The sequence below is a fragment of the Myodes glareolus genome, chromosome 1 (genome assembly GCF_982192425.1).
Source record: "Myodes glareolus chromosome 1, mMyoGla1.1, whole genome shotgun sequence".
Taxonomy (NCBI): domain Eukaryota; kingdom Metazoa; phylum Chordata; class Mammalia; order Rodentia; family Cricetidae; genus Myodes; species Myodes glareolus.
Window position 1 is genome coordinate 14,060,975 of NC_142026.1, and position 288,358 is coordinate 14,349,332.

The 288,358-nt window shown below is 42.5% G+C and overlaps 2 protein-coding genes and 2 long non-coding RNA genes across 16 annotated transcripts; 3 read left to right on the forward strand and 1 right to left on the reverse strand.

Annotated features, from left to right (window-relative positions):
• Positions 1 to 33,175: 33,175 nt before the first annotated feature.
• Positions 33,176 to 54,700, forward strand: Atic (5-aminoimidazole-4-carboxamide ribonucleotide formyltransferase/IMP cyclohydrolase). The gene is made up of 16 exons (XM_048459105.3): positions 33,176 to 33,327; positions 33,541 to 33,667; positions 35,404 to 35,480; positions 36,951 to 37,017; positions 40,283 to 40,371; positions 40,738 to 40,889; positions 41,177 to 41,333; positions 42,727 to 42,852; positions 43,859 to 43,966; positions 44,715 to 44,800; positions 45,892 to 45,981; positions 47,550 to 47,678; positions 49,744 to 49,836; positions 51,910 to 52,092; positions 53,193 to 53,348; positions 53,907 to 54,700. The coding sequence occupies exons 1-16, from the start codon at positions 33,309 to 33,311 to the stop codon at positions 54,024 to 54,026; spliced, it is 1,779 nt and encodes a 592-aa protein (XP_048315062.3). The 5' UTR covers positions 33,176 to 33,308; the 3' UTR covers positions 54,027 to 54,700.
• Positions 54,701 to 63,271: 8,571 nt separating this feature from the next.
• Positions 63,272 to 128,660, reverse strand: Fn1 (fibronectin 1). 12 transcript variants are annotated; one of them, XM_085698630.2, is made up of 46 exons: positions 128,286 to 128,660; positions 126,978 to 127,106; positions 125,984 to 126,121; positions 124,606 to 124,737; positions 123,428 to 123,565; positions 121,003 to 121,158; positions 118,666 to 118,857; positions 117,797 to 117,976; positions 117,023 to 117,199; positions 115,899 to 116,051; positions 114,765 to 114,893; positions 113,553 to 113,696; positions 109,047 to 109,168; positions 106,459 to 106,636; positions 106,082 to 106,258; positions 105,171 to 105,299; positions 104,873 to 104,962; positions 104,025 to 104,219; positions 102,957 to 103,229; positions 101,624 to 101,890; positions 96,705 to 96,799; positions 95,353 to 95,521; positions 94,524 to 94,610; positions 90,782 to 90,973; positions 89,230 to 89,502; positions 87,879 to 88,061; positions 86,102 to 86,191; positions 84,048 to 84,317; positions 82,892 to 83,008; positions 82,521 to 82,685; positions 81,460 to 81,615; positions 80,530 to 80,643; positions 79,426 to 79,695; positions 78,070 to 78,257; positions 76,756 to 76,843; positions 75,887 to 76,063; positions 75,008 to 75,097; positions 74,666 to 74,845; positions 73,757 to 73,846; positions 72,709 to 72,815; positions 71,686 to 71,824; positions 68,668 to 68,832; positions 66,616 to 66,741; positions 66,090 to 66,196; positions 64,817 to 64,927; positions 63,272 to 64,038 (listed from the first exon to the last, which is right to left on the reverse strand). In XM_085698630.2, the coding sequence occupies exons 1-46, from the start codon at positions 128,434 to 128,436 to the stop codon at positions 63,967 to 63,969; spliced, it is 7,071 nt and encodes a 2,356-aa protein (XP_085554756.2). In that variant the 5' UTR covers positions 128,437 to 128,660; the 3' UTR covers positions 63,272 to 63,966. The 12 variants fall into 12 exon arrangements, with proteins under 12 accessions (XP_085554756.2, XP_085554734.2, XP_048315390.3 ...); XM_085698608.2 differs by having other exon boundaries at positions 72,709 to 73,100; XM_048459433.3 differs by having other exon boundaries at positions 72,709 to 73,175.
• A 2,371-nt stretch (positions 128,661 to 131,031) lies between these two features.
• LOC125416484 (uncharacterized) lies at positions 131,032 to 133,617 on the forward strand. 2 transcript variants are annotated; one of them, XR_015004844.2, is made up of 3 exons: positions 131,032 to 131,611; positions 131,820 to 131,916; positions 133,130 to 133,617. It is a non-coding gene; the product is annotated as an uncharacterized LOC125416484 (long non-coding RNA). The 2 variants fall into 2 exon arrangements; XR_015004843.2 differs by lacking the exon at positions 131,032 to 131,611 and having other exon boundaries at positions 131,620 to 131,916.
• A 21,148-nt stretch (positions 133,618 to 154,765) lies between these two features.
• On the forward strand, positions 154,766 to 159,021 carry LOC125416485 (uncharacterized). Its single transcript, XR_007236901.3, has 2 exons — positions 154,766 to 154,850; positions 158,784 to 159,021. It is a non-coding gene; the product is annotated as an uncharacterized LOC125416485 (long non-coding RNA).
• The last annotated feature ends 129,337 nt before the right edge of the window (positions 159,022 to 288,358 follow it).

Genomic DNA, 288,358 nt, shown 5'->3' on the forward strand with positions numbered 1-288,358 from the left:
AGTGTTGTAACCATATATCACCAACTGGGTGGCTTGAAACAACAGACTTTTATTTCTTCACAGTGCTGGAGGCTGGGAGCCTAAAATCTAGGTGGTGGCAGAGGTGTGCTTCCTCCTAGGGATCTGAGGGAGGATCAATCCTTCCTTGTCTCTCCTACACTTATAGTCTCAGATAGTCCTCCATTCTCTGCCTCCATGTTCGCACGGCCACCTGTGTGTTACACACACACCTTGCAATTGTGAGTGTGCTTGTGTTTCTTCCCCCTTCCCATATAAAAACATCACTCATGTTGAAATAGGGCCTTCCCTACTTCAACATCACTTTGCCAAAAATTAATTACATTTACTCTGTATGTCCTTATAAAGTCATATCCATAATACTGGGAATTAAAATGCCAATATATCTTTGTGGTGTCCACAATTCACCTCATAGTTCTCTACCATTGTCTTGCCAAACCCTCACCAAACATAATATGTTTAACTAGAAGAACTCCCTCCGTGATTTCTGGGAGAAAAGGAGTTGACACTTGAGAATAAAGAAAGCAAATCCTTCCTACGAGTTTTCCTTCTGCATAAAGCACATGAAATAGGATCCTCCCCATTTGATCTCAGAAGTGTGATCATTTCAAAGTTTACTCACTTCCTTCAACATCGCAGGGATTTGGAAAGGGGCAGATAACTCAAGAGTATTTGAGAGAGGCAGAAATTAGAAGGATAAAAGAAGGGAAACAATTACAGGCCAGGTAATAAATATGTTACATACACAAGAGCAGAAACCCAGAAAATATTTTATATTTAGGTAAAGTTTATCTTCCTCCACCCCTTGGAAAATATATTGCCTTTGACTGCTGGAGATTTATTGTTTTGGGGGGTTGCTTTATTAATGGATTAAGGGTGAGAAATAGAATTGTGAAGAAGTTTGTTTTATGAGTTCAGTGTTTAAAACGTGGTGTCAGGTTGATGCACCCCAGAATGAACAAACAAGCATGCATAACTCAGAGTTTCAGAAATGTCATGGTAGGGATTATTGGGCCTAGAGAGAACAATAGAAAATGATCTTGTATCCCCTACGAAGAGGAAAGTAGTTTCCACAGAAGTCAGCTACCAGTTCATCCAGGGTGGGTGTGGCTGGGAGCAATGCTGAGAGGTGTGGGAGGGAAGGAGATCAGAGAGGAAGCTGAGCTATGTCTACAAGGGAACTCTCACAAGGGGACTTCTTTGGGGCCTTTTCTTAGGGGTTGTGGAAATGATGTTACAGGCAACACATTTGTCAGCATTTTTCTTTACATAGTAATTCTATTCACTTCCAAAATTATAGGTGAATCAAATACATTTACATGGAGAGCATGGCTAAAGGATAGAATTAAACAGTGGAATAGCAAAGAGAAACATGATCAGAACCCAATCGTAAGTGGTGCATTCAAGTACACATACATATGCAAGGATACACACATTCACACACACGACACAGACACACACACATCATACACACACGAAAAAACTGTGATGGCACATGCACATTTATAAAAACTTGTCAAAACAAACCTTACTTCCTATTTTATATTACTAAATGCTCAAATTGTATAACCCTCATAAAGAAAATTGAGGAAATGGAGAAGACGCACAAATATGATTGTGTGTGTGTGTCTGTGTGTGTCTGTGTGTGTCTGTGTGTCTGTGTGTGTGTGTCTATGTATAGATCAGGATATCTTGCTCAATCACTCTTCTCCTTAAATTTTGAGGCCAGGTATCTCATTGAATCTGGAGCTCACAGTTCCATCTAGACTGGGCTATCCAACCTGCGTCATCCCCACCAGAGCTAGGACACAGGTCCACACCAGCACACCCACCTTTCACGGAAGTGGGATCCAGATATTCATAGCACCTGGCTGAGGAAGCCGTCTCCTTGGCTCCAATCCTGTTATTTTTTAATATCATGTAAACAAGTTTACTTCATGCACCTCTGTGGTAGAACATATGTATTGGTGACTGTCACTTAGGGCCTGTAAAGTTAGCTATTTGAATTGTAAAGACTAGAAACTACAAACCATCTCTGACAGGAAGAGGAGCTAGCTCTGCAAGTCCAGGTCTATTGCCAAGTAGAGGCACTGGCCAGATTTGCATATGATTTAGCAATCTAATTTCAGGTTTTATTTATTGTTTTACTTACCATATATGTCAGTCTGATATTCTCATTTACATTGGCTCTGCTAACCTTCTGATTAAATAAAAATTTGATTCATGTTATCAACTTGTATGCTATATATATAGATAGATAGAGAGAGAGATACATAAATATATATCTTGAAATAATGCACTTGTATCTGCTGCAATAACTTGTAGACAAGCATATCAAAAGACATAACGCTTGCAAGTTTGTGTCTGACTAAAATATAAAAGAACAAAAGAAAGGGAGAAAAATACATCTCAGGTATTGTATTTAAAGTTTGGAGGGAAAGAAAAATGAACATCATAGTTTAAAATGAGACTACAGCAAGTAAACTTCACAAATTTACCTCAGCATGTCCAAATATGCAGACGATAGCAATAATTTTCAGTAAGAACATGTACTGGCCAGTTTTATGTCAACTTGGCACAAGCTAGAATCATCTGAGAAGAGGGAGCCTCAGTTGAGAAAAGGCCTCCATAAGACTGGGCTGTAAGGCATTTTTTAAATAGTGATCAGTGGAGGAGGGCCCAGCCCAACTGTGGGTGGTGCCATCCCTGGGCTGCTGGTCCTGGATTCCATAAGAAAGCAGGCTGAGCAGGCCATGTGAAGCAAGCCAGTAAGCAGCATCCTCCATGGCCTCTGCAGCAGTTCCTGCCTTCACATTCCTGCCCTGGTTGAGTTCCTGTCCTGACTTCCTTTGGTGATGAACAGCAATGTGGAAGTATAAGTCAAAAAAAAAAAAACCTTTCCTCCCCAACTTGCTCTTGTTCATGGTGTTTCATCACAGCACCAGAAACCCTAACTAAGATGGTACATGAGAACTGTGTGTTTATTTTAAAAGGTGTGGTGGTTCTGAACCTTTCCTTTCAGAAACTGTGTAGGATGTAAATCTCACTCCCGAAAGTATGACACGCCCTTTTGTTTTTCTTGTTTGCTTGTTTTTAATTTCAGATAAACCAAAATTAATATTTGCCAGAAATATACTGTAATGTTTTTTCTTTGAGTATGTCACAAATGATAGCTATATAAATCATTGTGATAATCAATTAATTCAGTCTGAGAGCTTCTCTGCGACGCCAAGGCCTTGCCTCTGACTCCCAACAGATAGGTCTAGGCTTGCAGATTCATGCTGTGTCATCAGTTACAAGAAGCTAATGTGAATCTAGACACAACAACACAAACCCGTCAGCTCCATGATCTCGAATGACCCTGAATGACCTCCATTGCACACCCCAAAGTCCATGGGGTTGTTAGCTTCCATATAAGACAAGGCCTAGGGGCTGGAGAGATGGCTCAGTGGTTAAGAGCACTGACTGCTCTTTCAGAGGACCTGGGTTCAATTCCCAGCACCCACATGGCAGATTACAACTGTCTGAAGATCCAGTTGCAGGGGATCTGACACCTTCACACCAATGCACATAAAATAAAGTTAAATAAACCATTAAAAATATTTTTTTAAAAAAGACAAAGCCTACAGGAACATGTCAAACCTAACACTAACTATTGACAATGAATACTCTTTTGCATTTTTTAAACTAATGAAAGATTTAAAATGATCATCATGACACGTCATTGAAAGCTTTAGTTTTAATAGCCCATCCACCAAACTATTAGGAGATAGCTTCTCCTGTACAAAAGCAAAATGCTTTTCTCTATCCATCAGTTATTATGAATTGGAGCCTCATGTGAACCTGACACATCCTCGGGACAATACTTATTCAGTATTACAGGGACCCCACCATCAAAACAGTTCTGAAGGATGCTAAAACCAATAAAGGAAGTCCTCATTCCTTTTCTGTAGATTTTAGGGCCCTTTCCTCCCCTCCTCTCCCTAAAGATCAAATCTTAACCTTCCTTGGTATTTTTATGACAGAGAAATGAGAGCCAAATCCTTTCTTGAACGCACATTTTCCCTCTATCAACCACATTCATTTCTTAATTTCCAAAACTACATCCAACAGAGCTCCTTTCATAAAGCAGGAGGGTTTCTAACATTTCCTTGGCTTTTTGTAGCGGTACTTGTAGCATCACTCTCTCTGTTCTCAGTGCAGAGTGGGAGTTTTGTTGTGTTGGTGGAGCTGGTGCTTCTGTGTTGGTTTGATTGGAGTTGGTTTGGGCAGCACTAGGGATTGAACCCGGAGCCTCATACCTGCCAGGAAAGCGCTGTCGCTGAGCCACAGACCCATCTGGAGATAGTAGTTTAGACAACCTCTTACACATTCATGTAACATGAGGGCTGGCTTGTTGGGGTTTCTGTCCCTCCCAGTACCCCACAGCCAGCAAGCCCCAAAGAAAATCACACACAAGACTTCATACGATTATAAACTGACTGGCCCATTAGTTCAGGATTCTTGTTAACTCTTATAGTTTATATTAGCCCATTATTCTGACCTATGTTGGCCATATGGCTTGGTACATTTTTCAGCTGTCAGCTCACATGTTGCTTCTTCGGTGATCTGGACAGGAATGGAGGAATGGGCTTCCTCCTTCCTAGCCTTCTCCTATTCTCATCGCCCCACCTCTACTTCCTGTCTGGTTGACCCGCTTACACTTCCTGCCTGATCAATCAGTGTTTTATTAAAATACATGATTGACAGAATTCAGACAATTCTCCTACACCACATTCAGACAAAAAAAGACTGCCTATATTTCAGGCAGCTTTTTCAATCACTTCTGTGTACCAATCAGTTCTGTCTGGTACACAACCCAAATGCTGGTATTCCTTTGTTTATTTCTTCCTTTGGTATTACTCCAGCAATTTTACTTCTGAGATCATACTTGTTACATATTTTCAGTTTATTACCCTCAGAAAATTCTTTCTGGGGTCTAAGTTCAGTAATTTTCTGTAGAAAAACAATAGGAATACTGAACTTTCCAAATAATTTGTTAAATTTTCCACTTCCCACTCTCACAGTGGTTACAGGTCAACAACTCCCTGGCAGAGCTGAGCTTGCTTTTTGGAAGTTCAGTGAGGCTATGATGCAGTGGCGTCTCCCCGGGTGCGGGTTTTCCTGGCTTCCACAGAATGGGGCCCCTGTCCTGACACTCTCTCCAGAAGGCTAAGCAATGCTCCGGCAGACCCGCACAGCACACTGCCCATGTAACCATTTCAAATACATACTTTCTAATCCCTTGTGTTCAGTCAGATCCAGGAAGCCCAAGCCCTGACAGGAAAGACAAAGGCAGGGCCACTCAGCAGGAATAGCTTTGGTCGGTGTTGCCTGTTGGCACCGGGGAACCACACATTGACTGACCCAGGGTTGGAAAGCAAGAGCTTCCACAGGAATGGTGGCATGTAGAGGCGGGCTATCTTGGGTCTCACCAGCATGGTTTTCCCATTTAAGTTAGTGTCTGAGCTTGATTCCAATCTTTTGACTTCTTAAAAATCTACCATGATGGTACGAGCTACAGTTGAGCCCACAGATCCAAGGCCATTGCCAGGTTGCTCGCTGATAATCTCAAGCTGAAAGAGTGAAAGATGACCTGAAGATAGTTTGTGTATGAAAGAACGTCATCTGAGAGCTTGTCCGTCTCCCCACCCCCACCGCCAGAGCTCAGCAGCCCAGCTGTGCGTGTCGAATATCACTCTTTATTTAGATGACTGGATTCTGAGCCGGAGAAGAAACTCTCGTCCAGCAGGGGTGTAGCTGAGGAAGAGCAAAAGCGCTCAGAGTTCTAGTACAGCAGAATAACTGTGGTTGGCCTTAAGCTGAGTAGTTCAAGATGGCTCTTTGAAAGGACAGTGAATTTTTCCCATGCTAAGAAATAATCGGTGTCCGCAGTGATAGATGTGTTCATTGCCCTGACCTTGTCATCGTACACTGTACACTCCACCCCACAGTGTGCTTAAGTGTCCATTAGAGAGAGGAACACCGGGGCTGGAGAGACCGCCCCGTTGTTAAAAGCAATGGCTACCCTTTAGTTCCTGTTGGAAGTCAGAGTAGAGGTGTGTTCTGAGCAGATCCACTTTTAAAGGTTCACTTCTTGGCTCCTCTGTAGACTTCAGGATGCAAGAATAGACATAGAGTCCATTGGACTAGGAATAAACATAGAGTCCAGTGGACTAGGAATAAACATAGAGTCCAGTGGATTAGGAATAAACAATCCAAGAGAGGGAACAAGGACTCGGGCATGGCTGGTGGTAACACAAAGAAATTGGATTCTGTGCAAATTTAAATTTTTATTTTTATTATTACTTTTTATTTATTATTTTTATTGGCAAGATTTGTTGACATATTAAGCATGAAATATTAAATTTGAGAGGAAGAAGATAAGGAAGAAAATAAGCATGTGCCCTGAGAGTGTAGGTGAACATAGGGAAACATTTTTGAGGGTCTATAGCTGTCTGCCAAATTCATGCTCTCTCTCTCTCTCTCTCTCTCTCTCTCTCTCTCTCTCTCACACACACACACACACACACACACACTGTGAGCACTCTGCAAAGCTCAGTATTAAGTTTTAGACCCCATGTTCAGCCATCTTCTTGACTTTGTAACAGCTGTCTCTGCAGGTTTCTATACCTTTCTTTGTTTCCCAAGACTGGCACCATTAAATAGTCTATCCATAGGCCATGCTGAGGGCCCAAATGACTCCTTGCAAATCCTTCTAGAAAGATACCACACAAAGATAAACTTCTATATCCAATCATAAATAACACTTAGCTGGGCATGGAGGCATTCCAGCACTGAGAGAACAGGACAGAAGGATGGTGGCCCGGGCTACATAGAGAGGTCCTGTTTAATTTAGAAAAAAAAAAAAGTCATTGGATGTAATGTGTACCATTGTTTTTAATCAGTATTGAAAAGAAGACATAGTCATTTGACGTATGAATAATGCTTCTTATGCTTATCCATGAATTACTCAGACAAAATTACACACACATAAAAGGGGTAAGATAAATAAATAGTGAGGTATTTTTAAAATGTTATTCTTTTACTAGGTTATTCATTGCCATAAAGCCCTCACTTATGCAATTAAGTAAAGTTAAAACATTATGCTCCTAGTTAGGATTAAGTTCATCAATATTATTTAAGTAATAGGAAAATTTTTAGGATTAGAGAAAGTGGAAAACAGGCCAGCAGTTAAAAATACAAAATAAGGGGCAGCTTCTCCTGCCCCACTACCAAGTTAGATTTATGCGCAGCATCCCTTGTGAATTAAACAAAACTGGTTAGACAAGACCCAGCACACGTTTGTAAATAAACCATGCATGATTGCAAGAATGCCTGCGGACCTTGCAGCTTCTATGTTCCAGTCTGACATCATTGCAAACCTGTACTAGCTGTGTGACAAGGAACTTCCGAATTTAGAAGCTGAAACCAGCAAATGTTTATTGCCTCCGTTTTTAGGAGTCCCAATTCCATGAGAAGCTTAACTATGAACCTGGTTCAAGGCATCTCCTGAGGTTGTAGTGAGAACTGTCCCCAGAGGCTGTGGTCACCTAAAAGACAGCATATTAGACTGTGGCTCCCGTCCCAGGATGGGTTGCATCACCTACTGTGGAGGGACATGAAAACTTTGGCAATAGTCAAAGTTTTCTGGGCATGCAACATCAAAAACCAGTTCACGACCCAGTGTGTAATGAATGTGAGGTGTTTCTGTCGTTGCTCTCCTGGGTCACATTACACAACTTGACTCCAGCCTCAGTTCTGAATAGACAGCATACGCACCTTGTCCTGTGTATGCTGTCACACCGCGCAACGCTAACGGACGCTACCTGGGCACATGGGCTCAGAGTCAAGACTATTGGGTATGAGTTACAGCCCTCTTACTGCACACATACAGCTCGCTCCCATTGTAGAAACACAGCGGTTTAATCATAGGAAACAAAGACTTAAAATAGTTTCCTACTATCGTTCCTTACCATGTGAGAATCAAATTAGTCTGTCTTTGGGTTGGGTTGCCTTAGAATGCTATTTGAGTCACGGACTTGAATTTTGCTTAAAATTTTGTTAAATGAATTTTAACTGGGGATTAGAGCCAAACTTCCTGATGATTTCTCAAATATCCTAAAATTTACTTTTGATATTTTGTGCTAGGTTCTTATCCGAAATGAAATCCTCAGCAATGGCAACTATAAAATCTCACTATTGACCAACTCTGAAAAACATTGAAGATGTTTTGTATACTGTTGGACTGTCTTTATTTTATAAATATCTTTGGAAAGGATTTTCTTATTTTGCCTTATTCTTTGCACATCCTGCAGAATCATATATTCAGTCTAGGTTTAAATTTTTTATTCAAAACCAAACAGGTGCATTCTTCTAACTGGTAAATATTCTTGTACCTTTAACAAATTATTCATATATCAAAGAATTGTTTAGTTGATTATTGGTAAATAATTTGCTATGTTCACCTATTTTCTATGCCTATATACCCAAGGTTACATAAGAATTTTTTAGGCAATAAGAGATCACAAATGGAAAAAGTCTATGATGCCTTCATCAAAAGACGGATGAGAATGAACCTATTGAACTGGAGAGATGACTCAGAGGTTGAGAACGCTGGTTGCTCTTCCAGAATCCTAAATTCAATTCCAAGCAATCACATGGTGGCCCACAACCATCTATAATGAGATCTGATGCCCTCTTCTGGCGTGCAGGAAGAATATTGCATACGTAATTTAAAAAAAAATGTTTGAAAAATAAGAATGAGCTTGCTTTCATGGCTACTGGCTGAAAGCCAGTTCTTTGTCACTTGGACTTCCCTGAAGGTCTGTTCACACAGTAGTACGTGGCATTTCCTAAGGGAAAGTAAGCGAGAGCCCAAGATGGAAGCCACCTCATCGTGTCTGCAGTACATTACTGGTTCCATTGACCAGCTTGGCTACAACATGAAATGAAACCACACAAAGCTAGGTACACAGTGACAACCACTTGGGACTATTTGGGGTTTCTGACCTCCCACACATCCAGTTTTACTGATTTCCGTGACTTTCTGAACAATAGTCTCATACACATCAAGTGAATCAGCACGGGAGTGTTTGTTAGAAAGACTGTCTCACCAGGTATTTTTACATAAGGAAGCCAGAAGACAAAGCTTTTGGACACGCAACTGACATCCATTTTTACAATGTTGACTACGTCTTAGCAGATATCTTTGGGAAGGGTTTTCTTATTTTGCTTTGCTTGGTTTTTGCCTGAGCTCTATCCTCTTTTCTTAATATTTTCAGAAGCAGTTTAATGTAAGATACTTAATAGAGGTCCTAAAAATGTTTGTTGAATGAATAAACCTTTTAGATCTAATCCAGTTCCTTCATGTTCATATTAGCCCATCACTTCTCAGTTCTTCAGAAACGCTGGTCACAGCCGTCACACTCCTCCTTGCTGAGAGCTATCTGGTCATCACTGGCAGCTGGAAACAGCCACAAAACAAGAGAGGGCTGGTTGTTGTGAAAGCGGAGCATGCACCCACCCACAGTGTGACTGAGAGAAGATGCAAAGGCACCTCTTACCAATTACCACTGTTATTTGGTCTGAAATGAAACTTGGCCCTCCTTTTAGAAGAAAAGAATGCTCTAACTCTTTTAAAATAGAGAAGAAACTCATGGGTGCTCCTCTAGCTTTGCTGATTTATTGGAACTATACGGTAGACTTTACTCTGAAATTTCAGCTGAGTATTGACTGGCCTTAAGGAAATGCTCCATGAGTATGTACATTTTTAGTTAGTTAGTTAGTTAGCTAGTTAGCTAGCTAGCTAGCTAGTTAGTTAGTTAGTTAGTTAGTTAGTTAGTTTTTGAGACAGGGTTTCTCTGTAGCTTTGGAGCCTGTCCTGGAACTAGCTCTTGTAGACCGGACTGGCTTCGAACTCACAGAGATCCTCCTGCCTCTGTCTCCCGAGTGCTGGGTTAAAGTTGTGGGCCACCACCACTCAGCCGAGTACATTTCAATATGGGCAAAGAAGAGGAATAGTTGGGACGTCACAAGGTCAAAGGCAAATCATGTAGACTCCCTGTCTACTGTACTATCTTCTCTATAAGATTGTTCATGTCTGAGCATGTATACACACATACACACACACACACACACACACACACCATGGCTATTTGAATTATAATATACATTATCTTACTAAATCTTCAAAACACATTTTTGCATTTTAATTTCCTAAACTTAGATGCAACTTAAAATTTGTGTGTTTTATTATTTCTCAAAAATACAAAAAAAAAATTAACAACAAAACAAAACATTTTGTTGATGGTGGTGCACACCTTTAATCCCAGTTCTCGGGAGGCAGAGGCAGGTGGATCTCTGTGAGTTCAAGACCAGAGTGGTGTACAGGGCGAGTCCTAAGACAGGCTCCAAAACCACACACAAAAAAAACCTGTCTCAAAAAACCAAACAAACAAACACCATTTATTTAAAAAAAATCAATGTTGTATACTAAAATTTAAGGTGTCAGTGGTATTTCTTCATAGCTGAAAGCTCCGAGCTGTGTCTCATCACCATTAGCTCTTTGTTCCTAATTATCTAAGCATAAACGTTAGCACCAGGAAGGTCTGTGTCAGCCCGACCCGGCAGTGTTGTTACCTGGAGCTTCTCCAGAGCTCTATTTCTGCATCTGAGCAGCAGGCTAGGAGAAGAGTGCCCCTCCTGGGGAGGTGATGAGAGAGAGAGAGAGAGAGAGAGAGAGAGAGAGAGAGAACACTTCATAAAATGAAGTTGGCTCAACTTGAACTGTGAAATCCCATCTGGCCGATGCCCCAAGAAACAACCTTTGCTGCACCCTAGTGGCAGAGCCTTCTGAGATCACACCTCTTACAACTGAGTCTTTTTCTAGCCTTTGAGAAGATGCTTAAGGTTTTTCGTAGAACAACTTCATGAGCTCATTTCATAAAGAATGCACAGAGACTAATCTGTGTGTGACTGGACCTTTTTAAACTTCATCTCTGTACCCTAGAGAAAGGCCCTAATGGCCTCTGTCTCCATTGTCTTCCCTTTCATAACTTTAAAAGCATGAAATTTGGTGAGGCAGAACCAGCCCCAAAATGAATCTATCATAGGCATTTGCCAACTGGTACCTACCTTCTGTCGACTGTAGGTCCTCTGTCCCTTTCCTGACTTGAACAGTTCTTTTAAAAAGCAAGAATAAGCTGGGTGGTGGTGGCATGTGCCTTTAATCCCAGCACCCTCAGAGACAGGTTGATCTCTGTGAGTTCGAGGCCAGCCTAGTCTACAGAGTGAGTTCCAGGACAGACTCCAAAGCTACAGAAAAACCCTGTTTCAAAAAACCAAAAAAAGAGACAATAATAAAAATATTATTTAAATAATTTAAACATAACTCTTTCTGGGTTTTTATAGAAGTTTTTTTTTTCCTAAGCAGGGAAACATGCTAATTGCTAGTTGCTTGTTACTTTAGGGCCCTAGTCCTTGCCCCTAGTAACATACTATTTATATCTGTGCTAAACAAATACAAAGAACAAATAAAGGAAATTATTTTAATTTAAAGACTCTCACTGCGTAGTTGAGGCCAGCCTTGAACTCACGATCTTCCTTTCTCAGTCTACTGAATTCTGGTATTGCACACCATGACACCAATCTTCTGAATTCTGGTATTGTACACCATGACACCAATCTTCTGAATTCTGGTATTGCACACCATGACACCAAAATGCATTCTTACACGCTGGTTGAAAATTTAGCATTCCAGATGTATGTGGTAGCTCATGCCAGCTATTTCAGTACTTGGGAGGTAGAGGCTTTTTTTTTTGGCATCCAGGTTCAATGATGTGAGATGCTCCTCTGTATGCTGTGAATATGTTTTATTACCATTGGTTAGTAAAGAAGCCTTTTTGACCTATGGCAGGACAAAACATAGCTAGGCAGGAAAGCCAAACAGAACACAGGGAAAAAGAAGGCAGAGTCAGGCAGACACCATACAGGGCCAACAGGTAAAACTGCAGCTTTAGTTCTAGGCATGCCCACTCAGAATTTAAAGAAGGAAAAAATGTTCCTGGTCAGAAAAAGATTACAGATAAATAATAAAGACATATTCCGACCAAAAAGAAACTTCTAAATGGGTCTCAGGATGTTTTTAAAAATATATGTAGGCTTAAGAGAAAGAGAAGAAAGAGTACAGACAGTCATAGATTAAAGAAGTAAAGATAATAAAAGAAATACTAAAAAGTAATAGAGTAAAAGAAAAAGAAAAAAGCCACGTAATGATGGAAAATACATGAAAAATCTGGATATTATATGTTATTGTGTTTTCTTTGAATTTTTTTGACTACAGAGAGACATTTGACTGTAAAAACTGCTATGCTAAACCAAAATATATTTTAAACGTTCCTTGACTTCAAAATTTGAGTCTAAGGACAAGTAACTTTGGAAAACAGATTCTGCTTTTGTTTCCAAAGAGGATGGAAACCTGTGGATTCCTTCAGGCTAATGTTGTTTGATGAGACAAGACCTCCTAAAAGGTCTCCATGAACCCTAAAAATACTTCACCTAACAAAGAGCAAAAGCAGTTTGGAGAAAACAACACACAAATTCCAAAAATGATTGTTTATAGATGTTTATCTTCATTTTTAAAAAGTTGGCTATAAATGATTAATGGTCATTAATTACTAAAAGAAAAATAAGAGGGATATGAAATAGAAATGAATACTTTATATTGGTATGGATTTTTGTCTTATGGATACAAATTTAAAGTCAATGTAGGCAGAGTCATTTCCCAACTGCTCAGACCCAAATATTCCTACAGAAACTGTATTAATTACAACACTGTTTGGCCAATGACTCGGGCATATTTTTAGCTAGCTCTTCTATCTTTAATTAACCCATTTCTATTAATGTATGTATTGCCACAACTTCGTGATAATAATAGAAATAGGTTAATAGAAATAGAAATAGGTTAACTTCGTGGCAATACATAGATTAATAGAAATGGGTTAATTAAAGATGTAAGAGCTAGCTAGGAATATGCCTGAGTCACTGGCCAAACAGTGTTGTAATTAATACAGTTCCTGTGTGATTATTCGGGTCTGAGTAGCTGGGAAAATGAAAGCACAGTCTCCACTTACAGTTCAATAATAACTATATGCAGTGTATGATCTCTTGGGTCTCATTACATTTTAAACTTGAAGTGTCCTCCTCCTCCAAAGAGTTCCCATGTTGAAGGTGTTATCTCCAGCTGGTGTGAATATTGAGAGGTAACTGAATCTCGAAGGCACTAACTTCATCACTGGATCAATCCCTTGGCCAGTTCATAGGTAAATTGATTAACTAGTAGTAGGTCAGGCCTAGTTGACCCTCTCTCCCTTCCCTTCCTTTTTTCTCCACTATTCCTCCCCCTTTTCACCTCCCTCTCCTCTCTTTCCTGACTACCATGAGGTGATCATCTCTGTTCAGCCCATCCTCCGCCATGATGCTCTATTTCACCACATGCCCAGACACAGTGGGGCTAGATGACTGTGAACTAAAACCCTGAAAATGTGAGCCAAAATAGACTTTCTCTTGTGTAAGTTACTTTAGGTGTTCAGGGGGTGAGAAATTGCCTAGCCTGGGTCTGATATTTAATCTTAATTCTGAAGTGGACTCTGTAGGGAGAAAGGAGGCATGAGAAATGACAATTGAGGCTTCTTTTTAAATTGAACATATGAACATCTTTTTAATTGAATCTTCTTTCTCTGTTTCTGAAGGTTGATATGGTTTCTGATCCAAGAAAAAAAATCCAAGTATTTTATTACACTAATATTGTTTCAAATGATCTGGAATATTATTTTTTGCTACTGATTTTCTTTTCTTTTTTTTCTTTTTTTTTTGGTTTTTCAAGACAGGGTTTCTCTGTAGGTTTAGAGCCTGTCACCCTGGTACTTGCTCCGTAAATCAGGCTGACCTTAAACTCACAGAGATCTGCCTGCCTCTGCCGCCTAAGTGCTGGGATTAAAGGCATGCGCCACCAATGCCCAGTTTGCTACTGATTTTCATGTGCAATGTTCCAAGATATTAAATTGAAGATTTCAGTTTAACCTCACAAACCAAACTTTCCTCTCCAAATACTTAAAAGTTTGGTTTCAAGTTTTTGAAACTGTGTTGTATATTGAATATCTGACTTTTATGAATTCTAAGAAAATCTGTCAATTAAACGAGTAAAGTGTAAAAAGGCATTGTGTGATGGATGATAAGCGCTACATTATTGTCAGTCTTGTATCTGTAATTATGCATGAACATTGCTGTAACTACACATTTGTGGCAAGCATATCTACATTGCTCAATAGCAGCACATCATTTTCTTGAATAAAGTTGTATGAAATAAATTAAGTCTTCCTCACTTTGAATTAGCTCAACCCTATATATATGTATAGCCAATGTAAGGTCAATGTAAACATGTTGTGCTGTCCTTCCCCAAAAGAAGAAGTATAGTAATGTCCTTGGCATTCTGATCTGGCTGTCCTATTTCACTCTAATGCAACCTTGCCACTTGTAGCTGCAGAACATCCCAAAACTCCATCCTTGTCTTGTTAGTATTATAAAGGCTCAGTAATGGTTGTTTGATTGGTTGGTTGGTTGGTATGTTGGTTGATTGGTTGGTTGGTTGGTTGGTTGGTTGGTAGGTAGGTTAGTTGTTTGGTTGGATGGTTGGTTAGTTGGTTGGTTGGTTGGTTGGTTGGTTGGTTGATTGGTAGGTAGGTTAGTTGTTTGGTTGGATGGTTGGTTGGTTGATTGGTTGGTTGGTTGGTTGGGCTTGGATTGGTTGGTTGGTTGGTTGGTTGGTTGGTTGGGCTTGGTTTGTTTCAGAGAGACTCCCTTCATCTCAAGAGTTACAGTTAACAGCCTCTACATTGAAAAATAACATGAACTACATGCCCTATCTTGGGACTGATTCATTATGGTATCTTGGTGGAAGTATAGGAAGCAAGAGTCTGAGTTCTGAACAAGGAATCCCAGCTATCAATGGTGATGGTGCTGCTCAGACCAGTGTGGGCTATGACAGACGCTGGAGCTGAGCAGTGGTCTCTAACTCCATCAGGACAGATGGCTGACACGCTGGATAAGCTAAGCTGCAACAGTTGTCTGTGACTGGCCGGGAGAAGGGAGCAGTAGAAAATACTGGACACCCAGGCAGTATATGACTGAGACCAGTAGGGTAGAGAGGATGGCAAAGAAAATGCTGAATTCCAATCCCAGCTGACAACTTTTGTGATAAATGATGGATGGTTGAAGAAGTACAGATTAGAAACACAGCCGAAAGACATCAAAACAATCTTTCCCAGTAATGCCCATTCTCCAAAAGAGCAGGGCTCAATACCTGACACCTCAGATACAAGAAGCAGGTAAATATGGTGAACTGGAGCTAATTTGGTTTTTTTTTGAAACTCTTTAAATACCTAAAGGAACCAAAGTGACAACCAAAATGAAAGGGATACTCCAAAATCTTAAACATAATACCAGCATCCAGACATAAACCATGGCAGCTACCTTTGAGAAACTCGTTTACATGTTACTAGAATTGACACTTCATGCTGTGTTGTATTGTTCATGAAATTATCACCAACAGAAGTTCCATTTGAACTATATAATTGTCGTTCAGTATGGACTTTTGGGAAGTAGAAATCCATCCTAATAGCAAAGCTCAAGAAGCAAGCGCGAACAGAGTCCTGGGCACACGAAGAGCCTCTGCTCCCTTTCCTTGGCTTCCTAAGGCGGTACTCCCAATATCAACTCCCAAAATCAATGCCAAATTGTTCTACCCTGCCCTAAAAACCTACTCTGTGCAACCATGCTCCTGCAGCTCACAACTGTCCTCGTCCTCCCAGTTGATTGACATCCTCCCTCTTGCCTTCGCTTTTTCCTTATTCTGCTTAGCTTCCATGGCCCATCAAGTCCATTACGCTTGCCAAAATCCCTTGACTCTTTTTCGTTCCCCACAGCCTCCTGGCAGAATCCCAGTCCCAGATGAATGGAGCCATCTGCCTGTTTTGTGTGTGCCTGTGCAAGGATTGTTGAGCGACCAGAGTTAAATTACACATCTCCATGGTCTACAAATTCCCGATCATCAACTTCAAGTGGACCTGAAGACTGTCTGGCACCCTTCCTCTACTGCTGCCACCGCTCTACAAAAACGTCTTAGCCAGTGTCACCGGTGATTCTGATGACACTGCTCATTCCAAGTCACTCTTAGGTTTTCAAATGACCTTCTCAAAATGTTAAAAATGGTTGATTGTATTTTTCAATGCCCTGTCATTGACTTTCACAATATCCAGCTACTTTCTCCTGGAACTTTGTCTTAAAGCTTCCTCTCACCCTGCAGCTCCTCTTGCCTGATTGTTGTAACCTGGGAGACTCCATTGCCACTGATGTGTGGAGGGGCCAAATTTACAACTCCAATAAGATTTATTGACTCTTTTTGAAACTGAGAATTATTCTGTAGCCTATTTAGGTTGGCTTAGGTATTCCAAGTACTAGGGTTGTAGGTGTGAGTCCCCAAGCCCAGATCTAGGACAGCTTTTCTGAGTATGTCCACTAACAAGTTTCACAGAGACCTCTGATACAATGAGTCCCAAAGAGAAGTCTTCATCTCCCTCCGTCATCTGTCCCTCCATGGGGTTTCCCAGTCAGGAGAGAGGAATCTCCTTGAAGGAGAGAATTGGGGCTCTCAAGCTTTGTCCATGGCCCTGCGCTCACCACACCTGTCACTCACTGATGGTGTCAGATCTACCTTTTCAATATTTACCTGACCCCTCACACTGTTTCTCACCCTCATATGGATCTCTATTAGCATCCGTTTCCCTCACAATCATCTTCTAGATTCCTCTCTGCTGCCTTCCAAAGACAGAAGGTTTGACGGTTGTTTGCTGTGGTTATTTATTTGTTTTTCTTTTTCTTCTCTAGAAAAAATCCGGTGAGTCAATCCCTAAACTAAAATTTCAGTTGTTTATCATGTTCTTAGTATTGTGACTAAAACCTACAGTGGCCTTTCTGAATAGAATCATTTCAATATGCTAGCTGAGTGGCTTCTCTCACTCTTTAAAGACATACAAGATTTCTTCTATAGATCTTAGTTCTAGTCTTTTGGGCCCTGACACACATTGACTTCTCTTCTTCAATTACTTTTTCCCACTTCTTGTTCTAACAGTTTTCTTTTATTCTGAGGTGTTGTGGTGTTGGAGATTAAACATAGGCTCTCAGATTTGCCAGGCAGGTGCACTACCCCTAAACTATTACCTCAGTCTCTATTTATTTGTTTGTTTTTAAATTTGTGTCTCATAGTTTTGAAAGATATTGCTTCAAAAATGTGTTCCCATCATGAAGGTTCCCTACTCTGGCCACACTATTGAGGAAGAGCCTTAGCCTGTGAATGCCTCAGCAATTACCCAGAATCAAGTCAGATGTCACAGGATCTGTCAGAGCAGTGTAATGATTTCAGCAGCCATGGGACGTAGGCCAGAGTCACAGCTGTAGGTGTCACCTGTGGTAGCCTTACAACTTCTTTCCAGGGACTTCTTGTAACATGAGGGGGCCTGTTTGTTATTTGGGTTTTCTGTTCCGCCCCGTCCCCCAGCTATTTAGTCCCAGAGAAAAATCACACAAAGAAATCTCTATAAGTTATAATGCTGATTGACCCATTAGGTCAGGCTTCTTACTGGCTAACTCTCTCATCTTGATTAACCCATTTTTCTGATCTATTTTAGCCATGTGGCTCAGTACCTTTTTCAGTGGGGCAGCTCACATCCTGCTGCTTCAGTGCTCTGGGTAGGAGTGGGAGGAATCAACTTCCTCCTCCCCAGAATTCTCCTGCTCCCCTTGCATCATTTCCACTTCCTGTCTGGTTTTCCCGCCTACACCTCCTGCCTGGCCAATCAGCGTTTATTTAAAACATGACTGACAGAATACAGACAATTCTCCCGCACCTCTTCCCCCTCTTTTTTAAAAAACAAAGGAAAATATCCATAGTCCATTTTTTGGGAATGTGGGCGTAGTATTCCAGGCTACTTCCTGCTGGTTGGGGGCACTGATAATCTTATGGGGAAAATTTATAGTTACGATCAAGTCCTGACTGAAGTATCCTGTGAGTCTTGATCATCTCAGGCAGCAGTCTTGAACCTGTTCTGGATGAAGAACTCAGACATCTGGGCCATTTGTTCCTACTGGAGATTGCTCAGGTGGTCTCCCTTGGTCAAAGATGATTTTGCTTAACTCTGAATAAATCCAGAGCCTCTCATTTTCTATGGTAACAAAAGCAAAATCTCTTCTCCAAAGTAACATACATTTGACTTCGATTTTGAAGCCAAGGTATTTTCAAAATACCTATCTTGTATTAATTCTGCAGCATTTATAAGCAAATATCTCTTAGCAGCTGTTGCTCCTTCCTCAGTATTCAAACAATTTAGAGAGAGCATAATAGCAAACAGTATCAAGATTCTCCGTGTATTTTCCATCTTTATGTGGCTTTATTTTAACCTCTATTTCTTTTATTTTTACTTTTAACTTTTGGCTTTTTGACACAGGTTCTCTGCATATCTTTGTCCTGGAATAACTCTGTAGACCAGGCTATCTTTGAACTCCCAGAGATCCGTCTGTCTCTGCCTCCCAGGCTACTCTTTCTTTCTTTCTTTCTTTCTTTCTTTCTTTCTTTCTTTCTTTCTTTCTTGTCTGAGAACTTTAAACTTTGGCCTGCATATATTTTTAACACAATGTAAACCATTTAGAGGTTTTCTTATTCTTTGAGTCTCTCTTTACTGTACATCTCTCTTTTTCTGACCACATGGGTCTTTAATTTGCTAAGGAATATGGAGAAGACAACAGTCAAAAGCTCCTATGGCATTTCAAGGTCCTTGCCAGGAAGCAAGCTGCAACAATGTTTCCATAGTCAGGACCACCTGCTTGAAAGAATAAGAGTTTTCCCTGGTCTGATGGCCCAGAAAGCTGGCATTTTAAAACAGTACAGCTTTTTTCCTGCTATAGCTGAAAACTAAAATGCTTTTCTCTCGTCTTTCCCAAGCTTTCTCAGGCTTTTTGCGGATGCAGTTATCCACGTGGGTGCCATTCTGTAACATGAAGGGGGCCTGCTCGTTGGGGCAGAAAAGGAACTGATCATGGTTGAGAAAAAAATTACAGGAGGCACATGTAGATAGGGTGGATCCAAATCTTAGTTGCATTCTAGTCATATTGCCTTCCAGAATTTCTCCTACGGGAATTTTAATGCAAAGGGAAGATACTATTTTAGAATGGATCTTTTTACCACACAAACCAAGTAAAAAATTAGAAACTTATGTAGAAACGGTCTCTGAATTAATTATAAAAGGTAAACTGAGACTTCGTCAACTAGCAGGTATAGACCCAGCAGAAATTATAGTGCCTTTCACTACTGATGAAATAAAAAAGTTATGGGAAGACAATGAACCATGGCAAAGGGCTTGTGCTAATTTTTTCGGGAGAAATTAATAGCAACTATCCAAAAAGCGGTAGACTTAACCTTATAAAGAGAACTTCTTGGATTCTTCCTCAAATTGTACATGATGCTCCAATAACTGGAGCCCGTACATTTTATACTGATGCTAATAAATCAGGGAAAGCTGGTTACAAATCAGATGAATTGAGTAAGGTGGAACAAAGCCCTTATACTTCTGTCCAGAAGGCAGAATTATATGCCATTCTTATGGTGCTAAGGGATTTTAAAGAACCTCTTAATATTGTTACAGATTCACAATATGCAGAAAGAGTTATCTTGCATATTGAAACCTCTGAATTTATAACAGATGATACAGAGTTGACTTCATTGTTTATCCAGGTTCAAGACTGCTGCCTAAGATGATCAAGACTCACAGGATACTTCAGTCAGAACTTGATCATAACTCTGAATTTTTTTTAGGTCCCCATAAGATTATCAGCGCCCCCAACCAGCAGGAAGTAGCCTGGAATACTACGCCCACATTCCCAAAAAATGAACTATGGATATTTTTCTTTGTTTTTTTTAAAAAAGAGGGGAAAGTGGTGCGGGAGAATTGTCTGTATTCTGTCAGTCATGATTTAAATAAACGCTGATTGGCCAGGCAGGAGGTGTAGGCGGGAAAACCAGACAGGAAGTGGAAATGATGCAAGGGGAGCAGGAGAATTCTGGGGAGGAGGAAGTTGATTCCTCCCACTCCTGCCCAGAGCACTGAAGCAGCAGGATGTGAGTTGCCCCACTGAAAAAGGTACTGAGCCACATGGCTAAAATAGATCAGAAAAATGGGTTAATCAAGATGAGAGAGTTAGCCAGTAAGAAGCCTGACCTAATGGGCCAATCAGCATTATAACTTATAGAGATTTCTTTGTGTGATTTTTCTCTGGGACTAAACAGCTGGGGGGCCGGGCAGGACAGAAATCCTAACAAGCCAGCCCCCATCATGTTACAACTTCTGTTCAGAGGAAAACACGATTCTGGATGTCACTAGAGGAAAGAATTTCAGGGTGAGTTGCTATGCAGTAGAATGGGCATTTTTTTTAATTTTCAGAGATTTTGTTTGTTTGGTTTTGGTTTTTGGTTTTTAGAGACAGGGTTTTTTGGTATAACAGCTCTGACTGTCCTAGAGCTCACTTTTTATACCATGCTGGCCTCGAACTCACAAAGATCCACCTGCCTCTTCCTCCCAAGTGCTGGAATTAAAGGCGGTGCCACCAGTAAAATTTATTATTAATTGTGTTATGGTACATATAGACCATTGGTATTGAACAATCTATTATGGTGTTTTCAGGCATGAAACCAATAAGAAGCCTACGATAGCCAGGTGGTGGTGGCACATGACTTTCATCCTAGCACTCAGGAGGCAGAGGCAGAGGCAGAAGGCTCTCTGTGAGTTCGAGGCCAGAGCAAGTTCCAGAACAGGCTCCAAAGCTACAGAGAAACCCTGTCTCGAAAAACAAACAAACAAAGAACAATAAAAAAGAAGTCTACTATATTTTTGTTTGATATGTATAAGCAGAAAAATCCTCAAGCAAGTGAAAGAAGGGCTTCATTGAATAGATCAAAGCAAAGGTGATTCTCTGCCCATGAACCAGTTTCCAGACTTGAGCTACTTTGCAGACCCAGAACCCCTTGAATGAAGGGACAACCAAGTTCTCCTGAGCAATGACCTTGACAAATTACCCAAGAGTTTTACTGTTAGCCTTTCTGCAGTCCTTCCCCAGACAGACCTATGACCTTTTACAGGCATAACTACACATTGGGGGAAAGAAAATAAATGGACTTTCTGGGGTCTATTGGAGCCTTTTTCTGAGTTGACACTGATTTGGGTAGAACCCAAGGAACAGTGTGGCCCTCCAGTTAAAGTGGTGGCTTATGGAGGTCAGGGGCCAAATGGAATTTTATCAGGAGTTCAACTTATAGTAGATCCAGGGGGTCTCCAAACTCATCCCGTGGTTAGTTCCTCAGTCCTAGAATGCATAATTGGGATAGGTATACTTAGAAGTTGACAGAATTCTCACATTGGCTCCATGATCTATAGATTAAGGACTATTATGGTTAGGAAGGCCAAAGAGAAGCCTTCAGAGTCATCTCTACCAGGGAAAACGGTGACTCAAAAACAGTATGGCATCCCCAGAGGAACTGCAGAGATTAGCGCCGCCATCAAGGACTTGAAAGATGCAAGGGTGTTACTTCCCACCACATCTCTCTCTAACTCTCCATTCTGGCCAGTCCAGAAGACAGGCAGATCATGGAGGATGACAGTTAGCTAACTACAACTCAATCAGATAGTAACTCCAATTGCAGCTGCTGTAACAGATGTGGTGTTCTTACTTAAGCCAAATAACACATCTCCCGGTATACAGTATGCAGTTATTGATCTAGCAAGTGCCCCTTTTCTAAGTACCTGCCCATAAGGACCACCAGAAGCAATTTGCTTTCAGTAGGCAAGTCCAGCACTATACCTTTACTGTCTACCTCAAGGATATATGAACTCTCCTGCCCAGTGTCTTAACCTAGTTATAAGGATCTTGATCATATGTCCCTTCCACAAATATCACTATATTTATGACATTATGCTGATGGGATCAAGTAAGCAGGACGTAGCAACCTTTTGGACTTGTTGGTAACACAACAATAATCAGAGGAATCAGGTAATCAGAGGATAGGAAATAAATCCATCCACAAGGCTTTCTACCTCAGTGAAATTTTTAGGGAGTCCAGTGGTGTGGAACATGCATAAATATTCCTTCTAAGGTAAAAGGTAAGTTATTGCACCTGGTCCCTCCCACCACCAAGTAAGAAGCACGAAGCTTTGTTGGTCTATTTGGATCTGGAGACAGCACATTCCTCACTTAGGTGTGTTATTCCAGCACACGTGCCAACTGACTAGGAAAGCTGTTTGCTTTGAGTGGAGCCTGGAAAAGGAGAAGGCTTTTAAGAGGTCCAGGCTGCTCTGCCACTTGGACCATATTATGGAGGCCCAAAGAGGCCAAAGGTCAGAGAGTTTGGGGACTTGTTTTTAGTTGGAGATTATTGTGCTTCTAACTCAAACAAAGGTCCCACCTAGTTGTGAACCAGAGTTCTGCTCTCTCAAGGCCACTGTCAACAGGTGTGGCTAGCTGCCAGACCGTGTGTTCCTGAAATAGGGAAGTAGTTGGTTCCTACCTCAAACAAAAGTCTAGGGAATCAAGTTCCAGTTCCCTTTATGGAAATAACTTAGGATTCCACTGAGGGAGTGGTTTGCCTACAGAGTGTTTGGTCTAGGGCAAGAGTCAAGGGCATGAGCAATGAAGGTACCCCACGACTTTCAATTTACAAGTTAATGCAGTCTTTTCATTCTACACCTACCTTTTGAAATCAGGGGTATATTAAGCTGTTAGAAATTAAACACGGATGAATTTTCAGTACTCACTGAAATTCCCTCCCGATACTATCCTATGTGTTTCTATGTTTTATTATTTTTGTTCACGTCTTGGTATTCCTTACTGTAATTCTAGATTCCCATGCCTCCACTCCGGAAGAAAAGTAATCTTGTCTGGGCTGACCCCCAAAACCATATGATCCAGCAGACCTAATAATACTTGAAATATATGGTGTTATAAGTAAGAACAGCCCCCATAGACTCATATATTTGAATGCCTAGTCACCAGGGAATGGAACTTTAGAAAGGATTAGGAGGTGTGGCTTGTTAGAGTAGGTGTGGCTTGTTGGAGGAAGTGTTTCATTGGGGGTGGGCTCTGAGGTTTCAAAAGCCTGTGTTAGACCCAGTCGTCCCCTCATCTCTCTCTGCCTGAAGATCAGGAAGTGCCTCTTAACTTCATGTCCAGCATCATGCCTGCCATGCCCTCCAAGCCTGCTGCCACACTTCCTTCCATGATGATAATGGACTAAACTTCTGTAACTATAAGAAAGCCCCCAGTTAAATGCTTTCTTATGTAAGAGTTGCCTTGGTCACGGTCTCTCTTCACAGGGATAGAACAGTGACTACAATAAGGTCTCAGCGACAGGGATGCTACTTGGAGCCTTTGGCAGGTGACTATAGGTGAATCACAGAATGGGCCTTTGGGATTTCAGAGCAAGGCTCTACCATCATCTGCAGACAACTCTTGTCCCTTTGTGATGTGGGATTCCTCTCTGTATGCTGTAAATATGCTTTATTATCATTGGTTATTAAAGAAGCTGTTTCAACCAATGGCTTAGCAGAGCCAAGACAGAAATCTGAACAGAGATATAGAGAGAAAGTAGGCAGAGTCAAAGAGACACTCTGTAGCTGCCAAAAGAGTAACATGCCAGCACTGGTAAACCACAGCCTAGTGGCAGTACACAGATTAATAGAAATGGGTTAATTTAAGATGTAAGAGTTAGCTAGAAATATGCTTAAGCTATTGGCCAAACAGTGTTGTAATTGATATAATTTCTGTATTATTATTTGGGTCTTGGCAGCTGGGAAATGAACGTGCAGTCTCTTCCTACAAAATGGTGTGCCAACTCCATCCACATAAAACCTGAGAGAACTTGAGAAGGAATGCTAGACACAAAAGAACAGAGTTTAGCATAGCTTCTTGGTAGCTGCGGTTTGTTTTGTTTTGTTTTGAAAGCAGTGCTCATCAAAATGTGACTTCAGCTAAGGAAGCATTCAGTAATCAAGTATATAGGATGACCAGATCTGTGGACAGTCAACCTCTTTTCCCTTCCTGTCATTGCCCCAGGAACACAGTGGCCATGGTGGCAAAGAGGGGGAAAAGAAGCAAGACATGGTGAGGTGCTTGCTGAAGGTGGAGGAAATACAGAACGGGTGGTAGAGCAAGGTGTTTATAAACACCAGCAAAGGCCATGTGACCAGTTGCAGAAATGAAGATTTTACTGGACATTAGTGTTTCCATTATATTTTGTTAGGATTATGTTTGAACAGATATTTGAATTTTTCCTCAATGTGTTTATTATATAATATAATATCAATTAAGAGAATATCAGTGGTTGTCATATTTGTTTTGAAATACCAAAAGAATGCCCTTCAAGGGACATTGCCACCTATTCTAAATATATAATATGTTTGCAAATATCCATGGGATAGTTATATCATGTTAGGCATAACTTTGACCTGGTTATTGATTTTGTTTGCTTGTTAGTCTTTGAGACGTAGCTTCTCTGTGTGACATCTATGGCTGTCCTGGCACTCTCTTAGTAGACCAGAACTCACAGAGATCCACCTGCCTCTGCCTCTGGAGTGCTGGGATTAAAGGTAAACGGCACCATGCCTGGCTTTGGTAATTGTTTCCATTTGGAAATTAGGTGTGGTAATCATTGATTGTGTGTTAAGCTGACAATGTATGAACTTGCAGTGGCTATTCTTGATTGTCAAACTGACTGCATCTGGGATTATCTAAAACCCAAGCTGCTGGGCACACCTGTGAGGGATTTTTCTCTAAATGAAAATGAAAGATCCCCAGTGTGGGGAGACTCTCACTCAAGTCTCGGGATAACACGCCCCCCCCCCAGTAACTCATGAGAGCTCGTCCTTGCTGCAATCATATGAGGTTTAATCGACAGGAAGACGGGAACCAGTGCACTGGGGCCGAGACTAATAACCCACGCAGGGGAAGAGTTTTTAAGGGAAGAAACCACAGCCCAGTAATCCGAAAGGGGTAGGGAGGTCCAGTGACGATCACAAGGGGGCAACTCCCTGTTCCTCAAGGTTATTCAAGATTATAATCAGCTAGTTCCTGAAACACAGTATCCCCAAAATACCAATGATAATCACAAGGGGGGGAAACTCCCTGTTTCTTAAGATTATTCAAGATTACAATCTAACTTTATCTTCAGCTAGTTCCTGAAACACTGAATCGGCTAATCCTAGATTTCTAATTCTTCCTTCCCTGCTTAGATTTTGGCTCTATTTTTTCCTCCTAGGGGGATCTGGATTTATCCAGGTCTTTCAAAATCATTTCACCTGAGGAGATCCACTTTTAATCTGGAGTTTTGAGATGGAAAGAGTCACCGTTAATGCGGGCCCCACCGTCTTCTGGCAGCCTACATGAAGAACATGGGAGAAGAAAGCTGTTGTTCTGTGTCTGCTTGTTCTCACTATTGCAGGTAAGACCATTCTTCACTGGCATTAGATCATACTTCTTCAAGATTCTGGCATATACTGAAGACCAGTTAATACATACAGCCTTGTGGATCGATCAGCTATTGATGCTTGGCCCTTCCATTGGTAGACAACCATTGTTGTACTATCTGGACCACAGCCTCTAAGCCACTCCAGTAAACTTCAGGAAATTAAGCATGATATAAGGACATATACATTTATAATGTGTATATATTATACATAATATATATACATATACATATATATATATATATAATTCTATCAGTTCTATCTCTCTAGTTCTGACCAACACATGTATATATGTATGTATGTGTACACAGGGCATTGGATCCCCTGGGACATGGAGCTAGAGTTGTAAACCACCCAATGTAATTACTGGGAAACTCAGGCCTTCTAGAAGAGCAGCAAGTGCTCTTAATCTCCGAGCCATCCAGCCCGGAACTGGAGTTATTCTGTGGACGTCATGAAGAAAATTCAAGCCTGGGGTTAATAGAAACAGAAGTGGCTAAGGAAGGATAGTACATAACCAAGCGCTAGTGTAAGCTTCCCAAGAGACTAGCTGTTGAGTATCTCTCCAATAACTATAGGCATCATTGTGGTGACTTTTGCAGTTTCATCTCAAATGTGGAACTTAAATGTGGTTCCTCGGGTGCATTGGACAGAATTACAGCTGATCGGATAAAATCCCAGGTCACAAATGTTGCACAAGACAATTAAAATATGTTTTTATTATAAATGAAGTTCATAGTTTTGTTTGTGAGAGTCCCAGAAGACATTTGGGAAAGAAGGAAGATATTTGAACATCAGTCATGTCTGACTATGTATGCCTTGAGCATGGCGCGTTGCTATTTTAACGTTCTTGTTTAAATATCTCTACATAAAAGGACCATTATCTATCTATACCAAACGCTTTTAACTCTTCAGGAATTTTTGACTCTCAGCTGAAGATATGTGTAGACCAGGGGGAGGGACGTGTTTCCCTTTCTCTATCCCCACCATTTTCCTCATGTTTTTCACACGTGTTGCTAATCACTTTATAATACATCTCTCTCCCTGCATGTTACTGAGGGTAAAAAAAAAAAAAGTCTAAACATAGCAGCTAACTTCACTAGCTTTCAAGTGACTTACAATGCCTAAATATGAAAGTTTCACAGCTGGGATGATACAGTATTAGTTTCCCACTGGCTTTGCCATAGATATCACCTCTGTCATGTAGGTTTTGGCAACAGCTGTCCAGTTACTTTTTAGGGGCATAAAGGCCACTTTTGACGGAAACACTGACTCTTCAGCTGGGCTTGCAGATGCCCAGTGGGTGACTGGATCAAGCTGAGAAGGTTTGGCATCTCTTTGCTCACAGGTCTTCTAGCCCCTTTGTTACCTTGACCTAGGGGGCAGATCCTTCTACAGGCTCCGCATGTAGACATGTTGACTATTTGAAAAACATTTTGCCCAGAACTATGCTGTGGAGTTAACTGGACCCAGATTTGCCTTGTTTCTCTTTTCTCACCGGCTGTCATGACCAGAAGCACCAGAATGTGAAGAGGGGAAACGGGGAGGAGGGAGTACACGTGAGTTGTGAAGGATCCCTGCCTGTGCCCAAAGCACGCACGCGTAGCCTCCTCTGTAGTCCATATACTGCTGAAGCTCTGAGTCACGCCTGGCACACGCTGCAAGTCTCCTCTGGGATCCACCTACTTCTTTCATCGTCGCTCTCCACAACTAGAATAATCCAGAACAGATTAAATGCCACTTCTGCCCAAAGTTTCCTTCTCATGTAGAATAAAAGCCCAATTTTTTATAAGAGTCCAGATGGTGCCTTCTTCTTCCACTTGCCCCTCTGCTTCCTCCTTTTGTTCTCTGTGTCGCAACTATTCCGTCCTTCCTGTTGTTCCCAAATACCACCAGCGAACTCCCTAGCAAGGTCTTTGCTTTCGCTGTTTCCCCTCAGCCTGGAACATTCTCCCTCAAGTTTCCTGTAGCCTGCTATCCCTCATTCAGTATTCAGCTCTTTACTCAACCGATCAGTGAAATCTTTTCTCTGACAAACCTGCTTAACATTGCAGGTCCTGCCTGCCCTTTTCTGAAGGTGGAGTAGACCTGGGGGTGGGGGCAGACTGAGAGGAGAGGAGGGAGGGGAAACTGCAGAGCGGATATAATACATCAGAGAATTAAAAAGAAAAAATTGCAGCTCCCTGGCCTGAGTATGGTGAAATAGGCCTGTAATCTGCGGCAGCTCTCTTCTGTCTTCAATACTGGTGATGGATCTTCATCTAACACCTTGTAACTTTTATTAATTTCTTTTGTTTATTAACTTTTTCTTCTCTGAGGCTGCCAGTATTTTTAAAATTCAAAATTCCTTTCATACAATATATTCCAATTACAGTTTTCCCTCCCCCAATTCCTCCAGACTTACCCACCCACCCAAATCCAAACCTTTCTCTCTCTCTTTAGAAAACAAACAGGCAAGGAGACACACACTCAGAAAACCCATAAAAACAAAATCAGAAACCATAATGTATAAGCAAAAGATCTGCAAGGTAAAAAACAAAACAAGAAAAACAGGCAAAGCACTTTGACACCAAAAATAACTCCAAAAATATCATTGGATTCATTTTGTATTGGCCATCTACTACTAGACACAGGGCCTCCCTTAAGTGTGGTTTGTATGCCTAGTAAGACTCCATCGGAGGACACTAACTTTTCCTTTGTGAGCAGTTATCAACTGGATATGGATTCTGGGTTAAGGATGGGAGCTAGTGTCTATTTATCCTCTTGGTGCTGGACGCCTCTAGTGTAAACCTGTGACAGGCCCTGTGCGTGCTGCCATCTGTGAGTTCATTCCGTACTTTAGTCCTGTTATGTCTAGAAGGTCTCGTTTCTTTGGTGTCTTCCAATCCTACTGGCTCTTACACTCTTTCTCCCCTCTCTTCTTCCTGAGTTCCCTGAACCCTGAGGGCAAGATCTGATGGAGATATCTCACCTAGAACTGAATGTTCCAAGGTCTCTTGCTCTCTACAGTTGTCCAGTTGTGGTCTCTGTATCTGCTCCCATCTACTGCAGGAGCAAGCTTCTCTGATGATGACTGAGCAAGATATGTGTCATTGGCACATTGGCAGAATGTTGATAGGAGACATTTTATTGCTACATTCATTTAGCAGAACAGCATTTGATTTTCTTCTAGATCTACGTCCTGTCTAACCTCATGTTTGTGGCCACCCAGGAATTTTCAGGCATGCGTTGCATAGAGCAGTCCTTAATTCCAATCAAATAGTGGTTGGCTGCTCCCACAACTTCTGTGCCACTATTGCACCAGAATATTTTGCAGGTAGGTCATTATTGTAGAGTACAACTAACAACTCTTTTGAGAGCAGGAATTCCCCCCTTAACCATTGCCTTTCGCCACTGGCACAGAGTAGATTATGGTATTAGTTAGCTTTCTGCTGCTGTGATAGAACAACAACCAAGGCAACTTAGAAAGGAAAGAGTTTATTTGGGGTCACTGTTCCAGAGGGATAAGTGCCCATGATCACAGGAACAGGAAGCTAAGAGCTCACATCTTGAACTGTAACAACAAAATAGAGAAAGTAAAGTCAAAATGGTGCTGGTCCTTTACTCTCAAAGCCTGTCCCCAATGACTTACTTACTCCAACAAGGCCACACCTCCCAAGCCTCCCCAAAAAGTGCCACCAACTGGAGACCAAGCATCCCAAATACCACAGACTATGGGTGGCATTTCTCATACAAATCATAAACAACTCTCAAAAGAGATTATTTTTGTGTGTTTGGTGCTTGTTTCTGCTATTTATTTATTTATTTTAGAGGTCTCACTAACTATGTTGCTCAGGCTGGCCTCAGACTTCACAATCTTGCCCCTTCTCTCTTTCCAAGTGCTGGGGTTACAATTAAGCCTAACACTTTGTATAAATGCAGATATACACCCACGGATAAATGTACAACATCCTCAATAAACATTTATAAGAGAAGTACTTGTTTTAATATCAACAAGTAACTATGGTGAACTCTATGGTTTGAATTCTACTGGTTACATCCACATGTACTCCCAGAACATTAAACACTTGTTTGAACCCCTTTTCCACTTTTGGACTGTCCTCTTGCTCAGTCTATTTGCTCAACCTAACAGAGCATTCTTATCTTCTTCTAGGCTTATTAACTTCTAGGCCTTCAATGTCATTAACCTTCCAAATTCGTTTACCTTTAGCCTCTCTCTTCCAGTGCTAATCTGTATTCATAATTTCAACACCCTTTGTGCTGTCTAGATTTATGTCAACTTGATAGAAAGTGTAGTCATCTGAGAGGAGGGGCCCTTAACTGAGAAAATGCCTCCATAACATTGGGCTACGGGCAGCCTGTAGAGCGTTTTTCTAAATTAGTAGTTGAAAGGGGAGGGCCCAAGCGATTGTGGATGGGGCCACCCCTGGGCTGGTGGTCCTGAGTTCTATAAGAAAGCAGGCTGAGCCAGACAGAAAGCAGAGCCTGTCTATAGCTACAGGTCTAGTAAAGTGATGTTCCAAGACAAGAGGTTACAAGAAAGTTAGGTCAGATGCAAAGTTTCAAAGAAATGCACCCCCTTCTTATAAAAAAACGATAACTCTAGAAATGTAACATTTTGTCTCTCCATAATTGTGATGCTTGCAGGATCTTTAATGAGGATGCAGTTTCTTCTAGTTTACAGTGGGCTAGTTCTAGAACCTTCCAAACAGCTTTCTTGGTCTAACTCCATTTCACATTATTGTCAACTTTCGGTTTCCAAACAGTTTCCATACCGCAAGGAAAATGTTTACATGTTTATATGTATTAGTAGATTAGACTTCTCAACTAACTTTCTCTACCAAAAATGATTTTCGTGGAAAAATACTTAGTATATTAATCCAATAATTTAACCTCCAGGTGATGTGTTTATCTAATTATTCTTTAGCAATAAAAACCCAGGAGTCAGATATCAGGGTAAGAACCTGAATTATCAGAAAAGTGGTGGAGAGGCGACCAGTGACCTCCTCTCTCTGTCATTCCTCCATCCCAAAACAACTGAGATCCTCTTTAAGCCCCACCAAAACCTCTATGATCAATTTTAGTCAGGTAGTAGCTAACTCTGCCCACTGTTTCAAAGCAAACTTTATTGTCAGAATGCAATCAAAATGTCACACAACATCCAGGGAACTGTTTTTTTATGACAGCTGTTCCCACTGGAGTGCACAAACCCTTAGCTGGAGTGAGCCCAACATGAATCAACTTCATTAGTCCTTAGTGCCATCAGAGAAGCCTAGATTTGGGGATGGGACAGACTTATTTGAAGTAGTAAATTGCTACAAGGAACAAACAACATAAAGCAAAACAAAATTGTAGTATATTCAAGACTGGAAAAACACATATAGGAGACTTTTCAGATGTGTTAATGTAACTTTGGGGTCCTCAAGCTTCCCTTGGGTGGGGTATGAGATAAAAAGATATGAAAATGTGATCATTATAGAATTTACCTATTTTTGTTGTCAGTCAGTCTGCAATAGCGGCAATAGTGATTGGTTAGCTCCTGGTGGATGACGGATCTCTCACTTCTGAGATTCTGGCTTGCTTTCGGGTGACAGCATCTAAGAACATAACCAGAGCTCAGAAACACATCCAAGTGGTCAACTACGTCACGAGGATGAATGGAGGCGTGTACTTGTATGCTAATATATCTGCCAGTCACTTCACAATTTGTTCACTCAGTATTACAGAGCAGGCAAGGAAGACCCCTGAAGGAACTTCGTGCAAGGTGATGAAATAAGTAAACCAAAACTCACTTTTTCCTTACCGCTACTAACATAGGAAATAACCATCAAGTCTGTAAACGACAAGAGAACGGATAATCATAATTAATCATCGCAAGTGGCTTTAAATTAAAGGAATGTGTCTTACTCTGTTGCCAGGGGCCTGAGGCAATTCAATTTAATTCCTTCTTTTCTTCTTTTCACTGCTCCAAGGTGTGTGATTTCTTCCCATTTTGAGTTCCTAGGCAGGTGATCAGGTCTTAGTTTTCTGTCTTTATGACAGGCAGAAAGGGCTCAATAAATATTTACCAAATTAAATATATATACACATATCATTATCTCTCTCTATATATGTATGTGTACATATAATACAATTATTTTAATATTCTTTAATACAATTCAACAAAAGAACCTATAACTCTATAAGAACCCAAAATGCTACAATTCTACTAAAAGTCTAGCTTTTTATTTTCAGTCTAGGCTCCCTATCTGTGCAAAGTCCATTTTCCTATTACCGGGATACTATTTATTTCTGCTTCTCATATTTCCCTCTCTAATAGTCTGATCTCTTTTGACTCCCTCAAATACCTATTGATTTACAGTGAGAAATTAGAATGTAATTTCTAAACATTGTTATCTCCTTTTATTGTTTACTGCTGTCTTTGATTTCTAGTTCCTATAGAAATCTAATGTGATTGGCCAGGGTGGTTTCCTGCACCACTGACCATGAACCTCATCTCTGTACATTTAACATTGTAAACACATTCTGAAGACACTATGGTGATCCTAATGTATCTTCCTTAGAAATGTGAGAGGTGTTCAGAGGTCAGGAAAATGAAACACTTGATTCTGCTCAACAGATATTTCAGGGAATCAAAAGGGATCGGACTATTAGAGAGGGAAAGACAAGAAGCAGAAATAAACAGTATCCAGGTAGTAGGAAAATGGACTTTGCACAGATGGGGAGCCTAGATCAGAAATAAAAAGCTAGACTTTTAATAGAATTGTAGCATTTGGGGTTCTTTTATAGAATTGTAGGTTCTTTTGTTGAATTGTATTAAAGAAGATTAAAAATAAAAACATAATTAAAATATTAAAACACTAACGTTAAAATAGGGCTGTGTACACAGAAGATGTGTTTATTTTGTGTCAAAGGTGTCACTTCTATTCAAAAGAGTTTATGTGTTCAACTTTGCTGTTCCTGGTTTTAATAAATGAAGTCTTGTTGCAACCTTTAATTATTATCACTCTTCTCACCTGGGCTTGAAGGAAGACCATTTTACAGATTTACAAGATGGCGATCTTGGTATAAATTCCAGGTCGTTTTATAATATGGTATGAAACCTCAAGTGATGGTCAATTTCACTTCTTTTGGGCTCTCAGCTGGCCTGTGGAGTCAGTAACCTCACCTGTAGGTCTCAGGCTTGTTTCCCAAACCTACTAAAAAAAAAAAAAAAACGGGTCGGGGAGAGCATGGTAGAGCATTGCACAAATTCTTTCTGATTTCGCCCCCGACCGAGGACTGCTTATTTCTCTGGCTAGTTCCCCTAATCGGTGCTCAGGCCTCGGCAGCCCCGCCTCCCTGGATGCTGGCTGTACCCAGAAAACCCGCGAACGGCGGGAGTCCACGCCCAGATCTGGGTGCTGAGCCCGGAAGCCCGGGGCGGCAAATTCCCGGCTCCGAATCAGCTGCAGCCCCGCCCAGCTGCACCTCCCGCCCTGGGCTGCAGCTTCGCTGGGGAGAGGGCGGGGCCTCGGGTCACGTGGGGGTCATCCCGCCCCGCCCACCGCTTCCCGAACCCGCGGGGTCCGGCCTGCTTGAGTCCGCACGTGGTCTTTCCGTCTTCTTATTCCGCGACCCAGCGCAGCAGCCATGGCTCCAGGCCAGCTCGGTGAGGCCCTCGCGGAGCATGGCCGGGTCCCGCCTGCCCCAAGCCCGGTCACCCGCCCGAGCAGCACGCCGCTGGCCGAGCTGGGAAAGCCCCGGGGCCGGGCCTGCCTACTGTGTGTCCCGGTGCTGGGCCTGGGCCTGCAATCACAGGTCCCCTCCCCAGACCCGGGAGAACGCCGTGCCCGCAAATAATGAGAAATGCCTTCTGTTTCAGCTCTGTTCAGTGTGTCTGACAAAACTGGCCTAGTGGAATTTGCCAGAAACCTCGCATCTCTTGGCTTGAGTCTAGTCGCTTCCGGAGGCACGGCAAAAGCGCTCAGGGATGCTGGCCTGGCAGTCAGGTAAGGCAGTACGTAGTTTTAAAGGTAAGTCCAGGGAGAAAAACGTGACTATGTTAACTCGGAAGAGATGCAATCAGACACTGAGAAAAATAACCTTTTATTCCCAATAACGTTGTGAGGCCGGCCCAACCTTCCTTCCTCTGTGGAAGAGGAACCTCCAGGTAACAACCTAACAAACAGTAAGGGGTAGAAGTTGGGTTAGGACTAGAGAGATTTGATTTTTTTTAGAACCCTAACACCCAGCCACTGTTGGCAAGCAAATTAAGTTAGGTGGACCATTTGTTATGCAGAACAAACACAAATTCTCAGTTTCCAAGGCCTGGGTTTAACTTCCTTCCAAGTAGGTACAGTTGCCTCTTCCATTAGCATCTTCAAAGTACAAGTCATTGGCTCCACTCACAAGCTCTTCATCACCTGACTACGCAGTGAGGAGGGATTGATTGACAAGAGGCGTCAGGAGATGTTCCTGAAAGGCTGGAAGATAGAAAAGGAAGGAAAAAAAAAATCTCAGGATAGGAAGTTCAGAGGAAGGACACACCACTGGGATAAATTTCAGATAGAAAATAAAAGATCTCTCTGTCTTTGTTGCCATAACAATTCTCGGCCTATGGATAATTCTGTAGGGATCTATTATCCATTCTCTGTGAGCAATGCATAACCCCTGTAGATCTGACTGCTTCAGACTGCACGAATGCCTTTGCTTATTAAATACATGTCTTCCTCAGAATCTTTTGGCGTCTTGTCTCTTGAGATTCTCATGAGAGGCAAGAGTGTCAGGGACAGCAGACAATAAGGTTCTTGCAAGGTACAGCTGAGTCCTTTGGGCCAAGTTGATATTTCATTTAAGGTGAATCAGAATTTTGAAGTGTAAGGAGTTCTTAGGTCATGTGTCACCTAGTTTAGTTAAGGTTTGTCAGATGGTCACTCCCGTTCCATGCCACTGCCCATTCCCTACCTGTGCCAGTAGCTTTATGATTCTTATTCTTTCAGATTTATTTATTTATTTACTTATTTATTATGTATGCAGTGTTCTGTCTGCATGAATACCTGCAGGGCAGAAGAGGGCTCCAGATCTCATTATGGATGGTTATGAGCTACCATGTGGGTACTGGGAATTGAACTCAGGACCTCTGGAAGAACAGCCAGTGCTCTTAACCACTGAACCATCTCTCCGGCCCCTTGATTCTTACTATTTTGGTGGTATTGAGGATTGACCTTAGTGTCTTGCCCTGTCAGCTACTGAGCCATATCCCTAACTCACTTATTGTTTGTGTATTGGGGGGAGGGGGGCAGGCTGTCTTCGAACTTGTTCTGCAGGCCAGCCTGGCCTCGAACTCACAGATAGCCACCTGTCTCTGCCTCCAGTGTGCTGGAATTAACGTCATGCGCCACCACGTCCCAGCTTACTTTAGAAACTTTAAATTTACGATCAGGGCTTGTTGTTAAATTCTCTATAAATGATTCTCAGTTGAATTTATTTCTTGATTAAAGATACTGACATCTCTGGAAATTGTGAAGCCAGTGCTTTAATACCCAATTGATTAAAAACATATAGAAAACAAAACATTTTTTGTAAAATAAATTAGATTTTTGAAATCTAGCTTAGTGAAACAATTTAAAGGTTTGATACATTGTTTAAGTTGGATTGGGGGGAGAATCCATTGGCCTGAGTCTAGTAGACTTGGGGGGAGTAGTGGAAATGATGGTTTAGTAACTTTTTGTTACTCTCTTTGCAGAGATGTGTCTGAGCTAACGGGTTTTCCTGAAATGTTAGGAGGGCGTGTGAAAACCTTGCATCCTGCTGTCCATGCTGGTAAGGGATTGACACCTTCACTTTATAACAGAGCTATTGTAGTTAGTAGTTTCAAGAGTGTAAGCAGTAAGTCATCAGTGTACTTCTCTTGCTGGGTCATTCTGTCACCTTTTGTCTTATTTCCTATCTCAAGAATCCCTTATGAGTATAACTGGCCTCCCTCCAGGACGAGTTCATACTGTTTTCCTCTCTTTTGATCTTGACCTAATAATAGTTTAGCTGATCTGGACTGCAGTGTTTCTGTGTTACGGCCTGACTGTACACCTCTGCAGTAGTTCAGACTTAGAATATACTGATATACTGTAACTGGCTCTCAAAAGAGTGTGACCTTTGTTCATTTGTCTGGCACACACAGAAAACCCTCTAGACAGTAATAGCAGCAAGAAGTATATTTCTGCCTTGTAAGCCGTGGTAAAACTTGTGAAGGATGATCAGAGCTAGTGCTGGAGGGTGGTTCAGCCTTTGCAGTTGAGCACCGACTGCTCTTGCAGAGGACCCAGGTTCAGTTCCCGGCACCTACATGACGGCTCAAAACCCCAATGTAACTCCAGTTTCAGAGAATCCAGTCCTTTCTTTTGACCTCCTTAAGTACCAGGCATGGTTGGCGTGCGTACATATAATACAGGCCAAGTAATCATGCATATAAATAAATCTGAGGGAAATAGGAAAATAAAGGAAAAAGACTGAAAAGCCAAGGATTACCAGTCAAGTCATGAGCTATTACTTATGAAATGTAGATTTGAAAGACTGGCAGAGGTTATGTAAAAATTCCTTTTACAGTTTCGTGAGGTTTTGAATTGTGTTTGTTTTGTGTAAGAAAAGGCATTAGATCTGTTTTGTTTTTTGAGACAGTCATTGTGGGGCAATCACTGTGAGGCAAGTCTAATCTAGACTCCACTCTGTCCCTGCTAGTCTGGGGCTCACAGGTGTGGGCCGCTAGACCAGGTGAGATTTAAGTGTTGAGGAAAAAGGTGTTCTGTTGTTGTTTGCTTTGGTCTTGGCTGTGTAGCCCAGGCTTGCTATCAAACCTGCTATCCTCCTGCCTTGACCTGGTTGCTTAGAAGTACAGACCTGGACCACTGGTGTCTATTGTTAACTATCTTAATATTTTCTTTCAAAACGCTTCAACTGTATGTGATGTTCTTTTAGAATATTAAGTGCTTGGTACACTTGCACAGGCCTGTAATAAGTAGAAGACTGATGGGCGGGTCATTTGATCCCAGGAGTATAAGGGCAGTCTGGGCAATAAAGTGAGGCCCTGTCTTTGGTGTAGGGTGCACACCTTTCATCCTACCATTTTGGAGGCAGAGGCAGGTAGGTCTCTATGAGTTGGAGGTCAGCCTGGTCGACTGAGTGAGACCCCATCTCAGAAAAAATAAGAATACTAGAGGGTTTACCTTGTGGCTGGTGGGACTACACAGTGTACCTGAGTTTCTGACCTTACTGTGTGCTTCTACTTTATTACATCAGGGATCTTGGCACGAAATATTCCAGAAGATACTGCTGACATGGCCAGACTTGATTTCAACCTTATAAGGTAAAAAGTTTGAAGCTGAGTTTTGAATGAGCTAAAGAACTCAGATAAGCAGTGCTAAACCTGATGTCTCCTGTGCTCACTGTGTGAGGGAGTGGTCCTCTCCTGTGCTCACTGTGTGGGTGAGTGGTCTTCTGTGCTCACTGTGTGAGGGAGTGGTCTTCTCCTGTGCTCACTGTGGGTGAGTGGTCTTCTCCTGTGCTCACTGTGTGGGTGAGTGGTCTTCTCCTGTGATCACTGTGGGGGAGTGGTCTTCTCCTGTGCTCACTGTGTGGGTGAGTGGTCTTCTCCTGTGATCACTGTGGGGGAGTGGTCTTCTCCTGTGCTCACGATGTAAACACTGTGTGCATTGTCTGCATATGTATGGGCATTTTAATTTTACCAAATTCATGTTTCCAAACTATGTAATTTTAAGTTGAAACAACCTATACTTAGTTGTTGTTATCATGCATTTGGAGCAAACATCCCACAATCTTTGCTTTTCAAAAGTTAAGGTTTAAACGTCACTGCATAAAAACAAAGATACTGTTTTCTTTAAGCATCCACGGTTGCTTTATTGAGGTTTGGATTGTGTGTTGTACAGTTCGGCCTATTGAAAGGGTGCAGTCCGATGGTCTTAAGTATATTCAAAAGAAGTTGTGAAACCGTCACCATATTCGTTGTTAGAACACTCTCGTCTCCCGCCTACGTCTGTACCTCCCCCCAACACTCCTGCACTAAGTGGTGTGCGGTCTCACTTGGTTGCTGATTTCTCACGATTCTCTCGTTCTGTGGGTTGTTTCTTGCTCAGTGGTGTCTGTCATTCAACCATCACGGTTTTGATTACTTTGATGATGTCCAGTTTCTTTCTTTTAGACCTCGTGCCTTTGCTGTCATACCTAAGACACCTCATTGTGGTGATGAAGGGTTTTGGTTTGTTTTTTTTTTTCTTCTGATTTTGCGGTTGAGTTTGTGATTCTAGGGTTTTGCTTGTTTGTATTTAGACAGAATCTCAACTGCGTGGTTGAGACTAGCCTCTCCTGATTTAATCTACCAAATGCTGGGATCGCAGGGGTGTGCCATTTTACACCCAGCCCTGCTGATTGAGTTAATTTTTATATACGGAGAGGTGTGAGCAGAGATCTAATTTGATGCATTTGGGACCGTCCATTGTCCCAGCATTATCTGTTGAAGGCTGTTCTTTCCTCCATGTGGCTCAGGCATCCCTGGTCTCTGTGGTTATGCCAGTGTACACTCCTATGGTAGATCTGCAGTAAAATCTGAAGTAGAGAGCTGTGGGTCCTCCTGCTCTGTTGGAGCCATTCAGGGACCCTTGCATTCTCCCTTGAGTGTAGGGTTGCTGTGCAACACTTGTAGGAAAGGCAGTGGGACGTCTGTAGGTTGTGTAGATGAATGCGGGGCCTCATTGTCATCTCAACAGCAAATTGCTCTTTTATGAGTTAGTCTAGATGAATATGAGGGATTTCTTCCCTCTAGTTTTTTCAACATTGTTTTGTGTTTACAGTATGTCAGTCTGACACTTCTGTAATTTTATTCTTCAGTCTTTGATTTTCTTTAGTGCTGTCTTTACTGCATTGTTTTCTTAATTTCCTGTCCTGATTGTTGTTTACTAATGTGTATTATTACAGTTGATTTTTGTATATTGATCATAAGACCTGCGGCCTTCCTGGACTCATTTATTAAGGCTGATAGATTTTCTTCTTAACAGCTGAGGATTTTCTCTGTGTATAAGCATCATCCCACATGGTGTCAACCCTGATGCCTTTCCTTTAATTTTCTTTATACATTTCTGTGGCTAAAATGTGACAGAATATTGAATAGAAATGGTTAAGAGTGAATATTCTTATTTCTGAATCTTAGGAGGAAAATATTGGTTCTAAGATATCAATAAGTATAATATTAGATTTTTATTACATTTTATCATGTTGAGTTGTTTCTACAATGCTGAATTTATTGATGTCTTTTTCTAAAAAAAAAATTTGGGTAGATGCTGAATTGTTTAAACATTGTATGCCCTGATGTAATCTTGTGGCTTTTGTTTTCTGTTAACCTTACATTAATTTATTTTCTAAAGATCTTATTTATTTATGAGGCACACATGCTGTAGTGGCTTGTCGTAGTCTGAGGACCGCCCACAGGAGTTGGTTCTCTCCTACCATGTGGGCTCTAGGTATCAAACTCAGGTCATCAGTCTTGGCAGCAAATACCCTATTTTATTGAGCCATCTTCCCAGCCCCTAATTAATTTTTAGGTGCTAAGGTAACTCTGCCTTGATCCCTAAAGGTAGAAGTAAGATTAAAAAAAAACAACTGCATTCACATGATGCAAGGAATGAACAGACCAGTTGAAGGATTATGAGTTACATACTTAGTTAAGCAAGACAAGTACTGCTCACATTACCAAACTATTCTATAGGCTCCACTCCCTGGGTGGAATCCATTGTTATCTCCCTACTAAAGTAGGAACCTAGTTGTATCATTAGACTTTTGTTTGAGATAGAAAGAGATCTACTTCTTAATACCTAAAAATACCAGGTCTGGATATTAGTCACACCTGTTGACAATAACCTTGAGAGAACAGAACTCTCTGATCTGTTATTTGAACTACTGACAGTCACCTTGAAGGAACAGAAGTAAGTTCCAAATGGATCCATACCTATGGGCCCTGCCAACAGTCCTGATCAGTGAACTGGGAAGTTCTCCTTCCATTGGACTGGTCTCCACCAGCTGGGACTTTCATGTTAAACCGTACAGGTTTAACAGTTAGCTAAGGCCAGACAGGCCTCAAGCTCGCAGGCTGGTGTGGTGAGGACGACATTAACCCTGTCCAGAGCATGTGCTGATTCTGTGTTCTACGAGTGTAGAGCCTCCAGACCTCTTTTCTATGTAACTTCTAAGGAGATGTTGGGGCTGGGCAGGTGGCTCAGTGGTTAAGAGCATTTGCTGTTCTTGTAGAGGACCCAAGCTTGGGTTCCAGCACCCACGTGGTCCCTCACAACAGTTTGACTAGGTCGTAGGGGTCTGATGTCCAGTGACCTCCACGGACACTGCATGTATGATGAGTACATAAACACATAAACACATGCAGACAAATCCTCACAAACATAAAGTCAATCTTTAAGAAGGAATCTGAAAATGTCAGGCTAGCGGTTTATATTTTAGATCCTCGTGGGTTTGGTCACATCTTCAGTAACTTGCTTTGTTCCTGACAAGCTGTAAGTGACGAAGCTTGAGCTGTCCAGTGACAGCTAGCTCTCCTTGCTTGTCAGGGTCGTTGCTTGTAACCTGTACCCCTTCGTGAAGACGGTGGCTGCTCCGGATGTAACTGTCGAGGCAGCTGTTGAGCAGATTGACATTGGTAAGTCGGGATAAACCTTTCAGAATTGACAAGGGTGGAGGTTAAATTCTCTTTGAGATTTTGTTTTTCTTTTCATTATTGAGTATTCGTGGTTTTGTTTCATGTTGAGACAGGGCTTTGCTGTGTTGCCCAGGCTGGCCTCTAACTTGTGGTCCTCCTGCCTCAGTCTCCAAAGTGCACAGATTCTCATGGTGTATCACCCCATCTGGCTTAGAAAATATTAAACTTAAACTAATTATTTTGTGTATTCATATGGGCTAATTTTCCCCTATTAAGTCAGAAATTAAGGTCTTGTGCACAGTGACGGGAGAGCTCATGAACTGAAAGCAAAATGCTGAAGAAAAATAATGTATTTGTTCTTCAAAGGCGGAGTGACCCTCCTGAGAGCCGCAGCCAAAAACCATGCTCGAGTGACAGTCGTGTGTGAACCAGAGGACTATGTGGCAGTGGCTGCAGAGATGCAGGGCTCTGATAGTAAGGACACCTCCCTGGAGACCAGGCGCCACTTGGCCTTGAAGGTGGGGTGTATTCTGTAATCCTGTCAAGCAATGGCTGTCTTATCCGAGTGCCAGTTCAAGCAGTATGCAGGTCTCCTAAATACAGCTTTCTGCACTCTGCCTGTGACTTCGGTCCTTTTGTTAAACACGGAGAGGTCAAAAATTAGGAGTATTCTGTCAGATTCAAAGGCAGAAAGGTTAGCTGTACTATTTAGGTTTATTTGGGGTGGGTTGTGGGTATAAGGCTATGTACCTTAAAGCATCCTTGGAAGTGTTCCTAATATCTCACGAAATGCGGCTTTTTATAGGCATTTACTCATACTGCACAATATGATGAAGCAATTTCAGATTACTTCAGAAAGCAATACAGTAAAGGAATTTCCCAGATGCCCTTGCGGTATGGAATGAACCCCCATCAGACTCCTGCCCAGCTGTATACACTGAAACCCAAGCTTCCCATCACAGGTAAAGTGTAGGGAGTGTGTGCTGCGTCTAGACACCTGGTTTTCTCTGTGTTGTGTCTGAAGTTACTCCCATCAGAATATAAACTAAATTACTTAATACCTCATTTTTAATCATCCAAAATCGAGGCTCCCGTTGGACCGTGCACACGAGGTGTCAGAGTGGTGCATCTTGCACTGCCTGACAAACCACAGGTCCTGGCTGATACACAAAGCTGGAGTTGGAGATACAGTTTGGGGGACATTGATGTTTTGGAAGACTTGAGATCAGGTGGGACTCCTGAGATTTCCCAAAAGAGGGCCCATCAGACCAGTCCTGTGGCACCGCTGTAATTGGTCGCTCAAGCAGTGGAGAAAGCAGCAGGGAAAAACCTGTGTATTACAGTGGGTCAGGAGCCACTGTCTGTTTGCCAAATGTTACAGCTGTAGTGGGCCAGAATAGAAGTGTGACCTTAAATTAAATAGCATTGAGGGCCCAGTGTGCTCATTCAGGGGCAAAGGTATTGTTACAGTAGCCTGGTGACTGCAGTTAGTCCCGGGTCAGAATTGTCCTCTAGCAGCACACTTGCTTCTGCATCCCCACACACATGCACACAAAATATAATAAGTAATTTTAATTCAAAAGGAAGAAATGACAGTGAAGAATAATTCTTTGAACTGAGAATCAGAACTGTGGGTTTCTGCTGTGTGACACTGTTCCTCGGGAAATGTCAGCATGTGTACTCACTCCAGATAGGCAGCCAGTAACAGACCAACACACAGAACACAGGTACCACCAAAGCCCAGCTTGGTCAGCTACTGATTTTTGTTGTTTTTGCTTGCAAGAATATTGGTGAGAGGCTATTTATAGCCGCAGAAATGGCGGTGACAGCCCCATTACCAAAGCCCATTGAAAAGGTTTCTGACGTGTGATATATACTGTCACTGTAGTTTCCATAGATATTTAATCTTAGTCACATGAATTTAGTAAATGTTTGGTTTTGTCATTGTTGCCAAGTCTCTTACTATTTACTTCTAGTCTGCAGTTGCAGGTGGGGTCAGGGTTGGGGTGCAAGTCTTTGAAGGTGACGTAAGAGTGTAGTTACGCTCCTTTTGAAACCAAGTTACTGCTATGTTTATAGATATCTTTTTGCCTCTTGTTTACTTTTTTTTTTTTTTTTTGAGGTATGGGGATGGTTCTTGAGACAGGGTCCTCACTATGTAGACCAGGCTGACCTCATACTCAGAGAGATCCACCTTCTGTCTCTACCTGGGCCTTGTAGACTCTTGGTTCTCCTCCTTTTGACTAAAATCACATGCAAGTTGTATAGCCTAGATATGCTATTTGTTTTTAAGGAATGTACATAATATGACCTTATCGAACCTGCTTGTTAATGTGTGTGTGTTTCTATGTGTAGTCCTCAACGGAGCCCCTGGATTCATAAACTTGTGTGATGCTTTGAATGCCTGGCAGCTGGTGAAGGAACTCAGGGAAGCAGTGGGCATCCCGGCTGCAGCTTCCTTCAAGCATGTCAGCCCAGCAGGTGAGGGCCCTGCCCCAGCACGCTCTAGAGTGCTTGGGCATTTTTGTTGTTTCTTTCCAGTTTTTCTGACTATGGTAAGTTCTGATGCCAGTTATATAATCTGGGACGTCTGTTGATAATAGTGTCAATATAGCTATATACAACTTGGTAACATAGTACGCACACCTTGTTAGGAGACAGAGACACTGCACTGTTGGCTCTTGCAGTGTTGTTCTGAAAGTTTAGAAATGAAAATGAAGTGACTCAATGTGATAGAACCAGCTAACTGCCTCTCTGTGCTGGAAGTGTACCTTAGCAAGCAAAGAGACTGTTCCTGTTTTTATTGAATGAGATATTCCTTTGTTTCTATACTCAAGTCCTTAATTCCACGGTTTGGTTGTCCATACTGTGGGTTCTGTTTGCAGTCCAGCACATAATTGTTCCTGATATTTACTGGGTGCTAAAGTGAGGTGAGCGAGGAAGAAGAAAATGATAGTGACACAAGCAGAGCAGAATCAGGAATGCAGTGGTCCAGCTCCCCACCCATGCCAGTGTGGTCAGCTTCAGCTCTGCTTTCAGAGGCCAGAGAGAAAGTCCCCTGCCCCTGCCCGGTGTGCTTGGTGTTTAGTTACCTCGCTGAGTCGTTTTTACTTTGACACAAGTACTAGAAAATATACTCCATAGGTGTTTGAAAAATACTGGCTAGGTCTTTGAAAAATACCAGTTTTTAAAATTTGTTTTGTTTCCTTTTTTTTATTTTGTGGCACTGGGCATTGAAACCCTGGTCTTGGATACACCTCCAACCCTTGAAAAAAATATTTTGGTGTCAGTTTTGAAAAGTAGCAATTCAAAGTTTTAGATTATTATTTTATGGCTTTTTAAGAAATTGTGTGTGTACATGGTGGGATAGGGGTGCTCGGTCATTGTTTCTCCTTGTTGGGGTGGGGGTGCTCGACCATTGCTTCTTGGTGGGCTGGTACCTTCCCTACCCGCTGCTGTCGCTGACTCTACCTTCTTTCTTTGCCAGGTGCTGCTGTTGGGACTCCACTCAGTGAGGATGAAGCCAGAGTCTGCATGGTCCATGACCTCTATCCAGCTCTCACACCTGTGGCCACTGCATACGCACGAGCAAGAGGTCAGAGGAGAGATTTTGTCAGTTAGAGGAGAGAGCACTGCTTTATCCTTAATAGAATAAGATAATGTTGCTTAAACTTGCATTATAAGATTTAGATTTGTCTTTCTTTGTTTTTAATAATACTTAAGCTGAGTATATTTTAAAAAGTACATGTTAGTATCTTAATGTAATAAATGGAAACAAAGAGATTGGTACATTTTATTTTAGATTAGGTCTTTGAATACATTTTTATTATAAAAAACTGTGTGTTTATTCTAACTGCTAAGTTTTAGTTTGGCTTGCATTTTTACATACCCAGAAATTCCAGATTCCTGGGTGCAGTGATGAGCAGGTACGAGTTCCTGAGGGATTTTAAGACCCTTGCAGCAGTTTATCAGTTACAGCCAAAGGCAGCAGCTGTGCTTGTGCTACGGCCTCCAGCCTCCTGCTTCTGTAGACACGCTCTGTGTGGGTGGAGGCCCTGTCCTCCTTCACTAGTTAATGCTGACCTGCAGCCAAGTGCTAATTCGAAAGGTAAAATTAATGAATCCCTTCTCACTCGTTATTTGACTGATAGATTAACTCTGGGTAATGAGGTAAGCTTTTGTTTCTACGTCATATAGTATGCCCACATCCAAGTAGCAGAGTTGGGCAGGCACATGACATACCCCAACATGTTTATGAACCTGGAAGGGATCAGAGAGGAAATAATGGATTTGATCACATGGATTTTTTTTTATGCAATAAATCCCTTGACTTTCACTTACAGGAGCTGATAGAATGTCTTCATTTGGTGATTTTATTGCATTGTCTGATGTGTGTGATGTCCCTACTGCAAAAATTATCTCCAGAGAAGTGAGTAGAGGTTCAGGTATTTTGATCCATATGTAACTGAATAACTTGTTCCTAGACTTCACAGAAACTGTAGCCTACAGTGATTGTGCCAGCCCTTTAGCATGTAGGATACTGAATTTATACGGGGACCACAAATCCTTGACGTTTTGTTGTTAATTTTGAGATTTAAGGTTCCAGGTGGATGTTTATCTCGGTGGGGTTTTCATTATATGTTTAGTTCTTTTAAATCTCTGCTGGATGTGTATTCCCCTCCCCGCTGGGATCGAAACAGGATTTCTCTGTGTGACAATTTTGCCATCTGTAGACCAGGCTGGCTTTGAACTCAGAGAGATACATCTACCTCTGCCTCTCGAGGGCTGGGATTAAAAGTGTACGCCACTACCACTTGCCTGCTGGGTACATCTTAGCGCCAAAGTTAATGTTCTGAAGGCAGGCAGAGCCATCTTGCACAATGAAGAAATAATGGCCCTTGCTACAGACCCTTCGAGATCTGAACGACTAGGGCAGAGCATTTTGAACTGACCCTTATCGTTTAGTACCAGGTTCGCGTCCCACCATTGCTGCTGGGAGACACAACCAGAGAGGTAGCTTAGAGCGGAATCAAAGACAGTGATCAGGAGGGTAGGGGGACTGTGGCATGGCGGTGCTTAGCTACTTTAGGGATTCTTTCTGACCTTAAACCTTCCCAGCCATGCTGGCCTGGCTTGTTCTTGCAGTTCATGGAGACACTGAGACCCCTGTGTCTCTAGCTGCAAGATTACAGACCTGGGATCTCACCCCCTTGTTTTGTGCTTTCTTGAGCCAGACTGGAGCATGATCCCTCTGGTGTGGACTTCAAGCCCCCTTCATGAAGAGACTAGCATAAGAATGGGATTTTCTTCCCCAAGGCTCGTGCGTTAACGTGAATCATCCATTCGTTCTTAGTTAAAACTAAGATTAACCACAGAAAATAGGAGAACTTGTAAAACAGTCAGCCCTAAAGAATAATCTCCTCATAGTTCTGGTGCATTATGTAGGACAGCTCAGTGTTGCTTTATTTTACAGAGTTCTCTGATTCCTAAAAATAAAAATTGCATTTAATGTATTTACAGGTGTCAGATGGTATTGTTGCCCCGGGATATGAAGAAGAAGCCTTGAAAATACTTTCTAAAAAGAAAAATGGGAACTACTGTGTTCTTCAGGTCAGGGCAGTTCCTACATTAGGTGGCGATTTAGTCTGCAGTTTCACTTTGTGCCCTTTTCCCTGTGTATCTCTTTCTTACAGAGACAGCTTTCCAATGTATCCCTCTTTGGTATTTTTGTCTCTATCCCTTTTCCCCTTGTCTTTTTTCCGCCTGAGTTTGGGTTGTGCTGTGTACCTCAAGATGGCCTTGAACTCACAGCTTTCTGAGTGCTGGGACTAGACACTCAGAGCAGCACATCAGACTTCTCTATTTTTACTGTTTCTGAAACAGGGTTCACTGTGTGCCCTTCAGCTGGCTGAGAACTCAGAGATACACCCGCCTCTGCCTCCCACTCATACGACTAAAGGTGTGCCACCACTCCCTACCAGACACGTTTATTGTTAATCTTAGTAATTTTTTATACAGGTGGTTTGCTGGGTCTAAGATTCTTTGCCTTGGTGTGTGGGCGGGAAGGGGGGTGTTCTCTGTGTAGCCCTGACTGTCCTGGAACTCACTCTGTAGACCAGGCTGGCCTCCAATTTAAGGAGATCAGCCTGCCTCTGCCTCTCAAGTGCTGGGATTAAAGGACGTGTGCCACCATGCCTGGCTTCTTTTTGCTTTTTATTTGTGTACCCTGCTTCACACCCTTGCAGGTTGTCTAATATCTGTATATAATTTACCTAAGTCCCAAGAGAAATAGAGCTGGGACACAGACTGTGTGTACTGTCCCTGTAGAAAGTGGACAGCATCCTAAATGTCCTCGTGGGCGTGGTGTTTTTAAATTTCCCATCTGCACGGTTAGATGAAAGTAGCGTCTCACATTCACAGAGTGATCCTCTTCATGGGGGAGTATTTTTCAGATGCAAGCTAGAATTCTTGTTTTTTCCCACTTTGTGTTATTTTTTAATATTTATTATGTATACAGCATTTCTTCCATGTATGCCTGCAGGCCAGAAGAGGGCACCAGACCTCATTACAGATGGTTGTGAGCCACCATGTGGTTGCTGGGAATTGAACTCAGGACCTTTGGAAGAGTAGACAATGTTCTTACCCTCTGAGCCATCTCTCCAGCCCTGTTTTAACTTGTAATTCAAAGATTAGCTAAATTTCTGTAAGAACTCTCTAGAAAGAAAAGAGAAATAGGATGTACATTTTGTGCCTCAGCGTGTTCTGGAGATTCTGGTCTGTGTGCTTATCCAAGAAAGGAATTGAAGGCCTGGTAACTTGTGATGATCATAACTGTTCCCATGGTGATTGGTGGCTTTGGTGCCTGGCCATTGTATTATGATCATTGTATTATGTACCATGCTAAATGATGTCATCACACATGTTTGTGTTAAGAAAATGGGTGTAACTTAAGAATGAGATCTTGTTAGTGTTTGGTCATGTTTTCTGAGACGTGGTTTGGCTCTAGCTCAGGCTGTCCTGGAACGTCCTGTGACCCAGGCTGGTCTCTAATCTGAAGTCCTCCTGTCTCATTCTTCCAGTTACAGGCATACACCACCATGCTCAGCAAGAATGAAAATTTTTGTGTGAAAAATTTGAGGCTATGGATGTACTTGTAACTTTTATAATTTGTGCCCTAGATGGACCAGTCCTACAAACCGGATGAAAATGAAGTTCGAACACTCTTTGGTCTTCGTTTAAGCCAGAAGAGAAATAATGGTGTCATTGACAAGTCATTATTTAGCAATATTGTCACCAAGAATAAAGATGTAAGTTTTAAAATATCTAAACTAATGTTAATAGCATGTCTATCTTTGGTATATATAAGCTTATCATTTATTAGGTCCATATTTGTCATTGGTAGATATGCACGCAGCTAGCTCATCTTTGAGTTGTCAGGAAAGCCTGACACATTAGAAGCTTATCTTTGTATGTACATACATAGAAATAAGAGTCTTCAGTCATACCTAAGTGGGATTGTGTCGTCCCTCGCTGCATCCATTAGGTTGCAGATGCTTTTCTGTACTGATGAATGTTGCTTCACATCAGGAAAAGCCACATGACTGCCCAAGTAGATCTGCGCCACCGTAGTATTTAGGCCGTTTCCTTTTTCACTGCTTGATAATTGTTTTTAATGTGAAGAATGTTTTATGTTTTTTGTCACCCTGTAGAAGAGGTCTAATTTTGGGATAATGGTGACCTCGGGAGAGTTGCTTTCATGCAGTATTTTATTCAGTCCCAGTGTTATAGGAGAGGCCTGTGCTCTGCATTGTAAAAGTACAGAATTGGGCCAGAGAATAGTTAATCTGACTGAAGTTACAAACTAGGGAAATGGATGAGAACTGCGTGTGTGTGTGTGGTTTTCCTGTGCTCTGTGGCCATCCACGTTTGCTGTGGCCTGCTTCTCTGTGCCTCTACAGAGGCGCTGGTCTTGTCACGAGCAGGTCATTGTAGCAGGAGTGGAAAGTAGAGGTCTAGCACTGATCTGGCCTTGACTGCTGGGCAGGGGAAGCTGCACACACTGAAAGCCTTATCTTTTTTCAGAAAAATGGTGCTTTAGCTGGCTGAGGTTCCTCACATCCCCGCACAGGCATTTCTCGTATCCTTTGATCTGAGTCAGAATGCCAGGGAGTGCCAGGGCTGTATTGAAGGTGACTTCTAAGAGGCTAGCTTTTTATGGACCCAGATTGTACTTGTTGGCTCAAACAAAAGATGAAGGATAGATTAATGTCCTGGAATAGTAAATTCTTTTAAAAATCTTCTAAAACTTCGAATTTTGGGATTTAAAAAGTGTAGGTTCACATGCAGCCGGGGAGTTCTCGTGTACTCTCCATTCTGTTCCTCTTTTAAAGAAGCTAATTGGGATGAAGCCAGGCTTACCTTTTTGGTTATTTTTAAGTTTTAATTGCATATAGCCCTCTGTAGCATAAGGACATGTTACACGGTCTGTTGTGTGTGGACCGTATCCCTGCCCCCACCCTCCACCCCCACACCTTTTAGTCCTCCCGCTCTGTTTGGTCCTCTTTGTTCCTCTACACAGTTTTCTTTATATTACACACACTGTGCATGGCACCACAAACAGAATATTTGTATTTCTGGGAGTGGCTTATTATTACTTAATATGATTATCCTCACTTATGTTCATTTTTTTATATAAACAGTATAACTTCATCCTTTTTTCTCTAACTCTGTAGTCTAGCATGGACTGGGAGCCCAGATGCTCCTGCATCAGCCTCTGGGTGCCGTTTCCTGGGATGGCAGGCATCATGTTTTCTCTTTGGGTAGTCAGTACCCTTTATCTACTTAGCATACACACGTGGATCATCGTCCTCCTTTCTGATCTGTATCAGAGGAAGTGACATTTGGGGCTATTACAGACTTACTGCTGAATGTTGGCTTAGAGTTTGCAGAATATTTTTAAATAGCTTTTTAAAATGTTCTCAGCAAAGCAAAAAGATGGTATAATTTGACTTTTCCAGAATACATTGGCTGTGTGGGAATCACAGTACATAACAGATGAAATGTAATCTAAGTCTTTTATCTTAAGTTATTATTAATTATTCTGGTTAAAAAATGTCTTATTAAAATAAATGGCATATTTCACAGCTTGTTGCTGAACAGTCGCCATTAGCTTGAGGGTGACACATGGGTACTGCACTGTGTTAGTCACAGATACGCTAGCGTATTTCAGTCTTTAGTAAAGCATGACTCGTTCATCTGGCTGTCACTCGGGGACCAGACTGCGTTACAGGTCTGTTACACTGGTGTATCCGTAGCTTAAAGTTAATGAGGTTTCAAAAGCCTGGTGAGACTTAAGCATCCCGTTTGTTTCAGCTGCCGGAGTCTGCCCTCAGAGACCTCATTGTGGCCACTGTCGCTGTCAAGTACACTCAGTCCAACTCCGTGTGCTATGCCAAGGACGGACAGGTAACCACGCCATCAGCCCCCCACGGGCACCGTTGTTGCACAGTGTCCCAAAGCCCATCCGCCTCGGGTACTCGGTGCTTGAAAGAAAAGTTTTGCCAGATCCTCTCCTGGTTTGTCAGTGCTTACTCGGCACTGTGGTAGACAGCAGGCCGGAGCCAAGTACTAGAGATGGTTACACTGACTTTTGCTTAGAATGAGCTGGCTCATTTTGGATTTGTGGAACTTGTTTCTACACACACACACCCATCCCCGCTGCCCGTCACTGGTAGTATTTCCATTGACAAGGAACAGGAAAGGAAAGAATTGTGCTGCCAGTCATCGGGCTGTGTGTGCAGCCTGCAGGGTTTCTGACATGTTTCTTACCCTACCTTTTATTTATTTAGTCTTCTGTAGCCTTGTGAGTCAAACCCCATTCACAGTTGCTCTGCCACACACTGCCCCTGCCTCCTGGGTTCTGTTTGAGAATTTGTTGAAAGGGCAGCCTGCACGTGTTGAGACAGGAACTTGAACTTCAGGGTCCCCTCTGCCTCTGCCGCCTTCATGCTTGGTTTCTTAAAAAATAATTTGCACACAGTGAAATTTATCAGTTTTAAATGTACTTTTTTTTAATTCTGTGGTTATGTGGCCACTGCTACAGACAAGATAGATCATCCCCAACTCTTTTTAAATTAATTACTTTTATTTTATGTGCATTGGTGTTTTGCATGCCTATATGTCTGTGTGGGGGTGTTGGGTCCCCTGGAACTGGAGTTACAGACAGGTGTGAACTGCCATGTGGGTGCTGGAAATTGAATCCAGGTCCTCTGAAAAAGCAGTGTTCTTGACCGCTGAGTCATCTCTCCACTCCCAGATCACTCCCAAATTAAAGTAACAGAAAGTGGGGCGTTTTAGCTTTAGATTTGTTCTGCTATCAGTACAGTGTGGATCTGCAAGAGGCTATTTGCCATTTGGTTATTTTGTTTGATTTTGGTTTTGCTTTTTGCTTTTTGAGACAGAGTGTATATGTTCCACATCTTCTTTAACCATTCTTCTATTGAGGGGCACCTAGGCTGTTTCCAGGTTCTGGCTATTACAAATAGTGCAGCTATGAACATAGTTGAACAAATACTTTTGTGGTATGATAGGGCATCTCTTGGGAATATACCAAGAGTGGAATTGCTGGGTCCTGAGGGAGGTTGACTCCCAGTTTCCTGAGAAACCGCCACACTGATTTCCACAGTGGCTGCACAAGTTTGCATTCCCACCTACAATGGATGAGTGTTCCCCTCACTCCACATCCTCTCCAGCATAGGCTATCATTGGTGTTTTTGATTTTAGCCATTCTGTCAGGTGTAAGATGGTATCTCAGAGTTGTTTTGATTTGCATTTCCCTGATTGCTAAAGAGGTTGAGCATGACCTTAAGTGCCTTTTGGACATTCGAACTTCTGTTCAGCTTGCTGTGGGTGTAATTGGGGCATAAAACTCCATTGTTAAGGTTAAATTGTGTCAGTATTGAGCATTTATTTTTAATAAATTTTTAAATTTTTGTTGGGGAGAGGGAGGATATGGGGGATAGAATATAAGGTTGTAAACATACCCTGACACATGTTAGATCTCAGGACAGCGTGAGGAGTTCTGTACTTCCGTGACAGGGCTCACACTGGGGTTGCCAAGCTTGCAGGGCAGGTGCTTTTGCCTGCTGAGCCATTTAGCTAGCTCTGGTAGTGAACACCTCTTAACCATGTATCCCAGCCGTGGGATGCAGCATTGGCCCAGTGCATCCCTAGGGTCTTTCCTAACTTGAGTGAGCCTGATTTTAATACAACTTCAGCGGCATGCTCCAATGTGTCTTCTGGTGATTCATGTTTAACCTACAGGTTACAGTTGTGGTGGCTGTTAAGGCCAAAGAGATACTAGCATATGATTCAGAAGGGCCTTTCAGGACTTTTGTAGAAGGCAACTATTAAAATAGTTGATTTTCATCACTAAGTCTTGATCGGCTGTGTACACTGGTCCTTGGGTCTTGGAGCCAGCAGAGCCGTTCAGAGTGTGCGTCTCACTACCAGCATCCTAAAGGAAGTGTCTGTTCTTAGGTTATCGGCATCGGAGCAGGACAGCAGTCTCGGATACACTGCACACGCCTTGCAGGTGATAAGGCAAACTCATGGTGGCTCCGACACCATCCACGAGTGCTTTCCATGAAGTTTAAAACCGGGGTGAAGAGAGCAGAAATCTCTAATGCCATTGATCAGTATGTGACGGGAACCATTGGTGAGGTACGGGCTGATTGAGTTCCTGGTGGGCTGTGTGAATTCGTTCACTGTTTGGGACAAACTTTCACGGTGTTACTACAGAAAGACTTTCTAGAAATTCTGGATTGTCTGAAACCATTAAAATTAAAATACCTTCTGAACCCTGTCACTTGTACTGCTGTGCCCTTCTGAAACCACAAGCCTCTGCTTCTTGGGTTATGAATATTAGATTAGTTCTGTACGCCCGTGCTTCCCCTGCAGGTTATACTATTGCCATTGCGAGGACTGTTCTCCACCCATCTCCTGGTATCAACAGAGGCTGTGTTGTGTATTAAACTTGAACTGTTATTGTCCTGATAGCTGATCGCCAGGGGCTCTCTTCTACTGTACTTACATAGGCCAGTAGCAACTTAGTGTGGCTTGGTGCCTTTTCTGTTTTCAACAAGAATGTTCTCAAGGCACAGTCTGCTTTTTTTTTTTTTTAAGTTTTGTTAGTTTGAGATAAGGTCACAGTCTGCTTTTTTTTTTTTTTTTAAGTTTTGTTAGTTTGAGATAAGGTCGTCTCTGTAATGCAGACTGACCTGGAACTCAGATCCTAGTGCCAGGATTACAGACGTGTTCCGCCTCGGCCTGATGAAGGCCTTGCTTCTTAATCCCTTTGCACTGAGGGTTACATTGCAGTAAACTTCAGAGTAAAGTAACACAAACATCCAGGCAGTAGTGAATACCATGAATTGTGTTTTGATTTGCCTATGCTGACTTTATACTCAAGACAGCTGTATATGTGTAGTTTAACTGCACAGACATCAGTTACCATCTGCTCCTAGATTGGAGATGAAGGGTCATTTTAAACGTATAAACTTACAGGTTTAACTTAGAGATTTGGGAACATGGTGGGTTTGGGATAAACTGAGTTACAAGGTATAATCTCTTTTTAATCTAAGACTTATCTTTCCTTTATGAATATGTTTTTAAACATCAAAGAGCTTCTGGAAATGGGAACTTGAGTTAGTCGTTGTTTAGTGAGCAGTCACAGGAAAACGCCCAGTTGGATTCTGTCCTTATGCTTCCCACTGGATACAGCTGACGGTGATGCTGAGCTCACCTTGCCCCTGGCTCCCTAGGGAGAAGACCTGGTGAAGTGGAAGGCACTGTTTGAGGAAGTCCCCGAGTTACTCACTGAGGCAGAGAAAAAGGAATGGGTCGACAAACTGAGAGACGTTTCTGTCAGCTCCGATGCCTTCTTTCCTTTCAGGGATAACGTAGACCGAGCTAAAAGGGTAAGTGAGAATCTGTGTGTGTTGGGGACACAGAATTTTAGAAGCCATTTCAGGCATCTGCCTTTGAGGCTGGGGGTGTGGCATAGAGCACCTGGTCTCGGGGTCAGTCCCAGCACCACAAAAAAAGTTGTGCTTCTGATGTTTTAAGTTACTTAGAGCTGCATATTAAAGCTCTTGATTTGATACAAATGGAGAATTATTTCACTTTTCTGTGTGATATAGGCATAACCCAAATTCTGTTGCTTTGTATGAATATGTCATTGTTAGTTATGCTTTTTTAAAGGATATATTTATTTTTATTTATAATCAAATTTTATCATATATAATTGTGATTGTTTGGACTGCCTTTATATATATATATGTGTGTGTGTGCCTGCTTGAAGAAGCCGTGGAACTGTAGTTACAGATGATTGTTTTTTTGAAGAGTAGCTAGTACTCTGCTGAACCATCTCTTCTACCCCTGGCTTCTGCTTTTTAGAGAGGAATTTTGTTTTTTGCTAGGTATACATGGCATTGTGTTTTGAAAGTCAACATTGGTTTTGGGGTTTTCCTCTGCAGAGTGGTGTGGCCTACATTGTTGCGCCATCTGGATCTGCTGCAGACAAGGTTGTGATCGAGGCATGCGATGAACTGGGGATCGTCTTGGCTCACACGGATCTCCGGCTCTTCCACCACTGATCTTAGTTTCCTTCATTTCCTAGTTTGCTTATGTGCAGTAAATAGCGTGTGGGATTTTAAAAGTACCTCTTGTAAAAAATGAGTCGTTTGCATCTTAATAATTGGATCTATGGTTTTAGGTTCGTTGGGTCTTATCTTATCTGAAAGGTATAGACTTCTAGCCCAAGTCACCACATACAGAGATTTGTGTGTACCGAACCTAAAAGCAACCCTCCTTGGAGCTCAGCTTTTGATATGGTGTTTTATAAGCTGTAGAAGCCAAGCTGCCTTATGATGACACATCCCCGTTGGGGATTGCTCTCCGCAGGGTTCTTCATGCCCCTGAGAAACTCAACTGTTTGCCACCTTGACAGCCAGTTGTCCCCTGGGAACTGATCCTTAGCAGGATCTAGATAATGCTGATACTGCTTAGGTGAAGTGTTGCCCTTATTTCAGCACCTGTGATCTTCTCTCCGGTCTGTTTAAAACCTGTATTAGCGATTTAGTAACAGTGTTACCTACAGATGGACCCAGAGTTCTTAGAGTTTTTACTCACAGTGAGCATGTTTGGGGTGGGGATCTGTGGTCTTGACCGTTCACCTGGAAGATGCCTATGGTCAGCTATAACCTTCCGTCAGGTAGCCTCATTTCTGCCTTCTTTCCACTCCTTTCCTAAATAAAAAATGCAGAAGCTATTTTGGTGGTTGTTATTTTGTTTTTGTTTTTTGTTTCCTGTTGTTCTAGCTGTCCTGGAACTTGTCCTCTAGTTAGAGAACCGCCTGCCTCTGTCTCCCAGCACTGGGATTAAAGCGTGTGCCACTGTTTCCGTCTCAGACATGTTTAGAAGTAGTCATCTTTGTAAGTCGGTTGTAGGCTGGCTGACCTTCCAGCTCTTGGAGCAGCCCACTGAAACAAAGCGGACGTAAGTAATCATTACAATGCTGTGGCTCCTGTGCTCAGTCACAGGGCAGGGATCCCTGAGGATCTTGTTTGTGCTTACTGCCAGCCTTTCAAATGAGATTCCCTAGAGATGGATCTTTCTGCTCTGGTCTCTGCCAACCTTTGCCTGTCACCTCTCGGAGGCCTCTGAGTCGTATCTATCCAAAGAGCTTTGTTGATCTGTTGCTGTACCTGGGATCAGAACCAGGGCCTTCATGCTAAGCAAGCGTTCTACCACTAAACTGTAGTCTCAGTCTCAGAGGAGCTCCGTAATTCCTAGCTCACAGACACATACTGTTGGCCACAGCATTTTTTAAATTCATCTTTTGTAGCAATAAATAGCGAGTACAGATTTATGCTCATAAATTATTGAATGTGTTGTCTCCCTTGAGTTATTTAGCTTGACTGAAAGTGAACACTAAAGTATAATTGGAACCATTTGTCTGCTTAACCCTATAGTGCCTCATTAAGCTTACACATGTAATGCTAACCACTACCCTTGTGAGTATTTAGACTATTGTGCCCACACACCTGGGAGGGGACGATGGGATTCCCACTTTCGCATAATCTGGATTGCAAATAAATATAGTGTTAGGAGAATGGGTTAGTTTAGTGTTTTTAATAACGATATTTTGTAGAACCGTTTTTTAACAGTATATAAGCATGATTGGCCAATAGAAAACCTGCCTGCCATGATGTCATAGGCCACAAATTCCAGCCCTTGATTGATGCCCATCTGGACCTTGTCACACTGTTCAAAGATTAAAAAGAGAATCCCCAACTTCACAGTTGATTCCACAGAGTCCTTTGACTTTAAAGTATTGTGTTCAATTTTAAATTATGATTTTTTTTTCTTACAATGGGATTATGGGAGCTCAGCTCTGTCAGGACTTGAAGAGCGTGTGCATTCTGACAGGTGGTCTTCCTCCGTCCCATCCGTTATACCTCTGGCCTATCTCTGGATACCTTTGCATGTTGGAGTCTAGAGTGCACATTTTCAAATTCTGTTTGAAAATGTGTTGGTGTGTTGTTCCTGCATGCCCTTGACTACAACCAGTCAGAGCTTGAGGCAGGATAATTGGTGTGTCCTCCCTGCAGAAACAAAGAGTTTGGAGTAAACCCATGGAAATTGCCATACAACATCTGTTTATCAGTTTTTCACGAAATACCTTAAGTTTAGGGCTTGTCAGCAAGTTCCTTTTCTGCTTATCTTCCCACCACCCTGCCAAGCAAGCCAAAGCATCAACTCCTCTCGAGCCCATGTCCCTGATGCCTCCTTTATTCTGTGACTTAGTTTCCCATTTTGTACTTGGGGTAACTTTGTGGAGGTAGCCAGGTCAAAAAGCTCACTGCTCTGGGAAAGTCTTGACAGTGAACCAACTGTGTCTTTGCTAAAGCAAGTAGAGAATTCACGTGTCATGAGACTGCCTGAAATAGATTGAAACTAAAACTTTTGAAATGAAAAGCATAGTCGTAAATCCTGCTCTGAAGACCTATAGCATAAAATACCGGGATGATTAATGAGTGTACTCAAGTTGGGGAGCTGCTGAGCACTGGGCGAAACCCACTTCTGACTGGTTAGAGGTGCCCAGGGAGCCGCTGAGCCCTGGATGAAGTCCACCTCTGACTCTTGTAGAGGTGCCCTGGGAGCAGCTGAGCACTGGAAGAATTCCACCCTTGACCCGTTGGTGCTTGGGGAGCTGAGCACTGGAAGAATTCTACCTGTAGGAGACTGCTCTTTCATTTCCCGGCCACCCAGACCCGAATAATCACAGAAACTATATTAATTACAACACTGTTTGGCCTATTATCTCAGGCTTCTTAACTCTTACCATCTTAAACTAACCCATTTCTATTAATCTGTGTATTGCCATGGGGCTGTAGCTTACCAGGTAAGGTTCTATTCTGGTGTCTTTCTCCTTTGGCAGCTACATGGTGTCTCTTTGACCCCACCCACTCTCTCTCTATATCTCTTCCTAGTGTGGGAAGTCCTGTATATGTGTTTCTTTTATTGGTTAATGAATAAAGAAGATGTTTGGCCTGTGATAGGGCAGAATAGAGCTAGGCAGGGAAACTAAACTGAATTCTGGGAGTAAGAAGGCAGAGTCAAGGAAAAGCTATTAGCCCCACCGGAGACAGATGTCAGGAACAGAACTTTACCCAGGGAGCCACAGCCATGTGGCAATATACAGATTAATGGAGATGGGTTAGTTTAGGATACAAGGGCCAAATACGCTTAAGCTATTGGCCAAGCAGTATTGCAAATAATATAGTTTCTGAGTGATTATTTCAGGTCCGAAATGCCGGGAACAAAGGGAAGACCTATACCCAACATCCTCCAGCCTAGCTTTACTCTGCTAAGTCATCGGCCAAAGCAACTTTATTTGTCAACCAGTAAAAGCAGCACATATACAGAAGGACATCTCACATCACCACCCTGACCTGTTAGAGTTGCCCCGATTCACTCACTCACTGGTGCCTGGCTCCCTGACACATGCTTCCTTCTGGAGTAATCTTTCTCAAGCTATCAGCATTGTTTAAATCCTGAAGGGCTTTCGACATCCAGATTCTTCCATTCCTGGATACTCTTAACCCTTATTTGCGCTAAAAATACTAGCAAAAATACACTAGGCAGCAATTTATCTTAACTTGTAAGACGGCATCCATCTGGGAATGTGGGAAACACTTCTATTGACATCGGCAGTGGGGCCCAGAGGTAGAACCTTTCCAGCACCCCCCCCACACACACATACACACACACATTTCTGTTCTTGACCATGGCCCCTTCTTTTTCACCAGGAGATTAAATACCTGCCTTTTAGGATAACCACCTTGCTTGCCACTCAGTAGCTGAGTAATCTTACTGTGCTTCTTAACCTGTGCTTTGCAGACTGGAATGGGGACGCACCCCTTAAAGAGTCCAATAGCCTCTGGCTCAAGTCTCGCCTGTGGTGCTCACAAGCCCTGTGATGTCGCTGATTCCTGGGGCCTCGTACTCACCTGTATGCTGTAGCGGTGATGGCAGTTTGTTTTTCTGAGGACTCAGATAAAATACTGAAGGGCACGGGAGGACTCCCCATCACATGTTCAGCACTGTTGAGTTAACTGCTTATTCCACATTGGTTTTGTGCCTGTGGAAGTGTGGGAACCGGCGAGAGAAAGCGGTGGATGGAAACGACCGTGAAGGGCATGGTAAGGACTGCAGTTTTTCTTTATTAAGATGAAAATTCACTATTTTGCACGTGACGAGATGGCTCCATGGGTAAGAGCACACTTGCTGTGTAAGCACGAGGACCCCTAAAAAGAAGAGTGTGTTCACAGGTACCGTGACTTCATCACCAGGGGTAGAGGGGTGGGCTTTCAAGCCACTAGCCTAGCCAGGAAATGGCAGGTTCAGTGAGGTACCCCTGTTAGTGGAATAAGGTCAAGAATGATAGAGGACAGAAAACCTCTGGTTTCATATGTGTATCACATAGGCGCATGCACCCCCAACACAGATGCAATCATATGTAAGCCATGTACCAGACACAGACTTCATCAAAGCACTGATGCGAAGTGCTCAACGGGAGAACCCTTGGCCTCCTGTGCACTTGACCTGGTGGAGCTTGCATGGTGTGCAGCCTGCAGGACCAGTGACACAGACCCAGACCCGCCCAAGCCAGCACAGCGTGCTGACAGTGACCCTAGACTGCCTGCCTGTGCAACCGCCCAGCAAGGGGCTCACAAGAGCTGGTTTAGAGGTCGCTTTGGCCCCTAGGTTTAAAACCTCTGTCTCTGGAGAGTAAGAGGTGAGAGATTTAAGGAAATGTAAAACATGCCTTCATGTCTCATACCTGACCCTACTGAGGGATGTTAGGAGGAATTTTCCCCTTTGGAAATTTTAGCTGGAGAACAGTTGCTGTTCATTTGTAAGTTATGAAGGTTTTTTTTTTTTTTAAAAAAAAAATTCAAATAGAATCTTTTAATAAAATAGAATAGGATGGTGCTGGTAATAAAAATAATCTTTTTTTAAAGATTTATGTACTTTTATGTTCATTGGTGTTTTGCCTGTGTGTGTGTGTCTGTGTGAGGGTGTTAGGTCCCCTGGAACTGGAGTAACAGTTTTGAACTGCCATGTGGGTGCTGGGAATTGAACACGGGTCCTCTGGAAGAACAGCCAGTGCTCTCAACCCCTGGACTATCTCTCCAGCCCCCCAAAAATAACACTTCAAATGAGAGTGTCAAAGAATCTTTAAAGTGTGTGTGTGTGTGTGTGTGTGTGTGTGTGTGTGTGTGCGTGTGCGTGCGTGTGCACTACATACTTGCATGTGGAGGCCAGAGGACATCTGCAGGAGACATTGCTCTCCTCCACTATGTGGGCTCCGAAGATTGAACTCAAGTCGTTAGACTTGGTAGCCAGCACCTTTTCCCACTGAATGCTCCTGGGGCTCCATTCTAGATTCTTCCCCATCCTGGAGTCTGTGCAAGGTTGCCTTCCTGCAGCTTCTGCTGCCAGCCTCTGATAATCTTAGGATCTCCCTTCCCAAGCATGAGTGTTCCAACAATGCTTTTATGTTTTAACATCCTGCATCCCTGAGAGTGAGACTTCAAAACATTGTAGCCTTCCACTTTCCCTACTGCAGTGATGGGAACTTCCTGAATAGGAGGAATCGCAGCACTTAAACATGCTGATGTGATGTTTCTTAATCACCTTAGTGAGTTTCATACGAACGGAAATGCAATAGAGTTTTCCATGGAAATATAATTAAATAGGAAAAGCCATTTTCTATACTTGTGATTTCTACCTCATTTTTTCATTCACCTGCCTTACAGGCTTATAGCAACATTATTATAGGCTAATTTGCATAATTCATTCAGGTCATTAGAGCTGAAAACTATATAAATACAGAACAACATATTTCATTACAAATCAACTTTGGCCAGGCAGAGTGAAATTTCAAAACTGTTACTTTCTTTCAAAAGTCTAATGTTTACTAGTTTTAACAGAATTGTCTTGGATTGTCTATCTCTAAGCCTAAATCCAACCAAGTCCTTTAATTAGTCAATCTGGCTTGCTCAAGGCAGTTACCGGGACTCAGCGAGGTGAGTCAGTGAACACTGTAAGGTCTTCGGATAAACTAAGTGACTTTCCTGCCAAATGTGCTTACTGAGAAAGGGCCACTCTTGCATTATATGCCCAAGCAAAAAAGGCCCTTTACATTTGCTTCATGTATTCCAAATTGAGCTCTAAATTCAAGGTGCTGCTTTGACTGTCCAGCAGACCGCGAGGCGTGATGGCCCGTGCCGCTCACCCTAGCGCCTGGGAAGCTGAAAGAGGATCACAGGAAGTTTGAGGCCAGGCTGGGCCACACGGTGAGATTCCTTTTAAAAGTTAGAAAAAGAAAAGTCCATAGGAATACCATAAGAAAGCAGCTGCTGAGCTTTTTTTTTTTCTGTTATTGTTTGTTTGTTTGTTTGTTTTGCTTTGTTTTGTTTTAGATTTATTTTTTGGGTCTGAAGAAATGGGTCAGTGGTTAAGAGCCCTGGTGATCTTGCAGAGGACCGGGGTTCAGTTCCCAGCACCCACGTGTGTGTCTGCATGAGTCTCTGCATGCAGAGACCTTTGGAGACCAGAGGCTTTGGATCCTCTGGAGCTGGAGTTAAAAGAGCTGTAAGCCACTGAGTATGGGTGCTAGACCAGGACTCGGGTCCTCAGCAGGAGCAGTGATGGGCCCTTAGCAGTTGAGCCATCTCTCCAACCCCTTGTTGATATTTTTTAATCTTAGCCATGAAGCGTGTGGATTTTTATGTTTCCACACAAACGTAGTCAAAGGGGTTGGCTAGTCACTTAAATCAGTCCGACTGACCAGACTGATGTTTCAGAGTCTGTCTGCCTTGGCTTGTGGTTTGGCAGGCTGTCTGGAGCGCAGCATCAACCAGAACGTACTCTCTGAATTCGATTGCTTTGTAGCCTTTTATGCCATAGTCTCGCTGTGTAGATCAGGCTGGCCTTGCCCCTGTGGGAAGCTTCCTGCTTCTCCCTCCTCATTGCTGGGATTACAGGTTGAGCTTCCACACCCTACTGATATTTAGTGTTTTTAACTCTAAAGACCTTTGAGGAAAATCTAGCTGAAGTGCTTTCTTGACCACTTTGCTTATGAATGTGCTGACTCCCTCCCTCCTGTCTTCAGGGAACTTCAGATGAAGACTGGTTCTCTTTTCAATGAAGTTATAACCCACCCACGTCAGACAGCCATTTAAAAGCACCTGCTCTGTATTTTCTATGACTTTTGAGGGATAGTGGAGGAAAACAGGGTCTCTTCTAACCAGAGTGGATTCCAACTCCCCGAATAATTCATGAGAACCTTGAACATCTGACCCTTCTACCTCACCTCTGTAGTGCAGGGATGGCAAACATGGACCACCACACCGTTCTATGCAGTGATGGCTGAGCATGGGGCTTCACACATCTAGACAAGCGCTCACCCCAGGCTTGTTGTTTTTAAGACAGTCTTCCTTATAGCCTAGTTTGGCCATGTAGTCCAAGTCCAGGCTGGGCCCAAACTCAAAATTCTCCTGTCCCCGCTTCCTAAGTGCTGAGATGACAAATGTATGTCATCACACTTAGCATCCTGTGATCTCTCTCTCTCCCTCTCTCTCTCAGGAGGATCTCCCTTGCCAAAGCCCAGGCTTAGCCTAGAATTTCCATATAACCCAAATTCATGACAATATTCCTGCTTCAGCTTCCTAAGCAATGATGGAGTGTAAGTGATGGAGGTGTAAGCCAACAGCCCCAACTCTCTATTTTTGACAGATACACTGCAGCTGGCTTGCTAACTATTGGATTGGAAAAACTGAATTAGTAATCTTAAGAAAAAGCTCAGGGGCTAGGCCTTTAGTTTGTAAGGAAAGCTCCTCTGAGCTGGGTTCTCTGAAAAAGCTCCCTCAAATGAGAACTAAATGCCAAGGCATTTTGCAAACTACGTATCGGTTCACAAGTGACCCTCGTATGTTCTTCTAGCAAATGAAGAAGACGTCTTTACAAACTGCTTCTTTGCCAGGTAACTCTTTTTACTGACTAATGATGTATTTTAAAAGCATTTTCTGAACCTTTTGCTAATTACTAATTTCTGCGGTTTGCATGAGAATGCCGCTCATAGACTCATATATTTGCAGACCTAGTCCCCAGTTGGTGAACTGTTTGGGAAGCAGTAAGTCTGCATTGGAGGGGGTGTGCCCCTGGGGGTGGGCTTCGAGGTTTCAAAAGCCTACAACAGGCCCAGTGTCTCTCTGCCTGCAGGTCAGGATGTAGCTACTTCTCCAGCACCACGCCTGCCTGTTTGCCTGCTACCACATGGCCCGCTAAGATCAGGGAGGGATACGCTGGCCATGGTGTCTCTTCACAGCATCGGAACACTGACTAAGCAATAGTGATCTTTTACTGTTTTTTTTCTGTGCTATTTCCTATTCCAAACGTCAGCTTTTGGAGACGGGGAGGATGTAAGGTGTTAGGCAGCGAACCTAAGGCCTCCCCTCCCACATCCTAGGTAAGTGCCGTGAGCCACATGTCCCACATACCCCATTCCCAATATACAAATTCAAAAACCCCTAAATCTTGCTTTTCCAAGTTGAAATTGAAATGGAAATGACTTTTGCAGACCAAGTCTAGGCAAACTGAGCTGGGAGTTCATCAACTCACACTCAAAGTGGCAAGTGACCTGAATCAAGACAAGCTAGGTTGAGATCATAGCGTAGGGTTTCCTCAGGAGAAAATCTCCATACTGTGCCATTCAAGTAATTGTAACAGCTCGGCCATCCTGCTTTCCTTGCAAGTGATCTACTTGAACAACTGTCTATTTAACAAAGAAGCAAAGGTCTATGGTGGTTAAAGAACTACGTGGAGAGATCAGAGCGTGAGTAGTTCTGTCATGAGTTCAAATCCCAGTGTCTCCCACACACCCTTCAGGCCTGCTGATCTCCATGGGCACCTGTGTATACATGTACACACACACACACACACACACACACACACACACTGTTATTCTTTTAAAAAGAATAACAGGTTACTTCAGTTATACTTCTAAAGTGTTAGCTAGCAAGGCTAACAAATATTTGAATCCACCTAAATCTGTTAAGGCAGAACCGCAGCCAAGGACACAGATGACAGAAATTAAATCTGTGCTTCTGTAGGGCCAGCAGAGGTTCATGTACAGAAGTTGTCCCAGTCCAGCATGCGGTGGCTTTTCAAATGTTTGCTGAACTGAAAAGAAAAGGACACTCACGAAGATTACGGTTTTTCTCCCCAAACACCTCTGTGTTTGTTAACAAAGAAAGTGACCTTCACAGCGTGGAATGTAAATCTTTTTATTAAAACACTTGTCTTTCCACAGTAGTAAGGCGTTGGCATGTACAGTATAAAAATAATCACCAACCAGAATTATACTGAATTCCTCTCATCAACTGTAATACTAAGTGTCTTCAATACAATTTTTTCCGTATAAAAATACTGGGAAAAATTGATAAATAACAGGTAAGAGAAGGATATTTCTAGGCAATCAGAGTTGTTGGGATGGAACGAGTACTGTGACGTGTTTGCGCACGCAGTCACAGGACATCTCCTGACAGTGCTGCAGGCCACGCGGTTATAGAAAGGAAGCGAAGGATCTGGGGAACTTCCCTACTCCACAGTTTGGGTACTGTCATTCCAGACATTTTTTCATCTTGGTTGGCTACCTGTATCTCCCTATGGATCCCAGACAAAATCACAAGGCTCTCTGATTCTCTTAAACAATACTGGGTGGTACCAACTACTCGGAAGCAGAACAAGGTAACCAACCGCCGCCAGGTGTGAGAGAAGTCTCAGAACATCCCCCAGGGTGATGATGCTTGGAGAAGCTGTGAGTTGAGCTGAAGCTGAGAACTTTGACTCCAGAGCAAAAGGCTTAAGGGAGAAACGAACACTCAAAGATGGAGGGTCTGCGAACGTCACTCGGGTGTGGATTGACCTTGGCAGAGAGATACCCGTTCTTCTGGGTTGAAGGTGTTACTCTCTGGAGTCGTCCCTGTCAGCTTGCACATCTAACGGCATGAAGCACTCAATCGGGCAATTCACATTCTGTCAAAATAGAAGGAAAGGCACCTGTAGCAAATACTCTGAGAAACCAAAGTGTGGAGGGGAGATTGGTTTCAAAAGACTAACAATGTACTGAGCAATAGGTACCAGGGATTTAATAACATAACAAGGCATAGCTCTGTTATAGGGTACAGAATTCTATGTTAGTCCTTCATAAGACTGTGTATGTGTTGTGTGTCCATGTGGGTGTATGTAAGGGGCCAGAAGGTTTTTGTTGTTGTTGTTTTGGTTTTAAATAATTAATCTTACATGCATTGGTGTCAGGGTGTCAGATCCCCTGGAACTGGAGTTACAGACAGTTGTGAGCTGCCATGTGGGTGGTGGGAATTGAACCTGGATCCTCTAAAAGAACAGTCAGTGCTCTTAACCACTGAGGCATCTCTCCAGCCCCACGGGGCCAGAAGTTAATCTTTGGGTGACATGTAGATGCTGCCTCCCTTTGATTTTTGAGACAGGATTTCATAAACCAGAAGCCCAATAATTAGCTAGGCTGGGTGACCCCAGGGGCCCCCTCATTTCTGCCTCTTCAATGAAGAGATTACAAGAGATTGCAGGCATTTGGTACAGCCCAGCCAGGCTTTCTTACATGAGTCCTGGGGATTGAACTTGGGTCTTCAGCACTGAGCTATCTCCCCAGCCACAAAAGACTTCTTTCCAAATAAAAATCATTTGGTTCACTCAAAAGAAAAGCATCCATACACAGACTCCCTACCGTGCACTAACTGCACTTAGGGGAGGCACGGGGTGTGTGTGCACTTACAGTGTTCGTTCTTTGATGGTATCTCTGAGTATACTGGTTGTAGGTGTGCCCGGTGGTGCCGTCGGGACCAGGCTCAGCCCCGGGTCTGCGGCAGTTGTCACAGCGCCAGCCCTGAGAAGAGAGACATGAAGTTAAATGGGGTTTGTGATAACCTGAGGGCATCGTAATTTAGTGCTTGAGTTAAAGAATTCCAGCTCTTATGCGCTGGGAACATAAGCAGTTAATCAAACAGGAAGCGCCAATGCTGCCTGCCTTCATTTATAACCCTGTAATATATATCTTGGCTTATTCCCATATCTTACACTTACGTATCTGTCTACATATGTTTTTCTCTCTTCTGAAATATCCGATTCTTTTCCTGTATAAGCTCTACTCATCTCCCTCCCACGGTCCCCCCCAGTCGGCTTTCTGCTCTAGGTGAAGGATCTCCTAGCCCTCTATGGCCCCTGTGATTTGAGAGCATATGGACAAACTCCATCGCTTTCCAGCAAAGGAAACAGACCCAGAGGAGAGGAACGACTTGGAAGGAGCCAGAAAGGTCACGGTGGGCCTCAGGAAGAATTGGATAACTGGCCACTTTCTCTTCCTCCTTAAATCTAATTTCTTAGCAAAAAATACCAGGGGGAGGGAGGGACACGGACACGACACTGCCTCCCTGGAACCCACCAGGACCAGACCGTCCTAGGCCAGGGGTATGCTCGCTCACGTCTCTTGCTTTCCTCTCTCCCTACTTAACATTAGCATCCTTCACCCCAGGCGGCTTATGTTTCTCTCTTCTATGAAGCCTTCTTGCTGACTCCAGCCCACCTAGAGCTGCATTAGTCAGGATTAGTGATTAGGCTGGCTTGGCAGCTATGCTACTTTATGTCTCCAAGCACATCCTTAAGAGCCAGGGCCACTTCTTGCTCCATGTTTGTTCATTACTACCCAGTTCACCATTAATATGATAAGGGATCTATTTTTAGATTGAGCAAGGGCACACACAAAAAAGTGGCATTTTTTTAGATCAAGGTATTAAAAACGAACAATACTGCCACAGAGATGCCAGTCCATCAGCACAGAGCTGGGGGCTTAGTGCAACCACTGAGGTGAGGACAAACAGGACTGTGTGAGGCGTGACAAATTTAGTCATGGGTGGGGGCGCTGACACTACTCAGAGGAGAGGGATCTACCCATCTTCGGGATTCTTCCTAAGAAGCCAGGCACGCCTGTGCACAGGACATCCCTGTGGGAGCTTCCTCTGAGCTTTATCTAATCACCACCAGTCTCTTACCCGCTGGCCCCCAAAACACGTGCAGGAGCAGATAGCTCCGAGATACTCTTTCTGCCACTGTTCTCCGACATGGTAGGTCTTCCCGTCGTCGTAACACGTGGCTTCATCTGCACACGGGCACAAGTCAGAAACAGTTGTAAGACCAAGAACAAGCATGCAGGTTCAAGCTGATGCACCTGCCACAGACTTGCACGAGCACAGGCCAAATCTCATCAACTTAGGGGGGTCATAAAGAGATGTTTGAAAGCCTCAGCATAGTAGGCCCATGGAAAGATGGAAGTCGTAGTTTAAAAGCTGAGTCTTCTTAAAACACTTCACTACAGGTGGTCAGAGTGCTCAGGTCAGGAAGGCACTCGGGTTCTTGGACATAGAATGCAACCACGACTCACTTTTAGTGCATGCTGCTGATTTCCCAAACACAAGGTGGACAAACCCAGCGTCTCCAGCCCACCCTGGCCACGAGTCTCCTGGCTCAGTTAGGAAAGAGAGAGGACTCAAGGGTTAGGAAACCCTAAGGATGACGTACGGGGGTCACACTTGAATTCTCCCTTTCCGTTCCCAAGACAGGTGCAGCTCATCCTCTGGCCGTTCTCGCCCTGGCGATCCCACTTCTCTCCAATCTTGTAGTTCACGCCATTGTCATGGCACCATTCTGTGAGGCAGGGACATCACAGGCAAACGGTTACGTGTGTTCTGACTCACGTGACAGGCAGAACACCGGGACATGGCATGAATCCGAAGAGCACAAAGTCGAAGATCACATTCCCCATGATGAACCTTTCATCATAACACTTAATATTTACTATTTCCCAAGCCAGTGTTAAGACAACACTATTATTTCAACAAAATCATTTCATAGGACTAATCAGTGATTCATTTGACTCTTTATAAACCTTACAATTATGGAAAACTAAACTGGGATTGGGGACTAAAAAAAAATTGCCTTTCACAGAGATCGTAGATACAAAATAGTTTAATTAAACATTAGAGAGAAATCAGCTAGTATCTACCTGCTATGGCCACCTCCTGACTTTCATAAATGAAGACAATAAACGTAACAACAAACAAAATGGCATATTTTTTTTGTTATTTCAATGAATAAGGCTTGTACGAATAGATGAGGTCTAAGACATATCCCGGCCCCACACGCTGTGTTTCATGTCATATAAAACACTTAATCTCTAAGATTTACACTAAACGGGACACGCTTAAGACACTCACAAAATACAGCGTTTCTCCCACCTTATCCATAAATTGGCTTTCCTTAATTTAAGCAAAAGTATAACAACATTTCAGCAAAGAATGCTGAACCCAAGGCTCACAGATAAAATTACTGTATGCCTTTGAATTTGCACCCAGGTACTGGCTCATTGAAAGTATGCAAACTTCAATACAGTTCCATCTCAGAATTGCAAAACCACCTAGTCAATGTCAAGTGTGGTCCCTCCCAGTTCCAGAATGGGTGTACAGCCCACTGTGCTCCATCCAGGTACAAAAGTCTACATACACTGAAACCGCTTCTTGGCTTTACATTTTCAGTCTGGATTTAGCTAGTTCATGAAAAGTGAAGGAAAATTGTTTCACAGAAAAATTTAGAGATCTGTTAAATGTCATTCCATGGAATATGGTTTTTATAATTATCCAAGTACTGATTACCACATTAAAAAAAAACCCACAAACTGCCAATAATAATTATACCTCCAAAAACAAAAAATAAATGAGTGATTATACACTCCGATACTAAATTTCTAGACACAGTAGGTAATTCTTAGGATCATTTCCACCAATAATTTGAAATAACTATGAACCTCTTTAAAAAGTCAAATATTTTCCAGCCAAAATTGACTTTGAAAGTTTTATTACATTTATTTTCATGTGTACATACGTGTATATGTGTATGTATGGAAACACATGTCCTATAGTTCATATATAGAGGTCAGAAGACAGCTGTGGAAGCTGGCTCCATGTGGGCTCCAGAGATGGAACTTGGTCATCAGGCTTGTCTTTGCCTAGCTCACCAGTCCTGGGCTTGACCCTTAAATGTTAAATATATTACCTGGATATTTTCCCTTCTATTATTAGTAATGTTTGGGATATCCGGGCTGTGGAATGTATGTGTCTGTGTGTCTCTGTGTGTGTGTGTGTGAGTTAGTGAAAGAGAGAGAAATGTGTGCATGCATTACAAGACATATATGTCTGGGTTATGTTGAGAAAGAGTGTTTGTGAGTGTGTTCTCCTCTGTCCTTAACACTAAAGACTGAAAGAAACTGGGTGGGTTTTTAACTTCATCAAGTTAGACATAACTGAACATTTCAAAAAGCGTATCACTACTACAAACCCATTTTAATGAAGTTGGATTACCCTACAACTCTTGAAATGCAGTAATATTCAGCAAGTAAAATTTCCCATCATTCTTCAATGATGCAAAATGTTACTTTGACTCAAACAGTCTACTTTTGTTTGCAACATGTTTGGAAGAGCCTGCCTCTGCCAAACATGCATCCGTGGCCAACTAGTGCAAATGCATGCGACTGGGAGAGGTGGAGGAATAAGTCGGCGGACAAAGCAAGCTACTCACTAGATGAATCGCATTTGAAATGACCACTGCCAAAGCCCAAGCACTGGCAGGTGAGCTTAAAGCCAGATTCAGACAACCGCTCCCATTCCTCTCCAACGGCATAATGGGAAACTGTGTAAGGGTCAAAGCATGAGTCATCCGTAGGTTGGTTCAGGCCTTCATTGACTAAAGAAAAGGAGGAAAGAGGGAGGAGAAAAGGGAAAAGACATCTTATTGATGGTTTTAGACCGTACATAGAAATAGTTGGACTGTGCATCATGACCTAACTAACAATAACAGATATTCTTTCTCATCAGCAATGCCAATGTAGCCAGTGGGCACTTACTACAGCAGGGAAAAAGAAACCCATCTTCCTTCACTTCCCAGATCTTTTCTGGGAAATCTACTTCACATAGTGTGAAACAGATCTTCAGACAATTTAAACTCATTATGAATGTGGGCAGTGATGCTTCTCCAGGGTACTGAATTTCTTTGAGCTAATTAACATTTTTCTGACTCTTTTTTCCCCTGTCCATAACATAAGGATAGTAATATGAATACTTCCACCTCTTTAGGATCTTGTAGAAGCTACATGGAACTAAGAAATCCCTTCATCAATATACGGACAGTACTAACAATTAATGTTAAAGAGTGGTGCACAGTTATTGCTGGACACCATTCTTTGCTTATACTCAACAAGTCTTGATATTTTTATGTAAGATTAGAATATAATCTTCACTTACATTATAGCATTTTTTTTCAAAATAGTTTTGAAAACCTAGATTTTCATGGTTACTGTAAAATTAGATTTTCCAAATAAGAGAAACCATCATGATGCAGATAAATTAGGAGTATGTAAAAATCTCAGTGGTCTCCCAAGAGCTTTCCTGTCTTAGAATCTTTTATTTTAAAAACTAAAAATTATTTTTAAAAAACAATAAAAATAATCTGTGTAGGGGGCTGGAGAGGTGGCTTGGGGGTTAAGGGCACTGTCTGTTCTTCCAGAGGACCTGGCTTAGGTTCCCACATGGTGACTCAAATCTGTCTAACTCCAGTCTCAGGGGACTTGATGTTCTTCTGTGTTCCTGGCCACCAAACATGCATACTGTGCACAGACATATATACAGTTACAACATCAAAACCTGTTTCTAATGAATAAATAAGTAACAAGTATAATATGTATAAATACGGCACACCTCATGATATTTGTTTTAAGTGTTAAATAAACTAACTTACTATGACTTTGGATACTCATGTGGATACTTTAATTGTGTTAAAATCAAAAGAATAAATGCAGTTGACATTTGAAATGACTAATATTTCAAAAGCCATCACCTTGGAAGAACTAAAAAATAGAAAATGTTTTAGAACCAAGAGAACCTGGAGGTGAGAACACTGATGGAATAAGGAGGTGAGAAGAAAACGAAGGGGCTGAAACCCTTAAATGGGGATTCACAATTTTAAAATATCCAGGAGATAAAACCCTGCTCTAGCATTATGGAGCCTGAGCAGGCTTTGGGCCAGCACAGATATATTGTAAGATTCTGTCTGAAACACACCCCACCTTCAAGAAAACAATGTGGGAGACCATGAGAACCCCCACGCTCTTGAAAACGCCTTTCTCGTGGCATTTTACCAGGGAAACCACAGAAGACAGATGCTGATCACTGTGTATGCCCTGCAAACGAACTTCTGCACTGCCAGACAGGCAGCTGCTTCAGTTACGAGTGAAGCAGCCTTCTCTCCGAGGAAGGGGACCGAAACACAGCACCTGATCCTACATAGTCCTGTAAGTTCCTAACGGTGTAAGAAGACTTGGGATTCACCATTTCCCTTTTCCCCATCTCCTGTTCCTTGGCCAGTCTTCAGCTACTGAGACTTAGACAACCTAATGGCACACCTTCCGAAGACTTTTCAGGGGGCACACGGGAAACTCAAGGGTCATTCGATCTTTATTAAGATTTTTCATGATTAAGGTCATTTAACCTTTGTTAAGGTGTTGCATGGGAGTCATTTAACTCTTATTAAGACATTGCAAGGGGGTCATTTAACCTTTATTAAGACATTGCAAGGGGGCGTCATTTAACCTTTATTAAGACATTGCAAGGGGAGTCATTTAACCTTTATTAAGACATTGCATGGGGTCATTTAACCTTTATTAAGATGTCTCATGGTGATCATTTAACCTTTATTAAGATGTTGCATGGTGATCATTTAACCTTTATTAAGTTTGTATGATGGCCATTTAACCTTTATTAAGACCTTGCATGTATGTAACATGAAATTTATATATGTATTAAAGGGCATTAAAACATATATAAAGGGACTGGAGAAATGAATCAGGAGTTAAGAGCACTGGCTGCTTTTCTAGAGAACCGGGCTTAGGTTCCAGCACCCACACAGTGACTAACAACCGGCTGTGACTCCAGTTCCAGAGGATCCGGCGCCCTCTTCTGGCCTCCGTGGGTGCTGAATGCATGTTGCGCACAGACACACATGCAGGCAGAACACCCATACACATAAAATTAAAATAAGTACGTCTAAAAGGAAGAAAACAAAGAAGTGCATAAAATTGAAATTTGGAATAGGGAGCTCTTTGGAAAGAAAAGAGCGATGTTGATTTGGTAACATTTTACATTAGAAACAAAATATAAGCCATCACTTAATGTTGCCAAGGAAGACTATTTATAGGCATTCTGTTTAGGTTGAAAAATCCAATAGAACCACAGTAAGGGATAAGAGAATAGTAAAAGGTACCCAGAAACCAGTGCCTCCATCAACTAGATACTCAAAAGGAAGGACAAAAAATATTGGCCTGAATGATATTAACATCCTCCCAGGCCTGTCATTCAGACACTGACAGCCTGTCAATCACACATATGTGTTAGTGAACACCCTAGGATTGCACGAGGGGAAATTTCCTCCCACCCTGCAGCCTTCAGTCTCCTAAGTTCAAAGGTAAGAAGGAAAAACAGACAAAGCCTTCTCTGGGGGATCCAGCAGCAAGCATTTGCCTGACCAGGACAGCAGTGCACTTACCAGCGTTGCCCACGGTAACAACCTCTTCCCGAACCTTGTGCCTCCTCTGGTTTTGCAGTGCCTCAACTATGATGTTGTAGGTGACCCCCCTGGTAAGGCCGGTCAGAGTTGCACTTGTAGAAGTTCCAGGAACCTGGAACTGTACATGCAAAGTGGGGAGAGAGCATTACAATGGCAAACAGGCATGAGCTCCCCTGTTCCCTCCCCGCTTCAAAAAGAACAAGGGGGGGGGCGTAATCCAGGATTCCCATCCAGTCAAGATGAGGAATCAAATGAGTGCAAAGAGCCACCGTTTCTGCTAGATTTTCTACCTAGGTGGTTCTCAATTACCAGCAACCCTCAGCTTTACCAGTCTCCCGTGGCTCCCTAGAACGCCTGGCAAAGTCCCTTCATAAGCATGGACACCAGAGGGGATGAGGGCATGCCATGTAAGGGACAGTCACACTAGAACTTGGGTTTTCCTAAAACACTGGCACATCCCCCAGCTGAAGTTTCTAAGCGAATAAATGCCTTCCAGTACAGTCAGTTCTTACGTTTCTGCCACTTTCTAAAAATAATACAATATAAAATGATTCTAGCACCTATGGGACAAATTAAAGAAGAGAGTTTTGGAGACTCTGTCTCTCATAACAGCTGGTACCCAAAGGTTCACCTCATCTTCCTAAACACATCATGGATGATGTGTCTCTTTAAGGATGAGGGCAGCATTTCAAATTTCATATGAAAGTAGAATAGTTTTCCTTTTTTCTTTCTTTTCTACAATCATCTTTTTATCCATCTCACTAAGTGGCCTCCACTGTATGAGAATAATAAAAAATAATTTCATTCTCTCTACTGAGTCAAACTCAATGACACCCTCTGACTTATCCTCCAGAGCCGCAATGAGGAAAGAAAACACCTCCCAGAGTTGTAACGTCTTCCTAAGAGTCCTGGGAGAGTGGATATTTGACATGAGAGCTTTGGTTGCTTCTGGTTGACTCTTTTCTGGGTGACAAAGTTGCAAAGAGAGACAAAATTAGGTACCTGTAAGGGCTCCTCATCGGTGCCAACAGGATGGCATGAAATGATGTACTCAGAACTCTCCTGGAATGGCGTCCAAGAGATAGTTGTTTGAGAGAGAGCTTCTTGTCCTGTAGAGGCATTTGGATTGAGCCCCGGAACGTGAGGGTAGAGGTGGTAGTCTACGTCTCCCCTGGGAACATGACCGATCTGAACCTCCTCATCTACATTCGGCAGGTATGGTCTTGGCCTATGCCTGACAGGGGTGGCGGCGGTAGGTGGTGCAGTCCGCCTAAAGCCATGTTCCTCAAAGATCATTTGTTGGCCAACACTGGGTTGTTGGTGGGTTGTGCCAGGAAGCTGAATACCATTTTCGGTGTCATACCCAGGGTTGGTGATGAGGGGGGTCTTTTGAACTGTGGAGGGAACATCCAAGATCTCTGGTCCATGAAGATTGGGGTGTGGAAGGGTAACCAGCTGGGGAAGGTCATCTAGCCAAGAGAGGTTAGAGCCAAAAAAGCAAAGCGCGTTAAGCTCAAGGAAGAAGCAACGATCACCATCAACCCAGGCAACAACTGTTTGTCAACCCGATCAAGGCTCGTGGCCAGTCAGCAGTTCTCAGATCACAAAACACTTTCTAGAAAGAAATCTGGATTTTCCTCACAGATTTCTTTATAGTTCAGACAGGAGAAAAAAAATGTTAGCATGAACTTCTCATACAGACAAAGCTTTGAGCCGCTGAGCCCCACGGAAAGCCACCTCTGCTCCAATTAAGCCTTTGCAACTGAAATAGTTGATTGGAAATTCCGGAAACCAAGTAATCAATCAAGACAAATAGGAAAGGTTTTGCTCCCACCACTGAAAGATTTCCCCGCCCCAATTCAGACTATCTTGTTGGAAATCTCTGAAAGGTGAGTAAATCTTTAGGTTGTTGAGAAACAAATAAATCCAGTATCTTTAGAGCATGCTAGGCAACTCCTGTCAAAAAGGACGATATAAAAGTCATACTGCTGGAGAAAATCATCCATGAGAAACATGTCAAAATGTAGAGAGCTTCACTCTGTAAACCGACCTGTCTTCTTCCTCCCAATCAGAGCCTCGCTCTTCTGGTTGTTCTTCAGGGCAATGACGTAGATGGTGTACTCGGTTCCTGGCTCCAGACCTGGTGGGGAACACAGCCATCTCATGATGTTGGCAGACGTCCCCGGCAGAGGCTAGTGGGGATCGAGGAGGCTGCCCAGCCGTCTCTGAAGTCATCGGCTGGGGCTAATGGGGAGTAAGCAGGCCTCCCTGCTGTCTCTGGAGCTGTCAAAGGTAAAACCAGCTTCCCTTCTCTCTGGACTCAGAGACTCTGCACACAAAGGCCGCCAGCCAGCTAACCCATCTTCCAATCACAGCTGACACTTGAAAAGGCAGTTTCATGGTAACCTTCCTAGAGTATTCTTTCAGTGTGGATAGTATTGAGAGCAGATAGCCCACCAACACTGTATGCCACCAGTGGACTAGACATTTGGGAGAGAGAGCATCACAGACTTCAGACTTCTATTTAGGCCCAATCACTGGTAGCCTTCAATGACAGTGCAAAAATCCAGGTCGTCTTCCCATACCAGATTCGATTTTCTTGTTCCACAAATGCAACAAAGAAGCTTTGGTTCCTGATATCTGTGTGTTCTATAGGGACTTCAACACCCAGGTGATACTGGGTACGATTTATCTTATTTGGGGGGCAAAAAATAATGAAGAAATAGGGGAATTTACATCAGAGAGCAATACATCTAGCTATATCGTATAATGGCCCTGAAATTACATGCTTAGACACTCACACCTTTTGAGAACACTACTGTCCCCAAGAAGCAGACTAGCTTTGAGAGGCAGGCACCATGTTCTCATGACGTAGCATCAAAGACATAATGCGGGTGGGGGTATATGGATGTCAGGTATCTATGATTAAGGGGAAAAAATAGCAACATGAAATCAATACCAGTAATGGTGGCCTCCGTGACACCAGGGCGGGGCCGAGGGACCACTTCTCTGGGCGGGGATCCAGGCTTCTCATACTTGATAATATAGCCAGTAATCCTGGCACGGGGCGCCTGCCATGATACCAGCAAGGAGTTGGGTGTGGTAGCCAGGAAGCGCAGGTTGGACGGTGCATCGATGGCTGAAAGTCAAGTGACATCTTAGAAAACGCATGGCCCTGAAACTGTCCCTCCTCGCACCCAGCCCCAGCCAACCGAGGCGGGAGAACCTGAGGATCCTGGGAGCTGGAACATGGAAAGTCCAGCTTCCCAGTTAGCTCTAAAGTTTACGTGGCTGTGGTTACCAGTGGAGGCGTCGATGTTGACGGGGGAGCTCCGGGTATTGTCGTTCAGAGTGTACAGGTGGATCTTGTAGTCAGTGCCTGGCTGTAAACCTGGGGTTGAAAGAGACACACGCCTTTTATCTGTTCTTATTCTAGTGGCCTGCGCTCATGCTTGCCCGCCATTTTCTTCACTCCCCCTGTAGCCTATTTTTGTAGCTACAGAGGCGGTCCACAGGGGAACAGGTAGGCACACCACGGTGTGGACACTAACTATTAATGAGACGCTACCTCAAAAGACAGCCACGTATGTCCCTGCTAGTGAGCTCCAATTATTAATCTCTGGTTACACTTCAACCTTTATTATATGTAGTTTTTTGAAGAGAGGATTTCTCTGTGTAGCCCTGGCTATCCTAGAACTCACTCTGTAGACCAGGTTGGTCTCAAATTCACAGAGATCTGCCTGCCTCTGCCTCCCAAGTTCTGGGATTAAAGGAGTGCACCACCTCCGCCAGGTGTTTAGTGCTGTTTGTAATTACAAATTTCATTATACTTTTAAAAATCTAGTCATACTAAAGCTAAAAACCATGACCTACTATTTTGTATCTTTTGGTTTTCTGTATTAACTTTTTAAAAATAGGGCTTCACTATGTCTGGTCTTAAACTCACATCTTCCTGCCTGTGACTACAGGTATGTGTGCATTTTCTTTAAACACCAATGAGCATTTTGTGAAAAAAAATTTTTTTTTGATGAACTTTACAGGTGAAACAAAAGTCAGGAAGTAAAACATCACGGGACGGTAATCACATTTCAAACAATGTTCTCATCAAACACTCGTCTCGGAATAACTAATAAGCCAGCTTATGCTGTGGGCACACAGTCAGACCACTGAGCACACTGACCTGTGATGGTGTAGGTTCTGATGTCTGGGCTGATGGTCCTCTGAATTGGGGGCTGCCCATTGGCTGGGATAGCATCGACTTGGAAGCCAGTGATTGTCTCGGTCTTCGTTCGCCAGCTAATAGTGATGGTGGTCTCTGTGGCGTCTGTCACACGGGCCCTTCTTGGAGGACTGACATCTGTGTAGGAGCACAGCTAGAGATTAATGCGTGCTCTCTTAAAACACTTCCTCGTTACACAAATACATGCGCTCATGAATAATGCAGCACGTACCCCCTTTGGCATTCGGAAAGAAGGGCTAACGGAATTTAGGAAATATGAAAATAATTCACTTTTCATGTCGTTCCTTTGAAAAAAACTAAAAACTTTATCAACACTACCAGTGGTCCGCAGGGCTGACTCTATAAGATCCAGAAACGCACAAATATGTGGTAGGAACCGTAACATAATTATTAGTAAAAACGTGAGCGTGGCTGGCAGTATTCTGGCATTTCTATAAAGCTTTGCTTCTTCTCCCTTCATCCTTCCAACAGATGACCGCACTGACTGCGGAAAGAACGCTCCTCAAGTTTTGATAAAGCAGAGAACTAGACCATGGCCCTAACTTGGCCCCATCTTCCCTGCAGCAGAAGCCAGTTCATCCTCCCCAAACAGAACTCTGTGAAAACAACTGGCCAGCTAGAGCGTAAGGCACCAGAGTGACGTGGTCCCATTGTTTCAGCAGGCCGTGGATGACATGCGAAGTGGATGATCAACAAGATCAGCTAACATATCAATTTCCAAATTCTACCGTTAAATGCATAGTCTGAGAGATCACCTCAATTTTACCTGCAGTGAAGGTTTGTCAATATTGAAACATTTGGTTACTCACTCTCTAGAGTTGTGACGACTCCCTGAGCTGGTCGGCTTGTCAGTGTGTCCTTGAGGGCATAGACACTAACTTCATATTTGGTGGCCACCTAGAAATAAGGCCATAAGAAAGTTTTTGCAACAGTATTGCATAAAGCCCGGAGTTCTACTAAGGCATAGAGAAATGCGGTAGTTATAAAAGACAATCTGCAAACCCCCGACACCTCACATTCTCGGATTAACTTCACCTGTACCTGTGATTAACAACAGATTTAAAGTGGGTGAATTTTAAAACATTCTCAGGGATTAAGTTCAAGAAATTCACAAATTATATAATTATACTAAAGTGATAATAAGATAAATTAGTATTAGCCTTTTTTCCCTTTTTCTTTTATGGGAACCAGAGTTCCAATCCACAGCATCCATATAAAATGTCAGGCATATCGAAGCAAGATGTCACCCTTAATCCTAGCCCTTGGCAGCCAAAGGTGTTTGGATCTCCTTGTATTCAAGGTCCACCTGGTCTACCAGGGAAGACTGAGCATCTGTAATCCTAGTACATCAGGAGACAAGTGTCTCTGTTGACAGATATGAACCACACCTTCATTCATTATTTGTTTATGTATTTGTTTATTTTTCTGGTCACAAAGAGGCAAGAGAACGTTTCTGTTCTGTCTCTGAGCTCTCTTCTGCTGCTTCCCCTGGAACCGGCCTGTGTTAAGATGGACATCAACTCCTTAGGATCCTCGTCAGTTTTCTCTATGTCGATCGACAGTTTGAAATGGTGCTTGTTTGTTTGAGACAGAGTTTCTCTGTATAATAGCTCTGGCTGTCCTGAAACTCACTGTGTAGACCAGGCTGGCCTCGAACTCAAGAGATCCAGCTGCCTCTCTGTCTCTTTAGTCCTGGCATTTGAGGCATGTGCTAACACACCCAGCCAATTTTTAAATGTTTTAATGAGGGTAGTGTCAAGTTAGCTTGGTACTAATTGAAGAATGTTTCTTGCCAAGGAAATGCCATTCATAAAAGCTATAAATTCACCCAGTGGATATGTAAATAGAGCCCTACAGAATACAACCTTTAAAAAAAATCAGAATATTTTTTGTCTATCAAAGAATTGCACAAAATCCAATGCTATTTATACCACTCCAATCCAACAGTCGTCTAGAAAATCTTGGTTCAACATAAGAGAATTCTATTGTATACATTTATAAGAAAATTGTTTGGCGGTATAAGGAAAGAATGTTCGATTTATATGAGACTATACTTCTCCTCCCTGATAAATGCTATGAAATGACCTGCTTCCTTATTCCAAGTATGGAAGCTCACTTCTTACCATGAGCCCGGATATAACCACAGAGGAGCTGTCTGGAGAAAGGTTGATTTCCTTCATCGGTCCCGTCTTCTCCTTCGGGGTCACCCGCACTCGATAGCCAGTGAGTTGCACATTGGGTGCTGTCCACTGGGCACTGAAGCTGATGGGTGTCACCTGAGTGAACCTCAGGTTGGTTGGAGCAGGAATGGCTGTCAGGAGGGTCATTGGTTAAAAGATTATCTTATAGGGAATGGGGAAAAGGGAAAATAAAGTGAATTTGAAGCAGGAGAATGGGTGGCTCTTGCAGGGGCTGCGGGGCTCCCTGGCCCAGCAGAGACTCAGCACAAACAGGTAATAAGAAGGGATGCAGGAGAGGGACGTGCACTCTACACCAGCAATTCTCAGAGTCACTGCAAACACTGGGGTAAATGCCAGGCCTTCAATAGACTTCGGGCTTTAAAAGGCTTTATCTCCCTGCCCCTTTAAAAAACCAAGAATCGAATTGCCTTATTGGTCATTAGAACTGATTTTTCTTTTGTATGAAAAAGATGAGCAATGGCCCTTTTTCTCCGTATGGCAATCCATTTCACAGAGCACTCCATCCAAGAGATGGAATTATGCTTTTATTGTCTCTTCTCTTTGGACCCCACGGCAAATATCACTGCTAAATTTGAAGAATTCTCTGCGGTGCAGCGTCAAAGAAAATTGGCTCACAACAGAGGCAGGCAAGAGAAGCAAAGAGCAGGAACACGGATGCCACCTCTACACGCGTTGAGCATTCCAACCCTGCTTCAGGCGTAAAGCGCAGGGGATAAAGGATTGGAGGAAGCACTGCCCTCATGACTCTGCCCTGAAGGTTTGGGTCAGAATCCTTTACGCAAACGACGCAGCGGCACAGGCCCACTGGCTAGGGAAGAGCTTACTCCTGTGCTCTTAGATCATGCTGCAAGGAAGTGCCCGGTTTAGGGTCATTTCTCAGAGTAAGCTCTGTGATTCTAGACTCCTTCCCTTCATGCGTGAAGTTGGGGGGAGGGCTACAGAGGTGTCTCACTTAGGAAACAATCCACAGTTTAGCAGCGTCTTCAAACGTCTTGTTTTATGGTCTTCAAATATATATTTAGTATATTTGTGTATATATATACATATATATATGTATATATATATGCTAAGCTACTTCAAATGTCTTCTTACTAGACTTAGTTAACAATCGTTTATTGTGCGTTAGCACTCCTCAGTAAAGAGGGCCTTTCAGAAGCGTCCGAGGGCATCTTTCTACTCTCCCTGACACGGGAATCAATAGCCCAACAAAGTGCAACGTCAGCAAGGCATAAAGCCGCTGCTCCCGGAAGCACCCGGGCGGTGCCGTTAACGATATACCTGTGGACTGGATTCCAATCAGGGGCTGGCTCTCCATGTCATCGTGCAAGGCAACCACACTGACTGTGTACTCAGAACCCGGCCTGAGGCCCTGGAGCTCTGCGGTGTCTTCTTCACCGTCAGGTGCAGGGGAAAGCTCATGGATTCCATCCTCAGGGCTTGAGTAGGTCACCCTGTACCTGGAGACCTGCCCCTGTGGGCTTTCCCAAGCAATTCTGATGGAATCGACATCCACATCAGTGAATGCCAGTCCTTTAGGGCGATCAATGTCTGTTAGGCAAATTAATGGTGAGAGGTTATGTGAAAAGCCAAGTTGCGAAACAAGCATACTTTTATACCGTGCAAAGCAGTTCTGCAGATACCATTATCTTGGATGAATTAAACTCCAATTATCACACCATTAAAACAGCAAGTTACTTGACGTTTGCTGAAGAGTCTTTGCGGGGGTTTAGCTACTGAGTGTCATGAGTGTCACATTATTTATTAAAACACAGGTGTGCGTGAGGTGGGTAGACACCCCGCAAAAGTCCCCACGAAGGAAATTTTCATTAATTTCAAGATATTCCATCAAGATTTGATTTTGCAATGTGAAGTTAGTCTCACAGACCTGGATTTTTCTGTATCTTGGAAATGGTAAAGTTGATTTTCAATGTCCATTCGGACTGCTATAATCTTTGCCTAACCCTTCCTTTTCCCCATCTCTAGTAAGTATTTAGAATAAAATGCTGGTCCAGCCACAGTCCTCCAAACATAGCGGCTTCATGGGGTACTTCGGTCAACTTTACCACCCAGTCATAGAAAAAGTAGGTCCTAGAGAAATATTTCATAGATTCGCTAAGGCCAATGAGGCTTTGCTGAGGCTATTTGAGCAAAGGAGGTTGGAAGCATAGAAGCTGTGGGCGGCAACACTACACTACTTCTCCCTGCAAGCTCACTGTGTGGCAAGCAGGAAAAAATGCTTGCCAAGGGCTCATCCCAAGATATGAACCCACCAACATGCTGCCTTCCCCTGTGTATAATGAACAGTAAAAGGGCACGTAGGGGCATCCAGACACCCTAAAACAAAATGACTTTGGAAGTAGAAACGAAGCATTGGTTACGTACTGGTTACTGCAGTTTGAACCAGGGGCTGGCTTTCTCCATTCCGATTCTGAGCATAGACACTAACCACATACTCCACTGTGGGTTGCAAGCCTTCAATAGTCATTTCTGTTTTATCTACAAAGGAAGGAGAGGCAATTGCAGGTCTGTAAAGCCACCCAAGCCAGTCCCGAGAGAGCATAATGAAAAGCAGATGCTCCCAATAATCATGAAACACCTATTCCTCTGGGGAAAGTCGGAGCCTATTTCCTCTTGCAGAAACCTATCCATTGGTAACAAAAGTTGAATATACTGGGGCTGGGGAAACAACTTCATCAGAGTGCTATCAAGCCCAGGCTGTGACACCCAGCACCACAGTAAACTGGATGCCTATAGTACTAGCTAGCACTTAGGAGGTGTAGACAAGAGGATCAGAAATTGGGGATCAACCGTGGCTACATAGTGCATTCGAGGCCAGTAGAGATTTCATGAGACCTTGTCTCAAAGAAAAAAGAACTTTAGCATACTTCAAATCATATTCAAAACTAAGCTTGCCAACTTAACATAATGCCCCCAAATTAATGAGGCTATTCTTGAAGAAAAAAGAAAAAAAAGAAAGAAAGAAATTAAATTGACCTTAAGAAATTGCCTTGAGATCATAATCTTGGAGTCGTTTTATATAAGAAAAACATCAGGTCTGGAAGGCTCTACAATGTAGTCCATCCTTCTCTTCCTGGTGACTAAGGATTTAAGGAGTGTCCACACTACTATACAAAACTGTACAAAAAAAAAAACCCAGAAATGCATGGACACTAAAACTTGCCCTGTGAAGTGAGCTGGCAATACTGTCTATGGATGGGGACGCCGCACCACATTCCATAGAAGATACATAAAATGAAACCTGCGCTCTTTCTCAGTTGATCTGGCTAGATGAGACACACTGGTTGTTCTTACCTGGACCAACAATTTTAGACTGTGTTGGTCCTGGGCTGTTTTTGGGAGTGGTGGTCACTCTGTAACCGGTCACAGGGGAGCTTGAAGGCAGCCACCTGACACTAATGCTGTTGTCCTGAACATCGGTCACTTGCATCTGGGATGGCTTGTCAATTTCTGTAAGCAAAAAAAGAAAGCAGTGAGGCCCCAGTGCTTGGGAGCAGGACTGAGCAAGCCCTGGTCTTCAGTGCTAATGGGCATGCCCATGTGCTAATGGGCACGCACATGTGCTAATGGGCATGCACATGCGCTCCGCTTTTATTAATGCACTGTAGATATTTCTTTTGACAAGAGTAAAGGGTTAGGTTGAAGAAGGAAAGGCACGAATCCAGAGATGATTACAACTACTTTCAGCATGATAGTTTCATTCTGCAGACGAAACACTACATTTTCAGGCAGGGCCGTGTCCTCTCCCCAGTCCACTCACTGAATTACTTTTCTACAGGTGTTTATGAATACTCTTCACGTCTTATGACTATGGCAGACACATGGGGTGTAGCAGTTAAAAACGCAAGACAAGGGGGCTGGAGAGATGGCTCAGCGGTTAAGAGCATTGCCTGCTCTTCCAAAGGTCCTGAGTTCAATTCCCAGCAACCACATGGTGGCTCACAACCATCTGTAATGAGGTCTGGTGCCCTCTTCTGGCCTGCAGGCATACACACAGACAGAATATTGTATACATAATAAATAAATATTTTTAAAAAATAAAAAAAAATAAAAACGCAAGACAAAAAGTGTCTGCTCTTGGGGTCTCCTTTGTACATTGGACTCAAAATTCTGCCACTTGTAGGTGTTGTTAGCCACAGGCTTTTGTCGTATTAAGAAAATAAATTAGGATTGAAGGTGCAGCTCAGTGAGAGCCCTTGTTTAACAATACACGAGAAGCTGGGTTTGCTTCCCAGTACCACTCAACACTAAAGGAAAATCAATTAATTTCACAGTGAAGAAAAATACCTCGGGAGAATACTGTGATAACCGTCTTCATAAATAACCCTGTGTCACCCCAGACGAGAGGTTTGCACCTGTTTGATAATTGATGGATATTGGCCGACTGCTGGCTGGACTGTCCCCACGGCCAGTGATAGCGTACAGGGTGATGGTGTAATCCACTCCGGGTTTGATGTTGTTGATGGTGGCTGTAGACTTGCTCCCGGGCACAGTGAACTCCTGGACAGGGCTATTCCCACCTGTATGAAAAGGGTTAGTGGAAACTTTAAGGAGCCAGGAGTCACATAGTTCATAGTTGTCATGTATTTTGGGGCAGAAAACAAAAAGAAAAAGCAGTTTTCTAAATGGACTTGCTTGCATTTAATCCCAAACCCACTGCCAGTTTTCCAAGTTGCCCACCCAGACTCTGATCCCGTCAGGGTGAAAGGGCACACAATGAGCGCACCTGTCTCCCCGTAGGTGATCCTGTAGTAGCGCACAGAGACGGCAGGGGGTTCCCAGCTGATCAGCAGACTGGTCGGGGTGGAGGCAATGACTTCCAGGTCCCTCGGGATGTCAGAAACTAGAAAAGTCACAGGAAAACTTCACACCCAGAACCTCCAAAGTTCAGAATCATTCTTTGTTCTTTTCAGAGATAATTGTTACATTTCCTCCATACAAAAATATACACGCTAAATTAGCAGAATTAAGGAAATACAAGGAAGTCAAGGGAAGAGATTAAGGGGATGAACATTTTCTTCGGAAAATAATTTAAATCACAGACAAGTTATTAAAACTGCAGTGGCGCTCGTCCATGCACCCTTAACTACGTGCTGTCTCTAAGTGGTGCCCACACACACGCCTGTTCACAGCCAAGACACAGATGACTGTGTAACAGGTCTCGCAACCATGGTCACTGAAGGCTCTCTACACTACACACATCTAGTCCCCTAGGGCTCGCCGCCTGCGGACAAAGCCCTCTGCCGTCACACTGCGCCAATTCTGAGACAAGGTCTCACTGGATTGCACAGGCCAACTGAGCTCACGGCAGTGCAGAATGGCCTTGACCTGTCCATCCTCCTGCCTTCATCTCCTGAGTACCTAGGGTTGCAAATCTGTGCTACTAAGCTCAAGTGTAAACCAAGTTTACAGTAACTTTGGGACCATAATAATATGTTTTTGAAGGAAAACATATGGGCTGCAGAAGGTAGTTCTGGGTCAGTCTGGGCTATGAAACCAGAAAACACATAAAACCTGACCAGCAAAAACACAAAAACATAGATAGCTGAATCAGATGAAAATACCTTTTTAAATATATTCTAAGAGGGAGATATTTTTGCCACACATTCTGTCACTGCTCCCCCCCCCCACCTCCTCTTATTAAGATGGAGTCTCTCTCATTGTATAGCTCTGGCTGGTCTAGAACTTACTCTACAGACCAAATTGACCTCCAACTCAGAGATCACCTGCCTCTGTCTCCCAAGTCCTGGGATCAAAAGCATGCATCGCAACGCCTGGCCCGTCACTGCCCTTTCTGTGTCGAGGCCAAGTCACTGACTACACAAAACCATACAAAAATCCATACAAAGGAATTTCTTTGCAAATTAAAAAAGCAAAGTTACCTGTCGATTGCTGGCCAATCAACGGGGAGCTCTCCTCTCGGCCATTAACAGCAATAATGCTGACAACATACTCAGTACCAGGATTGAGGTCGGTGATGGTGAAAGAATTCCGAGAGGGAGGCATTCGCTCTTGCTTGGGTCTTCCAACGGCATGCTCGGCATGATAGCGGATTATGTAGCCAGTGATAGGGGCTCGAGGGGCCACCCAGTGGACGGTGAACGAGTTGGCGGTGATATCAGAAGTGTCAAAACCAGTTGGAGAATCAAGACCTGTTTTTTTTTTTTCCCATCCAAGGAGGGGAACAAAAGGCAACAACCACCAGCTTAGACACAGAAGAAGATAGAAAAAGCAATAGACCCTGTTGTATGGTACCAAATGTTGACCATAATCAGTTCACGTATTAATTTATCGTTTTTCTTTTTCAAAGAACTTGCTACGTAGACCAGACTGGCCTTGAACTCAAAGATCCACCTGCCCCTGCCTCCCAAGTGCTGGGATTAAAGGCTGCATTTCTTAATGCAAAAATTTAAAAAAAAATTCTATTTAGGAAAGAACCTACTACTTATTGGATTCAATTCTTCCTTGTAAATTTCCATATCAGGTGGATACTTAGCCTGTTGACTTAGTACAGGAGGAAGAAGACAAAGATGGCAACGGGTGGAAGGCCAGCCAGTGGGCGGTGACACCTTGGAAACGCTGTGCCCACCAGCTCTCGAGAAAGAGACGTGATATTATTCTTAAAAGCTTTTGTTGTTTGTTTTAAGGAGAGATGACAAAGTTTCTGAACCCACTTCAGTCCTCTTTGGAAGCAAAGAGTAGGGTCACAATGATTGAACTGCTAAACTAGTAATTATTGACTGTTGAAAAATAAACAACGTCTTATTTTTCAAGATCCGTGATTTAAAAAAAATGACAAAATAAATATCTTAGAGAGTAATCAACATCCTTAACTGTCAGAGAAATGCAACCTAAAATCACTCTGGGATTCCATCTCATCCCCATCAGAACGGCTAAGACCAGACAAGCAACAAATGCTACAGGATGGAGAGAAGAGTTGATGGGAATGTGAACTGGTGCAGCCACTATGAAGTCAGTATTAATTTATCGTTTTTCTTTTTCAAAGAACTTGCTACGTAGTCCAGTCAGAAAGCTAGGACTGCTAGGCACACACCCAAAGCTCTCGGAATCCTACCACAGAGGTATTTGCCCATCCATGCTCACTGCTGCCCTTCACATGAGCCAGGGAAGGGAATCAGCTCAGCTGCTCATCAGACAATGAAAATATAGTACAAAGCCAAGGAGTGGTGACGCACATCTTTAATCCCAGCAGCCGGGAGGCAGAGGCAGGTGGATGTCTGAGTTTGAGGCCAGACTCACCGTAGGACAGGCCAGGGTTCAGAGAAAACCTGTCTCGAAAAACTAAGAAGACAAAGGAAGGAAGGGAGGGAGGGGGGGAAAAAGAAGGAAGGAAGGAAGGAAAAAAGGGAGGAGGGAAAAGAAAATGTGGTGCATATACATAATGGAATATTATTCATCCATAATGAAAAATGAAATTTACAGGGAAATGGACGGGACTAAAAATTAATATGTAAAGCAAAGCAATCCAGGCTTAGAAGGACAAATAATGTTTTCTTATGTCAATCCATAGATTTTAATTTTCAACCATGTATATATACACACGTGTTCAGAGCATAGGTCATGAAACCAGAAAAGGGAGTTGTGAAAAAGGATGCCTTAATAGGAAAGGGGTGAGGAGGGTCACAGAACACAGATGACAAGGTAACATGGGAGCAGAAAGGAGCTGAACATTATTACAGGGAGGAAGGGGACCAGGAGGAGTGGCGTGGGAGCTCTGAGGGGATTGGAAGAGGAAGACCCACACACCATGTGAAAATAGTGCAGTGAAACCCATCACTTTATGCTAACTCAAAAAAGATTATTTTTGTGCAACCCCATAAAAGGTGGAGACACGTCTTTAGACTCATTGTATCATGTGTTGTTTAAAATTGGCAGTGGAGAGCTATTTGATGAGCACGCTGCCAGCACGGCTCACCTGTTTTCTGTCGTCCTCGAATAGGGGTGCTCTCATGTTTCTCGTAGACGCTGGAGACACTGACCAAGTATTCCGTCCCAGGCAGGAGATCTAAAGAGGCAAGTGGGGCTTGCTTGAAACGCGAAGGCATGAGAAAGCACAGCACTCCCTGGACTACTCCCTCTGAGGAACTAGCCAAGCATTCAGTCCCATAGCCTACTTGTAGCGAAGTGAGCATCTATGCCTGGAGATATCTGTAGTTAAGGGTCACCTTCCCCTGTGCCCCTTTAAGGCCCTCAGTGCTGCCAGTATGAATGCGATTCTGTCAAGAGTAGCTATGGTGCACTGATTCCTCTTCCATCCGTTAGCAAGTGTATCTACTAAGGGCAACTGACAAAAGTTTTGAGAGATCCATCACAGAAACCCAATAAGGCTGTTTGCAACTTCCATGCTATATGATGTATATTAAATATTAAATATATATTTAAGTATATAGTTGGACACAATATGACACATGTCCATTGATGTGTTCAAGACAAGGGACATGTCCAGATCCCTGGGCTCACTATACTGCTCCAAGCTGCTAAATGCTTAAACTGGGATAATAATGACTTCTCTAAGAGAGAGAGAGTTATTTTAAGGTCATGTAGCATTGAGACTCTTAAGATACACAGTTAACACAGGACAGGGTTTGGCTAAACTAGAGCCAACATGTGATTCAGGGTCTGGTACCCTGGGTGATGTGATCCCTAGTGACTGAAATGGCCCCGTGGCCACACTCAAGCAAGTGTCTGGATGTTCTGGTCCTCAGTGAAAGAACAAGGTCAGCCATGGCTGGCTGCCTTTTTGTATTTCCTTTTCTGAGACACAGATGAATAAGCTAGGCTGTGTTCTGGTCCCTATTAAGGAACAGACCTGACTGTAACTCCTTTCCTCTCACGTGGAACCTTACATATCATATCTTACTACAATGTGTGTATTTGGAGCACAGCCCCACGCTGCAACATCTTGCTTTCTTTAATATGAAATATCTCTTTTTAAAAGATAGGAACTGGGAGGTGACAGTTTCTATAAATTGTCTATTTAAGGGACTGGAGAGATGGCTCAGCAGTTAAGAGCACTGACTGCTCTTCCAGAGGATCTGGGTTTAACTACCAGCATCCACATAGCAGCTCACAACTGTCTGAAACTCCGGTTTCAGGGCGCCTGAAACTTCCCGTGGCAAAACACTAATGCACATTTAAAAACAAAATCAACAACGACAACAAAAAAATGTCTATTTAATGTCAATTGTTTTCTAAACTCTCAACCTTCTGAGAAATTCTGCGAACAGAAGTTTTCTGACTTATGAACTAAACTCCTGCCTCTTTCCACACAAAACCTTGATCTAACTCCCTCCCCTGCCCAAGTAGCCAGTCACTGTTTCTAGTATCTCCTGCTCATGCTATCACACAAAAAAGGACAACAAAATAGACCTGCAGATGCCATCTTTCGTACTCTTTCCTTAGTTACGGAATTCATCTGCTATTCCCTTATTCTTGTGCGCTTATGTGGAAGCAGACGGTGTTTGAAGCCTTGGGACTTCACCGATGGCGTTTTCCACGATGACTTACAGAGAATCAAATGTTTGCCACACCAGTGGAAACACTGCACCTCTCCCAGTTTACAGAGTTGTCCGTTAAGCCTGACCAGTGTGCGGCTCTGCTACGCGCCCCTCTTAGCTGCTCCACCGCGGGCATCAGAACCCATTTGTTCTGCCCCGTAGGTATCTACCGCAAGTGCACGGTTGAGGGCTTACTCGTCAGAACCACCGCATTGCTTGAAGAGGAAACGGACACCTCCGCCACGTCCTCCTCATTTTTCACAGGTGAGTAGCGCACCAAGAAGCTGCTTAGCTGGATGGACGGAGGTGGGGCCCAAGTGACACGAATAGTGTCTGGACCAATATTGGTGAATCGCAGATCAGTGGGAGGAGGGACCGCTGAGGTCAAATAAGAAGGAAGATTACGTTAATGCAATTTTAAAATTAAAGCTAACGAAAGAAACAGCTGAAAAGGTAAAAACCAGTATTTCATGCACAATAGAAAACAGTCATAATCATGCAAATCGTCATCTAATCTAATCTAATCTAAATCATGATACACTACTGTTAAAAAGGTACAATGCCATACAGAATACTGTTAGGCCCCTTTAACCTTTCTGTCATCATCAATGCATTTTAAAGAATATTGATAATTTTAACCTATTTTCAAATAGGTTTTTTTTGTTTCTTTTTACTTCTTTTTCTTTCTTTCTTTCTTTTTCTTTTATCTTTTCCTTTTCTTTTTTTTTTTTTTTAGTGCATTAATACCACTAAAGATTTCTATCCCACCCAGGCTGAAGGGGCTTAAGTCCCACACAGCAAAGAGACATAGCAGTACTTTCCAAAGAAACACATGCACACAGACAAAAAGACAAGGGGTCCTCAATCTCCCCGGAGTGAGATATCTACAAACTACTGCATCGCCATAATTCCACTCAGTGAACTCTACTTACAAGTGAGGGGCTCATGCACAGGGGTTCTCAGCATGTTTCTTACCATGCAGGGCAGAGAACCTTTGCGATGTTGCATGCTGGTCTCCGGACTGTGGTTAAAGAGGACTTTCCTTACCTTGCATAACAGCACAATCTAGAAGGCCCCATGGCTTACGTCTTCCTACCTCTAAAACCTCCCTTCCGTTCCACCCTCAATCTGGATGGGTGTTTTATGGCTACAAAGGAACGTGGGAGCTTGATCAAAAAGTAAAAGGAGACACACGGTGAGTGCTACATTTTAGAGGTGTGTCTTAGTATTAATCGGTGCTCACCATATAGCATGGTATTCATACTTTAAAAAGAAACAGCTCAAGGTCTGTAAATTTTATCTACTTTGTCTCTAGGTTTCTCTAGCTTCTCGTCTCTTTGTGGTTCGAATGGGAATGCACGAGGCTACTTATATATGCTCTCATTCGATGAGGTTACCGTATGTATTCCTTATCTCCCTGGATATGCCCCATCTTCACCTCTGTGGCCAATCTGGCTTCTCCTTGGAAACATCCAGATTTAACCAGAGTGACGGAGCAGCATGCAACACCACCCATGTCTCAAACACAGAAGATTTCAAGATTCACCCGTTTGCTGTGTCAGTGTAGTAGGGGCACTCTCTCCGCCATTAATGAGAGTGATAACGCTGATGTCATAGTCAATGCCGGGTTCCAGCCCTGTAACTGTGTAGTATCCTACTGAGGAGTCCACAAAATCTTCAAATATAGGGACACCTTCTCCTGTCGCAACTACTGTGATGCGGTACCCAATAATGGTGGAAGAGTTTAGCGGGGTCCACCTCAGGCCGATGGTTGAATCGGTTATGTCAACAAAGCTTAGGTCAGTGAGCTGGGGCACCTCTATTGAGTTACAAAGCAAAGAGGAGGCAAAAGGAAAGTAGAGGCAAAAAAAACAAATAAAGCAGTGTACATCAGGTGACCAGTAGTAAAACAGACAGAATGGTAAAGCAATGTTGGTAATATGCAACGCGTCCCAAATGATTTGAAAAGACTTCCCAAGCGTTATGAACACCTTGCTTCCCTGGGAGAGTGAGGCAGGTTACTGAATTCTTTCAGGGACTTTCTTGCATTTAGAAAATGCCCCCTGAATGGTACCGTTTTAACTGAAGTTCTAAAAAAGATCATAAACACATTTACAATGTCAGAACCATTCTCAGAACTTAGACAAAATATCTCCAAGAGATACCAGCAATGTTGAGGGAAAAGAACCCAAAACCTTTGGTAAAAAAATAAACTCTTACAAAGTTTTTTTTTAAAAAAATGGCTGGTTAATTGATTTGGTTTCCACATTCAATACTCATGACAGCATCATGGCCATCACGGTACCATTAGGTTGAGAATGTACCACTAAAAGCACGGTCAGTCCAGGCTAGCCAACCCAGAGCCCATGCCCCTGCCAATGTTTTAATTGATTTAACTTAATTAGTATTCATAAGTGCATATCAAAACACTGTAGAGGGGAACAGAATCTGCCCAGTGCTTTCAATCTACTGAAGACTTGGGGCAAACAATGAACCTAACCCTAGACAGGCATTTGGGATGTATTTTTCAGTTCAGAAGAAAGAAGGCCCTGTAGGAGTGGCCTTTGCTTCTTCCTTTCTGTCTTTCACCCCACTTCCAATTTGCAAAAGGATTTGATGCTGCAAGGGGAAGAATTGGACTGTCAACCACGTGTACTTCTGTGCTCACATATGAAGATGAAAACTGTTTTCTAGATAACTGTTGGAGGTGGCTATGAATTGCAAAATCCGGCACCAATGTCCTGGTGGGATGCATTTACCACATTCCTTTTAGCCTGTCGGCACTGGGTACAGACACACGACACTGTTTAGTAGTCTTCTCACGTGAGCAAACAATACAGAGTTAATGCCGTGGCTGCACTCGTTACAAACCCATGGCAACAGACAGCATCCCAGGGAAGCACAGATAGTGAAGCAGAGGCAACAGCAAAGCCTTCGTCCAAACAGTTGCGTTGGCTTCGTGGTTTTGGAGAGCGCACTGGGAGGTTGGCATGAGATCCCAACTCTATCTGACACACTCAGCTATCTGGGATTAAGATGCTAAAACCCACTGCTACTGACGCTGCCACTCTGAGGATAACAGCTTCTTTTTCTATTACCTGGGATGATGGTATCAGAGACAGGGGCACTTTCCTTGTCATCTTTGACAGTGTAAACACTGACATTGTACTCCAGGCCAGGATTCAGGTTTTCAAAAGTGCAGGAGTTCTGGTCGGCGCGAACCACTTCTTCCAGAGAGCTTCCCTGCTGCCCGTTTGTGGGGGTTGTGGTTATTCTGTAGCCAGTGATATCTGGAGAAGAAGTTACCATACTTCTAAGTTTCATACATTTATGACCAGGATATATTACACTACACACCAGTGATGGACCCATGGAGGTGGGAGAAAGGGATGGGGCAATAACTTGTACCAAAAGTCAGGGAGGAGGAATTAGTTTTAATGTTTACCAATTCTGCAAAGGGAAGACTAGTTCATATCAATTTATGATGTATTTAAAAATAACTAGGTGAGTCTGAGGGTCTCCAGCACATAGAAATGACTGTCTGAGAAGGAAATGCTAAACTTGATCATTTTGCATGATCCAGTATCCACTGGATGATCTAACAGTACCCCTACATATGTACATATGTGTTATTACAAAATAACACTACGGGACCTTTAACAGAGATAAGACAATCTCAGAAAGAGAAGGGATGGACCAAGACTTTCCTGTCTGCAAATTCCAACCTCCTTCCACACTCTGTTCTACTTTTCCTTAAGGGAGGACCTGGAGGAAAGTTGAGGAATAGTCTACTTTTTCTGACTACTGTGGGATCGATTTCTACCTAAGAACATTCTGCAAAGAGTATAAAGGTTTGGACTAATGGGCTTGGGGGAATGAAAAGCAGAAGTATAGATGCTCATCCTTGAGAAGAAATATTAATCATAGAAGAATTATTTTTGAATTATTATAATGGGGCATTGAAGGGAAGGAGACACCAATAAATCAAGCGGTGGCCTGAGCTCTAAAGGTCCAGGCTGGGACAAAACACTATGACGTTGGCTCAGGAAGGACAAGGAAATGAAGGCACATTCTGTCAATGGGGGAAAGGTGAGCATTAAAGTGGTATATGCTAGGCAGCCCAATGGGGTGGGAAAGCAGTAAGGTTGAGGTCACTTCCTTCGCTACTGACCATGTGAATGGGCAGGCCACTGATCCAGCAGCCAGTAAGCAAGGAGCTTGTTTCCAACCTGGAGTAACGTATGTGGAAACAGTGTAGCTGTCACATTATAAGATACATTGTCACAGAAAAGGCAACTTCGTGTGAAAATCAGTCTATTCCAAAAGGGAGATTTAAAGGAGCATTTTAAGCTAGTTTTAGTTGGTGTGAATGTAAGATACACATTTCTAGATAAATGTCTGACATATAAATCCAAACAAGGGGTAAGGACTGTGCAAGAAATGATTTCAACAAAGGAGAGACCAAAAACTTGGCTCAGTGGGTAAGGTTGTTTGTCATGCAATCATGAGGACCTGAGTTCATATCCCCAGAATCCACACAAAGCCAGACAACATAGCATGTGTCTATAGTTCCATTGCTGCTATAGAGCTGGAAAGTAGAGACAGGCAAATCCCCAGAAACTATCAGCACCTCCTGCTCCATATCTCAAACAAGATGGAAAGCAGTCATGTACACTGAAGGTCATCCTCTGACCTTCGTACACACACAGTGCCACCTGAACATACATGGATGAAAATGCATGCACACTTGCATACATCGTACAAAGGCATTTTACATTCTATGTACATATGCATGTATGGATATAATATATATACACAGATACAATTTTGCTCTGGTTTTGTTGAGACAGGGCCCACACTGTGGCCTGGTCTAGAATTAAGACTCACTATGTATACTAGGTTAGCCTTGAACTCATGTTAATCCTCCTGCCTCAGCCTTTGTGTTGGTATGACAGTTTCACTTTTATGGAAGTGCTACCTATACCAGTAAAATTAAAAATTGGTAAATAAACTAAATATATTTGTTCAATTAAGTATAGCTCCAATTAGTTTAGTTTAGTTTAATTTAGAATGTTCTCAATAATGAGCATCATGTTGTCTTAGCAACCGTCTCCCCCATGCTCATTATTTAATCATAGAATTACAACTAATTTTTGGGGGGGACGGGTTTTTTGAGACAGGGTTTCTCTGTAGCTTTGAAACCTGTCCTAGAACTAGCTCTTGTAGACAAGCTGGCCTTGAACTAACAGAGATCTGCCTGCCTCTGCCTCCTGAGTGCTGGGATTAAAGGTGTGCACCACCACCGCCTGGCTCCTAAGTTATTATTCTTATGATGCATTATGGTCCTTGAATAGTGTTACACTTTATACATGTTATGATTCTATAAATACTTTTTATTACTATTAGTTGTTTATTCTTGCTACAATTCTGTACTTTGCGTGTGCATGTGCACTGGCATGCTGCACATGCCCATGGCATGTATATGGTGTCCTCAACTGCTACCACATGGGTCCCAGGGATTGGCCTCAGCAAGCCACTCACCCTGATGAGCTCTATCTGATCCTTTCCCCTTACAAAATTACATTAATCTCTCTAGAGTGTGTATGTGTGCATATGAATCATTATATTTATTTGTTTAGTCTGAATATGTATGAGCGCACATGTGCAGTGACCCGCCTGTGGACATCACAGGACAGCTTTCAAGAGTCAGCTCCTTCCGTCTATCATGTGAGTCTTGGGGATCAACTTGGACTTGGCAACAAGAGCCTTCACCCACTAAACCATCTCAGCAGCCTAAATACCTTTCAATCTGTGTGAACACGTTCAGTTTCATTTTCTAACCTCTCCACCTTACTCCCTTGAGTCTCTCACTGAACTTGGAGCTAGGCTGGCAATCCACAAACCCGGATAATCCTCTTGCCTCCTCCTCAACAATGGGATTGCAGGTGCTCACGCAGCCACGCCAGCTTTTTGGGGAATGACCTCACAACCTCACGCTTGCACGGCAAGTGCCATTGCACACTTGAGCCTTCTCTCCGGCCCTGCCTCTTACATCTTCTGGTGTAATTCATCACATAGCCAGTAGGACAACTCTCTCCGTAGCAGTGGCAGCGTGTGAGGCTATCAGTAGTCTACAGACGGTACGAAGAACATGAGCAATGGTAGGTTATGTGCAAACACGACACCACTCTGTGCCATGGGCTGAGCAGCTGCAGACTTCAGAATCACTGGGAATCCTGGAACCAGCCTCACCCAGAAACCAAGGGTATTCACCCCAGTGAATAGTCTTTTTAGTATTTATGCTAACTCACACAGGAGACATTATGTATTATGATTTTAACCACTTGGGTTTTTTTTTTTAATTATTTATCTTTTGTGCTGAGCATTGGTGTTTTGTCTACATCTATGTCTGCTTGAGAGTATCAGATCCCCTGGAACTGGAGCTACAGACAGCTGTGAGCTGCCATGTGGGTGCTGGGAACTGAACCCGGGTCCTCTGGAAAAGCAGCCAGTGCTCTCAACCCCTGAACCGTCTCTCCAGCCTGTTCGGGCATTTTTAATGTGCTGAATAAAACCTTGGTTCCACCCAGTCCTCATGATTCTCTGCAGGATAAACGTTTGTTTCTCCCCGAGCCTAGCACTTGGCTGCTCTCGCTCCTGTGACTTAGGAAAACACGGGCACGTGTTTACACGTCTTGAGCACCGTGTGGGTTTCAGGAACTCTCCCACACTGCGGTAGCACTCATGGAGAGAGTTGCGTGGCAGCATCCTCTTTTTCTCTGAATGGAGTCTGTCTCGGGGAGCTGTGCACGCGTGTCCTCAGGCGCACGTGACACTCACCTGGGGTGGTGCTGCTCTCCCAGGAGACGGTGAGCACTCCAGTGTCAGGGTTTGCCTCCAGATGCAAGTTCTTCGGCGGAGACATCGCTACGTAGAGAAGAACATTTAACAGTTAAAGCGAACGCAAAACATTTGCTTTCTGAAATGTGTCCTTAACTGCCTCTCCCAATCCTTCTCTCCTTCCCCCACCCCCTTTCCTTTTATCCCTTCCCTCTAGAATCAGGAAAAATATAGAAAGGATATTATAAAAAACATAGTCCACAGTGACCCTCTGATAGAAGACTGATTTAAACACTAATGCTATTATACCACTACTGAACTTGCTTTATCTTGCCTGTTCAGAAGACTTTTGACACGGAAGGACTTCAATGCCATGAACTACGTGACACCAGCTGAGCCAGTTATACAAATTCTAAAGGCTCTGATGATTTAAATAGGGGATGGGTTCTTCCCCTCGTTCTGTTCAGAGAAGCAAGCTGCGGCATTAGCATTAGAAGAATTGGAGGAATTTCTTGTCTTTTTCTTTGAGACAGGCCCTCACTGTGCAGCCCTGGTTGGTCTAGAACTCACTATAGACCAGGCTAGCTTCAAACTCTCAAATACTTGCCTCTTTCTGCCTCCCAAATTGCTGGTGTTCAAGGTGTGTACTATGACAACCAGTTCTTTGGGCTCCAACTTTTGGGTGTAGGTGGGGCTGGCCTTGAACTCCTGACCTCCTTTCTCACCTCCTGAGCACCAGGGTTAAAGGCCTGCACTACCTACCACACCTGGCTTTGATAGTCTTTTTAAACAGTTTAAAAGTTAAGAGAAAAAGGGAAGCTCTTCCTACGCGTCACCACTCTGTTGACGATCGGCGCGTCCCTCTCCTGGCCGTCTCTCAGGACGTGGATGGTGTACGTGTATTCCACGCCTGGAGTCAAGCCAGACACAACGATGCTTCCAGTCTCTGAAGTCACTTCTCGGGGGGCTTCGCCTCCCTGGCTTGGTCGCACACCCAGCTGGATGGAGGGAAGCAAAACCAACATGAAGGACGGATGTTGCCGAGCCCCAAGAGGTTGCAGGTACACTCACACAGCCAGAGCTCCTTTACACACACACCCTGGGCTCTGCCTCGGATGGGCAACGAGGTGGGGGCTCACTTCGGTTATCCTGCAATTAACTGGAGAGTGTCTTCCTTTGGCACGAGGGCCGTTTATAATAGAAATGTCATTACAGCTGTTTGACGAGGAACCTTCTGGTACATACCAGCAGTCCACAGGGAAGAAATCCCCTGGGCTCTGCCTTTAAAGAGTTCCTCACACACAGTTAACTTTCCAGTTGTTACCAGCCACTTTGACACCGGGAAATGAAAAACACGTTCCCATGAAGTGTGTTCCTAACTTCAAAAGCCCAGGTAATATTATCAAACAGTATTCAATTCAAGAGAAATTCTTCATATTCTCTGTGGGCTCTAAAACTCTGGATGACATTATTAAGGGGAACTTAAAAAGGTGTGCTGGCGGTCTGCATGAAAAGAACTCCTCTATTTGAGTAGGACAGTCATCAATACGGCTATTTGCATACTAAATAACGAAGTGACCTTCGATCTCTCTTTTTTCCCCTCCCTTTTAAACTATCAGGCTTTGATTTCGGGGCATAATAAACATTTCTTTTTTTCCATCCTTTGAATGCCAAAGGATGGGATTCTTTAAAACACATCCATTCGTATTCATCCCTTCCCCGCTATCATTACTTTAAAGAACATGACTCCGGATATCTAAAACGAAGACCTCAATTTTAACTCCTATTAAGAAATTCACCCACAGGGCTTTGAACAAGTTGAGAGGAAACTGATTGGATAAAAATGTGGTTTTGAAGTGACTTTGAGTTTAACTGGTTCTCCCCAAATTGACTTTCGTAAGCTTCTTGACACCCATTTAGAGCAAGACGTCAAATGAAGTTTTCCTAGATTTTTATTTTGAAAATGGAGTTCCCTGGGGGGCAAGGACAGAAAACAAAACAAAACAACAAGCACTATAATTCCAATGCTAATGACTTTCTTCCTTTGCTTTCAAGGCCCTGGAGCATGCACAAAGACAGGGCTTAACAAAGCCCAAGTCTCTAAAATGTGGCTGTCTCTCCCACAGGCAGAAATGGGAAGGCACTTCTGGGCTCTACCATCACGAGACACCTGCGACTCACCTTGAAGCCAATCCTGGGAACGGGGGTCCAGGTGATCACGATGGTGGTCTCCGTCACCTCGGTGTGGTAAGGCGGAATAGAGCGCGAAGGTTGCACTGCAAAGGAACCAGCACGAGGTTCAAAACCTTGGGCTCACAGGTGTCGGCCCGGACTGCCAATTACCAAGGTTAGAACTGTGGTCTAAGCAGCAAATGGACAGGGAATCTGGCCCGGGTTCCTTCATCAGCTGCGATGCTGAGTGTCACTGCTTCGGAAGCAGTGACGTGTAAGACCAAGTCACGCAGGACCTGGAGACAACAGGGTGGTGATTCTGCAGGTCCAATATTGGTCTGGGGCTTGGATTTCGGGCAAGGACCTGTCACTCACAGGCGAGTAAAACAAGGGGCTGGGTGACCTGACAGTTGGTCCCTTTCCATTTCGTGGCTTTTATGATCTCTTAGCTTTTCATCCGCATTTTTATGCTCAGCATGCACTAGCAGCCGCTTTCTCCCTTTGCCTTCATGAATAAGGAAAGCACAGGTGCAGCTTCGCGCTGAATCATTCCACAAGAGTGGAAAATTACCTTTAGATGCAACTGGAGATTCTGACACTATTAAGACACGCGACAAGTTCTAAAGATCCACCCCTCAAGCATGTGATGGACCATCCAGAAAAACACTACTGCAGACTTTTGGTACCGAATACAACAAAAGTATGCATGCTTGATATTCTAACATCATGTTTTTTAAAAAAATGATTTTTAGTGAATATACTAATTTTTTTAAAAATATACGTGGGACAGAGATAAGGTTCAGCCGTTACGATAAATACTGCTTTTGCAGAGGACCTATTTCAGTTTCCAGCACAATGGGTAGCTCACAGCCAACTGGAAATCAAGCCATGGGTCAGACACCCAACCCCCTCTTCTGGATTCTCTGAGCACCCACACTCCTCATGCACACACCTACCCTTCCCCCACACATATACACAATTTTTTATTTTATTTTGTTTTTTTATTTTTGAGGAAGAGTTTCTCTGACTAGTTCTGGCTGTCCTGGAATGCCCTCTGTAGACCAGACTGACCTCTAACTCACAGAGATCCACCTGCATCTGCCTCCCTGAGTGCTGGGATTAAAGGCGTGCGCCACCAATGCCCGGCTATTTTAAAAAAAATAAAAATTTAAAACAGAAGTATGTACGCAGAATTAAGATAAATGTTCCCAAGCACCTTGCAGGTTTGATTATAAATGTAGCATAGCAAGGCCCCAGAAACCAAGATTTCTGAGTTGTTCAATTCAAAGTTGTTTGTTAAGGGCTTTGATAGCCCCGTTTATTCATACTCCTGTTTTCTAGATGAATTCTTTTCCTACCGGAATAAACCACACAGAATGCATTTACATAAATTATGAATGGTTAATTACCCTCCAGTCACACAAACGAGGATTAGTTTCTTGCTTGTTTCTTTCTCTCTCTTCTTTGTTTAGTCAGGGTTTCATGTAGCTCAGGCTAGCCCAACTCCACCCCTCACCTCCCTGTAATCTAGGTGTACACCCTAACACGGTGTAAGTGCTGGAGATCCAAGCCAGGAAGGCAAGTACCCTTCCAACCCCGTTCCTCTCCAGCCCCAGACACGGATGAAAAGGCTGGCATCTTTTACTCTGCTCAGCGTCAAGTTTTTTTTGTATGACATGAGAATTCAGATCCAATATTACAATTCTTCCATGTTTTTCTTCTCAGTTTGGATTTATGGTCTCATTTTTTAATTTTTACTTTAAAATGCGATGTGGAAGTAAAAATCAAATATGTACGGAGAGACCGCTGTAGTTGCTGAACTGAATACTGCCCTCACTACCTACTGTGATAGCGGGTGCTTCAGGAGTACGCTATCTTGATGGCACTTGAGGCAATTCGGATTGGTGACCTGAAATCATATATTGCTCGCCTGCTGCCAACTTTTCAAAAAGACCTGACCCAGTCCTGGGTGACCATTTTTAACTGTCCCCCAAGAAATAATCAAAATGAATTATCCTTCCCCAGCACTTGGGAAACAAAGGCAGACAGAACTCTGAGTTCGTGGTCAGCCTGATCTACAAAGTTAAGTTCCAGAACATCCAGGGCTACACAGAGAAACCCTGTCTCAAAAAAACAAAAAACAAACCAAAGCAAACAAACAAAACCAATTCAGAACAGTCAATTCCTTTCACCTGAACTAGGTATTTTCTATTCCTAGACCCAGGCAGCTAAATTTTGCCCCGTCTGAGACGATACTCCCTTGCCCAGGCAGACCATTACAGGAAGATCCCGGAACCACAAACCCACAAACTGGTGTCCAACAAAGGATGCTCCTGTAAGTATGAATTATGGGCTCTGGCACGGATTGTTAGGTGAGGACCAATCTAGCTGCTGAGAAATAAAAATATGCTCTCGATACAGAAGGCTGGATGATTCCCTCCAGAAATTGCCTATTCTCCCAGCTTTTCTCACGATTGCTCTTAAGATACAAAACCCAGGAAAGTTGTTTCCAAAGGTCGGACTTGCTAAAGCTCCCGAAACTGACGCTCACAGCCCTGCTGCTGTTATAGCTGGGGTTCGAATGGACTTGTGCAAGTGAGCCCTGCCTTACACTGGTTTGCTGAAGTTTGAGCCTTTGCACCATTTAGCCTTCAATCACCCATCTACCCAAAAGTTTTGGGAAAGGACACTACATACAATGAAGTATGTTAATTAATCTGCAGCTAATACGAATTTTACTATTCCACCCAGAAGCTGTCTATTAGCAGGCAATGTGCACTGACACCTACAACCTGATTCACTTGAAGGACATCTATAAGAAAAAAATTGGTATTTGCAAGAAAAACAAACATTAACTTCCTGAGAGTGGATCTCAGATGACCTCAAAACCAAGCAGCATAAAATAGCGAAATTTCAAGTGAATTCTCTTGTCCACTAAAAGCAGATTTCATTAGCTTCTGATTAACAAATTCGTAGGAAAGAGCCCTCATTGTTCAGACTCACACCACCAAAGACGCATGCAAGTTGGTAAACCACAGATTCCTGTGGGGGACAGTGGATCTTCTCTGGGAAACTCCAGAGTAATTGACAAACTAAGCTTTTTCTAGGTTATTATTTTTTTAATTTATTTTGTTTTGTTTGTTTTTTATTTGTTTGGCTTTTACTTTTTTTGGCTTTTTTTTTCTTGTTTTGTTTTGTTTAAGACAGGCTCTCTCTAAATAGTCCTGACTGTTCAGGATCTCCCTAATGTAGCCCAGGCTGGCCTTGAACTCACAGAGATAAGCCTGCAGCTACCTACTACTGAGTGTTGGGGTTAAAGGCGTGTGCCACCACACTTGGCTTAGATTACATTTTCCCCCCAAAACTTTATGTTTATTTGTGTGCAGTGGTGTTTTGCCTGTGTGTATGTCTGTGTGAGGTCCCCTGGAACTGGAGTTCAGATAGCTGTACATTGCCATGTGGGAATTGAACCCGGGTTCTCTGGAAGAGGTTAAGAGGCAGTGCTCTTAACCGCTGAGCCATCTTTCCAGTCCCTTTGATTACGTTTTAATGCTTTTGAGGATCCCTATTTCAAATTTAGTCCAAGAAGTCTTGAAAGTTCCTGAAAAGCTGAGAACTAACTGGGGGAAATGAAGCATTAAGGGCCAAAAGCAGGCTTATGTTAGGTGCTTCTGTAATTCAAAACGTCAAGTAGAAAATAAGTGATAAGTCTTCAGCAGGAAGGTCTCATAACTCTTTGTCATGGAAATGGAGTGTACTTAGTAGAGAAACAGCTTGTGAATATAGGCCTTTAATAGGATGCAGTCAAATAAGAGATTTAAAGAAATTTCTTCTAAAATGTTGAGTAAAAGGAATAGCCATGGCCAAAAATTCCTGTATTTTTTCCTCCCTGTGGAATTTATAGTTTAGGAAAGAGGAAGGGGAGCCAGGCCACAGCTCTGTGAAGTACGGTAGCCTGTGGCAGTCCAGGCTCTCAAAGAAACCATTTGTTTAGCCTCTCACTGTTTGTGGGTGTCTGCTCAATCCATGGGTGTCTTTCTGCTTACATAACTGACTTTCATTTGATGTCCAGAATAATGGGATGATACCAATTCTATTAAATACCGATTATATTCTGTCTGCTAGCATTTAATCCATATTTTCTTCTGCATGTGTGCACTGTCTACATGTCCATGATGTCTGTGAGGAAGTCAGAGGTGGGCATCAAGGAATTTTCTTTATCCGTTTGCACAATATATACTATTCTTTTTTTTTTTTTTTAAAGACAAAGTCTCTCTGTGTAGTCCTGACTATCCTGGAAATCGCTGTGTACACCAGGCTGCTTCGACCTCACTGAGATCCACCTGTCTTTGACTCCTTTAACACTGGGATGAAAGTTGTGCACCAGCATACCTGGCCTCCGCTGTGCAGTTTTGGAGAGTTACTGACTAGCAACAACACTGGCTGTAAGCCGCCCTGTGTCTCCCAGTGCTAGGATTACAAGAACGCACCACTGAACCTGGCCTTTTATGTCTGTGCTGGGGAACTGAGCTCAGGTCCTCACATGTAAGCAACGCATACTTTATCCACACTGAGCCATCTCCCAAGCCCTCCTGACTCAAGTGTTAGCCCAGGAGCACAGGAGGAACTTGGAAATACCTGCAAATTCACACACTGCTTCCTTTAGCAAGAAAATCTTGCTTCAAAACATTTACCAGCCTGAGCAAAGGCCGTGCATTGTGATGCCCCTTCTGGCAAACGCTCTGTACCTTACAGCAGCTCGGTCACAAAGATTCACAGAGCAGCCAGTCCACAGGGACTAGTGGCCCTGCTATAGATGACACAATATGGCTTTTAAATAAACTTTTAAAAAGCAGAAGGACGGAAGAAGTCAGCATAGTTAAAACCATGTAGCTTCGCTAAAGAAAGGCATTTGAGTTTCAACTTACAGGTGGTAAAGACTCCGGTGGTTTTGGGGCTCTGTTGGTTGCCCTTCACAGCCACCAGGGTCACAGTGTACTCAGACCCAGGCTGTAGATTTCTCAGGGGATACTTGGACGCTGAAGGCCCCACATTGTACTGCTTGGGCTGGCCTCCTCGAGTCAGGCCCACTGTCAGTCGGTACCCTGCTATCCGGGCCCGAGGAGGGGTCCAGGTCACCAGAACCGTTCTGTCAGTTTCATTGACAAACTGGAGGTTCGTGGGAGCATCAAGTTCTGGAAAACAAAACCAAGATGAAATGTGTCAAGAAATGTTTAGGTCAATAGTTATCATACTTGATTAAATATTCCAAATTCTCACTCCTCAAGGTTGAAACTCAAGTCAGAGCCACATCCCTGGAAACTGAGGCTCCCAGGGACTGGGGGGTGATGTAGAATTTTGCCGAAACTCTGTCAGTTATGAGAATTCATTGACCTTTTTTACTGGTCTGTTGTCTTTGGAAAGGCTAATTTTCCCAGCAAGATTTACCCACCACCCTTGAAATTATAGTGACACCATGGTGATAGTATTTTCTTTTTTTTTAAGCAAAACAAACACTTTGCAAACCCCATAATTTGCTTTGGGCCAGAAAGGTTAAGGGAGGGGTGAGTCAACAGGCTCAGGGCATGGAAGGCTTGGTACATATTGCAGGCAACATGCTAAGGCATGTGTGGACTGACTAGTCCTCTTCTAGGGAAATAAAAGCTCTCTGAGGGGGGGACCTGATTGCAGCAATTAAAACAGATCCGCAGGACCCCAGTCTCAAGGTGGAGCAGTGGGGGAGCTTTTACTACTAGAAGGAATTACATAGATTATCACTTTTCTTTTTGAGGATGATAACTGGGTTTCCCATGGGAAGTTAAAACATCTTTTAGGAATGTTCCAGAGATGGTACAAACGTCACATGAGCTCTGGAATCCACAAGGCAGTTTAGAGACACTTCGGTCACTTCCTAGATACGGGGCTGAAAAGGATTCCAAGTTTCTTCCCATTCCCAAGAGAAGTCACAGTTTCTTTTGTACATTTCTGGTGAAGAACTGAACAGATAACTTGGTGCCCGGCATCACGAAATGTTTAGATGTCTTATTTAAGTTATTAATTCACTGTGGTGCTAGAGATATAGTCCAGGGCCTGGCACGTGCCGGGCACACATTCCACCCCGGAGCCACACTCCTGCCTGGTAACTGCTAAGCGTTAGGAGACTAACAGTGAGCAGCCTGTAGAACATCCCAGGTAGGCCTGAGGGGTGTAGAGCACGGGGGCGGGGCCAGAAGACAGGCGGGCTGGTGGAAAGGGACGTACTGGTTGTCTGCTGCGCTGTCAGAGGTTTGCTCTCCCTGCCCTGGTTCACAGCAAAGACATTGAACTGGTACGTGACCCCGGGGGTCAGCCCGACGATCTCAGCAAAGGTGTTCCTGCTCACAGGCAGCCTCTGCCCGTGCTCGCCAGGCAGGTTGACAGGGAGGACATCCACACGGTAGCCGGTCACCACACTGTCAGGGGGCGTCCACATGATGGTGACTTTCACATCTGTCACTTCCACAAACTGCAGGTCCCTGGGAGGGGGGACTTTATCTAGCAGACAAGAGAAATGTGTCACTCAAAACGCCCACTTCAGGTTGCTGCTAAATGTCAACTCCCTGAACAACTGAGGTATTTCTTAGACCCATTCTTTCTTGGCCAATTCTAAAATTAGGTTTTTTTGTGTGTCAATGCTTATGGTTAGTCTGATGCTGGATTCTTTATCTAGTGTCTATAGATAGGCATATATTTATGGCATAAAAGCAAGAAGTTGAAATATAAACACAAAAATAAAAATATTTTCAGTTTAAGATACAGAAAAACTGTGGTGTATTTGTTCAATTGGCTCATTTTATGGTAGTTAAGAGAAAAGATTAAGCAGTTCTTAGGTGTCTTAGGAAAATAAGATGAGATGTTGCCATTTTTTAACTAGAAAACCTAATATTTGACTTCCTTTCCTAGCATTGACATTTCAGCAATTAGGTCAGCAGTGCTCAGAAAACACAAATATTTATGATTCATAACAGTACCCAAAATTAGTTATGAAATAGCAATAAAAATAATTTTATGTTGGAGGGGGTCACAACACAACGAACCATATTAAATTTAGTTTGCAGCATTAGGAAGGTTGAGAACCGCTGATTTAGGTGACAGGAATGTCGAAATTGCAAGAGATAGAAACAGTTCACTCTCAAGGACCTGCCAGTCATATGACTTGCACCCTGGTCCTCCCTGGAAGCTAAGGGAATGAATATGATCCATGTAGGCTTTTTCTCCTGGAAGGTTAGAGCTGCTGTCTGGTTGAGTCCTACAGGGTCAGACAGCAGGAGAGTGGCGTTTTGCAGTTACCAGATCGTGGGGTGCCAGTAGTCTCTTGCTGGATGAACACAGGTGTGCTTTCTTGGTTCTCTTCCACGGCATAGATGGTGATGTTGTACTGCACACCCGGCTGCAGGTCACTGAGGGTGACGGAGTTGGCCGTTTCAGGAAGGTTCAGCTCCGTGCTACTGCCTTCGACTGACGGAGAATAGACGATTCTGTACCCTGCAGGTTTAGGAGAAAAGTGTCTTGTGAAGCCGAGGCTGGACAAATAATACATCTCTCCTTTCTAATGGCCCTCTGCATTTGTTTGACTGTGAAGAATCAGGAACATTCTTTTGGGGGTCTTTCCGGGTTGTCATTTCCTATGATGATGCCTGATTAGCACAGAGATCAGAGAAGTGATCCAGATCTTTTAACAATAACTATCCTTGAAGACAGAGGCCTATCAATTAATGAAGCAGTGAGGTGAGAGAGTACATGGATTTCTCTTTCTGGAACTGTGGACGGGGAGCTAAAAACCCAGTCTGAGCACTGTCTGCACCTTTTGAGACCTTCACTGATGAAGCTAAGCAGCAGCTCAGCTCCCTCTTCAGCACTGAATACCAGGCTTACAGGGACAGTCTACCTCTGCAGTCCTTGCAGGCTGCTTCAGTGAGTCACAGGGCTGGCTTCACGGGTTGGACATGTTGGGGATTGAGGGGGTGATAAATGGATTTGAGGAAAAAAATTCATAATAAAGTAGCCTTGGAAGATTTGTACACACACACACACACTTTTAAGCACTTAAATGGAAGTTTTAAAGGTGGTGACAATCTAGTCAGAATTTCCTCCCTCCACATCTATATATCCACGTGAACACAGAAGCCAAATATGACCTGTGATGGGCGCCTGGGGTCTGCTCCAGCGAACAACAATTGAAGTATCATCAACCTGGTCCACGGTAGGGTCTGGAGGGGCATCGGGTGCTAACAGAAAAAGAAAAGCTGTTAGCGCTGCTACAAGCCCAATCTTTACAGTAATAATAATAATAAAGCATTTTTAGTATCCGGTAATGTACACTAGCCTGAAACAGCCTTGCCTTCCAAGCCTGGGATTATACATCTGTATCATATCCCCCAGCATACCCCACACCAAAGATTCTTTGAACACGGTTTAATGCGCGCGCACACACACCTGTCGTCTGTGACGTAGACAGGATCAAGCTCTGCTCTCCCTCTTCAGATATCTGATAGACATTGACGATGTACTTTCTGCCTGGGAGCAGGTCAGGGATGTTCACAGAAGTGGCTGTGCTTGGAAGGTCTGCAACGGAAAGGAAGAAGTTAGTGGGCAGGAGCCAACCGTCTATGGCTTTTAAGAACTCTATATTCATAGGGGGAAAGACCAGGAGGAATACTAGTGAACAGCCTGAAATCGCCAATGAATGTTCTTTCATTTTCCATTTCTCCCCTTAAAGATGTATAATTTTTAATAACCTACCTCTGATTTCTTTTCTATAACTGCTGTTAGGAATCAGGGTAGTAGCCATGGGTGGAGGAATGACGGGATGGGGGAGGAAGGATATTCATTTTTATGATCTGGGTCCCATTCACACAAGTATGCCCAATATCTTTTTATTATTGCATTTATTTGAGGGAGAGGCTCTGGTTTGAGGGCCACAGCACACATGTGGGGGGTGGGGCCAGGGGACTAGAAGTCAAACAGCTTGTGGGACTTAATCCTCTCTTCCCACCCAGGGACAACTCAGGTTGTCAGGCTTGGGAGTGAGGGCCTTCGCTCACCGAGTCATCTCATTGGCACTAGGCTAGCACTGGAAAAGATCCCCAACCGCTAGGCTCTTTAAAAAGCATAAAAGACGGTAGCTATGCACGCCTAAAAGATAACATTGTCAGCTGCAGATCTCGTTCTGGTCCCTTATGCAGACAAATGAGGAATCCCAGCCTGGTCAGAGAGGATCCACCTCTCTCCTTGCTTTAATGGAAGGGAGTGTCTTCAGTCTGAACTGTGGAGTAGTTCCAGTGACCAAAATTCTCCCAAGTAAGCATCTCTTAACCTGTGCTGAGCCAGCCACACATCCTACTCACCAAGGTACTGTGGTTCATCGCCCTCCTCACTCAGCTCGTACTCCACCCGGAATCCGGACACAGTGTCAGAAGCTGAGACCCACGAGACCACAAAGCTGCTGGCCGTGATCTCAGTTACAGACTCAGAAGTGGCCACAACAGGAGAAAAGGGCGTAGTCTCTCCCGTCACCGTGTTGCCTAGAGGAAGGGGAAAGAAAATCGGTTTGGTTGTCTAGAATGCTCACCCTCTCTGTGCACGGAAGATGTTGAGAAGAAAAGACAGGTGCCGTTTACGAAAGGAAGCAGCCGAGGAGAGAACCTCCTTCACGGAGCCCACATCTGAGCCGTGCAGGCATGGCCCCAAGAACGGCACAGCCCCAAAGATGCTGGCTACGTACTGGTCACAGGTGTGCTGGCGCTGGTGGTGAAGTCAAAACGCGTCACTTCCCTGTGTCCATACTGCTGCAAGCTGATGAGCTGACCCTCATATACCACGCCCGGGGTCAGGCCTTTGATGGTATAGGAATTGAGGTGGCCTGGAATGGTGGCTTCCTTCCAGCGGCCCGTCGAGGTTTTCTGACAGTTTAAAAAGAACACACGGCATCAGTGTTGGCGGGGACAGACATTCCAGGCTGGTGCTCAGTAATCTTCAAAGAAGAACGAAGACAATGGTGGGAAACTTGATTCAGAAAAGCCTCCACCGAGTTTGTTGATGTTAACTAATTACTAGGCCAAGTAGTTTACCATGTGCCCAAGGTGTTGTGCTTGCTTCTCAAGTTCACCTTCATCTCCCTGCCAGAAGCGAACACATCCCTGCTCCCACTTTACTGGCAGAGAAAGAGTTAACGGGTGTCTTTCAGAGTCACACAGTTGAGGTGCTGAACACCTCCCTATGGCCAATTACTGAATAATTTAATACCAGCATCCTTGATTCAGCCTCTTTCAACTTTTCCAGTAAACCGAGACCCATTTCTCTCTGAAGTGAGAAAAGGCCACTCACTCTGTCTTTCAACTTGGCAGGGTACAGTTCAAGTTCCTTGCCTTATAGAGACACTGGAAAGCATAATATTGCCCTGACTCAGATCCTGGGGCCATCACAAACAAGATTCAACTTGTCTGGTTGTGTGACTCATCCTTGGAAATGAACAACCTATCGAGAGCGGTTAGCCAGCTTTCGGAAAGACTGCAGAAGAATATAATTCAGTTTATTTAATCTTTTCCCTCCGGTTTACATTCTTATATCCTGTCCAACTTCATTAATATGTCATGGACCACAAAACTCATTGCAATAGATGGTTTGGAAAAGAAACATCCAGACTTCAAACAAGAAGTCCTTTTAAGTGTAAATATTCTAAAGCGGTTTAAATATCAAATACATGTTTAATGCCCGGAGATTTTTTTTTTTAAAAAAGTTATCCAATCAAGTTTGTACATACTTCAAATGTTCTAGTGCCAGTTTATATTTTGAAGATAAATGAAAATGATCCAAGTACTCTTTAAATTGAAGGTTTCGCTCAAATATGTTGAAAGAAATTGAAATTAGCCATTATGTTACTTTAAAAATTGGCAAAAAAAAAAAACAGAAACAAAAAACAAAACTTGTATACAATGTAAGGTTTCTTGGCCATCAGAAGAAGATATCAGAATGTAAAGTCTCAGATTGCCTACATAAAAACAAAACAACAACAAAAACCAGGAATTCTTTGTTAAAATTTTAAAGAGACTCATGGGCAGGGCTCAGTTGATGATAGAGTGCTGGCCTAGCACGGCCATGGGCCTAGTTCAACCTCCAGCACCACATAAAGAGGGGCAGACAGACCACACCTGCCATCAAGCACGCAGCAGGCAGAGGCAGTTCAAGATCTTCAGCTATATAAGGAATATGCAACTAGTCTTGACCTAAGGAGACATCCCTCAAAACAAAACACAGCAAAACCCAAACCAAAAAAAAAAAAAATACTCAAAGAATTTAATCGAAAGTGAAGATGTCTCTATTCAATGTATATTTCGTACCTATCTGTAAATGGCCCCTTTGTACTGGCTTTGCAAAAATGTTTCAGAATTAAGTTCGAAGTAAATAAAAATGGTGATAAAACGAAAGGATGAAGAGAGAGAGATGATGGGGGAGATACTGAAGGGAGAAAGCATCACTGATTGGCACCGCCAGGTGTTAAGCTGGAGACTGACTCCTCAGACGATGGACGCCACAGTGCAAGTGAAGAACAGGAATGACCTCAACAGCGTGGATTTTCCCCAGAGTTTAAATTCAACTGCATGAGGTAATGTCATAAGTCAAACGCTTTCTGTTGTCTTGGATTATTTACAATTGGGCAGATTTGATTTTAGAAAGTACATTTTTTTTCACCCTTCAGAAATAGTGTTTTTCAAATTATGTCATGAACTTTGGAGAGAGCAGGTCTGAGAGGAAAAGAGGCATCAAAGTTTAATAGACTAATAACCTTAGTACAGTTTCAGAATCTAGATGGCTAGAAAATTCTAGGGTTCATTTCCTTTCAGAAGCCAATTATAATCCCTTTTCTACCCCTCTGTTCTCTCATTCCCTCATTCTCTTCTGTCTTAATAACTCTAGAGGACCAAAGTAGAGTTGACTTGATCAATTAACTGGTTTTCAAACTCTGGAAATAATTTCCATTTTACCTTTAATGGAGTTGCAAAGCGTAAAGCATATCAAAACTTCAAATTGTCTCTCCACATTGGATGAGAATAGCTGTAAGCATTATGGCTTCTAAGACCTTTCTAACACAAAGGCCTAATTTCTTCTAGATATCAAAACAAATAAACAAAACTAAACCAATGTGTCGATTCGACTGACCACAGATTGGCTAGACACTAAGGAAGTATAAATACTATCTGACAAGGGACCAGCTCTGTTGACTCAAAAGCAGAAACAAACCCACAGAACACCGTATCCCATCTCAGTAAGGTCAGGAGTCCCAGAGTCCTCGGTTTCTGAGCTAATACTCACGGGTCTCCATCTGAGAATGTACTTGGTGATGTGCGAGGGCTCCGGTGCATTCCACTGGATGGGGTGGGAATTGGGTTGGCTGGGAGTCTCTGTGATAATTACTTGGACAGGACCAGTTGTGCCTGAAAATGAAAACATGTGATTTCTTTATCCTGTGTATTCTTCAAGTTTATTACACATGGATGTCCATCGTAAAAGACTGTTTGCTTCTCAGGAAATAAGGGCATAATAAAAATGATTGTGTTTAGCTAAACCTTTTATATATTGACATTAGAAACAGGTCTGGTTTCACCTGGTAATTACTGCCTTTTCCATAAGAAATGCAATAATTTTATTCTCTAATAAATAAAACAAAACCCACTCCAATGTCTCTCAGCTCGCTTTCTTCTCTGCTTTCAGAGTAAGAGTTGAGAGGCAGCTGTGAATTTTCCATAACACAAACAATGCAGTTCAGAATGCAGACCTCATCCGCTAATTTTATTAAGGCTCTTCTAAAAAATATTCTGAATCATGGAGGCTCTCAGCACAGAGGAGTCTACTAAGAAGCGAGCAATATCTCCAAGGCCATAGAAGATGATAGAAAACAAACATTTCTAAATAGGGCTGAGTCCTGGACAAATAGGCAATGGTAATAATTAAAGACCCAGGCTTATTTCCCCATCCGGCTAAGCCTTCTCTGCATTTGGAAGAAGAGATCTAGTTCTCGTTTCACTTGAGACGTCTACTCCAAGATCACTGTGGGTTAAGTTGTTAAGAGATCAAGTATTGACTGTTTGGTTGGCTTTGGTTTTTTTGTTTTTTAAAGCGATTACCAAGTGAAATGATATTGGAACCATGTACTTAAAACTTCAGTATTTTCACATCTTGACATGACTAACACAATTTAAGATGGATTTAGTTCTTTTACTTGAAAAATAAAAAGCAAAGTAAGAGAAGGGAATCAATTTTTTATATAGTAGATTCCACTCAGAATAATAATTTTTTTGTTGACAAAGGTTTACAGATGAGAAATTTAACTTCTCTGTTCTCTAGTCTTTGTCAGTCAAAGGTCATCTGTACAAAGTTCTTCTTAAAACTTAAGGTAAAAATTGCTCCCTGATGTTCTGCACAACAGAACAAAGTTCTAGGTTAAAAAGTAGTACTCTGCAATAGTAGCAGTTTTCTGAATGCTCTTGGGAAAAAACTTATTGACTTTCAGGTTTAATTACGGTTTTAGCTTCTAAATTCTCTGAAAACAAAGTTTTCTTTAGCAGAACAAATGTGTAACTTACATACTTGTGTGACCTCCAAAACTTTTAGAATAATGTGCTCACTTCCACACTGGAAATAATTCAGTTTGTTGAAAACTAACAAAATATTCATTGAATCTTAATTTCACTTAATGCCACAAGGTGAATGTCAAAATTCACATATAAAGTTCTCAGCTTCGCATCCTAAAGAGGCGTGTGCTCCACACACCACACAGGTTGGTCATGTGATCCAGTAACAGAAGTCATTTCTATGGTCCTTCCACACATGAAGAGCCTCAATAAAAAACAAACTTGCAAATACTATCTAAAGGGGTTCCATAAAAATCAGTAGAAAGAGAAGCTTGTCCTTATGTGACTTCTGGCAATCTAAATAAGGTTGTCAGATATTGATCTTTTATAGAAATCCCACTATAATCTCTCAGGTAGAAAGACATTTCATGTGCATTTTATTTAGTGTGTCAATAGTGAATCTGAAGTGGGAAATACGTAGTGATTAAATCTCCCTGATAAGTAAGTGTATTAAGACAATACAAATGCCATTTAACTAATCATACTCCAATACAGAGGATGATGGGAGGAAGATGGGGGTGAAGAGAGAGATGGCTCCGTTTCCTTTCTTAGACCTCCAGCCCAGGCCTGACATCCTAGTATTTTTTATTTTATTTTAATTTTTAAAATGCCTAGGTGGGTTGAGGGTACATATATGTGAACACGGGTGCTGGCAGAGGATAGAGACGCGAGAGACCCTGGGACTGGAGTTACAGGCAATTGTGCTATCCAGGGTGAGCGCCGGGAATCAAACTGACTTGTATAAAGAGTATGCACTCTTAACCACTGAGCTACCCAGCTCTCCAAGCCCCTAGACTCATGACATGGTCCACTTTTAAGGGACTGCTTTAAACAGCAAAGGAGACTTAGGGCATTTTTATGCAAGAATAAAAAAAAATTATCTGAGTTGTTTTTTAGGTAAATGAAATTCCAGCTCATCACTACACTTTGTACTAGCACATATAATATAAAGATGGGAAAGTTAAAAGCCTACCTATCATTTACACTATTTAGATTGAAAGGTTTTAATAATCCTTTTGATATTGGTTAGTTGGTGTGATTTTGTTTCCAGTGGACCTTTCTGGCATCTACAAGCAATTCCCACTGTGAAATCTTCCCTTGTAGGATGGCACAGCATGCACTTTCCAAATTGGTTGAAAATAAGGTCAGAATGAGTGGTTTCTGGTAATGGTGACCCTGGAGAAGTTAAACATTCATGAATTTTTCTTTTAACGCCAACCGCTTTTCTCTACTTAATTTGCTGAGAGCTGTGTTTTCCTACTTGCTTATTGACAAACCAAATTCCCGTTATCTTTTGTTAGTTTGAACAACTCCACCGACTCAGTAGGAAGAACAAACAGGGCAAGGCTCAGACACAGTCTCTCAGCCATCCGGGGGCTTTTTATGATTCCTATACTCTCGAAGCCTCCCGGGCCAGGCACGAGGCACCGAGCAAAGCCCACACAGAGATAATCACTGCGCGGTGTCTGAGGTCGGGCACTCAACTCCGCGCCCTGAAATCTCTTCTGTGTTCAATGGGCTTTTGATGCTGCCCTTTTTTTAGAGACGAGGAGCAAAGTCAGCTGACATGACTCTGAGTGTCTCCTGAGCATATATTTTCTGGATGGATAGCATATTTGCAATCAGATCTTAAAGTGTACTAAACTGACCAGGTTTAGCAGTGCACACATGTGATCCCAGCATGTCGGACGTGGAGACGGGAGGATCAGGAGTTCAAGGTTATGACTGGCTACCTAGTAAGTTCGGAGCAACCCCAGGCTAGATGAGACTCTCAAAAAGCTAAACACAGAGAAATAATGTTAAATTTTAATGCTTCGTGACTCTTAAACCAAAGTCCGACAAGAAATGCGTGTGAAGAGACAGGTCACCTCTGGAAGCAGACACCTATCCTAGCCCGGACAATGTCTAAGGACTGGGCAGAGGAGGGTGTTTCCTGATCAGAAAAGCAAGGCCAATGCATGCGAGGCAGAGTGGGCTCGGGATGACTGAGTGTTAGTGTGAAGGACAGGAAAGGATCTGAAAGGAGATTAAGCTGGTCTCCCACTGTACAGCTGAGAAGAAAGAACGAAGCCAACTGGTGTGCCTGTCACAGCCCAGTCAGAGCCAGCTATCAGGCCTGATCACATGCTCGCATGGCCTTTGGCCCCCATAGATTACTCTGGGACGGCGGCTCTCTTATGCAGATAATTTAATCTCACATTTTAGCCTTAACTCTTACAGAGCTAATTTATGGTTGTAACTTCTATTACATGCAGACTGTTATCTCACCCCAAATCTTCTTGTTTCTGAGGACAAGCCAAGTTTCATGTATAAAATCAGGGCCAGCAAGACAGCTCAGGGTAAGGCGCTTGCTGCATACAACCCTGGAGACCCGAGACTGACCCCGGAATCCATATAAAGAAAGGTGAAGAGAGAACATCCCAAAGTTGACTCTGACTTTCACCTGTGTGCCACAGCACACCGCCTTCCCCCCCCACACACACTCAGAGGATAATAAGAAATTAAAATAAATAAATCAGTAGTGGAGATCTAGGAGACTTTGCTGAAATGGCTAATATCATAAATTCAATGTAATATTACAATTGTTCAATGATTTTTACATGTTTTCCCCCCAAATTAATAAACCCCTATAGCCAGGCACAATGTCTTCATAGAAGAAAAAAAACAACAATACAGCAAGAAATATTTTGGGGTATTTGAATTGTGTGGGTGGAGCTGACCAAGTTACTCAACTCTTGGCTCCAGATATAGGGTTCCACATTCCCCCTCACAGACAAAGGAAATGTAACACAGAGAACGGGTAAGAAGGCAGGGAACATGTTTATACCTCATCCTGTGCTTCCTCCCCTCTGTCTATGGGACTTCTGAGAGATAGAATGAAAACAATCCCTTTCACTTCCAGAGCAAGTCACACACACACACACACACACACACACACACACAGAATGGGGTGAGATAAAATTAATGGCAGTGCAAACTTTAGCATGCACCTTTTCATAGGCTCTGGTGCTTTTTTTTACCCAATGAAGGGTGAAGAGAGGAAAATAAGTAAAAACATATTGAACAGTAACATGGAAAAGGATGGGATAGAGAAAGGCCCCCAATTTGGGCTTCCGAATATTAGTTAAGACTGATGTGTCCCACCATGACCGCCCACGGGTCAGCAGTTGGTCTCAGGGCTGCTTACCTGGGTAGGTCTGCAGAGGCTGGCAATGCCACTCCCCAATGCCACGGCCATAGCAGTAGCACTGGTATCTGACACCATGCACAAACTTCTCCCAGGAATCACCGATCTGGTAAAATGTCCGGGTCTCTGAATCTTGACACTGGTCTAGAATATACGCAAGGAAAACATTAAAACAGTCCCAAACACGTCATTGAGTGTGATAGAGTATATTCTTAAAATATAACTAAAACTTGCAATTCTCCTTACAAATATAGTTAAAATAATAGTTGTACGTGTATGTGTGCGTGTGTGGTGCAGTGTATGTGTGTGATATGTGTGCATGTGAGTGTTTGAGTACATGTGTGTGGAGCCATTTCCGTATTTCTAAAATAATATTTTGTTCAAATAATTTATCTTATAGAGAAACCAGTCATAAAAACTAAAATGTACATAATGGGAAGAAAAGATATTTAGCTTCCTAAACAAGAAATACTGCTAAATTTAAAATGTAAAGTTTAAAATTTTGGTATATACTTATAATCTGAATATTAATTTTTAAAAATTATATATCAATTAAAAATTTAAAGTTAAGATATCAAAGTAACTGACTTGCCATTTGAACAGCAAGAAAGAATTTTGCAATGATTTTGTTTTATATACTTCTTCAAAATTCAGGAGCTAGTTCTGCACTAATGAGCTAAATTTTAAACATGAGCAGCAAATACGCAAGCCTTTTGGATCTCTCAGCTTTGCAAACTCAGGCCAAACTGCTGGGATCAATTTGTTGTCTCAGGAAGCAGCCTGCCTCCTTTAGCCTGACATCTGAATTGATTATCTTAAACTTTGGATTTTTGGAATAGGGCTATTTTTAAGGTTGAACTTTCGCCGTTAGCTCAGTCCTATCTATGACACGGTGGGCCAAAGGACGGACTGTTTTGAAAGGAGGTATTTACCAGCTTTGTCCTTTACCCATGCTTCCGCAGTCAGTAAAAGAAAGTTCCTTTTCAGGATTCAGAACCAAAAGGCTAACTCCACTCAACGGAAGTAAAGGGCACTTGTCACTAAACTGAGCAACAAAAGCAAAAAGATTGTACACTGGCTCACGATGAGGACACACTAGGCTAAGCTCTCTGCGGGGTGAACGCAACGCGGCAACATCAAAGAGCCGTCCTTATCCACAGCTGGCTAACCGCGCTCCAAGATGAAACCATCCAATCACAGGCAGCCACTTACCAATGGGATCGCATTTCCATCTGCCCCGGCCCTGACCGAAGCACGTACAGTTCAGCATGTGTCCCTCCTCGTGGCGCTTGTGGAACGTGTCGTTCACGTTGTAGGTGATGTCATCCACAACACACTGATCTGCTCAGGGAACAGTCAGATAGGTGATAGATTTTTAACTCATGAAATAGAAGAAATTGTACTTTTTCATAGCATTAGGTTCTGCTGCTGGATTTAACACCTGCTAATATTATCTTTTCTACGGGAATAGAACAAGCTTTTTTAAAGCCTAATAACATAATTTTTACTTCCCTCTTATTCTGTCTAAGAGACTTATAATTGTCAAGGGTTACAGTCCTAAACTAAAAGCCAAGGTAAACTATAGCTTCCTGTGAATAAACTAGTCTTTCAACAAATAAATGTCCTAGTTCCTCTAACATTCCTGTTCAGTTGATGATTTTATTTAAATTCTGATTGTTATAATCAGATGAGTAGAGACGTTTGTATAGCATATACTATGATGTGGTCTGGTTTCTGGAATGAAGAGGAATGTGTGCTGGGTGGTTTCTGCCAACTTGGCGCAAACCTAGACATATCTGGGATGAGAGAATCTCAATTGAGAAAATGCCTCCGTAAGATTGGCCTAGAGGCTGCCCGAAGGTTAGGGGCACAACAGGCCTTTAATTCTAACACTTGGGAGCCAGAGGCAGGCAGATCTCTGTGAGTTTGAGGCCAGCCTGGTCTACAGAGTGAGTTCCAGTACAGCCAGGGCTACACAGAGAAACCCTGTTTTGAACCCCCCCCCCAAAAAAAAAAGAAAGAAAAGGGAAAAAGAAGAAAAGATTTTATCTGCTCTAGACAGAAACACAGGGATAATCTGGAGCTAAAAGGATCAAATATTGGTGCTCTCCTTAGGAAGCCACCCTTTTGGCTCAACTTAAGAACTTAGGTTCTGGGATGGTTTCCAGAGCCCCAGAACTACCCAACTCTGCCAACTTTTCTCAACGGGCTACTGGAAACAAGAAACTTCTCCAGCACAGTAAGTGGAGGAAAAACCTGGCACTGGGTGCTTCCTTCTCTGCTTTTGGCAGGTAAGGATTTTCACACAGTCCCTCTGGACCCCTGCTCACCAATACCCCAGCGTACCTCGGAGCTGGGAGTAGGGGATGCAGGCCCATTCTCCGCGACCGTTACCAACACACGTGCACCGCATCATGTGGCCCAAATCATGCTGCTTATCCCACTGGTCCCCAATGCGATACATGACCCCTTCGTTGGTTGTGCAGATCTCCTCGTGGGCTGTTTGGAAAAGGATCAAGAAATACTTGCTAAATGATCACGTGATAGAAATGGGTAGGCGGAAGAAGTTACTGGTCTTGTTTGATGAGGCTAAGACTTCTCGTCTGGGAAGAAGGCGTGCATGCACACCGCTGGGTGGAGGTGGAGTTTTAGACCTTCCCGGAAAGAGCTACTCGAGAGGAGACTGGAGAGAAACGCCGGGAGTGCTGGAGAATCAGACTAGGAAAATCTCGTACATTCTTTCAGTTGATTCTCATTACCTAGAATCTGGCTGGATTTAACCACAGCCTTGTGACTTCACCTATTTCTGCTCACTCGAGCTCAAAGGAAAACTGAACATAAATAAAATCCCACGTAAAACAGACTTTCCCTCTTAAATCCAGTCTTTTGCTTCTGCTGAAATGAGAAAAAGGGAAAGAATTGTCTTTTCCTTGCCTCTTCCCACACATGACACTTAAGTTCCTGGTTCTACAGCTGGAAAAATAGAATGTCTTCGACAGGACTCTCAAAACTTAAAAACAAAATAACCAATACCCAATTCCTCCTTCATTATTTAGGTGAACCAGGGACAGGTCTCTCTTTGTCAGGGGATAATTTGACTTCTTCTGATCACTTTTGTTCTTTAGAACTGTGGTGTCAGTCAAACTGGCCACGTGCCAATAACTATTAGTCTGTGACAACGAGTCAGATAGTTTTAAAGATACATACATATTTGTGAATTTACGTTTGAAGACATAAAATTTTAAAGTACTTGGCATTGTGTTCTAGTTTTTGACATTCAGCCATGTCAATGGGATCTTAAAAGCATATCAATAATCAGTGCTATTGATGGTTTTCTCAACTTGCAAACGTAAGATATAATACATACATGTGTATCATACTTCCCCAAATTGTCTTAGGGAGGAATGAAGGAACCAGCATCCACAGGCTGCTAGTGGACCACAGGCATCACTCACAGGGCCTCATCTTACCAGCCATGGGGCAGAACCCAAACTTCTGGTCGGCGTCATAGTTCTGGGTTGTTCCGCACCATTTCATGTTGTCCCTCCTGCCCTCAGAAGTACAGTCGGTGTAGTTTCGGTTGTTGTACAGGAAAGGGAAATGGCACAAGGCCCCGTTGGAGTTCCCACCTCGCGTCTGAACCAAAACTGCCCAGGACAACACACAAACAGGAAGATTACAGCTGAGTTTTGCTGTGTACAGCGAGCGCAGACAACCAAAGGCTCAGACAGAGCCAGGTTCCGGCGGCTAATTCCCAGAGGGCCTATCACAGAATAAAAGCTATCTGATAATACAGTCCTAAGCTTCTTAGCGGATTTTCATCTTCACTTTCAAAATAGATTGAAATCTCATGTTCTCCCAGCCAAGAAGAAAAAAAAAAAGATTAAACGATAGCTTTGTGTAAAATATGGCTCTAAACAGAAGATAAGTAGAGGCACCCTTGACATTTATCCTGTGTGTTCATCAGCTCGGAGGGATCATCCACTGATTTCAATACTTGAGTGTCTTTAATCACATCATCATCTCTATGTGTCAAAATAATCAAACCACAGGGCCCTGTCCCGCGGTGTCCCTTCCCCAGTGGTGCTAAGGGACACGGAAAAGAGCCTCTGCTGCGGAATGAGCGGTGTCTCCGGGTCCAAACAGATCAAAGCGGTGTTTCTTGTGCAGCCTCACAATTAATGATTGACCACTGGCAGACAGGAGGGCTTTCCTCACCGCTCTGGTTCCCCCAGGACACTCACCAGCATGGTCGGTACAGAAAGAATACTTCTGGTCTTGCTCATAGTTGGACGTGGTGCTGCACCAGAGATGCCCGTCCTGCCGTCCTTCTGCGGTGCAGGAGTAGAAGGTCCGACCGTTGTAGGTGAACGGGAGGACACAGGGCTCCCCGTTTGAATTGCCACCGTAAGTCTGGGTCACAGCTACAAGCACAACCCAGCGTCTCAGTCAGGACAGTTGTTTCCCACCCCACCCCACCCCACTGGTGGCAAATTTCGAATTTAAATGGAAGCTGAGCTTGTGCCACTAAGAAACAAAGTGAGAGTCATCTGGTGAACGAGCAATCAAAATGTATTATGATTTCGGTTAGAGCCATGGGCCAGAGTTCCTCTGTTAATGTCCCTGGGAACTACATCTGTTGCCATGACTCAGTTTCTCTACTTGTAAAGCTTTATTAATTATGATCCAAAGATGATGGAGTAAGATTTATGGTTATATTCATGTTAGAATAAATAGTATATAAGGCTATTCTAGGGGAAAAAAATTAAAGATAGACATGTTTGTAACCCAAAGAGGCTGTGAGTTGTTCAAAGACTTCTATAATTCCAAATTTAAAACTCAAAATACAGATGATTAGCTATTCAGAAAACCAGTGCTCCTATAAGCATCCCTTTGGCAAATACAGAAAACACAAAGCAGCTTGATCCTCATGATAGGAAGAAAATACATAATGTAAAAAGACTGGAAGAAAATGTGAACCATTGCGATCTTTATCACAGGAGGGTAAGAATATAAACTATTCTGGTTTCATTGTTTTACATTTTTGCAAACAAAGACATTGCGGAAACTCAACGTGGGCTCACTGGTGATGCTGTCTAGAGACGGTGCCCACCTGTCTCCTGGCAGCTGACTCCATTGCCCAGGCAAGTGCAGAGCATCTGCTTGTTCCCCTGCGACTTCAGCCACTGCATTCCCACCGAGTAGACCACACCGCTGTCCGTGACACAGTGGCCATATGGAGCGGGCTGCAGGGGAGTCTGAGGTTGGTAAATCGCTGTTCGCACATCTGTGAGGGAGCCAGATCCTAAGAGCGTGAGAATGGAACACTATAAAACTCGAAGAGAGAAATCAATGAGTCCAGAGTCTTGGCCTGACCTGGAACTTGAATGAAATGTCCCATCCTGTGTTTTAGCTTTTGCTTTCGGTTCATGAAGCGATCCAGAAGACCCCTCCAGACAAGCTCCCCTGGGTCACCAAAATAACATAGCTAAGTGACAGACATTGTTCTGCCACACAGCACAAGTCATCCTCAACAAACCCTCAAGCAAGGGAGGCCTCTCGTCTGTGAACTTCACACTCCTCGACAGCTCCCATCCTGCCTGGCTGTCACTATTCCTGGGTGCCATGCCCAGCCCTCCCTTCACCTGAAATGGCCTGCCTCTTCCTTCCTCCCTCCAGATAGCTCTCATGCACGCAGTGTGGGGGCCTTCCTCTTCCCGAGAGAGGCTACCAATTCAATGACTTCCTGGCCTCTCTGAAACTGCGCTCACAGGAGGGTACCCTGGATAGCCACGGATTTCCCATTAGGGCCTCTTCCTGATGTTGTTACTCAGCAGAATTACTTAGGGGGAATAAAACCAAGGGATCCTCACAAATTTCCTCGGATAGTAACATAGCAGAATGTGCTCTCTTCAACTTTTAGAAATCTGTGCTCTGAAGGCCAGAGCCCACAACAGCAGCAGAGCTGGCAGGAGAATGAATGGCTAGCGGGGTGAATCGAGCATCTCCCCAGCACGGCTGAGCACTAGGACCCAATGACTCCGCAGACAGAGGATGTCAATGGTGTCAGAGCCCCCCATACAGAAGAGTGCCAAGGCCTCTGTAGAATAGCTTGTTTTGTTTAACACCGTTTCTCGAACCTTTTAACAATGAAATAGCTCAGCATCATATCAGCAATGCCATCAGAATAGTTTGCATGTATTATTTATCCCAGTCAACCCCCAGTTAATTCTTAACGTAGTTCAGTAGACTGACATTTGTAACTTCTCTTTCGCCAAAAGCTATTTTATTGATGATAATTGGATAATGTAGAGATCATCAAATCTAACCTTGTTTGCTTTCGCATGAATTAACTAGGTCAAGATAAACTCATCCAAAGGAAAAAAAATCTAAGTACTAATAGCTAAATGATTGATTGCTAAGAGGCTAAGTAACAAGGCGAGGTTATCACATAGCTACAAACTAGATGAGAAGACAAAGGCTGTACTGCCCCTCCAGATGTGTGTGGGGGACAGAGACCATGTGTGTTCTATTGAACAGGCTTGACTAGAATTCACTAAGTAGCCAAGGACGACCTTGAACTTCTGATCCTCCTACCTCCACTTCCTGACCCCGGGATCACAGGTATGGCCCCACCCCTCATTTCATCAGGTCTCATTATGAATGGCTATGAGCCACCATGTGGTTGCTGGGAACTGAACTCAGGACCTCTGAAAGAGCAACCATTACTCTTAACCTCTGAGCCATTTCTCCAGGCTTCATACATGGTCAACAAACACTCTACATGAATACTCTCAACCCTTCTTCAGACTCTTATAAACCACCGGTGACACAAACATCTTTACCTCTTCAGTTGTTCTTCTAAATTCTATACAGTAACTATTGTTTGTCCGCACGCTGGGAATTGAACCCAGGGCGCTGAGGATTCTAAGTGCATGTAACACACTCATTCACTATTACTCGCACACCTGAGTGAGGATAAATGTGCACGTGTACATGCACATGTGCATGTGGAAGTGAGGGATTGAGCCCAGAGCCAATCATGTTCTCCAGGACACCCATGAACTTGGAACCCCCACCACGCAGGGTGTGCTGGCATACCAGTGACCCCGCCCTCCTGCCTCCAGCCACTTGGTGCAGAGATGACGTAACCACATCTGGATGTGCATGTTGGTTCTGGGCACTGAACTCTGTATCTATGCATAAAGCATTGTACTGATGAAGCCATTACTTGGGTCTCACTCTGCTTTCAAACCCCTGTTCTATTTATAGTGCTAAATCTATTTCTCAACATCCAAGGCCTATTTTCAGGCCATTCAAAAACTTCGTTCAAAATATCGCACGACTATTGTTAAATAAAATTATGTAAACGATCTCAGCTTCTTAGCTGAGACCCTATAAATCATCTTCGATCGGCCTGTCAAGCTATTCCCCGGTCCCAGCGCCTCACCGGCTGACGTGCTCTGTAGAGCATGCCGCTCACACTTCCATTCCCCTCTGCCGTTGCCTGTGCACACGCACTGGAGCAGGTTTCCACGGTTATCCTTCTTGCTCCAAGTGTCTCCGATTCGGTAGGATGTTCGGGTGTCCTGGTCATTGCACCTGTCTGGTTCGGAAAAGAAGCCTTGAATGTGGAATTCAGGGAGTCACCGACAAGCAAGCAGTCATTGAAACAAAAGCAGGAATGTTGCGCTTGAATGCTTCTCAGTGGCAGTTGGCATGACAAGTCCCTACCCAGTGCTGGTGCTACAGATATGGAAATTCGGATACTGTTAGTTACAGCACAGTCCCACCCTCTCCAATTTGCCAGGGGAAAAAAAACAGAAAACAAAAACAAAAACAAAACAAAACAAAAACTTGTTTGGTGTCTTTCACTGATTTAAAAAAAAAATTTAAAAGACTTTTTATATTGCTTCTTGAACCCAATTCGTTCTCTGGCATTCTACTGTTCTCTCCTGGTAACTATTGCATATGGCCCTCCTTCCAGCTCTCCTCACACCACAGAAGCAGCAGGGAGGCAGGCAGCTCTGAAAGGGCCTTGTTCAGCCCTCCCAGGGATGCCATGACTTGACTAAAGCATCCCTTCCTCCGCTTTCTGTGGAACCACAGTTTCTTCAGCTAGAAGATTTTTTTTCTGTCCTGCTCTAAAACACCTGCTTTACAGGTCACAAACAAAATGACCACCGCCTCTAGCCCCAGCACCTGGCAGGTAGAGGCAGGAGGATTAGAATTTCAAGGTCTTTTGTAGCAACATAGTAAGTTCTAGGCCAGACAGAGCTTCATAAAAATTTGTCTCACAATAATAATAATAACAATAATAAAACCACCACCAAAATGGCCCTTTATCCTGCGGCTAAAAGATCTGCTCTGGATACTGTCTCTTATTATTGCTGTAAAAAAAAGCTGGCCTCAGGCATTCTTATTGTCCCTTCTAAGATTGTATTGAAGTCTTAATTGCTGCCTCTGTGTTCAAAAAAATCTGTAGAATTTTAAACTAACAACAGCGTTGGAATTTGCTGAAGCATGGTTTTAAAATGAATGGAAAATCAAATCAAAATATCTTGAATGTGTTTTATTTATTTAACTTAAGATAGTTAATGAAAAATACCACCCAAGATCAAATTCACTAAATTCGGAAAATGATCAAATATTTCCCCAAAACTTATGGGTTTATTAGCTCTTTAACATTTAAAAATGTGATGATCTTCAGTCTTCAGAGACCTCTGTAGCAAGATTTTAGACAAGCAAGACAATTAGACAAGTAACTGTGGGCCTCCGAGATGGCTCATTGAGTAAGGGCACTTGCCCCTAAGCCTGACAACCTGAACTCGCTCACTGGACCTTGCTTGGTGGAGAGAATCAACTCTTCTAAACTGTCCTTTGACCTCCACATGCACACTGGGCCATGTGTGCCTCCCACCTCCACATACAAAATCAACAAATTTAGAAAGAAATCCAGTGCAAACTCTTACCTAACCCTTAAAACTCTTCTGATAGCAAACCAAGAAATTTCTTAAAGAAAAATCGTTTGTTCAATGAAATTTTATATGCACTCACTTTGTATAAGAAGGTATAGGGAGGGAATTCGGAATTGGACAACAGCCTGGCCTTCAGAGATGAGGAAGGTTTGTATCTATCTAGTTACTTACAAAGCACATGATCAGGAGTGTCAACAAAGACACTGAGAAGGTTCAGGTGTGACAACATGGGGAGCTGTGGTCTCGACAAAAGCACCAACCTGCAAAGGCCTTCCTTTGACCTTTGCTCTTGTGTGTGTATGTGTTTGCCTTCATCAATGGGTGACTTTTTTCCTGACTCAGCATTTACAGCAATATCTAATTCACAAAGAGGCTAGACCCTTCATTTGGTTCCACTTTCCTATTAGAAAGAGAATACTGAATACTTCTCATTTTCACAAGGTTTTTGTTTTGTAAATAAACCTTATTTAAACTTCAAACATGGAAGGAAATCTGAACTTTTAGAGCCTTTTATTTCCATGTCAATACCTTCCCCATGCCGAAGGATTTATTTGCATGCTACTTTAGGGATTTAATTGTCCTTAGTACTAAGAAAATATCTCAGTGATAATCTCCAGGTCTAAGATGACCCATTTGGTATTTGGATAAACACTAAAGTTTCTTTTTACTAGCTGACTGCCTACGATAGTATTGAATTGAGAGTTTCTTTCTCTACTTATTTAATGTTCTCTGAAGAAGCAGAATGTGTTGGTTTTACAATTTTTCTGGACATCTTAACATTGCCAAAGCGTGTTGATGTGTTGGGTCTCTTCCAAGTGAGGCAGCATTACAACTCTCTCTAGGAATTCAGAAGCCAACAGCAGACCGCATTTTCAACAGAAAAGAGCTAAAACCTACTTCTGGAGGAGCAGGTGATGCGCCCATTGCCTTCGCCCAGACAAGTACAGTCTACCATCATCCAGCCTTGGTAGGGCTTTTCCCAGGTCTCGCCCACGACGTAGGAAGTCCCAGCAGCATCATCAAAACATTTTTCAGCTGTAGGAGAAATTGAAAGACAGAAAGAGAGAGAGAGAGAGAGAGAGAGAGAGAGAGAGAGAGAGAGCTATTTAAAATTACAGTGTCTCCCTGTAATTTAAAGTGTAGCGGGTAAGCAAAAATCCAGCCACATTTTTTTTTTTAAGTAGCACTCTATTCAGGGAAAAGAAGACACGCCCTGCAGCTAAGCACATAGCAAGTAGCCAAAGCAAAAGAAAGCCCTGGGCCAGTTGGCAGGCAATTCTGTTCTCCTAATGAGTACATAGACTGCGTTTTCTGCCTGTTCCCAAGCTTTCCACTAGTATTTCAAGTGAAAAGAATCAATACATGTACCCTGTGGGAGATGATTCTTTGCAAAAATCATAATTTCTTTTTTAATCTTTAATTTATTTATGTGGTAGTGGGGATGGAATCCAGGACCTTACAATTGCTTCAGCAAGCACTGTGTCACTAAACTGAGCCCCTAAGCCATACCCCAATCTGAATTGCGAATGACTTAAGGAAGAAAGTGACTTAAATTTTAGGCCTCCATAAAAACCAAAGACAAAACAAGTTTGTAAAACAGCAAACATGATTTGGAGAACTAGGAAAGGGAATCGAAAACTTTTGGAGTCACAGAGTACATGTGAGGCTGAGACTGAAAGAAAACCTTGTTTTTAAAATAATTAGCCAGAGCCACAGGCCATTCTGTGCTCAGTCCACTGCATTCCAAGGAGAAGTGTGTCAAAAGTATCACTTTTCCCCTTTAAATAACAAGTCTTCACCAAGGTGACAGGATCAGATATAAACAACAAAAAAAAATCACTTCTTCCTCAATATTTTAACTTTATCTCGGGCTTTTGAAACAAAATCAAGATTTCTCTACGGTTTATACGGTTTATAGGATCTGATTTCGTGAAGACTGGGGATCGCTGAACATTTCACGAATCGAATCCTGACATTGCAGTTCAGCTACCCTGCCCAGTGGTTTGGGTTCCACACATTATGTCTCTGCACCCCCCCCCCCCTTTCCCCCACAACCACCGCTCCAGGCCACTTGCCTATAGGTTTACAGGTCCACTCTCCTTTCCCATTCCCCAGGCACAGACACTCTAACATGTAACCGCCGGTCTCGTGGGGCCTCCTCCACTTGTCACCAATCTTGTAGGACTGGCCCCCTTCGTGACAGCGATCTGTGACAGAGAAAGGGCAAGCGTCAGGAGAGCACGGTACAGAAAATCAATGGTGTTCCATCTGAGAGAGGGACTTATGTGGGCCCAAATGAGAGCCCTAAACCTGAGAACAGCCCTCCTGCCAGAGGCAGGAGAAAAGCTAACGGCATAACTGCTCAGGTTGGGTCAGTTGTTAAAGAAGTCCCAGGGAAATCTGAATGGCAAGGGGGTCATAAATAAAGATTCCCCCCAGAGAGACTGCAGATAATTTGTTCCCAAGACAAAGAAGGGCTGGGAGGAATGGTCTCCTCTCACACAGTAAATATGCCTCATGGCTGAGCATTCCAATTGCCTGGAGTAGGGACAGGCGACATTTTACTCTAGGGTGTAAATATCTCTCCGCCAGAAAGCAAGCATGCACACTCCTGAGTGTGGAAACCCTGACACTTCCTTAGGCTGTTAAGTCCAATGGCCGAACTGTCTGCAGAATTATAAACACTGTGTACTATTGACTCTTGGATTTTGCCCAAGAAACTTGGCAAAACCCTAACATTAAGTGTTGGGAATATTGGAGTAGTCAGAAGGGACTGACTGATTGGTTCTTTTGGACAGAAGACTTACTTACATTTAAAAGCTAGCTTTAAAAAAGTTGCCTTATTAATAGAAAGTACTGCAACCCTGTGAGTCATACTGGAAAGATTACCTTAGCTACAGAGTTCATGAAGCCCAGCACCCAAAGTTCCTTGGAAATACACTGTGTTCATCATCTATGTTGTATTTGAGAACAGAAAGATCGGCTCCCTAAGTCTAACCTATTCATTATAAAGAACCAGACTCATGACAAAAAACAAAAGCATGGCTGGTTCAACACTGTGGATGATCACATGACCAATCTGGCTTGAAGATCGAAGGTTATTTAGAATAAGAAGGTCTTTTGGGTATACATTATTGAAAAGAACCAAGAGAGTTACCTGTTTCCACTGTACACACAAACCACACACATAAAACACACACACACACACACACACACACACACACAGAGAGAGAGAGAGAGAGAGAGAGAGAGAGAGATTACAGCTCTACTTAGACCCATCTTCCTCTACTTAGGTGTAAGAACTAGGGTGGGCGATCACATGGATATATATGGTCATGGGGGTAAATCCCAAAGTAAGAAATATTCACTCCTGGGCAACAGAACATCGCAGGGACAGGACAGAGCACTACACATTGATGGGACCTCCATCACGTTACAGAATGTCTTTCTTACTTGCAATGGTACAGCTGATTCTCCCTCGCCCAGCCCCGATGCAGGTACAGTCCCAGATCATGGAATCTTTAGGGCGCTCGTAAGTGTCACCCACTTTGTAAGTGTTCCCGGTGTATTTGTCAAAGCAAGTCTCTTCCGCTGTGGAGAAGAAGAAGCTCATGTGAGCCTCACACACACACACAAGCTCCTCTACCCTCTCTCATCCATCTGAAGGAAGACACCCCTCTTCCAGTTTACAAGCAGCATGGCTACGTGCAACCGAACGGAGACTTAAAAATGCCAAGTTATGCTTTAATGAAACTATAGTTCTTGGCAAGCTCTGCAATTTGTCCTCTGTTTACAATGTAAAGAACTCTCAGGAAGAGGCCACACCCTAGGTCCAGCTGAGTTGCACAGGACAGATTTCAAATTCCAACCTCAAACTGGGGAAATCAATTCACCGGCCACGTGGGAGGCGAAGAGTTTGAAGGTTGCCTCCCTCTCGGCAGGCGCCGGCCTTTGTCACAGCCTGACTGAAATGTTTCCCCTGGAGCCAAGCAGCTTCTCTGAAGGAACTGCGGTGATTCACAAGAAACGTATCAAGGGGCTTCAAAGGCTCAGAAGGGGTGGTTTCTCACTGAACTGCCTCGAACAAATCACTTTACACACAAGTGCTTCAAAGTAATTTTTGGCCCCTAATCTGAGAGCCAAAGATCTGAGATAACTTTCTAACAAATTAAACTTTTATAAGTTTTCTTTTGGAAGGAAGAAGGGCCAAAGCCTTTCATTTTTCTAATCAAACTCTTGGGGAGAATAAAAGGAAGGCTTTGGAAACAGTTTGGAATACATTTGTTTTCGAGGTAAGGGAAGCGAGAACGTGAGTGAGTGTCGCTGGATTTACAAAGAGGGAATTGCTGGCAGTTCCCTGGGTGGGGGTGGGGGTGTATTTTTAGTGAAAGCTAACTTTAATAAGTGAGCATCATTTCTGCCAGTGACCAGACTGCCTTCCACTTACCTTCCGGTTTACTCTCGCAGTTAAAACCCCGGCTTCCTCCATAGCAGGTACAAACCAAGGCGTTGCCCAGGTAGGTGCGTTCCCACTGCTGGTTTATCTGATAGTGTTTCCCATTGTCAAAACAGCCAGCTGTGAAAAATTGAAGGAAGGGAAAGGTTAACAAAATGAAGCTTTTTTTTTTTTTTTACAGTTTCATCCCTCCTCTTTTTCCCCTACAAAATTATTGAATTTTCCCAACTGAATGGGTGAGCCTGAAAGAATACAAAGTCTCTTAAAAGCAACATTCCACTAAAATACAGATGTGGAAGTTAGCTCTCCAAAGACTTAAGCGTTATTTATGTAGGTGGATATTTAGGTGGTTTTTTTTTTTTTTATCCTTTAACTTGGCTGAAAGTTATACAATGATGTCATGTCCATCTGGCCAGTGGAACTACATCAGCAAAGTGGAAACACTCTGATAGGCAAATAATAGAAATTACTTTTAAAACATCTGAGAACCATCAGTACTTTTAGCAAAATAATAATAATATAACAGGACAAGAAAGAAAACTTTAAGTTGTGTGTGCTGCTGACTATGAATCCCCAGCTCTGTGGAAGCTGAGGCAGGAGAACTGAACACAAGCCTGGGCTACACGGGAGAGTATTAGGCTAGCTTAGGCTACAATGTGAGCCCAACTCAAATAAATAAATAAATAAATAATAAGGGGAACTTTTACAATTTCCTCTAGCTCAAAGTAAAGCAAGGGCATGCCTCTGAAAAACTCTAAAAGAAATTCCAGTCCTTGCTCTTGGTGAAGAATCCCGAGGTACCCCCAAAAAGCAGCACTGAACCAACGACAGCTCTTTCAAGCTGATCAGAAACTACCGATTTAGATATTCTTTCCTCATTCCCATTTGGAAAATATTTAACCAACTATTCAGTAATACAGAAAATAAGGATCAGGGTGACCATACTAATTTCATATGTAAAATGTATAGATTCGTGTCACTTTTCTCTTTCACCACAAGTTTTGGAAGGGCACTCTGAAGGTGTACAATTTGTTAGCGCGCTACGGGGGGCGGGGGGGGGGACACACCATACGGTCCCCGCCTCAACTGCTGGATCTTCTCCAGAGCCCTCCACCCCCAACGAGCCTGTTCAAACCTAAGCCTTTTGTGTCCACAGCTGGCTTCCCTCAAGAAAGCGCACACTCACACACGCTCGCCCAGCCACGCACGCGCGCAAAACTTTAGCTTCAACTTCAGCGGGCGCTGAGGACTGACCCATCCCTGCAGCCCGCTGGTTTCGGCCAGACTCTCGGTACTCACGCTTGCTTTGACTGACAGCCACCGGGGACTGAGGCTGCACGATTTGCTGAGCCTGCCTCCTGCTCTTCCCGGCTTCGGTGCAGCGCACTGCTGTCCCCAGGCACAGGACGGCCAGCAGCAGCAGCCGCCCGGGTCCCGGACCCCTGAGCATCTTGAGTGGACGGGAGGAGAGTCGCCCTCCCCAGGATGCAAGTGGCCCCGAAGTGAGCTTCCTTTCGCAGCCTGCGGGGCGAAGTCCTGAGGTGCGGGCGCCTGTAAGAAGATGGGAAAGAGGGTGGGAGAGGACCAGAAGTTGTGGCCGCAGGTCCCGCTCACGCCCGGGGATCCCTCTCCTCCCCTAGTGCAGCTCAGCGGGTGCGGGCGGCTGAGCCCCAAGAGCCGGGGCTTATATGGGACAGTCCCCTCCCGCCCCCCACGAGGCCCTGCGGGCTGGGGAGGAGGGACCGGCCCGACTCCCCCCACCCTTCCTGCCGCCGCAGCCGCCGCCGACCGCGCTCCGATTGGCCCAGAGTCTGAGTGACGTCACGAGGGACGGTGGGTTCGCCCCGAACAAAAGAGATGCTGATCTCCCGCCAGGTCTGGGGTTAGAGAACTTTTTTTTCCCCTTTTGGTTTCCTTTGCGGTCGTCAAACTTTTTGGAGGAGGATTGGGCGGCGGCGGGGGGTGGGGGGAGGAGGGTAGGGATGGGAAACGACTGTAAAGTGAGGTAGACTCGGAGGAAAGGGAGGGAGGAGCTGGAACTGTATGAAGCCTGGGGAGGCAAGGCTTGCCCCTCTTTTTACCTTTTTTTTTTTTTAAATTGGTGGCTGTGGTGGTGTTTGAGAACATTGCGTCACCTCTGAGAAAAGTCTGTGCTCAACAGAGTGTATTTTTGCGGCGAGCGAAAAAGTCATAAAGTGGCCACCACCTTGTCGCTGTAGGAATCCAGACTTCACTTTTGCAGCCCCAGGGCGGGGTGGCTCCTTCTGGGTGCTTTTGCTGGGTCTCCTGTGCGCCGCCTAGGGTCCTCTTTCTTTGCTCTACCCTGTTGGGCTCAGACATACCCCACCCCCCACCCCCCACCCCCACCCCCGCTAGCCATCCCTACCTGGGTTCGCGAGGAACCGGCTGGGAGAGGGTGAAGCGTGGCAAAGGTGACCCTTGCTTGAGCTTCTACAGCCCCGGGGGCTCTCCGTGGAGCTCTACAGAGTGCGGGCAAACTCACAGGACCAAGTTCCTCGGTAAAAATGAAGCAACAGTTTCTTTTCTAAATCCCGAGGCAAAGTTTCCCTCTCCTGGGAATGGAGTGCCGGTTTCCCTTAGAAGGAAAGTGAACAGTTGAACTGACTGATTAAGAGGGGAAAAACCTTCCGGTCCATGTCATGTTCCCTGGGACATTTGCAACCAAAGTAGAGACCTAGGTGGCCTCTGTAAGAGAGCTGGGACCGGAGGGGGGCGGGGTGGGGGGGAGAGGGCAGAAAGACTTTTAGGTTTGGCCTTCCTCCGGCCTTCCCCGGAATGCCTTTGAGTGGTTATTTTCTTTTTTGTAGACTTCACAGTCGTGGAAGAATTCCGCTATCCACCCCTCCTGCGCCGCCCGATTTTTTTTTTCATATTTCAATTGTGATTTGCTCCAAGAATGTATAAAGTTCCACTAGCAATCCTCCGGACTTTCTACACTCTTCAAGTTGGAAAGGGGACCGGAGACGTGCCCCTGCGGTCAGCAGCTCTAAACACGGGTCCCTTTTTTCCCCCCAGATACACACAAGCACAGTAGCTTTTGAAGGACTTCAAAAACGAGAAGTCCACAGTTTTCAAAGCAGCAGATCCTCACCCCAAACTTGGCTTTCTCCTTTGGTTAGGCACGAGGTCTCGTTTGCTTTGAGAACATATTAAAGCTACCAGCAAAGTATGTTATTTCTACCAGGTTCTTGTTTTCGCCAAAAGTTCTGCCTTCAGTGACTGCCGTGAGGATTACTTGAACTGTGTGCTGTATAAAACCTTCAACACATTAAAGACACAAAACTAACATTTATTTTTATTGATGTAAAGAACTAAAAACAAAAAAACCACAGCGAATACCAGTTTCTTATAAGTGGTGTAAAATAACTCTTGAGAATCTTTCTGACCAAAACTCGGAGTTGAAGGAGTGCCATAGATTGCCCCAAATTTAGAATCCCGTCTGGGTTAGTTTCTTTGGAATTTCTCATCATCCCTTGACAAAACAGTTTTCTCTTTCAGATCTAAAAGGCTCCTTGTAAAACAGTGGACTTCTGGGAAGTGTTCCCTCCAGGGGGGAAAGGATACCTGGAAATCAGGATGCTTGCAGGACAAACCTGGAGGAAAGACTTTCTGCAAAAATGTAGATTTTGGAGGAAGGAAATAAGTGGTTAAAAAAAAAGAATTTTGTCACAAAAAAATGATAGTTTGGTGTATTTACTGTACTCAAAATACTTTAGAATAATATACCTACGGGAGTTTGTAGGGAACCCACTTCACATTTCAGGAAAAAAAGTTTTCTCTTTGGGTTCCATAAAAATATCTCTAGCGGCCTGCAAGCAAAAACACAATAATATTTGACTAAAGTTTATAGGAATTCTTAGGACTTCACTCTTTTACTTGAAAGTTGTGTTTTGTTTTTAATTTGGGGGATGGAGACATTTTCTTAGTAAAGATAAGCCTGCCTTGCCACAGTATCCTTCCACAGTCAAAATTATCCCCAACTTAGATATATACTCTTCCTGAGGACCCGGGGTTCTATTTCCAACACCCACATGGCCGTTCACAACCACCTAGGGAATCTCTGTCCTCAAAATTAAGCAAATTATGCCTCAATAAAGTTGGGGGCTTTGTTTCTTTGTTTTAGGGCTATTTCTGTGTAGCACTTTTGGCATTTCCCGATTTCATTTCAAAACCTTGATCCTAGGCTGCAACAATGTCCACAAAGCGTCCTCATTTCTTCGTTTTTCTAGAGGGAAGTTGGCCTTCAGTAGAGAGGTGGCTTTCTTTCCCCATCAGCCCCTTGTTAGGGCGCTAGAGGCCTGCGTCTGTGATGGTGTGGATGTGGGCAAGAGCCTTGCTTCCTTCCTCCTGCAGTTGCCCCGGGACAGAATTTCCCCAGAGTTCCCGACAACGTAGAATTTCACCAAGGAGAAGGGAGCGCAGGCCTGTGAGCTCCGCTGTTGGAAGGAGCGGGCAGGAGCAGGTGCGTGCGGTACACAGCTGAGTCAGGCTGGCTCCTTTCAAGTTGAAAACTGGAGATGGAGCAGGGTGAAGAGCCGAGATAATTTATCGGAGCCACTCATTCAGGATCGAAAATAAACCAACTTACAGGATAAGTTGTGAGGGTAAATTTTTACTTTCCAATTACTTTCCAAGCGAAAACGTGGGTTTGTTGAAGACTGATAAACTTTATAGTTAGTGTCCATCCTCACCAAACGCTTGCCTACTGGGGGAGGGGAATCCATGATAAGAACATCTGGACTTCAAAAGATACAATTGGGTGACAATGGCTGTTTGTGTTTGAAACTCTTGGCCCTTTCTCCTGCTGTTCAGCTCTCAGTCCTGCCTGCGGAAGCCTTTGGCTGGTGACCTTGAAATTTTCAGTCTCCAGATCTTGTGGCGTGTTCAGAAATTTCCTGAGTTTCTATAGGTAGGTTGGATGGAGGTAAATTCCAGTCTTTTTTTTTTTTTGTTTATTTATTTTGGTGTGTGTGTCTGTCTGTCTGTGTAGCTTTGTTGTTGTTTTGTTTTTGTCTTTGCATGAAAGACTTCCTTGGTTTTCTCCTGAAAACACCCGAGTCTGCACAAATGCTGCTCATTAAGCCCAGGTGCAGAAGCAGCAGCAGCAGAAACTGCCCCGTGGGCAGCCTCAGTGAACAGAGTGAGCGGTTTGTCCAGAACTGACAGGTAGCCCGCAACCAGGGAGAAAATATTTGATAATGGTTTTAAATTATGCCATGAAAGCTAGCTAGTTTTAACCTAATAAGCATTTTGTTTATATTTAAAGTAACTTCTTTTTTTAAATCAGCACTTTAAAAAGCCCTAATCTACGCCTTTTGCTCCTTAAAGGGAATACTCTTTTCTCATTAGAATGATGGAACTCCCAAAGGCCTGGCAAAGGAATCTTCTTCCAAGGGGAGAGAGCTTCTGTGTAGCTGGATCACCACACCAGGCGTCTCTCCTTCCCTAAGACAGGCAGCACGTGGTTGGGAAACTTTTATTTTTATGAATTGTTGATTCCTTTTCCAGTTTGGCTTTATCTTACACTGACAACACGATTTTATGTTCAATTTTGTTTTATGCTGGCAATTTGTTCTGGAAGATCAACATTTTAAAAAAAAACTTGAACGATTTTTCATGTTTAAATTATTTTCAAGTTTTTGCATGACGTGTTTAAAATTTCTCATATGCATTTGGCCAGGAAGTTAGAAATGCACAAAAATAATCACAAATATTATAATTTAAGTAAAAATGTATACCAATAGTAGATTATTTTGATAGAGGTGGTGATATTCATCCTTTGTGTCTAGTTTGTGATAACAAATTAAGGATATATCCAACTGAATTATAAAAATGAAGACAAAAATACACGTCTCTCAAAATTTATACAGAGCCATAATTCAACATATTCTTTTATTAGCTATGAAAGTTTTATTACCATGGAATGGACATTTAAAACCACTGTTTTAAACATGAAAAAGGAAAGGCATGGCTCCCATGCATAGAATCATAACATTTTAATACCTTAATAGAAAAAATTAAGTAGGTACATTTTACTAAATATAGATCTAAGCCAGATAATTTGCTAACAAACGACATACTTGGTTTCTCACTCCCCTGTCAACAACTGTCTTGTTTTGCAGAGCTGGGAATGGAACTCAGAGCCTGGCGTATGCTCAGCAAGCATTGTCACACCACCACATCAGGAACTTGCAGGAAAAATCCCATCATCTTCTCATCCTTACAAATAAGAACCTAGCCGGGTGGCGGTGCACGCATGCCTTTAATCCAAGCACTCAGGAGGCAGAGGCAGGCAGATCTCTGTGAGTTCGGGGCCAGTCTGGTCTACAAGAGCTAGTTCCAAGACAGGCTCCAAAGCTACAGAAAAACCCAGTCTCAAAAAAACAAAAACCAAACCGAAACCCAAAACCAACCAACCAACCAAACAAACAAAAAACAAATGAGGACCTATGGCTCAGAAAATCTAGAATGGAATGGTATTTTCTAAGTCTCCAGCCTTGTAGAAATGGAGTGTCACTTCATTACTACAAAATTTGGGAGGCTGTCATCTTTAGCGCAAGGCTAATTATCTATAAGAGGTCACCTGTAAAGTTACTCACTGTTGTATTACCGGCTTCTACTTGTGTAAGAGCTGTTCAATCATATAACAGTCTGACTACTTCTTTTTGATGGGGAGGGCAGTAGTGGGGGTGTTTAACCCAGGGCTTTGAACATGCCAAACACACACTACTGAGCCACAAGACCCTACCTCCTAGTTTTAGCATTTTGAATCAAAAATGAAAGATGGTCTTTCAGGGCTCTCTTCTAGCCTGAATGTTTGGTGGAGACAGTCTGTTTTATAGTTGGGGACACTCTGTTTTATAGCTGGCCTCCATAGGCCCAGCACTGTCTTCATTGTGCCCGGGGGACAGTTTGTTTTATAGTTGGCCTCCATAGGCCAGGCAACATCTTCATTGTGCCCTGGGAGTGAGTACTTGATAAATGGACTTGGTAAATGAAGGGAAGACTCTTAGATGATGGCCAGGCGGTCCCAGTCCGTGGAAGCCAGAGGCAGGTGGATCTCTGTGAGTTTAAGGCCAGTCTGGTCTACAAAGTGAGTTCCAGGACAGCCAGGACTGTTACACAGGGAAATTCTGCATCGGAATCAAAAACTCTAAGATGATGAACACTTTCCTGTTCACATGGAGACCACAGCCAGGGGCAGTAGTCAGTACTTTGCATGTGTTATTTAACTTTGTCCTCAAAGCAACTGCCAGAAATAGATATTAACAGCCTCATTTTACTCTCTGAGGCTCAGAGTTTAAAGATGAGAGAGACAGGGCTGGAATTTAAATTAAGGCCCCTGACATAAAATTCATGTTCTTAACCAAGACGTTCATGACTTTCCCTGAAGTCATTTTGCCTCACATAAGTTACAGGAAATGTGGGGAACTCGCTGGTGTTACCTTTTAATCTTCCTCCAGATCCTCACATAAGTTACAGGAAATGTGGGGAACTCGCTGGTGTTACCTTTTAATCTTCCTCCAGATCCTCACATAAGTTACAGGAAATGTGGGGAACTCGCTGGTGTTACCTTTTAATCTTCCTCCAGATCCTCACATAAGTTACAGGAAATGTGGGGAACTCGCTGGTGTTACCTTTTAATCTTCCTCCAGATCCTCTTGCTCTGCTCTGGGCCCAGGGCCTGGCCTTCTGGACAGTTCATCTAGCCGTCTGCTGCCAGGAGTACAAGAGGGAGGCGATCAGGAAACGTCTTCCCTACCCCCACTCCACCCCACTCCCAACTGCCCTTCTGAGAGCAGCCCCTTTCTTCTAGAACCTGTGTTTTCAGAAGGGGGTACTATTTCCCCAGGAGGATGAAGATTGGTTCTGAGATCTAGATAGGGCAGGGAGGTGGGATGAGGGGATGTGGAATGATCTTTTCTCGGACAATCTTTAGTTGTTCATTTATCCCATTAGAATTCTAATCAACTTTAATGTATCTTCTCTAGGGACAGGGTGGGGCAGGAATAATACAGGAGCAGAGATGGGGAACTCTGATCTGCGTTAGATTCCCACCAGGATGTTCTCGCGGAGGCTCCCGTTCTCAAGGGCTCTATCCTACTCATCGTGGCCTAGAGTGACAACGTTTTTCTGTATTTCTTTTTTTTAAAGATTTTAAATCTTGCGGATTTGTTTCGGGGTGGGGCAGGTCTGAGCACAAGAGTGCTGGCGCCAGAGGAGGCCAGAAGAAATCCCAGAGCTGCAGTTGCTGGTGATTGTCATGGGTCCCTGGGTACTGGGAACTGAACCCCAATCTTCTGGAAGAGCAGTATGTGCTCTTAACTGCGGAACTCTCTCTCCAGTCCCAGCTATGACCAAATTTCTCAGATACTAATTCTTGGAAGCTTAAGCATCGATGATTATCCATGGCTGCAACCTTGGTAATATACCTTTCCTCGGTGTCCTCCCATGAAAACCAACTGAATTCTGTTTTCTGAAGAAACACTCATAACCTAAATTCTTACCATCTCTAATCATGAGAGTAGTGTATGGCTTAATCATCTATGGCAACAATTATATTTAGGGCACATGAATCATTTTCCAAACTGAACAATTAGTGTCTGGGCATAGGCTTTCCTTGTAGCTCTTATGTCTGCTGATTTGAACCCTCTAATGCTATAGCTTTCCTGGAGTAAAATCTAGCCATGAGACAGGCAAAGGAGGAATCAGCTGACTGGGAGGGTGGCACTTGGAAGGCAGAGGCAGGCTGATCTCCCTGTTTGAGGCCACCCTGGTCTACAGAGTGCGTTCCAGGACAGCCAGAGCTACACAGAGAAACCCTGTCTCAGAAAATAAAAACAAAATAGAAAAAAATAACAAATTAACAGGTGCTCCATAAATCTACAGATATCACTAACTGGTGTAGGAATTCCTTCTGTTTATGTGTTGCTTTCATTGGATGAATAAAGGAACTGCCTTGGCCTAGCTGATTGTGGCAAAACTTAGGTAGGTGGAGTAGACAGAACTGAATACTGGGAGGAAAAAAGCAGAGGAGAAAACCACCATGGAGCTGCCAGAATCAGACATGCTGAATCTTTCCCAGTAAGCCACGACCTTGTGGTGATATCTACAGATTAATAGAAATGGGTTAAATCAAGATGTGAGAGTTAGCCAATAAGAGGCTAGAGATAATGGGCCAGGCAGTGTTTAAATGAATACAGTTTCTGTGTGATTATTTCCGGGGCTAAGCTAGCCTGGTGGCCAGGATGAAAAAAGGGCCCACGCTCCTGTTACAATGGATGTAAAAGCGAAGGATGTTTTCACTTGGGTCATGCAATAGTTGCAGCACAAGATGACGTCTAGGAACACAGCTTTTCTTCAACACTTTGAAGCTTCTCACAGTGCTCTGGAGACTTTTAAACTCTCTTGCTCATCTATCGAAATCTACTTAGTTGGGGCTTAGGTTGGAATTCAGCAGCAATCGCAATGTCTTCGTTCATTATGTGTAAGCAGGAATTCCTTTGCAGTCCTTCTCAAAAATATTTGATAAGTTATCCTCTGTTGCAAAGCAGGCCTGTTTCTGCCAGTGGATCCAATGTTCTGCAGGGTTCCCGGGACATCACCAATGGACACAGTAAGCCTGTCGGCCTGTTTTCTTCTTCCAGTCAAACTTTAAAATAGAACAATGCAAGTGTTGAGGACCCAAATGATTAATCTACTTCAGTTTAGGGGAGCAATACAAAGTAAATACAGCGTGGAATTCTGGGTAGCACACCCGTTCTGTTCTGATTTTGTCCTAAGTGACTGAGCTTTTTTTTTCTTTTTTAAAGCAGGTCAGCAACATCATAAATGGGAACATAATTTTCTTCAGCGAATGAAAATCTTTGTTTTAACTGTTTTTTCTCCAAGCCTGGCTTGATTTTGTTGTGGGGTGGGGGTGGGGGGTTGGACGCAGGGGCGTGTGTTTTTTTGATTGGTTTTATTTGTTTGCTTTAAGCTTGACCTCATTAAAAGTACTTAGATAAAGTTACCATTTAAGCAATCTACTCAGACAGTTCAGCAAATTGTGATTCTGGACGCTCCCATTAAGAGGATGAAGAGGAGTGAGAGGCACCGTGATTAGAGCTTTAGGGTATTATAAAAGACGGTTTGTTGCTTTCTCTAACATATTCCCTTCATATGTCAACTGCGTTTGTGATCTACACTCCGATAAGGGTTGACATGTGTGCACCACAAAGTGGGCCACAGCTGATAAGACGGTGATTCATCCATAAGTACTCTGGTCCTTAGAGTCACCTTTCCCTCCTGTGTGCCCAATTCCCCAGGAGTCGGCTTTCTGCCACTCTGGGTTAGTTTGCATTTTCAAGAGTTTCCTATACCCAATGCGCCTGGCTCTTTCACCGAGGGTAATTATTTTGAGACTCGTCTCTGTTTATTGCATGAATGAATTATTCTTCGAATGTATGGATTTCTATTTCTTGGATAAATTTCTAGTAATGGAACTGTTCAAATCATTTGCTAGGTGAACTTTTTATTATTTTAAGACAATAGCCATCGACGTTGCTTTGTTGTCTTGCTCTGCCTGTCACCATCAGTACGACCCTCCAGCTCCTTAGCGTTCAGTCACACAGCATCACGGCTGTTTAAGGAGAGACAGCTGTTTGTTCATTCTTCATGTGAGCAGTTGCTGAGGGGCTCCTGTGTGTTCCATAGCTTCGGTACACTAATAAACAACTAAAAAAATTATCCTTTCTGGCACTATGCTTCAGTTATAATTGAGAATTATATTGTGTATTTTTATTTTTAAAAATTTAGCATTCATTGTGTGTTGATGCATGTGGGGGGGGGTGCACACATGCCATGGCATACCTCTGCGATCAGAGAACACCCCACAGAGTTGCGTCTCTCCTATGAAGTGAGGCCCAGGGATCCAACTCAGGCTATCAGGTTTAGCTATCAGCACATGTTTACCCACTGACCTATCTTGACAGCCCACGGATTATGTGTTTTTATAAGTCTGCTTTGTGGCTCTTCCATTTTGAGTCTGATAAAGCATTTTACTTTGGGCAGCTTTTTGGTACATAAGTTCTTACAGTTATTTTAATTTTTCCTCTTTGCTTCTCCAGTATTATATCATTTCCGACCAGTCTGCTGCTTGAAAACTTATTGTTTCTCTTGAGGTATGATGTCAAAGACTGAAATCGGAAGAACGTTTAATCAAAATCCAATGAGGAAAAAAGACACTGCAGGAAATAAGTACTATAACCATAGCTTTACTAGGTGTTGAATTGAATGATTATTCGCTAATTGGTAGCTAATGATACGGTCTACTATTGTTTAATATAATCAGTATTTAAATAAGGTGATGCCAGTTAGTTTCTGTGTGAAGCCGTTTCTAATGGCTCTGACGGATCGGGGCACTCCAATGTTTTTCTTCTTCATCGTGGTTCTAACTCAACACTTCTCTACAGAGACCCTTATCTTGGTAGCTCTTGAAATTTCCACTGATTCTTTTCTCCCAAATAGTACTGTCATCTCTTCAATAGAGGACACTAACTTCATTCTTACTAGGAAATCATTTTTCCTCACATTAAAATATCTTACGGGGGAATGACAGGGGCTGCCAGATGTCTCCAGGGAGCCTTCCCTTCTCAAGCTCAGTAGACTGCATTTACAGCCCCCCCCCCCCCCCCCCGCCGCCATTAGATACACAGCAGACACTGTCCTCATCAGTGGAATGTGAGAAGTAACATGTTTCAGATCCGGGGTGGGAGCTTCATTCAGCAGCGTGCCTCCTCCCGTTCATTCCCACCAGCAGAAATGCAGACGTGGATGACATCCAGCAGTTACCGTAAAGATGATGAAAATGTTTGGGGAATTTTTTGGCTCTGAGACACGCAGATGAACAGATCTTGACCGGTGACCTGGGTCATTCAGTTTGGGCCTGGTGTCTGAGACAGAAGCACACGTTCGATTTATGTGGTTCCCGTGTTACTGAGCACATCTGTCCCAGAGTCAAGCTTTTACAGGAAGCTTTCGGTTGCCCTCGGCAGCTGCCCTCCTTTTGAGAAAGTTCCTTTCATTTGCTAACTTTGTCTTGATGCTGGCACCTCTGTACCACAGCCGTCTCTTTTTTCTGGCTTTCCATTTACACACACAGAATTGTAGTCTCAATGCCAAGCTACCCTAAGGTTTTGCTATTTACTGCTGAATAGTAAATTTAGATTGCCCGTTGAATATTTTTGAGTCCCTGCTAAGAGCACTGGTAAAGTCAGAAGGGTCCCCCCTCCTCCCCTCCCCGCAGATCCACCTATTGAATCCTTTACCTCTCATTGAGACCTTAATGGGAGACAGAGTCTTTAAAGAAGTAATTGAGTTAGTTAGAAGCTCATTAAGGTGAGCCCTGACCAACGTGACTGTTGTCCTTATGAAAACGGCACAATTGATAGTGAGCAGTCCAGAACCTACAGCTTGCTGTTGACTGGAGGCCCACGACTCCAGACCCCAGCAAGCCTGCTGCACAAGCCTCCACAGCAGCCACAACCAAAGCACCTGGCGACTTACTCATGTACCTGTCATGAAATCAAACACTGAGGTTTGACAAAGGAGGAAGAATGTCTGGCTGAAGGAGAGTCTGGAATTTGGCCCAGGGAAATGGATTTAAAGTAGGAAACAGTAATACAAACTCTGAAGACATATTTGAAATTGAATAGGGGAGCAGGGAGTAAGACCCAGACATACAAACAGACTTCTAAAGAAGGAATCCGTCTTTCCACAGATGACTCAGAGGTCAAAGCTTGCCTTAGAGCCTGGAGGAGGCTGTAATACTTTGTTTTTTGATATAGAACCTCACTATTTAGTCATGGTGGGTCTGGAACTCACGGTGTAGTCCTGACCAGCCTAGAACTCGGAAGAGTTACCCACCTGCCTCTGACTCCCCAGTGTTGGGATTAAAGGCATTCACAGCCATACCCAGCTTCCATTAACAGTGTTACAGAGGACTCCACTGAAGGAGGAAAAAAGCTCAATCATCAATATTGATGACTTCAAAGAAAATCTAAAATAAAATAAAATAAAACAAAGAAAAGAATAAGATTGTAAGAAATCTAGTAAGTCCAAAGAAGAGCGTCCCTAATCCTGGTATTGTGAAGAGCCCAGCAGTTTGTGGGTGGCTTGGTGTGACTGATCATTATTCGCTGTACAAAGTAATGAAGTGCTTGGAAGAGGCCGTCTCCATAAGCCGGTCTCGGAAACAGGTAGGCCCTCCCAGATGCCAGGGCTAGACACATTTCTCTAGTCTTTGAGTAGTTTTCCTAAAGTGAAACTGACAGCGACGAGCCTCTGTTCTGCTGAAACTGTAGTCCTGAGTCCAAAATGCTGAGCACAGTTTGGTGGCTTGGATTGTGTGAGGTCTGTTCCGTTTCAAAGATAGTATCTACAGTCTTTGAAGCTATAACGCAGATGTAGGAGCAGCTGTCTACTCCCCAAGTCCGCTGCTACATTAGACCAAAAGGATGTCACCCTTGCCACTTGTACTAATGAGGATGGTTCTGTGGTGCTTTTGAGCCTTGACAGTGGTGAACTAGTGGCAGAGAGTGAAGGCCAAACTGTGTGAGGTCCAAGCACTGTGGCATTTATCAGGATGTTCTATAGGTACCCCCTGCAGTGACTGCTTATTCATGGCCCTTAAGGGATTTGGTAGCTCAAGAGGAAGGCCAGAGTATATATAGCAGTAAGTATCAAATATAGCAAACATATATCAAGATGACTGTTTCCTGGATGCATCTAGATAAGTTTGGAGACTACACACAGGATCTTGTAGCAGGGAAAAAAAATCTGTGAAATAAATTTCTACCCTAATGGCTGCCACATTGCAAAATGGTAGTGGTGGCAACGTCATGTGGTTGCATCTGTACCATCCCTACCCATTTTAGGATTTAGGATTCAGTGACTTGTGCCTGTTTGAACCTATCAAAAAAGTACTTATTTAGTAGTACCTATCAATAACATATCTAAGACATGAACCAACTTCAAACTTGTATTTCATATTCATATCCTCAAAAGAAAATGGTTGATGCATTTTTTTGTTCTTTTTTTTCTGCCAATTACCATATACAGAATTGGCTTTTCTTGTCATGAACAGGGGACCGAGTCTCTTGGTGATGACAAACTCCTTTTATGGTTAAAACTTAATTCTCACCCTCAGGCTTGTGAACTGTGTAGATGTTTTTATTAATTTTTTTTTGAATGCCCTGTCACCTTACTTAGTACTCAAGATTGTGATTGCTCTTTTTGACTTGCTGAACCTTGAAACTTGGCCTTTTATTCCATGCTGGATATTCTGGGACCACACACAATTTAGCAAGCAAGATGGCTGGCCTCCAGTACAGAAACCTTCAGGTTAAAAGGAACACGTTACCATAAGCTGATTGAACAATGCCTGTCAATGAGCCGCTTTCCTCTCCCCAGGACTGAGAGGCAAAGCAGTAGTCTGCAACTATTCTGGAGTGTCCGTAACAGAGATGTCTGGCTTCCTCCCGTAGAGTTCCTGTGGAGTGGTACAGCAGGATGCTTACCCCTGAGCTCACCCCTGAGCACTCGTCTTGTCAGAAGGATGACTTCCATTTGGCTTCGACTTCTGCGTCCTTCACAATATCTTAAAGTAAGGCCATTGTGCAGGAGTCAAAGCAACTTTAAGAGAGAAAACATGATGTCTATATCATACGACTGCTTTTCTCTTGGTTATTTTGAAGATGTATTTCTTGTATTAAAAGATAGTTCATGTCTAAGTAGCAGAAAGGAAGTTTTTAAATGATCATCCATAAATATAAAGCATTAACTTTTTTATTTATTATACACTTGATAAAAGTCAAAACCAAAATAATGAGAAGCAAAAATTATCAAGACAGTTGATTTAAACTGAATATTCTTAATTATTCTCCAACTAAGATAGATTTTATGATTTTCCCTTCTTGGTACATCTCTGAGTTAAAAAGGACAATGAGAAGCCAGGGCAGGTGAGAAAATTGTGCTACCAAAATGTGACAAGCAGGCATGCCCAAAAGGATTGTTCACTTTCTTAGATAAGCGAAAATAAACAAGATTTATTCTTCAGTGCTCAAATATCCTGATGTGTTCCAATGGCGAGAAAATGCAAGCAATGAAGCAATTGTAGTTACTAAGTTGGAAATTTGAAGTAATAGCTAGTGGCTCTTTCTAGAAAGTGCTGATGTTATAAATATGTATTAAACTGTTCAAAATCGTGTGAAGACATTTGTTATAGACTGAATGTGTTTTACCATCTTCTCAATTTTATATATTCAAGCCCGATCCTCAATGCAGGTCATTTTTGGAGAGAGAGGGGGTTTCCTGAACTCAGGCTTTATTGCCAACTTGGTTGGAGGAGAAACAATTGCAGATGTGGTACAGCCCTACTCTGGCTGGGCAGGTGGAAGGAGAGCGATGTAATTTCAGGGCAGATACAGTAAGAAGAGAAAACTCATCCTGAGTACGAGCAGGACCATCCAATAGACTGGGATTCTTCATGGAAGGAAATGGGGGAGAGGAAAGAGCAGGCTATGGGACCCACTCCGTCTCTGCTTCGTGCCATGCGTGACACTATGGTGTAAATGCCCCTGCTGTGCCCTCCCAGCATAGTGATCTGACTATGACATTGTGAGCCAAAGCAAGATCTCCTTCCCTTACGTTGTCCCTCCCAGGGGTTTGTTTGGTCACAGTACCTAGAAATGCTGACTAACAGAAAACTGCTTGCAGGTGAGTAGGGTCATTTAAAAGCTTTGGAACAGACTTTTGGGAGGAATTCAAAAACTTTTCAGAATGTGGGCTAGAAGTCTTAGCATGCGTAAGCAGAGCTTAATACTAGGTAATTGTGGTGGGAGCTCAGCAGGTGAGAGTGTTAAGGGCAGTGCTGACTGTACTCATGTGGCTTCATGCTACACCATGGCAGACGACTTTCTGAGACTGTGAGATGCAGAGTTAAATGACGACGGACTTATTTGGAAATTTCAAGACAGCCCAGCATTCACACTGTAGTGTAGATATTGCTGGCTGCCGTTAGCCATGTGTACAGTGAGAAATTAAAATGGAAAAACAGAAGAAAAGGATTTGGAAAAAAAATAAAATAAGTGATTTTCCCCCACCCCATCCCTGACCCAAACACACACACACACACACACACACACGCACACACGCACGCACACGCATGTACAGAAGCATGGTGAAAACTGGAACCAAGGAAAAGGGGGAAGCAAAGAGATGAGACAGTTGTTTAAAGAATGCAGGTACACTGGGCCAACAGGAATGATGCCTTGAAGGCATCTCAGGATTGAGCTCAGCTTTTTTTGAAAGACTTGCTTCTCAGAAGGGAGTACCTCTAGGGCGTCTACATTGCCCAGGAATTCACCAATATTTGTTCATCAAACTCAGCCACGAAGCACTTTGAGGTTAATGCTACTGTGGTCCAGAGGGACCTTACTACCTTATAAAATGGTAGGAGGCACTAGCCTAATTTTTATGATGCTAATTTTCTAAGTATGAAGAAGACCAAGAGTTAAGGAGCCATAGAAATTAGCCTTGAGATGTCAGAGGAAAGTGAGGGAGCCAGGAAATGTCAAAAGAGTCAGATGCCCTGCAAGCAGGCCTGAGAAGATAAAGCCTAAAGCTCGGAGGGTAGATAGAGCCTGTGGTTTGAAAGAAAATGGCCCCCAGAGGGAGTGGCACCATTAGGAGGTGTGGTCTTGTTGGAGGAAGTCTGTCACTGTGAGGGTGAGCTTTGGGGTCTCCTTTGCTTAAACTTCCCTCAGTGTGACTTTCAGTTGACTTCCTTTTGCCTGCAAGACGTAGAACTCTCAACTACTCCAGCCACAGGTCTGCCTGCATGCTGCCGTGCTCCCTACCATGATAGTAATGGACTGAACTTCTGAAATTGTAAGTGAGCCACCCAAATTAAATATTCTCATTTATAAGAGTTGCTGTGGTCATGGTATCTCTTTATAGCAATAAAAACCCTACAGTAGAGCCAAAACTGCAATAGAAACTTCAAGGTGTTGGAGATGCTGGGAGAACGAGTATATGCTGAATGAAGGTGGTGACAAAGTGTGGCCCCAGGTCAATAGAGAGACTGGGTGGATTTTAAACTGCAAAGCCATAAAGGTGGGACTGCCCAAATCCACTGGAGCCCACGTTAGGCACCATGTGCCCAGATGCTGATGATGGGAGGCCACGGGTTAGTGTGGCCTGAGTCTACCTTTCTATATTATTTTCCTGTCACTCCCATTTGCAGTGGAACTGTTTACTGTATGCCATTGCATATCACAGGTTTGTGTGTGCACGCGCACACGCGTGTCTAATTAAAAATAGATTTTAGATTTTTTTTAAAGATAGGGTCTCATATATCTCAGGCTGGTCTTGGTCTTGCTATTTAGCTTGAACTTTTGGTCTTTCTGCCTCCACTTCCCCAGTGCTGGATTACAGGCGAACTCTTGGTTTATGCTGTGTTGAGGTTATGTTGTGTTAATTTTTATTGCTATGATGAAACAACATGACCAAGACAACCTAGAGAAGACAGAGCTTATTTGGGCCGACAGTTCAATAGGGTTAGAGTCCAGATTTGGAAAATGAAGCCATGACTGAAGGAGCAGGAAACTGAGGCCTCACATCTTGAACCTCAAGCACTAAGCAGAGAGAATGCACTGGTGACAGCAAGAGGCTCTGGCACTCTCAAAGCCCACCTCCAGTGACGTCATTCCTCCCACAAGGTCATACCTCCTACTTCTCCCTGAACAGTTCAACCAGCTGAGGACCAAGCATTCAGATCCCAGAGCCCATAGGGCACATTCTCATTCAAAGCATGACAGAGATCAAACCCGGGACTTTGTGTGTGCTATGTAAGTATTCTACCAACTGTGCTACAAACCTAGCCCCATTTTAGATCTTTAAAATGGTTGAAAAAATAAGGAATAACACTTTATTACATGAGACTATTGTATACTACTCAAATTTCAGTGTTCATAAATGGAAGTTTTTTGCTTGTTTTTTTTTTGCAAGTGTCTGTAATGTGTATGTGTGTGTGTGAAGGTTTGCATGCATGTGTATGTACATGGATGTAGAGACCTGAAGCAGCATTGAAGAATTGAAGCAGAAGAAGAAGCAGATGCCTTCCTCAATTACTTTTCACCTTGTTCACTGAGGCAGGGTCTCTTGACTGAGTCCAAAACTCACTAACATGTTGAGTCTAACTAGGCAGTTTGTTCTGGGGGATCCTCTGCCTTCACCTTCTGAATGCTGACACTGTGGCAGGCTACCACCAGCTTTTTGTATTAGTCTTGCCCTTCACAACACCAGTCCTCACATTTGTGTGGAAAGTGCTGTGCCCACAGAGTCAGCACCCCACTCCCTTTAAATGCAGGCACCTCTCTTCTCCTCCTTCCCCTCCCCCACCCTTCCCAGGGTCTCTCCTTAGACGGGGTGACCTCAAACTCGCCCTCCACACGCTTCAGTCTCTTGAGTGTGGATTCTGTGTGCACGCATGCTGTTAATATTTTGTTTCAAGGCTTTTGTGCTTTCATGACCCAGATAAGAGTTGTGACAGAATCCATGTTGACATATTGGTCATGAATCTGAAAATATTTTCTATGTCTATTTAGGAACAGTTTGCTGACCTTTGCATAGTGTTTTTTTCTGTTTTATAGTTGCTTTGCCAAGACATGATTCAACAGCAATATCTTAAGTGTCACAGTTTTATTATATTCCTATAGGAATTCATACTTACTTTCATATAAAATACTCATTTTCACACTTCTATTTCAAAGGTTCAAAAATATTGACCTGAGTTACATAATTAAAATTAAGTGCAATTAGAACAGACACATTGGTATTTCATAATGAACTCCAGATGAACATATCAGTCAGCTCTGGGAAGCGGCAGGGACTAGCTCACCATGTCTGTGGCCCTCACAGGCAGGTACTGGCTCACCATGTCTGTGGCCTTCACAGACAGGCACTGGCTCACCATGTCTGTGGCCCTCATTGGGCATCACCAATCTGCTTCACAGAGAGAAAGAGGAGCTCTGGCTACTGTGGCAGATGAGCCAGTAGTGGTTGTTGAAGAGATCTAATGTCGTGTTTGTAGTCTGATTGCTTCGGATTCTTGGTTTTGTCTCCTCCACTGAAGAAAAATCCCTAGGAGTGTGGCTCAACACTCAGTTTCTATCATGCACATCTTCCAAGCACGGAATACCAGGTTGAACACATGACCAAAGTGTTCAACAAACTTCTCTTTTGGGAGTGGTTGGTGCTGCTGCCTCAGCAAGCCAGAGGTGACAATTCCCGGGGCTGCAGGCACACAGAAGGATTTCCTCAGTCCTAGACGCCGGTCCCTGTCTACTTTGACTTGAAATGTTCAGTTTTGTTTTGTTTTTCCATACTCCCAAATGATACATCGGCTTTCGTGATTCATTTTTGTGTTTTCCCACCGACGGCTTAAGTCTTAGACTTTCTGCCTGGGCAGCAAAGTTCAAAGGAACCTTTCAGAGGTGCAGACATAAAAGAAGGCAGTAAGGGTCAAAGACCCACATAGCACATAATACAATGTGAGAGGAAATGGCACATACTATTTAATTTTAAGACAAAGAAGAAGTTGTGAGCAGATTGGACGCCATTTTTGATGAGATGCAAGTGCTTTGCTACAGACTGGGTTAAGGATGTCGTTAATAGTGAAAGCTGGACTGGCAAGATGGCTCGGCGGGTGAAGGTACTTTAGTTGTCAAGTCTGACTGGGACTCACTTCCTGGGACCCACAGGATGGAAGGAGAGAAGAGATTTCCAAAAGTAGTCCTCTAACCTCCACATGAGCATCATGGTGCACACCCCTTCCCCAGCCTCCAATAGACTGCCAAAAGTAGTCCTCTGACTCTATATGTATATCATGGCACAAGCCTTCCTCCCATCCCCTTGACCTCTACTCCACAACTCACCCCCACACAAAATAAATAAATGTGAAAATATGTGTCATGCACAAATATATGCGGCGTCCCCTCAAGCGTCGAAGAAAGCTGACGCTCCCAAGAACTTTCTTAGGAAGTCCATTGTTGCATATGACTCGTGTAATGTTTAGCTGCCCAAAAGTTGTTTAGCTAAGTCTAAGCTGCCTTGTTGTTCTAAGAGGAAAATCTTAGGCAGCTGAAAATTAACCCAACATTTGGGAGCATTTCTGGGTGTAATTACCATCCAACACTGAGGACGCGTGATCTGGCTTAGGAAAACCCGGCAGGAAGCACTTTGCTTATTAATCCTCTTGATTTGCCTTATCATTGTAGTAAAACTTGATTGTGTTGACTTGATTGTGTTTAAATTTTTGTGCCTTCATCTTTATATCTATAATCCAAATGTGCTGGATGACATTATTATTCCTTTGGCTCAGAATTACACAACTTAAAAAGGACTCAGGAGAACTTTTTGGTGGCATATGCCTTTAAGCACAGTACTCAAGAGGCAGAGGCAGGCTGAATTCTATGAGTTAGAGGCCAACCTGGTCTTCATATTGAGTTCCAGGATAGCCTAGGCTATGTAGAGACACTCTATCTCAAAAAACTGAAGTCCATAGCCAAAAACAATCACCCCAATTCTTATTCATTATAATTCCTACCTTTGTTTTTTAAAGATGTTCAAAAATATAGTAATGATATATTTGTTCTTGCTAAACATGCACATGCAAATTTTACACATAACTAGAATGTTGGAGCATATGTCTTCGCAAGGAATATGGTTTATATCCCAAATTTGCTTTTGTTCCTAGCTGAAATTTTATTTTTAGCAAGAAGAAAGGTCTTTGATTTCCCCCAAGCTACCACACACCTTTGTAAATAAAAAATATTTTCATTGTTTCCCCACTTTGGTATCCATGGAGCTGAAAGATGTCCCGCCTAAAATAGCACATACTGGGCTGCGTTCCAAGTGCAGAGCAGTGGGGCCCAAGGCAGAGAAAGTGACTCCATGAGGGAATAAAGCAAGTCAGATTGCTGACCAATGGAGTCCCATCTGCCTGCTGCATGCCTTGTTGAGCAGTTGTGACTCCACAGAGAATGTGGCCATTCCAGCAAGGCCAACTTCATGGAGAAACAGAAAGGCAGCAAAGATCCCAATGAAGAAGCCTCCCTACCTTGGTGGAAAAAGACAGTAACTGAGCAGTCTTGTTTGATAGTTCTAAATTTATAAATCCAGTTTCTTCACGTTCTCAGAGAACAGATAGTGTGAGAAAGCTCACAGAGAGTCACCAGAAACAAGGGAAAGAGGATCAATCTGCGTGCACAGTCATAACCACTATTAGCCACATCCTCTAGAAGCACGTTTTTGCAAATTAAAAAAGGAAAATGCTAAGATTATGTCATATAAAGTGATTTAATATGGCTTTTCAAGTAAATTTTTCGGTAACGAAACCACTCTTGGTTTTACATCTGCAGGTGCTCTTTGCAAAGACGTGTGTGCATGTGTTTAACATTCACCGCCAGTATCACCGTGCTGATATTACTGTCGCTTACTCTGACACTTTAGTTTTCACATTTGTATCTGGAGGAATTAAAAAAAAAAAACTTCCGAAAGAGTATAACTTATTTCTGTAATCCGAGTTCATGCGAATTGCTTTAGAAGGAACTTTAGAAACAACTGTATTATTTATTTGTCTTTATTTTGTGACAAAATACCTTGGCAATGTCAACTTAAGGAAGGATTTCTTTTTTGGCTCACAGTTTCAGGATGTCGCCTGTCGTGGAGGGGAAGTCACAGCAACAGGACCTTGTGCCAGCTGTTCACAGTGCATCTACAGTCAGGAAGCAGGGAGAGATGAATGCTTGTACTTTCTTTGTTTGCAGCCTAGGATCCCAGCCCATGGGATGCTATTACCTACATACAGAGCAAACCTTCTTGTAAGGAGCCTTTCTCTGTCCCACCAGCCATCTCCCAAATAATGACATGGAGACTTCTTATTAATTATGAAAGCTCGGCCTATACAAGCTTCGGTTTGTTCATAACTAGCTCTTATATCTTAAACTAACCACCATTTCTAAATCTATGTTCTACCATGTGGCTTTTTACCTTGCTATCATCCTGCACCTCTGACTTGTTCTGTGTCTCCTGGCATCTCCTCGCTGCACCTAATTTCATCCCCTCTTTTTGCCTGGAAGTCCTGCCTAGTCTCCTTGTCTAGCTATTGACCACTTAGCTTTTCATTAAACCAGTCACAGTGACACATCTTTACATAGTGTAATCAAATATCTCACAATACCTTCCCATTTTAACTAACTCAATCTAGGCATCAAAGGCATCCTCAGAGACTCGTCACCTACATGATCCTACATCCTGTCAAGTTGACCGTCAATGTTAACCTTCACCACAACTTTAAAGATGCTGAAACCATTTAGAAATTAAAATCCTGCCCGTAAGGATTGCTTCTGTGGACATCCAAACAGATGAGCAACGCATAGAATGAAAACCCTCAGCGAGGATTTTCAGTGACTAAAGTCCTATAACTAAATAATGACTGGCAAGGGGAGAATAAAGTAGCTATGATCTTCAGTGCAATTTGACTTTCATGACAGTGGATAGCAACTGTAGAAATGTAAATGTTATTTCAATATAAGGTTGAAGTTTCTAATGGCCAGAGCTATCCAAACTGACGATTACTATCATGGTTAAACAAAAGCTGTAAAAGCATTTGGTGATGTTGCCAAAGAGGAGCACATCCATGCTTGGGTTATGCTGGGTGACTTCTATGTTGCTTCCAAATCCAATATTCTGTAAGAGGAGCTGGATCCCTTAATAGATTTGAAAATATTCCTTTGTCTTCCTGGTTAGTAGAACAAACTAAAACTATGCAGCATGGATCTGCTTATTATAGAAAGAAACAAAGACCTTTTAAGATGTGTTAGAAAGGAAGGGAGACACTTGGAATAAGTTATTACAAAGAAAATGTTGACAACCATCTCTTTTCTATATGTATTTCTAAAAGATCTTTGCATGTGTTCTGAATATTGTGTTGGTATTCCTTGGTTAGCTGCTCTTTAAACAGTACCATATATGGTTGAACTTTAGTTAGTAGAAGGATTAAGATGATTCTAAAACTTACTGAAGGAAATCTGTGAACATAAGTTGCTCCAGGAATAGACTCAAGTATTAATAAGAAAAGATGACCATGAGTATCTGTTAAGTTGATGGGATATAGTGCAGTGGTCACTATAATTTATAAGTCAACTACAGCTTCAGGTTATCTGCATGGATGGAGTGACCTTCATGCACAGCCTTTCAGGCGACAGTGGTCAGAGCATGTGATTTGTTCTTTCTGTTAGACTTTCAGTTAGACTCACAGAGAGTCTTGATGTGATAGTGTCACTCCCTCCGTGACAACCAGGAGAATCAGTTTGGGTTGACTGCCTCAAAGCCGCATACATGCGATCAAAATATGCACCGACTTGTATTGAGTTTATCTTTTGTAGCTTCTGATCTTCATTGTAAATGTTAAATGAAAACAAACAAGAATTTTTAAAAAAGTTTGTCAAGTAAATACAAGCACAACTTCTGGGTTCTTGCATAACGAAGAGTTTATGTCAATGATACCCTTTGTGTTGTTGTTGTTGTTTGGGTTTTTTATGAAACAGGGTCTCACTATATTACCTCAGCTGGCCTGGGATTTGCTAAGTAGCCCAGGCTGGCCTTGAATTCAGCAAGCTGCCAGGCTCTGACTTCCAAGTGGTGGGGTGGACGCAGTGCATCACCTTGTCCAGGTTCTTCTTTGCTTTGAACAGATGGCTTGAATTCCTACCTCATCAACTAAGTCAGTTCTCTTTGCATGAAAACTTTTTGATACTTCTCAACTGCTCATTCACTTCTCCCTCTCTCTCTCTCTCTCTCTCTCTCTCTCTCTCTCTCTCTCTCTCTCTTCCTTCTTCCTTACGTTTTTACTGCTCTTTTAGTTTGACAAAAAAATTTAAAATCCTGATGTACAGTTTAAACTGAACAACACCTTGTCTCTCTAGTGGTTATAATAAAACAAAATCCGACATAAGATTTTGTACAACTAAATATTAACCTTATATACCCCAAGACTAACACTATAAATTTTAATGTTTACTTATTCCTGTAAAAAAAGTACTGTCCTGGAAACAACTATGCTCCTGATCTGAGACACAACAGCTCGCCCTTGCACACAGACTCAAACCATAATGGACAGCAGGATAAAGAGTAAAGGACACGCTCTCTGCTGCATGGTGGACGAACCGCCAGCAGCTTTTGGTGTACATTCTTGGGAGTAAAGGACAATGGGTTGGGTAGTCCACAGACATGTCCAGCATCCTCCTAAGATGTCAGGTCTATGAGAATTTATTAGGCAAACAATATTAGATTGAACACACCCAGAAAATATTAAATGTAACCTGAAGAAGTAATTCTTTTTATGGACCACAGCAGTGGACATTAGCCATTTCCCATGGGTTAGCCTAGCTTCAACAACAAAAGACTTATGTCAGTTTTCTATTGCTGTATGACAAATTGCTACAAATGTAACAACTAAGACAACACTCTTTTATTATTATTATTATTCTTCTGTAGTTCAATTGGTCAGAAGTCCGGGTAGGCTTGACTGACTTTTCCGATTAGGGTCGTGGAAGCCTGAGTCCAGGCCGGCCTAGTCTCTAGCGAAGACTCTGACTCTTAGCTCTCTCAGAATGCAGGCAGAGCTCAGCTTCCTCTGCCTGTTGTTCGACTTCATTCAGAGAAGCTGACAGCTGCTCTCAGGCCTTTGCATGTGGTCCCTTCCATCTTCAAGCCAGAAAGAGTATGCTGAACCTTTGAGCTTTGAAGATCTTTGATTTTTTCCTTTCCCACCAACCTTAGGCACATCTTTACTTTTAAAGGAATCATGCAATAATATTGGCTCAGCCATCCATCAACTATGTAATGAATTCAAAGTCAACTGATGCCTTGGTTGCATCTACAAAAGCCTTCTTCCTACATACGAAAGCATAATCCAAACTGCACAAGTGGCTGTAGACCAAGATGGCCAAGGACATGGGCTCAAGAGTCACACTGGGTTAAAAGCTCCACTGATTTATCAGTTATATGACATTGGATACCAAGTTTCTTAGTTTCTTTAATGATCTGACTTGATGAGTTCAATGAATAAGATAATTCATGAAAAACATTTAACACAGTGGGTACATAGTAATGACTCAATAAGTGACATGATATTTCTGGAGAAAAACCAAGGTTGTGAGAGCAAGAAAATGGAAGCCATTAATACAAGCAGATTACTGAAGCAAGGGCTTATAAAGGAGGTAAGACTTCAGCTGGATCAAGTCAAACTGATAATTTTTATAAGCAGGGAAGCCCAGAGTACTTATCCTAAATGATATCACATTCAACAATAAAACACTTTTATGCTGTTGAAATGAGATTTCTATTATATCTGTTTATTTAGATAGAGAATGATAACTCATGAGTTCTTCCCTTTGGCAAACACTGAAGTTTGTACAGTTCCGTCGTTTCAAAGACAAGAAAATGAACAAAGTAATGAACAAGCCATGCTGTATCAACAGCTGTGGAGGAAGAGCAGACTAGCAGGCTGGTTACTGGTGCGTGAGGCTCACCCAAGGGATCTGACAGGCAATGGTTTTGAACATTTGTAAAGAGTAAAGAGGAGCCTTGTATGTATTTTCTGTATTAATTTGTTTTCTTCACTGTGACGAAAATACCTGAGCTAAATACCTTGCAGGAGAAATAGTTCATTTGGGCTCACATCTTATCAGAGTCGAAGGAAAACGTGTTGGATCAAGGCAGTTCGCATCATAACAGAGATGGAATGGAGGAAAAGGAGTGAGAAGAAGACATAGCCATGGGAACACTCTTCTTGTGGTCCTACCTTCTCCAACAATGCCAATCTGTGGCTCTCCCTGTCCTCATGAGTCCTTCCTGCTACTGTCGTTGTTACGTATATTCCTTTTATAAGGAGAACTATTCAAGGGCTAGCCTTAGATAGGAGATTCATTAACAAGTATTAAGATAGGGATTTAACTTAGTGGTAGAATGTTTGCCTCACATGCACAAGGCCTGGGTTCAATCCCTGCAAAAAGAAAAGAAACTAAAAATATGTAGCCAACTACTAACCAATTAGCTACCACATCCCCCTTCTACTACATGGCCTTTTACTGAGAGGGAACTACACTGTAGTTTCCCTGTAAAAAACTATTCTTTCTTCTCTTTCAGTACATAAGCTCAGACATCATTGACCTAAGGAAGAGTGGAATTTTGATTTGAACTGGGCCATTGGAGCTTTGTGGTTCCCTGGTTCTTGTCATTAGATCACACATGGGTTCAATCCAAACTAGGACAGTGAAAATATTTCCTGAGGAGTTTTCTGAAATTTAAAAAAAAAATTTGACTCCCATATAGGGTTGCCAAAATGAAACAATATAGGGGCAGGCTGCTGGGAGATACCAAGAATAAAAATAGTCTAGACAAAAATCAACGGGAAGCTAGAGAGTTTCAGGTCTGAGTATGTTCTCCGAGTCTTGTGCCCAGCCAGTTGGAAACATCATTCTCCGGACTTCTAACTTAATGACTTAACAAATTATTATATTTTGTTCAAGCACAATTGAGTTTGCATTTCTGTTGCTGTCAACCAAGAAAATTCTAATGAAGTCAGTCTACAGAGCCTCGGGTTTAATCTCACTTTAACCATAAGACTAATTGATTTTTATACAAGCTGTAAAGCCCTGTGAGAATCGTCCCCCCGATTGAAACAACTATATTTAGTATCAAGGGCTCACAGAGTGTAGCATGCCTATTGTTGGGGTTCCCATGGTGAGTGGGCAAGGAGGGGACAGGGGTGCAGACTGAATCACTGCCATCGCGTTTCTTAATGTATCTGACTTTTAGCATCAGAAAATAAGAGCAATTCTTTTTAAAAGGAAGAAAAAGCTACTCTTGTCCAACGCAGTGGTTTCCAAAAGATTTCTGTGTTTTTCAAATAACTTTAGTTAACATTTAATAATGGAAATCCAGGCAACCAAAATATTTACTGCAAGTCAATTGAAACAACAGAGAATAGTGCTGGGGTGGTAAAGAGAGCCAAGAGCATCTAGTCATTTATCTTCCAGGGCTTCCTAGACTCATAACACTCTTCAGCCAAACTCCGCCAGTCACCCGTCCATTCTCAGTCTCTAAGCCTCCCCCGGGAACACTTCTCTGGGGAAAAGTCGCTAAGTGGGCCTTACAGATTATTTAGATCAGCTTTCCTTTGACATGGCAAGTTTCCGAGAAGCCACAAAGAGTGAAATATAAAAAGGGTGGGACCTAATTTTCGCAGAACTCCACAAGCAACGCGATATGGCAGGCACTTCTCAGTCTTTGCTCAGACTGTGGTCAAGCTCTCCAACTCACAGACTTTATTGGCAAGTAGATCTTTGTCTTTAGAAGTAAGTGGCCGAAGTTGGCCCCAATAATTATGGGCTGGCAGGGGTCTGGGAGGTTCTTCAACCCGAAGTTGTTATTGTACAGAATAGCGAGCTCGGACTGAGAAAGTGACACACACCAGAGTCCAGAATGGCAAGGCAGAATATTTCGTGGAGAGAAAATAGCTTGAGTTAAGGGAAGAAAAACTCCAGGATGAAATCAGGATGTGACCTTGGGGGCTTGTGAGGTTGACGTAAAGTTGGAAGGTAAATTATTTAGTCCAAATTACATGGCCTTTCTGCCGCTCTTTTGAGAACAGGATGTCATCTTGTGGCCCCAGCCATCCCTCATCTTGAGATGCTTCAGCCTTCTGCACGAGAGGAGTACAGGTATGATGTCCAGGTATGTACCACCATGCCAAGCCACAAGTATTATTAGAATTTTTATTTATTTCAATTGTTGCTTATTTAAAAATGTCATCCATGTATACAATGTGTCTTGAGCATCTCTATCCCTCACTCCCCTCTCTATCCCGACCCTGAGCTCCCATCACATTTCCCTTCCAACTTCATAGCCTCCTTTTATTGACGGACTATTATTTTTAACCCAGCGAATTCAATTAGGACCGCCTGTGTGCACATATGCATGGAATTATAGCAGATTTTAGGTGGTAAAGAGTCATTTTGTTTTGTTTTCTTAACTTTGTGAAATATACAAAAGCAGAGAGGAAAAAATTCAATCGTCCCATGTAGCTATCAATTTTCTCGTATACTGATCAATGCGTATCCGATCTTCCTCCAGGGTGCCGCCACTCTCTCCCTCCTCCCCTCCCCTGCCCCCAGATTATTTTAAAGCAAAACGGGCTGTAATATCATTGGACTTATAATATCATACAGTGGTATCACCTAGTGGATACCTGCCTAGCAGGGCCATGGCTTTGATCCCCAGCACAGCAAGAAAACCAACAGACCCAAGCCAGACACCACATATATGGGTGTGGGTCTCAATTCACCTATAAACACTTGCGTGTTTGTCTTCAAAAGACAAGAACTGGAAGTTTTTAGCTGTATAATAGATACGAGGATGGTGTGGAGGCTTTTTAATTTTTACCCTGGAGAACATGCTCATATCCAGGAAGGATATCCTCAGACTCACTGGGGTGTGGGCTGGGGAGGAAGAAATGGCAGCGTAAATCCTTCCTATTCCGTATCGACACTATTACATGAGCTACTTTGAAACTGCCTCCTGTTGTCTATGTCTAAATGCACATCTTGGTTTCCCCTGCTAGTACAGAAGAATAGGAAAAATTCATGCCTTTTGGGTCAGTGGTAATGTTCCCCTGTTAGAGCTTTTGTGTCTTTCCATTTTAGTTCACCAGGTAAGTATGGAACTTTCTGTTTATATATTAACTATGCATCTTTTATTTTACTGTCCTGTTCCTAAAGACATTCTGAGTGCTGCCTTGATATTTAAGGAAGAAGAGAAACTTTCTGAACTCAGAATAAAAACCGGACTTTAAGTTTCTCCTCTCGGTAACTAGTAAAATACACCGCATAAATTATTCAGGCAATATGGAAAGAAAATAAATACATTTCAAGTGCTGTCTGAGAGATCGTTTCTGTGTATACCGAGCCCTTTTTCATATAGGCCCTGCAAAACCAGGAAGATTGAAATATTTTCTGAGTGAGGAAACTTTCAGCATGATGTATCACAGAGGGCACCGAAAACAGACGCTAAAGCACACCCCGTCTGGCCTCAGGGTTCGAGCTGCATTTCAGAAATGGGAATTCTCATTGCAGGGTACATTTTTCTCTACCCCAGTCATCTCAGAGTAGAACAGCACTAGAGAATTGATAAGGCTGGCCGACCGGATAAGCTGCCCTCCACACCGCAGGCAGATTTACAGAGTGTGGCCGAGGCCCTTAGATCTTGAAACCATAAAGCACACCCTCTGCTTTTAATTTATGCTTTGAAGATTTACACAAAGTAGACCGAATAGTTCCCTCTCCAGTTAGAGGCTCACAGTTTCCAGCCAGCCCATGGTTATGAACAACACGCTTGCATTACAAAAGTTTCCATACCAAGGCTTGCCGGCCATCGGTTTATAATCAGAAATGTCACATGATGCACAGAACAAGAAATTGGAATTACACGGGGCTGATACATATGCTTTCTCGTGTTTCTTAACAGAAGCGATTCCTTCCACTTTCGTTACATCTGTAGATTGTGTAGAGTCACCAGAGGAAAAAAAAAACCCAGGAAGAGAACTAGACATTTCCAAAAAAATTGCAACAAAAACAATTCTTTTGTTACCCTGGCATATTTTTAAAACTCTTCCTTTTGTCATTGTCGGTACAATCTCACATCAAAGCACAGAAAGATGCAGGACAGATAGGAATCTTCATAGCTACAGCTCCCCTCATAGGTGAGCATCAGGCTATGATGCAAGCTTGTGGGGACCACAGCAGCGGGTCAGGGCAGCACCGAAGGCCATCTAAAGTCTGCCTTTGATGCAGTTGTCCTGAGAGTTTTCCAAGGAAAAAAAATCCTACTTTCCCTACAGAGCATGAACCCTAATTAGAGGAAAGATCAGGAAGTCCGTCAGAATGTCTGTCTGTCTGTCTCTGTCTTTCTCTCTGATCTCAAACTCTTGATTCTCAGGCCTCAGCCTCTTGAGTGCTGGATTTATATCTGAGTACCACCATGAGCTGTCATTAACAATCCCATCGGGATCTGAGTCATTTTTTCTGAATTACTGAATTTTTGTTTTCAGTGTTTTATTTTCAAACAAAAAGGGATTTTACTGACTTTTTTTTAAAAAAAGATCACATGTATATAATAATTGTTATTTTTATTTATCTAACTCTGGGGATTCGCAATAGCCAAGAATTACTCAACCACAAGAATGTGCTGAGGGCTTGTTATATGCCAGCATTGTTCTCACCCCCGGAGACTAAGGGGTGAGGGAGGCTGAGTAGCTGCTCCACTGGCAGTGTAGAGGAGGAGATGGGTATCATGGAGAACGATTGGAAAGTCCACAGATGCTTCAAAAGATGTCATGAACTTTGTGGGCCGGGATTCATTAAACAAATAGGGGATGTCACAGGACACCTCCTTGGTTCTAGGACCTAGTAGAACTGGTGAAGAGTTGAGTATCAGTCTTTAAGCAGGTAAAGTGATCAGAAGTGAATTCTGGGTAGTGTAGATATCTCGAATGAAGGTCCCTTGGTGGAGGAGAGGCTGACAGCTTTGTAGATCAGCTTGTGGACAAGAACTGCACTCCTTCATATTTCTGTTGTCATTGCTAACTTGGGTTTGCTGATTGGGTCTACCTCCAGCCATCCCAAAGGTCTTGGGGCTTTGGCAAACCAGTTGGAAAACTCTAGCTCAGCATTCAAGGGACCACTTGACATGGTGGGATGCCGACGAGGTAGTGAGGAGCCAGACTAGAAAGGACTGGATAGTGGTAGGTGGGGAGGAGAACATATTCAAGGTCATACAAGGGCAAAGATACTTTGTTGAATTGATTTGACTCTGATAAAGGCAATGGGCAGTCATGGTAGGTTTTAAGTAGGAGACACATTTGCATGGGGGAAGGGAGGAGCCCTGATACTCTTGGTTTCTATTACTGGTTTCCATCATGTGGGTCCCAGGAATGGATCTCAGATTGCCAGTCAGTTTTGGCCGCAAAAGCCTATACCTGCTGAGGCATCTTACTTGCCCTTCTTACATGCGTTTTTCTGTGCTGGCTAATCTTGGTTGTCAACTTGATACGTTTAGAAAAAGGGCCCCTCAGTTGAAGAATCATCTCCATCAGATTGACTTGTGGTCATTCCTATGGGACATTTTCTTGATTGATAATTGATCTGGTGGGCCCCGTCAACCACAGACAGTATATCTTAGGCAGGTGACCTGGTCCATATCAAAAAGCTGGTTGTAAAAGCCAGTAAGCAGTGCTCCTTACAGCTCTGCTTCAGTTCCTGCCTCCAGGTTCCTGTATGGGCGTCTCTGGCTTCCCTTAGAGATGGACTATAAGCTGGCACTCTCTCTCCCTCAAGTTGCTTTTGGCCAGACGGTTTTCTCTAAGCATAAGAAGAGAAACTAACTCAGGAAGGCACCTAAATCTTAAAGTGAAAACCTAAAGCTTTATATAAAGCCAACATTTGATAGGCATGGGTCAAGGACAAAATTAACTCTACTTTCCCTGGCGTAAATGATGTCATTTTATTTGGCTCCTTTTTTATTTTAGCTGGGTGTGTCTTGCCTCCCATGATTTTGGTAAGGAGTAAAGATGAATTTCTTCTCAGCTTTTAGGGGATTAACTTTCCATTTCAGCTGCTTCGAGACTGAGATGGCCATGTCCCCGTGAAGGACTCAGTCTGCACATCCATGCCGGGAAGAAGACGGTGAAGTGCTGTGTCTAACATCAGTGAGGGGACATCATTTAGTTAGACAGGGACTCTCAGAGCTGTCTCGGCAGTGGGATGAATAACCTAAAGAACCCGCTGAACTTTAAAGAACAAATCAAGGAAATCAGCAAAAGCGAATAAAGAAATGTGGACTCTTGGAGTTATATCTATTTTACTCTCGGTTTCTTATCCTAAACGCAGATATGAGCTGCTTGTTTCTATGATATTTTTTAAATTGTGGCTGTTCCCACGCATGATTACCTATGGACTTAGTCTAGACATCCCAGCCATTAAGCAGTGAACCTCACAGATAAGTGAGTCATCTGTGCTTAGGTTTCCTGTCGTTCTCTTTTGTCTTCTTCCCTTGTGAGGGCCATATCATACCACAGTGGGCATTCTCTTTCGGGGATGGGGCTCTGATCTCGGTGAAAAATTGTGCTAGAGTTCCCACTCCTCCACCCCCCCCCCCCCCGCGCCTGTCTACATGACTCTTTTGCCCCATAGGACTGTTTCAGTGTTACAACTGACTCTAGATGAGAGGGATCTTCGGGAAATTATTCAACAATGACAGGTATGTTTGGAGTTTGCACAGTGCTAACGAGACAGATACAAATTGTTTTCTCCTTTTTATTAATTACATTTTTCATTTATTTTACATCCTGACAGCAGTTTCTCCCTCCTCTCCTTTGTTTTCCCCCACCCCCAGTCTCCCCTCTGCCCCAACTCCCATCCACTCCTCCTCTGTTTCTGTTCAGAAAGAGGCAGGCCTGTCATGTTGTCAACAGAGCAAGGCATATTGAGTTGAGGTCAGACTAGGCTCTTCCCTTTGTACTGAGGCTGGGCAAGGCAACCCAGTACGAGGAATAGGTTCCCAAAAGCCAGCTCAAGCATTAGGGACAGGCCCTGATCCCACTACTCGGAGTCCCACAAATAAACCAAGCTACACAACTGTCACAGATACGTAAAGGGCCTAGGCTGGCTGCTTGCAGACTCTCTACCTGTCCATACAGAGTCTGTGAGCTTCTGTGAGTCCAAGTTTGTTGTTTCTGTGGGTTTCCTTGTGATGACCTTGACCCCCCCCCCCCCAGTGTACAGCTCCTAACGCTGCAAACAATTCCTATTCTTCCTCTTCCTCCTTCTGCTTCTTTTCCTGCTCCATTTTCTTCCCCTACTGGGGATCATGCACAGGGTCATAAAAATGCCTGCCAATGAGTCTCTAAGTTCTAATACAATGAATACAATGTTTCTTCTAACACCTCCTTCAAGGATCCAGACTTAATTGTTTCAAAATAATTCTTTTTTTCATTTCCTATCGACTTTCTCCAAAAGAGAGCTGTTCTTTCTAAAACTGCAACTCTGAACTACTAGAATTCTCGTCATGAAAGAGTTTTAAGTCGAGGGGCCAGTGAGATGGCCCAGCTGGTAAGCCTCTTGTAAACCCAAGCTCAATCCCTGGAACTTATTGTCATCTATAAACATGGCGGGCGGGCGGAGGAGGGGCGGACTGGAGGCCGGTGTCGGGAGGGGCGGCAGCAGGTCACTCAAGGCCTCAGCGGGACAATAGCAGGTCACTCAGGGCCTCGGAGGGTTCCCTTGGAGGGTAGGAGACAGCAGTAGGTGAGAGACAGACAGATACGCCATGCAGAGAGAGCTGAAGTATAGAGTTTAGTGGGTGATGGAGGGGAAGGAGAAGGGGGAAAGGGGGAAGGGAAAATAGCGAGAGAAGAAAGACAGATGGCAGGAGAGGCAGTAGTTAACTCTTCAGAAGAGGGTAGGAAAGAGAGAGCAGGCTGGAGAGGAGGCAGGAGAGGGGGTTGGGAGTGGGCGGGGCTTGTCTCTTAAAGGGACAGGATACTCAAGTGACAGACAAGGCCAGCAGATTATAACCAAACTGATGTGGTAGAAGGAAGGAACCAACTCCAGCAGACTGTCCTCTGACTCCTCCATGGGCACCATGGCACAAATCCATCCCCATCCCACCCACAGATAGATATTATGTTAAAACCTTTAAGTCAGATAGTTGTTCAAGCATGAAGAAAACCAGTTTGTTACTGGTCTTGTTCAAAGGTGTCCACCAAAGTTTAGGCGTTGGAAATTTAATTCTAACACCATCGACAAGCAGGGCCCAGTGGGAGGTGTCCAGGTTTTGATGACCTTTACCCCTAATAGGTGTATTAATGTGTTATTACAGGAGTGGGCTGATTGTTAAGGGAGTCAGTTAGATACAAAACAACTTCAGCATTTGCTGTTTCACTGTTGTTGGCCTTTCTGCCATGGGCTGGTACAGACAGAACACCCATGACTGCTCACACTTGATCTTAGGATCCCCAGACTCTAGAACTGTGTGGAACCCAGCCATGACAAGGTTAATTGAGGCTGGAGTTTCCACCTGGTTCCAGGAAAGACCACAAACTGAGACCAACCAGGACCATCCCAAGGAAGAGTACCTAATGTTTCAAAAGGCATTCCTAACATTCTAGCTATTGTAAATAGGATCACCTGATGTCCCTTAGCCTAGCAAACCCACCCCCCTCATCAAGACACCCTTAGACAAATGTCAGCCAAACATGGGTCCTGAGCCTTAGAAATCCCCACTCGAACCTCTACTATAAAAACCCCACCCCAACATCATGCCAATGCATTGGACACATGAAGAATCTTGAGTTTGAACTTAAATAAGAATAAAGATTCTTTGCTTTTACATACAGAACTTGGTCTCTTTGTTGGTTTTTGGGGGACCCTGTGATCTGGGCATAACAAGTTGTAAGATATAAATCTGTTAATTACTCAGTCTGTGTACAACAAAATACTATCAAAAGCTGGGGAGAGGATATAATATAGTTAGTTACCAAATCACACTTCCATTATTTGGGAAAGTAACATTCTACCCTCGAGCCACAGCAGCACCTTGTCCCTCAGGTTTGTAGCAGGAGCATCTCTGAAGACAGTAGAGCCAGAAAGAGCTATCAGTTTTTCAAAGCCAAAGTTACTAGCTTCATTTTTTTTTTTCAAGATAGGGTGTTCTCTGTATAGCCCTGGCTGTCCTGGAACTCACTCTGTAAATCAGGTTGGCCTCCAGCTCTGAGATCCATCTGCCTCTGCCTCTGATTGCTGGAATGAAAAGCATGCACCACCTCTGCCTCGCAACTTATTTTATAACCTCACATTAATGTCTTGCAACTTTCCTTCTATTTCTTATGCAAATAGGATGCAAAATCTAAAAGTAGTTGCTTCCAAGACTGAGATTCAAGAAAAACAGCTCATCCCCGAATGGCGTTGGTCAGATCTCTTTCAGATGGCAAAACTCTAAGTCTAACTCTAGGGCACACGAGTGAAAGAGAGAGTGGAATGGGGCTGGGGAACCGGCCCGGTGGGTAGAGAGCATTTGCTGAGGACCCAAGTTCAGTTCTCAGTGCTCTTGTCAGGCAGCTCACAACTACCCAAATCTCCAGGCCCAAGGATTCTGACACATTCTGGATTTGGAGGTCACCTGTACTCACACACATAAGCAAACCTACACACACACACACACACACACACACACACACACACACGATGAAAAATTAAAGAAATCTCTTTTTGAAAAGAGGGGATGTCGGCTCCTGTCACTGAAAAGCTCACAGAAGTCAGATACATCTGAATACAGATGTTTGATAGAGCCTTCTTTGCTTTGGTTTGTTTTCAGGCAGGACTCCTTTACTATCAGATATAGAGAGTGAAAAAAATGTCTACCAGCTGCTCTAGCTTCTCCAGCTGCTCCAGCTGCTCCAGCTGCTCCAGCTGCTCTCCGAATTTCGTTACTTCAACAGGGAAAACACTGTTTTTCCCATCAATATGCTGAATGAATAGTAATAGTATTTTCTATGTAGATTCCAAGTCAATTGAGAACTAAGAAAAACAAGCACTTGTTCAAATATCACCTTCTCGACTGCTACAAACGGCCATTTGTCATAGATATCAGGTGGTCCCACATGGGTTTCCAGTATGAACCATAGAAACAGGCAGACTTCCTGCTCACTCAGGGACCTAGGGATTACGCCTCTACAGGGGTGTGTTTAAGCAGCTTGGCTAAGTGAAGATGCCCAACTTATTGTTTTTGAATTGACCAATTAGATAAGTCAATCTTGCCTGAAGATTGGGTGTAGGGTGGAAAAAAAATGCCAGAGCTACCAAATTTATTGAAGCTACAAGTGTCAAGGATGTAAGTTTCTACTGAGGGTGTCTTTTTTGCTATTCCTTTAACACATTAGATTAACCATTTCATCTTTGAAACCATGGGTGGCCAGGAAGGGTCCCACCCTTCAAGGACAGTCCACCCCTTCCTTCTTTTTTTTAAATACTTATTTATTTATTATGTATACAATATTCTGTCTGTGTGTATGCCTGCAGGCCAGAAGAGGGCACCAGACCCCATTACAGATGGTTGTGAGCCACCATATGGTTGCTGGGAATTGAACTCAGGACCTTTGGAAGAGCAGGCAATGCTCTTAACCGCTGAGCCATCTCTCCAGCCCCCACTTCTTCCTTCTTGAAGCCACACTATACCAGCCACCACTGAGGGTTCTTGTGAACCTCTAGTGAACCCTGCAGTTGGTTCCTAGAAAGTTCTGAGGTAATTTGATCCCTTTCAAGGTGTTTGAGTCCAGGACTGAAACCCATTTCCTAGTCTCTTTCCTAACCCACAAGATGTACTGCAATCACCCAGTGTCGTCTCTCTGAGCCCACAGAATGGCACAGACGATAAGGTCTATGGAATTAAACTAGTACAATCCCAACAAATTAGTGACATCCTCCCCCAAACGTAAAAGCAAAGTTTTCTCAATGATCTACATCGTAGGAAGAAATTACTAAGTTCGTGAGCTAGTTTAGTGTCTGTTGCTGGGATGAAACACAGCTCACCGAAAACCATCTTGGGGAGGAAAGGGTTTGTTTCATCTTAGAATTCAAGGTAACAGTCCATCTCTACTGGAAGTTAGGGCAAGAGTTCACATCAAGAACCTGGAGGCAGGCACTGAAGAAGGAACCACAGAGAACACAGGGTTTCCATGCACTCACACCCAACATTTTCAGAAAACAAGATAATACACTAACTTTTAAAGCAGCTATCCCTGACAAGATAACACACCAGAACCTGTGTGTTTAGGGCTTCAGTGAGACTTACAGATGTTGTGATATGTCTAATGAATGAGGAGTGAGTGAAATCTTGGTTCTGACCTCCCAAAAAGCCAGTTAGTCAATGCGGGATGTCTAGAATCCAGGGCCTGTAAACTGAAATTTGATCGAGAGAAGACTTGGAAAAAAATTCATTTTAGTACTCTTAATTTTCCATAATTTGGAAATAAAATCAATTCCAGTGCACTGTCTCCACCCTACAGAGTGGCTTTGGAGGTGTAACTATCTTTTGGCACAGTGGACCAAACTGATAGCTACAGTTCCCAGGTCTGGGTAAGATGTCTGCCTTTCCTCTTCCCCCACTGGAAAGCTATAGTTTATTTTATTATTTATTTTCTTTTTCCTTTAGCCCCATTTCCTGGCACTCTGGGGTCATAGTGGCTACCTTTTTCCGAGCAAGTATATAGGTTCTTAAGAAAAAACCTACCTTTTGAGTCCAGTCAGATTTTGACCCAATTTCCAGGAGCTGGATGGGGAGACGAGGGCAGATAATACTTGAGTCTGTTGAAAATTTACATGAATTTAAGATGGATCCTTTGACTGTTTTCTCCATGAAAATATAGAATGATTTGCATTCCAACTAGTATAGTCTACCATACTTGTAAGCAAACACCTTCCATGTAAAACCTCCCAAGGTTTTGAATTACACAAGGCTCAGTTACCTGGCAGTGTATAGGACAAATAGTCTCCTCCAATGCTCAGAAGCCCCTAAAGATGCCCTTCTATATCATCTGGTGATGTGGGGTGACCTTCTGTATGCTGTGAATATGTTTTCTTACCATTGGTTAGTAAAGAAGCTGATTTAGTAAATAACCAGGCAGAATAGAGCCAGGTGGAAAATCCAAGCAAAGATAAAGGGAAAAGGCAGAGTTTGAGAGGCACCAGCAGCCACCAGAGAAGCAAAAAACCACCAGATGTAACAAGCCATGAGCCTCATGGTAAAATACAGAATAATAGAAACAGATTAATTTATGTTGTAAGAGCTAGTTAATGATAAGTCTGAACTAATAGGCCAAACCGTTTACAATTGATATTAAGCCTCAGAGTGGTTATTTGGAAATTGGTGGACAAGAGAGAAACCTTCAGTTACAATCTGGTCCTTGGGTATTCTGTATCTATGTAGGCCAAAGAAGATAGGAATTTAGGAACTTAGGCCTGGTGTGAGTTTGACTAAAAAGGAATAAGGAAATAGTAATTCTCTTTCATATCTCCTGCAGCTGACTGAGAGTCAGGCTTCTTTAGGCATGGAGCCAAGGGTGGAGAGTTAGGAAGGAGAGAGATTAAGTGGAGGTTGGGGCCAATGACTGGCTCTCTTAGGCTGCATCTTCGGGCAGGTGAGAGAAGTCTGGCTATAGCCCTGCTCCTCTCAGCATTGCTCCCTTACCACCAGAAGACTTGGGGCCCCCATGGCTAATCTCACTCCATCCTGTCTATTTCAACCCACTTAGCCTTTCCTCACTGCCAGACTCTTCCCAGTCATCTCCCTTATGGAGCTCCAACGTCCTTCTGCCAGGGTGCTGACTCCATTCTTCATGAGGCTCTTTCCCACCACAATAGACCAATGACACAGTCACTTGATGAAGCTTTAAAAATGGAAGTGTGATGACGTCACTTCTCAGAAACTTCCAGAACTCCATAGCCCATTCAGAATAAACTTCACAAGCCTCACCATCCCTTGACTCTGCTCCCAGACCTTATACCTGCCTATGCTTTCCCCAGATTTTTCTCCTTTTGATGTTGGATTCTGACTTGTTCTTCAAATTGCCAGCCTTTCTTTTGCTTTGGATTTTGCAGAGGTCAAAGTCCCTTTTCTGTAGCTTCCACCCTCTCCTCCAGATGTCTCCTTGACTGCCCTCTTAATCCTTGCTCAGATGTGATCTTTCCAGTGAATCCACCTTTAATCACCATGATTAAAATTGCAGTTACTCCTGTGGTAGACAGAATGATTTATCTTCAAAGATATTCATATCTTAACCTCTCAAACTTGTGAACATGTCATACTGCATGGAGGGGGGGGGAGAGAGAGAGAGAGAGAGAGAGAGAGAATACTTAATTCTCTGGAATACTTAAGCGTGCCAGAGAGCGTTGTTACAAAGGTTCTTAGAGAAAGAAGGCGAAGGTCAGAGGACAGATACCGGAAGCGGAAGTGGGATGAAGTCATCATGCATCAAGAAATGTGGGCAGCCTCTAGAAGCTGTGAAAGACGGGGAAATAGATTTCCCCAGCCAGAGTTTTTCAGAAGAATGTACCTTGTTGACACCTTGACTGTAACCCAGTGAGACCCATTTTATACTTACAACCTGCAGACACGTAAGATGCTAAATTTGTTTTAAGTCAGGTTTGTGAAAATTGAAAACACACACACACACACATCCTTAATCTAAACTAGTATAAATACAAACTAATGAACTAATGCAATCCCTACCTCTGTCCCCCACCTCCTGGCATGGTTGCTGTCCTCTGTGATACCTAACTTCAGATGACATAGTCATTATTTTACCCATTTATCCCTTTACGTTTCTGCCTCTGCCTGGCTAAAAGTCGACTCTGTAGAGCAGGGACTATTTTGTTTGTTTTTGGATCCCAACATGAGAACAACCTACAGGATGCTAGATTCATAAAAAGTGTTTGCCAAATGGCAGACATATTTGCCTCCTGTCAACAATGATGTATCATTCTTAGGACTCTCTTTAATTTTATGAAATGTTTTAAATGTTTTGCGAGGTTATAAATAGTGGCACACACCTGCAATCCCAGCCCTTGGCAGACTGGCAAGGGAGATACTGAGTTTGAGGGTAGGTGACTTCGCAAGTCCTAGGCTGGCCTGAGCTACACAGTGGGACTCCGCCTCAAAAACAAACAAACAAACAAACAAAATACAGTTTAAAAAGTGGCTTGCTCTTCCTAATATTAAGGGATTTCGTCTACACTTTCTGCCCTTTCACATGTTAAGACTATTGGCAGGGTTCTATATTTTTTTACACAAAGTTGATACAGATGAATTAGCAGTTTTACTCAAAAACTACCCCCATGTCTTAAATGTCTTCAAAATGGGAAAAGAAAAGTATTTCACATATTATATTTTCAAAGGCTACTAGCATTCCAAAAGCATTAGGAAATTCAAACATTATGGCATTACCTAATAAAGAAAGCAATCTTTAAATTCCTGGCTAAGTACCAACTTCCTGAAGTCACACAGCTTTGAATGCAAGGACCAAAAGTCTTCTGGTGAGAGTTCAAAAGTGTGTTTCTTATACATTTAGGGGACGTAAATTCTTCTAGAATAACTCCTCACTTCCTCTTACTCTATGCTACCACAGTCTCCTCTCTTTCAAGTTGAGAACATGATCAAATGTACCGTGTACTGGCTTTTATGAATCGGCCGCGATGTGTTTTCGCATCATGACCCACATTGTAGGTTAGGGATCTCCACTTGCTTTCTGAGCCATCAAATGTATCACTTTTCCCTCCCCCCCTGAGACATTAGCATTGCTTCAGGTGGTCCTTCTGAGCAGCTCCTAAGGTTGTCTGCTCAGTGCTAAAGAAGCAGCTGCTGCCTTCGATACTCCTTCAGTTCACTGTAGAGAATGTATTTACCGTTGTTGAGGCTGAGTTTGCTCTTTGACGATTTCATACATGTGTATAATGCATTCTGGGTATTCTTTCCTCCTATCCTCCTGACCCCTATCCCTGTCCCCTACTTGTTCCTCTCCCAGATTCACAAGTTTCAGTTTAGTTTAATTGGGGCCATCTGTGTGACCCCTGAATTGGAACTCTTCATTGGAACCTGCTGCTGTTACAAGTAGGTATAACCCCAGAAGGCAATGACTTTTCCCCTTTCTTAGTCCGTTTAAAGGAAATAGTTCAACAGTGAGAGCTAGGACCCCTAAACTCCTCCTCAGTCTTGGTCTGACTTTTGAAAGTTCCATTCTTGTGTGACCCAATGCAGTCATCCAGAGTTGCTTAGAGCTTGTGTTTACAGTGACTGTGTACTGCCTGAGAAATGGCATTTGGCATTTGAATACCCATTATTTTTTAAATTTCTAGGGGTGTGAAGATAATTTCTATCTTGTGCTTTTAATCTAGTAAATATTTTCCCCCATCTTTCATGGTACCAAATGTTACACATTGGGTCTTTTACTTTCCCTAGTTCTCCAGAAAATGTGGGCATGCTTTGGATCATTGGGAGGGCAGGAAATCAGTCCATCCACCCACCAAACCCAGTGGAGGTCACGAGGGACATTGAGCAGAGGGATTGGGTCGAGTGATAGGACAAACTGCTGATTTTGTTCTTCTACTGCAGAAGAAGCTGGAGAGTCTGACCAGGACCCTTTGTCCTGTAGGGCAGCAGTTTGAGATGGCTCTGGGAGACCTTAAGGTAGAAATACCTGCAGCAGTGGTCACACTGCATGCTTTCCGGACGTGGCCTTTAAACTATCTGACCTCATACTTGGTATATATAGACAGTTGGTTCCTGGCAAAGAACCAGGATTTCCTTAGCTGGACGCTAATGTGAAGTTGGTCAAGGTGGCTAGCTGGCCACCGCAACAAAGGAGAGAAAGCATTTTCCCAGCTAGAAGTGAGCTGTCATGGACAGGGAAGAACTTCCGTTTTGGGCACAGATAATCAGTAAGCCACCAGTCTGAGAAAGCGGGAGAAATACTTTGTTTCTGAACTTTTTTCTGTTTTGTTGTTGGCTTGGTCAAAATTGATCAGATGTACTTGTGATTTTCTTTCTTCTCTTTTCTTCTTCTTTTTTTTTCTCCTTTCCCTCTTCATCTGTTGTTGAGACAGAGTGTTGCTATGAGGCCCGGACCAGCCCCAAGCTCCAGATCTTTTGACCTTAGCCTCCTAAGTAGCTCAGTCTACTGCAGATTTCTTTTTCAAGCATTTTAACCACATTGGGTAAGCGCCTCCCTCCTTAAGTAAGGAGATAGGCCGTGGGGTGGAGAAGAAATCTCGGGCTTCAGTACCAAGGGGACATTTAGAGATAAGATATCTGTGATTATAAAACGTATGATGACTCTCCACAATCGGTTAAACCAAATGTCTAACTACCATAAAATGTGTCAGTCCTTGAAGGATAATATTGGAAACATTTATTAGCACGAAAAGATTCAAGATAGATGACTAAGTTTGAGAAAAGAGAAAGCAGTTGAAATGGAGGGAAGGGACAGAGGGAAACACACACACACACAAACACAGAAACAGAAGTGTACTTTGTGCTGGGTGTCTGGAGTGAGGGTTTGCAATGCCAGATACACTTGGAAAATCACCACTCCAATGCCTAATAGGCAGTAAACTAGCACACGCTGTGGAATGTGGTAATAAGGTGACTGCATAACTTTTACTGTGGTTTATTTTTTAAATTTTTCCATAAATGAGCATAAATGGATGCTTTTCTCATATAATTATTAAAAGTAAATATTGTTCCTCAGAGAGCTTATTTAAAAAAAAAAAGAGGAAAAAAGAGAAAGAGAGGAAAAAAAAGACACAAAGCTAAAACAGTTTTATGGATGAGTTCTTGACACTCTGTGAAGAGATGAGTAACTTTCATTTTTCTTAAAATGTTTACAGAGCAGGAAAAGATGCAAAGTGTATCACTTCACTTTAAGAACTGTCACATCCCTGCATGTCAAAATTTAACAAAGAGAGCTGGATAAACAATCACAAGCTAATTTCATTTCAAATCTGATGCAAAAAGTTGAAAATAATAGTAGCTTTCACTTAGTATTGTGTTAAATAACAATATGCCATGACAAGGTACAGTGTCTTTTAAAACACAAACATATTTCAATAATAGAAAGTTCTTACCAAATTTTTTCAGTAGATAAAAAGAAAAGAATAAAGTCTTTGATACTAAGATGTCAATGGAGTTTGGAAAATGCATTTGGTGGTGGTAAATATACAATTTATTCTCTCACAAAAAGACTGAGGATCTTAATGATATTAGAAGGACACTTCATAACCAGGAGTTGGAGTTCAGGCCTTTAATCCCAGCAACTTGGGAAGCAGAGGCAGATGAATCTCTATGAGTTCAAGGCCAACTTGTTCTACATAATAAGTTCCAGGCCAGCCAGAGCTGCTCAGTGAGACCCCATCTTAAAACAGAGAAAAAGAGAGAGAGGAATAGAAACATACTCCCTAAATATGGTAGGAAATGTTTATTTTAAACAAATATCTAGCATTATACAGAACAACGGGTAAAAAGGAAGGCATTTTTAAACTACTAAATTGTTGAAAGTCAGTATAGCTTAATTGTGATTCATTCCTCGAGTTTCATGTGTTAGAAGTGTGATTCTTATTGTGTGGTATAAAGGTGGCAAGTGCTTTAAAAGTCAGGGCCTGGTGAAAGCTGATTAGGTCCCGAGTGCCACCTACACAAATGGCCTACTATTGCCCCTGGATCTGTAGTGGCTCAGACTCCCTAGGACCGGAAAATTTCTTGTTGGCATGGGTTATCATAAAGTGAGGCCACGCGGGTCTCAAAAGAATTCTCAGTAAACCTAAAAAACAAAAAGCAAACAAACAAAATGGAAAAGTGGGGGAGGGGTGGGGAGAGGTAACTTAGCAGTGAAGAGCACTGGAGGCTTTTCTAGAGGGCCCAGAGTTCAATTCCCCGCACTCACATTAAAGAAACCACAACCATCTATAGTTCCAGTTCCACGGGATCTGACACCCTCTTACTGGCCCTGTCAGCAGATACACACATTGTACACACACACACACACACACACACACACACACACACACACACACACAACGAATCTTTATTTTCAAAAAAGTAGATTGAATTTGAATTAATAACATAACTTTTTAGATGTTCAAATCTATGATTATCTGTTGTAGAACATTAGTTAAGAATGTGCTACGTTTATTTGTGCCATGGGACATTTGTTTAATGGTGGGAAGATGTGCTGATTTTTTATGTTGCATTTGTTTAACTCTGTGAAGCGGTATTCCTTTGCCTGTCTATGACACCTGATGGGTCTAATAAAGAGTTGAATGGTCAATAACAAGGTAGGAGAAAGGATAGGCAGGGATGGCAAGCAGAGAGAATAAATAAGAGAAGAAATCTGGGAGGAGAAGAGAGAGGAGCAAGAGAAGGAGGAGAGGAGGGCAATAGAGGCCAGCCACCCATTTACATAGGAAGCCATGGAGTAAGAAGTAGAGAAAAGTACACAGGATGAAGATAAAAGCCCAGTGGTGTTGAAGGGGGGGTGTGGGGCTGCTTGTTCCAGCTGCCCGGCTAGCTTATATCTGAAATAATCACACAGAAATTGTATTAATTAAATTACTGCTTGGTTCATTAGGTCTAATTTCCCATTGGTCAACTCTTACATCTTAATTCAACCCATTTCTACCAATCTGTATAATACCATGAGGTTGTGGCTTACCGGGAAAGATTCTAACCAACGTCAGTCTCAGGCAGAAACTTCATGGCATCTCAGCTCTATCTGCTATTTCTTCCTCCCAGAATACAGTTCTGTCTTCTCCGCCTATTAAGTTCTGTCCTATCAGGTCAAGCAGTTTCTTTATTGATTAACCAATGAAAGCAACACTAATACCAAAGGAACTCCTACACCATTTCCCCTTTTCTGTTTAAACAAAAAGGAAGGCTTTAACTTTAACATAGTAAAATTACATATAACAAAAACAGTTATCAAGCAAGAATTACATTTACATTATTTATATATATTTTATATTTTATCATATCAAAGGAAAACTATAACTATCTATCTATTCTTCAACTCCATCAAAGACTCCAGAAGTATCACCTAAGTAAACAGGAAGTAAGCAACTTTCAAATCTCTAGAAATGAGAGAGACATCTCGCTGCCTGTACCCAAAGTTCTTTTGTACTGTTGGGGCATCCATCTTCAGCCTACAGGCTCATAGTATCCAGCAGACTTTTCCATGAAGCAGGACATTCTAAAGACAGTTCAGTCACTTTCTTCTGTGTCCTGCAGAATGTCTCACAGATTTTTCTATGAATCAGGAACACCAAAGGATCATATTACCTTTTGGCAAGTTTAACAGTCATCTCTCTGTGGGTTCTTCATGTCCAGTTTATGCAACAGTCCAGACAAGAGCAGTTTCTTGCCCAAATGGCTATCAAACTCCATAAGTAGCTTCTTTGATGCCCATCTTCCTCTTGGAGTAGCTTGGTGCTGCCAGAAGCCAATATGTCTGATTGTCATGAAAAGCCCTAACTTATTAAAACATTTTAAATGCCATATTCTGTAGTCTTTGAAAGATATGAAGAATTCCTATCTAATTGAAATATATCTCTATATATCTCAAAAATCTAACTAACATGACTATAAGCTTGACTATTATTGATGATTATTCATTAACAACCTATATTTCTTAATTATATGTTATATTTTAAAATGAACTACACAATCACAATACCTTAATCAAGAGCAGAAATATACATATAAAGAGACTGACCTTAAATTTATATCAATAAAACCAAATCCATACCAATGCAAATTATTCATATCTGTATCACAGTGGCAAAAGGTAGATGAATAATTTAAATTCAGAAAGGCTGGCTAAAGCCGGGCAATGGTGGCACATGCCTTTAACCCCAGCACTCGGGAGGCAGAGGCAGGAGGATCTCTGTGAGTTTGAGGCCAACTTGGGCTAGTTCCAGGACAGGCTCCAAAGCTACAGAGAAATCCTGTCTCAATAAACCTAGAAAAAAGGAAAGAAAGAAAGAAAGAAAGGAAGGAAGAGAGAAAGAAAGAAAGGAAGAGAAAGAAAGGAAAAAAGAAAGGAAGAATGAAAGAAAGAAAGAAAGAAAGAAAGAAAGAAAGAAAGAAAGAAAGAAAGAAAGAAAGAAAGGAAAGCTAGAAATAAGCCAAGATGAGATCAGGTACTCATAAGAAAGAATAAGCCTCTGTGTGTAATTTATTTGGGAGCTGAGTGATGGGCTCCCAAAGAACCAAAATAGTAAAGAGCAAACAAACAAACAAAAGCCCCAACTACAGTTATCTTGTGTATTGTGTCTCTTAGACAGATTGCTTTCCTCCTGCCATAGTTATTTTGTTAAATTAGGGCAGTCAGCGCCCTCACGTTTGTAGAGGCAGGAGCTGAAGCAAAGCTTGGAGAAATATGTGTGTCAGTCAAGCTAAGCCTGGGGGGCACCACTGTTGTGAGCTATGAAAGGGTTTGTATTCAGTGAAGAAAGAGCACTCTGCCCCAAACAAGGATTACAGAGTCAAGTGAGGAGTGGGAGGCTCCCCCAAGAGCAGACACTTCAGCTGAGAGAACTGCTTTGGGACCTCCCAGGCTCTTTCCTTTTCCATAAGGAGGCTGATTCTCTAAAACAATTAAATAAAACAATCAAGAATGCTAGGTTTTACCCTACTGTCCCTTCCTGATCTGAAGGCTCGTGATAGAACTCACAAACTCTAAGAAAACCCCCTATCAAACAGACAAAGAAAACGTTAGAAAATGTGTGATTTGTTCTATGTCCCTAGATTGTGAGTACATTTGATTTAATCAGGGTCATATTAAAAATGTGATGGAAGTAATGAATAGCCGATTTAAAAGTCAGAAATAAAATTAATAAATTGGAAAACAATCCAGGGAGTCTTGCCAGGGCGGAGAGTATAGATTGAAGGAAACATGATGAACGGAGACCAAGTAGATGTGGTCGTTCAGGGTAGTTCAGTGAGCGTTAAGAACTTTCAGGTGACTGTAGTACACACATCTGAATCCTCAAAAGCTTGGTCTTGGGGCTAGGAAAATGGCTCCTTTGGAAAAATGCATGCCTTGCAAGCTTTGGAACTCATGTGAAAATGCTGTTCTCAGGGCATGCTTGTAATCCCAGGGCTGTGGGCAGGGGTAGATGTAGGAATATCCTTGGGGCTCCCTGGGCAGCCAGGCTTACATTCTTGGTGAGTTCCTGAGAGACAGCACCCGACCAAGATTGACCTCTGGCCTCCACAGGCGTGGAGGCACATACATAAACCATCACACATACACAACACGCATAAAACAAACAACAACAAACCCTTGGTTTTCATGGCAATAGCTGACAAAATGCCTGGCTGATGAGTCAGCCAGCCTCTCACTTAGTCTTAGTCATAAACAGAATTTCTGCACAGCAAAGATAAAGGAAATTCTTTAACCAAGGCAGATTTTGCCCTTCTCTGGGAAGGACTATGTCCTGAATGATATGGAGACGACATGCACAAAGTGAGTGATGTACAAAGCTGAATGAGTCTATGAATGTTTCAAATATTCCACAACAGATGAGAAAAACTACATTGTCCTATCCCCAAGTTGGGCAAATAGTTAAAATAACTGCTGCTTTACTCAGAAAAAAATGAACTTAGATAATAATAAGAAACAAACTTTGAAATTATGAAAAGGCTATAGAAATTCATCTCACCCTTCTATGTACAGAGAATTACGTTATGAAGTTGTCATATAGACAGGTAGTTGAAGGGCATGCAATAAAAGCTTTCCAAAATTGTGACTGGCAGAGCAGTCGCATGCACGAAGTCTTAGGTTTCATTCCCTACACTGCAAAAACTCAAAACAAAACCTGATGTGGGATTCCTCTCTGTATGCTGTGGATATGTTTTATTACCATTGGTTAACAGAGAAACTGCTTTGGCCTATGACAGGGCAGAACATAGCTAGGTGAGAAGACTACACTGAATGCAGGGAGAAAGAAGGCGGGATCGGGCAGAAGCCATGTAGCTGCCTAGGAAGAAAGTTGCCTGAACATTACCAGTATGCCACAACCTTGTGGTTATACATAAAATAATAGAAACAAATTAATTTAAGATGTAAGAGCTACCAAGGAATATGCCTAAGCTGTTGACCAAACAATATGGTAATTAAAATAGTCTCTGTGTGATTATTTGGGTCTGGGCAGCAGAGAAACAAAAGTGCAGTCTCCATTTACAAAAATCAAAATCAAGATTATGTATTACAGAAATGCATTAGGCAATTGATTCTTTGAAATTAGTTACTCTTTTATATTTTGTGACTTTTGAAGTATTTTTTGTACTTTAAGGTTTTGAAATTTGTTTATGACTAGAATCCACTTATGAGTGAGTACATACCATATTCCTCTTTTTGGGTCTGGCTTACCTCACTCAGTAAAGTGTTTTCTTTTTCCATCCATTTGCATGCAAAATTCAAGATGTCATTGTTTTTTACCGCTGAGTAGAACTCTAAAGTGTATATGTGCCACACCTTCTTTATCCATTCTTCTATTGAGGGGCACCTAGGTTGTTTCCAGGTTCTGGCTATTACAAATAGTGCTGCTATGAACATAGTTGAACAAATGCTTCTGTAGTATGATTGCGCATCTCTTGGGCATATTCCCAAGAGTGGAATTGCTGAGGGAGGTTGATTCCCAGTTTCCTCAGAAACCGCCACACTGATTTCCACAGTGGTTGCACAAGTTTGCATTCCCACCAACAATGGATGAATGTGGCTGACGGTGGAGGCTGACCGAGAAGCCAAGGACAATGGCGCTGGGCTTTGATTCTACTGCATGGACGGGCTTTGTGGGAGCCTTGTCTGTTTGGATGCTCACCTTCCTAGACCTAGGGGGAGCGGGGAGGACCTTGGACTTCCCATAGGGTAGGGAACCCTGAATGCTCTTTGGCTTGGAGAAGGAGGGGGAGGAGGAGTGGGAGAGAGGGGAGGGGAGGGAAGTGGGAGAAGGGGAGGAGTGGAAATTTTTGATAAAATAAATAAATAAAATAAAAATGACTTAAAAACTATAGTTTTTAGGGCAGTGCTACAAGCCACAACATTATACAGTAATTACTTAGCCATATTTTCATGAAGTCAACCCATCAGAGCTAAGAGCTTTGTGTGGAGGATTAGACCAAGATTCCTGACGTGCTGGAATTATTGTCCTGTAAATAAAGTGGCTGTTTCTTGCTGTAAAAAAAAAATTGAAATTTGTTATTTTCATTCTAAATAAGAATTCAAGCTCATATCTATTTTTTTATTAGAGTATAATATGCATCCAACAAAATAAGCAATCATATATGTGAATACACACACACACACACACACACACACATTTTGGATTTTCAAAGCAGGGTCTTTCTGTGTATCTTTGGTAGTCCTGGAACTCACTCTATAGACCAGACTGACCGTAAACCCAGAGATCCACCTGCCTCTGCCTCCTGAGTGTTGGGTAAAGGTATACATCACCAAGTTCAGCTGATTAATTTTTTATGACCTGTGGCCAAGTTGTATGTCTACTCAGTTTATTTTTACATGGATGCTGGACTCAGGTCCTCATCCTTGTGTAACACATACTTTACCAGTTGACCCCATATCCCCAACAAACCTTAAGTTATATTAAGTTATAAACTCCCAACAAAACAGCTGCCCTTCTTGTATTTCCTCATCTAGTTAAGACACACTAACACAAGGTTATAAAAATCTTAAACAGGGAAGAATTAAGAACTCAAAAGAACTAGAAAATATAACTAAGTAATTATTAACATATTTATAAAAGCCCAATGTAAAAATGTTCACCGAAAAAGAAAAATTGCTTAAAAATTGCCTTTTCTGCATAAAAATATCAGATGATTTCTATAAAATGTAATGTGAAATGGGAAGATATATTTTAAGAGAGACTTTATTTATCTTGCATAATTTATATATACATATATGTGTATATATATATATATAATATCTTTATGATAGTCTGTGATTTGCTGTTTAATGCAAATCCTGAATGTGTAGTGACTACTGATTCATGAGCACCCATAATCAGAGTGGACATCAGCTGTCCCCATCCTTAGAGTCCTCTCGTCACATACACAAGAAATTCTGACTCAGTTATAACCAAGAGCCTTTAGAAAAAGCAGGACGTGCAATTCATTCAACGCTTAAAAAAAAAAGAATATCTTCAGTTAATGTCTAATCATTCTCAGTGACCGTACTGAATTTAGGGAAACATTAACTATCCAAAGGATAGTTAAGTTCCTCAGTTCGCCTCGTCATCATGAGGCCAAGCCTAATGTAAGTGTGGGCATTCATTATCTTCAACACTGTGCTGTTAGAGCAAGGGCTCTCAAAGCATCGCGGCCGCAAAGCTCCTGGTACCTTCATCACCGGCTTCAAAGACAGCAGTTGCGTGGCTCTCTGTGAACTTTCCAGCATCCCATCTCACAGAAACAGCCTCTTTTTTCTTCAGTCAAAGAGCGAAAGCAAAGCCTTTCTGGGGAAAAAAAAATCACACTCATCATCTCTCACAGCCTTGACTTTGTTCTTTCCATTACAAGGTCATTACTTGACAAAAATAAATAAATAAAGCCATCACTGCTCCAAGACACAAAGCGCTGAGGAAAACAGCAGTAACAACAACAACAACAACATAAAACTACCAGCAAACCCGAGTCCTCAATCTATAGCAGTGCTATCTCCTACACAATTATCTTCTAATTTATTCCTTTGTTGTACAGAATGTGTTGAAATTTTGATTAGAAAGCGGGGAAAACTCAGAGTTGAAGTTTTGAAAAACAGTTATTCACTACCTGGCTATGGTGGTTTGGTTGAGAGTGGCCCCCATAGGTTCATTTTATTTTATTTTTATTATTAAATTTATTTATTTACTTTACATACCAAGCACAGTTTCCCCTCCCTCCTCTCCCCCATCCCTTCCCCCCACCTCCTTTCCACCCCCTCTGCCATCCACTCCTCAGAAAGGGTAAGATCTTCCACGGGCATCTACAAAGCATGGTATGTAAAATGGAGGCAGAACTAAGCTCCTCTTCACTGCATCAAGGTTGAGAGAGGCATCCCACCAGAGGGACAGGTTCCAGAACACCAGCTCATGCACCCCATAGGTTCATATATCTGAATGCTTAGTCACCCGGGAGTGGAACTCTTTGAAAGAATTAAAACTAAGGCCTTGTTGGAGGAAGAGTCACCGGGGTGGGCTTTGAGGAGTCAAAAGCCCATGCCAGCCACCCTTTCCTTGCATTGTGATGTTGCTAGGATGTGGCTCTCAGCTACTTCTCCGGCACCGTGCCTGCCTGTGTGCTGCCGCGCTCCTCACCGTGGGCAAGTCCCCAATTAAATGGTTTCTCTTATAGGAGCTGCTTGGTCACCATGCCTCTTCACAGCGATAGAACAACGACTTAGACAATGGGGTGCAGACTTTACTGTTGAGGACTTCTTGACTCTATATTGTGATCATGTGTCGCACAGGAAACACAGCTCTATAAATACCCATGTACACACCACCTGACTTGGAATACCAGATCAACACTGTCATATGTAGGTATGGCCATCACAATCACTCATCTGTCTGCACATGAACATGCTACCAGTTTCCATGCAACCATACTCTGTAGCTGTTGGCTGTCTATTTGCTTGCTGGATATAGATGCATGGACACGTGTGTATGCCTGTGTATGTGTGTGTGTGTCTTTTCGATTCCCATGTGCGAAATTTTTCTGTATGTTAAGAATGTGATACCAAGGCTTCCAGCATCCAAAAGATACCTTACATGGTCCTATTATTATTTTTTTTTTGGCTTTTTCTCAGGATGGTTTAGTTTGGTTGCTTGGGTACAACTTATCGAAGACAGTTGCAGAAACTAATCAAAATCGATTGTAAGTTTGGGGCCTTTTACCTTTGCTTATTTTATCTCCAATGCAAGGTGTTATTTTACATCCAGAATTTACCACCTGTTCAAATCCTTCCTTGTCCTGAAGGCTTGATGGAGGAGAGGGGAGGAAAAAAAACATTAACTTGGTTTGAACTAGGAAAGTGTTTATTAAAGACATATTCGGGGGTAGTTAAGTGCACCTGTTACTCTTCCGGAAGGACCCAGGTTCAGTTCCCAGAACCCAACATATCAGGAAGCCAGCAGCCATCTGTAACTCCAGGTCTGGGGGATCCATCCCATGCTGCTGGCCCCTTTGGGTGTCTGCACTCACCTGCACAGCACAAACCCACATGGAGTCACGGCCATCTGCACATAATAAAGTGAAAAAATTAACCTTCTAAAAAACAAAAATATATTCTGTAAAGATAAAATAGAAACAGTCATTCTCTTTCCTTATGGAAGTGGCGCCTGATAAGGTCTGGGCTTGCACACTGGAAATCCTAGCAGGACCCTGGAAGCTTAGAGGAGTTCAAGGTCAGTGTATTTATTGCCCCACTTGCTTGTCTGTCAGGTCACTAGTGGTTGATTTGGTTTTGCTCCTCTAATGAAGGCCGCAGTTCTTGTCCTTCCGGAACTGGTTTTCTGGCTGGGTTCTGATACTCTCTTGTGCTTTTGTGTTACTATACCCAAGGCTGTACCAACCCCCTCCATTTCCGATGATTTTCTTAAACCTTACCCACAAGTTTTTAAAACATAGTTTTTTTTGTTATTTTTCTATTTTTTTTAAATATTTATTTATTTAGTATACAATATTCTGTCTGTGTGTATGTCTGCAGGCCAGAAGAGGGCACCAGACCTCATTACAGATGGTTGTGAGCCACCATGTGGTTGCTGGAAATTGAACTCAGGACCTTTGGAAGAACAGGCAGTGCTCTTAACCGCTGAGCCATCTCTCCAGCCCCCCCTTTTTTTTTAAATATTTATTTATTTAGTATACAATATTCTGTCTGTGTGTATGTCTGCAGGCCAGAAGAGTATTTTTCTATTTTTAAAGGTTTATTTATTTGTTATGTATATGGTGTGCATGTCTGCTGGCTAGAAGAGGCCACCAGATCACATTACTGATGGTTATGAGCCACCATGTGGTTGTTGGGAACTGAACTCAGGACCTTTGGAAGAGCAACCAGTGCTCTTAACCTCTGAGCCATCTCTCCAGCACCCTTAAGACATAGTTTTAATGAAAGTCATTTCAAGTTTCTAGGGTAGGCATATCTCTATTGTTGCTGTTTTGAGGTATTGTTCATTTGTTGGTTTATTTTTGGTGGGCCCTCAGGTGAGGCAGTGATATGAACTCAAAAGAGGCATTTTGACCAGTCTTCAGGGCGAGTGAGGGAGAAAGAGGCATCACAGACCGGTAAGGAGATTTCTGTAGTTCTTCCCCAACTCCATTCCATCATCTGCATCTTCCTTATGGTCTTCTGTTTCCTCATGACTGGCCAGTGCCTCTCCTTCCTATTTTCCCCTTTCCACTCTATCTCTTGCGCTTCCTTCTTAAGCACTAACGTCAATTAATGATTAAACAGAAGAGAAAGTAAAAACATTATCCTATGTCCACGTGTCTATTGACGGTACTGGCTTCTAAAGACGAAAATGACTTCTCCCAGATTATGTAACACGAGCAAAAAGTAACTCTCCGATGGTGAGGGCATCATTCGCAAAAAAAGGGAAAATGTTTTGCCACAACAGCAGTTTATCAGTTCTGTTTGGCTGCAAGGATGTGTAAAAAGTAGAGAGTGTATTATGTTTAATGTTAGAGACCATGCCACATGGAGAGCGTTTCCTTCCTAGTAATAGGAGAAATGGAAAAACTGGGAATAGAAATAGATCTTAGATCTCCTGACATAAGAAATGAAAAGTTATTATCGTAATGATTCCTTAACCCAAGTGATCCCTATTTGGATGAGGTCTGGACACAGACTCAAAACTCACACAGAAATCTGAAAAGTATAGAATTCTATGGATAATGGTTAAGGTTACAAATATCTTGGTGATTTATTTTTAGTCCTCTGGCGTGAAGAGTTTAGAGTATCATTAATCCCAGTATTTTTGTTTTTCTGTACTGCTATGGATTTGCTGCCATCACTTTATCAGTCTGATGTGCTTTGCACACCTGTCTCTGAAGAGGTTCTCTCTGGCTGACACGCACACACACACACACGCACACACACACACACACACACACATATATAATTAAAACTCAAAAAGGAGTAAATGAGTCTTACTTTGTTATATTCACTTTAATAAGTGATATATGAACCTCCATGTGGAGCTTGGGATATAGGAGAGTGTTACCAAAACAGGGGGATCTTTCAAAAAAGAGCTTGAAATGCACCCCCCCACACACACACATAAATCTACTCTGCACTAGCTCCTCTAAATCTTTCCCAAAGGCTTCACACACTGGCCATCGATAGATCCTTTGGATGTTTATGTTGCTTTATAATACTCACCATCCACTCATATGTAGAAATGAAACAAGGGGTGGATGGTCCAAATCGAGACGCTCTGTATTTAAGGTGTGTGTTCCGAGCAATGCATTGCTGCGTGATTGAATTATTTTGCAAACAACAGAGGACCCATACTCCAATCTGCATGACATATCTCACAGAACATTAAGCCGTTTGGTGTGTATGGAGGAGGAGGAGGAGATTCAGCAGCAGCATGGTATGTTTTCCCTCTAGGACCATAATAAACACTGTAACACAAGCTTCAATCAAATACAAGAGAAAATAATGCAACTTTGTTATCTTAGTTATTGTTCTACTGAAGTGAAGAGACACCATAACTGCAGCAACTCTTATACAAGAAAGCATTTAACTGGGGCTTGCTTACAGTTGCAGAAGCTTAGCCCATTATCGTCATGGCAGAGAGCATGGTGACAGGTGGGGTGGCCTGATCTGTGGGGGGTGAGAGAGCTGAGTGTAGCACGGGCACATGAAACCTCAGAGTCCAACTGCAGTGACTCACAAGGCCTTCAACAAGGCCACACCTACTCCAACAAGGCCACGCCTCCTAATCCTTCTAATCCCTGCCTATTTTGGATAAGCATCCAAATACAGGAGCCTATGGAGGGCATTTTACTCAAACCACCACACAATGGTGTAAGAATGGGTCAAAGAATGGCATACAGATTTACAGCAAGCTAATTTTTAAAAGTGAGAACATTTCAATTCATAAAAAGTATAGTATGGTAAAGAAATAAACCAATAACAGTAATTTGTCTTCATTATCCAGTTTTTTAGTGCATATGTGTGCCATAGATGACTAGATGTGCTTGTTTTAACCCAACGGGCACGAGACTAGGTTTGTTGACTCTAGCATCGCTCCAAAGAGCTGAGAACAATGGATCGTGCAGGGCTCTGAAGTCTATGTCATTACCGGCTAACTAGGATTTTCCCACTGCACTATAATCTCATGGGGTCACTGTTGGCTGGATGGGCTATCATTGACCAGATTGTGTTACAGGGTGCATGCATGCATTTTACACATGGTCCTGAAATGATCATGTTGTAGCTTCTCATTCTCCCTCTCTCCCTCTTGCACAGTAGGAGAGACTGGAAATGACTGTACTAACAGACATCTGATTGCTGCTATATGCAAGTATGTCTATTCCAATTTCGATATTTGTTTTATATTAAACCTTGAATAATTGAGTCCCTCAGTTATTCATGATTTCACCATTTCCAGCAAATTCAGACATTCGTTTAAGAAAACTCTCTTGACTCACTAAGAGTTTTGGCTGGGCTAAAAGTAGTAGTTCTTATTATTCAAACCCTTCAACTCACAGTTTCTAATTATAAACGTGCCCATATTAAGTCATTTTTACAACACTATCCAAAGTGATTTGCCTCAAATCTACTTATTCAAGCAGCAGTCATTATAATTCAGCTACTGGGCAGGAGGCAGGGGTGAATTTTTAGGAGCACAGACACTGTAAAGTCAAAATCAAACAGCATAACCTCCACAAAACACAACCCCTTTGGTTCATGCAGACAGTAGTCTGAGTCACTCTCTCTTGAAACATGTTTTCTGCAATTTCCCTCCAAAAATAAACACAGTTGATCTCTCCTTTTCTGTTTTTTTTGTTTCTTTTTTCATAAAATTATCAACTTAAAATATATCATGAACTTTATTGGTTGGAAGTTATGCAGAATTTTGTTTATGAACCCAAAGTGGCTCTGCTTTTCCTCATTTTTTAGGACCCCTTGATTAGGTGTTAGAATCAACAACTCTTTCTTTGACAGATTTTTTTCCCTCCAGCAAATCATGTCTGAATTTAAGGTGAAACAACTGACTTTCTCAGTTGTCTTCCTTACTCTAATTGCAGATGGGCTGCCTTAAAGTAATTCCATGATTTCCTACCTTAATTCAGAATATCTGATAGAATGTGCTAGAACAGTTATCAAAGCAAAGGCACAAAAGTTCTTTAATCCCTCCATCGCAGTACACACATACTGACTCTGCTCCCATTGCCTTTGGCAATGCACTGTCCCTCACTGACTTTCTTCTAGAGAGTGTGAACCATACTTCAACATTTAGGTTGATTAATAATAGTAGGTAATTATATTACAAAATTTAGTCTCTGGTTGGTGAGATGGTTCAGTGGATAAAGCTTGCCAAACCTGGTGACTTCAGATCCATCTCAGAGCCCACATGGTAGAAGGCAGCCACCTCAGACTGTTCTCTGTCCACACACATGTTGTGTGCCCCCTAAAAGCAAAAATTTACTAAAAAATGTATAGACTTTTAAGGGTGTGTTATCTACAAACCAGATACTTTTGTTCTGGAGATGATTGAGATCTTTCACTTACTCTATCCAGTGTTACCAACATTGGACTAACATAACCTTGTTTTGTTAGGAGCGAGCATTTTTAACATGATTGTAGACGATAATGTTCTCTGAATTCTGAGAGGAGCAAGCAAAATAGTGGCCACAAGGCAAGCATCTCTGACAATGGCAATGCTCTATTAGGGCAAAGGAAAAGACTGTGCATGAGACATGTAGACCACTGGGGCTGTCTTTCCCTAAGATGCCACAGTGACCTTCATCCTATCCTGCATTCTCTTCCTACATTGTTGCAGTAGCAGTGGGGATCCTCCTCCCCACCTTGAACTTGGGTGGATCTCTGTAACTGTTTGAAGCAACAGAGCAGTATCTGTGTGACTTTGGAAGCTGGGACACAAAGGATATTCAAGCTTGTCTCTTTCTTCATAGCTCAGGGTACTTTTCCCTTTGGAAGTCGCTGCTGTGTTGTGAGAATCCCAGGCTACAAAGAGGCTGTTTGCAGGCACTGTCTAAAAGACTCTGCTACCAGTGAGGAGACAGGAGCCAGCCAACATCATTTTTGTGAATGAAAGCGCTTGCAGATGATTCTTACTGCTGACTGTTGGGCCATGCTGATCTTCAGTGGTTTCCTCTTAAATTGTAGATTTGTGAGCAAATGAACTGTTATCATAGCTGTAAGTTTCTAAAATTTAAAGTTATCCGAATGGTCTTCAATAAGGTAGGTCTTTAGTCCTGAAAAATTGCATTTTGCATGTGGTCTGGATGAACTTTTTTCTCTCCTTTTTCCTTTCTGTTTTCCCTCCCTCCCTCCCTCCCTCCCTCCCTTCTTCTCTCTCTCTCTCTCTCTCTCTCTCTCCTTCCCTCTCTCCCTTTTTCCTTCCTTCCCTCCCTTCTTATTACTACTTTCCTTCCTGTCTCTGCTGTTGGAGCGCTAGGAATTGAACCCAGGGCCTCACATGCTCGGCCAGAGTTCTGCACCGAGTCGCATCCCTCCCACAAACCCCCACAACCCAGTGGATTTCAGTTACCACCCCCAGTGCCACTTTCAGTAGACAGCGTTCAAGTCGAACCTTCTATGCACGTGCTCTCTGAAAGTGCCTCGACGAGAGGCCACACCACTTCCGAGAATAAAAAGGCAGAAAGCAGGGAATTTAGTAACACGGGTCTGGAGCCCACGTTCTTGGGATCGGATTGCACCTCTGACTCTGTGATCCTGTGCCAACGCAACACAATGGAGGTTTTTTGTTTTGCAATCTTGCCTCGGTTCCCTTAGTCCTGAAATGGCAATGGCAGAGCTGTCAGGGGTAAAGTCCACACACGCACAGTGTGTCCATCAGGACTTACTAGATGGTGCACACTCGGTAATGGTTAGTCGGAACTTGTTCTGTCAACTGGGAAATACTTCAAGTTACCCGAGAATCTCTCCTCATCTACCCTTACGAAGTATTTTGAGGTTCTGGGCAGAGAACCATCAACTTGTTGAGACAATAGATATTGTCAAGTACATTTTTTAATGGCCCCATTTTCCCCGCTGGGAGCAGCACGGCCTCTCTGGTGATCCTCTACAGTAGCCCATCTGAGCATCATTAGACAAGGCTCTTCTTTTAATTACACTCTAGGCAACCGGAGGACACATCCATCCCCTGAGTCTCAGGCTCCAACGCCACAGGGACAGAGCTAATGATACCGTCCTCCAAGAGGATGGTCGAACAACGCTTGTGTTGGCGAAAGCTGAGAAGGCAGCTGGGGACTCCTGACTTCCGGAGGAATGCGTGCTGTAGATGAGACTCCCAAAGGTCTCAGAACCAGCTGCTCTGACTTTTCTGCCTCTGTTCCCTCCCAAAGGCGTAAGGTCCAACAGTAACACATTGTGGTTTATTGTCAATGTCAGAAGCTCATTCTGCCCGGAAAGTGAATGACCAAAACACATCCTAAAAAGTGATATGATGCCGACACCAGCTGCCTAAGATGTATTTTCCAGGAAGATATGAAGTGGCCCGACAAAGCCAGACTTTAGAGGAGGAAAAACAGCAGACCGTGAGAAGTCCCGGGAAAATTAGTTTTTCTGGCTTTTGCTCACATCTGGCATTGTATGTTCTTATCTCCGTTGGTTACATACTGATGGCAGGCGGAAGACACCTAAGAAGGTGTCTGCTGATGGCCTCGTTCAGAGTTCCCGCATCATTTGTCACTTGAGCTCCCACTGTGCTGTTTCAGAAGACCGTCAGCATTTTTTCCTCCCTTGAAAAGACATTAGCATTTTACTACTATCAGCACTTATGGGAAGCTTTGTAAAGGCACTTTCTTCTTTTCCCATATTTCTGAGGGTTTTTTTTTTTCTGTAAATCTAGCTTTTTTTTTATTGATGTCATGATTATTAACACACTGCTGAAGTATGAGCGCCTCTCATCCATTCCTGTGTTGCTTGTCTCTACACTGGGAGAGCTGCATTTTCGGGTTCCTTTGTACTGCAGTTTGCTCTGTAGGAGGCACAGACGAGACACTTGAAGCCAGGGAGGAGGGAGAAGAAAATGTGTTACCTGGCTGTCTCTGCTTTGGGCAATGTCTTTAACATGGTGTATCTACTGATGGCTCTAATTTGGGAAAGTCCACCATGGTTCCCCTCTGCACTGGGTCTTAACTTTGGAACTTCTACAAGATTAGTTTAATCAAGAGTTTTTGTTTTGTTTTGTTTTTTCTTTTTTCCTTTTAAGTTCTCCCTATTAAAGACATTTAAAGCAGGAACTGAAGCAATGACTCAGCAGTTAAGAGTTTACTCCTCTTGCAGAGGACCCAGGTTTGATTCCTATCACCCAGTGTTGACTCATCATCATCTGTAGTTTCAAATCCAGGGGATTTGCTGCCCACTTGTGGCCTCCATTGGTTCTGCACACATGTGGTACACATAAACTCACTCAGGCACACATAAAAAGAAGAGCTAGTAAATAAAACAAGACCTAAAGTAGAATCTAGTTTTACTGGACTTAAACTGGCATATATTTACAAAACTCTTACAAGACCCTTCACAGGGAATAACAAAATATTATAGAAAATTCTAGGACCTCGAGAGTAACAGAAATCTGAAATACTCTAATTGTTAAGGTATCCACAATCATGCCATTAATAAGCATAGTCAAGACAAATTTTGACAAAATACTCTCAGTAAAGAGGATTGCATGTTATCTTTACATATGGGATATTTTTGCAGAATCTGTATGTGGTCTCAGTAGAGTGTAACATAAAATATTACTAATGGTTTTAGTTGACTTAGTCCTTACCATATTAACAATTTAGTGGCACCTTAACTAATTAAAAGCTCAAGCACCTATATAATTTTAGTTACAGTAAAAAATTCATTTCAGACTTAGAATGAGTGACTCTCATGGGTAGAAAAAGATTTAATGATGTATGCATATTTTTAACAGTTTTCTGTTTATATAGCAATTAGGAAGAAAGAATATAGACTTTCCATATACCTCTTTACTATCTCTCTCCATTCCATAGCCTCCCTCTTGTTAAAAGTCATGTGTTAATGTGATACATGTTTTTTTTTTTACCATAGATGAACCAATATTGATCCAAGTCCATAGTGTACATTAGGGTTCTCTCTTTGTGTTGTGTTGTATGTTCTACAGGTTTTGACAAATATATAATGTCATGTATCCATACATCATACACAATACTTTCATGACCCCCAAACGTCTCACGTACTTCACTTTCTCATTCCAATGAAGCCCTAAAAACACTGATATGATGCCTGGATAATTTTATTTCCAAAATGTCATACAGCATGAACCATATAATATGTGACCTCCTTAAACTGGTGTCTTTCATTTTGAAATATGTACTTAAGATTCCTCCTGGTATTACTAAATGCTGATAGCTGAGTTCTAAAGTATTCTATAGTAGGAGTGTACCTCATAGATTTATCCCTTTCTTAATAGACATCTTGATTGTGTCTGTGTTTCCGCAATTACAAGGAAACCCACCATAAGTACATGTATATGATTTTGTGTGGCTGTAAGTTTGGAGTTGATCATATGAAGAACATGCCAGATTGTTTTCTAACATGACGAATATCATTATATTCCTGCAGGCAATGAATAGGACTCCCACTTTTTCACACCTGGCCAGCATTTGATGATTGTCTGCTTTATGGATTTAAAGTATTTTAACATGTGCATAATGGTACCATATTGTTATTTTAATGTGTAATTCCCTAATTATCTATGATGTTTAATATTTTTCATATTCTTATCTGTCACCTGTATATCTTCTTTGAAGAGGTACCTGTTCATATCTTTGACTCAGTATGGAGTTTTAAAGAAAGGGCATTCAAAGGGAGTGGCACTATTGGGAGGTGGGGCTTTGTTGGAGTGGGTGTGACCTTGTTGGAGGAAGTGTGTCACTGTGGAGGTGGGCTTTGAGGTCTCATATGTGCTCAAGCCTTGCTTAGTGTGATACACAATCTACTTCCTGTTGCCTGCATATCAACAGGCAACAGTTATCTTTCTAGCACCACATCTGCCTGCACACCACCACCATCTCCTGTCATGATGATAATGGCCAGAACCTGTGAACTGCAAGCGAGCCACCACAATTAAATATTTTCTTTGTAAGAGACACCATGGTGTCTCTTCACAGCAATAGAAATCTTAAGAGCAGGTTTTAAATTGAGCTGTTTATATTCTCCTGATTGCATTTTGAGTTTTTGTTATCAGATATGTGCTTCGCAAATACGTTCTCTTAGTCTGTGGCTTTGTCTGTTTACTTTCCTATCAAGAATATATTTAATTTATTTAATTTTTAAGTGCGTGTGTGTGCATGCATATGTGTGTATACGTGCATGTGTATGTGCATGTGTGTGTGTATGCATGTGTGTGTGCGCGTGCGTGCAATGTGCACTTGTGAGCTTAAGTGCCATGAAATCCAGAGGACATTGAATCCCTTGGAACCAGAGTTACAGGTGATTGTGAGTCACCCAATATGAGGCTTAGGAACTGAAATTGGGTCCTCTGCAAGAATGCTCTTAGCCACTGAGTCGTCTCTCCAACCCTACAAGAATACATTTTAGGGCAATTTTTTATGATGTCTTAGTAATCCATTTCTATTTTGTTGAAGCTAAAAATTTTCTGTGCTTCTAAACACCTTGGAAATGAATTCCCATGGTTTTAGTACAACTTCTTCCCTCTATGATATTTTTGTGAGTAACAAGTGAGTAACAATGCCACAATGTAGATTTGTGGCTCCTAACAATATGAGTGGTGTTGTCACAGTTATCTGGTAAGTAGGCAGAATGGTACCAGGAAAGCCTTGGAGGGCATATCACAGAGGTCCTCTCCATCATACTCTTAGATTATTTCCACCATCACATTTGTTTTCTTTATGTCACTGCAGTCTGGCTCCCACTCCTCAACTACTGTCTGGCTTCTGCTACTTTATTGGAAGCTGCCTGAGAAGCCCATCAGTACCTGCATTTATGTTATGTCCAGTCCTCTTGTTTGAACATCTCTTCACAGTGGTCTCGGCTTTGCAATGCTGCCTCTTCTAGTTTACTTCCTTCTTCCCTTTCTTCCTTCCTCCCTCCCTCCTTTCTTCCTCCTTTTCTTTCTTCCCCACCCTGAACTTGGTGTACCCCGCAAAGGTGTCTTATCATCTCTTTTTTTTCCCCAATATATCCTGCACACCATCACAGCCCAGAAGACCACATGCCTCAATGAGATGACAGACTTTGAGTCCCAAAAGGTCTGAATTCAAACTTCGGTGACACAGCGCAGACACTTGGGCTTAACACGACATCTCTTAAATGTGAATAATACGACTTATGTTGCAATTGAATGTCTTAAGTTCTTTTAAGAATGAAATATAATAGTATCTATAAAGTGGCTGGACATGGTATAAAGTTGTTTCAGGTTTTCAAGGCAATTCAGTTATGAGAGTGTCTCTCTTTTTATTAGTTACAAGAGAACTCTCATCTTGGCTTGTCTGGACCGTCATAGTCTGCTGATTCCTTTCTCTCAGTTTCTGCACCATCTTCTCATGATGCTCTGAAAACACACGTGGGCTTGTTTCTCAACCCATGTAGCCTCTCGTTTATGTTTATACGTATTTGCATATAGAGGGCTCCATCTGGAATGTCCTTTGTCCCTCTGCCTGAATGTCAGGCTGCCAATTTATTCTTCTGGATCCTATTCTGATATTACCTTCCTGTCCTTTGTCCTCATTCTAATAGATTTTGAACTTCTTATGATATTAAAATAGTTTTCTGTACTGGAAGAGAATGCCCTTCACGACTGAAATTTGCCAATATAGTGAGTCTGGGCTCAATTTCTTGAATAGATTATGTGGAGAACCAACAGAGAATATGGAAAAGTTTTCCTTTGTGGCTTGTTTACCATGCTGTCGGTTATTATATTTTAATGTTTAAGATATACATTTTAGTTAAAACTGATTGTTACAATAACTTCTGTTACTGGTGAAGATATGAAAAGTACTCATATCACTTAAGAGGAAAATTCAAGCTTTGTTGCCTTTGAGGGAAGCAATTTTTCTCTCTATCTCATATACATAAATATATCTGAACCAATACTAAATATATATTGCATATACTCTTTTACCAGTAATCCAATTTTTAAAAAGTCTATTCAGGAAAGTGCAAAGATTTACACATAAACATGTTACTAATATGATTACAGTGAAAAGCAAATAGAACCAAGACACCTAAAACCAGGATTTTAGTTAAATGGAGCATACTATGCTTACATTCATAAGGTATAATATATGATTAAATAGGAGTAACTAAAGTGACAGGGCCAGAGAGAGGGCTCAGTGGTGAAGAGCAATGCCTTATTCTTTCAGAATACCTGTGTTCAGTTCCTAGCATCCACATTAGGTAGTTCGTAATTTCCTGTTACCCCAGCTCCAGGAGGAGCCGACATCACTGGTCTCAGCAAGAACGTGCACTTTCTGCATATACCCACACCCGTACAAATAATTAAAAATCATAAAAATATACTTTTAAAATTATATTTATAGAGGTTTGCAATGCATAGAAATTCCTTATGATGCAATATTCAATAAAACCCAATAATATGAAGAGATACCTTTCATATGATCGCAGCCACATTGAACGTATATGCTGAAAAATGACTGCAGGACTAAGGAGGGGGGTGAGCATGAGCTATGGATGGCTTGATTGACATCCTTGTCAGAGTCCAGTGCAGGTTGGCGGAGTTGCTCTTCTTGGTGCATTTGTTTGGGAACCTAGGTTTTTCTACCTTAGTGAGCAAGTACAGTGATGCGTGAACTGAGCCCCATCACTTCCATCTGTGTATCATTGGGCAAAATGCAATCATGTGGCCCCACTTACCTTCAAGGGCCTGGGAACTGCCAGGAAGAAAGGGTCCTGGATTCTGGTAGAGCTAACCTTGCCATTCTTAGGGCAGAAAACAGAACAAGTAGTTCTTGGGGACTTATATTCCTTTGCATTTTTCTGCAGTCTCAAATTTCTTCAAGTAATCATTTATTACAAGTGAAAATTCTGTACTTCAGAGTCCTACATATTTTATCCTTTAAATGATATGTATTTCATTATTTTAAGGTCTCTCTCTCTCTCTCTCTCTCTCTCTCTCTCTCTCTGTGTGTGTGTGTGTGTGTGTGTGTACATGCACCTATGAGTACAGGTGTTCTTGAAGTCATAGACTGAAGTTGCAGACAGTAGTGAACCATCTGATATGGAGGCCAGGAACCAAACTCACGTCCTGGATGAACAGTGAACACTTGGTCTCAGCGCCCTATCTCCAGTTCTGGCCCTACACATTTTATTTTATGACAGGGTTTCACAGTGTAGCACTGGCTTGTCTAGAGCTTACTATATAGACCAGTCTGACCTTGAACTCACAGATATCCACAGGCCTATGTCTCTCAGGTACTGGGACTAAAGGCATGCACCACCATACCTGGCCCCTCTACATGTTTTTTTTTTTAAGCATTCTACTGAATGGTGGTGGTGCACACCTTTAATCCCAGCACTCAGGAGGCAGAGGCAGGAGGATCTCTGTGAGTTTGAGGCCAGCCTGATCTACAATAGCAAGTTCCAGGACAGGCCCCAAAGCTACAGAGAAACCTGTCTCGGAAAATAAAAGAGCACTCCATTATATTCTGTAACATGAATTTGTAAGGTATAAAGAGTTTCCTTGAAAATCAAGTATGGGAGAGAGAGAGAGAGAGAGAGAGAGAGAGAGAGAGAGAGAGAGAGAGAGAGAGAGAGAGAGAATTTTCCTGGATATCAAAGGACCAAATTTGGGTTGGGTGAGAGAAGCTATTGCACAATTATATAACTAACACCATATAAGGAAGTCCATGCAATGTGCACAGTTCTCTAAACCAGCCGAGGAATTAAAGTACCTAAACAAAAGTAGTAAGTGCATTGATCACCCCACAAATTCATCAAATGTTACTAAACTAGAACGTAGCACAATTCCTGATTTTAGCTGAGAGAGATGGAGAAGTGGAAATGTCTGAGACTCAAATTCCTAAACCTCCTTCCTTGTCAGCACCGATTCTGTGCAGCATCTCTGTTCCCTAGCCAGCCTTATGTTTGACCCAGTCCCACCAGCTCTCCTACTTGAAGAAAGAACAGTATGAAGGAAACATTGGAGGTTGAGTATAGTGGTGCACACCTTCCCTCCTAGTGACTCAGAGGCAAAAGTAATATGCATATACACACACACATACATACATATATACATATGTATATACATATATATACATATATACACATATGTACATACACGGATATATACACATATACGTATGTACATACATACGCACATATATGTATACATGTATATGCATGTATATATTTGTGTGTTGGAGAAATATAATGGCTACGTTCTTCAACCCCTCCTTTCAATGTCTAAAGGCCAGTATTTGTTCTGGGTAGTGTTGAAATATTCAGGGTGTCATCCATCTATCCATCCATCCACCCATCCATCCATCTACTCATCCATCCACCTTTTGGATCTAGCTGCTTACTACAAAGAAGCATTGAGACTCTGTAGGGACAGTATCATGAGTGAACATCTTTCTCCACAGGCAGAGGAGAGAGAGCTGACCATAGGCAGAAATTCTCATTTGCTCTATAGCAGCCACCTCAAAAATGGATCTGCTTGGGTCCCAAATGAGAGTTATACCAGTTTATAGCACTTGAGCCTAGATCTACATGGTCCTCTGGTTATTTTGGCCTTCCCTCTGCCCATCGCACCATATTTTCCTTTAACCTATTTTTTTGTTTGTTTGTTTGTTTCCTCTGGAGAAGGCTTCCTGAGTGTAGCATAGTAGTTCAAAATGCCAAGAGAAGTTCTACTACAAGGTAGTTACTGCTTAAAACAATATTCCTTAGAAGCAGAAAAGCTCCGTCCTGTTATCAATGTGTGTGGAGATGGGGTCCTAAGTAAAGACGAGTTCTAGGAGCCATTGATTTTACCATCGATTGTGTGTCAAGCTAGAGGGATATTGACACAGGGAAGCTTCAGTTTTGGTGCTGCCGCGATGGAAAAGCTGGTCTTCTCTTCATCGGGCTAACGTAGGCATACTGTCATGTTCAGTACACTCGGTAGAGTCTGCCTTGAAATTAGTTCACGGTTATATTTTTACTTTCAAGTTGCGAGGCACATTTATGACAGAAGTCATAAGAAGACACTGGGCTAGCAACTCATTTTACTCCATAATTGCCTGGCTAAAATAAGAAAAGTCACAGTGCTGACCTTCTCAGTTTATCAGATTGAGAAACATGAATCGGAATTGCATAACGTGCCTGGGATCCTTAGCTTCTCACCATCGATCTCGCTCCACTGCCCTTTCTGAGTACAAAATGTCACTAGAAACACGTGGAATGTTTAGGAACCTTGCCTAACATGCAAGGTTTTCAATTTTTTTGAGAGTAAAAGGAAGGGGAAATACCTTGTTAATTTCTAACAAGGATTTGAAACTCATGGTTGAATGTTAAAGTCAGTCTTGCTTAAGTGAAGAGTTTACCATCCGCCCACCCAGATTCAGTCTCTAGTGTCTTTCATTTACCTTCAAATCATCACGTGATCTCCAGAGCCAGACCAATTGTGGTAGGAACATTTCTATATGTGTTTGGTATTATTGCATAATTTCATATTATACTAAGGCAGAGAACATTAGGTTTTCTAAATTGTCTAGCAAAGCAAATCAAATTTTCCAAGTATTTTGATCATTCTTCTTTCCCCCTGATAGTCTCTGGAATTAGCTCACCATACAGTCATGTAAAGGCCTTTCTTGTATTCACACAGTAAGTTATAGACTTTATTAAAAAGTCACTTTCAACATCTCCGGCCAGCAGGCTCATAGCCCTTATTTAGCAACGACACTTAAAAGCAAGCAGACATAATTACGCTTTTGCTAAGATATAATTGCTATTGTACACTAGAAAGAAAATGAAGATGATTTTCTTTTTAGTAAGCATTTCTGATGATCATAATTTTGGGCATGGAGTAAGAGAAATAAAGCGTTTCTATTTTACAAAACTACTCTTATAAGTTCATTTTAAATGAGGAAGTGTGCTTGGCACTAGAATGAACCACATAGTATTTGAGGCAGATATTAGTGCCTGCTCTCTGCACAGTGCTTCTCCCAGAGGTTCATGTGGGAAAGGAGGCCAGCCCTGCCAATCATTCATCTCTCATTGTTCATAACAATGGATGAATAGTGTATATAGACTGCCCAGGAAACTTATTACTGGTTCCTGCTGTAACTCAGAGGCTATTCTTTATATACTAGTATCTGGGGGGAGGGAGTGTGTGTGTGTGTGTATGTGTGTATGTCCGTGCACACACCCACATATGTGTGGAGGTTGACAGATAACCCCACACAATGTTCCTCTGATTCTGTCACCTTGTTTTTTAAGAGAGCATTTCTCAATGGCCTGGAGCTTTGCAGTGGGGCGAGCTGGCCAACCAGTGAGCTCCAGAGACCTGCTGCTGCCATCCCAGCGCTGCGGATGACAGGTGTTCACTGCCCCATCTGCTTTTCGGTGTGGATTCTAGATATGAACCCAGGGCTTCATGTTTACAAGGCAGGCATCTAGATGAGCCATGCCCCCGTAGCCCATGACTGGCTTTTTCTGGAAATAGTTTGGATTAGAAGGAAATTTTGACTATCTTTTAGAATATGATGTGTATTTTTAGTGTCTTGTGATCCCCTTGAAACGAAAAGGAAGGTCGTTAGAAGGTATACAGCCCCCCTTTTTTCTTCTTTTTTCCACCTTTAGTTTTTTGTTTTTTGTTTTTTTTTAAAAAAAGCATCTCCACTTCTCAGAACAAGCAGGCTTACTTTGGCTTGTGTTTTTATTTGCGTTTGTCTCCCCAGCCTTCTTTGCTCCCGTCTTTCCCTTTCCGGCCCTTTTGAGTCATATGTTGACATAACTCAGTACGAAGCCTTGGGTTTGAAGAGATGTGGACACGGAGTCCAGGTACACAGAGATTCTTGTCCGATAACACCGCAAACACTCCGCCCGCAGACTTCCTACATTTGAGACATAATAGTTCCTAACACTAATTGGCCAAGCAGGTTGGCCATGACTCTGCCTGCTGCTGCTTGTCTGAGGTGGGGAGGCTCTGTCTTCCCCTTTGACTCGGGGTTTAATTCTGTGTAGACACAGTAACAAAGAGCCCCTTTTGAAGTGGAGAGTCTAGGTTTTCTTCTTCTCTAAGCTGTGGAGACAATTTTGAAAATGGAGCCCTTTATTCTAAACTTTACTTTTGATAAAACATACCTCACAACTCATCTTGAAAAGAAAAACATCTCAAATTTTGCACTGTTGAAAGTTTGAGTTCAAGGTGCTATGTCTTTTTTTTAAATTATTTTTATTTTTTTTTAATCATTCGATAACTTTTCCCCCTTTCTTCTCTACTGCTTCACAACTTTGAGGTCACATCCACCTCAAGTCACTGTTCCTGTCTGATGTTTTCAACCGTGGTCTGGTTATTATAGTTGCCACCTGAGAGAGAAACAAGAGGGAGGATAGAGGGAGAAAAGGAGGGACAAACTAAGCAAGCAGAACTGAGACCCCAAGAGTGAGAGCCAGAGGAACAGGAGACTGTTGAAAACAAGTACCTTTCTTACTTCAGTTTTTTAGGGAATTCACGGGTCTGATTAGATAACTCAGACTCTTCTGTGAAACAAAATAAGCAAAATGCAAGATTTAATGAAGAAATTGTGTGTATTGAAAACTGGACAAGAAGGAGCTAAAAAGATGGCTCGGTGAGCGAGGTGCTTCACATGTCACATGTGAGGTCTTGAGTTTGGAACCTCCAAACCCACCGTGTATGCAATCCAGTGCTTCTGTAGTGAGTGAAGAGATGGAGACAGAAAAATCCTCAGCGCTCGTGGACCAGCCTGGAGTACGTAGTGGAAAGCTGGAGACTGTCTCAAGGCAGATGATAAGGACTGACATCAGAGGCTGTTTTTGATCTCTTCACACTGTGCACATGAATACATATACACATCACACACACATACACATCACACACACATCACATGCAGACATACACATCACAGACATATACATCAAACACATACACATCACACACACATACACATCACACACACACATCACATACACACATACACATCATGCACACATCACATACACACATACACATGACACACATACACATCACACACAATGCATCACACACGTACGCATCACACAATACACATCACACATGTATGCATCACACACATATGAACATCACATATGCACATACACATTACACACAGATGCATCACACATATACACACATCACACACGTATGCATCACACATATACACATCACACATACATACACACAATTATTTTTTAAAGATTAACAAAAGATTTGTGTATAAATGTCTCACATGAACACCCACACACATACACATGCACATGCGGGCACACCGAGAGGCAGGACTTGATAATCAGCGCATAAAATGGAAAGAATAGATTTCAGAGATGGTGGTCTAGTTACTGAGCTGTACTCTGTCCTTGACTGAGACCAGACATTGCTGTTCCTTGGCACTGGACCCGTCTCCCATCCTAAGAACAATTTTACTGCTGAAGTCATGACCTTGTGACAAACCCAGACTTGCTTTCTCTTCTTTGAAATCTATGCATCTTTAGTGACAAAATACCCCCAACCTCGTTGGTGTATGCTGGGAGATGCTCCAAGATCACTTCACCGACGAGTAGGTGGAGAAGTGGATGGTACTTTAATGACTCAGCACTAGATGTATAAAGTGCTTTCCACTGAAGCGCTACAACTTGAGAGAACAACCAAACTGGAGAATTCAGAGAAGACCGTGAACGATGATGAGAGAGTTGGCAAACTGCAATGAAATGAAAGAATTAAAACAATCGGGAGTCTTTATCTTGAGAAAGAGAAGAAAGGGAACCCAAGACCTGCCATTCAGTGTTTGAAGGTATGTTTCATCTGTGATGGTTACCAGCTGTCCTCCTTGTCCATTGAAGAGAAGCAGAGGCCGAGGTCTCCCACTGCAACAGTCAAATACGGGGGAAGAGTTCCTCATTGGAGGAAATGCCTGTGCTAAAATATAAATTGTTGACTCTGCAGAAGCTTTTCTGCGGTTGTTTAAATGTTGGATTATTTGGGGGCCTCACATTTTTCTGCGCGGTGGCACATAATACCGATGTCACAGGTAGCACCGTGGTTTATAACCTATAAGGACAGACACATATCTTAAGAGAATGAGCATTAATAATGGTCCAAGATTCATAGGATCTAAAGTTTGCTTTCATAAAAATAAATGAAAACAAAGTCAAAGCTGATTTCTAAAGAGTTTCCATGTTAAGACTAAGATGATGTTCTGCTTCAACAACAATAACAACAACAACAACAAATGCCACCTGAGACACAGGGAAACCCAAAATCAAGATGTGTGCAAATATGTGTGTCTGCATGTGTAAAGTACAAATTTATATGGACACTAATAATCTCAGAATTATGTTAACAACAACAACAACAACAAAAATTCTAAGCCTTTTCTGCTTCCTTCCTTTCTTCTTCCTTTTTTTTGTACAGATAATGATAATCTTTGAAAAACAACATGATTGCTAGGCAATAGTGGTGCATGCTTTTAATTCCAGCACTCAGGAGGCAGAGGCAGGTGGTTCTCTGAGTTCAAGGCCAGCCTGGTCTACAGAGTAAGTTCCAGGAGAGCCAGAGCTGTCACACAGAGAAACTCTGTCTTGAAGAACAAAACCAAATCAAAACAAATAAAAAACAAACAGTAACAATCAAAACAGAAAAGAAAAAAGAAAAAGAAAGAAAGAAAGAAGAACATGATCAATCAAGCAAGAAGAACATGATCAATCAAACAAGTAGGCCAGAGAACCCAGAAAGGTTAGAAGCTTAATGTACCCCCTTTCTTTTCTTTATTTAATTTTCTGTTCCAGCTGGCTAAGCTGATTTTCCCAGTGGGGCCCTAAGCAGATATGCTTCTACGTAAAAATATCAATGTGGACTTATATATGTGGACCCAACTCAGAAAGTCAACCAATCAATTTAATAATAGCAAAATTAAAATGTCTACAGTGACTAGTCTTATTGGCCATTTGATTACCTCGGTGAAGAATTAAGACTCAACTAACTTTTTGGAAAAATTCTATTCGTTTGGGTGTTCAAAACATAAAAACAGTCCCACTGTTTGCTTTAAATTTTTATGTATTTACTTTTTATGTGTATGAGTGCTTTTCCTGCATGTATGCTTACGCACTGTGTGCATGCCTGGTGCTGGAAATCAAACCTGGGTCCTCTAGAAGAGCAGGCAGTGATCTTAACCACTGAGTAGCCTTTCTGGCCCTACTACTCTTTCTAAACCTTTTTAGAAGGCTTCTCAGAATTTAGATGGTTAGTGTGTTTTCTTAAAGTTGAATTAAATATGACACTTACCCCAAATGGTGTTGCCTGAATTTCATGGCACAGTGCTGTATTTGTACCCTGCTTCTTAAAAATCACATAAAGGCATTGTATGAATGCTATTCTGGTCTCATCTGTCACTAAGAAGCCTTCTTTGCACTAGCGAAGCCGTAAGGCTCAAACACTTCTCTGTGAGTAGGCACAGAGAGCTTTTCTTCGCGAACCCAGACAGAAGACTCGCCATCTGCCGTGAAGATTTGGCATTAATATCCTGCAGTGGAAATACACCAGCACCAGGGGCTTCCCCAGCCAATCATAAGAGAGAAGCTTTGAGTGCTTGCCTTTCAAATTTCATTATAGAAAAAGACAGGCTGGTGTTAGTTTAACATAACCAGGTCTTTGCTTGAGGGTGTCTTTGGAAAGATTTTAATTTAGGAGAGTATAAATAGTTCAAACCTCATTGTGCACATTTGTAGACATAAAAAAACAGAAACAAAAACAAATAAGAAATACCTAGGATGATATAATAAACTGTCCGCTTCCAGAATCCAGCAATTGTCATGTTCTGCATTTCTGGGCCATGTACTTCTTTCTTCCTTTTTGTCCTTTGCTTAGTTTGTGAGACAAGGGATCACTGTATAACCCTGGATGACCTGGAACTCAGGATGCAGAGCAGACTGGCCTGGAATTTGCTACATAGACTGGCCTGACCTCAAACTCACAGAGATCAGCCTGTCTTTGCTTGGATTAACAAACTTCAGAGTTTGATGGCATTGAAACTTCCTTTGGGCACCAGCACCATCCTGGTAACTATCTAAAATACTCGCGTTCTTCTCGGTCAGTTGACCCTCACTTTCATCCTGACTGACAGAACAAAAGACTGAGCAGCTTCTTAAGCTTGGTAGAACACGTGGCCATAAACTTGCTGGCTTAAAATAATACAGGAAATATTCAATGTCTTCAAGTTCTGGAGGTTCTAAGTCTGGATGGTTTCTCACCGGGTTCACAAGGTAGTGACAGGACTGTGTTTCTTTGAGCAGCGATCAGGAACAACTCTTCTCTTGCCTTGCCAGGCTTTTATTGTCCGCCTGTACTCGGCATGGAAGACTCTATTTTCCAAAGTGGCCATTGCTGTCTTTCTCTCTTTCTCGGTTGCACCATTTCGACCCTTCTCCTCTGTCTCAGTTTGTTACATCTAAACACCTTGTGACATTTTCAGTCTCGAGATAAGTGGTTAGCAACCTTAATTACACCCACAACTATCACTTTCTTTTCCCATGTCACCCCAGGCATTAAGGTGAGGATTGTCACTGGGCGGTGGTGGTACATGCCTTTAATCCCAGCACTTGGGAGGCACAGGCAGTTGGGTCTCTGTGAGTTGGGGCCAGCCTGCTATTCAGAACAAGTTACAGGACAGCCAGAGCTGTTACACTGTCTGAAACCCCGTCTCAAACTTCCACATCCCCCCCAAAAATAAACAAAACCAAACAAAACCAAAAGTTCAAAAACAAAAAAGGGATGTCTGTTTGGGCCAAGATCTTTCACATTAAATAGGTAGTGGGGACTTAGAAAATATGTAGAAAAAGCAAAGAGACGTTTTTGCCCAATCCTATAGATTTAGCTTGGGTCTACAACTAATTCTGGGACCTGAATATTCTTTAACTCACTGTTCCACTTGAACAAACATAGTCGGACTTATCACCTCACATGTTCAAACAGAACAACTGCTTCAAGACATATTCTGATGGTGGTAGTGAACAGGTCAGTTTACAGACAGATGACGGATGCCCTCTAACGTGCAGCCATACACGCCAACACAGAAACGTGTTTGTCTTAGACTATGTCCCACGCTCTGTTTCCTAGGATACCTCTGAGCCATCAGATCTCCTGGAGCTGGAGTTACAGATGGTCGTTAGCCACTGTGTGGGTGCTGGAAACCAAACCTGGAGCCTCTGAAATGTTAGGTTCTTTCTCTCCAGATTCTCAGGCTCCCAGGCTATGCCCAAATCTCTCTCCCTACTCTTCTCTTTCCTAACATCTTGCCTAGTGGAGATGCCTCTTAGATTCACCTTACAGTGGAGAGAGATCTCACCTTTGCCACCAGACATAAAGTTGCAGACAGACTACAGATGTGGAGCAGATTGTATAATGATCACTTCAAAATACTGAGTAGAACCCTCATGGGAAAGTCACTGTGATAAATGTGCATGTTTCCATTCATTATTTAACCACAGCCATTAACTTATTTGTATTTTACAATCTACCTCATGCATTGCTCTGAAAGCCATTTATTACCTACATTATTTTCCTTGTGTTTGGGAAGATGGCAGTTTTATATTCTTTCCATTCTCTGGATGAGTTGTTTTTTTTCTACCTTCTTCATCTGTTGTTCTGATGGAGTGGACCGGAAGGGTAGGGATGCGCCGCCAATAAGATTTCAGTTCAGTGCGTTTTATTTTTTTTCTGAGTTTTTCTTTGTTTTTCATGTGCAAAATGAGGCTGACACCATGACTTGAAAGATTACAAAGACAAAGCTGGAATTCTGAATGGAAAGCACACAGTATGTCTTGTTCCCTTCCCTTTCTGTGAAAGAAGAGGCCAGGCCACCAGAAAACACTTAGGTCCGCATACCAATGTTCTAAAAAACAACAACAACAACAACAAAAACCTCACAGTGTTTTCGTATTTATCCTGACTATCGCTGAAAATTCTTTCATAGACACAAAATTCTTTGGGTGCTTTGGAAAAGTCTGACTCAGGACTGGGCAGTATTCTAAAGGTCAGTTTAGTGAGCTGAGAAACGTTTTACAAGCAAGCGAGCAAAGTAGGGTTCGATGAGGTGTTTGAACGTCATGTAGAGGATGCCTGTCTTAGCTGGGAAGGAGCCATGGATACGAAACAACAAATCTCGGCTTTCGAACAAGTCACCCTAAAGAAAACCATGGAAGCCGGTATCCAGCACACTGTCACTTCAGGTCTAAGGTGCCTCTCGAACTGGCGACTCTGCAGACATCCTTCTGGACAAATGTACTGCAGAAATCTAGGCTTTCAAAATTAGCACGAGATATGGAGGAGTTCAGCCAAGTCAAAACAGTCAGTGCGGTGGGTAGAAGTGCACACGCTCTTTCTTCATGTTCTCTGGCTCTTCCACATGGGCCACAGGGCCCTTCTTCTGCAGAGGAGAACTGGAAATTGCTGAAGCCTTCTGGGAGAAAAGGAGCTACACAAACAGAAGCTATCCAAGAAAAATATCCTGACTAATCCAGAAGACAGGCAGGAAGTATTTTCTGAAAAGGCCAGACTTGGTGGGAAAATGCAGTGGCAATTAATAGTTGTTCCCAAGGGCCTGGAAAGACGGGCATTGCCTATGAAGAGGAATGGCAGTGTGAAATTTATTAGCATAGACTTGAGGCGGCAGGTTATTTGTGTTTGCAGTAAAGCACTCAGAGTCGTTGTTTATTGCCAGAAGATTTAATAAATAAAGAATTTCCCATTTTCTATCTCATCCATAGACAATATCTTTTTAAATAGGATACTAGATTGCATGCATGAAGTTAAGCAAAGATGGAGAGGAAAAATCTCTCACTAAAATAAATCTTGGGTTGTCAACTCTCAGGAACTTCAGGAAACTTCCGTAGTAACAGAGATAAATATTTAAAGGGGGATATAGAGACCCAAGTCTCTGTGGCCAAGAGAAGGTACATAGGAGGTTGACGGGATAAAACTGTAATAAACATAGTTAGGAAGTCCTCAAGAAGAGTCAAGATGTGGAAACAGGGTGGTTCTGGACGTGACTTAGATAAAATGGAGGAGGATTCTTTTATTTTTACACAGAGTTACAGAGTTACAAGTGGGTGGACATGGCGATTTCAAAGACAAAGGTTTTGAAAGAATATAAAGAAGGAAGTTGCAGGAACAGAAGAGGAAGGGATTAAAGCATTTCGCAAGAACCGCAGAAGAACCAGGCTCAAAATGTAGCTTTGTGATCAGGCCGTGGCAATCTGGCAGAGAGAGGAAGAAGACAGAAAGATAATGTGCTGGGCGTCTTGTCCAAGGTCCATGTTGCATGTCTACTGAGCCAGCAATCATTCCTTCAGACCAAAGAAAAAAGGGAGCCAGCGGCCCTTGATGGAGGCTTGGGTGGAAAAAAAAAAAAAAGACTTGGTTTCTGAAGCTAACGCTGGATTTTTGACAAAACCGAAGACAGAGAGAACAGACTGGAACAGAGAGAGATATCAGTGAAGAACTCATCTTTTATTTAAAGCCTGTTACAAAAGAAAAAGCGGGCAGTACTTTGGAGTTGCCGAAAGGTTTCCTTCTTGTTATATCCTTTCTTTTCTTTTTTTTTCTTTTTTTGGTTTTTTTGAGACAAGGTTTCTCTGTTGCTTTGGTGCCTGTCCCGGAACTAGCTCTTGTAGACCAGGCTGGCCTCGAACTCACAGAGATCCGCCTGCCTCTGCCTCCCGAGTGCTGGGATTAAAGGCGTGCGCCACCACCGCCTGGCTCTTGTTATATCTTGATCCAGTTGTCACCCAGAGAGGTTCTAAGTGGGGCAATATCAATACTGTGATGTTGGTAGAAGTTAGGAACAAGGGAGCATAGCTCTAGAGGCAGTCAGGGTCACTGGTTAAGGAAGACACCACAGTCAACTAGAGCACCCAGCTTCACCAATCCCTACCTACTGTGTGCTCAAGGACTCGTCATGATGTCAGCTCATCACCAGTTTTGTACTTTTCACTTCCTGGTTTTTTGTGCCCCCTCACCCCACCCACCCCATCCCACCCACCCTCTGCCCCACAATTGAAACTTTTTCTGAGGGTTTTCTCTTTGTCCTGACTCATCCAGAATTCCCCATGTATGATCATGATTGGTTAATTTGACCAATCAGATTCAACCAGCTCTAGACCTCAGGGCCCACTCCTGCGATACAGAAATCACTGCTCTAAACTGTTCCCTGATAATGTGTTTCCCAGACTCTTGCCTGCTGCAGGACGCTGTTATCCTACTTATCAATAAAAATCTTGCCTGTGTTCCATACAATAGAAACAGAAGGAACATTGCCAAACTCTTTTTATGAGGTTACAATTATCCTGATACCCAATCCACATAAAGACATTACTAAGAAAGAGAATTACAGACCAATCTCACTCATGAACATCGGTGCAAAAATACTAAATAAAATACTGGCACATGTAATCCAAGAACACATCAGAACCATCATCCACCATGATCAAGTCGGCTTCATCCCAGAGATGCAGGGATGGTTCAACATATGAAAATCTGTAAACATAATCCACCATATAAACAAGCTGAAAAATAAAAACCATATGATCATTTCATTAGATACTGAAAAAACTTTTGACAAAATAAAACATCCCTTCACAATAGCCACAAACAGCATAAAATATCTCAAAGTAACTCTAACCAAACAAGTGGAAGACTTGTATGAGAAGAACTTTAAATCTTTGAAGAAAGAAATTGAAGAAGACACCAGAAAGTGGAAATATCTCTCATGCTCTTGGGTAGGTAGAATTAACATAGTAAAAATGGCAGTCATACCAAAAACAATCTACAGGTTCAATGCAATGCCCATCAAAATCCCAACAAAATTCTTCACAGATCTTGAAAAAACGGTACTCAATTTCGTATGAAAAAGCAAAAAACTCAGAATAGTCAAAACAATCCTATACAACAAAAGAACTTCTGGAGGCATCACAATCCCTGACTTCAAACTCTACTACAGAACTACAATATTAAAAACAGCCTGATATTGGCATAAAAACAGACAGGAGGATCAATGAAACTGAATCAAAGAACCCAGATATTAATCCACCCACCTACTAACACCTGGTTTTTGACAAAGAAGCAAAAAATATAAAATGAATAAAAGAAAGCATATTTAACAAATGGTGCTGGCATAACTGGATATCAACATGTAGAAGAATGATCCATATCTATCACCATGCACTAAACTCTGTAGTGGGAGGCTGCTTGTTGGCTCCTGGCTGCCCAGCTAACTTAGACGTGAAATAATCACACAAAAACTATATTGATTAAATCAGTGCTTAACTCATTAGCTCTAGCTCCTTATTGGCTAACTCTTATATTAATTTAATTTATTTCTGTGAATCTGTGTATTGCCCTGTGGCGGTGGCTTACTGGGTAAAGTTCTAACCAGCAACTATCTTGAATGGCTCCATGGTGTCTCTCTGACTCTACCTTTCTCTCTCCCAGCATATAGCCTAGCTTTCCCAGCCTAGTTCTGTTCTTCCCTGCCATAGGTTCAAAGAAGTTCTTTATTCATTAATCAAAGAAACAACACATAGACAGAAGGACCTCCCACACCAAAACTCAAGTCCAAATGGATCAAAAACTTCAACCTAAAGCCAGCCACACTGAAACTTATAGAAGAGAAAGTGGGAAGTACACTTGAACGCATTGGCACTTCCTAAATAGAACCCCAGTAGCACAGACACTGAGAGAAACAATTAGTAAATGGGACCTCCTGAAACTGAAAAGCTTCTGTAAAGCAAAGGACACAGTCACCAAGACAAAAATGGCAGACTACAGAATGGGAAAAGATCTTCACCAACCCTACATCAGATAGAGGGCTGATCTCCAAAATATACAAAGAACCCAAGAAATTGGTCATCAAAAGAACACATAATCCAATAAAAAAAAATGTAGTGCAGACCTAAACAGAGAACTCTCAATAGAGGAATCTAAAATGACTGAAAGACACTTAAGGAAATGTTCAACATCCTTAGTCATCAGAGAAATGCAAATCAAAACAACTCTGAGATTCCATCTTGCACCTGTAAGAATGGCCAAGATCAAAAACACTGATGACAACTTATGCTGGAGAGGTTGTGGGGTAAACCTTTGGATATCATTATGTCTATTTCTCAGAAAATCAGGAAATAACCTTCCTCAAGACCCAGCAATACCACTTTTGGGTATATATCCAAAGGATGTTCAATCTTGCCACAGGGACATGTGTTCAACTATATTCATAGCAGCTTTGTTTGTCATAGCCTGAACCTGGAAACAACCTAAATGCCCCTTGACTGAAGAATGGATAAGGAAAATGCGGTACATTTACACAATGGAGTACACAGCAGAAAAAAATAACAACATCTTGAAATTTGAGGGCAACTGGATGGAGCTAGAAAACGTTTATATTGAGTGAGGTAACCTAAACACAGAAAGACAATTATCACATGTACTCACTCATAAGTGGTTTTTAAACATAAAGCAAAGAAAACCAGTCTACAAATCACAATCCCAGAGAACCTAGATAACAATGAGGACTCTAAGAGAGACAGACATGGATCTAACCTACATCGGAAGTAGAAAAAGACAAGATCTCTTGAGTAAATTGGGAGCATTGGGACCTTGGGGGAGGGTTGAAGGGGAGGGGAGAGGATGAGAGGCAGAGAAAAATGTATAGTTCAATAAATTCAATAAAAAAGACTAAAAATAAAGAAAAAAAAGAAAAACCAAACCTTTCCTGCTAGGCTTCCTAGTGTCCTCACTTGTCATTCTGCCCCATCTTGAGAAAGTGAACTCAATTCAGACCCATATCATGACAAAGCCTTCTATTTTCCTTCTATTTCTCTTTTTTCTCCTCTTCTCTTTCCTTTTCCTCCTCTTGTTTTAAAAGCAAAAGTTTCACTCTGTAGCTTAGGCTGACCTGTAGCTAGCTATGTAGCCCAGGCTATCCTTAAAGTCCCACGGAAGACTGTTTATGCCTTGGTTTCCCCATGCACTAGAATTATAGGCATGGGCCACCATCCCCTGCTAAGACTGAAGACTTATTGTTCTGTGGAAATCCAGGCAGGATTCTGCTTCCTTTGAGGAGCAGGAATCTTAAAGGGGCTGAACTCGAAGGACAGAGTTGAAGGGGTTGGCTGGGGAAGAGTGGTATCAGAGCAACAGTGACCATCTGTCATCTCCATCAGATCCTACCTACCTAATAACCCCTGCTGGCTTGCATCCTACAGTGAAATGGCACAAGCCCCCTTCACAACTTGGGAGAATTAGGTTTAGTCGTATCAAATAATATCTTGCCATATACCAGTAGTGCTAAGGCCAGAATCCCTGCTTTGCTATGCCCAATCCCAAATACAGATCTTATAACTGTATGCCCTTCCCATATTGCGTTTTCATCATCTTTGAGATCTTGCATACTATTGAATAAGTTCTTCATCAAAATCAAATCTAAAACGAAATTGTATTTCAGCTTTACTTTTGGCTTATTTACATTTTCACTGCCATACCCTTGCCCTCTTTGATCTGCAGAAGCAACGAAGTTGAGTATAAATCACAGTCCAACGCAGTTTTGATAGCTTGGATCTCTTCTGCCAGTCTAGTGCCCTTTTGTCAGGTTTGAAGAAGGTGAGGATTCAGGAAAATGACTTGCAGTGAGTTGCCCTTCCTTCTAAATCACTCTACAATTTATTTGCTCATGTCTTGGAGTAAATGACAAAGTCCTCCTTTTCTCCTGACTTCTGGATAGGATATTAAAATTGAAGCATTCCATAATAAGCAGACCTGGGAAAATCAGAAGTATGAATATTTTGAAAGTTAGTAAAACCTCCAGGCTGTTCCCGGAGAGTGGTTTGGCTCTGTGTGTCTGACTTAGGCTGATTTTAGTACATTCAGTGAAAACTGCTCTCTGTTTTCCTGACTTTGATCCCAGGGTGTCAGGGTCCCCATGGAGTCACATGTCAGCCTCTTCGTAGGGCGAGCCATGCCTTGCATCCATCTGGCCAATGGTGAAAGGTTTTAGTAATTGCATTTTTTATTCACAAGATCGTGGAGATTTGAGAATGGGAGAAGAAAAATTTCTGTTGTGTATTTTTATTCTTTTTTATTTTAATTTTTATTCTGCCTGGGCTTGTGCTTACTAGGCACCACTGAGCTAAACACACACACACACACACACACACACACACACACACACTGTAAATAATAGATTAAATAATAAAAATTTGAATCCCTAACCTCCTACTTCCACTTTCTTTTGAAATTAGAGCTTCCACAACCCACACTTTTTGACTTTGTCCTCTGAGTTTAACCACCGATTCCTGCCCCACAAGGGAAGCAAAATTGTGCAGCCTACAAATATTCTCTCTCAGCCAGACATGGAACTGCATGCCTATAATCCCAGCACTTGGGGATACTGAGGCAGCTAGAGGACTTCTTGGCATTTAAGGCCAACTTGGCTACATAGTGAGGTCCAGTCAGCTTTTCATGGGTGTTTTAAACACAGTTCGATGACATTATTTGAAACTAAGACACAGAGAGACAGAAGTCTGAGTTGGGAATCTGTGCTCCGTGGAAACAGGGTTAACTAGCTCCAGATAGAAAAAACAAGAGCCTTGTCTTCTGCATTTTCAATGTCTTTTCATCAGTCCCTCCTGCCCACGGAGACTGCCTTCCGGTGGCAGGGCCACACCTTTGGGCTAGGCTGCTGGAATTGTAATTCTTTCAGAGGAAAGCATCCCACACCACGGAATTTGATCTTTCTTTGCTCTGACATTGACTATCCTGTTTTCTCAAACCCTCCTTGAGTGCCTCCTCTATTAAACCGTTCAGTCTGTGCAATTCATTGTCCAAACCTGGCAACGGGTGACAGGGGCTTTGGGGGTTCCCCTGGAATGGAAGCTGTCTGTTTGGGACTTCTTCACTTCTTTTCCTAGATGAGCAAACAGATTTAGAGACGCTTAACTCACAGTTGATATTTGGAGCCTGGACTTCAACCCAGAATCTGATCCCAGACCCTGCCCATTTTTGTTGACATCAGGTTTCTTCAATTGTTTATCCCTTGCTGAAGCTCACCAAATGTTAATATTTTATCACAATCTTCCTAACTGCAGTCTCATAACCATTTGCTGTGTAGTGATATTTCCTTTTTGTTGTTGCTTTGTGGTTCTATGTTCACATGCTTGTTCATTTAAAGCAATCAATTCAACGGATTTTCATATTCACAGATATGCCCAGTCACTACATCAAACATTTCTTTTTTTAATTTTATCTTATTGAGCTATACATTTTTCTCTTCTTCCCTCCCCTTCAACCCTCTCCCATGGTCCCTAGGATCCCAATTTACTCAGGAGATCTTGTCTTTTTCTACTTCCCATGTAGATTAGATCCATGTCTGTCTCTTTCTTAGTGTCCTCATTGTTGTCTGGGTTATCTGGGATTGTGAATTGTAGGCTGGTTTTCTTTTCCATAACATTTCTACACCTTACCGACTTCTGTCACCCCAGTCCACTAGCATACCTATTTGCTATCTCAAAAGTATTAAGCAATCCATCCCATGAACATGAAATATGTTTTTCTCAGTGTAGTGATATTTTAATGTTATAAGTAAATAGCATTATCATTACCTGTTTATATTGCCTGGGAATATAGCCATAGTCCATCTGAGCACATTATGGTGTAGTACTGCTATGAGATTTTTCTTTTTTCTTTTTTTTAAAGATTTATTTATTTATTATGTATACAATATTCTGCCTACATGTATGCCTGCATACCAGAAGAAGGCACCAGAGCTCATTATGGATGGTTGTGAGCCACCGTTTGGGTGCTGGGAATTGAACTCAGGACCTCTGGAAGAGCAGCCAGTGCTCTTAACCTCTGAGCCATCTCTCCAGCCCCTGCTATGAGATTTTTCAATGGCATATTTCTCAAAATATACCCATTGCGAAGTGACACATGGTTGTATGTTTATATGTATACATATCTATATGTAATAAAAAATAATCTGAGACTATGTTTTAGACCAGTGAATCACTGTTACACTCTGCTTCAGAAGGTGGGACACTGCATTTGTCATGGTGCTTAATTCTGTTTTGTTTTGTTTTTGTTTTTCAAGGCAAGGTTTCTTTGTGTGTAGCCCTGGGATGTCCAGGAACTCACTCTGTAGACCAGGCTGGCTGCAGACTTTCAGAGATCCTCCTGTCTCCTCCTCCTAAATGTTCTCACTCTACAGACCGGACTGGCTGCAAACCTACAGAGATCTGCCTCTAAATGCTAGGATGGAAGTCATGGGCCACCACCCCCAGCTGCACTGAAGTTTTGTAATCTATGGAAAGTATTGCCTTACTTTTCTGCCTGTTGAGACCCTTGTTACTTTGGGAAAACTAAGGTAAGGTCTCCAAAGGGACTCATATGCCCTAAATTTGTCTGATTGTTTTCTCATCATTAGAGTCAACTTAAACATTTGTATGAAAACGACTGTTGAGGGCCCAAGTGTGAGGAGCAGAAGGATGCAGAACTCTGTGAACCCAAGGCTATCCTGGTCTATATAGTGAATTCCAGGCCAACCAAGGCTACACAGTAAAACTGAACTTAAAGTGTTTCCCTGGCTCAAAAGTTCTTCCCTCACAGTTTTTTTTTTCTTTTCCTCTTCTCCCTTCTCCTCCTTCTCCTTGGTTTTATTGCGGCAGGCCCACAGTATGGCCTGGGCTAGCCTGGCACACACTACATACTCCAGGCTGGCTTTAAATTTGAGAGCAGCACTCCTGACTTGGCCTCCTCACTCTGGAGTTATACTTGTTATACAATCCTGAACTGGCATCCTGAGTGCTGCGACTATAGGTTTGAGCTAGCTGTCTAAAATCTATATTCTCTACTTCTACGTCTTTCACATGCATGTTGGATCATTTCTAGGCATTGAAGTGTAACAATGAAGTGCAAAACAAGGTCCCTATCCAACCATGGAAGCTACACAGGAAATAAAGATTTCAGTGGTCCAGCATTTCCATGGAGAAACTAAAAAAGGTTGTGAGATGGGGTGACTAACACAGCCCTTAAAAGCAGCCTTTTTTCTTTGACCAGAGAGACCTTAGTTTAAAAGAAAACAACCGTGTCTCTAGGTTCATTGAGTAACAATACCCTGGGGCCACAACAAGGAATCCAGGAAGTGAAGGTTAGGACCTCCTGAGGGAGAGCAAAAGTCAGTAAGGACTTAAAACTTGAAGCTAAGTCATGGGAAGCCATAGGAGTCTTACTAGAACAGTGTGAAAATTGGATTCTCTTTCTCAAAGATATCTCTAGTTGTGTGTGTGGAGAGTAAACAGTAGACAACAGGCAGAATCAGCAAGAGGCCTCTGAAATACTCAGGGGAGAGGACACTAGCGAAGCCTGAAGCAGTCACCAAAGGCGGGGAGGGGAACGAGGCTTCAGGATACCTCCTTGTCTAAAGAAATCCCGATTAGATATTATCAGAATGGTCTAAATACAGTCAAATGAAATTTTCTTTTAAATTCAAATTCATGAGCCATGTCTTTAAACTTCTCTGGCTTTGAGGGGTTAGGGAGATGATTCAACAGTGAGGGTCCCTGCAGAGGACCCTTGTTCAATTTCAAGCACCCACACGGAAATTTACAATACCCCTAACTCCAGTTCCTGGGGATCTGATGCGTGGTTCTGATAGGTAGTTTTCTGCTCCTTCTACCTTTTGGTCCCCAGTGCCCTGTAACAAGTCAACCCTGTTATTTCAACCCAGACTTTGGCAGTCAAAGACCAAGCCTCTGCTATAGATCATCTCCAGGACAACCTTCAACTAGGATGGCCTTTCCACCTTGCCCTCAGGATTCTGGCCTTCCCACCCTCTGAATTCTGCAGATAAACTTCATCTAAAACTTATATTGGGCCCACCCCTGCATCAGTACCCTTCTGACTTAGCCCAGGCTTTCATATCCCAGTCAGGGTATCACTTCTACAAGAATGATCTGTTCATAATGTTTGGGGTCTAAAAATCCATGAGGGAGTGGAGTTTTTAATTTGCATGTGTGCCTCTCATCCTTTTAAAGCTCCAGTACCCATCATGGGCAAAAGCTGATGTGAATGATTCCTACTTCTGCACCTTGCCCTGGGCCAGTGCATCTGATTCCTCCTCAAAAACATGTAGATGCTCTATTCTTCCTCAACAACATCAAGATGGATGTTCTCAGCAGAGGGAAGGCAGAGGGAATAAATAGGGGAAGAGGAGGAGGAGGAGGAGCTGAAGGAGGAAAGTAGAGAAAGGAGGGAACAAGGAGAGATGTTTAAAACTTTCTAAGGCTTGGTCAAAAAATAACACATGGAGAAGAGAAAAGGGACATTTGGAAAACCATGCTATTCAATACCAAATTGTGTTCGCAATACTGTGAAGACCATCAATGTAAAACAAAACTTTAAAAAAAAAACAGAGACTATCATGATTTAACTGAGAAAAAAATATAGCTAACATATATAAACAAATATTTAAAAATCACAGAAAAATCACACACCACTTTGTACTAGTTCTGAAAGAGATTTGTTACGTTTAAATGGCATTTGCAGAATCCTTCACGGTGGTGGCTGTGAAGCGGTGACCATCTTTACATAAACAACAGGCCGAGATTTTAAGAAAGAGCACGAAACCCTAGGATATTTCCAGAGGAGATCCTGGAAGAAAATAAATGCCATGCTGATATTAAAATACAGCAAGCAATTTGGGCACCACTTCAGAGGAAAACACCAACACCTATTAATTTTATCAGCAATGAAATGAAATTTTGCTTTTAGGATTAAGATGTTTGCTCTGTTCTGTCATCTGCAGAACTCCACTGTCTCCCTTGCTGTGTTCTTTGAATTCACACAAAACCTCTCAATGGCAGGAAGAATTCTTTAAACTGCACAACACTTCTAGGCCTAAACATAGCAAGGTATACTTAACAAAGGGACTTTTTCCTGATTCCAGAGGGTTTTTTTTTATCCATGGAAATAGTAAGAGTTGAACAATAACTGAGGTGTGAAACTAAAGATAGAAATTTAATAAAACACCCCAAGCAACCAAAAAAAAAGAAACCCTAAATTTCTAAGACAGCACAGAACAGAGCTATACTAACAGCTATTATTTGAAAAAAATCTTCCTTTTTTTAAATTTTTTGAGATTAATTTTTATTGCATATGTATGGGACTTTTGCCTGCATGTGTGCTTATGTGCCATGTGTGTGCCTAGTTCCCATGGAAGTCAGAAGAGGGTGTCACGTCTCCTGGAACTGGAGTTATAGACCATTATTAGCCACTGTGTAGATGCAGAAAATTGAATCCAAGTCCTCCGGAAGAGTAGTTAGTGCTCTTAATCTCGAGCTGTTTCTCCGCTTAGGAAAATCCTTGCTTACTTTCAAGCTTATCATCTCCAGGATTTTAGGTTCCTTGATTGAAATAAAAACTTTTTTATACAGAAAGCATGACGATAGCTTTGGTAAGATTCTGACTTAAGATTTGTATAAGCAATATGAAATGGAAAACCAGGAGTAATTTGAATAATTTAAAACAATTCTGTCTCAAAGGGATATGAAAATGCAACAGAGAATATATGGTCAAAGTGTATTAAACACATGTATGAAAATATCACAATAAAACCCATCATTTACACGTACAATCAGTACACATAAATGAAATGTTGAATCTATAAAAAATGAAAATCTACAATAGGAAAACAGCATATCTGCTTGAGCTCCCTGTTATTTGTAGAGAATACATTCAGACTCCTGAACAATTACCTTAATCTTCACTTTGTGAGCAGAAGGAGGCTCTACTTCCTCTAGCACTGTAGAGCTTCAGAGCTCTCAAAACACACAGGGTCCTGGGACTTCTACCCATAATCCTCAATGTCAAAAAAGTGGAGAGTCTTTTATTCCCATAAGCTCATACCCCCAGCAAACGGCCTTTACTGTTCTTCAGGTACGGACTGAGCAATAGAAAGTGATAATGCAGTAGGAACAAAAATCTTGGGGTAGAAGGTTGTAGAAGGACAACCCGGTGAAGAGCCCACGCTTGAGATCTTTGTGCCATGATTAACTAAGGTTGGGCTCTCAGGAGACATCTTGGAGGGAGATGGAGGATACACAAAGAATGCCCATTTCTTGTCACTGCCACGACCACAGGAAACAACTTAAGGGAGAAAGGATGTATGGTGGTGCATCGTTTCAAAAGGTCTCAGTCCGTCCCAGAGGGAAAAGCTTTGTGGTGGGGTATGTAGTGGGGTTTGTTTACATTTTTGTGGACCAGGAAGCAAAGAAAGCAGCAGAAATCAGGACCCTGGTCTAACCTTGGAAAACCTATGCCCTGTGAATTACTTTAACCAGTGAAGCCCCACTTCTAAAGCTTCCACAGGCTACCACAACAGCACCACTCTGGAGAAAAAGCACGCAAGATTCATGCTGGTGGCCAACACTTTTGATTTAAAGCACAGCAAGGGACAAGTTCAGTGAGAATTTGTTTCAGGTGTAGTTTCCTTTTCATATAGGAAAGAACTCTAGAGTAAGTTGCACTCCACAGTCTGTCCTACAGCTTTGTAGCAGACATCCCATTGCATCCCAGTGCCACTCAGGTGTTGGCTATGGAATGTTCAGGCTGAAACTCCTAGTATGTCTCAGGAGGCTGTCCCCATTATCCATGAGCAAATTTCAGTGAATATTTCAGGTGTAAGTCATTGGTAGGACATCACAGCATCACAGTATCACATCATCATATCAGCATCACAGCATCATCCCAGCATCATCACAGCGTCATCACAGTGTCATCACATCATCCCAGCATCATCACAGCATCATCACATCATCATCACAGAGTCATCACATCATCATCACAGCATCACAGAGTCATCACATCATCATCACAGCATCACAGAGTCATCACATCATCATCACAGCATCGCAGCGTCATCACAGCATCACAGAGTCATCACAGCATCATCACAGCATCATCACCGCATCATCACAGCGTCATCACAGCATCACAGCATCACTGCATCATCACAGCATCACAGCATCACAGAGTCATCACAGCATCATCACAGCATCACAGAATCATCACAGCATCACAGCATCTCAGCATCACAACATCACAGCATCATCACAGCATTATCACAGCATCATCACAACATCATTACAGCATCATCAACAGTGTCATCACAGCATCATCACAGCTTCACAGCGTCATTGCAGCATCACAGCGTCACGGCACTATCACAGTGTCATCACAGCATCATCACAGCATCACAGCATCATCACAGCATCATCACAGCGTCATCACAGCGTCATCACAGCATCATCACAGCGTCATCACAGCATCATCACAGCATCATCGCAGCATCATCGCAGCGTCATCACAGCGTCATCACAGCATCACAGCATCATCACAGCATCATCACAGCGTCATCACAGAGTCATCACAGCATCATCACAGCGTCATCACAGCATCATCACAGCATCATCACATCATCACAGCATCATCACAGCATCACAGCATCTCAGCATCACAACATCACAACATCATCACAGCGTCATCACAGCATCACAGCATCATCACAGCATCACAGCATCATCACAGTGTCATCACAGCATCATCACAGCATCATCACAGCATCATCACTGCATCATCACAGCGTCATCACAGCATCATCACAGCATCACAGTATCACAGCATCACTGCATCATCACAGCATCACAGCATCACAGCGTCACAGCTCAGCGAACTGGCAGAACCCATTCCAGGCCATCCTCTGTGCTGTCCTATTTCACTTCTTTCTCTTCAGCCTACCACAACTTCTCAAAACTTCCTGAAAAAACTTACATAAAGGAGGTTTTTGGAATGGATTATAGCCGTGCTTTTACATTTGATTCTAAGATTATAAAAATAGGTCAATCATCTCTCCCCTTTTGTACCCATTCTTATTCCTTTCATTCCCAATCTGTTGGCCAAGGTGGCTTGAATGAGAAAAAGGAAAAACTTTAATGGAATGTAACAATTAAGATAGAAGCTTGTATCAAGGCCATCTAACAAGCCCCATTGCAACAGAAACTTTGAGATATAGAACTTAATTCCTGAGATATCTGAACCTGAATAGCTATCAAACTTGATGCCCATGGTCATGTTAGGCAGACACAATACAATGTGATCTGAGAGCGCCAACAAATGCCCTAAGAGGCTACCAAAGTGCTGCCCATATTCCTTCTTGCCAACACCATTAGCAGGAATGTTACCTCTTGTGATGGTTACTGTTGTCAAGCTGACAGGATCTAGAATGACCTCAGACGTGGGCTCTGGGCATGGTGGTGTGGGGTTGTCTTGATCATGATAACTGAGATGGACAGAGCCATCTTTGTTGTGAGTAGGACTGTTCCCTGGCTGGGAACCCGAGCTGTAACATGGAGAAAGGGAGCTGAGCAGCAGCATGCATTCATCCCTCTCTGTTTGCTGACTCTGGATAAGATGTGAGCAATGTTTGAAGACCGTGCTGCTTTGACCTCCCCGCCATGATGGACTGCACCTTCAACTGTGAGCTAAGCAAACTCTTTCTTCCCTAAGGTGCATTTGTCAGGATATTTTATAACAGCGACCAGAATAATAATAATAAAAAAATACCTTCTCACAACCATCAAGGTCACAATAACCCACCAGGGCACAAACTCCCCTTTTGTCTGTGGATCTTTCAACACCAGAAGTGACCAGGTAGCAATAAAAGCTTTAGGTTTAGTGTGGCTCTCGTGGTATCTCTCTGATGGATAACTTCCTCCTCTAAAAACCGATTGAAAAATTTTGAAGCTCTCTGGATGTGACAATAAATGGGCTTGTTTTTGTTTTTCTCTTTAGGGGACTAGACACCTGTAGTCTAGTTATTGAGGGCATAGGACTCACAGTCATTAGTTAAAGTTATATTTCCTCTCCTCACATACTATCATCATAATTGTTTGAATGTAAAGTGTCCCTGCAAATTCAGGGTCAGTGTTTGTTCCCCAGCTTTCAGTAGCTGTAGACTCATTTGGAAGTGAAGTTTAGCTGTAAGAAGTAGGTTGCTGGGGGCAGGGAGATGTTATTAGTGACAGCATGGTCTTCTGTACGTTCTTACTGCCACAGTTGGAAGTCTCTCTGGCTACCATGCCTTCCTTGCCATGATGGAATGTGTCTCCTGATTTGTGGGTCATAATAAATGCTTCATTCTTTATGTATTTTGGTCACAGTGGTGTAAAAATAGCACAGTTCTCAAGTTAATGTCGAGGCCATGACTTCACGAAGTCACTCTACTGCATTGCCGTGCCAGTGGCTTCAGTGTGGTACAACCAGTAGAATTTGTAGTCATATGTCCAATGTTGGCACGGAATATTTGTTTAGTTATGCAAAGTTGTGTTATGTTTGTTTAACTATCTAAAGATGTCCTGCAGTTGTATATGTTTTGAAATATTTGCTTAACTCTGTAAAGATGTATTGCATTTGTATATGTGGCAGAATATTTGTTTAACTATAAAAAGATGTGTTGAATTTTTTTAGGTATGTAAAAATGTGTTGCTGTTCACCTTGCCTGCCTAAGGCACCTGGTTGCTCTAAAAAAAAGCTGAATGGCCAATAGTGAGTGAAGAGGTATAGGTGGTACTTCTGGGCAATGACGGTAAGTAGGAGGAGGAATTAGGCTTGAAGAAGAAAGAAAAGGAAATGCTAGGGAGATATCAGGAGCCAGCCAGCCAGATGCAGAGGAAGCAGAAAAGTGGGACATGCAGAATGAAAGAAAGGTAAAAAGTTCCAAGGCAAAATGTAGATGAATAGAAACAGGCTAAATTAAGTTAAAAGAGCCAGTGGGACAAGTCTAAGCTAAGGCCAAACATTCATAATAGTAAGTCTCCATGTCTTGTTTGGGAGCTGGTTGGCAGCCCAAAGACGAGTCCAACTACACAGCATTGCATCCTTCTTGCCATAGAATGGGTCCCTCAATCCAGAGTAATATTATATAAGATACTGAGTCAGTAAACCTGATTGTTAGGCTAGCTGTGGGAATAAAGGCCTAACATCCTTACAAGACCCACGTTGGTCTCCTGAATGGAGAACTGCTCCTTCCAGGATGGAGAGGGCCGTTTTGTGATATGTGTCTGCTAAGCACTTCCAAGCAGTGACTTCAGTTCCAGGAAAGGCTGCAGTGGGGCACTGCCAGCAACATCTGCCACCAGCAGGAAAGGGATCTCCGAGCATCTGGGCTTTCAGCCTTTCGTCCACTGCGTGAGAAATAGGGATGGGATTCTTAGGTGGCCACAGTGACGAGCCTGGTAAAGCAATTGAGCGAAGTGTGCCAGGAGGATCTGTGCCCACCGTGAGAGTTCCCGCCCAGTCTGAAAGGGAAGCGCCAGCACACTCTTACAGGTGTTGCCAGATCATGCTCTTTTCCATGGAAGCTTGAAGATCCAGATCTATTTCCAAATGAGAATGTCTCAACTTTAAAGTGTTGATCGTGTGTCATCAGTTTCTCTCAAAACAGATCAGCTCCCTAGCTGAGGAGAGATACACGGACTTGGGAAGACATGGTAGGTCTTCAAGGTCAAGACACCCAGCACAGTCGCGAATTCAGAGCTTCAAAAACCAAACAAAACCAAACCAAACCAAAAAACAAAAACCATTCCCAGTCAAGGGCATCCAGATATTATATTAGTCTGTTTGGGATGTCATTTAAAAGAAAATGGGCTGCTTAAAGAACACGATTTTATTTTCCTCTCAGTTCTGGAGTCTGGAAGACCAAGACTAAGGGGCTGGCCCAGCCAGTTTCTGGTAATGGCTCAATTATTACTGCCTTGCAGACAGCTAACACATTGCCATGTATTGCTTGGTCTTAATTCCAGCACATACAAACAGGGAGACTCAACTCACTGACATCCCTTCTTTATGGCAGGGGTCTGATAGGATTGGCACCCTTAATTTCCTCTGAGGCCCGTCACCAAATACAGCCATAGTGAGTGTGAGAGCTTCTACACACACATTCTGGAGCTGCAAAGCATTCAGTCCATATCGAAAAAGAAAACAACCAGATAGCAATAACAGGATTAATAAAAACCCTGATGAAACCAAATAGGATTAAATAAACCAAATATGTCTTCCTGCTACAACTGTGTAGTAGGGAGGGCTGCTCGTTGGTTCCCGGCTGCCCGGCTAGCTTAGACCTGAAATAACCACACAAAAAAACTGTATTAATTAAATCACTGCTTGGCCCATTAGCGCTAGCTTCTCATTGGCTAATCTCTTTCATATTAATTTAACCCATTTCAATTAATCAGGGTATCACCCCGTTGCTGTGGCTTACTGCCTGAAGTTCCCAGAATCTGTCTCTGGGGCTCCATCGCTTCTCTCTGACTCCACCCTCTTTCTCCCAGCATACAGCCCAGCTTTCCCCACCTAGTTCTGTTCTGCCCTGCCACAGGCTCAAAGCAGTTCTTTATTCATTAAGCAATAAAGCAGCACGTAGACAGAAGAACTTCCCACACCACAACTGGAGACCATTGATCTTGACACAAATAACTGTAGCCTGCTCTCAAACAAAGCTGGGCCTTCATATATGTGCTTCGTCTGTGTATCCCAAATGGTGTTTGGATCACAGTATTTGGTTTTAGTGTTTAATCGATTACAGTTTTCACCTGAAAAACAGTAATGAGAAATTTGATAAATTGGTAGAAGTGGAAAAATATATTCCCAAGCTTTTTATTTGATGAACTGTCTGGTCACTGAGTAATGACCTAGGATTTCTCTTGTTCTTTTCTTACTTCAGACAGAGCTCTGCATTTCAGAGCGGTATGTGGAAGGAGAAGGAGGAGGAGAGGAGTGGGACTGAGAAGAGAAACCCGACATGTTGTCACTATTAATGCCATAGTAAATCAAGGTGTCTCAGAACAGGACTTTCAATCAGAAATCAGAATAGAGCTCAAACCCGTTCCTCCCACAACAAGCTCTGTATCGACATCAATGTAACTATGTGCCCCGCAAACATCCCCAGCGTTGCTGGAGCCTTGCAACAAGTGCAAGCTTGGGGGACTCTACCTCAAACTCACTGTATCAGAGAGCTGACCCCCCTGCTGACTCTGCTGCACACCACAGCTTGAGAGCCATCTTCGCATATTCTAAGTGGAGGGGAGACAACTGCCTCAGGAGAGGAAGGGGTAGAAGCTGACATTTCATGGAACTTCTCCAGTGTCCTGGTCACCTTCTTAAGAAACCTAGTTCATCCTGCCCTCAGGGCCACATGTGGTGTAGATCTCTCCTAAAGCGCCTATGGAGCACAGCTGGAGATACAGTTCAGATGTCAGACAGCTTGTATAGTGTGAAGGAAGCCCTCTGTGGGTTTGAACCCCAGCACCACATACACCCTGTATAGGGGCCAGTGCTGGAGAAATGGAGACATGGAGATGGGAAGACCAGAAGGTCAAGGTCGGCTACATAGTGAGTTCAAAGCCTGCCTGGGATACCCGACATCTTTTTACATAAAATATATGGAATATACATAGTATATGTATTACCTTGTTTAATCCTCATAAGGATATTGAGACATGTGATATATTGTTTCTGTTTTATAGATGAAGGAAATCAGGTTTGTAAAAGTTACACCACTTCCTCATGCGGTTTAACTTTAATGTGGCCCAGCCACAAGCCCATTTTCTCACCTTCTCCCTACACCATGTTGTTTTCTTCCCATTTCCCATTTTCTGCCTCTGGTGACCTACCCGCTGTCCGTCTGTTTTCTCCGTTAGACTTTTGATCTTCCTTTACTGGCACCCCTGTTCTGAACCACAGAACACAGGAAATGACTTCAATGACCACTTTCCCAGCTCTCCAAAGGACGGCACTGGGCTGATGCCCAGACAGAAGCACAGCGGTGCAGTCGGGGCTGACTCGAGTCTTGGGGCTCACAGAACCCCATGGAAAAAGCCCAGAATACACGGAAAGTTTCTCACTAGCCCGTTTGGCAATTTGCTTTACTCGCTTTAGTCCAAATTACTCTTCTTATACAATAAAAGAACTTCTGGAGGCATTACCATCCCTGACTTCAAACTCTATTATAGAGCTACAGTATTGAAAACAGCTTGGTATTGGCATAAGAACAGAGAAGTCGACCTATGGAATCGAATAGAAGACCCAGATATTAACCCACAAACTTATGAACACCTAATTTTCGACAAGGGAGCTAAAGGTATACAATGGAAGAAGGAAAGCATCTTTAACAAATGGTGCTGGCATAACTGGATGTCAACCTGTAAAAAAATGAAAGTAGATCCATATCTATCACCATGCACAAAAATCAAGTCCAAATGGATTAAAGACATCAACATTAATCCGTCCACTTTGAACCTGATAGAAGAGAAAGTGGGAAGTAGTCTACAAGATTTAGGCACAGGAGGCCTCTTCCTAAGTAGGACCCCAGCAGCACAGACAATAAGAGAAACAATGAATAAATGGGATCTACTGAAACTGGGAAGCTTCTGTAAAGCAAAGGACACTGTCAGTAGGACAAAAAGGCTGCCTTCTGACTGGGAGAAGATCTTCACCAACCCCTCATCAGACAAAGGTCTGATCTCCAAAATATACAAAGAACTCAAGAAACTAGGCACTAAAACTCTAATTAACCCAATTAAAAAATGGGGTACTGAACTTAACAGAGAATTCACAACAGATGAACTTCGAATGGCCAGAAGACACTTAAGGTCATGCTCAACCTCCTTAACGATCAGGGAAATGCAAATCAAAACCACTTTGAGATACAATCTTACACCTGTCAGAATAGCTAAAGTCAAAAACACCAACGATAGCCTATGCTGGAGAGGATGTGGGGTGAAGGGAACACTCATCCATTGTTGGTGGGAATGCAAACTCGTGCAGCCTCTGTGGAAATCAGTGTGGCGGTTTCTCAGGAAACTGGGAGTCAACCTCCCTCAGGAGGGAATATACCCTAAAGATTCCCTAACATACTACAAAAGCATTTGTTCAACTATGTTCATAGCAGCACTATTTGTAATAGCCAGAACATGGAAACAACCTAGGTGCCCCTCAATAGAAGAATGGTTAAAAAAGGTGTGGAACATATATACATTAGAGTTTTACTCGGCGGTAAAAAACAATGACATCTTGAATTTTGCATGCAAATGGATGGAAATAGAAAACGCTTTACTGAGTGAGGTAAGCCAGACCCAAAAAGAGGAACACGGTATGTATTCACTCATAAGTGGATTCTAACCATAATTAAAGGTCTTTGAGCCTATTATTCGTGATCCTAGAGAAGCTAAATAAGAAGATGAACCTGATGAAGATTATTTAGCTATCCACCAGGAGGTAGGAAATAGACAAGAGTCCCAGGTAACCTCGGGTGCATGGGGGGGTGGGAGGGTCGATGGAGGGGGAGAGGGCTAGAGAGAAGGGAGTAGGGGAGGAACGGGGAAAGCTTGGTGGCCGGGGATGGGGGGGGGGGAGGGAGGTAGGATGAATATGGGATCAGGGAACAATATATTTCAACTAAGGGAGCCATTTTAGGGTTTACAGGAGACTTGATTATATATGGGATCCCAGGTCCAAGGAGAAATCCCCCAGATTGCTCTCTGGACAGAGGAGAGGGTGCCTGAATCGGCCGTGGCCCATGACCATACTTATGTATATTTTGCTTATCACCATAGATCCTTCGTCTGGCGAAGGACGGCTATGCAGTCGGAGGCCCACATTGGAGCACCGGATTGAGCCCCCCGAGGTCCGGAGGGGGAGCGGAAGGAGGAGGAACATGAAAGACGAAATCAGTACTGCGAGGGATGCTATCACCCACTGATACAAGGAAACGGATCTGATGAGAGTTTACCAGGGCCAGTCGGTCTGGGACTGAACGAGGACGTGATCTAGCCAGATTCTCGGAATTTGGCCGGATTCTCTGACTGTGGCTGGCCCGGGGTCTTTCTGAAAAGCCATTGACTATGACACTGGGTCCTGTTTCCTCTGCATATGCTGGATTTTGGGGATCCAGTCTGTTTGGACGCTCGCCTTCCTGGACCTGGAGGGAGGGGGAGGGAGCTGGAGCTTCCCACAGGGCAGGAAACCCTGACTGCCCTGGGGGACGGAGGGGAAGGAGGGGGGGAGTGGGGGGAGTGGGAGGGTGTTGGGAGGGGGGGCGGAAATGGAAACTTTTATAATTTAATAAAATTTACTAAAAAAAAAAAACCAAGAAAATCAAGAGCAAAAAAAAAAAATCTTTCTAAAGCAAGAAAATTTGCAAAGAGAAAATATACCGTAATTGAGAAAATACTGTAGGTGGTGGGGGTGGAGGGAGAATACGTTTCAAATCTGAGTCCTTTTCTGGGTAGACTGTGACCGCTTGATTCATTTTCATTCCCTTCCTCTTTCCCCATACAGTAAATGTTGGTGAATAAGGAGAGTCGAGACCTACTCCATCTGTGGACAGATTAGAAAGTGTCGAGATCCACCCCATGACATTAGCTGTCTGCCGTTAATGAGAAGAAATTATACTGTCAGATCACCCTTCATCACAATGGCGACAAAAGGAAATGCGTAGTCTCGTTGTTGTATCTATACCTTTATGTGGGCCTTTTAGAATAGTACTGATATGGGCTTCTTTTGGCAATAATGACTATTTCTTTGGAGATATTTATGCATACAATGTAGATACACACATTTATCTCTATACATGTATATAGAGATATACATATCTCTATAAATATATAGACATATTTAGACAAGGTCTTCTATGCAGCCCCAGATGGCCTGGAAGTTGCTATTAAGAACAGGCTGGCCTCAGACTCATAGATATCCTCCTGCCTCTACCTCCTGAGTGTGGGGGTTAAAGGCATGCACTACCATGCCTGGCATTTTGGATATATTTTTAGATAGAGTTTTGTTCATGAAGTATTTTCATTTAAGGGTCAAGTTAGGAGAAAGGTAAGGGTTTTAGTTACCCTGGTAGGTCTTCAGAAGTCTCAAGGATAGCTGGGCAATGGTGCACATCTTCAAGCCCAGCACTGGGGAGGCAGAGGCAGAGGCAGATGGCTCTCCGTGAGTTCAAGGCCAGTCTGGTAGACTAAAGTGAGCTCCAGGACAGCCAAGGCTGTTACACAGAGAAACCCTGCCTAGAAAAAAAAAAACTCTCGATGATGGTCCAAATCTATTTGGGGCACTTCAATTTAATTCAATTCAACATAACCGATTTTACTCTGTAGTATTTATCATGTGTACATCCCATAGACATTAGATTAACTAGGAAACCATGTAGGAATCATTCCCAGTAGAAAAGGTTAATATGATGGGTAACTAAGCCCGCGGATGGATAATTTGAGAAAGTACAGCAGAATGTTTCTACATTTTGGAGCAGTGGGATCTTATTTTATTATCGTCATGAATGGCACACAACACAACACCTTTTCCATCTCCGAAGTCTTACATTAGTAGCCAACTTTTGGTCAGTTTCTTAAAAATTATTTCTCTCAGCAAGAGATGAGCAAGAAGCGCTGCTTTGTACAATCACCCACCATTTATCAGTCCACATACTCATCAAATAATAGACAATAACTGTTGTAAAGCAAAGCTGGAGAACATGATAGGGTGTGCCGGGGTGGGGAAGAGAGGAGGAGGGAGTGGGGAGAGGGGGTGATCAAGATACACTGTGTACATGTATGGAACTGCCAAAGAATAAATAAGCACTAATTTTGAAACAGAAAGTTAAGCTACGCTACTCAATCAAATATGCAAAAATGTCTTGCCAGAAATGAGATTAATAAAACTGCAGAGAGAATGTTCCAGATGTCAGTGGACTGGGCTGTTTATAGGTTCTTCAGGACAAGGGAGGAGAAGGCTCCTTCGTTAACTGCCTGCAGCTGCTGCCTTAGTCCTGGCCAATACAACTTCATCAACAGCCTTTGTTTCGTACCGAGTCACTCTGTGTGCCGCGGATGCAAGTGAGCGTGGTCGTTCCTCCTGGGATAACTGGGACCAAACTTACAGTGTGTGGAAAGCAAAGACTTAGAGAGCAGCAGTGTGAGCAGGAGTTGGTATTAGGAATGAGATGAATGCCCTCATAACCATGCCTAGGCTAGCCAGTCATAATATTTACATGCTAAGAAATATTCTGCTTAGGCATCTAATCTGTACAGATATCAGGTCAATAAAATTGTAACATTGTAAATGTACTAATTTTCCAAAACTATTGAAATCTTTCCCAAATAAAATCTTTACTCTTTTTCTCTCTCTCAGAATTGAGAGCCAATAAGCTTCCATCATGATTAAGTAACTTTGAGAGCTAGACTATACAAACATGAGTACTATAGACATTTGCGCCATGCATACGTTCAGAATTCCGTTTTGATTAAATAAAATTTAAAACAAAGTTTACTTGACATGTTGAAAATAAAATATAATCAGGATTTTGCTAAATGACAGGCTCAAATGATTGCTAGCATGAGTTATCATTTTTAGCAGTAACTTTTTCTACACATAATCTACTATACACCTTTAGTATTCATTCACTCATGTGAGACCTGTTGATTACTAACACCTCATGCGATTGTAGAGGATCCGCATCCCTGACCTTTGCATTTCACTGGGAAACTTACAGTAAACCAGTTATTATGTGAAACTGATAACTTGGATATAGAGACTCAGCCATATGAGCAGCCAGGAAAGGGTTTTCCAGAGAGCCAATGATGACAGAGGCTCTTGTTACTGCAGTTAGATGGGGAAGGAGATACAATGACTTGGTGGGTGGCAGCAGGAGTCAGGAGGTCGGGGTGGGAAGGTCAACAAAATCCCAAGTCTCTGGACACTCCTGTGAGGGAGACAGGAAGACCCATCCTAAATCTGGGCTACATCTTCTAGAAGCTGTAGTTGTTGTTGTTTTACTCTTTGGGGACCTGCCACCCAGCTCCCAAATAAGTACATGGAGGCTAAGTCTTACGAATGCCTGGCCTTAGCTCAACTTGTTTCTAGTCAGCTTTTCTAAGTTAAATTATCTTGTTTCCTTTTAACTACATTTTTCCTCTGGGCCTTTTAACCTTTCTTTACTCTACATATCTTTCCTTCTTACTCCATGGCTGGCTGTGTGGCTGGGTGACTGGGCCCCTGGCATCTTTCTCTCCTTTTTTCTTGCTACTCTCTCTCTCTCTCTCTCTCTCTCTCTCTCTCTCTCCTACATTTCTCTCCCCATTTATTCTCTCTGCCCACCAGACCCACCTATTCCTCTCTCCTGCCTAAATATTGGGCATTCAGCTCTTTATTAGACCAATAAGGTGTTTTAGGCAGGCAAAGTAACTCAGTTTACTGAGTTTCAGAGTTAAACAAAGGCAACATAAAATAATACAACACATCTTTGCATCATTAAACAAATATTCCACAATATAAACAAATGTAACACATCTTAAACAACTACTATTCCACTACCGGTGGCAGCCCATATCAAAGGACACAGAAGAAGAAGTTTTCTTTGGGCCTGCTTCCCCTGAGTCTCACTGGCAAGTTCATCTATCCTGTCCTGAGGCATTCCTCCGCAGGTATTGGAACCAACTTCTTCAGAATTCCAGATTGGAATGAAGATTGGCAGCTCCCTCAGAATCCTCCAGGACCCCAGCACCAGACTGCCGCTACTGAGACAAGCAGCCTTAAGGACTGAATAGCTACCAGATTCTCGACTTTTCCATCTTGAGACAGTCATTGTTGGACTACCCAGAACACAGCCTGTAAGCCAGTCTAATAAATTCCAAGAAAGACCCCATCAGATCCGGGAACCTTGTCTTTGGACCAATCAGCCTTTAGGATTGTGTTCCTTACTAACTAGCCATTCTCAGCAATTTGTCAGAGCAAAACACAACAGGAAAAGACTATTTCTGTATATACAAAAGACAGACCCATCTCACATAACACACCAAAATCTGTATATCCTTGCAAAACACATTAACACAGTTTCAATCTAGGCGCGTACACAGCATTGTGGTGGCTTGAACAGGAATGGCCTCATAGGCTCATATATTTAAATGTGTGGTCATTAAGGACTGGTGCCACTTGTCAGGGACTAGGAGGTGTGGCAGTCTTGTTAGAGGAAGTGTGTCATTGTAGGGTGGACTTTAGGGTTTCTGAAGCCCAAGCTAGGCATGGTAGCTCTCTCTCTCCCTGTAACTCTGGATATAGAACTCTCAGTTTCTCCAGCAGCTGATAATGGACTAAACCTCTGAAACTGCAAGCCAGCCCCAATTAAAGGCTTTTCTTCATAAGAGTTGCCTTGGTTGTGGTGTCTCTTCACAGCAATATAACACTAAGACAAACATAAACACCAGATTTTACCCAGAAAGATTCAGGAGTTGGAGGTGTGGTTGTGTGATAGAGTGATCGCCTGGCCTGGGCAGAGGTCTGTGTCCAACTCTCAGTAGTACACACACAGATACCCACTACTGTCTCACATTATACTTAAGTAGAAAATTTCTATCTAATGCTATCAGGCAAATGAGAAAACCAAAGATTTCACTGTTAAAGAGGCTAATTAGTAGATCTGAGGGGTAAGGACAGATGGAGTCAAGCAGTCCCCTGGTGGATGCTGTAAGATGGGCTGCAAACACTTTCTGGCTTCCATTTGGGGACTTATGTGAGCTTTGGGGCTGGATGGGGTTGGGAAGAGGTGGGAAGCTGGGAGCCTTGTCTCTGGGGACCAACTAGAGTCCAGGAAACAGTGGTCAGAGCCCTCCCTCCAGAGGTAAACAAAAAGACTCAGAGTTAAGGTGATCTTTAATTGAAGAAATATGGATACAGATATGAGCATTTTAGTAATTCAGGTGGAAAATTAGGAACAAAGACATATTCTGGAGGAAGATTCATCTGAGTTTCCCCTGGTTGACTCCAGGTTTCTGGCTCTAGTACATGGAAAGAAAAGGATGGTGCTGCTTCCTGAAATAGACACTAAGAATGGAAGCTTGAGCCAATGGGTGTGGGTCTGGGGTCAGGGAAATAATCCAGACAACCGTAAGCAGCTAGGTATTCAGGTCTGGGGCTCGGAACGGGAGAGGGGAGACTGGCAGTTGTTAGTGTAGAAATGGCATCTAGACTCATGTGAACAGAAAAGACCTGTTTAAGATGAAAACATAAAGGGAAGAGAAGCCAGGAATGAGTCAGGATAATAACATTTGCAAGTTCAGCAAAGGAGGAAGAACCGGGAAATCCATCTGGACAGAAGAGGGAGAGGAGAAAATGGTCTAGTTTGTGAAGACAATGTTTTGGGAAAGATGTTTCCTTCCGATGTAAGGTGCTAGCCATCCTAAGGTGACAGGCACAGCACTGCTGAGACCAAATAAGAAACATAAACCTTTTCTTCTCATGTCTCCATCACTCATGGTCAGGACTAATGTTAAGAGCTTTTGCTGTAGACAGAAACTAACACAGTGTCGCTCTTTCCTCTGGTTTGGACAGGAGCCTCCCTGTCTGGAAGCAGGGCAACCATGATGACTCAGAGCAGACCTTCATGATTAGGTTTGTTTTCCTTCTATCATGGAGCAAGGTAGATGCTCATGAGACCAGAAGCTCATGAAATCTTCATGAGACTTGCCCAGAGATTCTGTAAGAGGTAAGCAGTTAACTGGGAGGTGGGACTTGTCTGTGGCACAATTTCCCTGGAGTTCAACATTGCTGGAATGCGACTTCCCATTGGTGTAGCTTCTTTTGAATTATTCATACTCCTGTAATGGATTTCATTAAATCCATTGGTTCATCAAGTTGGGCTCAGTCAGAGGCCTCTCTTTGGTCTATTGGCTCTGTCCCTATCTTGATTGAATAGATGTTTCTTTGTCTCCCAAGGAAAGTCACCCAACACACAATAACAATAAGTCACCTCTGCTCATATTTACCTGTTTTCAAGTTTACAAGCTTCCTCCCCAGCTTTCCCCCAGGCAGGATGCTGGAGGCATTCAACAAACTGCAAGCTTCAATCATGTTACCTGAAACAGGAATCCAAAGCAAAGGCACTGAGAGATTCTGAGGTTCAAGGACAAACCATGGCAACCAGAAACTATGAAGGACCCAAAGGACAAATTCTTCCTTTGCGACCCTAGCTCCACAAAGGAAAACAAAGTGACTGCAATGTCTATACTGGAAACTTGATTAGTCCAGGGCTGGAAGCAATGATCTGTTGGCATGAGATCGTGTACTCAACGACAGGATTCTTTCTCATTGAGAAATGGACAATGACATCAACTATTTGGTTCATCTAGATGCATCACAGCAAGCCAAGCCTTTCCCTTGAAATCTTTCCCAAATCCCTGCAAACTGATTTGTATTGTATCAACAAACATTCTAACAATAGGCCAAGTTAGCAAGGCAACTTAAAAGAAAACAAATAAGAAAACACATTGACCTTTCCATTAGCTACATAGCTTTGTTGACATTCCTCTTGATTTTAGAAGACTGTTCATAATTTACATATTAGCTCAAGTTTACAATGAACAAAGGGGAAGAGAATGAAATCATGTCTCATGACAGTTTGGGTTTTAAAGCAAGTACCCTAAAGAGTTGTGGGCCTATATCATCTAAAAATCTTAATTATTAATTACTTTAAAATCATGTTTCCTAGTATGTCAGTGTAGTTGCCTATGTATGTGTGTATCTCTTTATATTGTGTAGGGGGGATAGAGAATCGAATTTCTTATATTTTTTTGCTACATCTGCCAAAAAAGTATGAAAGAAAATACCATAAAATTGTATGTATATGCATACCTATATATATATATATATATGTTTATAATGCTTTCCCCTTTAATAGCTCTAAAGCCATGTAGGCAGAGAATCTGGCTTTATTGTGAATGAATCATACATGTAGAATAAACACCGATTCAGAGTGATATGACTATGGAAGATTATTTTCATTTTTCATGTTGAACTTCATATTCCAGAAGTTCTGGGCTCATTCCCAACTTAGTCTGATGCAAGCCACATTTTCCTCCCATAGGATGTGAAGAAGTGGTAGGTCTGAGGGCACAAACAGCCTTAATGCTTTACTCTACCTAGGGTTCCAGCCCATAGGCTAAGCTTTCCAGAATACAGAGCGAGGATTAGCCCTTGAATTCCCATAGTGCTTTCTGATAGCTGAGAAAAGAACCATAGGACAGATGATACGATCATTACCTCTTGTACACAGTCACATCATCCTTGAGAGTCTACCTGCATGCCTATGGAACCTTCATGTCTACAGTTTCATCTACCTGCTCCTTCTACAGTAAGGGCGTCTCTAAGCTTTTATGAGTAGTGGGAAGCATGGTGGAACTCTACACACATAAATTAGGAAGCCTAGAGTCCGTGGGACAGGTTGCAGTTCGAACTAAAGAGAATCTATGAGCAAGCTGCATTATGATCTTCCCAGATGGTGACTACAGTATGACCCTCTCCTTATGAATTTCATGTGATGAGGCCTTAACACCCAGCCCTTCAAAATATGATATAATTGAGATAGGACCTTAAAAGATGTAATCATGGCTAAATTAAGATTTATCGGTGGGCATTAGACCAATTTGACAAATGTGTGGGTACAGAGGAAAAGACAGTGTAAGGGTATAGTGAGGATCCATCTGCATGCCAATGTGAGAGACTTCGGGTGAAGTCAAGCGCCCCCTTCTCTTAACATTGAGTTTCCAATTTCCAAAAGAGAAAGACAATGATTTTATTTGTTTAAAGTGCCCTGACTGTGTGCTTTGCTTTTCAGCTCTATCAAATTAGCACCATAGGAAGTTACAGAAAGTTGAAGTTACATAAAGTCCCTGAGTCTGGCTATGATTTACAACAGTATCATAACCTTGAGGAAATTGTTCAAACTCTCCGAACTTCAGTCCCCTCATTTGTAGATTGGGAATAAAAATAATTACCTGTCAGTTTTCTTGAGGAGCAAATTCATCTATGCAATCTGTGTCTGACATAAAGTAAGCACTCAAGTACTGCCCCTTAGGTGATCTTGGATGTCTTAGCTAAAACTCCAAGTCACAGAACCATTATATAGAACACTGAGCACACACCAAGGGTTCGAGACATGTTCATTTTGGGGGGTTTTTGATTATAGATGTAGTCTCAGGTTTTCCTGATGATCAGAGCTGTATATGGGCAGTATTCTTTGTTGGGGAGCAATGACAGGTGGGGAGCCTAGCAGAAGAATTGGGGGTGTGGTTGTGATGTTTATTTTCCGTTTGACTCCTTACCGGTTACCACGTGATGAGTAAGGCGGGATGGGATGGTCTCTCGGAAGGAAAGAATTATTGAGAATTCTGACCTAGAAGTCTTGTGACAAACTCCTGGTTTAGGTAGGGAACTGTGAGTGAAGAGAAAGCTGAATCACAGATTACATGTGTCCCTTCCCCAAGCATCCAATCATAAAAGCCACCAATAATCCAAGGGTAACACATGCCTATAACCCTAGTCGCTCAAACTCTCGTTGCTAGAATAGTTCCAGGGAGCTGCTATGCCTTATGGTCCGAGGATTTCAAAACTCTAGGTTTGAAACCTATGGCACTAGCCACTATAGGAGCTGAGGGTCCCAACAGGTATGACCCCTTCAGGAGATGTATTGTTAGCAGGCACCATCTCCCATTTCCCGCCATTGCTGTTGGGAGCAAGGATTCCAATGCTAGGTGCTATGGCCTCTGTGTCAAAGCCTTAGAACACTAAGTTTCAAACCTAATTGTCTACACCCGTAGCTGTGTGGCATATAAATCCCGGTCTCTACTTCTCAAGACTGGGAGATGCAAGCTTCCAAGCCTGTTAGTCCAGTTCCTAAGCCTTCAGTATCCACAGGTCGGGGATACCTTCTCCACACTACTCACGCTTTATATCTGGGTGGAACAGAAGGACCTGAGCCAGCTGGTGGATAACCGCCGACTGCAGCTGAAGAGAATCGAAGCAGCACTTCAAGAAGGCGCTCTTCGCCTCACCAATTGAAAAGAGAGCAACACAGAATTCAAGGGTTGGAAAACTGATTGCTGCTGGGTTTGGTGTACTCAGGAGGCAGAAGCAGGAGGATGGCCACCAGTTCAAGACCAGCCGGGCCTAGGTTACATAGTGAGAACCTGTGTCCAAAATGCAAAGACTTACAATTATAAATAGGTGTTTTGTTTCCTCTTTTGAAGTAATATACACACTGTTAGATACAGTGAGTATCATATTCATTAGAAGTAATAAGCCAATCCCCACTCCCCCTTCACAAAACAAAAATATCTTTCATAGAATCAAACACCCAGCTAGGAAAATATGTCAGGCTTACCACTTTAGCTCAGAAATATGAAAAAGGTGAGACTGTTAAGCTTCTCCAGATTTTTTCCTTTTCCCTGCTCCCAGATCCATGAGTCACCGTTCTGTGTGAAAAATATTTAGAGAGTGAATGATTCCTTGGCAAGACCAGCCATTAGACAAGCTTCCCTATCGTGCAGAGAAACGACCCTTATCTCGGTTTTTATTTTACTGGAAGAATGTCTTGCAGGGGCATTTAATATCTGATCCAAAATAATTCTTTCTGCTTCCCAAGGGTTGACCATGCTGCTCCCCAGTGACTGTGTAAACACTGCAGCCTCATTTTTGGGAAGAAGGACCACTGTTTATTTTCTTGCCTAAATGATGTTGGTAAAGTTCATCAGCTTGGTTTTAGAAAGGAATTTCTAAGTTGTGATTTTATCAAGAGCATTGATTTAACATTGTATAGTAATAATTTTTTAAGAAGAAAGATTCTTACATTAGAATATTTGAAAGGTGAATAGAAACCACGCCACTGTGTCAAGGGCATATTATCAGGGTGTTGATGTTCAGAATATATAGAAGACTAAAATTCAATAACAACCAGATGGGGAAATAGACAAAGGGCTTAAATGGATATTTTTCTAAAGGTGATTCAGTAATAGCCAATAAGCATGTGAGAAGTCTTTACTGTCATTAATCATGAGGAAAAATGCAAATCTAAAAGATCAGGAAAGACAGAAATGTCAAGGGAACACAGCCTCATACTCATTAGTCTGGCTTCCATTATAAGATGAAACCACACCTGGCCTGGTGGAAACGGTACTGCCATTCTAGCTATTGGAGAGGCCAAGGAGGAGGATGACAAGTTCAAGTTCAGTCTTAGCAACTCAGTGAGACTCTGACTCAAAGGGGAAAATAGAAAAAACCCCAGGGATATCGTTTAGTAGTTGAGTTCTCGCTAAGATGTGATAAGCCCTAAGTGAAATCCCTAGTACTACAAGACGGCTGAATGAACGCAGGGGCGATTGAATGAGCATGCAAACAAGAAAAAGAAAATTATTATGGAGATCTTGCTGAGGACACCAGCGTGGTTGTTCCTTGGAAAATTAAAAAGATCAAAGTGTGATTCAGTGGTCTGTTTTGTGGTGTAGACAGTACAGGACAAGAGCTGAAAGGCTCTCAAGGACAGGTCTGTATATTACAGCAGCGTCAGTCAAACCATCAGAAGGTCGGAGCAACAACAAACAGTGTGTTCTACACATCCAGTGTGATAGTGCTAACACCTTTTAGCCTTGGGAAAAATGGAAATCCTGTCCTACAGGGGTACACAGATAGACCTGAGCAAAATAAACCAACCACAAATATTTACAAATAGTCCATGCTCAGCATGCAGAGTAGGCAAAGTTGCAGACAAGAAGGTGTGGGGCTGATTGCGAGAGGCTGGGGCTGGGGAAGGAGAATGGGATTTCTTGTTTAGAGGGTACATAGAGTTTCAGTTCAATAAGGTGAAGAGAATCCTGGAGATGGAAGGTGGGGTGTCCGCAAATGTGGGTCTACCCTGGGTCACTGAATTGCCCAAAGATAGCGGGAACCATCAGAAATCACACGTGAAATTTGGAAAATATCGAAACTGTATTCTTTCAAAGCACCCCTTCCTTCTATTTCTCTCCATTTTTCTGCATGTTAACAGTTTTTATTTCTCATTTGATCTGATTTATTCTGTGGATGTGTTTTTTTAACTGCCTTATATAATGTTCAACAACACATTTCTAAAGAAAATAATCAATTTCCATGATGCTTCCATAGGGTAAGATGATAAAATGTTTGTACGTGCCTAGAGCGACTGTTACCACTGTCTTTCTTTGATATGCCTGCGCCTCTCTCTGATTAGCTCTAGTGACTAGGGAGGCAGATGAGGGAGGGCGAACGGTTTGCTGCCCGCATGCTTGCCTGAGGAAGTGGCTGAAGGGTGGAGTGTGTATTTTGGTCAAGAAAATGTTTTACTGATGTTTTCTTTTCCATGTTGATTATAATTCAGTCATCCCAGAAATATAAATATATTTGAGTTTGAAAATATTGTTGGCTGTGAAAACACTGACTCTCTGTTCATATATCTAATAAACAGTCTAAGAGTCTTCTTTTCTATGAAAAAAATTAAACATTATGTCAACACACACATACACACACACACACACACACACACACACACACTGCCCCAGTCCTTAGTTTTAGGAATGAAACTGGGTGTAGTGGGATATGCCTTTAATCCCAGCACTTGGAAGGCAAAAACAGCCTATGAATCTGAAGCCAGCCTAATCTATGGAGTGAGTTCCAGCACAGTCAGGGGTACACAGAGAAATCCTGTTTCAAACAACAAAACCTAAACTGAAAACTAAAAAATGATTAGGAATTAAGAATTTGTTTAGTGCAGTAAAGTCATTTTGTGTTTGGGGAATCACTTTTCACAATGTTTAATTTTCTAAGCATATTGCTTTCAACTAGAAATGGATTATGAAAACAGCAATAATTATGATTCGATTTTCTTACTTTTGCTCATTGAAAACAAAATCAATCATTGGAAACTACAGCCAAGCTTGAAAGTGTAAAGGCAGCTGCAGGGCTGGGGTGGAGCTGGATTGTCGAGTGCTTGCTTAGCATGGATTTGGCCTCCAGTATCCCCAACAGATAAATCATAAACAAAGCAATGACACTAAGTGCTACAGTCAGGATGACTTTATTTCAGACAGATCACTAGGCAGAAATCCACCTCTGCCCTGAATCTCTGCTCTTTTTAGCCTGTAGAATGTCCCCAGGGCAGATAGCACAACCCTCAGGGATGGCCACTTCCTCACGTCCACGCTGACTCCACATAGCAAGGTGACATGCTGTTTCCTGTGTCTCAAAGAAACATGTGAAGGATTTTCGGGTGAGCTGCTGAAAAGGAGACCCTTTGTTGGATCCGCACAGGAAGGCTTGGCCTGTCTCTCCATCGTGAGTTTGCTTTAAAGAGAAAAAGCAGGTATAGCCAGCTTTGTCTAAATACTGTAATAAGGGTACAAAGATTTATAAACTCAAAAGCATTAGAAATCTGTGGAGCAGAAAATTAATCTCCCATTTCTATTCAATTAACCTTGTTTTCCAAAGATGGTCACTTTAGAGATTTGGCACACATTCACACACATGTATGCATGTATGCACATACACATACCTTATTTGACCTATGGAGAAAGGAAAAGTATAGGCATATGTATGTGTGTGTATATATATTATTTTTATAGAAGTGGATTAAAGGTTTATACTTTTTTTTGTTTTTGAGACTAGATCTCACTCTGTTCTCTGACATTCCTGGAATTTACTATGTAGACCAAGCTGGCCTCAAACTCAGAGATCTCCTCTTTAGTGCTGCGATTAAAATCATGAGCTACCACGTCCAGGTTATACTTTTATTTAAAATATATACGTATTATATTTCAATTAACTTTTTGTAACTTCAAACACGTACATAATACACTTGGTCACATTCACCTTTCCGATTCCACCCTCTAACTTCTCCCACATCCACCCCACCTCCCAAGTTTGTCTTTTCTGTACGTTACTTTATAACGTTTAGCAAAACATTATGGAAGTTTTATGTCACTACAGGGAATACTATTTCATTCTTTTTTGTGTCTGTGTAGTATTTTATTTTAATGAATGTTTTGATATCTGTACAAATCACTTGTAAAAGTCTGGAAAAGAATGGCGCCCATAGGCTCATATGTTTGAATGAATGGTCATCAGGGAGAGGAATTCTTTGAAAGGATTACAAGGATTAGGAGGTGTGGCCTTGTTGGAGAAAATGTGTCACTGGGGGAGGACTTAGAAGTTTCAAAACCCCATAACTAGGCCCAGTTCTCTCTCTCTCTCTCTCTCTCTCTCTCTCTCTCTCTCTCTCTCTTTCTCTCTCTGCCTGAGCTATTGCTCCAATGCCTGGCTGCATGCCACTGTGTTCCCCACCATGATGGTATGGTACTAAACTTCCCAAATTGTGTGCAAGCCCTCAATTAAATGCCTTCTTTTATAAAAGTTACTTTGGTCATGGTGTCTCTTCACATGAGTAGAACAGTGACTGAGATATCACTGTTTCTTGAAGGATTTCCAAATGAAAAATGATGTTTATTTTTAATGTGTCTGGCCTAGATTCTCTTTACTCTTACCTACAGTACGTTATGATCAAACATTGAACCTGGCTTCTTGCTGGGTTTAGCCAAGGGAAAGCATGTCAGATTTGGGGTGGAAGCAAAGAGATCATGCTATTGCATCCCCCCACTTCTTTTAGGAAGAGAGGTGTAATTTCCTGGAAGTTGCAAGTCTCAGCCCTCAATGCAATCTTCCTCTTCCTCTTTGCCATACCAGCACTTTGTTTTCCTTTGCGTAGAGGAGGAAATGCACACCACTGCTCCTGTCTTCATGCTTTAACGCCCCCCGCCCGCCACTACAGAGTCCTTTAACCATTCTGATGAATATTTAGTGTCTGGCAATTTCTATGGGTGCAACTCTTTCTGCGATGACTGATTGGAAGATTCCAATCTACGCCACTGAATACAGTAAGCAAGAGAACTGCACACCCGGACAGGACCCTGGCCCACACTGTCACCTTCCTATGTCTGTTGACTTGAACTGCAGTAGTGAATTCTGCTCCCTCTCAGAACTCCACGACAGAAAATTTTCTTTTTCTTTTCTTCTTGATATGGCAGAAAGCATGGCAGCAGTAGAAGGGTCCTCTGCTCAGGGCTTTGCACCCGTGAACAAATAGTGCTGAAAGATGAAGTCTCAGAAATTTTATCACAATTTTATCTATTTCATTTTTCACAGATATTGCCAAATACTTAACAAAAAGTTACACCAGTTTAAAGACCCTCAAGCGGTTCCAATATCCAGTTCTGCAAAATCCTAACATTAGATCTAAATATTTTTTAATCATTGCCAGTTCACAAGTTAGACTGAACATGATTATACTCAGCCATACACTACAGGCTGTGTTTTTTATGTGTTGACTTTCCTTTGTGAGCTGGGAGACATGAAGTGGACATTGAGTAAGTTATTTGGGAGTCTCTCAGACTTACAGCAGCTTTAATATCTTGGCTTTGCACTGCCAGGAGTCGGGAGAGGTGACCAACTGCACAAATGTTCCCCGTGGCTACAGAATGACTTCTGTCCACATAAAATTCAGATGTTAAAGCCCTAGTGCTGTTGGGATTTGAGCAGGAGATTGGGTCTTTAGTGGGTATTTGATGACAATGGGATAGCCAGGGCAAATTCCTAACCCTATAGGAAAGAAAGAACTCATTCTCAACTGCATGAAGGCACAGTGAACAGGCAGATGTCTAGTTTTCTAAAAAAACAGAGCTCTCATGGGAATCAGTTTGCAGTGGCACAGCTCTCAGACATAGACCTGCAACTGTAAAGAAACACAGCTGTGTTGTTTGAACCATTTCTGGGGCAATAGGTCACAGCAGACCAAGCAGACTAGGGCACTCACGGGGAAGACGTGGAAGTCCCCAACTAGGAAGAGCACGGACCTGTTTTGATGAGACCCAAAAGACTCCTGAAGCTGGTAGACTGGATTCCTAAGGAGGCAGAAGGAACCGACAGCCCTGGGGTAGGAAGCCCCTCAGGAAAAAAGCAATGGAGAGCCCAGGGAAGAGTCAAGTTCAAACTTCTTAAGACCATAGTGGTCCATGTTTCCTTCCATAGGAGAAACCTCCCTGGCTGAGTGTCTTCCATTAGGCCGGTAGAAGATAACAAGAAGTCAGCACGTAAGCTTTATACTATGAATATGAAGTGTTCCAATGGGAGACTCCCATATGTAACACTACCTAAGGACCTTGTAAGTATTTTTCAGAGCCAGGCTTTCCACCTGGCCTGTGTCCTCACTGTTCCAAAATATTGTTCAAAATTAACTATCTCTACTCCCCTCTGCCAAATTTCTCATCATAGTTCAAAAGAGAAAACCATTCTCTTGAATGGCTCTTGCATAATCTTGAAAATCAGAGTCTCTGCTTCTTGCTCCTCACTGACTCCCCTCCCTGATCCAAATAGAAGCTCCTAAACACCCTTCACACCTAAGCAATTTTTCTTTCCCATCCCTGCATCCCAGGCACATCCCCCCCACTGCCTAGCCTATGGCGTTCATTTAGTCACCAACCTCCTGCATCTTCAATGGGTCCTTCTAGTTCTTTCTCTCACTCTGTAGCCCAAGTGATCATCAAAGATGAGGTCACGACCCCTCTTTCATGCCCTTATTGTTCTAAAACCTATGATCGCAAAGTTCTTAGTGCCTTGTGCTTGCCAAGGTCACCAGCTTCAGCCTTCCCACTTCCCCACTGTTCACCACCTTTGGCTTCATGACTCTCAGTTTGAGTTTAATGTCTTCTCTGATCTTCTAATCAAACCATAATCCTCTACTGTGTGATCTAATAGGATATGTTCCCTCTGCCTACTGACCATTACTTTAACTGTCACTTAAATGTTTTCTAAGGAAAATGATAATATTAATTTAACATTAGTCGCTGTCACTTGACTGTAAGTGTCGCGAGGATAGGGATGGTTATTTTGTCCCTAATCTCGCCCCTTGCACTCAGTTGTGTACCTTGTATATAGAAAGATCTTAATAATGTCCATTAAATGATGGGCTTAGAAAATTCTTTTCATACTCGAAAAGATAAAAGGAAGAATATTCATGGGTCATGGCCATAGAAGGGGTTTTCACCCTGCATCTCCTGGGAAAACCCATTTCTTGCAAGCCCTGAGGTCTTGTCCTATACATAGGGCTCACAAGCTAACTGGATACTAAGTGGAGAGTTAGCCCTGTTTCCACCATTCACCTCCCTCTCCAAGTAGCTGCCTAATTCCACTCAAGATTCAGTGGTGATCTTAGGTCATTTCTAAGAACATCAGTTAGGGAAGAGAAAAATACATTTGTAGTACATCAATATCTTTTAAACTCCCTCCAAATGAACATATGACTGCATGAGAATTAGCTTTCCTATATAACATACGCCAGTCATATGCTGACTTCATTTTCTGTAGGAAAGAGGAAGTAAAGAGAGAGTCTAGGGGCTTTTGCTAGGACCACTGCAGTCCTTGCCCAAATATGGTGACATAACACTCGGGGTGGGGAAACTAGTCTGGATTTATAGTTTGAAATCCAGACTGGGTGAAATAAAAATCCCAGTGAGTCAACGTGTGTGATTGTTCCAAAAGTCTGGAAGAATGCCAGTCATTCATAGCTTGCTATTTCCAGTGAGATTTCAAAACATGAATACTTTTAGTTATCGTTAACAACAGTAAAAAAAAAAAATGTCAAAGTGCAGTAGGGCCTTCTAGCTGAAGACGTAGAGCACACACCCACACTGCTTAGAAGTGTCCTTATCATGTCCCTTGTGTCTGCCAGTGTTTGGAGAGTTCCCAGCTTGTAAAATCGGACAAGACACAGGAGCAGAACAAAGTATTAACTGCTCGATATGGGACGTGGAGTCAAGGGAAACTTGTCCACACACTCAGAATTAGAATTTGTATGGTCTCAATTTATTTTGGGGGCATTTTCTCGAATGCCAGGGCAATATTTATAGAACCTGGGCTGAACTGAGTGGCAGCCAGTTCTGTGTGGCATGCGGCTCCTTTAGATGGAGTTTCCTGGATGATCCTCACCCCTCCCCATCCCTCCTAACTCAAACCATCCTTTGTAGCTGCAGAATCTGGAATTTACCACTCGCCAATTTCCTAGGTGCAGAGGGTCGGCCTTCTTTGAAAACCCAGGCCCTCCTTGGAAGGGCATAGAGACATCACTCCAACTTCTTTAGAAATCAAACACACTGTCAGTGCAATCGTTTACTCTTAACTCTTCAAGCTAAATCTTCTGTTATTTTTGAGTAGGTGATATTTGTTTCAGTTTGTGCAAATAGACTTGCCAAAGTTCTCATAAACTGACTTATTTGTGGCAGTTTATGGCAGGTTTTTTGCATATACCATCTTTTCTGAGTGAAAGAAAGAGAGGGGGTATCTGGAAGAAACTGTCAGAATGAACCCAATGTCACACGGAACCTCAGTAATGTCTACAGTTAAGATGTGTCAATAAAAGTTGTAATACATTCTTTTAGTGTGTATGTGTACATGTCTATGTATCACAACACACATGGAGGATAACTTTCAGGAGTTTTTTTTCTCTCTTTCCACCATGTGGATCTTGGGGATCAAACAGAGATCATCAGCCTTCGAGACAAGTGCCCTTACCCTCTGAACTGTCTCACCAGCCCAGAAAAAAATTAAATTTTTAAAAACTTGTGTGTGTGTGTGTGTGCGCGTGTGCACATTCACACACATGAGTGCAGGTGCTTAAGGAGACCACAGGTGTCACATCCCCCTGGAGCTGGAGTTCCAGGTGTTCTGAGATGTCTGACCCTGGTGCTGGGGACTGAACTCTGGGCGTCTGTAAGTGCAGTATGCAGTCAATCTCTGCACCTTCCCTCCAGGCTCCTCAATTTTACATGCAGAAGCAGAAGTGAGGACCTTCAATACATGGGTCAATGAGGGGAAGCAGAAAGTGAGGGAGAAAGAACCACAGTGACCTGGAAACGGTCTCTGTCCACACAGTTTCTTCCCCAAGTGGTGCTAATGTTGGGTTTGCACAGGTTTGCTGATTTGAAGGAAATGGAACTGAGATGATTAAGAAATGGTGGGGGAAGAATTTACATGTGCCCTGTGTTTGACAACACTAAAGCCCAAAGAAAAATGAAAACTTTAGCAACACACTAAGAAACTTCAGCTCTGTTTCTAAAATAAAGCACTTTTTCTACGCTTTTCATATTTGAATGATAAAGCTGTTTCTCACATCCAAACACCTAACCAGAAGGCGATGATACCCTCTTAGTTTTTAGGAGTTTGTGTTTTTTCCTTTTTTCCAAGACATGGTTTCCTCTGTGTAGCCCTAATTTTCCTGAAACTGGCTCTGTGGACCAGGCTGGCCTCAAACTCATGGAGATCCACATGCCTCTGTCTCCTGTGTGCTGGGACTAAAAGTTGAGTTGGTATCATTTAACAGCAACTACCACAGTTTCACAAGGCACGTGTTAGAGACTGCCTAGTTTCACCACCTCTCACCTGGTTTATGCTCTGGTTGGCAACAACTGGTAGCATTTTTCACTTCGACTTATTCTTGCAGAAAATAAAATAAATCTGTATTTTGGACATGCCTTCATTTTCCCAAATTGAAGCTGGCGATTTCACCCTCTCCCCCAGTTTCTGCCCATGCATTTTCATGTGATAGATCTAAAAATAACCATATGATGTCACAGGATGTGTCTGGGTGTGGTGCCATGTTTTGATATGTGACACCACATTTGGACAACTCATTCAAACAGTCAGCAATAAAGAAATTTATGGGCCGAGAGAGTGGCTCATGATGTCAGGATGCCTGCATCAAATCTGAAGACATGAGTTCTGCCCCAGGAAACACTTGGTAGTAAATGGCGAGGGACAACTCTCTAGAGTTGTCCTCTCCAGGTGCCCTGTGGCACATGTGCACCCATACTTCTACACACATGCTCAGGACATAAGTAAATAAAAATGTAATTTAAAAACTTAAGAGAAATCCACACCATGCTGAAGACGAACACTTAGCTTCTTTAGTAAATTCTAAAAATTTTCATTTGCAATCAAATAATTTATACTCTCAACTGAAAATTATTATCCTGATTTAATTAACTAGACTTTCATAATCACATAACCTCAGTCTAACCCTAAATTTTAACTTTCATTATAATTGGCCATGTAGTCACTCACTTAACATGTTTTGATGGCTCAGATGATCAGGGACTTTACAACACATTTCCTATTAAAAACAGATTTTTAAAGGCATTATTGAGTTAACTATGGCTTGTCAAATTTCTTCTCTTATTGTTTTTTATATTATCACTTTTCTTTTTCCTCCGATCTTCATTCTGTTTTCTGCTCTCTCCAAAGCTCCCTCCCTGCATTTGTGTAATTTGGTTTATAAGCCAGATTCTTACATATATGTGAAAAAATGTAATGTTGTTTTTATAATGTGTGAGTTTCAGATTCACCAGATGGTATTGCATGACAGACTATGTTGAGCTGCTTCCCTTCTGCACTCAGGACTGCGGTGCTCAGTCTCTGTTGCTGTGTTGCTGTGGCTTACGGCTATTGATGCTAAATCGGTACTTGGAAGATGCACCTCCCACATGTAACTTAGCAGTAGGTAGGCATCACCTCCAGTTCCTAGGGGGATGAGAATGACTTAGTTCTTCCAAAAAGTCCAAAATGTGGAGAGTCAGGTATTACGGGGAAGCCAGTGGTGGCTGTAATGTTGAGTTTTCCTTGCTTATGGAAGCTGTAAGTGGATATAAAGAGAAGGCATCTGGCTGTAGGAGAGAGCCTCCAGCCAAACAGCTGGTTCTCAACAGACTGATGTAGATTCCTGACCATGAGCCTAACAGTTACAGTAGATGATGTTATCTAAAAAGAATGCTCAGCCTGTGAAGACTGAGCTGTTGACCACAGAGCTCAGGCAACCGACACAAAGGAGAGCAGATGCAGGAACTTGCAAGACAGATGAGATGCAGCAATATTGCATAGAAATACTGCACCAGACACGGTTAGTAAACTCTTCTTGTGAGCCTAATGGGGTCAGAGGAAGGGAGGAAGGTAAGATGGAAGAAAGGAAAGAAGGAAGAAAGGAAAGCGGAAGGAAGGAGGAAGGAAGGAAGGAAGGGAGGGAGGGAGGAAGGAAGGAAAGAAGGAGAAAGAAAGGAGGAAGGAAGGAAGGAAGGGAGGGAGGGAGGAAGGAAGGAGAAAGGAGGGAGGGAGGGAGGGAGGGAGGGAGGAGGATTTCTTGAGAACACAGCTGCACTTCTCTGTTTCTGCATTGTCTGTGGCTGTCTCCTGACTCTAAGGGCAAAGTTATACGGCATCAGCAGAGATGATATTGACTGCAGGAAATGTTTACTATCTGTCTTTTTTACCAGAAATGCACACTGACCCGTTAAACTAGATGAACTTGAGCAACGAGTCAAGTCTCCTTGTGATCCCTCATATTTCTTCTTCAGCTTCCGGAGATGTGACTCAGAGGTTAAGAGCACGTAGTGCTCTTGCTGAGGATGTGAGTTTGTCAAGTCATGGATGTCAGCATCCATGTCAAGTGGCTCACAATTGTCTGTAACTCTAATGGCCCTGTGCTCCATGATGCACACGTGCACGCACACGCATACACACACACACACACACACACACACACACACACACACACCCCAAAATAATAAACCTGAAATAATAAAAACAATTTTTTAAAAACGTACTTCGTTCTCATACCACAAGCAGATTATACAATTATGAGATCATAAGTGTTGTAGGAAGCCCCTTGTTGGTTCCCAACTGCTCAGCCCTGAAATAATCACACAGAAATGATATTATTTACAATACTGTTTGGCCAATAGCTTAAGCATATTTCTGGCTAACTCGTATCTTAAATTAACCCATCTCCATTAATCTGTGTATCGCCAGGAGGCTGTGGCTTACCAGGCAAAGTTCAGGAGTCTCTCTCCAGTGGGGCTACATGGCTTCTCTCCAACCCTGCCTTGTTTCTCCCAGCATTCAGTTTAGTCATGTCCCGTGTCCATCCCCCCCAACCTGTCACCTAGCTCTATTCTGCCCTACACAGGCCCCAAACAGCTTCTTTATTCATTAATCAATAAAAGCAGCACATATATAGAAGGACCTTCCACACCAGGTAAGCATACATTTAACAAATGTATAAAAATACTTTGTCTTAACAAGTCTATAAAAATGTTTTGACTTCCTTTGTCTCTCTTGAATGGATCAGTTTCTTAAAATAAGTCTAGTAGAGTCTAATTTGCTCGATTGCAGAAAACATGATGTTTTCCCCTTTTTTGTTTGTTCTTGCCTGTGTGAATGACAAAAGTCTCTGGTTTTACATATTTGAGTTCCTCTGACATGATTGCACACAATTGTTGAGAAGCACTATGGATTTAAAGAATTTATTTGACACGTGAGTGACATCTCCGTAGAGCCGAGTGCAGGAAGCAGGTGTCTGGCAGCTCCCATGAAAGCAGCTGCTGAGCCCAGCCATTTCCGGTCTCCTTTCACACTCTTTAAAGGAGCTTTTGTTTTGTAATCCTGGGCTTCAGGCTTCCTGAGACTTTCTGAAGGCAACCTGCAAGAAGTTTGGAAATTTAATCCCAAGGCATTCAGGAGGCAGAGACAAGCAAATCTCTGTGAGTTTGATTCCAGTGGGGTCTACAGAGTGAGTTCTAGGACAGCCAGGGCTACACAGAGAAACCCTATCTCAACAACACAAAAACAAAGCAGAAGTTTGGCAAGATGGCTCTCAGCAGGTTAATGCATTTGTCAAGCAAACCTGATGACCTGAGTTCAATCCTGATAACACAAACGAAAAGCTGGATGGAGTGAGACACAATCCCAGCATTCCAGCATCAAGATGGCAGGCAAAGGCAGCAAAATCACTCGACTTTGGTGCGGAGCAGAAATGACCAGAAAGATCCTCCCTCAGTGAAGGTGGGAGGAGAGAGCCAACCCCTGAGAGCTGACCTCCATATGTGCACCATTTTCTGGTTTAATGCTCGGGGGTGTTCGGCTAGCGAGAGCTGAGCACAGGAGCACCGTGCAGAACCAGCCACCCTTGTTCTCTGTCCTTACACTACCAGCAAAAAGAAATATACAGGCAGTCCTGAGCGTTGGTGTTACTAAATTGTCTGTGTTTGACTTTTGTGTAAAGTATTACATGCAATTTTGTGTTGTGACCTGAAATCAAACTAGCAGCTTTAGAAATTATTCAGAACTAGGTATTTTTTAGTGACCTATAGGCAGTGACAAATACAGAAACATGAACCCTGGATATATTCCATTTCTCTCAAACACGAAGAAACACAAACATGTTTGCCAACGTGTTCTCTGTTGCAGTAGTAGGTTTGGTCGCCGCCTTCTTGCGTCCGTGTGAGTTGTGGTGTCTAATGACTTCGTCTGTAGCAGCTCACTCCTTATTCTGAGACATTCTCTACGGTGGTCCCTGAACATGGTCTGCATGCTCTAACAGTTGTGAGCAGTACACATTCAAGTGCACAGGGATACTGTGATATCCGGTCCAGACTGTAGTGGCTGCTGAGAGAAGGAACTCCTTCCCTTCAGAGCCTGTGAACATGCCTTATACTTGTCCAGTAACTATCAATAAGACATTCTGAAAGATCAAAAAACAAAAAGAAATATATTAAAATAAGAAATTTGGACATGGTGGGACATGTCTTTAATCCTAGCGCTTGGGAGGCAGAGGCAGATGGATTTCTTAGTTCGAGGCCAGCCTGGTCTACAGAGGGAGTTCTAGGACAGCTAGGACTACACAGAGAAAGAAGCCCTAGCTTAAAAAAAACAACAAGAAGAAGGTATGCATATGCTATAATGTAGATGTTCTGGTGTAATGATTAAAAAAAGAAAGAAAAAAAGAAAAGAAAGGCGAAGTGGGTACCCCTGACAAGGTATGCCATTAACCAAACATGCAACCCGCAACGGAGTTAGTGCAATGGATTTCTTGGGGAAGCGCGAGAGCAAAAGGCCATGATGGAGCAGCGGCATGAGAGAGGAAGGTAGACAGACAGAGAAGAGGAAGAAGAGAGGCAAGCGTAAGAGAGGAGCAAGATGAAGGAGAGGAAAGACAAGGCAAAAAGAAGCAAGAGAGAAAAGAGACAAGAAAGGACAGAAGAGGCAAAAAGAGTGAGCTGTGTCTGGCAGGAACTTTCAAGGCGCTCACGTGTCCCTAGCTGATGATGGAAAGGCGCCTGGCGATGACGTAACCACTCTGGCAGCAGAAGCAGGCCGCTGCTGTGGAAACGAACACTAACACTGAGTCCTGGTGCCTGGTTGGAATCTCACCTAAAAATCTGACTGCAGTAAAGCACAGGTGCCTGGATTCCAAAGTTTTGACGGTGGAGGCCAGAGGTTGATGCCTTCCTTCATCACGTGATTGCCTTATTATTTGAGACAGAGTCTCTCATGGATCCTGAACTTCTCCGATTTTGCTCTCCTCAGACCAGCAAATTATTAGGATCCCCTTGTCTCTGCTTCCTGGCTCTGAGGCTGTGGGTGGATGCCATCACCATAGAGATTCAAACTCGGGTCCTCAGGCATAGCAAGTTGCTCTTACCCACTGAGCTATCTCCTTACCCCTATAATCAAGGCTAAACAAACAAACAAACAAACAAATCCACAAACTCCGGACAGGGAAAATGATGGGAACATGGGAAAGGAAAGGAACCCCTTGCTCCAGGGTCAGGTTGAAGTTGCTTACTAGCTGGGAGTCAGAAAGTCCATTACAATTGCATTTGTTTATAGACTGACGATACACGAACACTATTCCTTTCATACCTAGATGTTTCAAATAAAAATGTTAAACTAATAATGAACCACGTGTAGGGTCTAAGTGTATATGGCCTTCAATTCCTTTCCCACAAAGAGACCCTCAATTTGGGGGAATCTCCTAAACAAGGCTATAAACTTTGTTCACAATGAAAATACATATTAGTTCCTGTATTTGGTGCCCTCATCTGACACGGGTATACCTTATCATCTGTGATGATATCTAATGCACCTCAGGGACCAACTTGGGACCTCACTGAAGCTCCTTAGCAACCTTTTGAGATGTGACTTCAGAAGACAATAAAGTCATAGGTTGTAAGGATGCTTTAGGGCAACCTCTTTCTAGAGGGCCCCACCTACACTTGGGTGTGCCTTGCCCTTCCCCAGAACACTCATCTCTTTCTTAACTCTGCTTAACACCTATGCTAGATTTTCTTCTACTTAGGCTGCAGCTCTGCTTACCGTTCTGACCTGTCCTGGAATTCTCCCTGCATCCTTGTCCTGTAATGAGGCACTTACTCTGGCGGGATGGTGCTCCATCCAAGGGAGTCCCCTTGAGCCTGGAGACTCAAGCTGGCAACTCAGCACACATGCTCGAACAAATGGGCCAAATTCCAATGCCAGAGCTAACCATCTCAGTAGAGTAGAACAGCATGAAATAATTTTACACTATTATCCATACCTCTAAAGGCATCTGAATTTCTATAACACTGAATCCAGTGATCTGCATATTCACAACCGGTTTGTGTAGATTGACAAATGAGGCAGACTGTCTGAAATGCTTTTGCCTCTTAGTTCTAAAGAAACATGCAGGGTTTTCTAGTCTCGGAAAGAAAGAAACATAGGTAGCCAAAAAGCATAAGGCAAGGAGTTCTATGTTATCTTAGCTAGGAATAGGTACAAGTTTGGAGGCCTGGCAGAAACATTGGCAGTTATCTGGGTCTGGTGGGCAGCCTTGCAAGCCATGTAAAGGATTAAAGTGAATTGTGAGTTTTAAGGGGAGGGGCTGTGGATCCCACTACCATTCCATCTTATAAAGTTACCATAAACAGTTTAGCTATTAGAAATTGGAAGTTGCTAGTGGTGGCCGTTTGTCTGGTGTATGTTGAGGACAGAATTACAAAGAAAGGCAAAGGAGAGTCGTTGGTTTTCTCCAGAAAATTTGGAGCAGATGAAAGACATAGGCAAAGGCAGGGGTAAAATCCAGCCACCAGCTACCTGGTAATTGGTGTGTGTGTGTGTGTGTGTGTGTGTGTGTGTGTGTGTGTGTGTGTGATGGGTGAATCTCTGCCCCTACAAATCCCAGCTCTTAAGATTGCCAGTTCAGTGGAAGGTTGAAAGAGTTCTAGGCTACAACTAGTGGAGAATCCCAGTATTCTCAGCCAATCTCAGCTGGGGGAAAGCTCTTGGAATCTTGACTAAAGAAAGTTCCAGTGAGCTCCAAGTCTAACCAGGACACCTGCACCTCTGAGTTAAGTCCACAGTTACCTTGTCCTGGCATTTTGTTATGTTTCATATGTATTCTGGTTGAATGCAATATGACCTCCCGCTTAGAAGGTCAGACTGTCAGAAAAAGACAGCAAAGTGGGAGAGAAAAAGGAAGAAATTGAGTGGAAGGAAAGGTTTGTCTGAGAGAAAGAGGGCCCTGCCAAGAACGTATGTGAGCCTGGGAGGTTTGTCCTTGGGTGGGCTTGAGACACTCGTGGGTCATTTTGCCTATCCCGGGTCTTGGGCACAATCATGTTAGATTATTTAAGAGCAGCTGTAGAGAGCCTAAAAGTACAAAGGAAAAGAGGCTGGGTCTGACCTTAGGTAGGACCATGTTTATTAACAGTAAGCGGGACTTCCGGGGGGAGGACTTCCATCACCTATGGGTGTGAATGGCCATAATGCCTACAGAAGATGGCGTGCAGCCCTCCACAGAGGCAGAAATGACTTCCTGGTCTGAAAGGGAATTTGGGAAGTATAATCTTTTAGCAGGAAACTATCAGATGCAATCACTTCATTCTTTCTAAATAGCTTTAAGTTGCAGATACTGCCATGGTTCTAGACAGTGACAATGATTAGGCCTTTGATAATTTACCTGTGGCGGTTGATTTCCTTTGGACTACGCCTGCTGTTGTTGGGTACTTGGGCCTGGATACCCACAGGCTCAGTTTTCCTTGTATTTCAAAGCAAGGAAGACACAGAAATTGACAAAGGAAAATAGATTTATTGAGTTTGGTCAAATGTTGTGATCCAGCTGCCCTCACTCCCCCTGACTGATAGTGGAACTTCCTTGTGGTCAGTAATTGACAAGGATGTTTGTGTTCTTTCTGACCGGTGGGGCTCCACAGAAGGAGTAGAGGTATAAAAGGTTGCTGGGCAAAATAAAGATTGCTGTTCTTCCACCTGAAAAGAAGTGTCCGAGCGTGTGTGCCTCAATCCCAGCACCCTACCCCCACCCCGCCGCCAGTCTTGGCTATCCAGGCTGTGCTGGCTGCAGCAGTCAAATGGTGGGTAGTTTCCTTATATGACTGTCTAGTTTATTTATCTCCATGTCTGTGGCCATCTTACAACTTGTAGAAGACCCTAAGTAAGGCTAGACACATGAAAATGTAGCTTTAAAGCAGGCCGACCACCCTTTGCTAGAGGGAGGAAGGGGGCTTGAGTCCCAGGTCGTCCCCATTCTCTATCACAGAAAGAGATGGATTGTGTTGTCGTTGTTTGGTTTTTGTTTTGTTTCAATTCAAGTTCTGGTTGAGGAAAGTGGTATCCTAAAGAGCTGCCATTAAACAAAAAACTTAATTAATTCATTCATTATGTGTGTGTGTGTATATGAAAATACCCAGTGAAGACAGAAGTAGCCATCGGAACCCTTTTAACTGGAGTTGCATGCATTACTACACCACCCAATGTGGTTGCTGGGATTCAAACTCTGGTCCTCTGAGAGAGTAGTAAGTGATCCTAAGTGCCGAGCCATTTCTCCAGCTCCAGGTCCTATGTGTTTGGAAGAGGAAAGAGTTTCAGGGCTTTGCCTTGGGTAGGATTCCAACCTATTCCAGACCTGGAAGAGTTCTTTGTCCCTAGGTCCTTTGTCCCTAGGTATGGCATAGAAGCCTTTAGTATCTTTCCTTTAAAAGTCAGCTTCTGCCAGGTGGTGGTGGCACATGCCTTTAACCCCAGCAATCAGGAGGCAGAAGCGGGAGGATCTCTGTGAGTCTGAGGCCAGCCTGGTCTACAAGAGCTAGTTCCAAGACAGGCTCCAAAGATACAGAGAAATCCTGTCTTGAAAAAAAAAAAAAACAAAACAAGCAAATAAACAAATGAAAAAGTCAGCTTTAGCTTTGACTCTTGTATACCTGTGAGACATACAAGTGCTTCCGTGGAGGAAGGTGATATAAAGGTTAGTCTGAGAGCAGAAGGGAAGGGTGCATGTGCCTCTTCGTCAGGATGTCTCCTCTTTGCCTGAAGCTTCAGTGTAAGATCACAGTTAATACTAGACAACGCCTTAATAGCAGTCAAATCCCTTAAGCTAAGTTTGCTACCTGATTGGGAGGCAGCAATGTATTAAACCTAATTCTGGCTCTTATATTCAGAAATGTGTTAGTGATAGTTGGCCTCCATCTTGTAGACAAGACTTTCAGACAAAGGAGATTTCTCATTCCAGCACCCACAGGGCTAGAAAAGCACACATTTCTACCAAGGCTGTGACTCTCCCAAAGAAAGCTCTTCCTAGACTCTTCAGTATAGTGCCTCAAAGGAGACTTTTAGAAAATATAAGTGGGCTTGACAGATAACGGCAAGACATAGTTCAGAACGATAAATTTTACAAAAGGTTACGCTGTATATTTTAATGCAGAGATGGATAACAACATTTAAGACTCAGACGGGTGAAACAGGCATGCACATGGATCCGACTTCAAAGCTCGTTTTGCACCATGGCTTCTGAAATCTCAGGCACAACATGTTACTCTACGATAAAGAATCCATTAGCACGTGAAGAGTTCTTCATGCGATAGAAATGGATTGCTTCACTTAATATCTGAGAAGAAAAAAATTGTGTTAGTCGTTAAACATGAGGGAGCCTGACGGATGGAAACAACCTTCTCAAAGACACAGAGACGCCTTTGAAGAGGAGAGGATGAGAAAGGAAGGCTGCACAGAGCTCACTCCCTCTGAAACTGGAAATTCACCCTACCGAGGCGGTACAAGGCATTCCTTGACTTGGTCTGGCATTCACCAGCATTTCAGGAGCTCAGATTATAAGCAGTTTGGTTATTTTTCTTTTCCGAAGCACCTCCACCTTTCATTAATTCAAATTCAATAAATGAAACACTTCTCCCCCCTCTCCAGATGTCTAGCGAAATGAGTCAACATTTTGCCCATTAAAGCTACCTGATTGTAAAGTGTCTCATTCCCAATCTGACAAAAAATAAACAAATGCACTAAATTAGAAAGGGAAGCGCAGAGATAAAATTAGTAGGCAGCTTCTATGAATCCTATGTGCCCGGGAAGCAGGTGAGAAAGGCCCCTCAGTCATGCTTGCAGCAAACCGGGAAAAGTACGGCAGCTGGGAACATGGTGATTAATTAGTGGTGTGCTTTTCATATCAGACATATGGATTTGGTTCCCGAACAATCTGTCCCAGGTGCTGCGTGAATGATGGGAAGAATTGTGTGTCTGTCCCCCAAGACACGGCTGCAGAATTTGAAGCGTAGCTTTTAGTTAGAATTCTGCGATCTTAAAATAAAGCAGAAAGATTTGAGCAACAGGCCATGAAAGTAAGTCCACAGTGCAATCGGGGTAGAGCGAAACTTCTCTTTCGCTGTCGTCATTTGCCGCAGACAGGTGAGCCTTGAATAGCACACAGTGATCTGAATTGCAGCTTTAGGATGGAAAGCTTGCTTTCAAAGTGTATTGTACTAGCGAACAAAAGGCCTGGGTACAGTGGGCTTCCGAATTTTAGTGTGCTTAAAAGGTGCCTGGGGTACGAATTAAGGGGTAAACTGTTGGGTCACAGTCCTTCTGGATTCTGACTCAGAGTCCGGCACTATTACCTTGAAGAGTACCCCTGAATGACCCTGATTTTGTAGGTTTGGGATTATGTTAAAAGCAAAGTTAAGAACCACTGCTTTTGTGCTTTTTCTTGGAAAAAGATGCTGCCTGCTAGACGATTGTAGAGTTGTGAATCTCATTCATTGCCTAATATTTATTGCATAATCTGTCCTGTGCTAGGCTAAGGGACTAAAGTGACATTCAAAGCAGCTAGTCGATAATTAGATTCAGGCAGCAGATCATCTCAGGGAGAGAGGGAGAGGCAGCCATTCACCGCAGCATCACACAAATAATTGCGAAATTACACCTTAGGTGCGTTCTATTACAAGTGGCGTACAGTGTTACAGAAGTGGGAGAATCAGGAAGATAGGATGCATCTCATTAGCTCTGCCAGGGTAAACAGAACCAGCTTTCAGGTTTAAATTCCACAGGCTTTTGTCTCACATCTGGCCCCTCGCATAGCGTGCTTGTCAGCATGCTGCCCCATCCGTGCTGTGCCACGCGGTGCTGGAAATGTATGGCATTTATGTTCTGCATGCCCATGCTGAGATAGCGCGTGGGGGCTCTCAATCACAGGCTACAACCTGAAGTGTTTTCTTTGCGACGAATCACACAGTCCGATGAAAGAACTCCACGTTAGCATCTGCAGGGCCTCCAGCAAAAACTCACAGGTCCTGTTCTAGAAGCGCAGTCTACGTGAAGAAAAGGTGCTGTTTGAGACCTGGATCCCAAGGACTTCAGAAATATATTGCTAAGTCATCCCTAGTCAGGATGTCCAGTGTTTTTGTATCTGCTGAGAAGAGGCCAAGGCTGTATAATTCAGCCACAGATCCAAACTGTAGGAAAAAAGAAGAGATAGATAGCAGATGATAATATCCAAAGCCCAAGCATAGCTGTAACCTTATTAAAAATTCAAAAGGTCACTGTGCTGGACAATTTCATCAGAAAGTCATTGCTTCGAAAACAAACTACGCAAAAACAATTAAGGATTAAAAGAACTCGTGACCTAGAAACTGGTGACCTAAAAACTTATTCCTAACATTTTCTTGATGTCCCTTGGTGTAGGGGGTCCTTTTTTCTATGTGTTGCTTTCATTGGTTGAATAAAGAAGCTGCCTTGGCCTTTTGATAGGGCAGCCCTTAGGTGGGTGGAGTAGACAGAACAGAATGCTGGGAGAAAGAAGGCAGGCAGAGATAGCCACCATGGAGCCAGCCACCAGGTCAGACACGCTGATTCTTTCCCGGTAAGCCATGACCTCATGGTGACATACAGATTATTAGAAATGGGTTGCATCAAGATGTGAGAATTAGTCAATAAGAGGCTAGATATAATGGGATAGGAAGTGTTTAAATGAATACAATTTGTGTGTTGTTATTTCAGGGTATAAGCTAGCTGGGCAGCGGGACACAGCCTGTCGCTCCTCCATACTACAGTTCCTGTACTGAGTACTAGGCTTGCAGTGGAGAACAGGAAGCGCAGGCAGCCTGCCCTCAGTGAGCTCACTGTCTCTTCCAGACACAGTCAGAGACATTTCTTACATGCCAAGCACACTTTGGAAACCAAATAGATTCCAGTGTCCATTCTAGGAGACACTGCCTCTTAGTCAGCAGATAATGACTGATAGAAAGCACTCAGACCTCGAAGCCTGAGACCTGACGTCTGAGCTCACCTCTGTTGCTTGTGTTTGTAGGAAATTGCATGAACAATGTGGAGCCTGTTTGATTAGCAGATCTTTCTCTGGGATGCCAATACTTGACTTCAGTGGGATAATTTGAGTCTGTGCAGTAATTTCTCCCTGTGGTGTGTGTTTTGTTCTAGGATGCCAACCCATCTCATTCTCAGTGAAGAACTTACCTCATTTTACTCAGTACCTGTGTAGGAAAGAGGAAAGAGGATCGCATCTCATATGCATGTTATCTAAGATGCCCATCTGTACCAAGATTACCTTTTTACTTTCCTGTTCCTTGTCAGCTTTGAGTTGTGAATTTCCTGGTGTTTTGTTATAGTTCTCTGTCACCTGCTTTATCACATAATCTGAGCTTCTCTATGTTTGTTGATCTATGTCCTCCCAGTGGCACATTTTAGAATCCTTAAGAGAGAGAGAGAGAGAGAGAGAGAGAAAGAGAGAGAGAGAGAGAGAGATGAGAGGCAGATGTGAAGCTCTTATTTGTGTTCAATAATAGTATCCTGCATTTAGGAAATTGTTTTAATTTGAAAAGTACAAATTAATTTGTAATTACTACTATATACTACTTAAAATACAGATGAACTGAGGTGGAGAGATGGCTCAGTGGTTATAAAATCTTTTAAAAATGAAGAACAGATATACTTGTTTTATCAAAAGATTATAGCATACAAATACTAAACAATCCAAAATCTAGCAATTTGCTGGTTCCAGAAGAAACATTAAAATTCTTGTTGCACCTCTGAAGATGGGAAGGTATAGTGGATGGTATACTTCTCAGCTAAAATATAATTTGCAGTAATCTTTAGGTTGTTTTACTTATTTAAATCATAGCTTACATGATATAAAATACAGCAAATTTTATTTCTTAAAGTAACAACACAGATCTCTAATTTAAACAGTTAATAAAATAATTTGATATTTTGAAGGCAGTAGTTATCTTATTTTCACCTAAAAAGTAAGTCTAAATTGATTACTGCGTAGAATCTAGCTAGCATTCTGTTTATAAAGATTCCCATGATATAGTCTTTATGCTTTCAGTACATTGGGCATCCAATCTATTGTGAAAATTTCATTACGGCTCTTTCTGTGATGAAGAACAAATTGTTTTCAATCGTCTTATTATTTGATTGTCTGAGTGGTTCACAATTCATGTTCTTGGTGAAGCAAATGCAAAACAGAGAGAGGAGGAGGGGAGTGAGGAGAATGTGGAAAGGAGGGGGAAGGAGAGGAGGACATAGGAGAGGGACCAAGGGAAAACAAAAACGGAAAGACATTCCAGTTTACCCTCCGTCCTCAAGACTGCCTTTATCTCTTTTGTCATTTATTTATTTATTACTTTTGAGGTTTATTATTGTTGTTGTTGAGACAGAGTGTAGCTGTGAGACCAGCCTGACCTTAAACTCACAGAGCTTTACCAACCTGCGCTGGAATTAGGGGCCTCTGCATAAACCACCACACCCAGGCAGCCCTAAGGCTGTTTTTAACAACAACAACAACAACAAGTCATCTCTGATTTGATTCTCTTCCAGGAAAGATTTTAAATAATAAATGTGTGTAGTGTGGGAAGGGTTGGTTTTCTGATTTTATATATAAACCAGAGTCTTTACTGAATTTATTTTTGAGGTTGGTGTGTGAGCTCTAAACAGTCATTCCTTGGAGGTTCCTTCTCAGCGGCTAATTTTATGAGATTTACACCTGAGAGGTCCTACTTCACCCTCTCACCTGTGGAGGTGTAGTTCCGGGTCCCCTGCTCCTGCACCCTCGCACCTGTGGAGGTGTAGTTCCGGGTCCCCTGCTCCTGCACCCTCGCACCTGTGGAGGTGTAGTTCCGGGTCCCATGCAGAGAGATCTCTGGACACTGTTGACAGCACTGACAAACTCTGTGCTTAACCGCCTTGTTCCCCAACTCCACAAGAATTCTGTCCCCCAAATGTTGTCTCATATAGTTTTTGCAACTGGCTCTAAATGCTTTGTATTAAGAAAGTCAGATACTGAAATATTAGAACACGATGTGTTACTTTAATCTACAGGCTAATTTGATTCTATATGGGATAATTGGTCATCTATGCCTAGGCAATGTCACACTTTTTCTTGTTACTATTATAAGACCATAATAATATAGTAAGATTCTTCATTAAAGCTCCAATGTGGACCCGTAGGTTACTGAAAACAACTAGCTGGGTACAGAGAGAGTCCCAGAGATGCCATAAGCATCATCCATGTAGGACCTCAGGTGATGTTAATGCCAACAAAGTAAGAAGGCACTAACTAGTGTCATCTCCAATTCACAGGGGAGAAAACGGACACAGACAAGACAGGATAGTAAACGAGCAACAGAGCTCTCCAGGATGGCCTGTCTGTAAATCACGTTCCTAATCACGTGGCATGGCCTCGCTGGGCTGTTCAGTAATTTGTAGGAAAAAAAATAGCTAAAGTTGTTGGATGTTTTAAAGCTCTCTAAAGGGAGGCTTGTTGATATGGCTGAGCAGTTAAAAATGATTGCAGATTGAAGACTAGAAATTAGATTCCAGCATCTATATAATAAGCCAATGTCCCTGCCTCTTGACCTTAGTACCAACTCTGAGACTGGAGAGGGGAATCATCAGGACTTTCTGGCTTCCACTGAAACAAGGTGTCAGCCCAAGATTCAAGGAGAGACCCTGCCTCAAAGGAATAGGCAGAGAGCCATAGAGAAGAACATTTAACACACTCCTCTGGCCTCCACATGTCTGTGCACAGGTAAACACCACAAACAGGAGCACAACTACACACAACACACAGGACATACATTCGTACAGACACATACACATGCGCAAATTGGAGCACAAATAAGAAAAAATGTTCTTTAAAGAAATATAGTTCAGGGGGCTGGAAAGATGGCTCAGCGGTTAAGAACATTGCCTGCTCTTCCAAAGGTCCTGAGTTCAATTCCCAGCAACCACATGGTGGCTCACAGCCATCTGTGATGAGACCTGGTGCCCTCTTCAGGCATGTACGTAGACAGAATATTGTATACATAATAAATAAATAAATAAATATTTTTTTAAAAAAATTAAAGAAATATAGTTCGGCAGGTGCATCAGGTTGACTTGGGGTTTCTTTGGTTTTCTCTGCTGTAGGGATGTCCCTCTGCATTACAACAATTTTCAGCCTAGACAGCAGAGCTCACACACTTAGCAACAAACCAGTGATGCAGACTCCACAACCTTTAGAGGGGGCCATTCACATCAAAGAGAAGTTTCCCAGACAGAGAGCATCCCAGCAAATGGCGCCTATTCCGTGCTGTAGTTGGCAACACTGAGCATAGTCTGGGCATTATGGTGTCTTCCAGTCTGGGAAAGTACAAGGGTGTTCGTGAGGACTGTGGGGGATGAGTTTACAGGAGAGTCTCTTGAATTTCTTATTCTTTCTTATTTTTAGAAGGCATTTTTTTTAAGGCTAATGACTTGGTTCCTAGAAAACGTTCAAAACAAATGCATGCCTGCCTTTGTAAGAAGATTAGATAAACTACAATATCCAGGCTAGGCGAAGAAAGCCTGTTTTCAATTCGCATCCATGTTCATGTTGTCTGGAAGTGGGTTTCTATATAATAAATGCACAGTAAGGCCAAATTTGTTTTGGGCATTACTAAAGGCAAATGACATCTACGTGAAATGGATGCCGGCTGAATTTCTAAGTAGGTCAACTATGGATTCACTATGGCCCTTAAATATCAGCAATGATTGTGCCACAGCGACCTGGTGATTACATGCCACCATCCTCAGCTCCTTCTATACTGGCTTATTGGTTGAAACCACAGGATAGTCAATGGATGAAGTCTGCTGGGTTGGGAGGAACTGAAATAGCATTAGGAAGGGAAACCAGAGGGAGTAGTGGAGGTAACATTAGGAAGTATAGAAAGCTAAAGCTGAGCTGGGCAGCTCTTCTTTTCACCCTACGACATCAAGTAGATTATTACTTAGACAAAGGTACACAGAGAAGAGACTTCAGCCAGAATTCCCTGACTTTCTCCTGCACGCTAGAGTGACTTGACACAAATTGCCTCTAATCAGACTCGGCTACCACATCAGGGCCCTGAAACAGGATAAATAGGAAGAGGGAGCCTTAGGCTAAAGTGTGAGTCTTGAGCCCAGGGAAATATAGATGTACCAGGGAGTTCAAGTCCAGACAGTCAGTAAGTAACTAGATCATGGATGGAATCTTAAAGAAGCAGGAAGAGAGAGGCAGAGAACTAGGACAAGGGAAGTCCTGGGAAATGGCACCTGGCCTAGTCTTCTTAGTGTGCAAGGGGCAGGCACCCTGGCAGAGAAGGAGTGGGTGGGACGGGTCAGTAGAGAGCCAAAGAGAACACAGTGCTGTGTGGCTTCCGACACTGACAGAGTCTTGTGTAGTGATGACACTATATATAGGATGTATGTGTATACATTTAATATAATCTGCTTGTATAATTTTATTGTGGACCTGCATATCATATTAGGCTGTATTTTTTTATAAAATATAATGGGGCAGTGTGTATGTTGTAAATTATTATTTAAAATAGATACATTGGCTATAAAGAACAATGAAGGTAGTATGTAGGTGTTTTCACCAGCAAATCCTCTAGCACAGAGCACTCCAGACTAGAGCAACTGAGAGCAAGAAGCCATACGAGGTGGTAAAGGAATATAAGAGAGGGAATTGTAAGTCCCAACTTAAGTCCTGACTTCGCTATATTCCAATGGCTTTGGGTAGCCTTATTCTCTGCACTTTCACCTTCCTGACCTCTAGGCTTAAGCAGGGTGGCTAAGATGGGCTGTAAGGTTTTCTCTACTTTAAAGAGGGCGGACACTTAGATAAGTACAAAAGGTGGCCCTCCCCCTACCATGGGACAGAGTATGTATGTTTGTATTTATTTATGTATGTATATAAGTATGCTTATGTATGCACACATGTATAATGTATATATGTGTCTATACATACATGCATATGAATATGTGTATGCGTGCATATGTGTATATATGTATGTGTCAATAATTCTAGCACTTCTCAGAAGTCTATCCGTGAGTTCTTTCTGAATCTTAGGGTGAACTCTGAGCTGGGAGCCTCTGTAAAAGGTGAAACAGCAGAGGATCTGCCTCTGAGAAGGGCATATGAGGAGGCCGGGAGAGGTGGAGGGTGGGTATTGCTAGGAGTAACAAAGGAAAAAGCCACCGCCCTGACTGAGAGGTCGGGACACAGTGAACTTTGCTCTTGATCAAGAGGGCGTGCTTGCAAGACAGGAAGGACACTTGTTTTCTGTTCTAGGCCAGGTGGGAACTGAGTCTTTCCCCATTGTCTGGGAGTAGACTGCTTAACTCTACTGGCTAGTCTGAAGAGAGTTGGCCCAGGGAAGGTAGTGGGAGGGAGAGGGTTGGCTACTCTGCTTCCGTCAAGTTCCTGGAACACAACAGGGCCCTTGTAACAAAGGCTTTTTACTAGGTGGAGAGGATTAAAATATTTGCATAAAGGTCTTCCAAGGTGGGGAAGATAAAAGATTTTAATTTTTTGTTCAGAATACAAGTTTTATAGTATTTGATAGCAAAGACTCATATTGATATTTTTTACAATATGATCAAACTGTGTTGTGCTCATAAATGAATTTCTAAAAGAATTTAAAAAAACAACAAACCTTGAATCCATTTAACACACAACGGCACAGGGCAAACATTCCCATCCCAAAGGGAGGGAGGGGCACAGAGAAAGGAGGACTAGGCCCAAAGCAAAACATCCCAAGAGATCAAGCATTAGGTCCTGCAGCTATATTTGAGGAACGTGTGGCATGATGGGAGTTCAAAGGTCATAGGAGCATTCCTACTCCTCTGGCTTTGCTGGTTATGGCCTACACAGGCTATCCTGGGCTATCTGCTCATTGCCTGGAGCTTTCTTCAGCTTTGTGAGTGTCACCCTCACAGCTTCAGACACCCCCCTAGGGCCTCCCATGGGATTTCCAACACTACCAAATACTGCCTGGCTTCCCAGGCCTTCCTCTGAGATCTGACTGGATACCGCCAAGACCCTAGAAGTTTTGCACTATGCATGTTTGAAAGGCCAACACCCCATGGACACCAAGGTTTTGCAACTTCTTGTATCAGAACCCATTTGGATCATAGCAACAAAGGTCTCTGGGTATCTGCATTGCTGAGTGAGTTCTAAGGAATACGAGCTTACCAGCCCTGTACATTTTTGAATTTGCAAAGGGTGAGGTCTGCCAGTTTCAAAGATGCCCTGAAGGTATCTTTCCGTATGTCACAATGTGAAGTTTTTGATTTCTCTTTAACAGCAGTAATGCGTTTAGTAGCCACAACTTTCTTGGCCTCAGCTTCTAGGTTCCTCATACTCTGATTCCTGCTGTAAGTCAGGCTAAAAGCAGCAAGTGATACCCATGTGTCTTACTTAGGGCTACTTTTTCTGTGATGAAACGCCTTGACCAAAGAAGTTTACACTTCCACAGTATTGTTCATCATTGAAGGAAGTCAGGACAGGAACTCAAACAGGGCCAGATCCTAGAGGGAGGCAGGAGCTGATACAGATACTATGGAGGGATGCTGCTTACTGCCTTACTCAGTCTGCTTTCTTATAGACCCCAGGACCACCAGCCCAGGGACAGCACCACCCACAATGGGCTGGGCTCTCCCTCGTTAATCACTAATTAAGAAAATGCTCCACAGTCTTGCCCATATCCTGATCTTATGGAGGCATTTTTTTTTTTAAATTGAGGTTCTCTCTTCTCTGATGACTTTAGTTTGTGCCAAGTTGATAGGAAACTTTCCAGTATACCCATGCCATGGCCTGAATTTTCTGCCTAATTGATTATCCCCTAAGCTTTAAATTCCACATTACAAAGAGTAAATAAGTTTATTGCCAGAATGTAGCAGGAATGGCTTCTCCTTCCATTCCCAAGAGAGTCTTCGTTTCCATACTGTGGTGGTTAGAATAGGAAGGTTACTATAGGCCCATAGATTTGAATGTTTGGTCATTAGGGAACAGTAGTACCTGACAGGAATTAGGTGTGGCCTTGTTGGAGGAATTGTGTCACTGGGGTGAGCTTTGGAGTTTCAAATGTTCAAAACAAGGCCCAGTGTGTCTTTTTTCTGCTGCCTGAGGATCCTGAAGTAGAACTCTCAGCTACTTCTCCAGCACCATGTCTACCAACGTGCCACCATGCTTCTTGCCATGATGACAATGGATTTTAAACCTCATTAATTGTTTTCCTTTAGAAGAGTTACTGTGCTCATGGTGTCTCTTCACAGCATAGAACCCTGGCTAAGACACGTGTGAAACCACATGAGCCTGGCCTTTCATTTCAACATCCTCAACAGTGTTCTGACTTTTCAAGGCCCCGGCAGAGATGCTCCTCAAGTTCTCTTTATAGCACTTGAGGTTTTTTCAAGCTCACCTTTCTAAACATTTCCAAACTCCTCCTGCAAACCAGTCCCAAAGGCTTCGGAACTGTATGATCAGACACAGGAACAGCAAGAAGCCTACTTTTGCTACCAGTTTTCTCTGCTTGCATGTCCCGTCGCCATGAAAAGAAACGTCCGAACAAAATAACTCAACAGAGGCTGGGTTTGTTTTGATTTATAGCTTTAGAGATTGTGATCCATGCTTGGCTGCCTCCGTTTTGTTTCTGTATCTGTGAAGAGGCGCAGGAGAATGGTGGGAGGGCGTGATGGAACAAGGCTGTTTGTTCCATACTAAAGGGATGCTGAGAGTCTCGGGGCTCCCATGTCCCCTTCAAAGGCATTCATTCAATCACCCAGGCTCCCACCTCCTAATAGTCCGTTTGCCTATGAACTCATCAGTAGGTAAACCCACTGATGAAGAGAACACCTTCACAGTCCAATCACATCTGCACAAATTCACCAGCTGAGGACCTAGCTGGCAGCACATGAGACTATTTGACAAACCTAGTGAGAAAACAGTCTTGTGTGAGCCAAGGAAAGGGGGCATCGGGAGAAACTCGGTCAGCTGACATTGTGAGCATATGATGACACTGAACACAGACCTCTAGCTTCCAAAATGTGAAAAATATAAATACCAGTTTCTTAAGCCAACTGGTTATAGATTTTTTAAAATGGTTGCCTGAGCAGACTAGTCGTGTTCAAAGTAAGTTTTGTCAAGTCAAGTCCAGTCATCCTTTTGTTTCTCTGTTGATCAGCCCCTAGATATACCTTTAATATATGCTCCTTACAAAAACATTTTTTTCTAGTCTAACACCTTTAGGGAGGAAATATAAAATGTTGACATTTAACAGGATTCTATCTAAACAGCATTGTAGTTAGCAGTGAAGGGTTTTCTTGGAGTCTTGGAAGAGCGGATGGGGAAAATTCATAAATGGAGTTGACGGTCCCATCACTTTGTTGGTGGAGAGCCACCTTGTTGAAGCATTAGTGCCAGAAACATCTGCTTGAACTCACTCGTTTCCTGATGATGGTCTGGATTTAAAGCAGGCCTCTTTGACATGACAGCACGGCCTGGAGGGTCTCACAGAACAGTGCTATGGGGAGTGCGTGTTTCAAAGAGGGACCATACTCATGTGTGGATAAGTCAAAACAGCGATCAGGCAGGAGGAGAGTACACAGTAAAAGAGAAATGAGGAACAAGATGGTGCTAGTCCACTTAACGGCCATCGATACCTTTTTAAAACTTTCAAATCTTATGAGGTGTTGAGTCTAGGTTCCTTTAAAACACAACAGCCAAAACTAAACCCTGGCAGAGACAGGGTCATCCTATGTGTTCAAGTCTGGTTTTGAATTTCTGCTCACAAGCAATCCTTCTGCTTCAGTCTCCCAAGCAGCTGAGACTGTGAGCATGCCCCTTCAGACTAGCTTACATTCCAGTGACATTTTTGTTGTCATGGTGGTGGTGTGTATGTTTCTCATCCTTCTTTGTAGTCCTGGGGATCATAGGCAGAGAGTCACACGTCCTATATTAGCAATGAACACCTTGAGCCACACACCAAACCCTTGTTTTTTGAGACAAGGTCTTGCCACAGCTTAGGTTAGCTTCAAACTCATGATCTTCCTGCCTCTGCTTTCTGACTGCTGAGCTTATAGGCATGTGTAAACACGACGGGCTCCCATTTTAGAGGAGTTGAAGATGGGGTCTGAGTCTAACTTATTCAGTTGTGACTGGATCGAATTCATCTGTCTTCTCTCTATTCAAGGCAGTTTAAGTAACAGATATTCAACCAAGGATCATGTGAATGTTGAGTTGCCATAAAGTATGAATATGAAAAAAATTTCTCACTGCAGTAGGTACCTCTTGGTACATATGTGTGTGTGAATATATACATATGAATGTTCTCTCTATAGCACTTATTTATACATATTTATATACAACATTTGGAACTTGCCTTAATAATTTAATAGATAGAAATTTTCTTCTAGTAAAATGTGTATTTCCATTAGTAAATAGTCTTCCTACTCGTGAGAAAGCAAAATCAGAAATCAGGAATAAGGTTGTTCTTATGCCTTTCTCCCTAGACCACAAGTCCCTCCCTGCCAGAGAGGCTAAATGACAGGGTATTCTTGTTGAGCTCCATCACTTGTCTGCAGAGTCAGGGTCTCACCCCTGCCCCAGAATATAGATGGATTTCCTTTCACAAAAGGACACCATAAACAGTTGTCCCCCCCAACTATAAAACATTTTTGTTGTTTTTTCAAAGGCTCTGTAGTCATAATTTCAAGGAACCTTCATTCCCTTAGGAAAAGAGAATTAATCTTGAGTATGTGATAGTGTATGCTATAATTTTTGCATGTCTTGTCCCTTTGCATTCTCAAAGTTGAGAGAGGAACCAAGGGGCTGGATTTAAAGATGGACAAACAGACAAGGGGAGGTTGCTGAGCCTCACAGGGCCACAGAGTGAGTACATAGGCTGCCAGATCTCAATGGTCTTGGTCAATAATCCGGTGCAGGCCTTTATTGTCCCTTGTCTGCTGTTTCTCAGAGCCCATGTCTTTGTTTACGAAGACTACTGTGGTGTATTACTGTAGTTAGGGGCTTTATCAGAGATGGGAATGTATTGTGCAGTTTAGAAGCTGGGAAACCCAATCAAGGCTCTAGCAGCTTGAAGTCTAGCGAGCCCTTCTTCCTGGTTCCTTGGTGGCTTTTCCCTAGCTGTGCCCTCATGCGGCACAAGGGACAAGGCATGCTCCATGGTCCCTTTTTAAGGACATCGATCCTACTCACAAGGTGGCACCCTCATTATGTAAACACCCCCAGCATCCCCATCTCCAAATACCATCACATTAGAAATTAGGTTTCAATACAAAGCTTTAAGAGGCAAAGCTTTTGACTTATTGACTTCCTCAGGATGGTTGTTACGAGTCTAAGCATACTCTATACACATTAAACCACCTTTAAGTTTGCTTACTAACATCACAACAGATTGGATAGAGAATTTTTCACTGGATTTGGATAAAATATGCAAGATAATATAATTAATTTTGTTTTAAATTTTGATTATTAATTTATTTTTACATCCCAGTTGCAGTTTCTTCTCTCTCCTTCCCTCTGAGTTCCTTTGCCCCTAATCCACTCCTCCCCTGTATCTGTTTAGAAAAGGATAGGTGTCCTGTGAGCATCAACAGAACATGGCACATCAAGTTTCACTGAAGCCTAGCACCTCCCATGAATTAGGTTGGGCAAGGCTTTAATGAGGATTAGAGCTCCAAAAAAAAAGAGTTGGAGGCAGCCCCTGTTCCCACTGTAAGACGTCCCACAAGAGGAACAAGATCATATGGCTTTAGAAACAGCCCCCATGGCCCTTATGGCCCTTGACAACTGCATTTTGAAGGACTCTCAGGAGGCCACAGACAAGACTTAGAGTAAAGGAGAAAATGGGTGATTTCTACAGCAAATAGGAGAGACACGTATCCTGAAGTACACTGGTGGCCTACCGGGGAAAAGGATGCTGGAGCAAGGTCAGTTGGATTGGATGCCATATTAGTTTAGTAAGGCGGCCACTAACAAAATCTCTTGTACCTGGTGACTTACTGGAAATGTGCCTTCCACAGTTTTAGAGGCTGGCAGTCCAGGCTCAGAGTGTTGGCAGTGAGTGATGCTTGGTCTGAGACCTCTTCTGGGTCTGTAGATTGTTTCCTGCTCACTGGGTTTTCAAAGGCTCTGTCCTTCTGCACACACATGCTTGCATGTGACTCTTCTTTTAAGGACATAGGTGATCTTAAGGTTTAATTTTATGAAGTTGTTTTTTTCCTTAGCTACCCTTAGTCACTTGAGAAAAAAAAATACTTATTCTGTTTCAGAGACAGCAGGTCCTGGTGAGGAAGGCATGGCCATGGGAGCCTCTCAGAGCTGTAGTGGTGGGAGGGTGATCTGCCAATCAGAAAGCGGAAAGGATGAATGCTGGTGTCAGCTGACTTTGTCTTTTCCACTGCTTACTCAGCTGGGATTCCCAGCCCATAGGATAGGATCACCCATATTCAGGCTGAGTCTTCCCTTAGCTAAGCTTCTCTGGAAAACACACCCATAGGCATGTCTCTCCTAGGTGTTCCCAAACACAGTCAAGTTGACAATATAGTAATGATGAAAAATTTCAGCTTCAGATAGTGTCACATTCTGAGAGACTTGGAGTGAGGACTTCAACATATGGTTGGGGCCAATTTTGTTCATAACAGATGCCTTATACACACACAAACACAAGAACACACACAAACACATAAATTCAAATGCCATCCTTTAGAGCTTGGACTGAGGTTCATGGTACCCTCATGGCATAACATCTTAAGAGTCAGGTCTTTTTCAAAAAGGGGAAACTAAACCCACCCGGGGACCACCAGTTGGAGCACCTAAGCCATCTGTCTAGACGCCATCGGCAATAACATAAACAACTGTTCTATTAATGACCCCCACAAGAACATATGCTAAAGAGTCTGTTAGCAGGTTCAAGGTCTGAAGTTGATGGCTACCCAGGTGTTGCGGAGGTCTACACTATTCAAATGAAGCATCTTTAGGAACCACAGTGAAGACAGCACTCCCAGAGATTTCAGGAGTGAAAGGGCATGTTGCCCTCAGATAATACTAAAAACATATCTGGGGCGTTGGCAGCAGTGATCTCAGTTTGAAGCGGTAAGGCAAATGTCCATGTGTCCCTGGATAGCAATGATTGCCTTCAGTTACTTTTTTTCAATTCCTAAGGTTTACTATAATTATCTTTGACTAGAAGCAAACCACAATGCTAACATCTCAAATTATAGGTATTAATTTTTAATTCATGTGCTCCTTCTATGGAGGCGAATATGGAAGAATCCAGGGTAAGTAACAGCAATATGTGGCTCTCTGTAATTCAAAGTGGAAAACAGCTGGAGAAGTTGTTTACAGAACTGAAAACTGATTAGATTATGTGCCGATAACGTCTAATGAAAGTGTGATGTGTGCTATTTCAAATTTTCCAGAAGCATCAAGATGTAAAAAAAGTAACATGTGAATCCAAGATACAATGTTTGCATGTATGAAATTTTATATTCATTGCAAAAACTCATTTTCAATAGGGAGACTTTGTCCTTCTTTAGATTTCATAGAACTAATGAGAAGAAAAATATATTCATGAACTCGTGTTTTTCAAAACTTAAAGGCTTTTATAATAGCTGAATGAACTGGTTTTTAAACAAAAATGCATCAATTAAAATTTAAACTTAGAAAAAATGTGGTCTCAGTCACCGCAGACATTTTCAGTGCACATTGGCTACATGAAGCCATGGTTAGAGCAGCTGACGGCAAAGTTTTAAATACAGTGGAAGTGGCTGAATAAAAGTAAAGAAGTATAACAAAAAGAATGGATAAGGCTAACTTTTTTCCTTTTCCTTTCTGTTTCTACTTCATATATACGTTCATGTATAGTAGATAGGTAGAATATATAGACACATACAAACAGTATATAGTCCCAAACTACCCTTTGCAAAATCTGGGTGAACTTTTTCATAACAGCAGCGTTCACGCTTCATCACAGAAGCAGAAGCAGTGGTGCACACACACGCAGAGCGAGCTCAGTGCAGTGCAGATATCAGTGGCTCCTGAGATTGCAACGTGCCCTCCTAAGATGAACAACCATTGCTCGTGTTTGGGGCAGTGCTTGTGGAAACAAATGTGTGCCAGCATTCAGAGCAAGGTGTAACCGTACAGTGATGTACAGCACACAGTGTGTGTGTGTGTGTGTGTGTATGTGTGTATTGTGTGTTTGTAGTTAAAAAGTACACTGTGGTATGCTGTAAGGGGCCTCATTGACAAGTCTCTTAAGTGCATAATTTTCTTTTGTGCTTGATTTGATCTCATGCTTTGTTTATCACAGTCTACAGAGCAATAAGAAGTGTGTGTGTGTGTGTGTGTGTGTCTGTGTGATTACATATTGTTGTACCTACACATCATACAGCCTAGGTATGTATAGTAAGCTGGAGTGTCTGGGTCTGTGTATTGTGCTGAGTATATTCTACGATGCCTGAACCATCCCAAATAATTACTTGCCAATGCATATCTTAGACTGTTCTAATCATGAGGCAAGTGTTATTAGAGAGAGAGAGAGAGAGAGAGAGAGAGAGAGAGAGAGAGAGACGCTGCAAGAAAGGGCAAGCAGCAGGAAGAGGAAGGAGCTGAAGCTTCAATCTGCAGGTGGACTTTGCTCTGCAGAGAAGCCCCTGTTTGTCATTCTTTACACCTCTCTACTAAATGAGTCAGGTGCAGGTAGATTATAGTGGATAATCTCATAAAGAACTGATTACAAGTTATCTGCACATACAAAACCCTTTAACAACAACCTCAGAACTAGTGTTGGATTGAATAATTTAATTCCAGTTGGTTGAACTGGTTGATTATACCTGGACCTAGCCAGGGTAACACCTTGATGTAACCGTCACGATGAATCATACACAGGAAATGCTCTGCCACCCAGACACCGGTCTGCGTTCCTTACGGAAGTCTTCAACTTGATTTATCGTGACCATAAGATTTTTTCTTTCAAATAGCAGGTACCAGAAATTATTACTCTGCTTGATAGATAACTATTAAAAAAAAATCGTACCTGTTGAGCACTAGGCTTGCAGCAAAGCCTACCTTGCAGTCCTTACTCCAGACGATTGTAAGAATATCTAGGAGAGAAAAGGCTCCATGCTGGGTAATCTCCGTGGGAAACAGTAAGATGAACTAGTCATAAGGGCGATGTGGGGATAACTGTACTGGAGAGATCTGGAGCTCAGTGGGTGTTCCCGAAGGGGATACAGGGGTGTTGTGTGTGTGTGTGTGTGTCACTGTCACTGCAGGTGTGCTGGCTCCTGTGTGTTGGCATTGATATTGAGTGCTTTCCTTATTACTTCTCCAACTTATTTTTCAAGACAGAGTCTCTCTCCATTTCAGCTGACCAGACTGGTCAGCCAGGCCCTGGATCCGTCGATCTTTGCCTCTGCCTCACTCAGCACTGAATCCCAAAGGCGTATGATCGCACCAGGCTCTCTACACAGATGCTGGAGGGCCACACTCAGGTCCTTGTGTACAGCAAACGAACCTTATCCTAACCTTCCAGACCAAGAGAGCATTTGGATTGTGGGATGAAACCAAGTATAAAGTGGGTGATTGAGAATATAGGACTATAAAACAGGGGGAGTTGGCATTTGAGATAAACAAAATAGTTAGGCTTTTTAAAATGCACAGTGTACCATGTTGAAAAGAAATAATAAGTTCGAAAAGGTAAGTTAAGGCCAGATGTTGGTCTCTGGTAAGTGGAAGGATGTGAGCTTCATATCACAGACCATGAGGAACTGCTCAGAGCTCTCAACAAGGGTGAGCACACGGGAGGACAGGGTCTTCAGCAAAATACTCACGGGGCACCGCTAGGCTCAAGCCAAGGAGATACGTCAGCGGCTTGTGCCACACGCCAGGAAAGAAAAAAAATAAGATCTTGAATGAAGCTGGGGTGGTGGGAATAAGACGAGCATACTTGAGAGATATTTTGTGAGGAGAGTAGGCTGCCCTTGGCCAGGGGAAGGATCTCAGAGGCAAAGGAGGGCAGATGGGAGCTACAGTGTGATAACGCCAAAGCCTGGTGATGTGGGAGACACTGAGAGCAAAAGAGCCTTAGCTGAGAACATCCAGAAAGGGCAGTCAGCCGCCCGGCCTGCAGCATGCCCTTAAGTGCCTGAACAGCTCTTGGTATGAGCCTCAACTCTCTGGTCAGTAGTAGAGTTGCTGAGGTCTCCACGGTGTAATGAAAGAACAAGAATCCCGGTAGTGGGTGGAAGGGAGTCTTTTCTCTTGACTTTAGAGAACTCCAGGTTTCTTTCAGGGAGTCTCGCCATGGAAAATTATACTCTACAGAACGGTGGCTTTGCTAATGTGCGGGGCCCACTCTTGGGGTTCTGAAGTAGGTCTGTGGTAGAGTCTGAGAACTGGGCACACCGCTACGGAAAGCTACTGCCCAAGCAGAAGCCTGATGCTGATGTGTAAACTGTCTCCAAAACAGACAGCCACAGGAGGTTTCCTGGTTGTGCCCCACTACCAGACCCTCCCTGGAAACCGCTCCAGGATTCACTTGTCTGTCTGTATTTGCTGTTGCAAAAGTGTAACTCCAAACCGTTGCTGTAAATTAGTTCAGATCTTCTGATGTATGCCTGTCTAGGAAAACTACAACAACAATAATGTAGACTGTGTTTGGACACTTGGAATGCACTTATCTTTTGCACTGTTAGGATTTTTATGGCTTTTGGTATGATTTTTACTCCTGAAGTTCAGGTTTCCTAGAGTAGAAAGTCTTTTTTTTTTAATCATGATAGAAACTCATTGACTGTTACCTAACATGTTACTGACTTAAACGTTACGTACAGGAATTGAATTGACATAAAAGATTGCCTGGATGTGGTGGCATGTGCCTGCAACCTTAGCACTCAGGAAACAGAGACAGGGGGATGACAATTCAACGTCATCCAGGCCTTGTGATGAAATCAAACTGAGCTACATAGAGGGGTTCTCTCTTTAGTAACAAATGGCTAGAGATATAGCTAATTTGTAGACTTGCCTATATGAAAGGTCTTGGATTTTATCCTCAGAACTGCCAAAAAGTGAATAAGTTTAGAAAGGAAAGAAATAGATAAAAATCTGAACAACTAAATATAGCAGCAACATCTAACTGTCTACCTTTGGAGTATTACAGCTTCTTCTAGGAGGGAAAGACACATCTTGAGTTGTAAACTAGTGCCACCTCCTTTATTTCAGCCAAATCTAGAATGCCATTGCTCTTTCTTGAGCATGGGATTTCTCAATGTAAGAACTGCTAACCTCCTGGTCTGATCAGTCCTTTCCTGTGGGGGAGGGCATCCTGCACCCTGTGTGACATTAAACAATGCCCAAGATTTCTGTCTACTCTACACCAGCAACACAGCTACACTCCTATCAGGAAAGTAAAAAATGTTCTCTAGACATTTCCAAGTATCTCAGGGAGGTCATAGCCATACCAGTCTGACACCTACTGCTCTAGCCTGTGCCAATCTGGTCAAGGTAATCTTTTGGTTTCCAGAGGTTACTATAGCGAGAAAACTGAGTTTTGTGATGCATGTGATTTTTACACACTTCATTTGCTTAAGGAATGAATGTTGAATATCAAGACTTCCAAATCTAATATAGGAGACCAATATGTATATTTGGAGCTATAAAAATAGATATTATATATAATTCTAACTTCACATGCAGATATCAAGTACAAACACACACACATTAAAAAAAAAACCATGCAAAGAATTAACAGCTTTTCAGGCTCTCATGGACTTTTGAAAATTAAATGAGATCTAGAAATTTTACTTTGGAGAATCAAAAATAAAGAAAAAAATGTAGTAACAACAGGAAAAAACGTTGCTTTTTCTTTTTCCTAAGTTGTTCTTTTACCAATAAAGACTTGCGGTGAAAACCTAATAGATCAAAGAAGTGGCAAAGGAGCGACCAGCTGACTTTCTCTCCACTCTTCCCAGACCAAAAGAGAAGCTGAAGAGATCTGCAAGTCTCCCAGTTCCTCCCTCCTCCTTCTGGTGCCTCTCTTTGGTATCCTGGGTCCTCCGCATTCTCTATGACTAATTCTTGTCACCTAGTTGCTGGCTCCACCCCCTGATTCAAGGTTAACTTTATTAACACGGTCACAGTGTCCCAGTGCGATAAGTATTCCACGACAAACCATGGAAAGTTCAGGAAGAAAAAGGGAAAGACAGGAGTTAACGGAGGCGAGAGGATGACAATGCCGTCTTCCTGTGAAGACTGACTTCCTATAGCCAAACGTGCTGCTGTTTAGTGGACACGGAGAAAGGATTCCTTCTTAAATAGACGCTTCTGTGTAGATTATTTTAATCTTATATGAGATGATTCTCTCTCCCCCGCCCAGTTTGTGTATATGGGTATATGGGTATTTTGCCTACATGTATGTCTGTATACCACATGTGTGTCTGATGCCCACAGAAGTCAGAAGAGGGCACTGAATCGCCTGAATCTGGACTTATAGATAGTTCTGAGCCTCCATTTCCTCCTGGGAATTGAACCTAGGTTTCTTGGAAAAGCAGTCAGTGCCCCTAACCTCTGAGTCATCTCTCCAGCCCTGCTTCTCTGTTGAAAATAGGTCACAGGGATACAGCTTAACATTGTGTGTAAGGCGCTGTGTTGGATATTGAAGGCACCAAAGTAAAATAGCGTGTTTGACTGTTTGCTCTCACACCCATGTCTCAGTTCTTATGTATTACAGGGAGCTGCGTGTCTCTCAGCAGCTTTGACCAACTGAATCGTGGATGAACTCGGTTAAGGAAGATCAGACCAAGGCAAAAGAGCCAGAAGTTGTTGGGTTGCAATTTTGGCTACAGCCGTCTGTCTTTAAAGGTTATCATTCCTGAAGGTGACTTCCCCACCGTGGTCTCAGAACCTAGTTTTTAACTCCAGCCGTGGATCTGGCCGGGTGGTTTTAGATTCTGGCGATCCGACTTTATTTCATTCTCCCAGCAGTCCCAGATGTGGGAAAAGCTTTCACCTATCGCTAGACTCTAGGTTGTTCGTCTCGTTAAGCTAATTGCTGTGTCAACTTTCTTAGAACTCACACAATGATTTCCCTCTATGAAATCTCTCCTATCTGAAGCACCCAGAGTGATTCAGTTTGCCTCAGCAAATATTACTTTATTATCCAGTGGGGCAGACTAAACATAGAAATAATTTTCATAAAAGTCAGACTCAGTGGAAGATGAAGTGCCCTGGGCTTTGTGGTGGCGAGGGCAAAGCTGGGGCATTTAGGAGCCTGATGGAAAAGTTTCCCGGTAGAGTTGAACTTTGAGATGGTCCTGAAAGAGAGCAGACATTCTTGGCAAGCATAACTGAGGATAAAGAGTAGGAGATATGAAAAAACACAAAGAAAACTGCAGTTTTGTACTGAAAAACAAATAAGAAAAGACAGAGAGAAAGAACTGAAACTCACCTTGTGGTGAGACACTGAGCTAACATTGCTGGCGGGAGCCACGACTGCGCTGAAAGCCGCACATCGTCAGCTTGCCCACAATGCTGAAGAAAGAGCGGATTATTAAAAGGGATCTCGGCATTATTAGTTGACATTAGTTTTTCATCCTCCAATGGTTACTGGGTGTCTAGGTTCTGGAATATACTGCGGGAAAGCAACAGTGAAAATCCTCCACAGACTGGATATGTTGGTAGATTTGCTCACCGTCCACGAATAATGGTCATCAGGTATAGCTCTAACTTGAACCGGAGATGGCATTAAGGGACGGTAAGGGCTGAGCTGGGACAAAAGGTACAATAGTCAGGGAGCGTTGACCATAAATGCAGTCTGCAGTAATTGCTAGCTCAAACTAGACCACTCTGTTTTAAATTACAGATGCTGCCTCCTGTAATATTCAAAGCCTCTTGTGGGGAAAAATAAAGGAACCGACAGAAGTCAGATCAAAGACAAGACCGAAATAAAATGAAAAGTTGTTCAATCAAAATAAATGCAGGCTCCTCAAATCAAACATGTTGGTTATGACTTTTTTGTCGAGATAGCAAGTTTCTCTTCTCTGTAGGATGGTCACTGTGACTCTAGATTCAGTCAAAATGGGAAAAATAAATAGAAGTATCACTTTCTCCTAAAACCTCAACTTCCCAGACTTGTGGCTTTGCTTGCAGGTTGATATTTTGTTTCCTTATGGTGTCCATGTCCCCAAACTCTACTATATAAGAAAAAAACAAATCTTCTAAATGTCGTAGTATGGAGTTATATATGCCCTGCCCGAACCATGAGCATCTCTGATCTTCCTGCCCTGGTCCCTCACTGACACTTTCATTCCGAATCACCTGTATCTCCCCGTTTCCTTTTTAAATACTCACCTACAACTGTGTCATACCCCACAACACTCTTGTCTCTCCCTAGTCACGTGGGTTGAATGGAAATATTCCCCAAACGCTCATGTGTTTGTCCGTTTGTTCCCAAGCTACAAAGAATATCTTTGAAAGGTTGTGGAACCCTTAAGAAGTGGAGCCTTGCTGGAGGAAGCAGGCCACTGTGGAGCAGGCTTTTTGGGTTTGGTAGTTTACCCCCACTTCCTGTTCAGTCTCTGTTCCCTGACTGCTGATGCCATGTGCCCTCTGCCATGATGGATCCTCTCCCCGTGAATGTCCTTCAGAAAGCTGCTGTTTCCCCCGTGTTTTGTCAAGCAACTATTAAAGCAATGTCTATGCAGGCTTCTTAAAGTGCTTCTTTCTGCATTTTTGACAATAAACATGTATTTAATTAATAACAATTCACCTATAAAAATATTGAATTTTGGTTTGGGGTGGGTTTTTAGGTTCCTTTCACATATCTTTTACACTTCACTCATAAAAAAAAAAAAGGCATCCGACCCGGTAATAAAACAAGCCCAGTAAATAAAGATCAGAATGATAAACTATCAAGCTGTGAAGCTTTTACATCTCTGAATATCTCTGGAGACTGAGGAAGATGCCATGTTTTCCCAAAAGACCATGCAGTATTCTGAAAAAGAGAATGTGTTCCACATTGCAAATAGATTCTCTTGCAAACAGATTAATGGATTTTTGTACATTTTTTTTTTACTTTAAATGGCTGTACAAGGACCAAATACAAGATATTTCCTAATATACCAAAGCCCATTAATTTAGCAGGTGCTGATTTTTTCTGCTGTATTATCATAATCTAAGCTAGTGCAGCTGTGCTGTAGTGGCTTCCGTGTCAGGGAATTCACACAGCAACCCCCAACCCACACACATCTGGAAGGTACCATCAGAGGCAATGTCACAATGGTGGGCACTGCCCTTCTAACTCAGCATCTTGGCCCTCCTTTCTCTAAGAAGATGAGATATTTTAATGACGCAAGAATAAAATGAGCTAAGCAGAGTCTCTCTTCGGCTCCCGTAGCACCCGGATTCTGGAACCAGTACAAAATGTTCCACATCAGAAGCCGTTCCTGGAGCTTGTGATGCCCCTTTGGGGACGGAGCCAGCCAATAAGGCGTGGTGTTCAGAATCTTCCTCCTTCACGTCTGCTACACCACTGCCTCATCACAGGACACTACACTCGTTGAGGCACACGAAAGGAAAGAAGATATTTTTCTGACTTACGCAACCGTGCACAGGGGAAATTTACAGATAGAATGTGGTTAGAGGTGGGGTCTGGGATTAACGCCCGCCCCCCACGGACACCTATTTGAGGAAATCAGCTTTGGTTTAACTTGAACAAGGAAGCCAGTGTGGTACCTCCCTGAGACTTTTAAAGGATCTTCTCAAGTGGCATTTGCAACAGTGAGATTTATTCAGCTGTGACATTCTGCAGCGACTGATCCGCTCAAGAGGTGTTCAGTGACGGGCCAGGGATTGGATGCTTTGGATTTGGGCCAAACCTATTGGAGTTTGAGCTGATTAGAACAATCCCAGGTGATGAGAAACAAGCTGTGTTATTTATGATTTTTCTTTGGTGTTCATAGAGGGCAGTTTGCACTAGAAATACATAGAGGTTGAATTTCCTAGGTTTTATTGTTTTAATTTTGGGTCAGCTGGCACTCCATTAAGTCTTTTTGGAATTCATATCAAAGGGAGATAAAAAGGTACACTAAACCTATTTTAACAGAGAAGTGGATCATTTAAAATGAAAAGCTAGTAAATTTTATTTAATTCTCTCACACTTCCAAGACTCTCTCAAATGTTTGACTGCAACCAGCAAAATACATCGACTAAAAAAATTAGCATGTCATTCTTCTTTTCCTGTTTTCAACACATTTTTAAGGTCAAGTCATTTTTGCTTCCCAGAAACTTTACATTTTTAAATTTCCTTATTATAATTTGAAGGCTAAGGAGGAAAACATACTCTAAAAACATAAGGAAATCAACCTGAAGGATAGGATTTGATCTGTCTTGGAGATATTTAATACCAGACTGAAGCCACACAACCCGAGACCGTAACTGAGTGGCTAGCTAGCTTCTGCAGTTCTCCACGTGATTCCTAGATGTCGAGTTAAAGAATGGGGGAGGCATTTAACAGTGCCTGGCAAGATAGTCAATCTGTTTAAAATCTAATTGTGCCCATTATGATAAAGTCATATGATTTCTTTCTTGTGTCATATCATACTGGAACCTACTAAGATACTGTTTTAAACCTTTTTCTTAGTGGAGCTACCAAATAGAACTGGCTATCTAAGTGACTCATGAATATTAATGTGTATAGTGTGCTCTGATTAGAGACTTAGCTTCAAAATCAAAGGGTAAAGTACAAAATAAAGCTATTTTGCCTTTATTACTGTAAGACATAAAATTTTGTTTTGAATGAAAATCTTTTATGCAACTTTATGAAATTCTCTGCAAACCTGGGGAAGTACAGTATGGGTCTATTGAGCACCAGCGCAATTCAACAACAATGGGCTCATTTTCATAGAAGGAGGCTTATTATAATTCCAGCTGCTGAAAACTTGCACAGCTGGATCCTGGTTGCAACACAGAGCTCTGATCCACTGGTAAAGAAAAAAAAAACAATTTAAACTTGTAATAAAAGGCCCTTTCTATTATTTTTTAGAAACCTGTTGTCTACCAAAATTCACGTGTGCAACTGAATTTAAAGGTAAAACATGACCAGCCCTTCTTTTAATGCACTTGTACCCGTCTAAGAAAATTAAGACAGAAATAGCTCCACAGTGCAGCTTCTTCTGGTTAAAATAGAAGACTTTGGAGAAGGAATTCCTGTTTCAAAGCCAAGTGCTAGTATTTGGTAATTTGGAGAAAGGCATCATTGCACACACGGTGGTGATAAAGGGGTTCTGACTGATCCTTTAAGGGCTGGTTCAGTAAGCGGTACCCAGGCAATGGGAAAACAGAATAAAGAAAGTTCTCTGGTCTTATTTTACCAAAAAAAAAATTAGGGGCTTATGAAAAAATTCATTAATTAAACAGTCTTAAGCCTATCCGTCTAGTCAAGATCGAGGATAGAAGCAGGCTGTGGCTCTTCCTCTTACTCCATCCAACAGTAACAATGGCGACCACTCACAGAGGTGTTTTACAGCCATAATTTCATTCTCTGTGTTCTCATCACAGTCTGACAGACATGAGAATTGATCACTGTTTTGGTTGGCTTTGTTCTCAGCAGGGTCTCGCCATGTAGTCCTCCCAAACCGGCCTGGAACTTATCATGTACCACAAACTCACCTCAAAGTCATGATCTTCCTGCCTCAGCAACTCAAGTGTTGGTATCAACTACACACATCTAATTGCTCACTCTTTAAGTAATCTTTGGCCACTTTTTCTTGCTAATATTCCATATTCAACATGTCACTGAATTCTGTCTGCTGAATTTTTCTTCAACCTCTACTGTTACAACCCTGTCCACCTGCCATGGCCATCACCTGCCATGCCCTGCCTTGAACTCTTCCTATAACTCCCCAGTCTCCTTATCCAGTCCCTACCTAGAGCTTAATTTTCTGCATAATAACAAAAGTAACCTTTCTTCAGAGTTCAGGACCAGCATCTCAGCCCACTACTCAAAATTCACTGATGGCTTTTTCAAAAGCCCAAGAACAAAAGCAAACATCCTGATAAAGGATTATATGACCTGTACACCTTGATCCTGACACACTCTCTCTCTCTGTGTGTCTCTGTCTCTCTCTTTCTTCACCTCCTGCCTTTCTCCGTTCACTCTGAGTGTTACTGTCATGGTGGATCTCTTAGCAATCTTCTAGTGTGATCAACATGCCTGCAACAAGCATTTGCACTTAGTTTTCTCTCCCCCTGGGATGCTTATTCCATATCCCTTTGGTCACATGGTTACTCTCTCTCAGCTGTCTCTTAACAGAACTATGAGATAACTCCAATTCATCCTCCATCTATTAAGAATGACTTGTCTAAAGAGCAAGTGGATGGGGATTCTTCACCCCATTCATAGTCCTTTTACAGTTTCCATACTTTAAAATGGAATAATATGCTTACAGGATTAGTATTCAGATCCAGCAATTCTTTCAGCCTAATTATCACGTACTTTTTGTAATAAAGCTATGCCAAGTCATTCATTATTCTATTACCTGCTAAACCTTCCAGTGCACACTTGCTCTTTGGTCTGTGCTGTTCATCCTTCCTAAAGTGCACTTGCTTCTCTCCTAAAGAAGGTCTAAGCAGGAAACAAAAAGAGGAGGGGGTTGTGTGTGGAAGGTGGCCATGATTTAACCTGTGTAGACGAGATGCGGTGAGAGGAGAAGAAAGGCCCCATAACTCAGTGATGCCGGAAGAAAGGAGGAAGTCTTAGTGTATAGCTCTCAAATGCCTGACTCCTTTGATTTGTGGAGATGAACTGGAGAATGTAAACAGAGGTGGAAAACAAGAATAGAAGGGTCAGTCCAAGCGCAGGTTACGGAAGTCAGAGACCTGTGAGGATCAGGTTCTGAACGCTGAACTTAAGTAAGGTAGTCTATGTAAAGTCCCTAGAATGGTTTGAGGCACAAACAGGTCCCCAAGTTGCAGCAATTATTGTAAATAACAGTAAAGATCTAGTGTAAGATTGCATTCAAGTTGTTGCATTAACCTTTCTTTGGGGGAAATGTGAACAATGTCTGCTCACCTCACACAGGGCACTAGCAGCAGACTGAAGAAATAATGGGACCTAGGTCTAAATTGGCAAACTGATGAGTTCAGCTGAGCTTGCAGGAGTATGCACGAGGGGTGGCTTACCAGCGCATGGGAAACTTACAGTCAGCTAAACCACTGAAGGAAATCCTTTCTCCTCCAGTAACCGTAATCACTTACACAATGTCGGGGAGAAGCAGAACTTTGCCGCCCCTACACTCCCAGGATGGAATGTCAGTGGGTCCAGTTTTCGGCAAGTCTCCTGCTGGTAATTACAACTAAGAGTTCTAGAAGGCAGCATCAGTGAATGGAGAACAGCGTTCTGCCACACAAAGAAACAATGTAATGAAATAAAATTCTCCAACCCGGAGTCTGTAAAAATGTCTCCTATCCAAATGGTAGCCAGGCTGACCCTTCTTAACTCCAGAAATCAGAGGCCAGTCATATTTGAGGTGAAATGGCCTCCACCAGTGTAGACCTTAGCTACAAAGATTCAAGTCGTGGCCAAGGAAATGCCTTCATGGATTGCAGGACATTGCCTGTGGAACATGTTGCGTGTCAGAAGTAGAATATTAGTGCTGGCCATGTATCCAAAATGTCTGCGCTGCATTAGTCCCTCTACAGCCTTCACTTTAGAGACTTATGCATGCCTAGTATATGGGACTTTTATTTTGTGAAAAGGAGCTGAGTTTACAGTTCTCCTAAATACTGTGATTTCTGCATTACAGCGAGTGACTGTCAAGTACAGTTAGGATCTTTGGAGAATGTTTAGTCAAGTAGATGAATGATTCTTGAGAGCTATAAAAATAGAACTTGCCCTGATTAAGACGGTACTGGAACTTCAGAATTCAATTAGAATCTATGCAGCTAGAAAGCCAAAGATGGTAGCTGTACAGTGATCAGTCATTCTCAGGCAAATGGTTTCTGTTGAGTGAGGGTACTGAGAAGCTAGAGAAACAAGGCGGGTGAATACTATTTGGCACTCCCTTTGCTGACTTTTCTAAAGGTCAGAAGTTCACATTTGATGATCCATACGCTATCGTCTTCATGTTAGACTGTTGGTCATCCACACAGCAGCCTTGATAATTTAGCTGTCTCAAAAGTTGTCTACAAGGGGACAGACCATGGAATTATCAGAGATCAGAACAATGAAAAAAAAACACAAGGCTCCATATCCATAAACAAGACTCAAAATGGTGATGCTAGGTCCTCCTAAAGATGAGGCCCTGTGCAAACACACAGGTTGTGTGCCCAGACAGCTGGCTGGGGCTGCAGTCAATGCAGGGAAGACTGGGCATCACTGTTTTATACACACTTTGGTGATGAACATTTAATAGTTTAATTACTATAATCCTCCCAACATCACTTCAGAACTCCCTAAACTGCATTCCAACTTCTCTTGGCCAATAAGAGTTACTTTTTTTCCTAATTATAAGGATTAATTGAATGATATGTTAGAGAAAAGTATATTGTTTCATTTTTACCTCATATGTACTTCATTTTATCACATATGTACTTGATTTTTTTATATAATGCTTACTGTAAATTATGGATACAGCGAAACAACAGTGGCTGAAATAATACCCTGGTCTATATGGAGTTTAAATTCTTTTGTAAATTAAAAATAAATTCCTGGTTTTCATGTGCATGCGCGGTATACATGTGTATGAATGTCTGCATGTATGTGGGCACACACATGTGTGGGTACATATGTGGGGGTCCAAGGCTGCTATTAGGACCCATCCTCCATTGTTCCTCAGCCTTATTCTTTGAAGCGTGGTTGTTGGTTATATAATGCACAGGGAAAATCATTACTGCTTCCATTTATTTCCTATTATCCTTTGATAGCCTTGTCCTATGTGCAAGTGGACATATGTTGGGTCCATTTCCTTGTGATGTCCTTCTTGCTCAGTGAGTGCACACAGGGAACAAGGAGCAGGTTAGGATAAACGCATGGTGCACACACGCTGTTATGCAGGTCTACATTTCTCCTCTCTTCCCATTTTTTCACCGTTGTTTCTTCCTTTCCATAAAAGCGGGGTCACTGCTTTGCTACTTGAGTTGACAGGATGTCCACCTGTGATTTTACATTTTGTGTGTCTCATGCACATGGCACAGTCTCACAAATCCCTCCGGCTTTGCAAGTGTTTCACTTAGAAAAGGTTTGGCAAGCTCGAGGGAGGTTTCCTTTCCTATCATCCCCCAGCCTCAGCCGGTGACCATCCTACAAGTATTAGTTATCAGAAAAGAAGGCATGTGCTGCATGTTTAAACTTTTCTCTTATAAAACTGTGTTTCTTTCATCATTGGTCAGTTCTGCATTCTATCCCAATAAAAAGAGTATTACTTTAGTAAGAGATCTGCCAGGAATGTTACACTGTCAAGTAGTGGGGAGTCTTCAGTTCTACTGAAGTCAAAGAAATGATTTTCAGGCTACTTACGTGCTTATGGCAAGGCTATTCATACGCTCAGTTCTCCAAAATAATGTGCTCGCTTAGTCTGCAGCAATTCTTATCAGGAGAATCATAAAAACAGCCTCTATTTCTGCAGCATTTCATTTCAAAACTGACCTCATGGCTTGTGGCCATCTTGTTTCATGCAAGCATAGCTCAGGAATTTATTTTTTAATAAAACATCTATTTAATTTTGAGTTAAGACACTCAGATACTTCCCCAAAAGCCTGCTGATCACAGTCTGAAACTATGCAATGTTCTTCAGAGGGTTTTGGGTGTGGATAGAGAGACACACTTTCGTAATTTTCAGTATGTCATCATCAAACAATGTTTACAAAACCCAGCACTCTGGGGATGTGTGCAGGCATTTGCAAGCAGATGTTGGCAGTCAAGGAAAACATACGATCCCTGCCTGAGAATATTCCCCGCTGTCTATCAGCTACATTTCCCTTATTGGTGTGATTGATATACCTGGTTTGTAAGACAGCTGATATCCAAAACCAAATTCGAAAACTGTGGAAAGAAATCCTCGAAATTGTCATACAAGAATCGCTTGTCTGTTTTTATGACTTTTCAAAAAAATTAAGTAGAAAAAGATATACCTTGGGGCAGTCTAACAAGATTATTGAAAATGATTGCCTTAAATTTAGTTTTGCATAATGTTTGAAAAAAATCAGGACCCACCCCCTCCATGCCCCAGTTCTTGTGATGTTCCATTGCTGAAAACATTTAGCGACTCCACAAACATGTTCATCTTCATTTCCGAGAAATGACAAATCTTTTCAGTGGAAATGAATCAAACAAGGTCAACATATTGATTTTTACAGAGTAAATCTTTCTCTTCCCGATAAAGATTGGGGATGAAGGGAAATTTCTTCAGGAAGATTCAGGGAGAACTGCTAAATTCAACTTAAGAAAACAATTTAAAATATAAATTTTTTTTATATTTAAATACATGATATTTTAAAGTATTGCCTCTAAACAATCTTCACAGAAGAACACATTCAATCAGAATGGTGACACAGTGTACTTTTACTTCCCAAACAGTTTTTTTTATAAAGACTAATTTCCATGAAATCTTAATTTATTTTCATGGTTCCTCATTTATATATGACAAAACTCCCATATATATTATAATTTAGTGATATTTCTAACTTTTATTGAGGCTCACACTATACTACAAGACACCAATATTTTCAGGAACTGATGAAGCAATTGTTGAACTTGGGATGTCAATGACCTCTCCTTTTTTTAAAAAAAAAAAAACCTGCTATTTCACAAAGTTCCTACTTTTAAAAAAGTATAAAGTTAGAAAGTTGTGAAAGTCGGAGTGAGGGTGACAGAGCAGCGAGTGGGAACATTTACTGTGCAAGCATGGGGACCTGGATGTAAACCCCCAGCACCCACAGAAGAAGTCAGCCCTGCCATGTGCACTTGGAACCATATTACGGTGGGGGGTGGACACAGACTGGCAGGGCTTGCTGTCTTCCGGCCCAGGTCCAAGTTCAGTGAGAGAGCCTGTCCTAAAGAAATAAGGCAGGAAATGATAAAACAGGGCGCTAGTGTTCCCCTCTGTCCTCAGCGTAGATGCACACTTGCACACCCACACACCTATGCACACACTCATTTGCACACGCACACAATTGTTAAAGGAGAGGGGATTCCAAGTAATTCCAGAACTTACTAAACAAAAGAGGAAAAATATGTATTTATCTTATCTTTCTTGTTCACACTGCACTTTAGGATAATCAAGTAGTTAATAGGAAAAAAGATAGAAGAATTCCAACCAATAAATGCAGGATCAATTCCTCAGGAAATCAGGAGTTGAGACTGTGACTAAGCAGAACACACAGAATATTGTGTGAAAAGTGGATGAGAGTTTTGTAAAGGACGAATCAAGCTGTCACTCAAGTGCCACTTGGTGAGACTCAACATCGTGACAAAAAGGACAATCAGATATTCTGTCCCTTCTGATGTAACAGAAGTGGCGAGTACAACATATAAAATCCGGTGTGCACCTGGTTACGTCCCTAGATCTACTCACCAGCACTCTGGAAACAGAGGTGATGCAGGAGTGTCTTACATGACTTCATGAGAACACAGTCAGCTGTGAGAGAAGTTCTTCAGGATCACAGTCCACCCCTTTAACTTTTTCAACAGTATTATCAAGATAAATTAAAAATGAAAACCATGCATGAAAGATACTCTAGCAAGAAAAGCAACTTACGACTGTAAGCGGCCTTACCCTCACATCAGAGCAGATAGGTCGGAGTTGCATTGCTGTGGAAAATACTGGAGGTAAACGGCTTTTGCCTCAGGGTTCAGTCTGTGGCCAGCTGATCTGGATACTTTGCTGGTACAATTAATTAATTAATTAATTAATTAATTAATTAATTCACTGTTAGAAGCACGTGGTAGAAGAAAGCTGCTCACCTCGTAGCTGCCAGGAAGCAAGAAGAGTGCCCACAATTGCGTGCAGCTGCTCCTACTCCAAAACCATCTAGTTTATGTATCCATAAACAGTTAAACACATTCATTGGGTCAGAGCTATTAATAGTCAATCAGTTCCCAAATGCCTCACCTCTGCATACTACTGTATTGGGCGTCAAGCCCTTAATATGTGAGTTTGGGGGCAGAGGGAATCACTTAAGATGTAAACTATAGAATAAATGAACTGCAACTTGTAAATATTTATTTCTTGTAAGTATTTAAATGTTTCTTATAAATATTTAAAGCAAAGTGAAGCTCCAACCTAATTAATCAGAAGTCACCAAGTAATGCAATGCAGGGACTTCCAGAAGACTTGATCAAACAAGGCAACTCTATCACTTTAAGTCAACTGACATTTTCTTTGCTTTTCTTCCACCTCTGCCTTATAAAAGCCTTCTCCTATGTCCACCGGCAGGAGCCCACAAGCCACTAAGCATTCAGAGTTGTTGATTGATAAACTGTTGTTTGCAGCAATATATTAATTACATTTTTGCACACCCCAGTTTACCTTTCAATATCATGGGAAAAGAAAAATAAAGGGCAAGTAATGTAGATGGAATTCTTAAAGGCACGCTGGCAAAATGCAAGATGCAGCCCTTGTGTAGACATCGATGCAAACAAATCTGCCAAAAGATGCTTTTGAAATAGTGAAAGAAAAATGAATATATACTGAAGAGTAAATGGTTTTAAGGAACCGTTATTACGTCTTACAGTACAGTGTCAGTGGTGTGACTGTGGTTGGAAAGGAGGCTTTTCCACCAGCGATAGATACATACGAGGATGTGTCCCACAAGATTGTATTGATGGATGAAAAAGATGACTTCTAACAATTGCTTTAAATATTTTTAAAAAGTGGAGTTGCGGGAGAAGATAAAATAAAATGGAAGAATGTTGACTATAAGTAGAAGTTCCTGAAAGATCTATTTTAGTATAATATTCATATAGAAGTATATCTATTATATAAGTTTATAATTGCATCGATTTACTTCGATGTATATTTGTGTGTGTTTAAAATATCTCTAATGAAGAATCAAATCTAAATTAGTTCGTTTAATTATTTAGTTATAAACAGGGAAGACGGAAGGGAAGATAGCTGCCTTAGAAACACTTCTTTTTAAGGAAGAAAGAGAAAATTCTCCCTTTGCGAAAATAGAAAAAAAAAAACATTGCTGAACAAGTTTCATTAAAGCAAAAGGATTAAAATTGGAAGTTCTGGAACTGTCAGAGAATTAGCTGCTCGGAGGACCACCAGCACCACTGCAGCTAAATGGACTTCAGCAGCAGCTTTTGTTCAACTAGTCGTGCAAAAAAGGGAAGAGATGTTTTCTGTAGTCTGTTCATATGCTTTTGTGAAAGGCAGATAATTCTCGGTGCCATAGAGCTCCAATCGTTGTCCATGGCTTCTCTTTCCTCCAGTGTCAGTTCTTCCTATCCCAATGTGTTTGGTGCAGTGCTTGAGAACGAAGGGCTGGTGCTTTGATGAAAGAAAACAGGAGCCCTGGATGGAGATGAAAATGTCTTTGCTTTCACTTCCTTCTCAGGTAAAGCTTTCAAGGTTCAAATTATTGTACCTTTGGCACAACTTAATTTCAGATGAAAACACCGAGGGGTGTAAACAGTTCTTTGATTTTGTGACTCCCGCCAGCTTCTGTTTTGTTGTGCTGAAGAAGAAATGAATCTAAATGGATGCAAAACTGACAGATTAAAATGCCCATCAAATGCTCCACTTCTAAGCCAAGACTTGGTAGTTGTGAAGAGCCAGGCTTGTCTTTGGCAAAGCCTAGGACAGGAGGTAAAATGCAAGCACTTGAAAGCCAGCAGGGCTTGCTGTGTGAGCCACCCTTCTTTTCCTGCTGATTTATGCCTTTTTGCTAGTGAATGACCAAACAAAATAATAAGCAAATGCCTTAGCTGACTGTCTGATGTGCTTGGTCAGCTGAATGAAAACACACGCGCGCGCGCGAGCACACACACACACACACGCACCCTTGCATGTATGCACAAACACACACATGCGCACACACACACATGCACAAACCTTTACAATCATAAAAATGGGGCTGGAGTGTAACTTGAAAAAAATCACAGCTAAGTATGGACAAACACACAGACCACTTCCCAGGCCAGTAGATCCAAGGCGGGTGCAGTCAGTCACGGTAGGCACAGAAGTTTGTCTTAAAAGCCCGTATTAACAGTGGCCTTCTTTCTTCCGTCCACCATGATCTGAAGTACTGCACCACCAGTGTCCAGGACTCCATTTCTCCTCTCTGATCTGCAGATGGAAATCCAATTAATAAAAATTAGTTTGATGGAAAAAATGGTTTTAGGCCTGAAAAAAAAATGGAAGTAACATTGTAAACGGCCTGGGCATTCAGCTTACAGAAATCCCACGCCAACCTTGTTAAAATACACATTGGGAGGCAGCATGACCAAGATTATTCCAGTGGAAAAAGACCTCAAATCCAAGTTTTGAAAGTGGACAGTGAATGAAAGGTTTGATTTTCAGTTAATAACTAAAGAACTTATCCTCAAAGATCCCAGGAGGCATTCAAAATGATCTTTTGTAATTTATTTTGCACACATTGGCACATCAGGAATCTCGATGACTAACTTGACCTTTTTCCCTCCATGGAGAGCAGAGATGGTCACTGCCGTGACTTTGGAGTAGCTAAAGAAGTCTCTGTGGATTTGCTATGGCAACGTTTCCTTAAAAACTATCTAGAGTTGCTTCAATCAGAAGCTTTATCAAGAAAACTTTAAAAGAAGACATAAGTAGGAATTAGCAATACTTTGGGGCTCAGAGGTTGTGTGAAGGGCATTCATTTCCTTGTGCTTTCTTTTGGTCTACTTTCTGCTGCTAAAATGCCACCACCCAAGCTTCACCCTATTTGCTTGCAACTTTCTTCATGTAAACGGTGTTTCCTGTTTGTAGCTCTGGTTCTCCTGGAATTCCCTCTGTGGACCTTGAACTCACAGAGTCACAGTGCCTCTGACTCCCAAGCGCTGGGATTAAAGGCTGTGCCACCACTGCCCTTGCTGGCAACTTTTATGGCTGTCCACATTCTATTTCCCTTGGAAAGATGAACATCAAAGCCATAGGAGCAGGAAAGTTGTTGTGACTCAGACGCCACAGACTCATGGGCATTCTCATGAATATTCTTTCCATACACTTCTGGTTCAGCTTCTGCAACAAGATTTTTACTATGCATACTCAAAAACCCTTTCACACTGGTAAGTGGGGAGGCATCCATTTCTGGAAATGCAAGAGGAAATCTCTTTCCGTGAAGGTTTGTAGCTCTTCTAGGCTTGGAAGTGCAGAGGTGCACACGGGTCTAAATGAATGGACTGGGGGTAGTTGTTAAAAGGGATGTGAACAACCCGGTGAGAACAGAGGTGTAAGGAAAGCAAGACAAAGCCAGGCATCTCTTCCTTCACTCCAACAACGGTTTTCTGAGATAGGGTGAGGCCACTGAAGTTGAGCTAAGGGTGAAGCCAGGACTAAAATGTTGGACAACGAGCAGAGGCTGAAGCTAGGAGTGGAGCCATCATCAAAGACTGGAAGCAAAACATTGGCACTGCCTGGCTTTAAAAAAAAAATTCATTTCTGCTTCTCTTTCCACAAGTCACTTCTCTTGGGGTTTCTGCATGGCCAGCTGAATGAAGCACAGGGCTAAGAAAGTGGAAAAGTTAACTCATGAGAGGTTGTGTCACTTGTCCAAGATCACACAAGAAGATACAGGAATAGCAGAATCAACACTCCTCAGAGATGCCCAGGCTTCCTGCTTACAACTTTGGACTCCGGTGATTCATTGCCTCTGTCGTATCTTAGGCATGCACTCTGTGACCCTGGTCATCTGCTCAGTTCTACAAGCAGCGGATTTCACACTTCCACGAGGTCTTTCTATAAGCGTCTCCACACCCTCCTTGGCAATCTAGATGTAGCTGTTTTCAAGGGTGAACATATTCCGTAACCACCTTTGTCTCCAAACACTCATAAAATGACCACTGAACCTGGATGTGGCAGGCTTGCCTTCCCTCAATATGTGGGAAAGATATATGGGAAGGGACAGCATTCAGGGAGGACCAGTTACCCTACAAACCTTCTTAAGAATTCTTGACATCTGATACCTTTTCCACCCAATAGAGTTTGTGGACTCCTTCCCATAACCATGCTTTTTAAAGCTTAAATTAAATGCCCAGGATTACACAGAATCCCAAAGAAACCAATTATAGTGAAGTATAATTTCCAAAATATTGAAATGCCAAATTTTTGATGCAGCCATATATGCGTTTTCTATTAGTAACTGTATAACATGGAATAATGGCAAATTTAATAATCATCATAATTTTAAAAGAGTGAGGGGAGAAGGATGCTTGATAATATCTGAAGCTTCTTCAATGTGATGTAAAAACATCGGTGACTTGTATTACTGATGAATCACAGTCACAGCTACTGTGATCTGTTGCCTACATACATAGTTGGAGAAAATCATCATTTCAGTCTTGAGGTTAGGAAAAATAAAGAATGAATATATATATATATATATATATATATATATATATATATACATTTCAAGTTCACAGACTGAATTTTATCTAAGAACCCTAGAAGAAGCCTAGAAAATATGATACAATAACAATATTGTGCCTGATAAATTATCTTATTTGCTGGTTATTAAGGATAGAACTCTCCATGGAAGAAGGTTTAGCTGAACTTTCAAACCATTCCACCTAAATTTTCCACTCAGGTTTTGATTATTTTCATATGCAGAGGTACAACTAAGCAATCATTGATCCCGTGCCAGGAAACTGGCAAGCTTGACTCCAGCCAAAACTATGTTTGCTTCCATTTCCCTGGTGCGATAAATATCAGAAAGGCTGGAATTGGTGGGACGACCTTGGCCAAGGCAGTTTGAATGGCTTCTGTCTTGGAAGCCTGATTCCCGACTTGTCTGGCAACTCTGGAAGCAAGGGAGTGTATGTACCAGGCTGTTTCCACGTGTTTATATACTTTTTCCTCAAAGGACTTCTTAAAACAGATGCCGGCTCTCCCTGTTTGCGCACTGAGAGCAAATCATTCCTTTGATGGCTTCGCATCTGGGAGAATGGAATCCAGTCAACTCCTGGCGTTGGTTTTTTCCACTAGAATTAAAATGGCACTGGGTCTCCCTAGATGGAAACTTGGGCCCCCTTATCCCTGCTCAATATTCCCAAGAATCTCTGTTAAGTATATTTACTTTATACATCTACTCTAAAAATTTCTATCATCCCAAGCAAGGTCTTGCTTATTTATTCCCGATTCATAAGAAAAAAGTTCAGATTAGCTAGATGCTTGCTGGTCTGCTAGTATGTGGCAAAAGAGAAAGCTCGAAGCATAAGTGCAAGTAGATTCTGGAATTTAATGATTGTACTGAGTCGTTATAAAGAAATCAAAGAATTCAGACCATGTAACCAATGCTCTGGTTACTACAGTTATGTATACAAGAGCAAATCACTTCACCAAAATACACACCATACCCAGGGATCAAGCATTGCTATTGTTTGAAAGTACTGTTCCATTTTCTTTTAGCTGTGAACGTTCTTGCCAGGCGTGGCTATTTCTCAGCCAGCTCTCACGCTGGTGGGTGTCTTGAGGCCATGACTTACTTGCTGTTTATGTTCCATAATCTGTTGCTCTGTCCGACCTTGGCCAGTTCCAAGAGGCTGGCTAGCGAAGACTTGAGTAGCTAAGTCTCCAGAGAAAAGATGTAACTCTTGCCATTCTTTTCCATGCGTGTGGTGTAAATCCTCCCACCATGGCTGCATGCTACTAAATGACTTCACTGTGTGTGCAGATGTGGGAGGATGAGCACAGGGGCTCTCACAAGGCCGGTCCACGAGCAAACCATCTGCCCACCAGCAGCGGGGATTAGAATTCTTTATCTGCTTTGGTATTCATTCATTAGCTTTGTTTTGCTTTAGTTCTTTGCTCAAACTCAATTTAGATAGTAAAATCAAGAGACAGTAAGAGAGAGAGACATCATCCATACAGAAATGTCGAGATAAAACCACTCCAGAGCTTTTTCTCGGAGCTAGTCTCTAGAGCTACATGTTTAATAGTAACCTTCTCCAGCCTCATCATAGACAAACTATACTCTGTCTTCCTGTTGTTCAGCAGAGCTGATGTCCCCTACCAAATGCCCCCCCGAAGCTAACTACAGCAGCTGTTGGGGGTTTGCATCTTACACCTGTGACTATCCACACCTCATGCCAGTTTTCCAAAGGCCATGTGTATTCTCGTTGATTTAGGAAGCCATTAAAATAATACGCCTTCTCATGAAGTGGGCTCATTGGCTCCTTTGTAGTATTTTAGAATCACAGTTTCAGTACGCAGAGACATTTCACCTTGAAGATGATTTGATCATCCTTGAATCTTACCAAAATCACGGTGTGAAAATGATTAAATTCCATCAATCTATCAAGCTAACAGAAGCAAAATGGAGATGATTTGGCATCCATTTTTAATTCTACAATATTTTTTTTTTGAGACAGGGTATCTCTGTGGCTCTGGAGATTGTCCTGGAACTAGCTCTTGTAGACCAGACTGGCCTTGAACTCACAGAGATCTGTCTGCCTCTGCCTTCTGAGTGCTGGGATCAAAGACATGCGCCACCACCGCCTGGCTCAGTTTTACAATTTATCACCCTTAAATGAAACTCCATGCTATTGGTAGTCA

What these genes read in the sequence shown, in the direction of transcription:
- Atic (XM_048459105.3), top strand. An exon ending in TTGTCACCAAGAATAAAGAT is followed by an intron (nt 47,679 to 49,743) that starts GTAAGTTTTAAA and finishes CGTTTGTTTCAG; the next exon opens with CTGCCGGAGTCTGCCCTCAG. An exon ending in ACGTAGACCGAGCTAAAAGG is followed by an intron (nt 53,349 to 53,906) that starts GTAAGTGAGAAT and finishes TTTCCTCTGCAG; the next exon opens with AGTGGTGTGGCCTACATTGT.
- Fn1 (XM_048459433.3), bottom strand. Translation starts at nt 128,436, where the DNA reads ATGCTCAGGGGTCCGGGACCCGGGCGGCTGCTGCTGCTGGCCGTCCTG. An exon ending in GGCTGTCAGTCAAAGCAAGC is followed by an intron (nt 127,107 to 128,285) that starts GTGAGTACCGAG and finishes AATTTTTCACAG; the next exon opens with CTGGCTGTTTTGACAATGGG. An exon ending in CATCACCTGCTCCTCCAGAA is followed by an intron (nt 121,159 to 123,427) that starts GTAGGTTTTAGC and finishes TTTCCGAACCAG; the next exon opens with ACAGGTGCAATGACCAGGAC.